The sequence below is a fragment of the Heteronotia binoei genome, chromosome 19 (assembly GCF_032191835.1).
Source record: "Heteronotia binoei isolate CCM8104 ecotype False Entrance Well chromosome 19, APGP_CSIRO_Hbin_v1, whole genome shotgun sequence".
Classification (NCBI taxonomy): domain Eukaryota; kingdom Metazoa; phylum Chordata; class Lepidosauria; order Squamata; family Gekkonidae; genus Heteronotia; species Heteronotia binoei.
In genome coordinates, this window is record NC_083241.1 from 31,206,613 (window position 1) to 31,493,427 (window position 286,815).

Consider the following 286,815-nt stretch of genomic DNA (forward strand, 5'->3'; position numbering starts at 1 on the left):
TCTGGAAATTAGCAGTTATTTCGGGGTCCCTCAGGCCCCACCTGGAGACTGGCATCCCTAGTTCCGTCACTGCCCTTCTATCCTCTGTTATGTGTTTTAACTATATATGCGATTTAATTGCGGTTTTTAACCGAGTTTTATATTACGTGTTTCAAAAAGCTTGTTTGAATGTTTTTGATCGTTCGTCACCTTGGGAACCCTAAGCTTGGTGGAAAGGCAGCATAGAAATGTTGTGTAAAAAACAATAAATATATTAAATAAACAGTATGTCTTCAAACTCCCTTCCCCCCTAGATCTGAGGCTGCAAGGGGGTATGAGAACAGGATCCTGGGGTACTGAGCCCCCCCCCCCGCCCCCGATCCTAAGGTAAAGCGCTGTGAAGTTACTTGAACTCAGATCTCCCCATTCCTGATTCGATATGCAAACTATTACACCACACTGGCTCTAGTCTAAGTTCATACTCTGGTGTACCCCCCTTGAAACATTCTACAATGTGGTTTCACAGCACTTGCTTCTGGCTTGGTTTTCAATAAACACATTTGTTTCTAACCGGCTCAGAGTCTCTGAGGCAGAGAGCAATAGAAATCCAGCTATTGTAATGCCCATCAAAATTAAAATGGATGTTGGTAACAGCGATGCACCACTTGCAGCTGCCTCTAGAAACCAGAAGGGGATCCATAAGTCTTAGTAGTGACATCATCACCAAGTGCCCAAGACAAGATGAAAGGAACCTATATAAAGGAGGTACTCTAGAAACCAAAAGTTGATCCAGCGGCAAGTGATATCATCCCTTGCCCATTGTACTGCCCATCAAAATTAGAATGGATGTTGGTAACAGCAATGCACCACTTACAGCTGCCTCTAGAAACCAGAAGGGGATCCACTAGTCCCGGAAGTGACATCATCACCAAGTGCCCAGGACAAGAAGACACCTATAAAAAGGAGGTACTCTAAAAGAGTGGGACCAGTAGCCCAGGAAGTGACATCATCACCAGGCACCCAAGAAGGAAGGCACCTATTTAAAGGAGGTACTCTAAAAACCAAAAATGGCTCCAGTGGCCCCAGCAGTGACATCATCACCAGGCACCCAAGACACCTATATAAAGAAGCACTCTAGAAACTGGAAGTGGCTCCAGTGACCTAGGAAGTTACATCACCACCAAGCGTCCAAGACAAGAAAGGCATCTGTATAAAGGAGGTAGTGGGAGGCTTTGGAGAGGCGGTTGGGCTGTGGCTGGAGAGGTGAGCAAAATTTCTTCACCACAAAAGGCATTAGTAAATTACCAAACTTCCACAAAAAGTATTTCTGTCTTTATTAGGGTTGCCAACTCTGGGCTGGGAAACAGCTGGAGATTTTGGGGGGTGGAGCCTGAAGAGGAGTGACAGCACAGCAGGGAACAATGAAGATGATGATTTTAGACTTATATTCTGTCCTATACTCTGAATCTCAGAGCAGGCCACAATCTCCTTTACTTCCTTCCCCCCACCCCAACAGACATCCTGTGAAGCAGGTGGGGCTGAGAGAGCTCTTATAGGAGCTGTCCTTTCAAGGACAACTCCTGCAAGAGCTATGGCTGACCCAAGGCCATTCCAGCAGCTGCAAGTGGAGGAATGGGGAATCAAAACTGGGTCTCTGAGATAAGAGTCTGTGCACTTAACCACTTCACCAAACTGGCTCTCAATGCCATAGCGTCCATCTTCTAAAGTAGCCATTTTCTTCAGGGGAATGGCTTTACTTCAATTGGAGATCGGTTGTTGTTCTGGAAGATCCCCAGACCTCACCCAGAGGTTGGCAACCCTAAATCTCTATCTTGATCCCTTTAATGCAGTTTCTCTATACCGGGGTAGCCAACGGTAGCTCTCCAGATGTTTTTTGGCTACAACTCCCATCAGCCCCAGCCATTGGCCATGCTGGCTGGGGCTGATGGGAGTTGTAGGCAAAAAACATCTGGAGAGCTACCGTCGGCCACCCCTGCTCTATACAGCTGCCAGGGCATCAAAGCACGATAAACAGGAAGGCATTGTCTCCATCAGGGTCTACTGGACCAAATTATTTATTAAAAAAATAGAGAGAGTAGTGCTTGTTGTGGGGGGGATGCAGTTATCCATGAGCCACGATGGATGGATTTCCCTTTGATGTACCATGTCAATTGAAAAAGAAGCCACTCCAGCTTGCCCAGAGACACAGCCAGCGCGCGCTGTCCCCTGAGCAGAGGGCACCCATCAAACACTGTCGTATTCGTGTTCACAATATCCTGTGAAGAGGGGCTGTGCCCGGATCCCTCGCCTGCAAGAGAGAAAGAACAGAAAGTGTTAGGCTGTGGCTCAGAGGTAGAGCATCTGCTTGACATGCAGAAAAGCCTTTGGTTCAGCTCCTGGCATTTTCTGTTTAAAGGACCAGTTAATAGGTCAGGGGTGGCCAAACTGTGGCTCAGGAGCCACATGTGGCTCTTTCACACATATTGTGCGGCTCTCAATGCCTCCACTGCCCTGTGGCTGGCATAGGAGAGGCATCTGTCTCCTTAAATCACTTCTCAAAGCCAAGCCAGCGGCTTGGAGAATTCATTTAAAGTTAAAGTTGCTTTCTTTCTCCTCCCCTCATCTATTTGCCGGCCGGCCGGCCTGCCTGCCTTCCTATCTTGCGGCTCTCCAACATCTGATGTTTATTCTATGTAGCTCTTACATTAAGCAAGTCTGGCCAACCCTGTAACAGGTGATGGGGAAGACCTTGATCTGGGACCCTGGCTCAGTGGTAGTCTATCTGCCTGGCATGCAGGAAGTCCCTGGTTCACACATGAAGCTGCTTTATCCTGAACAAGACCCTTGCTCCATTAAGGTCAGTGTTGGTTGCTTAGGACAGGCTGCAGCCCTCCAGAGTCTCAAGCGAAGGTCTTTCACATCACCTGCCTTCCAGATCTTTTGAGATGCTGGGGACTCATCCTGGGACCTTCTGCATACCAAGCAGATAGTCTACCACTGAGCCACTGTCCCTCCCTCAATCCCCAGCATCTCCAGTGAAAGGGACTGGGTAGCAGATGATGTAAAAGACCTCTGCCTGAGACCCTGGAGAGCTGCTGCTAGTCTGAGTAGACAATGCTGACCCTGATGGACCAAAAGTTTGATTCAGTAGAAGGCAGCTTCTTGAGTTCTGAAAATAAGCTTTTCTAAGGCTGGGGACACGTAACCTCCCCCGACACTCTCACATAGCAACAGAGGCTAGTCCTTGGTGTAGTGGACACCCCTTTTTCAACAAACATTAACCAGGGTTTGTGCCAAAGTGCAGCTAACCAACAAGAGGACCGTCCTAAGCCATGGCCTTCTTCACCCCTCACCTGTGTGTCAGTTCAGACATCAGAGCTGAAGTTTCTTTAACCACTGCTCAGTGTCTTATCTGGATCTAGCCAGAGGTTAGGACACACAGCTCAAGACAGGTGGAGATGCATCAAAGCACAGGCCAGGGGTCACCAACCATGATGCCCACAGGAACCTTTCCTGGTGCCTGCAAAATGTTTTCAGAAAGGGGGTGGAGCCAGGTGGGGCTTTTGCCCAGCAGAGCCTCTGATTGGCCACTGGAGATTTTGATTGGCTGTGCCGATTTCCAACCACTGCAATTGCCACCACAGCATAAGGATCTTCACTGTATGACTGAAGGTAAGTGATGGCAGCCATTTTGCAGCTGGCTCTGTGTCCTATGGCAGCCATTTTGTGACTGGCTCTGCCTCCTGCAGCAGCCATTTGGTGGCTGCATCTACCGCACAATGTCAGAATTCCAAAGGTGCCTGCAGGCTCAAAAAGGATGGGGATCCCGGCACAGAAATTCACACAAGTGTTGTTTTTCGCACAGGACCAACAGTGACACCTTGCCATCTTTAACACGCTCTCCAGCTAGATGCTACCCCCAGAGCTACTCAAAAGGCGTCGTCAGATGTGCCCTTACCTCAGCAGCATACATCGGAAGTCTGCCAGCCTCCTATAAGCATCTTGCAGGTTTCGGACAGTCCTGTTGCTCCACAACCGCTCTGCCACAGCTCCAGCTCTAGGCCTTGAGGAAAGAACGCAAGAATGTAAGAGAAGCTGTGTTAGATCAGGCCAATGGCACATCCTGTCCAGCCCTCTATGTCACACAGTGGCCAAAACCCAGGTGCCATCAGGAGGTTCACCAGTAGGGACGCAAGTCCAGAAGCCCTCCCACTGTGGCCCCTCCAAACACAAAGGAGACAGAGCATCACTGCCCCAAATAAATTCAGGTGGGCAGCTGTGTTGGTCTGAAGTAGCAGAGCAAAGTTTGAGTCCAGTGGCACCTTCAAGAGCAACACAGTTTTTTTCAAGGTATAAGCTTTTGTGTGTGTACACGTCTTCAGAGACAGTGAAACAGAATTTCCTCAACCATTACATATAGGAAGGGAGTAGCAGTTGCCAGGAAGGGCCAAGTAGAGTCAAGACAGAGACAGAAATAAAATTGGAAATTACCATTCCGTCCATATAGGTTAAGGGTGAGCAGGAAATTATACAGCATAATGAAGATGTTTAGCAGATTTGAGGATCAAACAGGAATAATAAGCTCTGTCTTGACTCTTAATTCGCCCTTCCTGGCAACCAATCCCCCCAGTTTGGTGTAGTGGTTAAGTGTGCGGACTCTTATCCGGGAGAACCGGGTTTGATTCCCCACTCCTCCACTTGCACCTGCTGGCATGGCCTTGGGTCAGCCATAGCTCTGGCAGAAGTTGTCCTTGAAAGGGCAGCTGCTGTGAGAGCCCTCTCAGCCCCACCCACCTCACGGGGTGTCTGTTGTGGGGGGAGAAGATAAAGGAGATTGTGAGCCGCTCTGAGACTCTGAGATTCGGAGTGGAGGACGGGATATAAATCCAATATCATCTTCTTTCTATATGCCAGAGGTGGCCAATGGTAGCTCTCCAGATGTTTTTTGCCTACAACTCCCATCAGCCCCAGCCAGCATGGCCAATGGCTGGGACCGATGGGAGTTGTAGGCAAAAAACTTCTGGAGAGCTACTGTTGGCCACCCCTGCATATGCAATAGCTGCAAAAATTCTGTTCACTGTATCTGAAGAAGTGTGCTTGCCCACAAAGACTTATACCTTGTCGGTTTTAAAGGTGTCACTGGACACCTTCAAATAAGGTGTCCAGTGTTCTACTTGTTCTACTTCAAATAAAGGTATAACTGTGCATGAGTTCTGACTATGTGGTGCCCAAAGCACTGGGTTTCCTTGCTGGGACAGGATACAGAGAGGCACACTGGCCTGGCAAGGAATTCAAGGAAGCTCCCCAGGTGAAGCCCGACACCATCATACATGTGTGGAAGCAGGATTCTGGGCGCTATCCAAACGAGACAGCACGTGTCACCAAAGCCGGCTACCGGGCCCTGTTGTCTGCCCCTTGGTATCTTAACTATATCTCCTACGGGCAGGACTGGATAGGAGTGGGGGTTATGGCATCACTCATAACAAATGCTGCTTTGTTATGGGGTGGGAGGGAAAATGGTTGCTATACAGATACCGTCTGGGGCCATCTCATATAGCAGTGATCAAAGAACATCAGAAGAGCCCTGCTGGATCAGACCAGTGGTCCACCCAGTCCAGCATCCTGTCTCACACAGGGGCCAACCAGTTCCTCTGGAAGACCAACAACAGGGCGTAGAGCAGGGGTGGCCAAACTTGCTTAACGTAAGAGCCACATAGAATAAACGTCAGATGTTTCATATCCACAAGACATGAATGTCACATGTTTGAGAGAAGGAAGGAAGGAAGGAAGGAAGGAAGGAAGGAAGGAAGGAAGGAAGGAAGGAAGGAAGGAAGGAAGGAAGGAAGGAAGGAAGGAAATAGGTGGGAGAGAGAGGAGGGATGGAGAGGTGGAAAGAAAGCAACTTTAACTTTAATGCATTCTCCAAGCTGCTTGCTGGCTTGGAGAATGCATTAAAGGTGATTGAACAGGTGATTTAAAGAAACAAATGCCTTCACCAAGCTGGCCAATGAAGCGGTGGGGGCTTTGAGAGCCACACAATATGTGTGAAAGAGGCACATGCGGCTCTCGAGCTACAGTTTGGCCACCCCTGGTCTTAAAGGTGCCACTGAACTCTAACTTTGTTCTGCTGTTTCAGATCAACATGGCTGCCTACCTGAATTGCTACACTGCACTTTCTCATTATGAGCCCTGGATGGCCTCCTGAAGGTCCTTGCTACTCACCAGAGTCTTGGGCTCAGGTTCGTGACATCCACGTATTCGCCCCACATACAGGCCTCGCCGCCAATCACCAGATCTTTCTGCTGCACACTGCCTATTGGGGGGAGGGAAGGAATTAATTCAAGACTGCAAGCTGGCAGGAAACAAACTAGAAGTAGCTCAGCAGTTAAGAGTCTATGCTGAAGTTCCGTTTGGGACCCAGGTCTGGATTTTCCTTGCTGGCTTTGGAGACTCAGGCTGGCTCCAAACGGACCGCTTCTGTGACCTCCCGGTGCACTTCCGATTCTCCCGCCCTTTCTGTACCCAATTCTAGGAGGGACGGGGCAAGCAGGCCCAAGAGAGCACACACCTTCGAACTCCAGGGGTTCCACCAGGTAAATCCCTATCCAGTCCTGCCCGTAGGAGATATAGTTAAGATACCAAGGGGCAGACAACAGGGCCTGGTAGCCGGCTTTGGTGACACGTGCTGTCTCGTTTGGATAGCGCCCAGAATCCTGCTTCCACACATGTATGATGGTGTCGGGCTTCACCTGGGTAAGAGTGGAAAACGGTGTCAGGGATGGGAGCCAGCCATGCTTCTCTCAGACAGCGCAGGAGCTTTCAAGATGCAAAAGCCTGTAAGATTATAGACGCCCGCGTCTGCAGTTTCATAACAACTCCCTATGGGGTGCTTCTCGGCACCTGGCAGCAGCTGCAGACGCAGGGTGGAAAGAGATGTGTCGCTCCAAGAGGGCTGGTCAGGGACATCTGGAGTTTTATGGGAGTTTTATGTAAGTTATATGTCTTGTAAAAGTGGTGCCGCTCATCCTCAGAAGCCTTACAGTGAATCGGCAGGGAGGGGACGGGTGAAAGGCACAGAGCAATCAGACAGGGAGAGAAGCAGCTGGAGACAAAGGTCAAGACGAGGAGGCCACAGAAAGGTTTTGCAAAAGGGAGCAGGCGGAGGGAAGGGAGAAAATGAGCATGTGGAATTCACTCCCACAGGAAGTGGTGGCAGCTACAAGGGTAAACAGCTTCAAGAGGGGATTGGAGAAACAGATGGCACAGAGGTCCATGAGTGGCTACTAGCCACCAGGTATAGATGGACCATTGTGTTTGAGGCAGTGATGCTCTGTCTTCTTGGTGCTTGGGGAGCAAGAGTGGGAGGGCTCCTGGAGTTCTGGTTCTGGTGGCGAACCTCCTGATGGTACCTGGGTTTTGGCCACTGTGTGACACAGAGCATTGGACTGGAGGGCCACTGGCCTGATCCAACACGGATTCTCTTATGTTCTTAAGTCCGGGGCAGTGATACTCTGTATTCCTGGTGCTTGGGGGGGGGGCAACAATGGGAGGGCTTCTGGAGTTCTGGCCTCACTGGTGAATCTCCTGATGGCACTTGGGTTTTTCGTTGGACTGGATGGGCCACTGGCCTGATCCAATACAGCTTCTGTTATGTTCGTAAGATGTTTGAAAGAAGGCCAGGGAAGTAGTTAGCTCTGCAGCGAGGGAGAAGGCCTCTGAAGCAGTATGGCAAAAGATGGTTCCCATGTAGCCAAACCTCCCTGCCTTGAGAATGGAAGGAGAATGGACCTGACCTTTGGGTATTCCATTTCTACCTGCAGAAGGGCTCCAAACTCAAGACTGCCCCCTGCAGTCTGAAAAGGGTACAAAGCCAGGAGAGCTACGTAATTCGTCCATATGTTATGTGCTGACAACACAGGCACCAAACACCACTAGCAAGTCATTGTATACCTTCAGTGTTCCAAAAGCTGGGTGCTCTTGGAACAGCCCAATGGGCTGGAGGGAAAGTGTTCACACAGCATGCCCATAAACTTGCACACAACAAGAAACTGGGAGAGGTCCTGGGAATCAACACAGATGCAGACTGCCAGAGGCAAACATCAGACTCCTTTCTTGTGATGTCCTCTCACACTGGGTAGAATATGGCCCTGAGGCTTTATGGATGTATGTTATTTATACCCTGCTGTTCTCTTCAATGTGGGAACAAAAGCAGTTGACGTTGTTCTGCTGTCCTCCATTATACCCTCACAACAGCCCTCCGAGGTAGGTTAGGCTGAGTGTGTCTGTCACTGATCACCCAGCGAGTTTCCATGGGCAGAGTGGAGAATTCAAGCCCAGGTTTCCAAGATCCCAGGCCAACACTCTAATGTCATCACACCACGCTGAGGTTTGGGATGTCCCCAGTGCCCCAGTTTAAAACCTGTGAGAAAATGCAACTCTGGGAATTTCCCAAAGCCACTGAGGGGCACCTTTCCCCGATTCATGACCCAGGCAGCGTATTAAGACTTGGGCGCTTTCACATACACTAAATAGCACACTTCCAAAGCACTTTGCAACTGAATTTTACTGTGTAAAAGGGAAAATCTACTTGCAAAGGGTCACTGAAGTGGGTTGAAACTGCATTATTTAGCACAGGGGTGTGGCCAAACTGTGGCTCCAGAGGCCCCCACCACTGCATTGGCTGGCTTGGAGAAGGTAGATCATTTCTCCAAGTTAAGCCAGCTCGCAGCTTGGAGAATACATTTAAAGTTAAAGTTGCTTTCTTTCCACCTCTGCCTCCACCCCCCATTTATTTCCTTCCAGTTTGGAAGGAAGTTTGAGAGCCAGTTTGGTGTAGTGGTTAAGTGTGCGGACTCTTATCCGGGAGAACCGGGTTTGATTCCCCACTCCCCCACTTGCACCTGCTGGAATGGCCTTGGGTCAGCCATAGCTCTGGCAGAGGTTGTCCTTGAAAGGCCAGCTGCTGGGGGAACCCCCTCAGCCCCACCCACCTCACAGGGTGTCTGTTGTGGGGGGAGAAGATATAGGAGATTGTAAGCCGCTCTGAGTCTCTGATTCAGAGAGAAGGGCGGGGTATAAATCTGCAGTCTTCTTCTTTTCCTTCCTTCCTTCCTTGTGGCTCTCAAACACCTGATGTTTATTCTATGTGGCTCTTACTTTAAGAAAGTTGGAGCACCCCTGTCTTAGTACAACAGATTATTTTTTGAAAAGCAAAGTCTTTGCACACAGAGCTATCACAAAATACAGCAGAGCTGGAGTATAAAGAAGTAGTATAAAGATTGCATTTCAGAACCGTGAAGCGAAGCTGCCAAAAGAAAAAACATTGCGATTGAACACCATGCCCTGACCTGGAGGGCCCAGGCTAGCCTGACCTTCTTGGATCTCAGAAGCTAAGCAGGGTCGGCCATGGTTGGTACTTGGATGGGAGACTACCAAGGAGTACCAGGGTCGTGACACAGAGGCAGGCAATGGCAAACCACCTCTTGCCTCAAAAACTGTACAGGGTCACCACAAGTGGGCGGAGACTCTGACGGCACTTTCCGCCCCCCACCAAGATTCTCGGGGTGGAAATTCACCTTCAGAGAGGTGCCATGACCCTTTGCAAATCAGGCCATGGGGAAAACACGCTGCCCTGGGTTTTTCTCAGAAGCTTGGCTTCACTTCAAAAGCTGGGGATGCAGTGCCGGATTAAACCCTGTGGAGGCCCCTAGACAGTCAAAATCTTGGGAGCCCCCTTGCAAATTATCTCAAAGTCAGAGTGCCCACCCCACCGCCCCCACTGCAGCCTGCAGGCACTTTCTTAAAAGCCCCTTTTACTAAGCTGCGGGGGAGAGGCAGAGAGGCAAACTTGGCAACAATGACAGCAACAGCCGCACCAGACAAATCAGGCTAAGAGCAGCTCAGTTGCTGGCTGCGGGTGCAGGCTGAGAGGTCTGCAAGCAGGGGGAAAGGGGAGGGGGGAAACTGGCCCGGGGCCCCTAAAAGCGTGGGGGTCCCGTAGGCCAGTGCCTACTTGGCCTAATTGTTAATCCAGCTCTGTGGGGATGGTGGGGTGCAGTAAGGGAAGAGAAAGAATCTACAACTCGACCTGCAAGAAGCAGCGCCAAGTTCTGGCAAGGCAGAGAGGAGAGAGCGCAGCCCCTAGAAGCGCCCTAGAGAGGTCCTCACCTTCACTGCGTTATCAAACACCTCCTGCCACACCACGCAGTCTTTCCCATAAGACGAGACAATATCCAAAAGCCTGAAGTAAAGAGAAGAGCTACTAAAACAAAGAGGCATTTCCCAAACCACTCATCATCCTGCTTCAGGCAGTATCTGCGCTCAATGTTTTGAAGCTAGCAAGGAGCATTTCCAGGTGTGGAGCTCCAAACAGCAAGCGTATGGGGCTCCAACCCCATTCCAGCTGCAGGGTTAGCAGTCCTGAGTCTCCCTTGGGCCTGTTTTCCAAAGAGCCCGGTCAAAAGATGAGGAACAAGATCCCTCCCTGGATCAGGGGTCCCCGACCTTTCTCAGCCTGTAGGCACCTTTGGGATTTGACAACCAGGTGCCGGTGCACCCATGAAATCGCTTCCACAAAATGGCTGCTACAGGAGGTGGAGCCAGCCACAAAATGGCCACCGTGGGAGGCGGAGACAGACAGACACACACAGAAGCCTAAGGAGTAATTTTTTAAAACTACACTGGGGAAGAGTAGTGGGAGAGAAAAATAAAACCAACGCTGTAGCGGCAGCTGCCACCAAAATGTTATTTTAATCCAATCAGATCTCTGGTGACCAATCAGAAGCCTGGCTGGGCAGGAGCCCTGCCAGGCCCCACCCACTTTCTAAAAACACTTGAAAGGTGCCAAGAAAGGTGGTGGGGGGTGTGGGGCATGGTGCCCCTGAGCACCACGTTGGGAATTCCCACCCTAGATAAACAAAGACCACATTTCTTTGGAACAGCCCCCAAAAAGCTAAAAAGAGAGGGCGGGCTCAAACAGAGAAGCCTCTTGGCAAAAGTCACACAATTGTGCATCTCCGGAGGTCTGGTGAAGGGAACCATGTTCTGGAGAAATGGGATGCTGTTCCCAGGTCTGCAGTACTTGTCACCTCACCTCTGGATGTAAAAGGATTCCAGCTTAGCGTAGTCTTGGCCAAATCCCTTCTTCCTCATGAAAGTCTGGATTTCTGCATTGGACCTCCTATGCGCAAAGGAGAGAACTCGGATCAGGCCCATGCAACGACAAGATCTTTTCAGAAAGGGTGGTTTCTCCCCAAGGCTAATGGTAGAGAAAACATTACAGCCTCCCAACCAGTGTTCCCTCTAAGCTGAGTTAGCATGAGCTAGCTCAGATTTTTAGCCTCCAGCTCACACGTTTTTGTCTCAGCTCAGGAAGGATGACCCCAGAGCACACTAATTTATGCAGCAGCTCACAACTTTAACGCCAGTAGCTCACAAAATAGAATTTTTGCTCACAAGACTGCAGCTTAGAGGGAACATTGCTTCCAACTTAACTCAGGGCTTTCACACAGAAAAAAGGTCTTTCCCAGTACCTGCAGCCAAAGAGCCTTGGATTGGAAATGCCAAGGATAGCATCTGGGACATCCTGCATGACAAATCTGTGTTTCTCCATGACATTTTCATCTTGCCATGCCTCCAGTGTGTCATACATAGCTCTCCCTTCCTTGTTATTTTTTCAGTCTTTGTGACAACCCTGCAAGGTAGGTTAGGCCGAGAGAGGGAGAGCCGTTCATGGTGCCATACTGAGCTTTATAGCGGTGTGGGGATTTTAATCTGCTCCCTGCACTCCTTGAATCTGCAAGGTTTGGAACACTTTCCCTATGAAGAAAGGTTAAAACGCTTGGGGCTCTTTAGCTTGGAGAAACGTCGACTGCGGAGTGACATGATAGAAGTTTACAAGATTATCCATGGGATGGAGAAAGTAGAGAAAGAAGGACTTTTCTCCCTTTCTCACAATACAAGAACTTGTGGGCATTTGATGAAATTGCTGAGCAGTCGGGTTAGAATGGATAAAAGCAAGTACTTCTTCACCCAAAGGGTGATTAACATGTGGAATTCACTGCCACAGGAGGTGGTGGCGGCTACAAGCATAGCCAGCTTCAAGAGGGGGTTAGATAAAAATATGGAGCAGAGGTCCATCAGTGGCTATGAGCCACAGTGTGTATATATATGTATATATATATAATTTTTTGGCCACTGTGTGATACAGAGTGTTGGACTGGATGGGCCATTGGCCTGATCCAACATGGCTTCTCTTATGTTCTTAATCTGCACTGCTCCCTGACTTCCAGGTGGGCCCCCAGGGCACAGCCTGATTTTTCCTTTTTGCCATGGCTGAGCCAGCAAAGCATCAGCAGCAGCAGCTGGTAGAGCTGAGCAGGGCACAGTACACTGCAGCAGCAAAAGCAGCAGGCAGAGAGAAGGGAGGCAGAGGAAGCCACGTGGAATGGTCCAGGGGGAGTGGACAGCTGGAGCTGCAGACTGCAAAGTGCCAGGGTCGCGGAGAGGGAGGTGGAAGGAAACCCCCCTGCTTGCACACAAGGTTCAGCCCTTTCTTGACTCCGGAGTGTTAGGGTTGGCTGCCTCAGCTTGGCCACATTCAGAGCCTCCAGCTTTTGCCTCTACCCCAGAAAGCTTCAGAGAAGCAGCAAGCCCCACAGTGGATGGGAAAGGATGCCCTCCAACTTTTAAAATCCTAGCTACGGCCCTGCTCCAGGGTCTCCAGCAGGTCTTTCCTATCACCTGCTACCTGATCCTTTTAACTTGAGATGCTGGGGATTGAACCTGGGACCTTCTCCGTGCCAAGCAGATGCTCTACCAATGAGCCAGATCAAGGTCTTTCCCATCACCTACCTGATCCTTTTAACTTGAGATGCCGGGGACTGAAGCTGGGACTTTCTGTATGCAAGATAGATACTTTGCCACTCAGCCATGGAACCCTCCCCTTAATGAGCACAGATGAAGCTGCTTTATACTGAGTCAGACCGCTGGTCTATCAAGGTCAATAGTACCTCCTCTGACTGGCAACAGCTCACATCACCTCCTACCTGATCATACCAGGAATTGAACCTGGGACCTTCTTTATGCCAAACCAGAGAGCTCATGGGTATGAGTAAGGTATATAACTTAGAACACTCGGTGAGAGCTTTAACTAATACATATATCGAAAACAAAGTTTTAAACCACAGTATTTTTCATATATTTTGTAAAATGGACTGTAAAATAATACCAAATTAATATGTGAAAAATACCGCGGTTTAAAACTTTGTTTTCAATATATGTATTAGTTAAAGCTCTCGCGGTTAAAGTTCTAAGTTACATACCTACCTGCATACCTTAGGGACTGCCTTTCCCTGCACATGCCCCAGCGGGCACTCCGGTCAGGGTCTCAAAACCTGTTGACAGTCCCCAGCATCAGAGAAGCAAGGCTCAAAACAACGAGAGCCAGGGCCTTTTCCGTTGCTGCCCCTAGCTGGTGGAATAAGTTGCCGGAGGAGGTTAAGGCTGTGCAAGAGCTTTTACAGTTCCGCAGGGCCTGCAAAACGGCACTCTTCCACCAGGCATTTACATGATGGTAACAACTGCAGCAACAGGACTGGCCCATAAGAACACCACCAATGGCCTATCTTATCACGCTACGGCGATCCTGAGACTTCTGAGTACAGCTAACCACCAGAATTCAATCGCTGCCTGAAGCTATTATAGTAGCACATGCAAAATGTTTTAACCAATTGTTTTCACGTTTTTATTGTTGTTTATTTTACCGGTCACACACATGTGCTTGTGTCGACCCTTGGTTTGTGAGCCGCCCTGAGCCTGCCTTTGGCGGGGAGGGCGGGATATAAATTAAATAAATAATAAGTTATATACCTTCTTTATGCCAAGCAGATGCTCCACCAATGAGCATCTGATACATTCCTTATCTTCCCACACAGCTATCTATCCTCCACCTTTTCAAACCGGCCCCTCACCTCCCAATCAGCCCTAAGGGATCAAAACCAACCAGCAAGTGAAGTCGACCTCGTCTCCGCCCAGATGAACGTAGACGTCTGGGAACACGGAACTAATTTCGGCAAAGAACTCCGACATGAACTTGTAAGTTGTGTTCAGGATGGGATTGACCGGTCCGTAAGATCCAGAGGCCTTTGACCCCACGTAGCAGGGAGTCAACAACCCTGGGACACCTAAAGAAAGCATAAAGGCAGGACAGAGATTAGAGGTGCAGGTTCCGGTCATGAAACAGTGAGTAAAACCGCAAGCCAAGCCAGCCAAAGAAGCTGGGCTTCTGCTGTCCGAAACACTGGAAAGAACAGTGCGCAGATGCTCAGTATCTTGAGTGCACAAGATGCTGCCTTATCCTGAATCAGACCTTTGGTCTTGTCGCGCCCCCGCCTGGTCTGGGGGCCCTGCCCCTTGGGCAGCTGTCACCTCACAGCCCCCTGGGCCCCGCCCTGGAGGTCTCAAAAGCAAGTGGAAGGCCTGGTTGCATCACCCTGTCGCCCCTCTGGCTGGCTTGTCTTGGCTGGGCCCGCTGCTTCTTTCTCTCTTTCTGCTGCAGGCGTTCCAGCTCCAACTCCACTGCACGATCCTCATCCACTTCCCCTCTGGCAGCCTTCTCCTCCTCATACCTGTCCCCTCTCCCTGCCTTCCCCCACTGGCCCCAGGCCAGACTCCTCCCCCCTATTTAAGGCACGATGAGCTCCGGGTCGCGGAACCCATCAGGCTCACCCCTCCCTGCTCTGGCACTGCTAGGCCTCGTGGCAGGCCTGCAGTGGGGGCAGAGGCCGTCGGCTCCCTGGCCTTCCTTTTAAGTGCAGGCACGGGGTGGTCACGGGCCTTTGGGGGGGGGGCGTTGGAGCCGCCAGAGGCAGTCCTGGCTAGAAGCAGGCGGCACAGTCTATTAGGATCACAACTGCCTACTGTGACTGCCAGTAGCTCTCCAGGCAGAGGTCTTTCACACCATCCACTGCCTGGACCTTTCGGTTGGAGATTACGGGGACAGGACCCTCGACCTTCTGCATGCAAAGCAAAATCTCTTCTATTGCCTACTCGGATGGCAGCTGCTCTCCACGGTGTCAGGCCTTTGCCATCTCCTCTTGCCTGGACCTTTTAACTGGAGATGCCGGGGACTGAACCTGGGACCTTCTGCATGCCAAGCAGATGCTCTACCACTGAGTCGAGAGCTCAGATCAACACATACGAACCCACACGAAGCTGCTTTATGCTGAATCAGGGTCAGTGGTGTCTGCTTAGACTGGCGGTGGCTCTCCAGGGTCTCAGGCAGAGGGTCTTTCCCATCACCTGTTGCCTGGTCCTTTCAACTGGAGATGCTGGGGACTGAAGCTGGGACCTTCTGAATGGCAAACAGACGCTCTACCGATGAGCCACAGCCCCTCCTCTGAGTATCCCACTGCACCACAACTCTCATTAACCCGGCAGCCATGACGCTCATGCACAAATACAGAATGGGGTGGGGGAAGCTCTTTGTGTGCACCCTTCGAAGCAAGCAGTCCATGTGGGAATAAATCCATTCCCTACTCGTGAAACAAAAACCATCTACTACAGTGAAGCATCAAGTGGGATGGACTTGTGGACATACACCCTTGTCCCAATGCTTGCCTCTAGCTGTGGAACGGTCATATATTGGAAAAGGTCCGCCAACTGGTTTTCAGCCAGGCTCTCCACATGTAGAACCCAGGGTGTGAGCTCAGGGCTACATCTGACACAAAAAGAGCAGAGATCGCTTCCTTCTGGGCTCCGGAACCAAGCCTTACCTGGCCCCCAGGAGAGGGTGTGGCCAGGAGTGTCAAACTCTGGAATCACTCTGATCCCACGTAGCCGGGCATATTCAAGCACCATCTTCACATCGACGGCAGTGTACACATGAGTGAAAGGGTTGTAGGCCCCCTGCAGAGAAAGGAAGGAAGGAAATCACAAATGCCTACTCAGCATTGATTCTGCATTTGTTTTATCTCCCGCTTTTCTTCCCAGTTGGGACTCAACATGGCTTAGAATATCATTCTCCCATTTTCCTGTGGTTACCAACCTAAAGGCAGTGGCTGGAGTTCTCCTGAGATTAGAACTGATCTGCAGACCACAGAGATTAGTTGAGAAAATGGCCACTTTGGAAGGTGGACTTTATGGCGTTTTACCCCACTGAAGTCCCTCCCCTCCCCAAGCCTCTCCCTCCTCAGGCTCCACCCCCCCCAAATCTCCAGGTATTTCCCTACCCGGAGCTGGCAACCCTACCCCCTTTACTCTCTCACAGCAACAACATTGCACGATTAGACCAGGCTGAACGTTTGTGATGAGGCCAAGTCTATTCAGCGAGATTCCACTGTAGAAATAGGCTGCCTGGCTTCGAATCCAACCCTCTATCTGCTGCACCACACTGGCTCTCACTATGACATAATAGTGATGTAAGTCACTTTGGACTGTCATTATGGGAGAAACGCAGGGGATAAATGAATTTTTAAAAATTAAGAACATTGTTTATCCCTTCCATTTTCTCACAAAAACCCTGAGATGTAGGCCAAGCTGAGAGTCTGGGGCAGGCCCAAGTCCACCCAGAGAGCTTCCACGGTGGAAGTGAGGATTCAAACCCAGGTCGCTCAGGGTGCTGGTCCACCTCTCTAACCAGTATAGCACCCTGGCTCTTGAAGAAGATGATGATGATATTGGATTTCTATCCCGCCCTCCACTCCGAAGAGTCTCAGAGCGGCTCACAATCTCCTTTATCTTCCTCCCCCACAACAGACACCCTGTGAGGGGGGTGGGGCTGGAGAGGGCTCTCACAGCAGCTGCCCTTTCAAGGACAACCTCTGCCAGAGCTATGGCTGACCCAAGGCCATTCCAGCAGCTGCAAGTGGAGGAGTGGGGAATCAAACCCGGTTCTCCCAGATAAGAGTCCGCGCACTTAACCACTACACCAAACTGGCTCGCCTATGTCTTTCTATGACATAATAGCAGTAATCCCACCAAGGTGATCAGCTCATGTTCATGTTGTACCACATCAAGGGAGGCCCAAGAATGCAACATACAAAGCCATCCCCTCAGCAGTTGAGAGGGAGGCGTGGCTCACCTTCCGGCTGAGATCGGGGAAGGCGGTGCTCTGATACGGGAAGGATGGATCATCCACAATGTGCCAGTGGAACACGTTGAGTTTGGTGTAAGCCATGGCATCCTGGTGGAACCAGAGAGGAGGAGAAATAGGTCACTCACTTCATACCCCCATGCTGGAGTTACAAGAAAAGCCCTTACCAACTATAATAGCTGCTCGCAGAGAGTTTCAGAAGGCAGCTATGTTGGTTTGCACTAGAAAAGTTAGATTTAACTCCAGCACCCTAGAGACCAACACGTTTTCTGGGGGCATAAGCTTTCAAGAATCAAAGCTTCATCACTGAGGAAGGGAGCTTTAATTCTCGAAAAACTTAGAAAAGAGTAAGAATCCAGGAGCACCTGAAAGACTAGCAAAATTTGTGTCAGGGTAGGAGCTTCTGAGTCACTGCTCACTTCTTCAGATACAGCCAGAATGGGAGTCCATCTGTCCTATATCTTGCAAAGCGGAGCGATTCCAGATGCCAAATGCCATTAGCAGGCAATGCCCTTCCCCCTAGATTCACCCCCACCAAGAACCACAGCTGTAACCACTGCACCACACTGGCTGTCATACAAACGCTTAGCATGGAGGAGAGGAAATGCACAACCTTTCTTTTTCATCAGACAAGACCCAAAGTTCACAGGAATCAAGATGTGCCAAGCTACTGCACAAAGCAGAAATGCAATCCAACGGATTCAGAACGTTCCAACTTACGGAACAGAACAGGCTGTTCTGGACACTGTGTCCCCAAAAAGAACAATACAGTGCTGGAAAAAAGTACAGAGGATTATTGAGGGGTTGGAGCACCTTTGCTATGACAAAAGGCAGAAGAGTCTGGGACCTACCAGTTTAGCAAAGAGGCTACTAAGGGGTGGGACATAAAAGAGGTTTGTAAACGCTATGTACGGACTGGGGAGAGTTGACAAAGAGAACTTCTTCTCCCTCTCCCACAATACTAGGACTCGAGGGCAGGGGTGGAATTCTAGCAGGAGTTTCTTTGCATATTAGGCCATACACCCCTGATGTAGCCAATCCTCCAAGAGCTTACAAGGCTCCTTTTTGTAAGCTCTTGGAGTATTGGCTACATCGGGGTGGGTGGCCTAATATGCAAAGGAGCTCCTGCTAGAATTCCACCCCTGCTCGAGGGCATCTGATGGAGCTGATTGGCAGTAGGTTCAGGATGGACAAAAGGAAATACTTCTTTACAGGGAGCGACTGGAGGGCAGAATTCATTGCCAGAAGATATAGTGACGGCCACAGACAGCTTTAAAAAGAGATTAGACAGATTCATGAACATGTGAAAATTGCCTCATACTAAATCAGACCATTGGCCCATTGAAGTTGGTATTGCCTACTCAGACTGGCAGCGGCTCTCCAGGGTCTCAGGCTGAGGTCTTTCCCATCACCTATTGCTAGATCAAAGTAGCAGTCCAGTAGCACCTTCAAGACCAACAAAGTTTTATTCAAAAGGTAAGCTTTTGTATGCATTCTGAAGAAAGCTTTGTTGGTCTTAAAGGTGCCACTGGACTCCTACTTTGTTCTATTGCTTCAGACCAACACAGCTGCCCACCTGCATCTATCTATTGCTAGATCGTTTAGCTGGAGATACGGGGGATTGAACCTGGGCCCTTCTGTATGCCAAGCAGATGCTCTGCCGCTGAGCCACATGGACGAAAGGTCTACGGTGACTAAAGAGGACTTCCATAATCAAAGGCAGTAAACATCTCAATCCCAAGAGGCAACATCTCGGGATGCCAGCCTCTAGGCGGGACCTGAGACTAGCAAGGGAGCCCCTAAGGGTTCTGTGACTAAACCAGCCTCCAATAGGCTCAACAAATTCTCATTAAAGTTTATAACAGAAACAAACAGAGCAATAAATTGTACATAAGATGAAGTCATACAACATGCATGGTCCTTGAAAAAGACACAATAGGTGAAGTTCTATAATATGCACAGTCTTTCTTGGGACCAATACTCCTTCAGGTGGTTTCAACCAAGAACTGGCAAGATAGAGTCTTCTTCACGAATCAAACTGCTGTAGAAGGGCCTGAGAATCCCCTGGCATTACAGCCAACGTTCCTGCTAAACTGCAGAGCCTTGTGAGCAAAAATTCTACTTTGTGAGCTACTGGCATTAAAGTTGCGAGCTACAGCATCAATTAGTGTGCTCTAGGGCCATTTCTCCTGAGCTAAGACAAAAAATGTGTGCGCTGGAGGCTAAAAATCTGTGAGCTAGCTCACGCTAACTCAACTTAGAGGGAACACTGATTACAGCTCATTTCCAGACTACAGAAATCAGTTCCCCCGGAGAAAGCAGACGACGTTCACCTACCAGTGTTTTCAGAATGGCTTCCAGAGGCAGGTAGTGACGAGACGTGTCAAGCAGCAGACCCCGGTGACGGAAGCGGGGGAAGTCGACCACTTTGGTTTTGTTGATGTAGAGCTGGACAGAAGAGAGAGAGCGGAGCTCCATCGGAAGAGGATACAACACACACACACACACTCTTAACAATTCCCACTTTGCATATAAACTCACCATCCCGTTGTCCTTCCAGGCGAGTTGGCTGAAGGTCTCCAACCCTGTAGGGGAAAAGGCCAAATGCGGTTTATGTAGCATGTGATGTGACCCCCTCCCCCATGCTTGTTTAAATTATGTTCAAAGGCAGGGACAGGGGGAAACAGCAGGGATCACAGGGGAAACCTCACCTCGAAGAGCACCCCAGACAGTGTCTGCCGTCAGAAGCATCAGCTCATCTGAAATCGTCAGCTGGTCTGAAATAGCATCATGCCAAAGAATCACAACTGTTCTGTTCACCTGGCATCTTTTGCATTTAGGCTAAAACCAAAGAATCCATCCCCTGCTCCCAAGATCAATATTGAAGGTGTGGAGCTGGCCAAGAGGGTACTGGACTAAAATCTGAGAAAACGAGGCTCAAATCCCCACTCAGTCACAAAAGCTCACTGGGTGACTTTGGGCCAGCCACACACTCCCAGCCAAACCTACCTCACAGGGTTGTTGTGATGAGCAGGTCTTTTTTTTGTAGCAGGAACTCTTGCATATTAGGCCTCACCCCCCCTGATGTAGCTAATTCTCCAAGAGCTTACAGGGCTCTTAGTATAGGGCCTACTCTAAGCTCCTGGAGGATTGGCTACATCAAGGAAGTGTGGCCTAATATGCAAAGGAGTTCCTGCTACAAAAAAAGGCCCTGGCAATGATAAAATGGAGGAGAGGAGAATGATTTCAGCTGCTTTGGGTCCCCATTGGTGAGAACGGTGGTGTATCAATGAAGTAAGTATATAATATCCTGCACCTCTTCAAGAGTTACTATATTGATTTTAAAATAATTTCTTCTTGCTGCCTGGCCTTCCCTCCTCCTCCTAGCTTCCCGACAATTTCAGTCCACTCTTTGCTTGCAGGCTTTATGTCATAGTACATTACTGGTTCTTAATTCCTAACTGTATGCTGAAACTCCACCATGATCACACAATGCGGGTGTTTGTTAAAGGCCATCAAGCCACTTCCGACCAAGGGCAACCCTAAGAATTAATGACCTCCAAAATGTCCTGTCCTTAACAGCCTCACTCAGGTCTTGAGTAAATGGAGAACTGTGGCTTCCTTGACTGAGTCAATCCATCCCATGCTGGGCCTTTCTCTTATCCTAGCATTAACAGGCCAGTTTGCAATTTCCACTATGTCCATCCTGGGTTAAAAGATGATCTCTCTCTCTCGGCTTGACTTTGCGAACGAAGATTTAAGAAAGGTGCAGTAGTCCACGTCTGTTGCAGGCTCGCTGGTGGCTGACAAGACCAATGCGGGACAGGCAGGTCCGGCCACAGTGGCTGCAGGGAAAAGTCTGATTTGGGGTTAGTGCTGTAGCAGTACGATTCTTCCTCGATCTCCTTTTGTCCTCAAGACCAGCTATGCGTGCGTTCTCAAAGGAAGAGACAGCCTGGTGGATGGTGTGCCTCCATGCTTTGCGATCTGACGCTAGGTCAGACCACTGGTGATGGTTAATGCAACAGGATAGATGATAGCAGTGAAATAACTGGACAAGGGTAACTTCTGTGGATTTCTGAGGATGTCTCAGGGACTGCTCAAAGACTGGAGAAGAGCACGCAGTGAAGCTTAAGCTTAGCATCAATAGTGCCTGGTGGTGTTCCAGCATTACCTAGTTTACATCAATCGCACCTGGCCCCGTCTATCATGTGGGCGACTTCCCCTCCCCTGGGATTTGCTAACTCAGACAGGAAACTGCCATTAGCTACTCTAGCACTTCTACCTCTATGCCCGTTTCCATGTTCTGCACCCAAACCCCGCCCCTAATTACGCCACCTCGCAGTAGGCATGGCTGTACCTTGACTGCAATAAATACTAAATAAATAAGTGACGAGGCACTGAAATGAGTGGCATTTCTTTGGATGGGCAAGTCAGCAGATTCCAGCAGTTCCCATAAAAAAGCTCCATGCAAGCAGAAAGCTAGCAGGGCAGGGAGTGAGCATATCCACCCCACCCTTTGCCAGTTTCCTGTCTGCGGGGAGCTTAACAAAGAGTGAGTTTCTACAATCTTCCACCTGTGGTCCGATCTGGTGCTGTCCAGGTGACCGTCTCAGAATCCTAATACTCCCCCCTCCCAATTTTCTTGCACCTACAAATCAGGCCCGACTCCCTGACAGAAAGACTTGCTGACAGTCAACAAAGCCCCCCATGCTTCCTCAATGACAGAGCATGCCCTGAAGAGACAAAGAGACCACCCACCCCCCATCTTGCGTTGGGTGACTGATGCAAGTTCAGGACTTGCTTGTTATGTCCCCCCTTCCAATCAACAGAGATACCACTCATAACCACGCATTATTGCTCCAGAAATATTTTACTATACAGCACCGGTAGGGGAGACAAATGGCCTTTTCTTACAATTCTCGGAGGAGTCCAGTGAAGGGTAGCCATCACATCCCGGCTGTGTGACGTTGACATTCAGGACATCGCATGGGGAATCCTTAGACTCACCAATCCCTGCAAAGCATAATTGGAAGTGAGGAAGAGACAAGAGAGCAGAGAACAGATAGCCTCTCGGCAAGCACAGAAACCTCCCCGTAAGCAAAGCTGGGGACACATCTAACCTGTGCTAAAACACCCCTACATTGATAGACATTCCCTGCCTCTCTGCCCTGTTGTTGGCCTTCCAGAGGAACTGGCTGGCCACTGTGTGAGACAGGATGCTGGACTAGATGGACCACTGGTCTGATCCGCAGGGCCCTTCTTATGCTCTTATGAAAGCCTTGGCCTCTATGCCCTGTTGTTGGCCCTCTAGGGCAGGGGTGTCAAACTCATTTGTTATGAGGGCTGGATCTGACATAAATGAGACCTTGTTGGGCCAGGCCACGTTGGACCAGGTCATGTCAAACCAGGTCATGTGTGTACCTATTTAAGATTAGGTAGCAGAGATAAAAACTCTATAAAGGATACAGCAAACACAAATGAAGATTTTTTTTAAACAAAACCTTAAAATAAAACATGCTTAAAGCATTAGCACTCATTTGTCTTAAAGGCACTTTCTTTTATTTCTCCCATGGGATCCAGAGAACTGGGCAAAGGAAGCTCTGTAGATCCTGTGCGATTGAGAAAACCTTGCAAAGCAAGTTATTATGCAGATGGAAGCAAGAGAGAGGGAGAAGGGAGCAGATGACAGCCAGTTGCTCGGGGGCCTGATAGGAGTCCTCCGGGGGCCTGATTCGGCCCCCAGGCTGTATGTTTGACATCCCTGCTCTAGGGGAACTGGTTTAGCTACTGTGTGAGACTGGATGTTGGACTAGATAGACCACTGGTCTGATCCAGCAGGGCTCTTCTTGTATTCTAATGAAGGCTTTGGCCTCTATGCCCTGCTGTTGGCCCTCCAGCAGGACTGGTTTGGCCACTGTGTGAGACTGGATGCTGAGCTAGATGGACCACTTGTCTGATCCAGCAGGGCTCTTCTGATGTTCTTATGAAGGCCTCAGCCTCTATGCCGTTTTTGACCCTCCAGGGGAACTGGTTGGCCACTGTGTGAGACAGGATGCTGGACCAGATGTACCACTGGTCTGATCCACCAGGGCTCTTCTGGTGTTCTTATGAAGGACTTGGCCACGGTACCCTTCTGTTGGAGCTCCAGAGGAACTGGTTGGCCACTGTGTGAGACTGGATGCTGGATGGACCACTGGTCTGATCCAGCAGTTCCCAATCTTTTCAGTAGGGTGACCTACAAGTCCAAGTTTTCTTGAGACAGTGAACCATCCAGGACTGACCCAAGGCTTTTTTACCCCTTGGCAACTGTCAAGTTCAGCATTCCATTTTTTGTGGAGGCTCACCAAAAAATTTTCTGAGAAACCAACAAACATTGCACTATGCACCCTAGGCAAGGGGCCTTCTGACACACACAGCCTTTGCATATGGAGGTGACTTTCCAGCCTTTGACCACCCCTCTCCTTCTCCAACACCCCTTCTAAATCCACTCTAGCAATCCTTGGAACACGTTTTACTTGATCAACCTGTACCTTCGGGGAAAATTATATCAACTAATATATGACATGGAAGATACTGTTTCCAGGGTCGGAACTTGGCTTCCAAAACAAGAAAGAGAACAACAGAAAGGGTAGAGGTGGTCTGTGATCCACTTTCAGAAGCTGTATGACTCATGGTTGGGACCCAACCAAGAGGCTGGAAAACAGTGTCCTAGGCTACCCTGAAAGCCAATTTAAAGTACCCCAAAGCCCAGATTTGCTGCCTGATTTTATATATATATAAACTTGCACAGTTTCTTCTAGCAATGCATGTGGGGATGTGGAAATGTGTTCAGGGAAAAAAATATCACCCCAGAATCCCAGAGCCAGGAAGCAACATCAGGGGAAGGCTTCGGCCTCTGTGCCCTGTTGTTGGTCCTCCAGAGGAACTGTTGGCTGCTGTGTGAAACAGGATGCTGGACTAGGTGGACCACTGGTCTGATCTGGTGAGGTTCTTTTTATGTTTCTATGAAGGCCTCGAGCCTCTATGCCCTGTTGTTGGCTCCCCAGAGGACCTGGCTGGCCGCTGTGTGAAACAGGATGTTACTAGACGGACTGCTGGTCTGATCCAGCAGTGCTCTTCTGATGTTCTTATGAATAGCACCACACTGTTAGATCGTTTTCTTGTTTTAACTGTTGTAAATTATTCAAGGTATTTTAATATTTATTAACCTTATTGTTTTGAATTTTATGTTGTAAGCCGCCCTGAGCCCGCCTCCGTGGGGAGGGCGGGATATAAATCGAATAAATAAATAAATAAATGAAGGCCTGAGCCTCTGTGCCCTGTTGTTGGCCCTCCAGAGGACCTGGTTGGCCACTGTGTGAAACAGGATGTTGGACTAGATGGACTGCTGGTCTGATCCACCAGGGCTTTTCTTCTGTTCTTATGACCAAGTAAACAGAAGGACAGTGCTGTCCAAAGGATAGAGCAGAAGGGCTCAGAATAGCCTCTAGTCTAAAGAGAAGCTACCTATGTACACCGCAGACACAGCCCTGGAGTGGCAGGCCTGGCCTCCTTTTACGATATAAATAGATCTTCTCAAGGGCAAAATAATAGCTAATAGCTGTGGAAAGTCTGAGCCTCAAGGTTCGGGAATCCACCTTGTTTCTATTGGTGGAATAAGAGACTTTCCCAACCACCACACAAATGTGCGCCTGATGCCTCATGATGAACTAGGAGTGGGCCATACATGTTGTCATAAACCCTGATGAGGAGGAGCTGGAAGGGTTAACAGACCTGGAAGAGTTGCCAGCCAGTTCCTCAGCTGAACTAACAGCAGCTGGCCCATCAATCACTCTCCAGGCACCAGTGTCAGCTGTTGCCGATCAATCTCCTCCAAGCTCTCCTCCTCCCATCTCAAGAGTTTGAAGCAGGCTCCGGAAAGAACTTTCAGAGCAAAGACATGAGGCACGCTGATGCTTCAGATCTCTCAGCCCTGAGTTCTAGCACAGTCACTGCCACCCAGGGAGCAGGCTGATTGAGACTCCCATATAGCTCCCACCCAGGACCTAGTAACCTTGTGGAAGCGACAAGTCTATTCTCTGGCTTGCATCCATGCTCCTTCCTGATCCTGACCTGCTTGATTTCCTTGGCACCCTGACCTTTTGGCTTCTGGACATTGACTTCTGATTCCGGTTTGTGATTCTGCATTGGTGACTTGGCTCCTGCTTGACTTCCTGGACTTTGACCTTGGACTGGCTTTGGACTCCTGCCTGCCTGCATCCTGAGAACGTGACACATGTGAGTGGGGCAGCCAGCCAGTTACATGGAACATATGGCACGCCAGCAAGCTTGTGGAAAGGAAGGGGATGCCCCTTTCCATGACTAATGGAGAAGAAGCATCAGACAGCTTGTGCATGAGCTCTGTTGGGAGAAATGACATTTTATATAGCCAATTTTCTGCACTTTGCATAACATTACTATGGTAGTCCTCACCACAGTCCCACAAGGGAGACCGGTATGGTTCTCCATACCTTGCAAATGCAGGGCTGAGGTTAGAAAGAGACTGGATTGCCCCCAAACCAGGGGTGAAATAATAGCAGGAGCTCCTTTGTCTATTAGGCCACACACCCCTGATGTAGCCAAGCCTCCAAAAGCTTACAAAAAAGAGCCTTGTAAGCTCCTGGAGGATTGGCTACATCAGGGGTGTGTGGCTTAATCTGCAAAGGAGCTCCTGCTAGAATTCCTCCCCTGCCCCAAACCACCTAGTGAAGTTCTAACAGCTTCGCCACATAGGGATGAGTTCGTCGCCTTGAGCCAGTAGTGAGCGTGAGCCGCTGTTCAGAAAACATGTTTGGAGACTTAGTGTCCCTATGAATTCAGTTTTAAGATTTTGATAGTCATTATCTTGGTGAGTATTTTCAATTTTCTGTATGTGTAAACCCCTTGTAGATATTTAGTGTATCTATTTTGTCAGTTTTCTTTATATTTATCATTGTAGTGATACTGTGGAATATCCCACGTTGATAAATAATTTGGAACAGGTGTGGCAGACGTTGACAACCTGTCCAGGGAACTTCCATGCCACACTTGAGATATTTGCATGATAGATACATACATACAGGAGCCATTTTCTGATTGCACTAAGACGAAGTGCTTTTGCAAGTTCCTTCAGGAACGGGATATTATCAGACTTTCTATTGTAATAAGACGATATTGTCATTCATTAGGGACTTTAGTACATTGTGCCGTAATTGGGTATTTGACATTACATAGGTACTTTGTCACTATAACCCGAGCGCTGTGCTTTCATTGTATGTTCCATAGTGACTTCTCTCCTTGTATTCAGGGAACTTCCATTCCACTCTTGAGATATTTGCACAGCGGACACACTGATACAGGAGCAATTTTCTGATCGCACTAAGACGTGCTTTTGCAAGTTCCTTCAGTTCCTTCAGGAACGGTCTGTTATTGGACTTTCTATTGTAATAAGAAGATATTGTCATTCATTAGGGACTTTAGCACACTGTGCTGTAATTGTGCATTTGACATTACATAGTCAATTTGTCACTATAACCCAAAGGTTGTGCTTTCACTGTATGTAACTTCCAGGCGGGGCCTGGAGATCTTCCAGAATTGCAATCGATCAGTTTCCCTAGAGGAAACGGCTGCCTTGGAGGGAGGACCCTCCCCCAAGGTACCTCCCCCCCAACCATTACGTCAAAGGGCTCCATCCACAAATCTCCAGGAATTTCCCAACCCCATCTGGCCTTGCAAACCCTTGCATTTCTGTTTCCTGTTTTCAGTATTTTGGGGAGGACAGAATTGTGAATCCTTTTCCAAAGGAGAATATGACGGGTTGGTGTCGTTTGCTTTACAGCGCTAACATGTACCTCGACACTCCTTCCAGGCACCATATGGGCTGATTTCTAAGCACCCCCAGAATCCAACAGGACAGATGGCTACGAACTACGTATGAGACTGTCTTCCTCAAGAACAAAAATCTGCAGGACAACCGCTCACTAAGCCAAGGTCTCAGGGTGAGTTGTCCATTTCTATGGTCACATATTCTCCACTGTAGAAGGTAGGCCCTCCAAGGCTTTTAAAGCTCTGCTCTTTCATAGCTGCAAGAAGGGTAGGAACACTTCTGGCATCCCATATATTACTAATTATCCCCCAGTTCATCAGAGCAAGAGCAAAGGCAACTTTTTTTAAAAAAAAATCTGTTTAGATCTACAGTACGAAGGAAATGAATGCAGCAGGGTCCCTCTTTCCTCCATCACACCACATTGTTATTCTGCAACAAACCCAGGGCATAGCACCATATGGGGTCGCTTCTATATACTTCAAGACCATTGGCCATCTCATCTTGGTGTGTGTCCAATGACATCAAGTTGCAATCAACTTGGTGACCCCAAGCAAGGGACTTTCAAGACACGTGAGAAGCAGAAGTGCTTGGCCATTGCTTTCCTCTGCAGAGTCTTCCTTGGTGGTCTCCCATCCAAGTACTAACCCTGCTTAGCTTATCCCAGCAAGGGGTTTTCAAAGCAAGTGAGAAACAGAGGTGGTTGCCCGTTGCCTTCCTCTGCAGAGTTTTCCTTGGTGGTCTCACATCCAAATACTAACCCAGCATAGCTTCTCCCAGCAAGGGGCTTTCAAGACAAGTGAGAAGCAGAGATGGTTGGCCATTGCCTTCCTCTGAAGCGACATCCTTGGTGGTCTCCCATCCAAGTACTACCCCTGCTTATATTTCAAAGCAAGTGAGAAGCAGAGGTGGTTGGGCATTCCATTTCTCTGCAGAGTTCCCTTGGGAGTCTCTCTTCAATGTACAGACCTTGCTTAGCTTCTGAGATCCAATGAGATCGGACTGTACCATACTGCCTTCCCTCTCATATCTCATTGCCTGCTTTATATGTCTATGCCCATGTGATGCGCTCACATGACCATAGATGATAAAAATGAGCATGCTTTCCCAAGCATTACCAATTAGGACAGGGCGTATACATACATAATTCTTTTTTGCATCAATAATAGCACAGTTCTCAGGCGCCTTCCAACTGTGGCAACAGGAAAACTCAGCATCTGCTTACTCTTTCAGATTTGATCTGATTTCCGCCTTTTCTCTCTCCCCCAATCTACTGAGATACTGAATGTTCTAAAGTACTTCCAAGGCAATCTCTCCCAGTTGCACCTTATCACACAAGTTGGTATAGTAGAAGCTAGTGTGTGAGATCTGGGTTCAAATTCCCCTGCAAACTTTTAGAACTTCACTGGCTGACCTGGAGGCAGTCACTCTCTCGCATAGCCTAACCCACCCCACTGGGATGTCGTGAGAATAAACTGGGAGAAGGGCCTGAGTTCTCTGAATGAAGGGCAGAATAAACCTGTAATCGAGAATTCGATCTGCCAATTTGGACAACATTTCCTCTCCCGTGATCTGGATCCAGGATGCAATGGTACCATCTCCACAGGTAGATGCAGAAGATAAAGAAGAAGATATTGAATTTATATTGAATCTCAGAGCAGTCACTATCTCCTCTACCTTCAACCCCACCCTCCACAACAGACGCCCTGTGAGGTGGGTGGGGCTGAGAGGGCTCTCACAGCAGTTGCCCTTTCAAGGACAGATCTGCAAGAGCTATGGCTGACCCAAGGCCATTCCAGCAGCTGCAAGTAGAGGAGTGGGGAAAAACCCGGTTCTCCCAGATAAGAGTCCATGCACTTAACCACTACACCAAACTGGCTCTCTACAGATTCTCTCTTTCTGGAGAATCGGACAACTTTGTGCTAGATTTCCAGACATCTGTGTATTCATCGAACGATGCCATCCTACCCGCTTCATCCTGCCCACCCATTTCTATGACTGGTTCTGAAACATCCTCAGTGCATTCACTGTATACCTCGCACTCCGATCACTTCCCTGTTCCTAATGTCTGCAAAACATCCAAAAGAGACTTCCTGTTAGGATTTTTGTCTGCTGAAAGCCTCTCGCCTCAATGCCACCATGCCAAGTTTCAAATTTTGTGTATGACACCCGTACAAATCTATCTCTTGTGCTCTTTGCATGCTTTGGTTGGCTTCCCTGAATTTTGTTAGAGATGCAATAATATTGCAGGAGCCAGTTCAGTTACAAGAACAGCAGATGATTAATCCTCTTGTGCAATGTGTGTTTGAGATCCAGTGCCAGAAGACAAAAGTATTCTTCCAACTCCTTGGAAGCAGGGCCAAAGGTGGGAGTAGGCCAAGTAGGCGGCCGCCTGGGGTGCCACTTGGCCTAGAGGCGCCAGAAGCCGCCCCAGCTCCCCACGCCCTGCTGCCGTCGTGACTGCTGAGATTTCTGGAGAATCAGGCAGCCTCAGCAAAGTCGGAGGGGTGTGGCAGCGAGCGTGCTCCAAGCACACCTGCTGCCTTCGGGACTTTGCCAAGGCCTTCCAAGGCTCAGGGAGCCTCGTCAAAGTCGGGGGTGGGCGTAGTGGCAGCGAGCGCACTCTGAGCGTGCTGCTGCCTTTGGGACTTTGCAGAGGCCTTAGGCTTGGGCAGCCTTTGCAAAGTGGGGACGGGTGTGTGACAGTGACATCATCATGACGTCATCAGCGCACGGGCACTTTGTGTGTGCAAGTTTAGCCATGGGCAGCGGGGCAGAGAAGCGAGATCCAGCCTGGGGTGCTGGAAACTCTGGCACCAAGGCTGCTTGCAAGTCAGTCTAGGCTCTGGGAGACCCAAATTCGAATCCTACTATGTCATGGAAGGTTGCTGGGTGACTGTGGGTAAGTCACCTTCTCTCTCAGACTCATCTACCATTCAGGGCTATTCTCATGGAAAGGAGGAAGAGGAGGAGGGTCGGAAGCTCCTTCCCTTCCTCTCCCCACAGCAGACACCCTGTGAGGTAGGTGGGGCTGAGAGACCACTGAGAGAACTGTGACTGACCCGAAGTCAAGCTACCTATACCACAAATCATAAAATGTATAGCATTTATTATAGAACATATACAAACATGCATTTCAAAACATATTGTCTGAATATCAGAAAGGCATAAAATTTACCAACCTATACAATTTCACATCTACCTTTGATGGATTTCTAATCACTACAATGGCCATATGCATTTCAGCCCCTAAGGGCCTTCCTCAGTGGTCAATATATTAAAATGTGCAAAAACCCACATCCAGGAATAAAATGATACAAAACCAGGGGTTGTTTCTTTTATGATGTGTGATTACTTAAAACCGTTTCAAGTAAATCATATCTGAGTAGTCCAGAAGAATTTTATCATGGATTTTTACTCTCAATACTGTCCTTCCCCTTGTTACGGACTATCGGGATTGCCACTATATCTTGGCACCACAGTGTTGAGGACCATGTAGGGAACCATGTTTCCAACTTCTTCTAGCCTATGGGTCCCCACGCCTTTAGGGGCCGTAAAATGGCTCCCCGCTCCTCCAGTTTCTCCCCTGCTTGCAGCCCTCAGAGCCTACACACGCAGTCAGCAACTGAGCCGCTCTTTGCCTGATTTGCCTGGTGAGGCTGCTGCTAGTGTCGTCGCCAAGTTTGCCTCTCTCTGCCTCTCCCTCAAAGGGGCTTTGGAGAAGCTTTGTCAAAGGGGCTTTGGAGAAGGTCCCCGCAGGCTGCAGCAGGGGCCACCGGCAATGGGGCGGGTGCTCGAACTCTGAGATAATTTGCAAGGGGCCCCCAAAAATTTTGACTGCCTAGGGGCCTCCACAGGGTTTAATCCGGCACTGGCTGGAAGAGTGCGGCCACCAGGGCAGTATAACCCATGCCACACCCTCCAGAATCATACCTCCTGACTGGTGATTAATTATAGGGATCCAAATTCCCAGGGACATTCCATACTGCCAATGAAAAGAGGCTCCCGATTGGTAGATGACTTAGCAGATCTTTAATTGAGTTTGACAGCCTAATTGGATTTGACAGCTGTCAAACGAACGGCTGTTGCTACAGTCCCTAGCCTAGCTTCGCATTAGGCCAGATTGGCATCTCTCACAGGTGGAGGAAATCAAGGCCATTCTGCCCACCCGCCTGGATCTTAAACGGCCCTTTCCACCTGCTGAGGTTATTTCTGCTTATGCACCAGGCAATAGGGCCTGATTCAGGGCTCAGAGATCAGGAAAAGGCCAAGGCCAAAGGTCTCTTCATGACAGGCGTACAATCACTTTCCCTTCCTCTCCCCACCACAGACACCCTGTGAGGTAAGTGAGGCTGAGAAAGCCCTGAGAGAATCATGACTGACCCAAGATCACCCAGCTGGCTGCATGTGGAGAAGCGGGGTATCAAACCCAGTTCTCCTAGATTAGAGTCCGCACTCTTAACCACTACACCAAACTGGCTCATTGCAAGCCACCTTGGGGAAAAACGCAGGGTATAAATATTCAAAGACAAGTAAAATGTGTGTGCTACCAATATTTCAGGTCTTCAGTCGCCAGATGCTCATTGCTAGATTTTAAGCAAGATAATTCAGAAGATATGAAAGGCACAACTCACTGGTAAATATGTACATAAGAACATAAGAGAAGCCATGTTGGATCAGGCCAATGGTCCATCCAGTCCAACACTCTGTGTCACACAGTGGCCAATATGTGTGTGTGTATACACACACACACACATATATATATATATCGTGGCTAATAGCCCCTGATGGACCTTTGCTCCATATTTTTATCCAATTCCCCCTTAAAGCTGGCTATGCTTGTAGCCACCGCCACCTCCTGTGGCAGTGAATTCCACATGTTAATCACCCTTTGGGTGAAGAAGTACTTCCTTTTATCCGTTTTAACCTGACTGCTCAGCAATTTCATTGAATGCCCACAAGTTCTTGTATTGTGAGAAAGGAAGAAAAGTACTTCTTTCTCTACTTTCTCCATCCCATGCATAATCTTGTAAACCTCTATCACCCCGCAGTCGACATTTCTCCAAGCTAAAGAGCCCCAAGAGTTTTAACCTTTCTTCATAGGGAAAGTGTTCCAAACCTTTAATCATTCTAGTTGCCCTTTTCTGCACTTTTTCCAATGCTATAATATCCTTTTTGAGGTGCGGTGACCAGAATTGTACACAATATTCCAAATGAGACCGCACCATCAATTTATACAGGGGCATTATGATACTGGCTGATTTGTTTTCAATTCCCTTCCTAATAATTCCCAGCATGGCATTGGCCTTTTTTATTGCATTCGCACACTGTCTTGACATTTTCAGTGAGTTATCTACCACGACCCCAAGATCTCTCTCTTGGTCAGTCTCTGCCAGTTCACACCCCATCAACTTGTATTTGTAGCTGGGATTCTTGGCCCCAATGTGCATTACTTTGCACTTGGCCACATTGAACCGCATCTGCCACGTTGACGCCCACTCACCCAGCCTCAACAGATCCCTTTGGAGTTCCTCACAATCCTCTCTGGTTCTCACCACGCTGAACAATTTAGTGTCATTTGCAAACTTGGCCATTTCACTGCTTACTCCCAACTCCAAATCATTTGTGAACAAGTTAAAGAGCATGGGACCCAGTACTGAGCCCTGCGGCACCCCACTGCTTACCGTCCTCCACTGCGAAGACTGCCCATTTATACTCACTCTCTGCTTCCTATTAATTAGCCAGTTTTTGATCCACAAGAGGACCTGCCCTTTTACTCTATGACTCTTGAGCTTTCTAAGGAGTCTTTGATGAGGAACTTTATCAAAAGCTTTCTGGAAGTCAAGGTAAACAACATCTATCGGGTCTCCTTTGTTCCCATGTTTGTTCACCCCCTCAAAGAAATGTAACAGGTTAGTGAGGCAAGATCTTCCCTTATAGAACCCATGCTGAGTCTTCCTCAATAACTCGTGTTCATCAATGTGCTTACTCATTCTGTCCTTGATAATGCTTTCTACCAACTTACCCGGTATTGAAGTCAGACTGACTGGCCTGTAATTTCCCGGATCTCCTCTGGAACCCTTTTTAAAGATGGGGGTGACATTTGCCACCTTCCAGTCCTCAGGAACGGAGGCAGATTTCAATGAAAGATTACATATTGTTGTCAGGAGATCCACAAGTTCAACTTTGAGTTCTTTCAGAACTCTCGGATGTATGCCATCCGGACCTGGTGACTTATTAGATTTTAATTCGTCTATCAGTTGTAGGACCTCCTCTCTTGTCACCTCAATCTGACTCAGGTCTTTCAACACCCCTTCCAAAATAAGTGGTTCTGGAGCGGGCAAACACTTCTCATCTACCACAGTGAAGACGGAGGCAAAAAATGCATTCAGCTTCTCAGCCATCTCCCTATCCTCCTTCAGTAATTACGCTATAGCTGCATATATTTTATTTAATGCATCTTTCAAATAAGCCAGCGGGTGTGGCTACAGTTCTCTAGTACTGCATTTACTCCTTTAGGTTGCAAATCCTGAGGGGTTTAGCAATCTGACACAATAAGGGGCCAAATAATATCATAAAACCGCATAAAAATGCGACGGAGAAAATGGCAAAGTTGTATTTGAAGGGCACAACGACAGATAAGCCCAGTTGTCTGCCCAAGTTAAGCAAGAGAATCATGTATCTATCTGTCTTGTACATTTTTTTATCTTGAACTTCCTCCAAGTACTGCCAGAAATAAGACAAGCAGGTCTAGCCCGAGACTGCCTGACACCCTAGGCAAGGCTAACTTCTGCCCCCCTCCTGATAATGAAACTGGGGGGGGATCCAACTTGGTGCCTCAGAAGGCTGGCGCCCTAGGCAGTTGTCTAGTTTGCCTAGTGGCAGGGTCCAGCCCTAAGGGCAAGGTTCTCAACTCCCTGTTTTATCTCCTAACTACCAAGTTGTGAAGCCAGCTAGGTTAGGCAGAAGGACTAGCTGTCCCAGGTCACACAGCCGAACATATATCAAAGGGGCAATCAAAAGCCCTACAGGAGAGTACCCCACCCCCTTTCTCAGAACACTTGGAGGGCGTGAGGAAAGGTGTGGATGGGCACCATGCCTCCCCCCCCCCCCCCGTCATGCCCTGCTGGAGACAGAAGCAGGCTGGACCCTGCCACTAGGCAAACTAGACAATTGCCTAGGGCGCCAGCCTTCTGAGGCACCAAGTTGGATCCCCCCCAGTTTCATTATCAGGAGGGGGGGCAGAAGTTAGCCTTGCTTAGGGTGTCAGACAGTCCAGGGCTAGACCTGCTTGTCTTATTTCCGGCAGTACTTGGAGGAAGTTCAAGATAAAAAACGTACAAGGCAGATAGATACATGATTCTCTTGCTTAATTTGGACAGACAAATGCCCTGCTGGAGACAGAAGCAGAAGCAGAATGAGGAAGTTCCCTGCTTCCCTCCCTACAGAGCAAACCATCAAAGCCAAAAATCAGTACCCAAACGGGTGTTTCTTGCAGCGGTTCGTGCACCCCTGGAGCTGCTGTGACCTTTTTTTTTTTTTTTTTAATTACCCCTGCAGGTTCATTTTAAAAGAGGTCATTCAAGGGGTGGAGGGCTTCCACTTAAGTAAGCCTGTGCACAATCTCCGCTTTTTGCAAATGGGCAAAGGTGGCTTTCTAGAGCAGGGCACAAAAAGCTGTCTGTGTTTTCTTCCTCCCCAAGTGAAAAGAGCAAGAGTCCCGTAGCACCTGAGAGGCTAAAAGAATTTGAGGCAGGACAGAAGCCTTTCATGAGTCACCGCTCACTTCTTCAGGCAGCTTGAATCGAGCAAGAGCCCAGTAGCAAAGACTAACACAAAGTAGGAGTCAAGCTGTACTTTTAAGGCCAACAACGTTTTACATTCTGAATAAAACTTGGTCTTAAAAGTGCCCCTTGACTCCTACTTTGTTCTACTGCTTCAAACCAACACCGCTGCCCGCTTGGATGTGAAGACTTAACACAATGTGGGGCAGGGAGGGGTTCGTTCTGCCCTAGAATGCGTGCAGTCGGTATAATAAAGTTATATAAAATCATTATGGCATACAATCATTATGCCATTAAAGGTCTTTAACTTGAATCAAGCGAGAACCTCTGAGCATGCACAGAGTGCATTTTCACCCTTAACCCATCACGCACGCACACACGCCATGCCGACTTCTCTGACCTCGACCCGGGAAAAGGAGCTCCCAGTAGCGGCGGAACGCCTGATCCAGCACCTCGCAGCCGGGCGACACCGCCGAGCATTCGGCGTAGGCGAAGCGGAACCGGTCGGCGCTCAAGCCGCAGCCGCCCTCAGGGCTCTGGCTCAGGTGCTGCGGCTGCGGCCACACGGCGAGCGCGGAGCCGGCGGCCAGCAGGACGAAGACGGCGGCGAGCAGGCCAGCCATGGCATCTGCAGGGCGGCTCAGAGCCGGCGCTCGCTTCTCTTCCTTGCGGGTGGGCGCGGCGCGGGGATCATGTGACGGGCGGCGTGACAATGCGCACCAACCCGCGTCGGCTGGGAAGCCCCCGAGGCGCCTAAGAGCGGCGGGCAGGGCTGGGCACGGGCTCCGCCTCCTCGCCAACTGGGTGCCTGCAGCTTTTCGGGACCAGACCCCCCTAAGCGTGATTCTTTGCATGCGTTCTTTTTTTTTTTTAAATAGCGTCTAACAGCTAGAGCTGTTCTCTGCTGCAGGAGGCGCGGCCGCTGCTTCTCGCGGCGGGGTAACCGGGAAACCGAGAGGCTCCGATTGCAAACAGGAAACAAAAGGGAGATTTGTGGGCCCTTTTTGGAGGGAGCGAGCCTCCCCTAGATCCATCCACGAGTCAGTCCCATTTTAATTCAGAGGGACCAATTTCGCGCTAGACCTTTAATCCTGGTTTAACTGTCCCCAAACTGACATTCTACACTAGAATCAGAGAAACCAACTCTTATGATTCTATAGAACAAAGCAGTAGACAAGTACGCCTTTTAAGACCAACGTTTTATTCAGCATGTGCTCGGGGGTCGCATAACTAGTTTATGCGACCCCACGAGCACATTCTGAATAAAACTTAGTTGGTCTTAAAGGTGCACTTGTCTACGGCTTTGTTCTATTCAGACCAACACGGCTGGGATCTATCTATAATTCTATGATTTTAGTGTAGACTGTCATCTTGGGGACAGGGCTAAACCAAGATTAAAAGTCTAGTGTGAAACTGGTCTGGGGCTTGCTCCCAGGAAGAGCTGCCAACGAGGTTGGGAAGTTCTTTAGAATGGGGGGGGGGGTGGATCCTGGGGAGGAGCAAGGTTCGAGGAGGGTGTATCGTCCCCAAACTTTCCCAAACGGCCATTTTCTCCAGGGGAGTTGGTCCCTGTGGTCTGGAGGTCAGTAATGACTTTCTGGGGGATCTCCAGGGCCCACCGGGTGGATGGCAACCCTACTCCCAGGAAAATGTTCTTGGCTTTGCATGCCCTGCTGAGAGGTTTTATTAAGCTGGCATTCTCTTCAATGGGCAAGGACCCCACACAATGTGGCCTCGTTTGATAGACAGATGCATGTATGATATATGACAATGTGATTCACATGTGTGTAGGGTTGCCAACCAGTGGTGGCTGGAGATCTCCTGAGATTACAATTGATCTCCAGGCCAAAGAGATCACTTCACTTGGAGATAACGGCCTTTGGAAGGTGGGCTTTATAACAGGGGTGTCGAACGTGCAGCCCGGGGGCTCCTGTCAGGCCCCCCAAGCAACCTGCTCTTGTCTGCTTCCTACTCCCTCTGTCTTGCTTCCTTCTACATCTCAACTTGTGTTGCAAGGCTTGCTTAATTGCACAGGAGCTACAGAGCAAAACCTCTGTTTTCTCCATTGCCTGAGGCTCTTCTTCCTCCTGGATCCAGAGCTTCCTTTGCCCAGTTCCCTGGATCCCATGGAAGAAATACAAAGCAAGCACCTTTAATACAAACGAGTGCTAACGTTTTAAGCACGTTAGGGTTTTTTTTAAAATCTTTAGTTGTGTTTGTCTGTGTTCTTTTAAAAGTTTATATCTCTGCTACCTAATCTTAAATAAGTACACATGTGGCCTGGCCTGACAAGTCCCGACTCAGCCCGACAAGGTCTCATTTATGTCAGATCTGGCCCTCATAACAAATGAGTTTGACACCCTTGCTCTATGGTGCTATGCCTTTCTGAAGTCCCTCCCCTCCCCAAATCCCACCCTCCTCGGGCTCCACCCCCAAATCTCCAGGTATTTTCCGATCCAGAGCTGGCAACCCAGGTGTGCCTAAGACATACAAACAAACAAGAAAAAAGTTTGAGTCCAGTGGCACCTTTAAGACAAACCAAGTTTAATTCTGGATATAAACTTACACCCAGAATTAAAACTTTTTTAGTCTTAAAGAGGTCACAGGACTCAAAGTTTGTTCTGTTGCTTCAGACCAACAGGGCTATCTGCTTGAAACCAACAAATAAATATTGTTAATTGTCTAAGAAAAAAAAAAAGCCCAAATAGCCTGATTTGGATTGAATAAACATCAGGTCTTAGAGAACCAGTTAAAAGGTGAGTTAAAAGGGAACGTGGATACAGGTCTCCTGAAACTCCTGAGACCTTTCAGTATCCTCTGAATGTACAGCTCCCAGCTCTGTGTTGGGAAATACCTGGAGATTTGGGGGGGGGGGGTGGAGCCTGGGGAGATCAGGGTTTGGCGAGGGGAGGGACTTCAATGGGGAATAATTCCACAGAGACCATCTTCCAAAGCGGCCGTTTTCTCCAGGTGAATTGATCTCTAGCCTGCAGACCACTTCTAATACTAGGAGGTCTCCAGCTGTCAGCTGGAGGTTGGCAGCCCTACCTGGGAGACTTGTATTGGGGAAGAGAGTTACGCCATAGTTAATCTGCCCCTCCCCATAAATTATTCCTTGTGGGACTCCCATTTTCTTATAACTGATATAAAAGTGGAGTTCTTACACTGAGCCCGCTTCGGTGGGGTAGGGCGGGATATAAATCGAATGAAATAAATAAATAAAAATAATAAGAAATTGGAAAAGCCAAGCACCTGGCAGGCAGAGTTTATGCATACGCCTAGATGTGGGGGTGGGAGTGGGGTTTAAATTTATAAATGTTTTCAAAATACCCTCTCTATACCCTGAGGATTAAAAATTCTCACTACTAACAGAATGTTATGGCGAACTGACTGATGGGGGGGTGTTGAGATGGGGGTCAAAGGAACATTCCCCAATTCATTATTGCACCCCTCCCCATGATTCTGCATGAGCCCCCCCCCCCCCGCCGCCTTCTAAACAACAATTTAAAGTTTGTTTAGTAAATCTGGTGAAAGCATATCATTTTATGTGGCATTGCCATGGTAAGGAATACAAGATCACTCTTTAAAACAGTACAGTTGTAGTCCATAAGAACTTAAGAAGAGCCCTGTGGGATCAGACCAGTGGTCCTTCTATTCCAGCATCCTTTTTCAGAGTGTGGTCAACAAGTTGTCCCAGAGGGCCAAAATGGGGCGATATCCCACACAGAGTGAGGAGCACATAATGGACATTGGTGCACATCATTTCCTGCAGGGTTTGGTTCTAAGAGAGAGTTGGCAATCCAAACAAAAGAGCTAAATTTGTGCCTGAGTTTCTTCTGACACAATGTCATCTGATTCCACCAAGGCGAATCCCTAGACTTTGTGCACAGTGCTCCTGAGCCTGTGCAGAATATTTTGGTGAGAAATCACAGCTAGGGTTGCCAGGTCTGTTGGAAAATGCCTGGAGACTTTGGGGAGTGGATCCGGGAGACGGTGGGGTTTGGGGAGGGTGGGGCTTGTACCCTCAGCAGGGTACAATGCCACGGAGTCCACCCTTCAAAGCAGCCCTTTTCTCCAGGGGAGCTGATCAGTCGTAAAAGCCAGGGCCGGATTAACAATTAGGTCAAGTAGGCACTGGCCTATGGGCCCCCACGCCTTTAGGGGCCCCGGGCTGGCTCCCGCATTTCCCCTCTGCTTGCAGTCCTCCCCGCCTGTACGCACAGCCAGCAACTGAGCCACTCTTTGCCCGACTTGCCTGATGCGGCTACTGCTGGCATTGTTGCCAAGTTTGCCTCTCTCTGCCTCTCCCCTGCAGCTCTGTCAAAGGGGCTTTTGAGAAGGTGCCTGCAGGCTGCAGCAGGGGCCATGAGCAATGGAATGGGTGCTCAGACTCTGAGGCAATTTGTGAGGGGGCCCCTGAAAGTTTGACTGCCAAAGGGCCTCCACAGGGTTTAATCTGGCCCTGATAAAAGCAGAAATCCAGGACCCACCCGGAGGCTGGCGACCCTAGCACACAGACAGTGGCACACACAGGTCACAGATTTCCAGGTCGCTGATTGCTGAGCAATCTCCAGCCTTAACAACTCTATTTTTAGAATTGCTTCCAGGGCACATGGTGCCTTCCCTCTCATGTCACAAAAACAAACACTCCACCCCACTCATCTACTTCATCTATGCTTCTAGGTCTGTATTTCTACAGTGGATGGTTTGGCTTTTGGTTCAAAAGCAGCCGTCATTTTGCAACGTTTAATTTAGCAGTGATCCCATTAACATAGTCGGAAAACTCAACAATTTCAAAAATTATGCTCCAGGTGGTGTCACAAGTTGGCTTGAAAGTCTAAATGGAGTTGACCCTATCATCGATCATAATAATAGTCAGCTTACTGATGCTTAGATCTGTGGCACTTTCAGTATTCAAACTGCTCCAATAAATGTGGTAGTCCTAAGAATAGCCTTGTAAGGCAGGCCAGTATTATCTACCTCTTGCAGAGGGGACTTTGAGGGAGAATGTTTTGCCTAAGCCATCCTAAGAACACTTAGTCCCTGTTAATAGGTTTGAGCAGGATTCTCTTGGGGCGCCAATGTCCATGTGGGCCCTGGAGATCTCTTGGAATTACAACTGAGCCGCAGGCTGTAGAGATCAGTTCCCCTTGTGAAAATGGTTGTTTTGCACTCTTAGTGAGGAGCAAGGATTTTTTGGTAGGAAAAGCCCAGCAGGAACTCATTTGCATATTATGCCACATCTCCTGACATCACCATTATCTCACACAGGGCTTTTTTGTAGAAAAAGCCCAGCAGGGACTCATTTGAATTTTAGGCCACACCTTCTGGTGCCAAGCCAGCCGGAACTGTGTTCCTGTACGTTCCTGCTCAAAAAAAGCCCTGGTGAGGAGGAGGAAGAAGAAGAGGAGGAGGAGTTGGATTTACATCCTGCACTTCACTCAGAGAGACTTACAATCTCCTTTCTTTTCTCTCCCTAAAATTGACATCCTGAGAGAAAGAAGAAGACCGCAGATTTATATCCCGCCCTTCTTTCTGAATCAGAGTCTCAGAGCGGCTTACAATCTCCTATATCTTCTCCCCCCACTGCAGACACCCTGTAGGTGGGTGGGGCTGAGAGAGCTCTCACAAAAGCTGCCCTTTCAAGGACAACTCCTATGGGAGCTATGGCTGACCCAAGGCCATTTCAGCAGCTGCAAGTGGAGGAATGGAGAATCAAACCTGCTTCTTCCAGATAAGAGTCCGCGCACTTAACCACTACACCAAACTGGCTCTCTTGGTGGAGCTGAGAGAACTCTTTTGAGAACCGCTCTGAGAGAACTGTGACTGACCCAAGGTCATCCAGCAGCTGCAAGTGGAGGAGTGGGGAATCAAACCCAGTTATCCAGATCAGAGTGCACCGCTCTTAACGACTACCAAAATGGCTTTCTGTAGCACAGCTGAACCGCACAGATCCAAGCTTAGCCATTACAAGGTGCTTGCTCCCTAATCTCACACACCTTTGAATATTCATTTTACAAATTCATATGCCACCTCTTCAGAGACCTGCTGGAGGCAGCTCAGGCTAGTCAAAATAATACAATCAAATCATAAATACAACAAGACAGGGTCATAAAAAATGCAGAAAACAAACATTAATGAGTTTAAAATATAACCAAATATCAGTCCTCGGGCTGGTATATCATCAAAACAGGTAGATCATTAAAACAGCTACAAAAGATGGAACCCTTCAGTTAAAAGCTTGGGTAAAAATTAAATATTTTGGCCTGGTGTGTGAAAGTAAGACAGGCACTAAAGGAAGGATCAAGTTGGAAGGAGTGCATTCAGATAGGAAGGTGCCTCCACTAAATAAGCCCTGTCTCTGACCAACATCCACCTCGACTCTGCAAGGGAGGGACACAAGGTCCAGAACATGGGAAGAAGATTGTATGCTTGGGTTTTTTGGAAATGAGAAAGGATAACTCTTTTAAAGAAAGTGGCTGGAGTCATTTCTCAGCAATTAATGTACAGACATTTCTAAAACACTTTCCCAGACTATGAGAAATGAGGAACTAGAAACAGTCAAAAGCAATTGTATGAGAATAATCACTCCTGCCCCAAATTATTACGTGCCAAGGACTGAAACTTAAAGCAGTTCTTGGAAAGAACTGTGACTCCCAAACATCTGGAACATATTTCATCGCTATGCTCAAAGGTCTGCTTTGGGCTATGGCAATATGGCTTGCGGTCCTTCATACAGATTATGGATTTGCATAAAATCTATCAGTGTTGCACACTGAGGGAGTGAAAACACAATGTAAACTTCTATCTTTGAAAAAAAAATCTGTAAACACTTGTGTGTGTGTGAGAGAGAGAGATGCCATTAAGACACAGCTAACATGGCAATCCCAGCTTTCAAGCCAAATGAGAAGCAGAGGTGGTTGGCCATTGCTTTCCTCTGCAGAGCCTTCCTTGGTGGTCTCCCAGCCAAGTACTAAACCAGTTTGGAGTAGTGGTTAAGTGTGTGGACTCTTATCTGGGAGAACCGGGTTTGATTCCCCACTCCTCCACTTGCACCTGCTGGAATGGCCTTGGGTCAGCCATAGCTCTGACAGAAGTTGTCCTTGAAAGGGCAGCTGCTGGGAGAGCCCTCTCCAGCCCCACCCACCTCACAGGGTGTTTGTTGTGGGGGAGGAAGGTAAAGGAGATTGTGAGCCGCTCTGAGACTCTTCGGAGTGGAGGGCGGGATATAAATCCAATATCTTCTTCTTCTTCTTCTTCTTAAACCTGCTCAGCTTCTCCCAGCAAGGGGCTCTCAAGACAAGTGAGGAGCAGAGGTGGTTGGCCATTTCCCTCCTCTGCAGAGCCTTCCATGGTGGTCTCCCATCCCTGTACTAACCCTGCTAGTTTCTCCCAGCAAGGGGCTTTCAAGGCAAATGAGAAACACAGGTGGTTGGCCATTGCCTTCCTTTGCAGAGCCTTCCTTGGTGGTCTCCCTTCCAAGTACTAACACTGCTTAGCTTCCCTCAGCAAGGGGCTTTCAAGACAAGTCAGAAGCAGAGGTGGTTGGCCATCGCCTTCCTCTGCAGAGTCTCCTTGGGGGGTATCCCTTCCAAGGACCAACCCTGCTTAGCTTCTGAGCACAAACAAGATTGGGCTACATCATGCTCCCTTCTTTCCTGTGTAAACACATTTACCAGCCTAAAACAAATTGAAGGAAAATGTAGTTCTACTGATGAACCTATAGATAGATAGTATAAACACAAAGCATGTTCTTATCAGGTTACTGGAGATACTACAGCCACCAGCAAGCTTGCAGCAGACATGGACTACTGCACCTTTCTTAAATCTTTGTTCGTGAAGTCAAGCCGAGAGAGAGAGAGACTGGAGATACTCTTTTGAGGAAAACAGCAATTACCAGTTTAAATGTTGAAAAAGCAAAGCTTATTGTAATAAATCCTAATTCCAGCTTCTTTGGCTGATTCTTCTTTTTTTTGTTACAAACAAAAGTATTTGGATTGATTTTTGTTGTTCAGTTGCACAGTCGAGTCCAACTCTTTGCAACCCCACGGACCACATCACCCCAGGCCCTTCTATCTTCCGCCACCCTCCCAAGTTCACTCAAATTCATGTTCATCGTGTCAATAACACTGTCTAATCGTCTCCTTCTTTGCTATCCCCTTCTTCTTTTACGTTCAATCTTTCTGGCCAGTGTTGTGGATTGATAAAGGCTGCTTATGTTAAACTCTGCCTTTATTTCTAAGTAGCACTTAAAAAGTAAAGTATGTAGACCAGGGCTTTTTTTGTAGCAGGAACTCCTTTGCATATTAGGCCACACACCCCAATATAGCCAATCCTCCAAGAGCTTACAGGTCTCTTATTACAGGGCCTACTGTAAACTCTTGGAGGATTGGCTACATCAGGGATGTGTGGCCTAAAATGTAAAGGAGTTCCTGCTACAAAAAAAATCCCGATGTAGACATTTGCTATTTGTAGAACACTGATGATCTGGAGAAACGGATGCATTGAAATGGCATCTGGAAATTTCCATCATTCATACCTTTTGGGATAGTAGCTCACAGCTCAGATCCTAGTCATTTATTTTGAAGTTGTTATTAGGCTTGCCAATTCCAGGTTGGGAAATTCTTGGAGTGGGGGGGGGGTGAAATTTGAGGAAGGTGGGGACTAGGGATGGAAGACACTTCAGCAAGTTATAATGCCAAAGGGTCCACATCCAAAGCAGCCATGTCCCCCCCCCCCCTTCAGGGGAACTGGTCTGTACAGTCTGGGATCAGTAAGTCCAGATTACTAGGCCCCACCTGGTGGCTGGCAGGTAGACAATCTTTCACACATATTGTGTGGCTCTCAAAGTCTCCACCGCCCTGTTCGCTGGCTTGGTTAAGGCATTTGTCTCTTTAAATCATTTCGCCAAGCTAGCCAGCAGCTTGGAAAATGCTTTAAAGTTAAAGTTGCTTTCTTTTCACCTCTTCCCCCCCCCCCGTTTGCCTGCCTGCCTTCCTCTCTTGCAACTCTCAAACATCTGCTGTTCATGTCTTGCAGCTCTCAAATGTCTGACATTTATTCTATTGTGGCTCTTACATTACGCAAGTTTGGCCACCCCTGTGTTATACCAAGAACGTCCAGGACGGCAAAGCACTACTGCTCATCTTCTGCCCTGAAACTCCCTAAATAGCAAAGCGGGATGTAAATTTCAAAAACAGTCCTCAGGGAGGTATCCTGGCTGAAGTCAATACTGAAGGAGGGATGCCAGAAGCGCATGCGCTTTGGGACACCTTTCAGAAGATGGCCGCAGCAGGCTTGCCTCTTTTTTGAGCGGGGAGGATAAATGTTTTTGGCCACACTCAAGATGGCCGCCATCGCTTCCGTGTCCCTCAATGAGAAGCGGCAGGCGTAGCTGCGTATTCTGAGCAACACTCAAGATGGCCTCCGGCGCTTACTCTTTCCACAAGCGAAACGGGAGGCGGCGCTGTTTGTTTCTGGGCCACACTCCAGATGCCCCCCTAGCGGTTGCTATTGGTTTCAGGCCACACAAAAGATGGCCGCCACGGCTTCCGGCAGGAGAAACAGGAGGCGCAGCTTGAGGGAAAGCCACACTCAAGATGTACGCCCCACAGCGCCTAACCGCCATTCAAAACGTGATAGGCGTGGCCTCGGACTAGAAAATGATGAACGCCTTCGCAGCTTCCCCAGAAGTACGGTTGCCAATCCCCAGGTGGGGGCAGGGGATCCCCTGGTTTGAAAGCCCCCCCTTCAGGGTCATCAGTGCGGGGAGGGGAGGGAAATGTCTGCTGGGCCCTCCATTATTCCCTATGGAGACTTATTCCCATAGGAAATAATGGAGAATTGATCCATGGGTATCTGAGGGGACTGTTTTTTGAGTTAGAGACACCAATTTTTCAGCATCCAGTGCCTCTCCCCAAAATACCCCCCCAAGTTTCAAAAAGGTTGGACCAGGGAGTCATTTCTATGAGCCCCAAAAGAAGGTGCCCCTATCCTTCATTATTTCCACTGGAGGGAAGGCATTTAAAAGGTGTGTGGTCCCTTTAAATGTGATGGCCAGAACCCCCTTTGGAGTTCAATTATGCTTGTCACACCCTTGCTCCTGGCTCCACCTCCAAAGTCCCCAGATATTTCTTGAATTGGACTTGGCAACCCTACCCAGAAGAGAAGACTGCAGATTTATACCCTGCCCTTCTCTCCGAATCAGAGACTCTGAGCGGCTTAAAATCTTCTATATCACCTTCCCCCACAACGGACACTGTGAGGTGGGTGGGGCTGAGAGGGCTCTCACAGCAGCTGCCTTTCAAGGACAACCTCTGCCAGAGCTATGGCTGACCCAAGGCCATGCCAGCAGGTGCAAGTGGAGGAGTGGGGAATCAAACCCGGTTCTCCCAGATAGGAGTCCATGTGCTTAACCACTTCACCAGGGGTAGCCAAACTGGCTTAACGTAAGAGGCGCATAGAATCAATGTCAGATATTTGAGAGCCACAAGACAAGGAAGGAAGGAAAACAGATGGAGGGAGGGAGATGTGGAAAGAAAGCAACTTTATCTTGAAGTGCACTCTCCAGCTGGCTTGGCTTGCAGAAGTGATTTAAAGAGAGAAATGCCTTCTCGAAGCCAGCCAACAGGGCAGCGGGGGCTTGGAGAGCCACACAATATATATGAAAGAGCCACAGTTGGGCCATCCCTGCGCTACACCAAACTGGCTCTCCAAAGTAGGCGGGGCTTGGTGTCTTTTTTTTCCCTTTCAAAAAAAGATGCCGGCGCAGGCGGCGTGGTGACGTCAGGCGACGCCAGAGGTTGCGCCCCACCCCGCGGCCGGCGCTGCGCCTGCGTCGCGTGCGTCGAGGTGACGGAGCGGGCCGGACGCGTCCCTTTGTTGGCTCAGCGGCGCCTGTGAGGGGGAGAAGCGGTCGGTTCCCCTGAGGGGAGGCCAAGGCAGGCGGCCGGCCGGAGAAGAAGCAGCAGCAGAGGCAGCAGCCGCCGCCTTCGAGTCCCAGCCCGCTGAGGGGGCCGCCCGCGTCGCCGCCACTGCCGGCCCCCTCACCGCTCGCTCCGCCGCCGCTGCCGCCGCCGCCATGGACTCGGACGAAGGCTACAACTACGAGTTCGACGAGGACGAGGAGTGCAGCGAGGACAGCGGCGCTGAGGAGGACGACGACGAGCCCGACGACGACGACGAGCCCGACCTGGACCTGGGCGAAGTGGAGCTGGTCGAGCCCGGCCTGGGCGTGGGAGGCGAGCGCGACGGCCTGCTGGGCGGAGAGACCGGCGGCGGAGGCCTGGGGCCCGGCGGCGGAGGCCTGGGCGGCAGCGGCCTAGGCGGGCCCGGGCCCGGCGGGGGAGGAGGAGGCGGCGGCCTTGGCCACGACCAGGAGGAGGACTACCGCTACGAGGTCCTCACCGCCGAGCAGATCCTGCAGCACATGGTGGAGTGCATCCGCGAGGTCAACGAGGTCATCCAGGTGCGCGCCCCCGACGACGCTGCTATGGGGGGGAGGAGGAGGTGGGGAAGGGGGGCCAAGGATGCAGGAATGCGGGGCCAGGCTGGGGTTGGGAATGTGTGGGGTGGGCCGGGCTCGGCCACGCCTCCCCAGGCTCTCTGCTTTTCCCCCCTTCCGAAAAAGGAGACTCTTGTTTGTTTCACTCTTTTCTTTTTCTCCTTTCGACAAAAATTGTTGAGAGTCCAGTCGGTTCTGCTGTTTCGGAACAACACAGCTGCCCAAGGGGATCTTGATCAGTTCAGTTTCTTTCCTTTAACTTTCAGTGTACTGCTCCTCCACCCCTTCATTATTCTCTTTATTTTCCCCTCTTTCTGTGTATTGCTCCTCCCTTTCATTCTTTTCCTCTTTGTTTTCCTCTTTGTTTTTTGTTCTTTTTCGTTCATATCTTCTTTTTGTAGTAATCTTCCTTACATTTTTAAAATTCTGTATATGTGTATTCCTCATTTTTCTGTTTATTATCCTTAGGTTTTCATCTCTCACTCTTCCGTGTTTATTTCTGTATCATACCCTCTTTATTAACCTTTATATTTGTCTTTTAATTTCTCATTCTTCATTAGTCTTTCAGTTTATTTTTTGTTCTCTGTTTTATCTGTCACTCTTTGTTTTTGTCTTTATTGATCATTACGTCTTTATTTTTCTTTTCCCATTCTTTTTGTTTTCATCTTCTTTGTTTCTTTATTAGTTTTTCTGTTGCTGCTTTATCTTTCTTTTTCTATTCTCTAAATCTTTTATCTCTCACTCTTTATTTCTCTATTAATCTTTCCCTTTTTATTTTTATTTTCATGTTTGTATGTTTTTTTCTCTCTCCTGTCATTTCAGCATTAGTCTTTCGCTTTGCTTCTTTATGTTTTTTCTGGCCTCTGTGTTTTCTGTTATTCATCTTTATTCTTTATTTCTGTTAGTCTTTCCCTCTTTATTTTTCTTTTCATGTTCTTTGTATATTTTCTACTTACTTTTCCATCATTTTTATTTCTATATGTTCTTATCTGTTCTCTATACATAATGCAAAAGACACCTTATTTAGAAGATCTCAGATTGAGAGGCTTAAAAAGTAATTCCCCTGCCACTTATATACAACAACATTTTTTTTAGCAGTCTCTGACTGGAAACTTTGGTTCCAGTATTCAGCTAAAGGAGTCCACTGCTGAATAAACAGATTTTGTGCTTGAATCTTTTTCAAAATGGCTAGTTTTGTTACAGAAATATTATCTATTAAAATTTGTCACAGTTTGAGACCTAATCTCTTAACTTTGGAAGCATGTGCTATTCCACTTTTGGGCTAATACAATTTTGGCTATAATTATTAATAGTGATACAGTATACCACTGATTTTTAGGTAATTGGTCTGTATTACGCTCTTTAAAATACTGTTGGAGAATGCATTTTATATATCTTATTCAATTTACTCCAGTTTCGTCCCCCCCCCCAGTATTTAATAACACTGCATAGCCACCATATAAGAAAAGATGTCTCTTTGTGTCTTTTATTTTTTGTTGTTGCTTGCTGTATATGTTCCTCACCTTATTTTATTTCATCTTTCCTCTTTGTTTCTTTCTTGTTGGCTGTCTTTTCTTTCTTCCCTCTTTTTCTGGCCCTTGTTTCTGTGGCAGGAGAAGGAGGAGAACAGGAAAACTGGGCCAGAGCCAGAAAAAGAAAGACTGAGAAGAGGTGGTGGAGGAAGCACACATGTGTCCAGTGTTCTTTATATGTGTTTATTCTGAGCACCGAGTCTAATGAAAAAAGTTGTGGAAGCCCAAAAGCTTGCTTGTGGTGGCTACAACACACCAGTTTAGAAGTGAATGGATAAGGGCTGACTCAAGCCCTTGCAGTAGTGTTGAGAGAGAATGTTGTGGGTGAGTGTGTTTGCACGTGTGGTAGTGTTGGATGGTGCTTGACTTGGTGGAGTGCAAGACCTGGGCCCCTGGCACATCTCTGCTGTGGTAGGGGTGCACTCCTTGGATTGCACTGCATAGCTGGTAGATGTGTTTCTGGATTCATGGGGCAGGCGCCTCAGTGCCTGAATAATTGAACAACTTTCAGTTTGTATTGTTTGTCTAGGTCCATTCATCCTGTGCTGTCCAGCCATTTTGGGTGTGGCAAAATGTCTTAAACTGTGAGTGTTTGGACCTGGGGTGCTGTGGGACTTGGCATCCACATTGCCTTTGCCTCAAAATACTTACAATTTCAGCAAGCTTTCAGTTAGTATCTCTTAGTGGGGAAGGGGCTGACTTGTTCTTGGGAGAGTAGAGATACAGATACAAACAATTTATTTAAAAAGATTTCTATCCTGCAGTCTCTGGAATACGCCTGAGGCGATTATCAGCACAAAGTACAAACACAGTTTAAAGTAAAAAAACAAGATTACTAAAACAGGCAAGTTTTCAGGGGTCTGCTATCTGGGGTATGCTTGAATGTTCCATCAGGGTTTTTTTTCTGTTGGAGCTAGTGCTTTAGCTGTAGTTTGTATTGGATATAAATTGAGAGGAAGAGGAAGACATCACTGTAGTTTAAGGCTGTTTTAATTATTCATTTTGCCACAAAAAGCCAAAGTGCATTATTTTGCAAGTTAGGACAAAACTTATGTTAGATGCAGGTGGGTGCTGTACTTTCCCAGGCATATTTATGTAGCTCCCCGTTGGGCTGCCTTCCACTCTCCAAAGCTTCCTGTTTCACAGATGGTCCCAGGTGCCTAGGAGCTAGAAATCCTTTCTCCCCCCCCCCCCCCCCCCGATATAAATAACCGTTGTTGAGGCGGATAACTTTGTAGAATTTTATGCTATCATATTGATTCATGGGGCAGGGGAATTCAGAAGTGTCCCAGAAATGTTTACAAAGGCCTTGTTTAAATAGCTGTTCTTTACTTCTAATAATGTTGATCTGACTTGGAAGGAACTAAACAGTCTCCAGTATTTAGCAGAGATGTAGTGGTCAAGTTGGCACCTTAAAGATTAACAAGGTTTTGTTCCAGCATAAGCTATTGCAGACAACGAGGGTTCTAATCCATGGAAACTTGTAATACACTCTTTGTTACTGTTCAAGATGCCTCAAGTCTCCAGGCTTATTTTTGCTTTCACATCCTTATAAAGTTTACTTCTTTAGGATTATTGAATCTTCGGGATAATATACCCTAAGATCTAGTAGTATTTCTTTTAATTACCTAAGAAAGATCTTAAACTACACCCAAGTTTGCATCCATGTTAATTCTGCTTCGACTGATGCATAATTGTTCAGGCTACTGGACAGGCAGGCTAAAGGGGTTTTTGTTTGTTTGTTTCAAGCTGTATTTCTTTTGGCTTTTAGGAATAAATGTCATGCTGTGATCCACTGGAGGGTTCCAGAGCTGGGGCAAGCAACCGGTGGCTTATGTACAAATGATTGTCTCTTTTCTCATTTAACAAAACCTTGAATTGGAACTAATTGGAGCGGATGCTGTTCTTGGGTAGAGAGTACAGGTATTCTCTCCATGGCTTTAGTTGGATGGGTAGCCGGAAAGATGTTTTTCTGTTCTCTGTTCCAGTGCTGCTTTGTGTTTAGGAAATAGTAGGCCCTATTATAAGCACATGAGATGGGTAACAAAAGTGATTTGTTTTTGTGCCCAATATAGGAGAGCTTTTATGCTTGTTAAGTTGGAATTCTGTACCATCTCAAGTAATGAATGATTGTTATGGGAAGGTGCTCTAGGCTTTTGCGTGTTTCTTATGCTTATGTGTTGCTGGGAAGACTGATACTATGGAATATAGTTTATTGGGATTTCCTTTTAGCCAAGTTTAAGAGATTTGTGAATTACTCCATCCAAGGTGGGATGATAGGTGCATCAGTGGGAGAAGAATTGGGGAGACTCTTGGCTGGGGTGGATTTGGAAGTTAGGCTGTTGTGAGGAGAAAAATTAATGTAGGGAGTATAAAATTATTTTAAGATGGCCTTTAGGCCTGGTTTACTTGGATTCAAATGTGGCACTACTCAAAACCCATAGGTTACGCAAGTAGTTTCATTTAAGTATATATGTATATCTCCGTATGTGTGTATATTTGTGTGGAATTTGTAATTTCCCTTTTGGAGTGCAAATTGTATGTATGCACACAGACACACACATCAACAGATGTATTAAAAACTGCCAAATATATAAAAATAATCCAGTGGTCAAGCCACTAAAAGATCAACAGTCCCCATTTTTTGATTCAGTTCATAAGCTTTCTGAAACAATAAGAAAAGCTTTGCAAACTCTCTTGAGAGCTGGCCACTCAGGAGCCAGGCTGTGAGGACCTGTGTTGATCCTGCTGAGAAGGCATCCAGCTGATTTATATGGCATCTTGCTTGTCACTTCAGCCCATCATTTCTCTGCATTCTGAACTGCACACAAGGGCATGGGCAAGCCTGTTATGAGGGATCTAGAGCTCAAGGGGTTCTGTGGCTGGGGGTGGCATCCCAAAGGTTCTGCATGAAAGAGTACCAGGCCTGGTCCTACAGATGTCTTGAGCAGAAGCAAATGAAGCCCAGATTTGAAGGGACTTGGGTGGAATTGAAACTAGAAAGGGAGGGGTGATTAACCTATATTCCTAAACTGCTACGGCATTTTTTCTCTTTGTCTCTCCACAGTTTATAATCTTTGCCAAGTGCTTATAAGGAAGGTTGCTGGAGATGCCGATTTTAGCAAATAGTAAAGGGACTTGCAGAATTACTCACAGCTCTGTCTGTGCACTTCTTGCCAGTAAAAGTCATGTGGGATTCTTAATAACGTAAGCGTTTTCTGCTTTTCGGGCACCAACAAAGGCCTGTTAATCTCCTGTGAGATTCTGTTAGGGTTGAAGAAGAACTGAAGTTTATTTATTCAGAATAACGAGGGTTCTCTTAGTAGTGTGGGGTTAAGCAGTAGTGGCCAGACTGGCAGGTGGTCTTTCTGTCCCCTCCCCAGTCAAGTAGATCCTGACTGTGAGCTTATCCTCCCCCTGATCTGTAATATAGAGGCATGTCAGGAGCCCCTGTCTCCAGCCATCTCTGTGCTGGACACTTCCAAGATCCGACAGAAGACTGGATTATTATTCAGACAGCAAATGTGCTTTGTCAGCTGGATCCCTAGTCCTTGGCTGTTGTTACTGGGTTACCTGATCCAGTTCTCAGCTCATCTGGGCCCTCCTACTCTCTTTGCCCCTCAGTCTGTTATGTTTCTGAAGCTGAACCTGTGCCCTTGTTACTTCCCAAACCAGGGATTTGTCTTGGGAGATTTGTGCAGGAGAAGGAAAAGCATAGAATGAAATGCCACTCTGAGCTTCCATTGTTACTAGCACAGAAAAAATATCCCTGTTACGTTTAAAGAGAAAAGGAGGCTACTTGTTCAGACACCAAGAACTGAGTTGGAAGCATATCGTGAGCAGAAGGGGAAGGTTTTGACTAGTTTACATACTGTTTTCATGAACGTGGTGGTTGCTACGCTGCTGTTAATTACTTTGCAGAATGTGTATTTAGACATGGTTGCAAACAGACTTTTAACTGGGGGTGACAGCGATTGAACCATGAGACCTTCAGCATGCAAAGGAGATGCTCTGCTGCTCAGCCAAGGCCCCTCCTGTATTAAATTGTTTCTAGAGAAGAAGCTCAGAAGCTACTAATTCTGCAACAGGCTGATGAATAACTTCTTCCTAGTAGTGGATAAGAAGTGCCTCCAGCTGATAAAACCACAGAAATTCATGAAAATTGCAAGGTTTGGGTGTTTTTTTTAAAATCAAACTAATGATGTGCAGAAGATGAGAGAGTAAACCTGTGTCTGGATGCTGCCATTCCACAGCTTGCATAAAGGAGTCTTTCCGATGCCGCTAATGTTTCTATACAGCTGCCTGCATGTGAGAGTATTTATCAGGCCAGGGAGAAGACCCTGCTAGAGTCCTACTCCTGACATTAAGCAGGATTTCTTTCTTTTGTTACGAGTGACCTTTTCTCGGTTCCATCCTGCATTCTGAAGTGATACAATCCAGATTTCAGGTACATGGCCTTTTTTGCTGTTTGTGAGTGAGGCCTAGGCATACTGGGCCAAGACAATTGCAGTGATTGAAAAAAAGCGTGTTGGGACACCCAGTGTGTAGGATTGTGGGTTTGCAATAGGCAATGTATACAGATCCTCTGATGTTTCACAGCTTTATATCTCCCAGATATGTGGGGTAAGGACTGGAGCTAGTTCAGCAAGGAAAGCGGAGACTGCCCTCCACAGCAGCAAAAAAAGAAGCCACATACTGGATTGGAGGTGTAAATTTGAAGACCGTTTAGAAAGATAGGAGAACAGATCTGCTGCAAAACTCTGTGGTTCAGAAATATAATGGAAAAGGACAAAATGCAATAGAAAGCAAAAAATATGACAGTTTTTGCAACCAATTATGAAATGATAAAAATCTACATCAGAAAAGGTAAACCACACAATAAATATCACATTTAGCAGAAAAATTGTTTCCTGGAATCAATTTTGTATTGTTTCCTGGAATCAATTTTGAACCTGATCTTCAGAAAAGTCCTAAGTTATTTGTAGCCTCTGATCAGAGACCTTGGGTCATCATGGGCAATTCCCATAGGTCAGTTACAAAAGCCAGGTTTTCCTTGCTTGACAAAGGATTATTTGTTTGCTAAATTTATATATTCTTAAAAGTCTATGACCTTTAAATTTTGGCTTCGATTGCATTATAGATCTGAGCCCTCTAGTTTCTGTGCCCAATTCTTGACTGAATCTATCTTTTCCCCGTGGCTGGTCAATATTGAAAACAAACTAAGAACACTGAATATCTCCTTTACATTTCTTCTCTCCCTTTCAGAATCAGGCAATCCAAACAATAAGGGACAGATTATTTGAGGTACATCTATCTGAACTGTACAATGCAGCCAACAAGACATGCTCCCCTCTTAGTCATGGGATCTTGCCTTCTGTGAGCTTTCCTGCTAGCTATTTTTACCAACTTCAGACTCCAGCATTATGCAGAACCTTTTCTTTTGCTAGGTTCAGTGCCCTCCCTTCAGTGATTTTAACTGGGAGATTTAACATTGCACCTTTTGCTAACAGACTATGCCGTTGTGCAAGCGGGTCCATTGAAACAGTGTCTCATATGTTATTAGAATCCTGTTATTATGTTAATATTCGCCACAGCATTTTATCGTTAATTCTTGATAGTATCTTAGAGCTTCCTGGTTCTTATAAACTATCTTCTGAACAACACTGATGGGAACATAACTGATGCTGTGGCAAAGTTTTTGCAGGCTGGTGGTCTTATACGCAGTAATGTATTTTAAACTTGTATTTGACAGATTGATTTTGACTTATTTTTGTATGGATCTTAGTCCCTTTTATAACGTTCTTTTATCTTGACTCCCCCTGGCATGTTTTATCTGTTTGTATTTACTTTTTTGCATATGTATTTATATCTATATTTTCTCTTATCTCTCTTTTTAATTCCAATAAAGGTAACTGAACTGTATATTCTTAAAAGCTTACAGAGCTGTTCACAGTTTAATGGTTAGTATCATACAGATGATGCAGATTTTTCAGCCCAGTCTGAATCCTAATGGAACAGATCGAGCAGCAAACTCAAAGCCTCAGTCTTAAGTTAAAAGTTTTGGAATAGCACAAATCTTTTCCATTCCTTTCTTTAAAAAAAAATCCCCTTCACAGCAGGATTCTCATTTGGACAGAGCTGTTCTCATTAGGGAGGACATTCCACAGAATCAGAGCGTCTGTTGAGAAGACCTTGCTTCTGCTAGCTGGAGTGTCTTACACTCATAAATGATGGCACGCACAGCTGGCCAAGTTGGCAGACCCTTTCAAGTTCTCTAACTTTCTCAGGGATGAGCTTTCACGAGTCACCGACTCACGAAAGTTTATACTCTGCTGTAAATTTTGTCAGTCTTTAAGGTGCTGCTGAACTCTTGCTCTTTTCTGCTGACTAAATGGTTGGTGTTGCATCTCTTTATTTAATTTTAATCACTTGCATTAAAAATGGTGTTCCAGAATAAAAGCCAAATATAAGAACTGTTCAGTAGATACGCTGTCGAAGGCTTTCATGGCCAGAGTCTGTTGGTTGTTGTAGATTTTCCGGGCTGTGTTGCCGTGGTCTTGGCATTGTGAGACCTGACATTTCACCAGCAACTATGATAGGCATCCTCAGAGGTGTAACCCAGAAAACTGGAGTTCTCTCTGGGTCAAATTATTGGGTCAAATATGATCCAGAGAGAACTCCAGTTTTCTGGGTGGCACCTCTGAGGATGCTAGTCACAGTTGCTGGCGAAATGTCAGGTCTCGCAATGCCCATACCAAGGTCACAGAGCCCGGAAAGTCTACAACAGCCAATGTTCAGTAGATAATTTGCATTATTAGCCACCTAAGCTATAATTTGTTTGAAATGTGGCATTAAAGAGAAGTTTTACAGAGACCGTGGACCACCAAAAGACATACTAGTTGGTTCTAGATCAAATGAGGCCTGAACTCTCCTTAGAAGCTAAAATGACTAAATAGAGGCTATCGTATCTTGGTTGCATTATGCAAAAACGAGAGTCACTGAAAAAGACAATAACGCTAGGGGAAATTGAAGGCAGCAGGGAAAGAAGAAGGCCCAACATGAGATGATTGGTTTAGTCAGGAAGATGCCGGCCTCAGTTTGCAAGACCTGAGCAAGGCCATCAATGATAGGACATTTTCATAGGGTCACCATGAATTGGAAATAACTTGCTAGCATTTAACACACAGATTACAATATTTCACAATCAGATGCTAATAACAAGTCCACTGAGTATGAAACCTGTTGATTAAGAACATCTCTTTTTAAGATGTGGCTTTAAATATTTGGTCAGTATTGGAGCAATTTGTTGTAAACAAGTTAAATATTCTGTGCTAGTTTGGAGGATGGCATTGATTCCAGTAGAAACGTTTCCTAGTGACATTAAAACTCTGTGTGGATTATCCCTATCCAGACTAAGTTCTTTACATTCTGTACAAGTACTGCAGTCATTAAAAATTCGATCCAAGGAAAGAGTGGCTGTGGACATGAATGCAGGCAGTTCCACCCAGTGTTCATAACCTAAAAAACACCAATGAGAAGCCCTCAGAATTTGACTTGTAATGTAGCAGCCCAATCCAGACATATGTGGCGGCCAGCCGCTCGGGTGTGGGCGGATCTACGACGCCACTCGTTGGCTTCCAAAGGGGTTTGGGGCGCTGGAGCACAGTGCACCCAAGCTGAGACCGCTGCATGTAGATGTGTAAGATATGCTGGAGCGTGGGCTCCCAGAGTGGCGTGAGGGTGGGGACAGGAGGCGGCACTTCCACAGGGACACCAGGGATTGGCTGGCGGTGGCTGGGGAGCAGGCCCACGTAACACTCAGCGGTGGAGAGAGCACTCCCTGGCGATTGGCTGCCTGCATGGCCCACCCCCTTCACGCGGACACCCAGCCCCATGGTGTGGCTGTGTAATCCTTGGGGAAGTATCCAGTCAGCACATTTCTCTAGCTGTATGGAGCAGCCTACCTGCCAAAGGGGCAAAGCCGAGCCCCTGTCAGTGTCCCTTCCATGGGCTGCATGGCCGGATAGCGTTCCAAATGCTGCGGGGGCCCCCTGCCAGGACACAGTAGGCCACCTGCTGCAGGAACACCCATGCACCAAAAGTGCTGGTGACAGTTGCCGTGGTGGCTAGCGCTAGTGTCCTCCCACAGAGAATCGGACACCCATGAGGGGTGCAAGGCGGTTTCGAAGTGGCCATGTGGAGGACTCGCCTCCCCCACCCCCAGATCCCCCTTGAATAAGGACTCAATGCAGTGAACAGGGATAAGATTTATTAAAGCGCCAGGCTGCAGAGGGGCTGTTGCCCTGCCCCCTCGCAAGAAGCTGCCTTGAGCCGCGGTGGGCAGAGGCGGCTGCCCAAGGGGTGGCCGGTCCCCTGTCAGGGGCAGGCATGGCGTCCCGGACATCGTCCTGACAGCGTCCGCGTGCAGTGTCTCTCTGCCCACCTCGCCGGGGTGGAGGCCGCCTCGGGAACGACAGGCGCAGCCCCTCTGCCAGCCACTAGGGACTGGGCGATATTGGCAAGCAGTTGCTCCACCCTCGTGCCCCACTCCTGCGACTGCCTCGCTATGGGCAGGAGACTGGACAGGTGGTCGTGGACATGGTCCCCTCCATCCAGCGTTGGCCCGTGGCCGTGGCCTCCTGCCATTCCTGGTGCCTCTCCAGCCTGTCCTGCTCTATGGCTGCTGACATGGAGGACAGGGTGGCGGGGATTCTTTGAGCTGGCCGTGAGCCCTGGGTCCTGGTTCCCCGCCACCTGCACGGCCTTCTGCATCGCTGCCACCTTCCGGATCCCCCAGTGGGGGGGGGGGACGGGGGCCACCCCTGCACAGAAGTCTGCCATGCCTGGTCTGCCATGCCTAGTCTGTAGCTTCTCCGCCACGTGGGCCGTCAGTGTCACGGTGTGGCTACCTGCAGAACGGGACAGGAGTCGGATGCTGGCACGAGCAGCCAGTTGCGGACGCCCCACGTCCTGCACTCAGGTTCGCAGCTTGAGGGGACTCAGGTCGCTCATCATCTGTGGACAGATGGAGGTCACCCACCGTGGCATCCATGACCTCCTCACTCAATATGTCCTCCCCGATTCGTCGCCTCCTGACAGCTGTCCGGACGTCCTGGGAGCGGTGGGCGCTGGACCTGCCAACCTCCTGTTGTGCAGGTGCTGGGTAGCCAGCTCCAGTCTGTGAAGCTCATGGCAGCCCGCGATGATTCCTGGGAGCCACTGAGGGGGGGGGGGCAAAGGGTGTTGCCATCAGAATCTGGTAGTCCCATGGTGGTGAGGATGGGAGGGGGGGAGGTGCCAACCTGCCGCAGATCACCTCAATGCTGTGGCCAGCTACAGCCACGGGGTGGATGAGGGGTCCCATGATTGCCTCTGAGCTGGTCACCACCGCCTCATAGATCGAGCCCTCAGCAATGAGACGACGGACTCACTTCTTGGCAGGGTCGAATGAGTCATTCCAACGCTTCAGGGTGGGCTGCTCTGTGCAGGGGGACCTGGCTCACAGCAGACACTCGCTCCATCGCCATACGCCAGAAACCTGCCGACGGGAGTTCGCCGCACGGGCTGTTGTGGCAGCGAACGCCATCGCAGTATTCTTGGCCACCAAACCAAAGAGGAGTGCCTTCTCTACCTCAGTCCAGTTCGGTTGGCAGTGACTCTCGGTCGATGCCAATCTGTCTGCCGCCATTCCTCCGACGGGCAGTGGAATGTGGGGGCTGCTGACCGCAGCTGGCTGATAGTGGTCTCTCTCGGCTTTCCCACGGGGCACCTGCTGGCCTCGATGGCCCCACGCCACCGCTCATGCAGGGCCCCTCACAGCTCCAGCAGTGTCTGGAAGCTGTGGTGGAGCGCCTCGGGGCGGCAGCACGGCCACCACAGCCCGCGCCACAGTGCACAAACCAGGGGGCCCTGCGGCAGGTGGTGCCCCCTCATCCCACCGTCAGAGTGGATACAGGGGGCCGGGGCGGGGTGGGAAAAGTGAAAGACACAAGACGAGATGGGTGTGCTGGGCTAAGTTTATTGATGTGCAAGCAGGGAGAGCAAGCTCGCGTGTGGAGGTTCCTGGCTGGCTGTGCTCCGGCGGCTGCAGAGGCTGGAGTGCAGCACACACACCTGAAAGACAGATGGGGGGGGGAGCCTTGCCAGCTGCAGGCATAGAACTCCACCCCAGGGTGAGCCTGCGGGAAGCAGAGCGAGCGTCCCGGCTGCCTCCGGTGGAGCCATCCCACACAATTCCATCTGTCCTGCATAATGGGCCAGCTGAACTGCATGTGAGCCCGCAATCACAGCAGCCGCAGCGGGGGCCGGTGCGAGCGGCAGGACCTGCCCTAGATGGCGAGTTGCTGGCTGGGCTGCGAAAAGCCGGGACACGTGTCGCATCCCCTTCGCCCCCGGCACCGAGGATGCCTGAGACACGGGGTGAGGGGGCTGCCAGCGGGATGGACTACCAGGGCCCACTTCCACATGCACATGTGCAGTGGCTGGCACCCTGGCCGAAGCTGCAACCATGCTGGATGGTCTTGGGGGCTGCGGGGATTTCTAGCTGGACTTACCTGTCCATAAGGGGGGCTCTGGAAGCGAGACCTGTTAGGACTGGAAAGCACATGGGTTAAACAGGCAGCCCAGACTTAGCTCACCTCCCCCCAAGTCCAGCTGCTCTAACTTAACTAACATCCTTCTCGGTGCCGTTCCCTCCACCAAGTGTGCTCCTCCTCGCGCTAAGTCTGCACGGCATGGCCCTCTGGAGCAGAGTGCCGTGCCGTGTGCCCTATCCTCCTTGGGAAGTTGTGCATGGCAGGAGTCAAAACCTTTGTGGGGGGGGCGCTGATTGGGTGCGGGAGGGGGGCCATGCCCAGCCCGGAGTGAGAGGGGATTGGTGGGGCGATAACACGGTTCCCAAATGGGTTTGTGTGCTGCTGCGCTGGCACTGCAGGCATGTGCTTTCTGCTTCCACTAGTGCCTATGGGGTGCACCAGCATTTTGCGTGGCGCAAGTTTGTGCCTGGCGGGGGGGCATTCCCACACCGAAAGTTCTCTGGGAGCCGACCAGCAGTGGGTCAGCCCCCTCCTACACTGAAGTGCCGCCCTGTGCCCCTGCTGCGGCGCGGCGCAGCCACATGGCGCCATCAGCCCGCGGCGGCATGTTGCAGCGGCCGGAGAGTGGTACACGCCATTCCCGCCAGTGCGGAGGAGGATCCGCTGGCATAGGTCTCCATACCGCCGGCATAGCGGTAAGTCCGCTTCCACAGCGTTTTCAGCCCCCCCCCCCCCGATTGTGCTGTAAAGTATGGAAGACGACTAATAGAATACAAACAGGCTTTAGCAGATGTGCAGGCTTGCTGTTTAAACAGGGCAAAATACCAGGACCCTGAATGCAATTGTGGTGCAGTCCAGCAGGCTATTTTATATCTGTCACAGGAATGTGAGTGTTGTGTTTTCCGGGAAGATGTGATGGAGCTCTTTGACCTTTCCCCAGCTATGATTGAGTGGATTGAAGATTTAGATATTGGTATTTAGTGGGGTTGTTCAATCTATATACGCATTGTATCAACTTGGTTATGTATTCTATATTATATGCTTTCTGAGTGTAATTCTGCCACACAATAAATATAACCCCTCCCCTCCAGAATTCAATATGGAAACCAAAATAATCCATACTTAGTAGTAATAATCCGTAATTGTTACTAAATTTGTGGTTTAGTTACTGAAAGAAGTGAAACTTCTGGTATTCTAGATAGTATATGTTATTTAACTCTATTCTGAAATGCTTTTGAAATATGTGTGATAGTAAAAATAGATTCAATGGAAGTAACTGAAGTGAAAGTTTTAAAGCGGCCTGCAGATTCTTGATTATATTTTTAACCTGGAGGGACCGTCAGAAGAATAGAACAGCTGTCTTTTGCTTGCTAGCAGTCTTACAGTGCTATCCAAAACAGAGTTGCAGCCTTCTAAGTCAGTCCTCATTTTCGATTAGAACAAAGTTTGAGGCCTTTGGCACCTTTAAGACCACCAAAGTTTTATTCAGAGTGTGAGCTTTCATGTGTACTGGGCTCAACTTTATTCTACTGCTTCAGACAAATATGGCCACCCACCGGGATTTTATCATTTTAGGATGATGCTGTTTGTCTTTAGGGTGGTAGAGCAGGCATGTTATCACAGTAGCACAGACCTTAAGTAGAAGGAGGGTGTTATGTAACATGTTTGCTCTCTGAAGCTCTTTAGTCTAAGCCGGGTTGTGGACTGCAAATAGTTTCAAGATGTGAACAAGATTTGAAAAATGCTTGGTAAGCGAAGAGCCCATTCACAGTGTATGTTGGAGAATACTTGGAATATTTATTCTGATTTCCCTTGAGCCTTTGGCAGAATAACTTAGGGGGCTGACATAAATGAACACTCACTGCAACAGAGGTCTGCTTAAGAGAATCCTTTTCTAGTGATTGTCTTTTTCATTAAAAAAAATGAGTCAAACTCTGTGTACAAATATTGACTGTCAAATCTTGATGAAAAGTATTGTCTTAATGAATCCTGCTGAGCTGGTAGACAAATTATCAATATTGTTTCACTTGAATTGTTTTTCACAAATAAAGTAACATTTATCAACCCTTTTGTGCACATTGGAATCTCACAGTTACTCCAGTCTAAACTTATAGATCTTGGTGGGTTTAGCTTTCTGTAGGATTGTACTATAAAGTCATTTAACAGGTTTGGAGCACTTGAACATAGAATTTGCAAACTTGATGTTTTAGAAACAAAACTAATATCTAGGGTCAGCTCGTTTGGTGTGATGACCTTTGGGGCAACTGTTACTGAGGTATAAATTAAAAGGCCCATGGCATCCTAAAGGCTAACAGCATTTCTTTTCCTCTGAGCTCTTGTGGATGACAATCCATATTTTTTGATATGAAGAAATGAGGTGCAAAGCACGAAAGCTCATGGAAATAAATGCTGCTAGTCTTTAAGGTGCAAACAGGGTGTAGACCTGTGAAATATTGTTGTAGGGTTTTTGGTTTTTTTTTTTTTTTACTTTCTTGATTAGAAAACAACTTTAGTCCCAGTTCAAGGTGTTAGAGGACTTCCCATTCTCACAAAGGCATTTTGAACAATTGTGGATAGTTGAGTTCTAGCTGTTTATTCAGATTGCAATCTGTTACATAATAGGTTGAATTTAAAGCTGACATTTTTAGATATCATGTAGATTGTATGTGTACTACTTAGTAGCCTAGTTTAGGCATTGTGGTTTATTAGAAACCACTTGGTATGAAAATATCAATTAAAGAGGATAGGCAGTATGACCAATAACTTTAGGATTATGCTCCTTGAAAGTCTTAAGGATCTCTACTAGTCTGTAATGTGTCAACTGAACTACCACAATGGAAACTTTATATCACATTAGTGGTCTTCCTCTGCCCACTGTCTTGAAGACTTAAGCTAGTTTTAAACCAAGACAGTTTAAATCTACCCAGATAACATATTGAGGTGGCTGAGGTTTGTCAAGGCAGGTTTATTAACCGCAATTGCTGATAACTGTGGTTTGGCTTAATCTACAAACTTGTGCATCCTGGATTAACCCTGGCGACGCCCTCGCAGCCTACAGAGTGAAGGCAGCAAACCAGAATTTGCCAAGGCAAGCCAGGTTGAATTGATCATTTGTGAGCTGACTTCTGATTCCATGAGCTAACCATACTTAAAATAATGGTTTTATGTGGCGTTTAAGTGAGGCAGTGTCTTTATGCTTTGTGTGTTTGAAAATCTTACGGTACAGTTAAAACTGTCTATTTTTTTTTTTTTACTGTGAAATCACAGCCTATTTATGATGACCCCATAGAATTTTCAAAGCAAAAGATGTTCAGAGGTGGTTTGCCTTTGCCTGCCTCTGTGTTGTGACCCTGGGCTTCCTTTGTGGCTCCCATCCAGATACTGACCAGGGACAACCCTGCTTAGTTTATGAAATCTGACAATACCAGGCTAGCCTGGGCTATGCAGATCATGACAAAGCTATTTAATAGTAGAGTCCTTTCACAACTTTTAACCGAACCTATTGTTGAAACTAAATCTTCTGTTCTTTCCACGCGCATTTTTTTTTCTTGCCTGAGCTGCTTTTCTCTTATTCCTTTTTACTATGTCTTTTTCTGGGGACCGCTGCTTATGTTTCGTTGCTGATGGTACTGAGGTAAAAATAACAGCTTCCTTCTGTGTGCCATCAGATCTGTGTACAGAGATACTCACTCAAATTTTCACTAACGTTAAAAACTGTCAGTGCTCCAGTACTTACTCAGTGGAAAGCTAGCAAAATTCCAGAGCGCGCAATAGCCTGTGCCTTCTTGATCTGTGGTCTTATACATCTGGCCTTCTCATTCTCTTCTCTTCCATCCAAGTTCTGTTAAGCTGATCTGATGTGGCACCAACCTGAGACCATTAAGAACATAAGAGAAGCCATGTTGGATCAGGCCAACGGGCCATCCAGTCCAACACTCTGTGTCACACAGTGGCAAAAAATTTTATATATACACACACACTGTGGCTAATAGCCACTGATGGACCTGTGCTCCATATTTTTATCTAAACCCCTCTTGAAAGTGGCTATACTTGTGGCCGCCGCCACCTCCTGTGGCAGTGAATTCCACATGTTAATCACCCTTTGGGTGAAGAAGTACTTCCTTTTATCCGTTTTAACCTGTCTGCTCAGCAATTTCATCGAATGTCCACGAGTTCTTGTATTGTGAGAAAGGGAGAAAAGTACTTCTTTCTCTACTTTTTCCATCCCATGCATTATCTTGTAAACCTCTATCATGTCACCCCACAGTCGACGTTTCTCCAAGCTAAAGAGTCCCAAGCGTTTCAACCTTTCTTCATAGGGAAAGTGCTCCAGCCCTTTAATCATTCTAGTTGCCCTTCTCTGGACTTTCTCCAATGCTATAATATCCTTTTTGAGGTGCGGCGACCAGAACTGCACACAGTACTCCAAATGAGACCGCACCATCGATTTATACAGGGGCATTATGATACTGGCTGATTTGTTTTCAATTCCCTTCCTAATAATTCCCAGCATGGCGTTGGCCTTTTTTATTGCAAACGCACACTGTCTTAACATTTTCAGTGAGTTATCTACCACGACCCCAAGATCTCTCTCTTGGTCAGTCTCTGCCAGTTCACACCCCATTTTGTCCTTGTGGTTGCCATCAGCTGGGATGTTTAAGTCAGGGATGTCGAACTCATTTGTAATGAGGGCTGAATCTGACATAAATAAGACCTTGTTAGGCCAGGCCATGTATGTACCTATTTAAGATTAGGTAGCAGAGATATAAACTTTTAAAAGGAGACAGACAAACACGACTAAAGATTTTTTTTTTAACTTGAAATAAAATATGGTTAAAACATTAGCAGTTGTTGGTCTTTGAATTTCTCCCATGGGATCCAGGAAAGTGGGCAAAGGACCAGGAAGGCGAGGAGCCTCAACCAATGAAGAAAATTGAGGTTTTGCTCTGTAGCTCCTGTGCAATTGAGCAAGCCTTGCGAAGCAAGTTGAGATGCAGAAAGAAGCAAGAGAGAGGGAAAGGAAGCAATCAAGAGCCAGTTGCTCAGGGGCCCGATAGGAGCCCTCTCCCCAGACTGCATATTTGACACCCCTGGATTAAGTGAAGCTGGACCAGGCCTGGGTCAGTGACCTGTGGAGAACAGGGCTGAGGAAGGCAGGGTTCCCAAAGTCCATGAGCCACAGTTTCAGTGGTTCCATGGGGTTATGGGTTTCTGACTTGCTTTCTGCTGATCAGTTGGGTGGTTTGAGTTTTTTATTGGGGGAGACTCTTGATATGATAAAATCAGGTGAAGTGGCTGCGTTTGTTGATTGGACGGTTATATAGATTTAAATTTTCAGGCACTTTTGAAGCTATGAAGAAAAAAAAGTTTTTTTTCCTGGATAAAAGAAACCCAGAAATTTTTGGAGAATTTAAATATATGCAGTAGGTAGTTGTTCTATCAAACCTCAACTAATTATATTTCTGTAACAACATAAAATGTGTAATTTATAACAAAATATATAAAATTGCAATATTTGACATCTTTGTGTAATCTAAAAATTACAAATGCCTCAATTATAAATATACTCAGTACTTGAGAGAAAACTGCAAGCTGATGCACCCACCCCACACTATCTTAGCACATGTACCTTACATGTTGCTGGCTGGTTAAAGAGAGCTGAGTTATCAGTGCTACTTTCGGTTTTCCTCTGAGGCTTTAGTGCCGTTAATGGCCCGCCACCTTCTGAGCTTTTCGGGGCCCCCCCATAAGCTCTTTTTTACCTAGCCCGTGGGTAAATGTGTCACAGTTGGTTTGACAGCGGGTCAAAAGGGCAACAGAAGGCATGCAACTGTTGAGAATGAAAGCCTTTCCTGCCTCCCTCATGGAGATTAGGTGTTTTTCTAGATACAGAAATGCATCTTGGATTTGACAGCGATATTATGTGTATAGCATGCCCACCTTATGTTTAAAAACATTTAACTCATTTGGAAAGAGAAAATATTTCATGGGAGGTGACTTTCCCCCTCAGTATTATTATTAGTTTATTTATATTCTGCCCATTCCCCCTTAGGGGCTCAGAGTGGAGTACAACATAAATAATAAAACAACAATAAAATCACAACAGCATAATAATAAAAAACCCAGTTACGATATTCAGTACAATAAAATGGTCCGGCAGGACAGTATAATAAAATGATGTAGCAGGACAGTACAGCAAATTAGCGCAGTAGGATAGTACAGTAGTGCGGTACAGTAGCACTTGTCAAAATTTCCAGATTTTTCATCAGAAAAACTGAAAAGAAGTCCTCGGGGAGGGGGGGAACCCTTTCCCCTGATCCCCTCCATGGGGATTCACGTTTCTAAATGGTCTTAGAATAGTGGTTTTGTCTGTGCCCAGCGTTTCTTCCTGTTTAAAGCCTCAGTGACAGAAGTTACAAAGAGCTGTAAGGAGCTGATGCTGTATTGGGTGATATGGGAATGTCATGCATGTGTGTGTGTCTGAATTCTGATAAATGTCTGACTTCGGAGGGCGGGGCGACGCGGAGAATGGCGGACGCCTGAAGCAGCTGCTCCCGACTTGCGATCCCTTCGCTTCCTCCCCGCTCCCGTTTCTTGCCCTGACCATACCTGGTATGGGCAAACGAAGCACGGCACACTCAAAGGCACCCAGGAGAACCTCCGTGAAAACCTCTGCAACAACTCAGCAGGTACTCAACTTCCCTCCAGTCAGTCCCAGGCCTTCGATCCCTTCTGAAATGGCGCCCAGCCCCTCCCTCAGCCCTGGATCGGAGGAAAGCTCTCCTCTGACCACTCAAACATTCCAAACGGTCATTGCTCGTTTGGAGGACACTATAGGAGACAAACTCAATAAGGCCATTGCTCCCATACAATCGGAGCTCAAGAAAAGAAATGAAACTCTGGCAGCAGTCACCCAAACCGCAGATTCAGCGCTCAAGATGGCAACTCAAGCCCATGACGCTGTGGGAACTCTGCAACGCTCTAACCTCTGGCTCCATGAGAAGGTGCTTTACTTAGATAATAAACTTAGAGCTGCAAATTTGAAATTTCGCGGGCTGCCCGAGCAGGCTGAGGAGAACCAGGAGATAAAAATCTTTATGGCCTCGTGGCTTGCCTCAGCTCTTCACCTTCAAGATGGCGTCGCCCCTCTCATTGATTCCGCCTACCGTTTGGGTGCATTGCAGCCCAATTCAAAGGACTTCTCAAGAGATATACTGTCTACAATTCCAGACTCTAGGACCAGAACCCTGATTCTTCAAAAAGCCTGCTCTGAAGAGGGCCTGCTCTACAAGGGTAAAAAGATCCTGGTCCTGGCCGACCTCTCTCCAGAAACTTTGATGCACAGGAAGGAAATGAAACCAATACTAAACCTGCTTGCAGACCATAAGATTCGCTTCCGATGGTCTTCCCCTACCCAAATTCTGGTCGTCCATCAAGGCCTCCGCCTGTCTGCCTCTGATTTTACTTCTGGCTGTGATCTCCTAAAGCAACTGAACATTGACTCTCCTTCATCTTCGGACTCAACCTCGGCTAACTCACTTCGCCCATTCAACTTACCATTCTTCTCCAAGCCAAGAAGACGATGTTAAGTATATCACGTACCTCCATTTTGCCTTTTGCCTACTTTGACTCTCTTTATAGAACTGTTGATTCAGTAACCTATGTGCCTTATATTGTCAGTTAGAGGGAGCGGGCTTTTTTTATACTTTACTATATCTACAAAGGGACAGTCGGGACGTTCCTTCTTCTTGCCCTCCCCAGATTGTACCAAACCTAGTATAGTGTAAAGTTGTATTGTTCCTTAATTGGTAACAATGAACAGTTTAGTAAGATTTATGTTGTTGTTGTTGTGGTGTTATTTTTGTAAGGAGGACTGTTATCCTTCTTTGCTGCTTATAGAAGGCTCTTTCCCAATTGTTGTTCTTAATTCATATTGGTCTGATTCATTAAGTGCCGGCTACAACCCATATGATAAATGGTATTTTTTAAATGAGATTGGGTTTATGAAACTTTTTACTCTTTCAAAGTGTGGCTTGTGTAGTTTTAACTTTAACTTTGAAAGCAAGATATTAACTGTTAAATTGAACTTACACGTTCAGGTTCCTTACCTTGTTTACTCTATCCTTAAGGTTCCAGTTTGTTTATATTGTGATAGATCAGCAAAGGAATTACAGTTGTTCTTAACCATTTTTTCCTTTTCCCCCACTCTGGTTATACTGAGATCTATTTTATGGTCAATAGGCCTTTTAGGTAATGTAGCATTACTACTACTTTATATTATATCACCATTATGTCAGACTTAAAGTTAATTTCTCTTAATTGTAGAGGCCTTAACAACGTTATTAAGGCCAAAAGACTTTCTTCCGCCCTGACCAAATTGCAACCTGATCTTCTCTTTTTGCAAGAAACCCACATTAAAACCGCGAACACTACTATTCTTCGATCTAAATGGTTCCATACACAATGCGTAGCCCCCGGCGCCTCTAAATCACGTGGTGTCGCCATTCTATTTTCAAAAAGAATTCGGTTTGTCCTATAAGCCCAAGAGGTTGATCCCCAGGGTAGGTATATTTTTGTTAAAGGTAAACTCAATGATTCTCTTTTTACCCTGGTTTCCTTGTATGCCCCCAATACCTCACAAATTGCTTTTATAAAAGATACACTATCTAAACTTGCTCTTTTTCAGGAAGGGGCAGTCATTATAGGGGGAGATTTCAATCAAATTATAGATCCCACCTGGGACAGAGCATTTAAACCACACTCGCCCTCGCCTCCTTCTTCGTCACCTATGCAAAATATCCTTCACAACTTTAATCTGTGTGACATCTGGAGGATACATAATCCTGGGGTCAAGGATTACACTTATTTTTCTGCAGTTCATAATACTTTTACAAGAATTGATTATTTTCTTATCTCCCCCTCCTTATTGAACCAAGTTTCCCATACCAATATTGGTCTCAGGACACTTTCAGACCACGCCTGGTTAGAGTGCACACTGAACACTCTTCTTCATGACAGACCCACATATAATTGGATACTAAATAGGACTTTATTGTTGAACCGAGAATTTTGTACACAGATTGAGAAGGAGATTAATCTTTATTTTGAAATTAACTCTGAATGTGGGGTTTCCCAGGATATCGTATGGGATGCGATGAAGGCAGTTTTGTGAGGCAAATGTATTTCCTTGCATTCGGCCTACAAAAAAAGAAAATCAGAACTTAAACAACTCATACTAAACAATATTAAACTCTTAGAACTAAAGCATAAACAAACTTGCTCAAATAAAGTCTACCAAAAGCTTGTTCTTGAAAGGCAGAAATTAGATTTACTGGAATCCTCTACCATTAGGAAAAACTTATTATTTGTAAAACAAAAATATTGGTATAACCACCCTCATTCTCTGAAGTTGCTTTCATGGAAACTTAGGAAAGAACTAGGTGAGAGACAGATTAATTTTGTTAGAGACGATTCAGGTAAGATTCATTCATCTAACAAAAAAATATTGGACACCTTTCACCAATACTTTCAACAGCTTTACACTTCGTCCAACCCTCCCTCCCACATTATTGATCAATTTTTTCAAAATCAGAATGTCCTTAGCCAATTATCGCACAAACACCAAGTTTTTCTAGACTCACCTATTTCTACTCTAGAAATAGCTGACGCTATCAAACTTTCCAAAATCAACAAGACCCCGGGTAGGGACGGACTTCCCTCAGAAGTCTATAAAAAATTCAGCTCTTCACTACTGCCCCATCTCGTCACAATTTGTAACCTAGTTTTGGAATCTGGTCGTATGCCCCCCTCTTGGTCCCAGGCGAAGATAGTTCTTATTCCAAAAAAAGATAAAGATCCTTTGCGTACCAAATCCTATCATCCTATTTCACTCTTAAACAATGATTATAAATTATTTACCTCCATTTTGACCGCCAGGCTCAATAAAATCATTGGTTTCTATGTCCACACCAACCAATCAGGATTCATCCCAAATCGAGACATTACAGACAACACTAGACAAACAGTTAACTTAATTTAATATTGTTCCTTCCAACCATACGAATCCTGTATCCTTGCTCTCGATATTGAGAAGGCCTTTGACAGTGTAGAACCTCTTTTTCTCAAAAAAGTTTTACATTACATGGGTTTTGGGCCAAAGTTCATGATGGCTATAGAATCTCTGTACTCCTGTCCATCCGCTCTTCTACAAATCAATGGTCAACTTTCCCCTTTGCTTAATTTGGAAAGAGGGACTCGTCAAGGGTGCCCCTTATCGCCGCTGTTATTTGCCATTGTCATAGAGCCCTTTGCCAATATGATAAGACTTTCTCCTGAGATTTTTGGTGTCTCAGTTCAACATTCTACTTTTAAAATAAGCCTATTTGCTGATGACATTGTTTTATTTATCACAAACCCACTTCAATCTCTAAAAGCCATCTCTGTACTTTTGTCAGACTTTGGCAAAATCTCGGGTCTTAGGGTTAATCATTCCAAATCAATTTTTTACCCGATCAAAATTTCTACTACCTCCAAAAAAGACATAATTGGTACCTATCCCTTTAATTGGGTCACTGAGTCATGGCCATATCTAGGATTGAAAATTCCCTTGAAGATCTCCGGCCTATTAAACACTAATTATAAAGCCATGGTATCCGAAGTTACCACCACTCTTCAACAATGGGATGTTCTGCATTTGTCTTGGATGGAAAGAATCCAGATAATCAAATCCTTTATTTTCCCTAAATTTCTATATTTATTTCGGGCACTCCCTATTGAGATTCCTCAGTCTTTGTTAAATTCCTGGCAAAAAATACTGACTTCTTTTATCTGGAACTACAAAAAAGCCAGAATTAAAATTTCAACCCTGTGCCGGTCCAGACTTAAAGGAGGCCTGGCTGTTCCTGACCTTACAAGGTATTATAGAGCCGCAATCTTATCCCAAATGACCAAGATACTTTACCGACATCCTCCACCTCCATGGGCGTCCTTAGAGGAAGCTCATTTTACCCCTTTGAAATACTACGAATTAATATGGCTTAAGAAATCTGAACGCCCATCTTGGCACTTCATAAATCCATTCCTAAAGGCTCTCTTATCTGTATGGGACTCGGTGCGCCATCTTTTAGCTCCTGGCCTTTCCATTATTTCCTCTTATATAGGCCAAAAGTATTTCCCTCCTGCCCAATCGCCTTCCTCTTTTAAAGTTTGGAGAGACTCTTCAACAGTTTTTTTCTTTCATCTTCTTTCATCTTCCAAGCAACTTTTGCCTAAAACTGACTTGGATCAAAAGTTGTCGGCTTCAGTTCCTTGGTTCGAATATTTCCAGCTAAGGCACTTACTCCAAGATCCCAAAGTAATCTCCTCAATTTCTCGCCCTTCCACTGACTATGAACACCTGATCCTTTACCTGCGGGAAGGAAGAGAGACTAAACGTCTCATCTCACGGCTATACTATATTCTCTTGTCAACTCTGGAATCATCCTTACCCTCATATACCACCTCATGGCACAAAGACTGTAACACTACACTCTCTCCTGACCAATGGGACTCCATATGGGCCAGTGATACCTTACATTCTAACGTAATAAATATTACTCAACAGAACTACAAACTAATAGCTCGTTGGTATCTTACTCCAAACCAATTTTCCCATATGTCTCAACTGGGCTCCCCTGATTGTTGGAGGAATTGTGGTCTTAAGGCCTCTTATATACATTGCTGGTGGGAATGCCCCAAAGTTAGACCCTTTTGGACTTCAATTTGTGTCCATCTCTCATCCCTGACGGAGGTCATAATCCCGGACAATCCAACAGTTCTACTTCTCAATCACTGGTCCGGTGTCCAATTGTCACCCTCTAAGAAATCCTTGATTGTTAAACTTTTGACGGCTGCAAAAACAACCATTGCGCAGTCCTGGAAAAACCCAAATAAATTGTCACTCGATACCTGGCTACTCAAAGTTTGGGAGCATATTGTCATGGATAAAATTCAAGCGGCCATGGACCACAATGACCCCTATCAAGCCTATGCCAAATATTTGGCAATGTGGCTTCCTATATTATGTTATGTTATGTTATCTTAATTATTATTTTAATATTAATATTAATATGGATATGTTTTGATTCTTTGTTTGAGATTTTGGTGTATTTTTCCTTTAAAACAAGCTTTTGTAGTTATTTTATGCTGATTTTACTTGTAAATTTTTCAATTTTATATTCTTTGTATGTTATATTTGGACTTTAATAAAACTGTTTAAAGTTTAATAAATAAATAAATAAATAAATAAATGTCTGACTTGAAAAACTGCAGTGGTGAGGCGAAGAGAATGAATGGAATCATCTTGTGAATTTTCTGGGTAGGTGAATTGCTGTTGCAAACTGGTAATGGGACAAGAAAAGGCAAGTCTACTCTGCATTAGTGCTCGCTTCGGCAGCACATATACTATACTACTCTGCATTATACTTTTGGGGTTATTTTTCTCCTCAAAGCCACGACTGTTTGGTATTCAGGGGGAAGAAAGTTCCAAAAGTCAGCGATTCTTTGATGATTATTCTCATTCAGCTACCATTGTGACATTACAGTGGCTGGAAGGAAGGCCTCATCCCTAAATGACGTCACTGTTTTTGACCTGTTAAGGAAATAAAAAAGAGTCTCTCTCCTTCTCCCCTTCTCTTAGTTGCAGCAAGTAGCTTGGTGATTTTTCAGTTTATACATTTTGATTTCCTTCCTGGTTTATGGAAAATGCAAGTGATTTAGGTTTTGGAGCATTCCTAAGGTGCTGTGTCGATGAACTGAACTAAAAAGAATTCTTGGATTCTCAAAACTGGTGAAGTTGTGCTTAAAAAACTCAGCTGGTTCGTGTGGGAGAAGCCTGACTTTAGCAAGATCTTGCCTGATGCACAGCCAACACTTTAGTTCAGAGTCCAGCATATAGATTTCCAATACTATATTAGCTCCTGAGTAGGGTTGCCAATCTCCAGGTAGGGCAGGAAATTAAGGTAATAAACCTCCGCAAAACCCAGCCTCAAATTGCCAAATACTAATACCAAATAAATACAAATACTGGAAATTTATATTCAGTTGTGCAAAAGCATTCCATATACAAATGGCAAATAAAGAACATAAACCTTCACCCAAAGTCATTTACAGACAAATCAATGTCCAGGAAATTCCAAAAGATGGATGAAGGCAGAAATTCAAATGGTCAAGTCTTTCAGGAAGAACAATGCTTCCAGAAGAAGTTTTTTTGCATTGAAGAATTTTAAATAGAGAACGATGCTCCAAATAACTTATCCTTTTGCACAGCAAGGCACATAAATGACTTTGGGTGAAGGTTTATGTTCTTTATTTGCCATTTATATATGGAATGCTTTTGCACAACTGAATATAAATTTCCAGTATTTGTATTTATTTGGTGTTAGTATTTGGCAATTTGAGGTTGGGTTTTGCGGAGGCTTATTACCTTAATTTCCTGCTCTATTATCCGCATTGCTCTTTGTGGGTTGCTCAATCCCCAGGTGGGGGCAGGGGATCCCCCGGTTTGAAGGCCTTCCCCCTGCTTCAGGGTCATCAGAAAGCTGGGGGAGGAGAGGAAAATGTCTGCTGGAAACTCTATTATTTCCTATGGAGACTTATTCCCATAGGAAATAATGGAGAATTGATCCGCAGGTATCTCAGGGGACTGTTTTTTGAGTTAAAGGCACCAAGTTTTCAGCATAGGATCCATTGCCTCTCCCCAAAATACCCCCCAAGTTTCAAAAAGATTCTGTGAGCCCCAAAGGAATGTACCCCTATCCTTCATCATTTCCTATGGAAGGAAGGCGTGTGGTCCCTTTAAATGTGATGGCCAGAACTCCCCTTGGAGTTCAGTTTTGCTTGCCGTGACCTTGCTCCTGGCTCCAACCCCCAAAGTCCCCAGATATTTCTTGAATTGGACTTGGCAGTCTTATTCCTGAATGACTGTTAGCTGAATGATGAAAATCACACTGCATGGGACTCCAGCACTTGCAGAAGTAAATCCTCACTGCTCTTTGGGCTAGTCTGTTGCTGCATTTCTCCAATCTAAGCCTGTTTTTATTAGGCCTTCAGCCTGAGCACCTCTGCATGGAACAGTGGTCTAAATCAGTTTTTGCAGTGCATATACCTTGTCATCAAGTGTAAAAATGAAAACTCTTCCCCCTGGCATTTGTAAATATTAATGTTAATTTTTTCTCCCCAGGTATGCAGAAAAATCTGTTTGGTGTTGGTGTGACCCTGAACTGTGGATTTAGATATCCGCAGATGGGGGGCAGACTTTGCTATTAGATATATTGATCTATGGCATCTCTGTTTAGCTTAATTTTAATGTTGCTGTTGCCAGTATTGATACTGTGTTTTAGGAGCTGAGGGTATTTATTAACAATCACCCTGAACTGAGGGTTTGGTTTAGAAATAAATCAAATAAATGGAATAAATCGTGGCAGAGATCTTTGGATTATGCTCCCAGTAAACATAAATTTATTTTCAGCTGCAAGCCAATTTTTTTTTTATCAGTCAGAAGAACATGGGAACCTTGGTTTTTAAATTTGTCTTTCTGCCCCTGCCACCCTGTGGCAATTTAGATTGGTTTTAAATCTAAAACTACACTGATACACACGTGGTATAGTCCTGTGAGTAGTGTACCATGGGCAGTTGGTAAACGCTTGAACTTCGCTACAAGGTGCTGGTTATTACCTTTAAAGCCCTATATCTTAGGGACCGCCTCTCTCCATATGTTCCACAGAGAGCACTGAGATCTAGTTTCCAAAATCTCCTAAAAATCCCTGGACCAAGGGAGGCCAAACTGAAAGCAACGAGGGAGCAGGCCTTCTCAAAAATGGCTCCCCACTGGTGGAATCAGCTACTGGAGGAAGTGCGAGCCCTGCGGGACTTTAACCAGTTCCGCAGGGCTTGTAAAACTGTTCTCTTTCTTTCAACAAACCTATAAGGTGGAACCCTGAAAGTGACATCTGGCCATCTGGATGTATATATTACTGTAATGTAGCACCTCTAATTATTGTGGTTTTTAAAAAATACTTATGTAACTGTCTTTTAACCGTATTTATTAATTGCATTTTATTATATGAATTGTATTATTATAATCATGGTACACACCATGTCTTGTAAGCCGCCCTGAGCCTGCCTTGGCGGGGAGGGCAGGATATAAATTATTATTATTATTGAACTGGCATAGGTTTCTCAGTGTCATTGCAAAAGAAGGTATAGCTTGTTATGCAGACATCACACCATCCTCAGTTAAATACAAGTGTAGGCATCTTGTATGGGGACATTACGGCAGGCTCTATAATGCGCTACTATATGCTTGGTTTTACTCAGGAATTTGGGGTGCTTCAGAAGGAGCCATCACTTTTTAATCCCATAAATTGGATCCTGCAGGTTGTTCCACCTGCTTTCCTGTAAAACAACACTATTCCTGCTGTCCTTTAATTGATCTGGAATGACTGATCTGGTAATATGGAATGACACTAAAATATACTGAATGCCATCTGAAATGAAACAATGCCAAATGATATTAGCACCAGACTGTTTTAACTGTTTTGATTGTTTATTTGTTTAATTTTAATTTAGGATGTAAGTAATAGGAGTGAATTGTTTGATTTTGCTGTTGTGAACTGCCCTGAGCCTGCTGAGGGCGGGATATAAATCCAATAAACCTTAAACCTCTTTCCTCGTGTCAGAGAGTTTTCTTCTGGTGGGAAAGTTTCTGTTGTCAGAAGGAGGTTGTTTGCAAGGCACCAGGGCACCATGTTGGGAACTCCTGCTTCTCCTCCTTTGGGCTTAGGGACACAAACCGTACTCTTGCACTAGTTTGTCAAAACAACCTTCTGGTATACCTAAATTCCTGTTCAAGAAGCCAGAGGTGTTTCTCCAGACAGTTGCTTATGCTTCCTGATACCAAAACTTGCTGAAACAACCCTGTTCCTGTTAATGATTAACTTGAGAAATTTCACAGAGATTAAAAACTAGACAGTTTAGCTGGTTCTTCTGTTGTGTATCAGTCAAAATACAGAAACAACTAGAATAATTAAGTGCTAACACATTGCAAGCAGTGTTCCCTCTAAGCTGAGTTACTGTGAGCTAGCTTACAGGTTTTTTAGCCTCCGGCTCACACACTTTTGTCTTAGCTGAGGAAAAATGGCCCCAGAGCAAACTAATTTATGCAGTAGCTCATGACTTCAGTGCCAGCAGCTCACAAAGTAGAATTTTTGCTCAAGACTCTGCAGCGCAGAGGGAGTATTAATTGCAAGTTATTTGCTGTAGAATCTATAAGGGAACAATATACAAAGCATCAACAGTAGTTCTTTTGCTTTTAGTTGGAACTTGAGGAATAGTTCCATCCGTTTTTCAAAGAATGTCAGCATGTAGTAACTGAAAGCCGAAACTACTTAAAATGTGTTGACAGGACAATATGCAAGTCTTATTTAAACCTGTGGTTTAGACTGTTGCTGCCCACTGGCTTGTTGGAGCAGTAACTGTATATTAAAACATATTGTTGGTTTCAGGAGGAAATGGTTAATGTAAAGAGAGCCAACGTAGCTTTGCAGGCAATAGTCTTTTCTTTCAGGGGCTGATCTGTTTTACATTGCCTTTGCTACTTTGAAGTCTCCTAAAGTCAACTCAGAGTTGGTTGGTTAGGAATTTATCAGTTGGTTACGGAAACGACTGGTGCTTGCACAGGGGACCTTTCCTTTCCTAGTATGGCATTAAAGTAGATGTTTTGTATCCAGAAGGCCACTGTTTCAGTCCCTGGCACTGCAGTTAAAGGATCTTGAGTTGTAGATGCTGGAAAAAGACTTTTCCTGGGAACCCAGAGGGTCCAGAGCTGGCAGTGAGTTACAAATGATCTGATTCACTATCAGGAAGTTTTGTGTGTTTATTTGACGCAGTTGGTGGAAAAGCACCAAGACCTGTTTAATACCAGTGAATGAATGAGTTGCTCGGAAGCTGTGGCAGCATAACGAGAATTATTATAGTGACAGTCCTGTGGTCTAGTTTTGGATGTTCTTTATGGTGGCCCTTTGCCGGTACAAATACTTTCCCCCAAAACTCTGGTTCTGCCCATCCTTGTTGAAATTGGCAGTGGTGGGTGCCTTGTAAACACACCTTGATCATAACTAAAATGTCTGAAGCACATATTCTGATGTTAGTTATGCTTTTTTTAACCTTGGGCGTATTTGCCCAGTATAAAGGGAGTTCAAAGTTCCTTAGTCTGTGCTTAAAGTACTGTTGATGCCTAACCTTATTAAACATTCTGCTCTTAAAGGCATTTTCAAACTGGCTACTCGGATCTCTTCTACAATGATTTTCCACCCTTTTCCCCCCTAGAATCCAGCAACTATCACCAGGATACTCCTTAGTCATTTCAACTGGGATAAAGAGAAGCTAATGGAGAGGTAAGCCTGAACCTTCTCTCTTTGCCTTTTTTTTGGGGGGGGGGGGGAGTGGGGCTATTTAAGATGTTCCTGGTGATATGCTAGGTTTAGCACTCTCGTTCTCTGTGCTTAGCTGTAAATCGGTATTCATGGAAAGGTCTCACATTTTACATTGCAGCCAGCAGCCTTAAGTAAAAGAAATACGATCAGGCACTGTAGATGCTAGAGTGCTTCCTTTCTGCTTGAGAGGAGTTTAACTGCATTAGCTATTTCATGATAAGGGAAATGGGATGGTTGTGTTCGGGGAGGTGGTGGCCATGGGGTGAGGTCAGTAAGTAGATGGCTGCTTCCAAGAGATTGTATTTACATGGTATATAAAGATGTTATGCCTTTAAACGCAAGTAGCTCTTTTGCTGCATGTTTGTCTCAAAAGCATCATCATACCCCTATGTAGGGGTGTGCAAAAAAAGGGATATTTTCTAGGTTCAGGTATATTGATATTCCTGAATCTCAATACAGGTATGGTATTTGGGTTCGGGAATTGTTTGGTGTCCTGGATTTTTTCAGCTTCATTATGGCCTGTGGGGACCATTATAGCATATGGTTCCCAGAGAGTATAATGGAGAATTTGTCTGGGGTCCCAGGCGGGTGAAAGGGGTGGTGGGGCTGCTCTGCCTCGCTCCAGGAGGCAGCCATGGAGTGAGGCTGTGCCACCTCTTTTGTCTGCCCTGGTCCTGGGCAAGAGGGGCAGTGTGGTGCCTCTGCAGCCCGTGTGCTAACAGGCCACAGACTGGTACCAGTCCATGGCCCAGGGACCTCTGATTTAAAGAGCTTGCAGTCCTTTAAACACCTTCTCCAAGCAGTAAGTTCACCCAGAAGGTGTTTAAAGGGACTGCAATCCCTTCAGACACCCTTGAACTTCAACTGTCTGGCAATCCCGAAAAACTCCAAATATTCTGGGGGCTTGTCCATTTCTGATAGCGCCCCCCCCCCCAAAAAAAAATCCCATCCCCAAAATCTTTATCTAGCTGAAGGAATAGCCAGAACATACCAATAAGATTTATGTAGGTAGAGATATAGAGAGAAACAGATATAGATAGATATACATTTATATACACACACACACACATTCTGGCTCATATATATCCTGATGCACAACCCTAGTCCTGTGCACCATGAATGTGCTTCTCAGTTACCAAAAACAATCTAGTTTTTGCTGTCATTAATATTTTGGTTACCCTAGAGTGGTTGGGCTTATTTAGTCATGGCCATTAAGGCTTACCCCCAGTCTCATGGAAGAAGTTACTTTCTTTGCATCTTTTTATATGTAAGCACTTCAGTACTTATTAAAATAATGTTACTTATATTACATATAGGGAGTGTGTGTGCCTGTGTGTCTTTGAATGATGGATTTGTCCCAACATGGATGAACTAGGCAACTATAAAGGGGGAAAAAAGGAATTTTCTAAACAGGGTGTTACATCTTTGATCAGTTCAGAACCAGGCTGTGTGCTCAAGCCCTACTGTATAATGAACATGTACTCTGTGGAGCAATGTACTTTCTGCTTCCCTTGGCTCTTACAGCAAGGCATACCATTGATCCCCCTAGGTCAGCATAGTCCAGTTTAGTAGCAACTCTCTAGGGTCTTGGGCAGTGAATGGTCTTTTTGTAATATAAGCTACTTGATAATCCTTTAATGGAAGATACTAAGGGTTGAGCTATCTGCAGTATCACAGAGCCCCACCCCATCACCTAGCAAGTATTCCCCTGGTCATATAAACTGGACAAGTATATTGAATAAACACATCTGAATTGAATGGCTTAGAACACTTAAAATTCGGGCCCAGTTTGTCCATTATTTATAGAGTCATGGACTCTGTGGGAAAGGTGGAATATAAATATTTCAGTGAAGTCATTCATTTAAGCAGAATGCATCTTCAGCAGCAGGAGAGCGACTGGAACACGGCTTTATACTCCATGCTGCTGCAACCTCTGAAGTAGCCGGTCATATAAAGACGCCAGAGGATGTGATGACTTTTGCTGGATAGAGCAGTAATAGACTTTCTGACATGGTGGTTGAATAGCATAGGGTGGTTGAATAGCATAGGGACATTTCTAATACTGCAGTTACGCAGGCTTTTGCTGCTTTAGCGTAGGCTATGGCTGAACCAATGTCTTCCCTCCCCAAATGTGAAAATGAAGAGTGCTATGTAAATGCAATGTTTGTGAGCCAGTTTCAAATCCAATTTAAGGCTAGGATTATCTTTGCACCAGCTCCTGTTCCTTCCCATTGTTCAATGTCCCAGAAATCTCAACCCCAAGCAGGAATTGGCTCAGGGAAGTGAGGAGTTGTATTATTTGGTTTTTTTTTTAAATTTCTCTTAGGGAACAAATTTGTAGGATTTCTGTCAGCCTAAAAGCGCATGTGCCAAATGGCGATCCCAGTTTTCCCTGAGAGTAAAGCATTAGCTTTGGTCTTTTAGTGTGTGTGGGGGGGGCGGGGAGAATCTAGAGTAGCATCATAGACTACTGGCTGGTATGGGAACAAAGTTGTGTGTTTTATTCCAGTGCTCCTGGGAACACAATTTGGAATATATTTATTTTGGGTTAAATTTCTGGTTTAATTTGTATAACTTCATTCTTCCAACACCTTGAAGGAGCATTTGTACAACTGCTTGATTTGTTTGTGTTGAAAGCTTCTTAAATAAACTGTTCAGAAAATCCCCTGGTTTTAAACAAGAAGCAACTCCAACTTCCAGAATTTCCATCTGAATCCAAGTCATGGTTTCCCCTCCCCTATGCACTTCTTAACCGCCGTTGACTCATTTCCAATCTCTCTGAATGCTTTTGTTCCAGTAACACTTTCTAGGAAGTGGTTTGTGTTAGTCTGAGTCTGGATTGCTTGACTAGGAAATGACTGGGAAATGCTTGTGCACTTGAATAGTGCAAAGTTAATGGCAAGGAATTCTTGTCCTTTTATGTTCTAACAAGTTTGATGACTAAAATGCAGGTTTATGATGACTCAAGGTATGATGGTAGGCTAGGCCAGGTCAAACCCTTCTCTTGATGCCAAACTTTCCCTTCCAGGCTTGTTTTAATGGCTTAGAGGGCAAAGGGGGGTGGGTGGACATGTAGAAACAAAAAGTTGTGTGCCCTTCTATCACACAGTCCTGTTTTTCCTCTGACTCCCAATTCCCGAGTCCTTTTTAGGCAGCATGGATCAGGAACGGAGCGCTGGCTAGAAATGCTGCCAAGCCATTTTGTGGGAGTAGAATGCCTGCCCAAGATAAGTTGCTAACAAAGATGTATTGATCCCTCTCCCCCCCATCCTCACTATTGCTAATAGATGAAGGCAGAGCCAGGCTTTTAGTAAGCCCAGTTTCAGCGTGGTTTTTTGATGGGCCAGATCTGGCATTAGTTCAGAGAAATCATTTCCATAGAACTGTTTACAGAGAGCAGATGTGAGGAAGGTCCTGGGTGTAGTCAGCTTGCTTGGTAAAGCATTACTTCCCACTCCCCAGGCCTTCATTTATAAAAGGTAACTTTCCATACCTTTTCTCTCAGTCCCAGATTATTGTTCTATTTTATTCAGTGGCTTTACAATCCCTCCTGCTCTCTGACAGCTGGTGCCTTAGTCAGGTGCCTCCCGCAGAGCTTTCTGCTCCCTCTGCATGTGGCTCATTTAGGGACCGTGTTGCAATAGGTGTTCCTAAAGCTGGGACTCAGCTGCCATTTACTTTGTTCTTCCAGGACAGCAGAAACCAGCGGTTCTCCTGAAAGCCGCAGAGCGAGGTGGCCCAGCCAGCTACTCCAGAGCAATTGGTCTGGACCTCTGACATTTAGAAAGACGGCTTAATTAAGAGGCAGCACACAACAAAGGCTAGGCATGAAACAAATATTTTAAAAACTCCTCTGGTTTTTTCTGTCATTACCATGTCTTCTGCTGTAATACCCTTCCCGTCCTGTGCTGCAGCAATGCTCCAAGAAGGCACAGTCGTCGTAGCTCCGTTCTGCTTCACCATTACTGCTCTAGCAAATGGGCATTGTAGACTGAAATGAGTTGCACTCAAGCTTTTCTGCAGTGGTACAAGGACCCAGACTAACTAAGGCTTCCTGCTTGACCTTAGGTGTTGGTCTTTGTCTTCCTTTGATTAAAGTTACCAGAGGTGGCTTGGGTGCTGGTAGGGTGCCAGTTCAAGTCAGAATCAGTCCCATGGAGAGCGAAATGACTGCTCTTAATGGGCAACCTGGATGTGCTAAGACCATGACAGCCTGGCACAAATTAAAAACTAATAAGTCACCGGGTCCGGATGGCGTACATCCAAGAGTTCTGAAAGAACTCAGAGTTGAACTCGTGGATCTCCTGACAAAAATCTGTAATCTTTCATTGAAATCTGCCTCCGTTCCTGAGACTGAAAGGTAACAAATGTCACCCCCATCTTTAAAAAGGGTTCCAGAGGAGATCTGGGAAATTACAGGCCAGTCAGTCTGACTTCAATACTGGGAAAGTTGGTAGAAACCATTATCAAGGACAGAATGAGTAGGCACATTGATGAACACAAGTTATTGAGGAATACTCAGCAAGGGTTCTGTAAGGGAAGATCTTGCCTCACTAACCTGTTACAGTTCTTTCAGGGAGTGAACAAACATGTGGACAAAGGGGACCCAATAGATATTGTTTACCTTGACTTCCAGAAAGTTTTTGATAAAGTTCCTCATCAAAGGCTCCTTAGTAAGCTCGAGAATCATGGAGTAAAAGGGCAGGTCCTCTTGTGGATCAAAAACTGGCTAATTAATAGGAAGCAGAGAGTGAGTATAAATGGGCAGTCTTCGCAGTGGTGGACGGCAAGCAGTGGGGTGCCGCAGGGCTCAGTACTGGGTTCCATGCTCTTTAACTTGTTCATTAATGATCTGGAGTTGGGAGTAAGCAGAGAAGTAGCCAAGTTTGCAAATGACACTAAATTGTTCAGGGTGGTGAGAACCAGAGAGGATTGTGAGGCACTCCAAAGGGATCTGTTGAGGCTGGGTGAGTGGGTGTCAACGTGGCAGATGAGGTTCAGTGTAGCCAAGTGCAAAGTAATGCACATTGGGACCAAGAATCCCAGCTACAAATGATGGGTGTGAACTGGCAGAGACTGACCAAGAGAGAGATCTTGGGGTGGTGGTAGATAACTCACTGAAAATGTCAAGACAGTGTGCAATTGCAATAAAAAAGGCCATCGCCATGCTGGGAATTATTAGGAAGGGAATTGAAAACAAATCAGCCAGTATCATAATTTGTATAAATCGATGGTGCGGTCTCATTTGGAATACTGTGTACCATTCTGGTCACCGCACCTCAAAAAGGATATTATAGCATTGGAAAAAGTGCAGAAAAGGGCAACTAGAATGATTAAAGGTTTGGAACACTTTCCCTATGAAGAAAGGTTAAAACGCTTGGGGCTCTTTAGTTTGGAGAAACGTTGACTGCGGGGTGACATGATAGAGGTTTACAAGATTATGCATGGGATGGAGAAAGTAGAGAAAGAGGTACTTTTCTCCCTTTCTCGCAATACAAGAACTTGTGGGCACTCAATGAAATTGCTGAGCAGTCAGGTTAAAACGGATAAAAAGAAGTCCTTCTTCACCCAAAGGGTGATTAACATGTGGAATTCACTGCCACAGGAGGTGGCGGTGGCTACAAGCATAGCCAGCTTTAAGGGGGAATTGGATAAAAATATGGAGCAAAGGTCCATCAGTGGCTATTAGCCACGATGCATATATATACACATACATGTGTGTGTATACACATACACACACGTATATTGGCCACTGTGTGACACAGAGTGTTGGACTGGATGGACCATTGGCCTGATCCAACATCGCTTCTCTTATGTTCTTATGTTTTTATAGCACATAGGTTTACATAAGTAAGGGTGAAAAGAAGTTGTTGGGCATACCCAGAAAAACAAAAATGTAGATAATTCTTAGAAACCTAGTTTCACTCAACTTCTTTTAAATTCCATACAATGAGACAAGAGGTGGCTCATCCAGGATGGCTTTTGCAGGGTGCAAGAGAATAAGTTGTTACGGAGTCCCATGACCCAAGGTGGAACAGTTTCACTGGGATATAGGCCACAACTGAGTGTGAAGACTATTACTCCGTGAAGGCAACCTGGGATTCTTGGTTGTGTTGACTTGCCATATCTCTGTTGTTCTGGATTTTATCATGGTGATAGGTGTAGCTGGGTCATGGGCAGCTGATTCTTCTCAGTCAGGACCCCTCATCCTTTTTGAGCTTGTGGGCACCTTTGCAATTTTGACAATGTGGTGGGTGCAGCCACAAAATTGCTGCCACAGCATGGCTGCTGCAGGAGGCAGAGCCAGACATAAAAGAAGAAGACTGCAGATTTATACCCCGCCCTTCTCTCTGAATCAGAGACTCAGAGCAGCTTACAATCTCCTATATCTTCTCCCCCCACAATCTCCTATATCTTCTCCTCCCCTGTGAGGTGGGTGGGACTAAGAGGGCTCTCACAGCAGCTGTCCTTTCAAGGACAACTCCTGCAATAGCTATGGCTAACCCAAGGCCATTCCAGCAGGTGCAAGTGGAAGAGTGGGGTATCAAACCCGGTTCTCCCAGATAAGAGTCTGCACACTTAACCACTACACCAAACTGCCACAGCTTGCCTTCAGTCATACAGTCCTTGTACTATGGTGGCATCTGCTGCCAAAGCAACATTATTAAAAATCTGCATTACTGGTCAGAAGCCTTGCTGGACAAAAGCCCCACCAGTCCCTGCCTACTATCTAAAAACACTTTGTCGAGCACGGGGAAATTTGTCAGTGAGCACTGTAGTGCCTCTTCCTTTTGCATGAGTGTGGCATTTGTGCAAGCAGTGATAGGTGTATATGATGCCCAAGGGAAATGCATGGGAAGTTCCTGTGGGAGTGGGAAGTTTTGCATTTTAAACTGAAGAGTTACAAGGTGCTTATCTGCTCAAGTTGGTGTGTGATCCCGCCTTTACTAAATAAAATAAAATAAAATCATTAGCTTCCAAAAATATTCCTAGAAGTAGGGAGATTCCAATGTGGTTTAGTAGACCGGGGAAGGAGGTAGCCAGCTTTGAATGCCCTGAAGCTCCCTGAGTGACTTTGAGGACATCACTCTCTTAGCCTAACCATACGTCATAGGGGTGGTGGTTGGGAAGATAAAATGAGAAGGGGAGAAAAGCGTCAGACTGTCCTCAACTAACTGATGTTGATCAAATAAGCAGCGTGTTTTCCCTTCTAAAGCATTTCTGTCTTCGACTTAGCCAGTACATTCTGCTATATAAAGCTGGAGGGATAGTTGTGAGACAGAAAAGAATGAGGTATGAATTCCTATGCATGCAAAGGAGGATGAGAGTGTTCTGATATGTCTGAAGATTCGCCATCTGTACAGCCTCTAATTTTACCTCTCAAGCTACCAAATTAGTCAAGTACATGCCTGCGTTCCAGCACTTTAAGTATCTTTTTGGCCACTCAGCCAATCTGCTGTTGTACACTCGAGTATGGGTTTTTGTGTGTGTGTGTGTGCGGCTGTTTGTTGGCTTATTTTGAAGCTCTAATATGGGGGGAAGAAAAATGGTCCCTGCAGTAGGTGTTTCCCCAAATGGATCCTTTAAAGCACAAAATCTCAAAAGTAAGATAGCTTGGATATGTGCGCTTGCATCTTCACCTTTCACAAATGACGCTGGTCATTGGCTGCAGACGTCTTTGCAGAACTGTATCGGTTGCCTCAGTCTTACAGTTTTCCAGGGCCTGGCCAGACAGTGAGCTGGCTGTGCGATGAGAAGGAATTAAGGCCATTCCTATTTATAGGGCTTCAAAGCTCGAACTTGTCACTGCTTTTGACAGGCATCCCAATCTAATTATTTTGCAGCGAAGCTCAATTGAATCTTCTTTGTCCAGATTTTTTTTTTTTTTTTACTGGGCTTGCCTTCTTCCCGTGTTTGTAAACAGGTACTTTGACGGCAACCTGGAGAAGCTGTTTGCGGAATGTCATGTAATTAATCCTAGTAAAAAATCTCGGACACGTCAGATGAACACCAGGTCATCTGCACAGGACATGCCTTGTCAAATATGCTATCTGAATTATCCTAACTCGGTGAGTATTGTGAAATTGAGAATTTGCGCCTTAGGAATAAATAGCGATTTTGCTCCTCTGAAATATAAGAAGTACTTAGCTCACTGAATTAACAGTAGGTCATGCATGACCAGGAGTGTTTTCTATCTCACAGTAATGCTCCAGATTTCCAACCCTGTGTTATGGGACCCATACTTGAATCCCATCTGTTATGAGGGCCAGATCTAACATAAATAAGACCTTGTCAGGCCAGGCCATGTGAGTCATATAATGTAATGCCAGGGAGCAGAGATGTAAACTTTACAAAGCACACAGACAAACACAAAAGATTTTTTAAAAACCCTTAAAACATGCTTAAAATATTAGCACTTGTTCTTTGTATGTCTCCTGTGCGATCTAGGGAACTGGGCAAAGGAAACTCTGGCTCTTTCCTTCCTTCCCCAGGGGACCAGGATGGGGAGGGGAGCCTCAGCCAATAGAAGGAAGAGAGGCTTGGCTCAGCAGCTCTGCTGTGCAATTGAGAAAGAGCCTGGCAAAGCTTATCCCACCCCCTCTCCTCCCCAAGGGAGGAGCCTCAGCTAATGGAGAAAATACTTTGCTCTTTCGCTCCTGTGCAATTGAGCAAGCTTGACAAAGCAAGCTGAGACGTGGAAGGAAGTAAGAGAGAGGGAGAAAGAAGCAGAAGGCAGCCAGTTGCTCGGGGGGGGGCTTATAGGAGCCCTCTGAGGGCCTGATTCGGCTCCCCGGATGCATGTTTGACAACTCTGAGCTAGACTTTTTGGGTCTTGCTGTTCACCCTTTTCAACTCAGATCCTCAGATAAGCCATACTTTCTCCTGCGGCTGCTTCCTTTGGGAAAGAATGGCTTGTAAAATTTCAGAGTGGCTGAAAGCTAATCCAAATCTTTGATAGCCTTAACTCTGGACAGTTCTTATATAAATGTCTATTGCAGCATCTTCTCCTTAATAATACTTGTAGGCATTCTTCTTTTTTCTAATCAGTTTCCTGGTGGGGTTATAAAAGTTTGTCGTTTTTATGATCAGCCTTGTATGGGGAGGTGTTTATTTTTATTTTATTTTATTTTTTAAATTTGAATCCTGCCCTCCCCACCGAAGGCAGGCTCAGGGCGGCTCACAGATTAGGGGTCAAACCATGATCGAACAAGATAAAACCGCGATAAAACAAAAACAATTATTAAAACAGGAGTATCAATAGGTGTGAGTACAGTAGTTCATACAGACAGTTAAGATTTCGATGGTAGCAGTATAACTGGATGGTCGGTATTAGGTGTTCCAAAGGGACCCCAGATTGCCATAGCATGGTAAGAAATCCAGAGTTATGTTTAAGTTTCTGATTTATGGGCCTAATCCGTTGCTGTAGACGTTACCATAACAACTTAATGCTGACCTATTCTATTTTCTGAGTATATGCTATAGTTATTACTTAGTGCAGGGTTCCCCAGCATAGTGCCCACGGGCACAATGGAATATTTTTTGGTGCCCACCAAGTGTTTTTAATGTGGGTGGAGTCAGGTAGGGCTTTTGCCCATCAAGGCATTGACTGTTGGAGATTTGATTGGCTGTGCAGATTTCTTTTTTTAAAAAAAGTTGCCTTGGCAGTAGTTGTCGCCACCACAGCACAAGGGTCTGCACTGTGTGACTGAAGTTGACTGGCTCTGCCGTTTTGTGGCAGCCATTTTGTTGCTGCACCCGCTGTGCCATGTCAGAATTCCAGATGTGCCCACAAGACTCCAAATGGCTTGGGTGCCCTGGCTTAGTGAGTGCCTCCTAAGGTGAAGATGGCTCTGACTCCACGGCGGAGTGTAAAAAAGTTTGATTCTTGTCCACTGATAAATTACTCTTAGAACCGACGCGTATCCTGTTCGGTATCAACCCACTGCTTCCAAATTCAGAAAATATTTAGCACGTGGAAGGGCTTGTTCTGGTCTGTAGGTGGTGATTTCAGCCATTAGTGAACTATATCATAGCATATAACTTAATATTAATTCTCCTTCAGCGAGCCTCCTTTCTTTAAAAAGATTTTTAAAAACCCCGTGTCTGTGTATTTTTGATACTTGATTGCAACCACTATCCCTTTAATCCCCATAGCAAATTGTCCCTCCTTATCTTCCTTCAGCAGTATGGGGTCTATCTTTGAACAAGTCCTACACCAAACAGCTTGTTAAGAAGAAGAAGATGACTGCAGATTTATACGCCGCCCTTCTCTCTGAATCAGAGACTCAGAGCGGCTTACAATCTTCTGTATCTCTCCCCCCCCCACAGCAGACACCCTGTGAGGTGGGTGGGGCTGAGAGGGCTCTCCCAGCAGCTGCCCTTTCAAGGACAACTCCTGCAATAGCTGTGGCTGACCCAAGGCCATTCCAGCAGCTGCAAGTGGAGGAACGGGGAATCAAACCCGGTTCTCCTAGATAAGAGTCCACACACTTAACCACTACACCAAACTGGTGTAGTTAAGAGCCTGGATCCTGGTTCGCCTGTTCTCACACTCTTCCAAACTGTGACTTTGAAGCTGGGATCTGCTCTTCACTTGTTTGACCTTCAAATCACACCTGTATACTGAAGTTGATAAGTTGTTGACTGAGAAAGTGAGGGCAGCTGGGTGAACAAATACTGAAAAATGTCACTAGCACAACCACTTAAAATGGAAGGCTTTGCTGTTTTTGAAAGGGCATTCATTCTGCAGTGAAGGAAGTCCGATAGTAAACAGAGCAAAGCCAGGAGTGGGTGAATATAATGTCATCTCTGTTTCTCTCTCTCTCTTTCTCTCCCCCCCCCCCCCCCGCCCCAGTATTTCACTGGCTTAGAGTGTGGACACAAGTTTTGTATGCAGTGCTGGAGTGAGTATTTAACTACCAAAATAATGGAGGAAGGCATGGGACAGGTAAAATTCTGCTTCTGTTATTACTTCTATGGGGGGGGGGGGGATATGTGGATTTTGGCTTGGGAATTGGGTGGGAGCAAATGGCCTTTTGTGATAGCTTGATGAGTTACAGTTAGCTTTTCAGCTCAGAAGTTCTTGGCCCACCAGAGACTTAACTGCTGTGTTTGTACTGTGCAGGGTACACAGGAAGGGTTACCAACTATGAGCTGCAAAATTCCTGGAGATTTGGGGGTGGAGCCCTGGAGACGGCAGAGCATTAGAAGGGGCTCTCACTGGGGCATAACGCCATACAGTCCTCCTTCCCATACAGTCATTTTTCCCAGGGAAACATTTCTGTAGTCTGGAGAGCAGTAGTAATTCCAAGAGATCTCCAGGCTCCACTTGGAGGTTGGCAATCCTGTTTATAGTGTGTGTGTGTGTGTGTTATAGTTTCTTCACTGACACCAGAACAAAGGGAATGCTCTGCCTTACTGCTTTTTCTCTTTCCTTTTCAGACAATTTCATGCCCTGCTCATGGCTGTGATATCTTAGTGGATGACAATACAGTTATGTAAGTATCGCAGCTTGATGGGTGATTGAATAATTATCTTTCTGTTAAGACACGGAACAAACTTGTGGCAGCTGACGGGTTCAGAGTGGCACTGTCTAAAGATGATGCCATCAGTCTTGAACATGGGTTCAAGGTTGTTTGTCTCCATGGGAACTTAAAGAACTCTGAACAATTTGTAAAAGACACAAGTGTTTTCTGTAATTGGACTGTGCAATTGTGTGGCTCGTGTGCTTGTTTTATATCCTATTTCAGTGAGCCGTACCATTTAATGCTGTTACTAACTAATAAGAGAAGCCACACAGTGGCCAAAACCTAGGTGCAATCAGGAGATTCATCAATGAGGAGGTCCATCTCCAGAAGCTATCCCACTGTTGCCCTCCAAGCACAGAGAATCACTGCTCCAGATATAAGAACATAAGTGAAGCCGTGTTGGATCAGGCCAGTGGCCCATCCAGTTCAACACTGTGTCACACAGTGGCCCAAACCCAGGTGCCATCAGGAGGTTCATCAGCGGAGCCAGAGCTCCAAAAGCCCTCCCACTGTTTCCCCCCCAAGCACCAAGAATACAGAGCATTGCTGCCCCAGAGAGAGTGTTCCGTCTATACCTTCTGGCTAATAGCCGCTATTGGACTTCTGCTTCATATGTTTATCCGGTCTCCTCTTGAAGGGGTCTATGGTTTTAACTGTCACCACTTCCTGTGGCATTGAATTCCACGTGTGAATTACTCTTTGGATGAAAAATTACTTCATTTTACCTCTCCTAAGTCTACTGCTCATTGATTTTATTAGTGCCCAGGTGTTCTTGTATTGTGAGAAAGGGAGAAGAGTACTTCTTTCTCCGCCTTCTGTATCCCATGCATAATTTTGCAGATATCTAGCCACCTCTATGTAGAGGGGGTGTCTCCTTAGTAAGCCCTTATTGCTGCTTTCTTTATTGGTGCATAGTTCATCTCGCATTTCATTGAGCCTCTAGAAGCTTTTCGCAAGTGCTGTGTTAGCCCCTTTTCATGCAGCTGTGCATCCAGCAGTTTCTGAAAAGGCTGTACATCCAATGCCACAAGCATCAAGTAGATATTGTTTTTCTGCAGCATCTCTTGATGCTGACAAGTTGTAAGTGGCTTTGTAACCTATTCCATTTTTTGATTCCATTGTGCACTTCTTAATGAACTGCTTTATCCTCAGAACAGCGCATACCTAACCGGTCATTGCTGGATTTGAAACGGGAAACATCTCATGCTGCTTGGTTTCCCTAGAACCTCACTGTACGTAATTTGATCTATTAGTGCAGTGCTTAGAAGAATGTTCAGTCTACAAAAGCAGGGAATTTGTTTTGGGGATTTTATTCCCAGTGCACTGGTTCATGGTGTCCTAGCTTGTGGCCAAGCAGCATCTTTTGCCTTTCAGAATAAGAATTGGGAGTGGGGGAGCAGAGAAGAAGATATTGGATTTATATCCTGCTCTCCACTCAGAGTCTCTGAATGGCTCACAATCTCCTTTTATCTTCCTCCCCCACAACAGACACCCTGTGAGGCGGGTGGGGCTGAGAGGACTCTCACAGCAGCTGACCCAAGGTCACCCAGCAGCTGCAAGTGGAGGAGTGGGGAATCAAACCCGGTTCTCCCAGATAAGAGCCCGCACACCTAACCACTACACCAAACTGGCTCTGGCACTACACCAAACTGGAGGTGATCTAAAGCAGTCAGTGCAAGATGCTGGTGAAGGTCTTGGTGAAAGTCCCAGAGGAGGACTGGGGAAGTCTGGGCCCAGATCCCCACTCGACCATGAAATCCACTTTGTCACCTTGAGTCCATCAGAGTTGGTTGGCTTTAATCCACTTGACAGAATTGTGTGTGACTTTTAACCTCTGCTGTTCCAGTAGGTGAGAGGTCAGCAGGGAAATCGTTAACTGCACTTTCCCCCCACCATCCACCTTCTCTGTCCCCTTTCAGTTGTTTGTGCATGTGGATACTTGTCACTGGGAGGAGCTGCAAACACTCAAAGCTCTGTGTGCCATCCTCCCACTGAATATGACCTCTTGGGCAGCTTTAAGGGGGACTTTTAATATTCCTTCCTGCCTCTCATAGGTGGATCTGCGTTACTGATCCCCAGCATGGTGCCCACCAAGACGTTTCCTGGTGTTTAGAAAGGGGGTGGGGCCAGGTGGGACTTTTGCCCGATCAGGCTTCTGATTGGCTGCAGTTTTGATTGTGCAGATTTTTTTTTTAAATTGCTTTGGTAGCACTGCCCCTCCACAACACAAGGAACTCCCCCCTGAGTGAATTAAGGTAAGCTGCAGAAAAGAGCAAGAGTCCAGGAGTACCTTAAAAGGCTAACAGAATTTAATTATATGACTGGATAAAGAAAGGGGGAAATAAGACAATATTAGCTCAAAAGAAGGAAACTGGTTAATCTGGAAAAGTAAATAAATAATGAGATAGCCAATATAAATCTTGGTTTGGAAACTGTATGTAACATAAGTGAAGAGACTACCTTTATTCTCTGTTTTAAATTATTACCTTAATTGTTTGTATAAATATGCTTTATTCTTTATGTTCAGACTGTTTTAATTGGCAAATGAATAAAAAAAGATAAAATCCAATTTAAAAAAAAACCCTAACAGTTTGTGGCAGGCTAGGAGCTTTTGTGAGTCACTGCTGACATCTCCATACTAAAGAAGTGAGCAGTGACCATACCCTGCTACAAATTTTGTTGGTCTCAGAAGGTGCTTCTGGACTCTTGCTCTTTTCTACTGCTACGGACAGACTAACACAGCTGCCCATCTTGATCTGTTTGTAGCATAAACTGCAGCAGCCTTTTTGCGGTTGGCCCTGCCTTACACAGCAATCATTTTGTGGCAGTCGTTTTGTGACTGTGCCCACCATGCCTTGTCAGAACTCCAGAGGTGTCCTGAGGGTCTAAAAGGTTGGGGGAACCCTGCTGTAACCACGACACCAGGCCTTGTCATAACATTCATGCTCTGACCAGTTTCCAGGTTGGTCTGCAAGCAGTTAGGAAACCCCTTGTTAAATTAAGTGCTGTCTGGCTGGTTTCAAAATTAAAGATTACCCATAATTGCTATTATCTGAAACATTTCCGGACTCCGAACAAAACGGCAGACAATAGCGAGTGGTAATGAGTAAAACAGAGTGTGTATTTTGGATGCTTTCCGAAGACGGAGAGTGCGTGGGGGTGGGGAAATTAATCTGCTCCTCAAACAGTCCTGGTTTTAAAAGCGCCCTGTTAACTTCCATTCCAGACAATTGAAGGGGAAAGGTTTAGTACGTCTCTAGTTCTGGGAGTACAGTCATGTAGAAATCTGCAAGACGGGTGGGTGTCCTGGTTTCTGTTGTTCCTGACAAACAATACTGTGTTTGTCCCTGCTCTAAGGTCTCTGGCACAGAGAATCTTGTAGTGGTCTGTCTACCAGATCATGAAACATTGGCTGAACCAAGTGTTTTTAGCGTTTAGCCCCCAGACTGTGGGACTGTGGGACCAGCAGCCTGCTCTGATGTTGCGCTGGTGCCTAGTGTGCCCTTGTAAACTGTTGGCTGCAGAATAATTTTGGCTGCTCTCCTTCCTGTTTTGTATTTTTTTTCCCTCCCAGTTTATTTTATTGTGCTTTTGGTTTGAAGCAGTGACCTTTGATCTGGAAATCTTTCGACTCGCAGTTCAAGATAAAGCGGCCAATGATCTATTTGACTGTAAAGAAATGTCTGTGTTCTTCTTCTCTTCTCTTCCATAGGCGCCTGATCACAGACTCAAAAGTTAAATTAAAGTACCAGCATTTAATAACTAATAGTTTTGTAGAGGTGAGTGTTTTGCCTTAACAAATAAATGTTAAAAAGACGTGACTGTGTTTCTTTGTGAAGCTTAAGAACAGAAGAAGAGCCCTGCTGGATCAGATAGTGGTTCACCTAGCCCAGCGTTGGCCCTCCAGAGAACTGGTTGCCCACTAACACAGCATAGGAACTGAGACCTTCATAAGAACATCAGAAGAGCATTGCCAGATCAGACCAGTGGTCTGCTTATTCCAGCCTCCTGTCTCGCACAGTGGCCAACCAGTTCCTCTGAACAGCGTACAACAGGGCATAGAGGCCAAGGCTTTCATAAGACCATCAGAAGAGCCCTGCTGGATTAGACCAGTGGTCCATCTAGTCCAGCATCCTGTCTCACACAGTAACCAGCCAGTTCCTCTGGAGGGCCAACAACAGGGCAAAGAGGCTGAGGTGTTTCCCTGTTGTTGCCTCTTGGCTCTGGGATTCAGAGATTGACTGTCTCTGTACCTGGAACTGTCTGCAACTGTTTATCTGTGCTGGGTGTATTTTTGGAGGGTTTTTTGCTGGGTGGGGGGAGGCAAATTTTGCTGCAAATACGTGTAGGAGACAGTGTTTTCTATTAACAAGCTTACAGTCTGTATTCTGTGAAATCTATTCGAGCTAAGCTTTTGATGCTAGAATGGTAGTACCAATAGATGAATGTTTTCAGTATATACACTCCACTTTCTGAAATGTGAATTGCTGGAACGTTGCTGTTGTGGCAGCATCTGGAAGCTCAGGCCTAAAATCCCCGGTCTCGGCACAGATTGCCATCTCTCATAGTTTCTGAATGCCAGTTCCCACTCTGGCAGCGGGCATTTTGAACTTTTGATTCACAGCCAGCCCTCAGAGAATAAAGCAAGCATTTCAGCACCTCTGCAGAATCCCAGCTGCTTGCAAACTGAATCCGGCATTGACAGTCAGTGTGATACCCCCCCCAGTGGGACTGTGGGGGGAGGCATCCCTGAGTGTGAAGTTTCAGGGGATGCACACAACAAACCCGGCCGGCTGCTTCCTCACCTAATAGAGACCATATGAGTTCCATCTGCCAAAAATGCCAGCCGTGTTTAATCCGGAGGAGGGTTGCAAAATCACAGCACACGTGGCCTTCAATGCAGCCTTTATGAATGAGGCTTGGTCCATGGCCAGGGATTAATGATTGCAATGCTGAACCACGCAAGAAAATTTGCCAGGAGGCCCTTTGGTGGAAGGCTTGCATAACTTCAGCATCAGGCTGCGTGTGGATACCGCAGTGCCAGTCCCTCCCCAGATCTCCACTGGATGCGGTCGCAGCTGAGCCGTTTCTCCAAAGCTCCTCACTGCAAAGCATCCCCCCCCCCCCCATTCTGCTTAGTTTGGGTTGAGAATTCAGAATTTAGTGTGTTGGGTCTTGAAAGCTGTTCCAAGCAGATTTTGAAAGGGCATCTTCTGATGCACTCTTCAGTGTCTTCTCAAGCCCTTGGAGGGGATAAGAATGTAGCACCTGTAAGGATCCTTTCTGTTCTCAGCCCTGACAAAACTTCCCTGGTTCTAGTTTGTATTATTGATGGTCTTAGGCAGGGGGTTTTTTTTGAGTGGAAATACTCAGGAACACAGTTAGAGCAGGTTGGGGTGTGGCCTAATATGCAAATGAGTTCCCACTGGGCTTTTTCTGCCCAACAAGGGTATGGTTTAGGGGATATGGCCTGATATGCAAATGAATTCCCATTGTGCTTTTTCAACAAACAACCCCCCCCCCCCCCCCCCCGCTTTTATGTAAGATGGCAGTAGGGAAGATCAGTTTATGAGGCTTGGGATTTACTGGGCTTAGTTCTGCTGAGGGGGTTAGCCTGAGTGGTTTTGAAGCTTTATTAGCTATGTTTCTTCCTGTGGAGCTCAAGGCAGCGAACAATATTAATGAAATACATGGGAAACACTGAGAAACAAAAAACCAAAATTTTGAAATGTGCAATTTAGGATTGCTTTGATTAAGTGCAGTCCAAAATGACTGGTCCTGGGAAGTTTCTCTGTATTAGAACAGGCGTGGTGACTCCCCCCCCCCCCCTTGTAGCAGTGAATTTCAGTTAGAAGAATCTTGGGAGAAGGAAAAGAGAGGGCTGAACTGTAACTGGGCACAGTGGTTCTTTTCTTCCGTGCTCCCGCTGTGTCAATAATGTTGTGCTTTCTCCTTCCAGTGCAATCGACTGTTAAAATGGTGTCCTGCCCCCGACTGCCACCATGTTGTAAAAGTGCAGTATCCTGACGCTAAGCCCGTTCGCTGTAAATGCGGGCGTCAGTTCTGGTAAGCAAATATTTCTCGTGTGTGCAGTGTGCCTGTTTTGTGCGGCTTAAACCGAATAGTTTGCACATCCCACGGCCCTCTTGAACCAGCAAGTTTCTTCTAATGGAACATGGTAACCATTCCCATGCCATAGAGCACCATGGTCCCTGAAGGGGTCAGACTAGCTGAGATCACAGGGATGGGTCTGTCAGGTGCTTAAGAGGTGCAAAATAGGGGAACCCTCCACCAGTACCAGAATCAAAGCAGAGAAGAAAAATCAACAGTGAAGCGGGTGTTGGGGGGGGGGAGAGATTCTTATTCAGGTTTGCCCAAACCCTGTGCGTTTCACAGGCTGCTTCATCAGGGGATCTGTAAATTGACAAGGGCCTGTTCCAGGTGAGGAAGTGAGCAGAGAGTGTCCATGGGCCACCTCAGGCGCCATTGTTGGCACCTCCCTTCCCACTCTCGCCCATGTCCCACCACCCTCCTGTGTGTTCTCCCCCTCGCAAGGTTTTCAGTGGCTCACCACCTCTGAAGGTTTCCTTCCTTAAAAACCCTGCAAGATCGTCGTAAGTTGGCTGAGGCTTGATGGCTAAGTGAATAAGTAATGGGTAGTGGTGGACTTGGAAGCAGGTGGGGGAAGGGCAGAGGGTAGGCGGGGGGGGGAGGTTGGTGGCAGTGGGCCCCACCAAAAGCCCTGGGCCCTGTCAGCTGATCCTCAGTGCCAGCCTTGGATGCAGCCATCTCTTGGAGGGTTCTCACCTTGTTATAGTGAGAGTGTTCTGAAAGACGGTTGTTTTCTAGATCCCCTGATGAAGCAGCAGACAAGACCTGTAGGATCTCCGAGTGACCTATAGTAATCTTTTCCCCACTGCACCATTGTTTTTCTTCTTCTTTGCTTTGTTGTGTACTTGTAAGGGCCACAGTAGGTTGTGGGCAAATTTCTGCAGGCTGTGTGATTTTGCAGGCCAGCATTTGAGTAACCAGCCTGGTTCTGGTCAGGATTGCCAGCCCCCAAGTAGGAGTGGGGGATCCCCCGATTATGTGGGTTCTTCCCCACTGTCAGTTAGTTGGTTGATGAGGGAAGCCCCGCCCCAAACAGCCATGACCCGGTGCGACATTCCCGACATGATGACATCACACAGAAGCAATACCATCATGCCAGGGACGTCACGCAGCGGTGCTCTGGTATTTTGGACAAAACTCTATGACAACCCGGGCTCTTTTTCTAGCAGGAGCACTCTGCATATTAGGTCATGCCTCCTGATGTGGCCAGTTATCCTGGAGCTTACAGTAGGCCCTGGGCTAATAGGCCTGTAAGCTCTTGGAGGATTGGTTACATCAGGGGGGCGTGGCCTAATAGGCAGAGGAGCTCCTGCTAGAAAAAGAGCCGTGATTACAACCATATGCTGATATTGCCCCACCTGCCTTCCACACACTGCTGGTGAGCAGGTAAGGCCCAGCAACCCTAGTTCTGGTGTGCTTCAACTGTATATATAACTTTTTTTTCATTCTTACAGCTTTAACTGTGGTGAAAACTGGCATGATCCTGTTAAGTGCAAGGTGAGCGTGTAAGCTTTTTTTCCATGCCAGTTGTTCAGAGCAGAGGGGAAGTAACATAACACTGCTCAAATATCTTGGAGGTTGCATGCTCCTTCCAGAAAATGCAGTGTTCAGGGTTACCATTGGGAAGGTCCTGAATGGACAGCTTGTGCCGATGGCATCTTTAAAAGAAGTTTCTCGGGAACTTTTCGAGTTGTGTGTCACCCACTGCGGGGGGTAGAAGTCCAAATTAATAATTGAAAATGTTGATCAAGGAGCACAAAATGATGCCAGGCGTTTTCCTTCCAAAGGAAAGGCACTAAATACAGTCTGTTTGGATTTGTTTGAAGATGTGCAATACAGTTGACTCAGTGCAGATCGATTTAGAACAGCAATAGTTAACCTTTTGCCCGAGTGTCAAAAAAACAACAACCTTGATGGGCCAGTGAACAAAAGAGAAGGGGGGAGAGGCAAGGGTTGTACCTGGTCAGACCCACAGGGGTGATCAAGCTGTGCTCCAGTGCCTTGGGACTTGGTGCATTGAGCAAAATGGTTCTGCATACCTGGATGAGGCAGGATTTACTTTTGTACTTCTCAGTAATCAAAACTGTGCTTTATGCTTGACCGTAGAACTATGCTTAACTATATTCTAACTGTGTAACTGTATTCTGAAACTGTACTAATGTTATCTGTTGCTTTGCTTTTATATATGTATTATTACGCCTTCTGTTTGGAGAGAAGAAACCTGGAGTCTAATAAAGCTTATGGTCTTGAAACTTATTAGTGTGTATGTATAAGTCTTCTGAAAACTGCAGGTTGTTTTGGTTAATGAGGTGTACAAAAGTAAATTACGCCTCACTGGATGTGCCTTCCTTTGATCTGGAATTCACCTTGACCCTTCTCACCTTGGACTGGTATTCAGATGAGGTTTCACATTGCATATACGTGCCTTTTTTCTTTTCGGCATCCTTCTGTGCCATTTTGGGTAGTGGCTCTTTTTTTGTCCACATGATCTGTGCAGCAGTGGGGTGCAAGATGTTGTTGTAGGGTAGCCTTTAGAATTTGATGCTCCCGGTTTCTGAAAGAACTCACTGACATTTTGAAAACCTCTCTCCTTCCCCCAATTCCGAACAGTGGTTAAAGAAGTGGATTAAGAAGTGTGATGACGACAGTGAAACTTCTAACTGGATTGCAGCAAACACAAAGGTTGGGCTTCACGTTCTCTCTCAGTGCCTGGTCAGGTGCTCTCTTGTACACCAGGAGTCCTGCTTTTCCCATGTAGAGGCCCCGTCAGTTATTGAAACTGCCTATGTTTCTAGCGAGGGCCACATCTTGCGTGTGATAACAGTGTTTCTGCTTGTAAAATGCAGATTGGTGACCTTGAATTGAATGGAGCTAGCTAGCAAATTCTGGAACATCAGTATGGGTACAGGTTGAAAGAACTTGCATGTGTGCTGTGTTCAGAGTAGGTTCATGCTGTGCTAGGGGAAGCAAAATATTTCTGGCCCCTGTTCCCAGAAGACTAGAATGCAGTCTAAATTTAATGGTTTCAGAATAACAGTATGAAGAATAAGCATTTAAATATCCCACTGTATAAATTGTACTGTAATGCAAGTAAAGAGGGGCTGTGGCTCAGTGGTAGAAGTATTTGGTTGGCATTCAGAAGGTCCCAAGTTCAATCCCCAGCATCTCCAGTTAAAAGTCCAGTAGAACCTTAAAGACTAATAGAATTTGTGGCCTCTGAGCTTTTGTGAGTCACTGTCAGTTCTTCTGATGAGCAATGATTCTTGAAAGCTCAGCCACAAATTTTGTTAGTCTTTAAGGTGCTACTGTTGTCTTGCTGTTTTCTGCTGCTACAGACAAACGTGGCTACCTATCTTGACCTCTCTCCAGTGAAGGGGATCAGGAAGTAGGTCATGGGAAATACCTTCACCCAAGACTCTGGAGAGCTGCTGCAAGTTTGAGTAGGCGATATTGATCTTGATGGGCCAAAGGTCTGGCTCAGTATAAGGCAGCAGGAAGAAAAAGGAGGGGAGCAAAAAAACTTAAAACCCACAACATTGAATTTAAGAACCTGGAAGGTTGTATAACTACAAATACAAACATAAAAATAATGCAAAATTATCGATAATTTAAAAACAGTTATGGGCCCAAATGTAGCCTCAGTACAAGACAAAATTGTATAGCCCACACAAATGAAAGCTAATGTGACCCAACACATTTCAGCCTTCTTCAGTGATCAAACATAGATAGTACGCTTAGGCTCAGTGTTGACGTAATAATAATAATAATAATAATAATAATAATAATAATAATAATACAAATAGTTAATCAATGGTAGGACCAAGAAGGAGTTTCAAAGTTATAATCAGTGACACGAGACATAGGGTTATTATGGAGGCCTCATACGATAGCTTCTTGTGTCCTAATCAGGTGCATATTGCCTGGGTAAAGTTTCAATTATATGTTTTCCTATTTTGGTCCAGAAGATACAGTCCTGAGAGCAGTTCAGAGCCAATGTACCGTAATGGTATGTAGTGGCCCTTAAATTTGTATTATTTAACCTTCCGGGTTTTTAATTCCGTATAAGGCAGCTTCGTGCGTGCAACTGCTTTCCCCACAAAATCTATCCCATGAGTGGAAGAGGTGCTGGCCTGAGTTTCTGTAAATGTCTGTATTTTCATATTAGACTGCTATGGCATCAACAGAAAGCCAGCTGATAAATTGTTGCCTAATGAGAGGAATCGCTTCTCTTGATCACATGTCACTTATGTCTGCCCTTTTTCCTAAATGGAAATAAATAAGTTGGCTAAAATAAAGGAATGACATCCTAGTTTCCCCCCCACCCCCTCCTTTGCGTTTCTTCTTGCAGGAATGCCCCAAATGCCATGTGACCATAGAGAAGGACGGAGGCTGTAATCACATGGTGTGTCGGAACCAGAATTGTAAAGCAGAGTTCTGCTGGGTGTGTCTTGGCCCTTGGGAGCCACATGGGTCTGCCTGGTAGGTTGAGGAGGTGCTGCCCAGCTGTTTCTTGTTAGTCTAACTTTACTGTTATGGTTTGGTTCTTCGGAAGCCCAGAGGTTCAAAATGGTAGCAGGTATGTTTGGACTGCAGAGCCCTCCTTTTCACACAAACATCCCCTTGTAGGGTGAACAAATCCAGCCTGTACTGTAGTCACCTGCTTTTTTGTTTAGGCCTTGGGGACTGGGAAGGGCATTGGAGGGGCTTATTCTTGCATTGCGCAGTGAAAGACGTGCATTTTCAGAGACGCTTCCTTGGTGACATCTCTTCCAGGTACAACTGCAATCGCTACAATGAGGATGATGCAAAGGCAGCCAGGGATGCACAAGAGGTGAGTCCATAACTCTTGGCAGAGGCCAAGACAAAACCACTTTGGTCTATAGCAAGGATGGCCAAACTGTGACTCAGGAACCACATGTGGCTCTTGCACACATATTATGTGGCTCTTGCAGCCCCCACCACCCTGTTGTCCCGTTTGGAGAAGACATTTGTTTCTTTAAATCACTTCTCCAAGCGGCTTGGAGAATGCATGTATAGTTTCCTTCCTTCCTTCCTTCCTTCCTTCCTTCCTTCCTTCCTTCCTTCCTTCCTTCCTTCCTTCCTTCCTTCCTTCCTTCCTTCCTTCCTTCCTTCCTTCCTTCCTTCCTTCCTTCCTTCCTTCCTTCCTTCCTTCCTTCCTTCCTCCCTCCCTCCCTCCCTCCCTCCCTCCCTCCCGGCTCTGACATTCATGTCTTGCTGCTCTCAAACATCTGATGTTTATTCTATGTGGCTCTTACATTAAGCAAGTTTGGCCACCCCTAGTCTAAGGGCACTTTGGACTGGCTGGAAGAGAGGTCCCCAACATGGTTCCCATGGGTGCCACTGATCATCTTTGCTGGTGCCCACCAAGTGGCTTTAAGTAAGTGGGGGTTGGTGAGGCTTTTGTCTGGCAAAGCTTCTGTGATTAGCCTTTGAAGATTTGATGGCTTGTGAAGGTTTTTGTAACGGTTGCTTTGGCAGCAACTGCTACCCCAGCACAAGCATCTTTCTTCACAGTGTGGCTGACAATAAGCCACGGCAGCTGGTTTGTGGCTGGCTCCAGCTCTCGTGGCAGCTTTTTTGTGTCAGCTATTTTGTGGCTGCACCCACTGCGCCATGTAAGGAATCCAAAAGTGCCTGCAGGCCGAAGACAGGTAGGGAAGTCTGGGCTAGAATTTCTTCAGGGGCTTTCGCCTCTGGCCATGATTATTTATCGTGAGTCTTGACAGGTCAGGCCACAGTCTGCCAAATAGCCAGACCAAGCCTTTCATGGCACAGCTAAGAATGCAGATCCTTCTGATGACAATGTGAGTCATTTCTCTGTGTCAGTATTCTGGCCAGCTTGGAAACAAGAAAACACAAGCTGGAGTTTCTCAGCATGGTGCATCGCCTGGAACAGGGGTGTTGAACTCATTTGTTATGAGGGCCAGATCTGATATAATGAGACCTTGTTGGGCCAGGCCATGTGTATATCTATTTAAGATTAGGGAGCAGGGATATAAACACTATAAAGGAAGATTGCAGATTTATACCCCGCCCTTCTTTCTGAATTGGAGACTCAGAGCGACTCACAGACTCCTATATCTTCTCCCCCCCACAACAGACACCCTGTGAGGTGGGTGAGGCTGAGAGGGCTCTCACAGCTGCTGCCCTTTCAAGGACAACTCCTGCAATGGATATGGCTGACCCAAGGCCATTCCAGCAGCTGTAAGTGGAGGAGTGGGGAATCAAACCCGGTTCTCCCAGATAAGAGTCCGCACACTTAACCACTACACCAAACTGACTCTCAAGGACACAAACACAAATATTTTTTTTTAAAAAAACTTTAAAACATTAGCACTTGTACGTCTTAAAGTTGCTTTCTTTGTATTTCTCCCATGGGATTCAGGGAACTGGGCAAAGGAAGCTCTGGCTCTTTCTCTCCTTCCCCAGGAGGGGGAGGAGCCTCAGCCAATAGGAGGAAGAGAGACTTGGCTCAGTAGCTCTGCTGTGTGATTGAGAGAGCCTGGAAAAACAAGCTCTGCCTTCCCCCCTTCCTCCCCAAGGGCGGAGGCTCAGCCAATAGAGAAAATAGAGGTTTTGCTTTGTAGCTCCTGTGCGATTGAGCAAGCCTGGCAAAACAAGCTGTGATGCAGAAGGAAGCAAGAGAGGGAGAACGAAGCAGATGACAGCCAGTTGCTTGGGGGCCTGATAGGAGCCCTCTGGAGGCCTGATTCAACCTCCGGGCTGCATGTTTGACACCCCTGGCCTGGAAGATCTAGGAAAAGGTCTTTGCCAGGCTTTTCTCCCCTCGAGCTTTTATTTTTTAGAGTTTCCCCCTGTCCTGCTGAGCTGATAGCCTCATTTGGTGGTGTATTCGGAGGGGAGACCACCTGTACAGCCTGGGTGATTCTGTTTTTGCCACGTGCTAGTGCTTTGTTGCCCTGAGTCATGTGGGAGAACTGTGATTGGCTGCTCCCAAGAGAACTCCCCCCCCCCATGTTTGTTAGCAGCCCTTATCCTTAAAGGCCAGGGCTGTGTCGTTCCTGCACTGGATGTCGGGTGCAAGGTGACTTGGCTCATCCAAGTGTTTGGAATGGCTTAATTAATGATTATTTGACCGGTAGCCAGCGCTTAGAGCAGGGGTGTCGAACTCATTTGTTATGATGGCCAGATCTGATATCAGTGAGACCTCGTTGGGCTGGGCCATGTGTGTCATAAAATGTAATGCCAAGTAGCAGAATATAAGCTTTATAAGGCAGACAGACAAAGTTACAGATTTTTTTTTAAAAACCTGAAAATATGTTTAAAACATCAGCACTCATTGGTCTTAAAGGTGCTTTCTTTGTATCTCTCCTGTCCAATCCAGGGGAACTGGGCAAAGGAAACTCTGGCTCTTTTCTTCCTTCTCCAGGGTACCAGGAGGGGGCGGAGCCTCAGCCAATAGAAGAAAGAGAAGCTTGGCTTAGTAGCTTTGCTGTGTGATTGAGAGAGCATGGTAGAGCTAGCTCTCCTTCCCACATTCCTCTCCAAGGGAGGAGCCTCAGCCAATGGAGAAAATAGAGGGTTTGCTCTATAGCTTCTGTGCAATCGAAGAAGCCTGGGAAAGCAAGCTGTGATGCAGAAGGAAGCAAGAGAAGATGATGATGATAGTGGATTTATATCCCACCCTATAATCTGAATCTCAGAGTCTCAGAATGGTCACAATCTCCTTTACCTCCCCCGCCCCCGCCCCCACAACAGACATCCTGTGAGGTGGATGGGACTGAGAGAGCTCTCCCAGAAGCTGCCCTTTCAAGGACAGCTCTGCCAGACAATGGCTGACCCAAGGCCATTCCAACAGCTGCAAGTGGAGGAGTGGGGAATCAAACCCAGTTCTTCCAGATAAGAGTCTGCACACTTAACCACTACACCAGACTGGCTCTTTCTCAAACTAAAAAGAGCGAGAGGAGGTAGCAGATGACAGCCAGTTGCTTGGGGGCCTGATAGGGGCCCTCTGGTGGCCTGATTCTGCCCCTGGGCCACATTTTTGGCATCCGTGATAGAGTATAGCATGCCTGCAGTTGAATGTTAGCCTGCATTCTGGCAGTGGAATGTTAGTCTGCATTTTCTGTAAGTTTTGATGTTTTATTTAAAAAATCTTACAAGCAATCCTGAATCTTGCATATCATTTCCTTGGAATTTTTTGCAACCCTTGGAGCTCCTGGCTGGAGCACATCACACCACCAAGTCCAGCGTGGTGTAGTGATTAAGAACAGCAAGCTCTAATCTGGATAACCGGGTGTGATTCCCCCACTCCTCCACGTGAAGTCTGCTGTGTGACCTTGAGCCAGCCGTGGTTCTCAGAACTCTCTTCAGCCTTACCTGCCTCAGGGAGAGGAAGGGAAGGCGATTGCTTTGAGGCTCCTTGGGGTAGAGAAAGCAAGGTATAAAACCAACTCTTCTTCATCATCCATGTTCTGTTTTTAGGACAGAACGAAACTTGGGAAATGTACTTGCTTGGGGGGAGAAGGAGCTTGAGACGTTTTTCATTGCTCCGCATTAAGAATGCATGAAGCGGCCTGCAAATATGTTGCGTTGCGTAGCGAACTAATTTCACTAAAACTAATTTAAAGATTTGGCTTGCTTCTCATAACAGTGAATTCCTAAGAGCAGGTCATGCAAAACTTTGCAAGTGTCTTCTGGTCACTCTCAGGTTTGCTGTATCTCACCTCCACGTGCGCCCACTGAGCAAGTGTGGAAGAATGACCTAGTACAAAGGGTTTCAAACATACAGTTTGGGGGCCAAATCAGACCCCTGAGCAACTGGCTGTCATCTGCTTCCTTCTCCCTATAACTTGCTTCCTTCTGCATCACAGCTTGCTTTGCAAGGCTTGCTCAATCGCACAGCAGAGCTACAGAGCAAAACCTCTATTTTCTCCATTGGCTGAGGCTCCTCCCTTGGGGAGGAATAACTTGCTTTGCCAGGCTCTCTTAATTGCACAGCAGAACTACTGGGCCAAGCTTCTCTTCCTTCTATTGGCTGAGGTTCCTCCCCCTCCTGGGCCCCTGGGGAAGGAAGGAAAGAGCCAGAGCTTCCTTTGCCCAGTTTCCTGGTGCCCATCGGAGAAATACAAAGAAAGCATCTTTAAGACGAATGAGTGATAACATTTTAAGCATGTTTTAAGTTTTTTAAAATACATATATTTGTTTGTCTGTGTTCTTTATAAAATTTACCTCTGCTACCACATCTTAAATAGGTACACACATGGCCCAGCCTGACAAGGCTCGGCCCAACCCAACATGGCCCGGCCCCACAAGGTCTCATTTATGTCAGATCTGGCCCTCACAACAAATGAGTCTGACACCCCTGACCCTAGTATGTTGAAATTCTCATTCCACTCTGGAGGTAAGTTGGGTGATCATAGGTCACTTCTCTCTGAATCAAGTCTACCTCACAGGGCTGTTGTGAGGATAAAATGGAGGATGTGCCCTAGTAGTACCAGGGAGGAAGGCAGCAGGGTTAAATTGTTGGTGTTCATTGTGCCATTGTACCTGCAGTGCGCCTACCAAAAAAGAGATCCTGTGTTGTGACCTGTTTGCTCAAATTGTGGCATGCGGAAATCTGATCTGTGTACACAATGCAAATGGGGAGCATTTTGCTTTCGCCAGTCGTAGAGTGAAGCGAAGAGCTAGACAGAGTGGCTTGAAGCCATGAGACCTCCCCCACTTCTCTGGCTTCTGGTTCCTTATTGGATTAAATTTAAGCTGCTTCTTGTTTTTGAATCTCCCCCTGCTTCTCTGTCTTGCCTCTCTTCTTTCTCTGCCCTCCTTGCCATCCCTGGTGTAATACTTCCCCCTTGACATAAGTCTTGGATTATGGCTCCTCTTTCATGCCTCCACCCTGTCTTGCTCTCTCCTATTCCTCAAGTATGTGCATCTTCCTGCACTTATAGCAGTATTTAAAATACACCTTTTCTCCCAGGTATAGTTTGACCTCTAACTGCTGCATCCGCTTTCCTTTTGCCCATTCCTACCTTATATTGTGTTCCTCTGATTGTACACCACTGAGAAGCTCTTGTTGTGTTTCATATATTGTTGGATAGTGCCAACTTAGGTGTTTTATGAGCAGTCATAGTATCGTTCAGATTGTGGCTTCCAAGATCAGTGTATTGCCACACATCCAAACTTAAGAGCTTTGGAAGGGGGCAGGAAGTTCCTGTGTGTCCTTTTAAAACAAAAGTTTTCTTTTCTTTTTTTGAGTTGAATTGAATACTTGTTTTGCTAGGCTTGTCAGCCTCATTCTGGGATTTTAGTAGGCTTGAATTTTGGACTGCATCTGTCAGTCCAGATCTTCCCCCCTCCCCAAGCTCAAACCAAACCCCTTCAATCTTTTTACTCCAAGCGTCGGTGCTCCCAAGCAGTGTTCCCTCTAAGCTGAGTTAGTGTGAGCTAGCTCACAGTTTTTTAGCCTCTGGCTCACCTAGCTCAGGAAGGACGGCCCCAGAGCAAAGTTAATTTATGCAGCAACTCACAACTTTAATGCCAGCAGCTCAGCTCCCAAAGTAGAATTTAGAGGAAGCATTGCTCCCAAGTGTCAGGTGGCTTTGGTTTCCGCTGTTTTGTTTTATTTATCATTGATTTTATCAACCATCCTCCCCAGTAGAACCGGGCTCTGAGCTGTTTACAGCACGGTTCGAACAAAACCAATTAAAACTGGTTAAGACAATAAAAACACAGCGGTGTAACTAGAGTTGGTAGTAAAACCCCAGCGGCACCACCACCTCGTGGGAGGAAAGGGTAAGGGGGTTGGGAGCACTAAGATGGGGCAGTCGCTGTCCTCAACCAAATGCCTGATGGTACATCTCTGCCTTGCACACCTAGCACCAGCCCCCCTCCACAGCCCCCCTGCGGTGCCACGCCCCACCCACGCCGCCTCCTCCTCCCTCCCTTCTGAACCCCAGGTCGATTTCAATGTCTGGAAGGGTGATTGAGCACCGTTCCGGGCTGTGTAAAGGCAGGCCCCTCCCCCACCGATAAGCTGATCAGTAGTGAAACCATGCTGCGCACTCACTCAGTGCCCAGGCAGGTCAGCGGCAGCTCAAACGAACCGCATCCGGAAAGGGTGCTGTGGCAGCTCCCTCCTCCACACTTCCTGGATGGGAAGGAAGTGCGGAGCAGGGAGCAGCCACCGCACCCTTTCTGGACGCGATTTGTTCATGCTCCTGCTGGCCTGCCTGGGCGCTGATCAGCTGATTACTGCTGATCAGCTGATCGGCGGGGGGGGCGCCTTTACACAGCCAGGAGTGGCGCTCGATCGCCCTTCCGGACATTGAAATCAACTTGGGGGGAGTGAGGGAGGAGACGCCTGGGGGGGGGCAAACTAGGTGTTTGCCTGGGGGGAGGGGGGGAGGCGGTATTTGGCGCCCCCACCTTGCTGGCACTCCAGGCAACCGCCTAGTTTGCCTAGTGGCCAAGCCGGCCCTTTGCACACCCTCTGGAACTATGTAGCATGTCTCACAGGGCATGGATGTCGTTCAGAGAGTTCTACTAGATTGTTGAGGACAGTCAGACTGGCTGAGAACAGCCGAACTTCTCTCGGGCTGGGAACTACCAGCAAGTTCTGATCTGTTGAGCATAATGCTATTATGGGGCATACCAGGAGAGAGGTGTTCCTGAAGGTATATAGGTCTTTGACCATTAAGGGCCTTAAAGGTCAACAACATCAGGACCTCGAATCTGATCCTGTTACTGTGTTGTAATGCTGGATTCCCCCCCTTTCCCCCCTAATGGGAATTCACGCAGAGATCCAGAGCGGCCTTGCAGAGGTACCTCTTCTACTGCAACCGTTACATGAACCACATGCAGAGCCTGCGTTTCGAGCACAAGCTCTACACCCAAGTGAAGCAGAAGATGGAGGAGATGCAGCAGCACAACATGTCGTGGATCGAGGTCCAGTTCCTGAAGAAAGCGGTCGACGTCCTCTGCCAGTGCCGTTCCACACTCATGTACACATACGTCTTTGCCTTCTACCTCAAAAAGAATAATCAGTCCATTATCTTCGAGGTAAGGGAAGCTGGCGAGAAGTAGGCCTTGCAGGGTGGGGTGGGGGAATCCCACTGCACAAAAAGAATAAGTAGCCCTTTGCACGTAACTGAGCATCAGGTCTCTTCTGGAAATCAGTTCCTTGAGCTTTGTCTGCAGGTGCCCACGAAGTTCGTTCAACATGCTGTATATTTGAGATGTTTTTGTAAAGTTTTGACATTCTCCTGAGCAGGGCTCAATGTGGTTGACGACAAGAGCTTGAAAGCAAAGTGCCAAATTAATTTTTTTAGAAGTCTTTCTCAGTAAATACACAACGCATCTGCTGCCTCCGCAATGTGACGCCCACCAGTGGGTGTCCTGGAAGCTGATAGTGGTTTCCCCCCCCCCCCCAAAGCAAAGAACCAGTGTTGCTTTTCTGCTGCCTTCTTGGAGCAGGAAGTACTTGAGAACTGTGGTTCCCGACCTTTTTGGTACACTAACCAAAGGTGATTGGCTTTAAAGGTATCTGAAGAAGCATGCATGCACATAAAAGCTTATACCTTGAATAAAACTTCATTGGTCTTAAAGGTGCCACAATCTTCTTCCCTTCCTCTCCCCACAACAGACACCCTGTGAGGCTGAGAGAGCAGCTCAGAGAACTGTGACTGACTCAAGGTCACCTGGCTGGCTGCATGTGGAGGGAATAGCGGGGAATCAAACCCAGTTCTCCAGATTGGAGTCTGTGGCTCTTAACCACTACACTATATTAGCTGTTCAGGGCCAGCCCAAGGATTTTTTTTAAGCTCCGTAACTGTGACCTTGGTGCCCAATTAGTCAAGGATTCATCTTTTACAGTGGCCAGCCAGATGACTTTGAAAAAACAACCAGCACTGCACAAAGGGTGTGGCTGCCCCCCCCTCCAACAAGTGGCATTCTGAAGTCTGCAGCCTTTGCACGTGGAGGTGACAAGCCAATATTTGACCAAGAGGTTAAGCTGCGGGTGGAGCAGTGCCAAGACAGAGCCCGTGAATGCCTGTGCCTCTTTGTCTCTTCCTCTATCTTCCTGCTCGAACAAAGTAGCACCTTTAAGACCAGCAAAGTTTTATTCTGAATGTAAGCTTTCATGTGCAGAAGCACACTTTGTCGGACAATGAAATAGGGCACAGTGAGGAGAGTTACATATATCTGGTGGGCAGTAGTTAAGCATGCAAAATAGTACCGAGTTAGAATCTATGGCAAAATAGTCCAATTAACAAATTGAAAGAACAACCAGTTTGGTTTAGAGATGCCATTTGTTGTGTTGGAAAACGGCAAAGTCAGTAAACATGTCAGAATTGAATGATGGTGAAAGTGTCACAAGCAGAGTCTGTTAATTGCTCTAGTGCTATAGAGCAAGCTTTAGAGCAGTTAACTTTGCTGTTATTTTATGGCCTTATGTGTAGTGTAGCCGGGAGATCTTCATCATGGTCTCTGTGCAGTCCCATACATGGGTCTTGCCGCAGGCAATGGATCCATATCTCGGAGTCCCTAATAGCTCGCCTAGAGCGTTTTTTTGGTGCACTTTCCACTCATCCTGGGGAGCAGGCATTGACTGCGCATGCCTGGAGCGAGCGGGAGGTGCCATTCCCACTCAGTTTCTTCCTTTCCGCTGCCCGGACAACACCTACCTTGCTGCGTTCCTCTCTCCTCAGCTCGTCTTCTCCTGTTTGGTATCATATTCTTTTTCTCTTACCTTTCGTCTATCATTTTTCGTCCTTATAAAATAAAAAAAAAGCCCTTGTTTCTGCGCTTTCCTTTCCCTATTTTTCTCCCCTCCCTTGTCCGGAGCGTATGGAAGGGAAAATTACTTTCAAAAAGTGTCGGAGGTGTGGATCTAAAATCCCTACTTCAGATGGACATTCGTACTGTCTTTTCTGCTTGGGTGAAGCTCATCAGGTAGATACTTGCCCTCATTGCGCCAGCTTTGGTAAACAGGCACGAAAAAACCGAGCGGCCAGACTTCAGAGTTTCCTGCTCAAAAAATGTCTTTGGGCTATGCCCAGCTCTGATTCGCTGCCTCCCCCACACCGAGCGGGAGATTCGGCTGCTCCTCAACTTCACAAGAAGCGTAAGTCCGACAAGAGACCATCCAAACACTATGACACTGGCCACAAGGCTTCGAAGAAGTCTTGCCATACCGATTCGTCTGCCTCGGCCACGAAGAAATCCTGCGATCCGACAACTTCCCCGAGGGTCACCACTTTGACCACTAAAGCGACATCAATGGTGTCGGTTTCCACACACTCGGCTCCGATCCAACCTCTTGTTCCACCAGAGCTTTCGACGCCCTCCGACGTCATCTCTGATATGCCTCATCTCACTCCTCGCTCCCCAGCTGCAGTCGAGGTTATACCGGTTCAATCCCGCTCGCCCTCGGTCCATAGCGTGGTGCTATTCAACATCCTCGAACCCGACCCCTGTTCAGATCCGACTTTCTCTCAGGAGCATCCCCGGTCTTTGCTACAGGCTGGATCCTTTAGAGACATCGGAGTTTCTCCTCTCTACAGAGAGTCGTCGACACAGGTTTCCACCCAGCATGTCCGATCCCGCTCACTGGTTCGACGTCGTGATTTCCGTTCACACTCTCCAGTCTACCATGAATACCAAGACTATTACCAGCGGGGTCGATATGAATATTCCTCACTCTCCAGATCACCATCTCCCAGACATCGCCGGGTGTACCATCGCTACTTCCATTCCCCCTCGGATGAGGGTTTCTGTTGCTCTCAGTACCATGAATTCGAGGTCGCATCCCACAGCTGTGATGTATCAACACCTCGAATCCGTGACTTCGAATCTCTTCAGTACTGTGAGCCTTCTCAAACCCGAGACCCAGAGTATCTCTCTTCTTGAGACCGTGAAGCCCATTGAGTCCGTGAACCTCCTTGGTACCGAGAACCTTTTATACCCCGCACTGCTTCCGCCACCATATCTGCTGCTCCGGCCACGACTTCTACATTGGCCATGACTTCGACTGCCTTACAAGAAAAGTCTAAACCTTCCGGAGAATGTGCATCCACATCTGCACCTACCAAGCCTCTGATCTCTCCTGCAACCGAGGAATCCCAATCCGACGGGGACAGCTCAGGCTCTTCTGATTCCGAAGATCCTCCTGGCTCTCCTGTCTCGGATTCCAGGCAGCCAGCCCGTCTTTCTCCATCGGACGGTTCAAAGGCCTACTTTAACCTGATTACTACCATGGCTGAAGGCTTGAATGTTACTCTTCCTTCCGACTCACCCAAGGTTTCTAACATAGTCCACGATCTGGTTCAGGCGGATTTCCCAGCGGGGTCTCTCCTACATATGTTTCCAGTGCACTTGGAAGGTCTGTGTGAGGCCTGGGACAAACCTGCTTCGATTCCACCTACTTCGAAGCGCTTTGACTCCCTGTACAGAGTACATGCTCCTGATTCTAAGTTTTTAGCCTCCCATCCTGCTCCAAACTCCATAATCGTGCACTCAGCGACTAAAGCCAAACCATCCAGGCACCCTACTCCTCCCGATCGTGAGGGCCGGAAGTTGGACACCTTGGCTCGCAAGATTTACAACCTTGCCTCTACTAATTCCAAGTTTAATAATTACTTGGCTTATTTTGCGGCATATACATTTAATCTCGCCAACCAATTTACTCCTCTCATTCCTTCTCTGCCTGAGACTTCTCAGAGAGCTGCATCTAATTTAGTCTCTGAGATATATCGAGTTTCGAAACAGTAGATTAACACCATCAGACATGCCGTTTCCTGCTCATCTAGAGTGTTTGCTTCATCGGTGGCATTGCGTCGACACGCCTGGCTGAGGTCAACCAACCTGCATCAACCAACCTGATATTAAACAAAAAATCGAAGACCTACCTTTTGATGGTCTTGGCCTCATTTATGCATCCACTGATGAAGTCCTCACTTCAGTAGATGACGGCCGCAAGAGGGCGAAGCGCCTTGGAGTTTCTCAGCCAGCCTCCCAGCAGTTCAATCGACCTAAGCCCTGGAGACCATCTTTTCAGAGGCGTCAACGCTCTCCTAAGCAATCCGATTACTGGAAGAGGAAACCCCCCCAACAAAAGCAACCCTTCCAACAGAGGCTGCGCTCTCAGCAGACAAAGAAGTCTTCTCAGCCAGCCAAGCAGTCTCTTTGACTCCCCTCTGCATCTCACTCAACAGCTGAATCCCTGCTATCAAACACGTCTTCCGTTCTATCCAACCTGGAGCTCAATCACCACGGACTCCTGGGTGCTCACCATAATCCGCCTAGGTTATGCAATCGAGTTTGTTTTGCTACCTCACCACCACTACTTCACTGTTACTCCACCCTCCCCTCATCTCAAACTAGAGATTCTGGACTTGCTCCAAAAAAAATGCCATAGAACTTGTTCCTTCTCATCATCGGGGGACAGGTTTCTACTCACGATATTTCCTGGTGCCCAAGAGGGACGGAGGCAAGCGACCCATTCTGGATCTCAGGAGACTAAACAAGCAGATACTCTACAAGAAATTCAGAATGATCTCCGTCCAATCCATCCTTCCCCTAATTCCGCAGGATTCCTGGATGGCATCCCTGGATCTTCAGGATGCTTATTTCCATGTGGCCATCAGACCTCAGCACCGCAAATTTCTTCGCTTTGCCATGGGAGAACATCACTTCCAGTATCGATCCCTCCCTTTCGGGCTGTCCACCGCCCCCCGAGTGTTTACGAAGTGCATGGCAGTAGTCGCAGCTGCTCTGCGTCTTCGCAACATTCCTGTGTTCCCGTACATAGACAACTGGTTACTCATTGCTCCCACAGCACATCAACTGGCGAAGAATCTCAAAACAACACTCTCTCTTCTCGCCTCCCTGGGCCTGTGTGTGAATGCTACCAAATCTCACCTCACCCCAACTCAGGACCTACAGTTCATAGGTGCTCGTCTCTGCACATCTCCTCATCTAGTTTTTCTTCCCAGGGATCGTGCCCACACCATCCTGTCCCTGGCCCAGGAGGTCATACGTACCCCAATGCAACCTGCAATCACCATCCAACGTCTTCTGGGCCTCATGGCTGCAACAACCTCGGTTCTTCGATTCTCAAGGCTGCGCATGCGACATCTCCAGCTTTGGTTTGTTCATGCCTACCATCTACACGTACAACCACAGAATACCGTCCTCACTGTACCTCACTGTACTTGTTTGGTGGACAGTACCAGACAATTTACTTTGCGGAATGCCCTTTGTTCTTCCTCCTCCATCTGTCATCGTGACTACAGATGCCTCCAAGTGGGGATGGGGTGCCCACTCAGAGGACAAGACTGTCAGGGGTCTGTGGACTTCCCCTGAGAGGGCCATGCACATAAACTGCCTAGAACTCATAGCTGTTCACAGGGCTCTTCAATCGTTCCTTCCATCTGTAATCAACTGACATGTCCAGATCACAACCATATGGCCACAATTTTCTATGTGAACAAGCAGGGCGGTACCAGATCTATCCGTCTGTGCTGCATAGCCATACTTCTTTGGGAATGGTGCATCAAAAACAGCATCTACCTGACTGCCATTCATTTTCCAGGGATAGAGAATGTCTTGGCCAATTCTCTCAGCAGGATTCGCATAGACGACCACGAATGGTCCCTCAATCCACGTTACTTGCATTGCATCTTTGCATGCTTCGGGACTCCAAAAGTAGATGTTTTTGCTACGAAGGACAACTCGAAATGCCCTCTCTTTTATACCAGGAGAGGCAATGATGCTTTCCTCCATAGCTGGAGGGGTCCTCTTCATTATCTTTTTCCATCAACCCCTCTAATTACCCGATCTCTACTCAAAATTGCTCGGGACTGCATACTGATAGCGCCATGGTGGCCATGGCAACTGTGGTTCACGAGACTCCCTTCAAATGTCCCATCACCCTTATTGCTGCCTGCTCCTGGCAGACGATCTCCTCTCCCAAGATCACGGCCAGGTATGGCACCACAACCCCCAAATTCTAGGACTTACGGCTTGGAGAATTTGGCCACATCTTTACCACCCAGAGTAGCGGAAGTTATCCTGAATGCTAGAAAACCTTCTACCAGGCACTCATACCAGTGTAAGTGGAAGTGCTTCTGCTCCTTTGCATCCTCTCAGCAACTTGATCCAGAGTCTGTACCTCTCCCTTCGATCCTAGAATACCTGCTGTCTCTACAAGTGTCGGGGCTCAGCTATTCTTCTTTAAAGGTTCACCTTTCAGCCATTTCTGCTTTCCACGAGCCTATTGACGGGCAGACTGTTTTCTCCCATAGACTGTCCAAATCATTCCTCAAGGGCATGTTGCACCTTCACACGCCTATTAAACCGATTGTGCCAGTTTGGAGTTTGTCGTTAGTTCTTTCACAACTTATGAAACCCCCGTTTGAACCCTTGGCCACAGTGGACCTTAATCTTCTCTCTTGGAAGACTGCCCTGTTGGTTGCTCTCACTTCTGGCAAGCGGGCCAGTGACTTGTGTGCCTTCTGTTCTGACCTACCTTATACAGTTTTTCATAGGAACAAAGTGGTCCTGAGAGCGGATCCTGCTTTCTTACCCAAGGTTGTATCGAAATTTCATCTTTCAACTTCTACTTCGTTGCCCACGTTTTTTCCTAATCCTAAAGGCTCTGGACAAAGAGCTCTACACACTCTTGATGTCAGAAGAACTTTGTCCTTTTACCTCTCTCGTACACAACCGTTCCGTAAGGACCCTAACTTATTTGTGGCCTAAGGCAATCCTCAAAGAGGACACAAATTTTTTACCCAGAGACTCTCTTAAGTGGGTATCCATCGCAATCCGATTGTGTTACGAAGTTGTTAAGCAACCTTTACCTGAAGGCCTTAAGGCTCACTCGACTAGAGCAGTCTCGACCTCTTCGGCCTTCCTGGAGGGCATCTCCTTAGAGGACATCTGTGCTGCTGCATCATGATCCTCGCCTTCCACGTTCGTCTCGCACTGTGCCTTGGATGTTCGTGCCAGACGGGACACCTCCTTCGACCAAGCGGTCCATCTTCCACTGAAATCACCCCAGGTGAGTGCATACATATCTTGTAAGTATGGAAATGTTTTTTTCTTGCCAGCACCCACCTTAAGAACATAAGAGAAGCCATGTTGGATCAGGCCAACGGCCCATCCAATCCAACACTCTGTGTCACACAGTGGCAAAAAATTTTATATACACACATACACTGTGGCTAATAGCCACTGATGGACCTGTGCTCCATATTTTTATCTAAACCCCTCTTGAAGGTGGCTATACTTGTGGCCGCCACCACCTCCTGTGGCAGTGAATTCCACATGTTAATCACCCTTTGGGTGAAGAAGTACTTCCTTTTATCCGTTTTAACCTGTCTGCTCAGCAATTTCATCGAATGCCCACGAGTTCTTGTATTGTGAGAAAGGGAGAAAAGTACTTCTTTCTCTACTTTTTCCATCCCATGCGTTATCTTGTAAACCTCTATCATGTCACCCCGCAGTCGACGTTTCTCCAAGCTAAAGAGTCCCAAGCGTTTCAACCTTTCTTCATAGGGAAAGTGCTCCAGCCCTTTAATCATTCTTGTTGCCCTTCTCTGGACTTTCTCCAATGCTATAATATCCTTTATGAGGTGCGGCGACCAGAACTGCACACAGTACTCCAAATGAGACCGCACCATCGATTTTTACAGGGGCATTATGATACTGGCTGATTTGTTTTCAATTCCCTTCCTAATAATTCCCAGCATGGCGTTGGCCTTTTTTATTGCAACCGCACACTGTCTTGACATTTTCAGTGAGTTATCTACCATGACCCCAAGATCTCTCTCTTGGTCAGTCTCTGCCAGTTCACACCCCATCAACTGGTATTTGTAGCTGGGATTCTTGGTCCCAATGTGCATTACTTTGCACTTGGCCACATTGAACCGCATCTGCCACGTTGACACCCACTCACCCATCCTCAACAGATCCCTTTGGAGTGGCTCACAATCCTCTCTGGTTCTCACCACCCTGAACAATTTAGTGTCATCCGCAAACTTGGCCACTTCACTGCTCACTCCCAACTCTAAATCATTTATGAACAAGTTAAAGAGCATGGGACCCAGTACCGAGCCCTGCGGCACCCCACTGCTTACCATCCTCCACTGCGAAGACTGCCCATTTATACTCACTCTCTGCTTCCTATTACTCAGCCAGTTTTTGATCCACAAGAGGACCTGTCCTTTTACTCCATGAAAGGAGTAAAAGGACCTGTCCTTTTACACCTTCCTTTTGACTTTCAGCTTGCTAGTCACCCATGTGTGGGACTGCACAGAGACCATGATGAAGATAAACAGGTTGCTTACCTGTAACTGATGATCTTCGAGTGGTCATCTGTGCTGCCACACACGCCCACCCAGCCTTCCCCTCTGCTGGCTTTTTCTGCCTTGGTTTTTACCTTTGTAGACTGTCAGTAGTAGCTGGAAGAAACTGAGTGGGAATGGTGCCTCCCGTTTGCTCCAGGCATGCGCAGTCGATGCCTGCTCCCCAGGGCGAGCAGAAAGTGCGCCAAAAAAACACTCTAGGAGAGCTATTGGAGACTCCGAGGTATGGATCCATTGCCTGCAGCAAGACCCATGTGTGTGACTGCACAGATGACCACTCGAAGATCGTCAGTTACAGGTAAGCCACCTGTTTATCCTAAGATTGTCTAGCAGCCAGAAGTAGTCACTCTTTTAGTGTTATGTAGCACTAGGTGGCAAGTTAGACTTGTTTATAAGTCGAGACGTTTCAGAGGTGGTTGCCACTGCCTGCCCCTGCATCATGAGTGGTATTCCTGGGAAGGTTGCCCTTCCCAATACTAGCCAAGGCCCTGACCTGGATAGCCCAGGCAAGCCCAGTTTTCTCAGATCTTGGAAGCTAAGCAGGGTTGACTCGGGCATGTACTTGGCTGGGAAATCTGCTTGGAATACCAAAACTGGAGGCAGGGGCAGGCTTTATTCAGCCCCCTCTCTGAATATCCTGCATGCTCCAGCAGAGGTCAGTCACCAGAAGCCACCATGACTTCCAAGTGCGTGCACACACACACATATGTACATAAAAAATACAAGCCCAATACTAGCCAAGGCCAGCCTTTTTCACTTTCTGATATCTGACAAGATTGGGATAGCCTGGGCTTCTTAAATACTACCACGTTTACGCCATGTACAAGAAAGTGCTCATGACACATTCAGATTTACGTAGGAGACGGCTTCAGTTTTATACGTATAAGCACCACTGGGGAGAAACCAAAGGAAATCTCTGCACACCGTGAAGTATTAGGTTGCATTATGATTTAGACAGTTAACTGGTCAGAGAACTTTTAGTTGGTTCTCTGCCTTTAAACAGGAAATCAGTTTTAGTTTTCACATGCACAATTCCTAAATCTCAATAGACATTTTTTTTTTTGAAAGCTTGCATGCTGAGAATGTCCAGATCCATTACAGCTTGCACTGCCATCATTTTTGCACATTTTAAGTATTTTCTTCACTGTTAAAATAACAGACCAGAATAGCCTTCTTAACCAGTGCATCCATAACTTACTCCTTTATAGTCTGCCTTTCCCTCCCCTCCCCCCCCCCCCCCGAGACTCCAGGCACATCACAACATATCATACCAAGGTTTAAAAATGGCAGTAAAACTGGATCACAAAATTAAAAAACGAAGGCCAATTTAAAAAAAAACAAGACACTCGTTAAACCAGGGTTTCCCCAGGGTGGTGCCTGTGGGTGCCAGGGCACCTCCTTGACATTTTTCCTGGTGCCCACGAGTGTTCCCTCTAAGCTGAGTTAGTGTGAGCTAGCTCACAGTTTTTTAGCTTCCAGCTCACACAATTTTTGTCTTAGCTCAGAAAAGATGACCCCAGAGCAAACTAGTTAATGCAGTAGCGCACAGCTTTAGTGTCAGTAGCTCAGAACTTTAATGCCAGTTGCTCACAAGACTCCACAGCTTAGAGGGAACATTGGTGCCCACCATGTCGCCCTTCCCACACCTTTTTAGGGAGTGGGTGGGGGCATGTGGAGCTTTTGCCCAGCAAGGCTTCTGAGTAGCTACTGGAGAGTTGATTGGCTAGTCAGATTTTAAAAAAAAACATTGCTGTGGCAGCCATTTCGTAGCTGTACCCACCATGCTGTGTTGAAATACTGAAGGTGCTTGCAGGCTGAAAAAAGGTAGGAGGTTCCACTGCTAGAAATAATGCAAAAAATATGTTTCCCGGCCAATTAAATAAAGGTGTCGGTTGGTAAACTTAAGGGGTTTTTTTTAATAGCCTTAACTAATCTTTAGAGTGCATTTTAATAGCCAAGACCCAGTGTCAGTTAAAATATCGCTGCGTGTCTTTGGGGGAGGAGTAATAAGGTGGTTTGCATGGATATAGATATCTTGAAAGGAATGGTTTCTCACTGAGCAGGAGTGTTGGCAGTGTCCAAGGAAATGTGCCATTAGCTTTCTGTTCAGAATGATGTTTTGTAGTCCTCAAGAACAGAGAGGGCCAGTTTTGCAAGTGCTGCAAGAGGCTATGCTAGCATTCTGTTAAACTCAGGGTTTCTGAAGGAAGAGACTTTGGCCTAGCCATTCATAACACCTTGTTATGTGCATGTTGCACACGCAGAGCGAACGAGCGTCTGCTAACAAATGGTGCTCGATTCCTGCCATTTCTCTTGCAAAGTGTGTTTCAGCGCTGCTCCTGTCTCCTGCCTGAATTCTTTAAAAGGGGGTCTCACCTGTGTTTGCTTTCCTAGAATAATCAAGCCGATTTGGAAAACGCCACCGAGGTCCTTTCTGGGTATCTGGAACGAGATATATCCCAAGATTCACTGCAAGACATAAAGCAGAAAGTACAAGATAAGTACAGGTACACTCCCTTTCGAAGCGGCGGGGCCCGCATGCAGCTGAAACTCGGGAGCGCAAAATGATCTCAGCCACGTTACGACCTCAGAGCTGCTTCTCGCTGCCAATGTAATTTGTTGGGGGAGGGGGAAGATCTGGCAGGGCAGTTTGCCCTTGGCGCCCCCCCCCCCGGCCCCCTTTCCTGATCAACTGGCAGAGTGGGGATCAAGCAGCTGAGCTCAGCAGCAAGTTCCAGCTTATGGAGGAAATCAAGCTAGCGCTGGCAAGAACTAAACACTCTAGTCCCGAGGATTCTTCGCTTTTAACTCATTTTATTCCACTTTGTTTAAGCTTAGGGGAGAGCTTGATCTAATGCAGGGGTGGCTAAACTGTACTCGGGAGCCACATATGGCTCTTTCACATATATTGTGTGGCTCTTGAAGCCCCCACTGCCCTATTGACTAGCTTGGAGAAGGCATTTGTCTCTTTAAATCACTTCGCCAAGCCAAGCCAGGTGGCATCTTGGAGAATGCATTTAGAGTTAAAGCTGCTTTCTTTCCACCTCTCTCCCCTTTCCCACCCCATCTATTTGCCTTCTTTCCTTCCTTCCTTGTCTCACAGCTCTCAAACATCTGATGTTCATGTCTTGCGGTTTTCAGACATCTTACCTTTATGTCTTGCGGCTCTCAGATGCCTGGCGTTTATTCTATGAGGCTGTTAAACAAGTTTGGCCACCCCTGATCTAGTGCACGTGTCCCCTCTACGCCATCCCCAGATGTCTGCTTTGTCAAGCTGAAGGGGCAAGACTGCCTTTCGTGCTTGAAGCTTTTGAAAGACTAAAGACGTCCAGCAGAGGAACTGGCATGTCCAAAGTGACACATTCGCTCAGCTACAGGGGTGATTTTCTTGAGTGGCTTTCGTTGGCGTTTAAAGGGTGGGCAGGGGGTAGTGTGGGAGAAGCGAGCATCATTGCAGGTAGGGATTTTAGTTGAACGCCCTTCTGGTTTTGGTTGTGTTTTTTTTTTGTTTTACCTATGGTGGGGAAACACGGTGGTGGCCACAGAAATTACAGGTTGGTAAATATCATGGGCTTGGGTTATGGGCAGGTGCAGAGATGGCTGACGTCCTGCTGGGGAAGCTGAGCACAGCTGGCTTAGAAGGAATGGACGTCGCAAGTGTGCCAGAGAAGCCCTGCCTTCTCTCCAGCAGTGCACACCATCTGAAATGGACCCCTTCTTCTTTGGTGGACGCAGCTGCACAATCTGCCAAACAGCAAGCGCTCCCAAGCAGTTTGCCTCCATTTAAGGGAAGATGCAAGGCCCAGGCATCTGTTGTGAATTCTGTCTGTGTCAAGCACCCACGGGGACCCCTGAAATAACCTGATGTGTAGAAATGACCCCCCCCCCAAACCTTAGTGGCTGTCATGAGAATATAAGAGAAGCCTTGTTGGATCAGGCCAATAGCCTCTCTGGTCCAGCATTCTATGTCAGACTGTGGGCAAAACCCAGGTAACAGCAGGGGTTTTTCTTTGTAGCAGGAACTCCTTTGCATATTAGGTCACACACTCCTGATGTAGCCATCCTCCCAAGAGCTTACAGGGCCTACTGTGAGCTCCAGGAGGGCTGGCTACACCAGGGGTGTGTGGCCTACTATGCAAAGAAGTCCCTGCTGCAAAAAAAAAAAGCCCTGGCTAACAGCCACTCATGGACCTCTGCTCTATACGTTTATCCATCCCCTTCTTGCCATCTGCACTTGTAGCTGCCACCCAGCAGCAATGGAAGCTACCAACTTAATTGCTCTGAGTGAAGGACTTCCTTTTTATGTGTTCTGACGTTGCAATGACCTCTTTCCTTCACAGATACTGTGAGAGCCGACGAAGGGTTTTGTTGCAGCACGTGCATGAAGGCTACGAGAAGGACCTGTGGGAGTATACTGAGGACTGAGGCCGGCCTGCATAAAACAAAAACACGAAACAAAAAAAAAAACCCACCCGAACTCTGAAAACCTTTGACCATCTAGAGTGCTCATGCCATTAAAAAAAAAAAAAGCAAAAACACACACATACAGAAAAGGGCAAGTACGCCTATTACACCCACTGGTCCATAGTACCGGAATTCTGTTTTTGTTCATGGAGAGAGAAAAAAAAAGATATAAGTAAATTATATTGTAATAAAAAAGATAGATAAACCATTGTACAACAGTATTCTAGGTGGCCAGTTAAGTGTCAGAGACGCACTAAAAAAAAAGCAAAACGAAACCCTCCAACTTTAACTTGTAACGTAGCTTCATTCTCCGAGCTGACTTCTCTCTCCCCCTCCCACCTTTCTCCTTACGCGTATGACAGATGAGATTTAAAACGAAAACAAAAAAACTGTTTCTCGGCAACACTCCTTTTCATGTCCGACCAGCCATTTTGATGTACTTTGGTATGGGATTTCCACCGCCACTCCCTTCCTTCCCTGCCCTCTTCCCCCCTCCCCCAACACATGTACCAGTTCATGGGTGAATGTTGTTTGGCTTATTGTAAAGAGGATTTGGGGGGTGGGGGTGGGGAGGAGGGGGCGAGGGGCATAAAAGCAAAAGGGGATCTTTGTATATGACTTTTAAAAAAAAACAAAGAGGACAACACAGTATTTTTCAAAATTGTAAATAGCGCATATTGCATGGGCAAAAGAGCAGGCGTGGCACGTGTTTGCATAATGTTTAATTACAAAAAAAAATATTTATTCTTTAAAAATCTTCAAGATTATGTCTATTTGCTGTGCATTTTTCTTTCTTTTTTTCCAGTTTGCTTTTTACCCCCGGGGATCGGGATGAGGAGCAGGGTGTGCTGCTACCACGACTCTTCCTTTCTATTTCTCAAGAAACACAAAAAAAATGTCCTTGAAACTCTCTGTTTCTTCTCTTGTTTCCCCTTCCGCAGCTCCTTTGCGACTGTCCTGTGGTCCGGGTGTGTTCCTTTGCTGGCAACGGACACCGTCCCACTCACCCTACCAGCTTCTCGCGTACAGTGATTCTCTCCCCCTCTTCTCCTCCTCCTCCCCCTCAGTGTGTTTCTGTTTGGAAATGAAAGTGTTGTGATCCTGGCTGCTTTTGTCTCTTTGCTCAGAGTACCCACCCCTCTCCCCCCCCCTACCTTCCCTGGATCATCCTAGCTGTTTCCACGCACGCGAGGCATCCACCCCACCCCACCCCACTGGGCTCTACCATAAGACATGTTTAGGAATTTTTCTCTGTGGTCTTGAACCAGTCACACAACAGCAGAAACAAAGGTGGAGTTGCCATGGGGGTAGTGTTTTCTGGAGCTCGGATGCTGGGGGCGGGGGGTGGGAAACGTCTGATAGCAGTGAACGTTTCCATCTCATTATGAAGGACTTGCAGTCCTGAAGTTTGCTTGGGGAATTTATTCCCATTGGAGAGTGGAGTGAGCACATTTCAGCTTCCCGGAGTACCTTAACAGTCTTTCTTTTAAAACAAAAAGCTACGTTAAAGCACCAGGCGGAGGCAGGTAATCACCTTCTTCATAGGACCGTCCTCCTCGTGGCTTATTTCCCACCACGGCAGTGTTAGCTTCAAAAGAGTAAGAGAGAATCCATCTACAAAAGCCATCGATCTCCAGAAAGGGGAGATCCAATTGCCCAGCCAGTTTTCCAAAGGGCTACTCAAGCTGGCCTTGCAACTAGAGACTGTGGCCAAGTATTCAAAGACGTGTTTTGACAACTTCCATGCACTTGGGGAGGGATGCACTGGACTTGTGTTTCTTGAACGGGAGTCCCCTTCTCTCTTCTCCCCGCCCCCTACCCCCCCCCCCCAATCCAATCTGGCAGAGGCTTAAAACTCAAACCGAGTTGCAGAAAGCCTGAGGTGTGTCCGAATCCTTTTGGAAAGTCAAAACATCCCACCGAGAGTAGGGTTGTGATCAGAGGCTGCCCAGCACCACAAACAGAAGAGGGGCTTTGTGTTGTCCCCCTCCCTTGCTTGCGATAGGGCTTATTTGTTTGCTCTTGGCTTGCCTCTGGTTTCCAAGATGCCAAACGAGCACATAACACCCCCTCCCCCTCCCAAGTTTTGTGGCAAGAGCGTTCAGTGCTCCCTTAGTTAAGGCTGTACCAGAAGAAAGCGTGGCAGCCTTCATCCGAGGCCGTGAATCTTCAAAGGATTCTGCTCCGCTGGGCACGTGGACACCCGCCACTTGGAGAGTTCTCCTGTGAGTCTTCTGCCATGCTCTTCCCCATGCCTTTTGCACGTTGCCATTCAAGATTGAACGCTTCCAGTCTGGTATTTTTCAGCATACTATTTATAAGACTCCATCATCTTCTTGAACTGGTTTGATGGAACAGGTGGCCGTGTTGTGTGGGTGCGTGAATTGGATGAATGTTTTCATGCTTTTCAGCATTTTTCTCCCCACCATTTTTTTTCTTGTTTCCAAATACCTTGCTCTTGCCATTCTTCTCCCGCCCCCTTCCCCCCAACTAAAAAAGACCCAGAACTTTATGTCAATATGCTGTTTTATCTTCTGCTCCTGAAGATCATTACCATCTAAATTTTGGTAAAGCTTTTTCTAAAATCCCAGGGCTTTTGGAGTTAGTTGCTTAACTGGGAGCCCGTCAGTCTTCTCTGTCTTTTCCGAGCAGGGGCCCCTCTTTTCGAAAGCAAAATAACTTAGCAAATGAAGATGCAACTTGAGCTTTTTTTCTTTTTTGGTTGGTGCAATATGCTAAATGATGGTTTGTGTTGACTTTTATCATGGGCTTCTTGGAAAAGAAATAGTCTCTAGCCACACAACAGGAGAGGGGAGCTTGATCACCGGTCTGTTTAGCAACTCCCCCTTCCCCTTTAATTCACTTGCAGCTGTTTTGGGTTCTTTTTTGTAGTGTATGTATAAGACAGTCTTAATTTTCTTCTGTTCCAGAACCATTTAACCCTGAAATGTTTTTAGTGCAACTGCTGTATTAGGAAATCAACGTTTTGCGTGAGATGAGAGCGATGTTCTTGGGTTGGGGGCGGGGGACTTTTTCCATGTATGGAATCCTATTATCCAGCACTTGGGGGGATAGTAAGACAATCGGGACAGGGCAGACTGACCAGAAGGCTCATGATCGTCTTATATATATATATTTTTTCCATCTAGAGAGCACCTCGTGCTATGGGAATAACTGTTCTTAGACTTCATTGTAACTGCTGGACTGTTCCGTGTTAAGGCTAAACAGAGGGAGAGAAAGCGTTCCTAATTCTAATAAACTTTTATTTTGTTATTTCATTAGTTACTTGTGTTTGCTTGAAGTAATTTTCCAGCTCTGGAGGGGGCACTCCTTGCACGCCCATCTTGCTTCCCGTGTCAGATGCCTCTGTCGGAAGTTGGGATGCGGTGTTGGCACTTTAGTTTTGAAATGCCTACCTGTGTTCTGGCTCTGTCTGATTAGACAGCCCCAGGCCCTAGAGTTACTCACAGCAGACAGTGTTTCCCCCCCCTTTGTGTCAGTTCAAACTGGTCTTAGGCGTACGATAGGCAGAAAAATTATTAGAAAATAAATTCTGGATTTAGCTTCTCTCAGCTTGAAGAGTAGCTACCATGTGTAAATCTGGGCTCTCAGTTTCTCACGTCCTCAATGAAGGAAGTACCAATCTTCCATTTTGGCCTAATCCCTGCAAAGCCTTGCTCTTCCACTGACTAGGGGTCTCAAGGTGAAGCAGCTTTCTCCCTTACAGCTGGCACTCGAGTGGGTTCCCAGCCACTCCTGGGCTTAGCAGCAAATCGAGATCCAACATTCAAGGCACCGAATCAAACTTGGCTGAACATTCATCAGTGCTTTAAGCTGCACGTACCTTAATATCCACTTTTAGCAAATAGCAACGACAAATGCTTTCAACATAGTTGGGGATGGTTTCCATAGAAACCATACCTTTTTTTTTTCTTGCTATCTGTCTGGATCACAAAGGCAGCTTAGCTGAGAACTGGTGCCATCTGTTTTTGTGAGCCCCTGAGGTCGCATATTTCAATTCTTGAGATCCAAGTGCCTTTCTGTTGAGCAAAGGCAACGGATTTCTGGGGGGAGAAACCCGTCAACAGAATATTGGTTTTCATATGGGGGGGCTTTATTGTAACGCAAATTCAATCTTGTGCATGTTGATTCAGGGGTAAAGTCTCAACTCTGGTCGACAGTTGGTGTCCTTGCCTGCCATATCTGTTTTCCTAATTTTTCTTGCAGCTATCTCGGGTTACCAGCGGTGGGTTGGGAAAAACCTGGAGATTGTGGGGTGCAGCTATGGACTTCCCCAAAGCGGCCATTTCTATCTAGGGGAGCTGATGTATATAATATCCTCCCCCAAAGCGGCCATTTCTATCTAGGGGAGCTGATGTATATAATATGCAGGTCAATTATAATTCCACGAGAGCTCCGGGCTCCACCTGCAGGTTGGCAAGCCCTGTGTCTTTGCTGCGTTTATCCTGCACAAGTAAAATGGGATAGAACTTAAAAGACACACAGTTCAAAGTGCGGCGAGGAGCCGAATGTTCTCTCATTTACAGTGCTTTCTCTCTCCCCCGCCCAAAATGGTACGGTCCATTGTGCCCCCATTCTACAGGAGTCGAACTGTTGGATGAGACCAACGCGGGAAGCGGGGGGGGGGGAATGGACTATTAGGCTCGGAATAGCGGCGCTCCCCCTCCCTCCGTTACAGCACGCCTTCCATATCCCGACGAGCCTTGCGACGGCCGTGACCTCAATTGTCTCATCAGGTGGGAGGAGCTTTGGGGCTTGAAAGCCTCGGGAACGGCATCCGCTACGCTCGCGATACTTTCCGAATCGCCTGGTAACCTTGGAAACGGGGCGTCCAGAAAACTGCTGGAAGAGCCGATAGCTTCCGAGTCGCCCGGTAACCTTGGCAACAAAGACAACTCAAGGAGGCCGTTTGGGCTGCTCGAACCGGCATGGCGGAGGTGAAGGCCCGACCGGTAAGGGGAGAGATTCTCGTCTCGTTGCTGTTTTCCCCATGGGTCCCAGGAGGAGGAGGCTCCAGCCCTTCTCATCCCCCCCCCCCTTTGCTGTTTTCGTCGCTCCTTTTTAGCTGGGAGCTGCGGCTAGGACATTTCTCTCCCCCCTCACGGTTACTGGACCCACCCATGAGTCATTGACCTGCGGAACTCACTGCCACGGGAGGTAGCAACTGGTGACAGCCTGAGGTGCAAAGTTTTGAGTCCAGTGGCACCTTTAAAACCAGCAAAGTTTAATTCTGGGTATAAGCTATCGTGTGTATTAGGTGAAATGCGCATGCACAAGGAAGCTTATGCAGTGAATTAAACTTTGTCTTAAAGGGGCCACTGGGCTCAAACTTTGCTCTGTTGCTTCAGACCAAGGGTGGCCAAACTCGCTCGACATAAGAGCCATATATAGAATAAATGTCAGATGTCTGAGAACCGGAAGACATGAATGTCAGATGTTGGAAGGAAGGAAGATGGGGAGGGAGGTAGAGGTGGAAAGAAAGCAAATTTCAATGCATTCTCCAAGCTTCTGGCTGGCTTGGAGAAGTGATTTAAAGAGAGAAATGCCTTCTCCAAGCTGGCAAACAGCAGTGGGGGGAGAGCCTCACAAGATGCGTGAAAGAGCCACAGTTTGGACACCCCTGCTTCAGACCAACTTGGCGACTTACCTGCACCTATTTTGATAGTTGCCCAGTGAGGTTCATGGCAGAATGGTGATCTGAATCCTACCTCCCTATTCCAGTTGCTCTTTCGAGACTGCTAGTAGCAGGTGACGGAGCAGGCTAATCTGAACTCTCTTGTTCCTTCTCCCCTTTAACTGACTGGCTTTATTTAATTTATTTCATTCATACCCCCACCTTACAACATTCACAACAGGTTAGGCCAGGGGCACAGCCAGGATTGTTTAGGTTGGGAGGCTTTAAAAAATGTTGGGGGTACTCAAATTTCTTAAAAGCCCTGCCCCTAAAAAAATCCTGGCTACACCCCTGAAAGACCTGTTGCCTCTTGCCTCTTCCATCTGCTTGACTGAAGGGAGAGTGAGGCAGGGGCCTCAGCCTGAAATTAAGTTGGGGGGCCTTGACAGGATGTCAGGGTGGGGCCCCCAGAGGTTCTCCCGCCTATAGCTACGGGTCTGGGTTAAGCTGAGAGAGTGCGTCTGGCCCAAGGTCCCCCAGTGAGTTTCCATGGCACTAGTCGGGATTTGAACCCAGTTCTCCCAGATACTAGTATAACGCCCTTAACTGCTGCACCACACTAGCTGTTGGCATTCTGTATTTTTTGGGTCATGCTCAGTTCTCATCAGGCCACTGGGTTGTTGTTGTTTTTTTTAATCTGATTAATTAACAAAGTTACAGTTATCTGTGTACCAGGACCAGAGAAATCCCTGTAGTATGTAAAAACCCTCTCCAGCCTGTTTTTTTTTCTGATTCAGTGTGTAGTACAGATGGCAGCCATTTAGTCAATACAGTGAAAATAAAGTCAATTGTGCCCCTGAACCTAGACAGCACAGTTTGAATCCCCACTTTGCCATGGGAGCTCACTGGGTGACCTTGGGCCAGTTGCTTACAAAGCCTGACCTCCCTCACAGGGCTGGTAGGAGGATATGATAGGAGAGAGGAGAATGATGTAAGCCACTTTGATGGGGTATAAGCATAGTAGGTAAGTCAATAGAAATACCTGCACATGAAGCTTTCAACAGAGGCAGACCTCTGGTCTCTCCAGGTAAATTTTGTTCACTCTGACGGGCAGCAGCTGTCCAGGATCTTGAGTAGCAGTCCTTCACATCGTCTGCTAGCATATCCTTTTAAGTGAAGGTGTCAGGGATTGAACCTGGAACCTTCTGCCTGCAAAGCAGATGCCCTGTTGCTGATCCATGGGACTGTGGGACTTCACAGCATGAAAGGAAGAAGACCAGGAGTTTTTCTGAAAAAGCTTGCAATCTTAAAATTCAATGCAGGTAGCAACAGTTGAAGAGGTGGAAGATGGAGGCCAGGGGTAAATAGAACAGGAAATCCACTGGTTACCGAGACTTTGCCCTAAGTTGTGACTTTGGCACATATCTAGTGAAATGATTTCTCTGGGTGTGACCAGGGCTAGCTTAGATGAGTCTTAACTTTGAGCTGGAATAAAGCTCTACTGTTTTAAAGCTTTAGTTTAAGCAACTTTTTGATGAGCTGTTGCTAGCAATAGCTAAACAATTCTGGAACGAGGGCTAGTAAGTGAGCCTAGATGGACAAGAAGTTGTGGTACGTCCTCAGTTTTCTTCTCCTTGGCCTGAATTCAAGGATAGTGTGCCGCTGATCAGGGAAGGCTGTTGTCCCACCAGATTTCTTGAAATGTCTTCCAGTACATTTTTTTCATAGGATGTTACTCACTGCCATTAAACATTTTTGGTGACCACAGCTGCTGAGTTTAGCCAATAGGTGATCTACTTCCATTTGGTAAAATTTGGTATTGTCAGGGATATTTTAATTGTGGTGTGGGGCTGCCCTGGATTTTTGTCATGGGTGCTTCTTACTGATTCAGCACTGCTGGGTCTTAGTTCCTGGATAGTTAGTTTGAATTTATGGCTGGAGAAAATTCAAAAACATAAGTGATCTTGGGCCACTAGGCAGTTTCTAAACTTGTCATCTGCAGGTACTAGTATCTGAAAGTCATTTAGAACCGCTGCTTTTAATGTGAGCATGAAGCAGTCTCTTCAGACAGAAGTACTTGGAATTGAATCCTTCGGGCCCACCTTTTCCAGAACTCTATTTTGACACTGCCCACCGTTGAGGACAAAGAATCAGCCCATCAACATACCTTGTGATAAAATTATGTTCCTACTTGGATCTGAAATAAGGCATGTCCTTATCTGTGCGCTAACATAGTATCTAACTGTAGCGGCCCAGCTTTATTGCCCTGTAATGTCAGATTAATCCGATTATGTGTTGGTCATCAAGATCCTTACTCTTTAAGTGTGTGTGTGTGGAACAATATTAGATTAGAACAAAAATAGAATTGCTTCTGCAACTGGCCGTCACTGAACCCAATATCTCCATCTGTCTGGCAAGCTGTTCCTCAGATCCTTTCAATAAAGCTTGCTGAAACCACCCAGCAGTGGTTGCCTGCCAGGAAACTGTGGTACATTTGTTGCTGGGAAAGAGAGAGATTTTAAGGGTTTGTACTGCTGGACTGATGTCAGTTTTCTACTAGGGTATGTTCTTGTGTTTCAGAGATGCAAACTTTTGTGGCATGTCAGGCACACAGGTTGCTTGCTCGCTTGGTCCCTGGGATCAGTACACCTTTCCATTGCTCTCCCCTTGACTTCAGTATATTTCTTGAGAAAATATGATACATGATCTTCCCTCTCCTTGCAATGAGCAAAGGTGACCCCTGATCAGATATGTAAGGGATGTATTCTGGGAAGCCCCCAGAACTGTGAGTGGGTGGGTGATAGACTTTTGCAGTCATCAGCAACAAGGTGGGTAGGGAAAGTTGTGTTGCTCACCTTTCTGCTCACCCAGGACTTGACAGTTAACCTTCCAAACTACAATCTAAAGGGTTGCAAAGAGAGGAAGCCATGGAGGACAAGTCTTAGTGGCTACTAGCCATGGTGACTAAAGGGAATCTCCAAATTCAAAAGCAGTCAGACTCTGAATTCCAGTGCCAGGAGGCAACATTATGAGAAGGCTTGTTGTTGAATTCCCATAGGAACTGGTTGGCACTGTATGAGACAGGATACTGGACTAGATGGTCTGATCCAGCAGGGCTCTTCTTACATTCTTAAGCCTTTGAAGGAAAGTCAGTCCTTGTCTTCCTTTCCTGAGGTAGAGACACTCGAAGAAATTGCTGAGCCAGTCAGGTTAGAACAGATAAAAGGAAGTACTTCAACCAAAGAGCAATTAACACATGGAATTCATTGCCGCAGGAGGTGGTGGCAGCTACAAACATGGACAGCTTCAAGCGGGGGTTGGATCAACATATGGAGCAGAGGTCCATCAGTGGCTATTAGCCATAGAGTATTGATGGAACTCTCTGTCTGAGGCAGTGATGCTGTGCATTCTTGACGCTTGCGGGGGCAACAGTGGAAGGACTTCTAGTGTCCTGGCCCCACTGATGGACCTCCTGACAGCGCCTGGTTTTTTTTGGCCACTGCATGATGCAGTGTTGGACTGGATGGGCCACTGGCATGATCCAACATGGCTTCTCTTATGTTCTTAGAGGGAGTGGGCTGAACACAATGTATTCCAGACAAGAGAACAAAGTTTGAGTCCAGTGGCACCTTTTAGACTAGCAAAGTTTAATTCTGGGTATAAGGTTTCATGTACAGGCATAGCTGGAGGCTGGGCTGAATTCAGTGCCGACTGAGGAGTTGGCTGACAAAACCAAAGAGAAATTAAAGCACATCAGGCTAGCTGAGCCCATAATCTAAACTCCTTGTGGTGGGTGTCCAGGTTGCAACTTGCAGCCTTCCTTCAGCATGGACAGAGACAGAATAAAAAGCCAACAGTTGGGTGGGCCTTTGATAGATTATTTGAATCCTGAAGCATATTTGTTCCATTGGCTTAGTTCCAGCAGGATTCGGCAGGGGGGGAGTTCATCCCCTCACCTGTGGTTAGGAATTTAGAGGTGTTGCCAATCATTCACAGGTTGGTCAGGGTTGTGTTTAACTAGATGTAGTAGGCTTTAGGGGCATCTGTTCTGTTTTGCCCCAGATGGCTAATCCTCTTTGTTGGAGAGTCAGTTTGGTGTAGTGGTTAAGCGTGCAGCTTTTATCTGAGAGAACCAGGTTTGATTCCCCACTCCTCCACTTGCAGCTGCTGCAATGGCCTTGGGTCAGCCATCGCTCTTGCAGGAGTTGTCCTTGAAAGGGCAGCTGCTGTGAGAGTCCTCTCAACCCCACCCACCTCACAGGGCGCCTGTTGTGGGGGAGGAAGATAAAGGAGATTGTGAGCCACTCTGAGATTTGGCGTGGAGGGGGGGATATAAATATCTTTTTCTTCATCATCTTACCCATTAAGCCTCTCTGGCAGCTGCACCGTGGATTTCTTGTGACGCAGGCAAACGGTTCCATTTTTTCGACTCGCAGGAAGGGGGATCTTAGGCAGATGGATGGGAGCATCCCTGCCCACATCCAGTTAGCAGAGCCATTGCAGTTTGCAAAGCTGTCTTCAACATAGCTTCGTGGGTACCTTATTGTGAAAACATTGCTTTGTTGGTTTCCTCCAGCCACAGCCTGCCAATTAACAGTAAAAGTGACCCAAGGAAAACAGCATTTCGCACCGTTTGGAAATAAGGTGTAAAAAGGACAGCAGCAGCAAGGATGGTAAGGCCCCCAGGGTGGTGGTCCTCACTCTGCAGCTCACAGAGAGCCACGTCTACCTAAAGAACTACATTCCCTTCCACCCCTGGCAACAGGCCTGCACCTCAAGGATGCTTGCAGCTTTCCCATTCCTCTGGTGGCTGTTTCGAGGTGGAACCACCCACCAGTCACAAGTCTGACTGGGCAGTGGCCTTATTTGCAGATGCCACATTGGGAAACAGTCGCACAGACGAGCCACTAGTGGCATGTCAGAGAGCAACGAAAGGAAAGGGTGGAAAAAAGGAACTACTGCTTTGCACAGAGAGTGATGAAAAGATGACGTTTCCTGCCAGAGGAGGTAGTGATGGCTGCAGGAATCAACAGCTTGAAAGGGGGATTAGATAGATTCATGGAGGATAAGTCTTATCAGTGGCTACTAGCTGTGGTGACTGATGGGAACCTCCACATGCATAGGATAGAAAAAGAAGTACTTTCTATCCTAGAAAAAGAAGTACTTTCCTCCCTTTCTCATAACAAGAGCTTGTGGGCACTCAATGAAATTAATGAGCAGTAAATTTAGAATGAAGAGTAATATGTGGAATTCACTGCCTCAGGAAGTGGTGGCAGCTACGAGCATAGTAAGCTTCAAGAGGGGACTTGATCAACATATGGAGCAGATCAGTGGCTATTAGCCACAACGTCACCCCAGAGTCGGAAATGACTGGTGCTTGCACACAGAACTACCTTTACCTTTTTATAGATCGAACGCTCTGTCTGGGGCAGTGATGCTCTGCATTCTTGTTGCTTTGGGGGCAACAGTGTGAGGGCTTCTGGAGTCTGGCCCCTCTGGTGAACCTTCTGATGGCACCTGGGTTCTGGAAACTGTGTGGCACACAGTGTCGGGCTGAATGGGCCATTGGCCTGATCCAACATGGGTTGTCTTATGGTCTTATGCTCACATTTAGAGGCACTAAGCCTCTGAATGCCAGATCCAGGAGGCAACATCAGGGGAAGGGCTCGGCCTTTATGCCCTATTGTTGGCCCTCCAGAGGAACTGGCTGCCAATGTGTGAGACAGCAGACTGGACTAGATAGGCTACTTGCCTGATCCACCAGGGCTCTTCTTACATTGTTATGAAGGCTTCAGCTTCTGTGCCCTGTTGTTGGCCGTCCAGAGGAACTGGCTGGCCACTGTGTGAGACAGGATGCTGGACTAGATGGACCACTGGTCTGATCCAGCAGGGCTCTTCTGATATTGTTATGTTATATTCTTATACACTGAAGTGACTGGTGTCAGGTAGGTGCTTTAGACACACAGGGGCCCACAATTTGAGCATGCCATCCTAAAGGAGACTACCTCATTGTTTGCTGTTCTGTATTAATCAGGAATAGTCTCCTGAAAGGGCATGGGTGATCTCTCAGCTGCTGTAAAACCAGTGAACTGCAGCATGCTAAGGCAGTAATGCACACTCCGTGGCTCAAGGGGTTTATGTTCCAAAGCCAGGTTCATCTGAGTGAGCCCATTGCCAGAGGCGCTGTTGTTTTCCCGGTTCTGATCCAGAAGGGTTTCAATGCCAAAGGGCTCACCCTCATTTTCCTTTACAGTATGTTCTAAAGTCTGGAACATTGTTGGGCAAACAGGGAGTGGGGACTTGCCATAAGGTGTTAGAACTAAACGAAGACAGTACAATTTTCCCCTAATGAGCTCTCTCTCCAGGTGTTTTAATAAATGCGGTTCCCTATCACAAAACACAGGATCTGAAAGTGATGGCAGTGTCAAAGGAAGCGAGAAGGGGTGTGTGTGTGTAACAGTGCCAAAAGTTCCCAGTGTGCAGGTGACAAAGAGAGAGACCCTTTCAGGCTCTCCTTGTGCCCAAAACGATTACGATTGCTTTCATTATACATTCATAGTAAAAAGCAGCACCATGAAGAACAGGGTGATTGGTCCTGATGGGAATCTCTTTGGAACGTGAGCTTGTCAAAGAGCAGCATTGATTAAAATGCCCCCTCTCGTTTTCTCTCTCAAACTGCTTAGAGAACTGCTGTTGTGGGCTTAGTGGGCTGTTCCCTGGATGCTTGTATTGATCAGGCGACAGAACATACCAGTCAGTGAGCCCAGCATCCATACCTTTGTCCAAGGTTTGTTTTTTACTTTCCATCTGTGATAAAAAACGATGAAATCTGTAGACTTTTAGGACTAGGTTTTCCCTGAGGTGATAAACCTTTGATTGGACTGTATAATTTCACACTGTAAATATAATTCCACACTATAAATCCATTTAAATCAGAGTTCCCTAACATGTTGCCCACCAGGCTTTTTAGAAAGTGGGCAGGGCCATTGTAAGGGAAGGTTTGTTACTGGTTACCCTCCTACTGCTGGAGTGACCTTGGGTCAGTCACAGTTCTCTCAGAGCTCTCTCGGCCCCATCTACCTCACAGGGTGTCTGTTGTGGGGAGGGGAAGGAAAAAGAGACTATAAGCCTTTCTGAGATTCCTTTAGGTAGTGAAGGGTGGGGTATAAATCCAATCTCTCTCGTCCTCCTCCGGGTTTCCACTGGAGGATCAGGAGGACTGCTAAGCTCATGAGCTTTCCATAGCCGGTGTATGGTTCCATTCCCCCATCAGCTTTCCTTCTACTCAGAAGGAGTGAGAGGAGAGGTATGCCATTTGGCTGTGCCTCCTGTAGAAGCCATTTTAGGTTTGGCTCTGTCTCTCATGTCCTGTCACCATCTTTGTCAAAATTTCAGAATCCACAGGCTCACAAAGGGTTGGGAACTCCTGATACAGACAAATGGCTCCTCCACATAGAAAACTAGATATCAGAAATAAAGGTTTTAGTCTTTTCTTTATTTGCTAGACTTCTGTATGAAGGGGACTTCTGTAGGGAACAGGAAATACTGCAGAACCTTCAGCCATGCAAACGCCTGCATTCCAACTGGACATCTGGCTTGTGTTGTAGCCCAGACATGCAAGTTAACAGCCTCATTGAGGACTAGGGTCATCTTTAAACCAGAAAGTTGTTATTAGAGTTGTGTCTCAGGTCAATATCATTGGTGCTTGTTAGAGGCCAGCTTCTTTTTGTGTTTTGTCTCTGACTAATGGATGAACTTCTTCTGGTATTATTTCAGATCGTATCCTTCCCGATGGCCTCAGACCTTCATAAAGCTCGCTCAGGAAAAGGTTTGTGTTACTGTGTACGTCGGGAAAAGCAATCTATAAGGGGTGGGAGGATAAAGCTCTTCTGGGCTGCAGCTGCCGAACAGCCTTTGAAACAATCTAACCCGACGTGTTCCTTCCTTGCACCACCTTAGATGGGGTTGAGCGATGTCTCTATACAAATCAGTGTAATCTCAGAAGTCATTTTACGGAAGGCGTCTGGTAGCAGTGACAAATTAGTTATGGCCGGCAGACCATTCTGAGCTACATTATAAGTGACAGCAGCAGATCCATTTGTCTGATTACAGATAGCTTCCAATACGGCAGAGTTTGGCTGGGGAAGATTTCAAGTATAGCGCAAGCAGTGTCGGGAGGGCGTGAATAGTGCTCCCGAAACATTTTTTTCCCACCGTGTTTCCGTAGCCAGAAGTCACCCTCACCAGGATCATGATGGGCGGGGAGAAAAGGAGAAGCACCCTCTCTGATTGGTTAAGATGGGTAACCGTGTTTGTCTGTCTGTAACAGCAGAAAAGAACAAGAGTCCAGGAGCACTTTAAAGACTAATGACATTTGTGGCAGAGGAGGAGCTTTCGTGAGTCACTGCTCAGTGTGTGAAGAAGTGAGCAGTGGCTCACGAAAGCTCCTACCCTGCCACAAGTGTTATTAGTCTTTAAGGTTCTCCAGGACCAGGGCTTTTTTTGTAGCAGGAACTTCTTTGCATATTAGGCCACACACCCCTGATGTAGTCAATCTTCCTGGAGCTTACAGGAAGCCCTGTACTGAGAGCCCTGTAAAATCTTGGAGGATTGGCTGCATCAGGGGGTGCGGCTTAGTATGCAAAGTAGTTCCTGCTACAAAAAAAAGCTCTGTCAGGACTCATGTTCTTTCCTACTTCCTGGCTGTGATTCTTCTTGACCAACGTTAGATCCTGCCACTGTAACTTCTTGTTGCAACTTCCAAAACAGGGGTGGCCAAACTCTGGCTTGGGAGCCACATACGGCTTATTCAGACATATTGTACAGTTCCCGGAGGGCGAGGAGGAACAATTCAGGCTTACTCTCAAGTAAGCCCGCTTAGCTGTGGGACCTCAGTCAGCCTCTGAGTGCTGACTCATAAGTAGATGACCATTTCTGCAATGTGTGAAGTGGGGAAGGAGGGGAAAATAGGCAGGTTTGCAAGCTCTTCTTCTCCACCACAGGGGGCACCCAGAGACCTAGAGCAGGGAAAGAAAGTGCAAGAGCCAAGGGAACTGCTGGAAGGAGGGACAAAATTAAAGAGGGTGCTGCAGGGTTCCCCAGTTCAGTCGCTGATATCTCCAGTAAAAAGAATTCAGTAGCCAGAATCTATTTCCAGTCAAAGTAGACAATGTTGACTTTAAGAACATAACAAGAGCTCTGCTGGATCAGGCCAATTATAAATCTAGTCCAGCATCCTATCTCACACAATGGCCAGCCAGTTTTTCTGGAGGGCCAACAGGGCATAGAGGCTAAGGTCATCTCCTGATGTTGCCTCCTGGTCCTCTTATTCAGAGGTTGATTGCCTCTGAACATGGGGCTTCCTTTTAGTCACTGAGGCTAGTAACCACTGATAGACCTATTCTCCATGAAACTGTCTAATCTCCTCTTAAAGCTGTTTGTAATGTGGCCATCACTATATCCTCTGGCAGCAAATTCCACATTTTAGTCACTCTCTATGTAAAGTAGTGTTTCCTTTTGTCCATCCTGAACCTCCTGTCCATTGGTTTCATTTATTCACCGTGGCTGGTAGCCAGCAATAGACCTATTCCCCATGAATCTATCTAATCCCCTTTTAGAGCTGTTTATTTCTGTGGCTATCACTACGTCCTCTTGACTTTTATGGAGTAATGGTATGACTCAGTAGAAGAGAGCTTGGGCTCAGTCTTTGGTGGGAATGTTTTTGAACTATGTAGCCCTGAATGGGGTGAGACCAGGATATTGCTGGACTATGCTTTCTTGCACAAAACTTCATGTTTGTTAAGGTAATCTTCAGGAAATTTGCTCCAAATACATTTTTGGAGGATGATGTGAGTTGCTGCTACAAACAGGCCCTGATTTGTGGTGGCTTCAGATTTCTTAGACACTTTCTCTTGGTGTCCTCTCTGATGTTTTTCAATTTAGCAAGACCTTTGGCAAGTCGTAATAGGTCTTTTTGGCTATATCTCTTGTAAAACTCTGCATTCTGACTTTGGATTTGTTACCATATTGATACTTTGTTCAGTTTTTAATCAGTTGTATTTTTAATACACTACTTAGTGTTTTACTGAAATTAAAAGGAGGAATATGCATTTTTTTTTAGAAAATAAAGAATACTTGCAGTTGATTTTCAGACTTGTGAATTAAAAAATGGCACTTTCATTTGGTCCTGTATCCAGTAGTGTTCTTCAAATATTCCACATGTGTATAATGTTCTTTTTTTGAATTGTGCTTTTAAGGTATAGATGAATTGTGTCATTCCACCAATAACTTTGAGAAAGAAAATCTTACGCTATTTTTGCACTGTTGTAAAGTATATTTGTTATATTTAGGTGTAACAGTGTACTGCCCACCATCCTATTCCAGTTTTTAATTTTTTAAAAAAAGTTTTACAATTATTAGAACCATACAAATAAGAATCTTCAGTACGGCAATTACATAGTTCTATACTAATTTGTTACAGTTTTACTTTATTTCAAACTAAAAATGTCATATTAGCATATAAGGGGTTATTTGGCAAGATTTCTTGCTGCATCAAATAAGTTACCACAGGAAACCAAGGTTCAGTAACTCTTTTGTCATATTGCAATGGGGATATTAGATGGAAAGGAAAGGTCCCCTGTGCAAGCACCAGTCGTTTCCGACTCTGGGGTGATGTTGCTTTCACAACGTTTTCACAGCAGACTTTTTATGGGGTAGTTTGCCATTGCCTTCCCCAGTCATCTACACTTTCCCCCCCAACAAACTGGGTACTCATTTTACCGACCACGGAAGGTTGGAAGGCTGAGTCAACCTCGAGCCGACTATCTGAAAACCCAGCTTCTGCTGAGGATCGAACTCAGGTCATGAGCAGAGTTTAGGACTGCAGTACTGCAGCTTTAACATTCTGCGCCATGGGGCAGCTGGGATATTAGATGAGGAAACTGCTATTTTATTTAAAATATAGTAATCCCAATTTTTCTCAGTCCAGTTCTGAAAAGAAAGAATACATTTATCTAACCATTTATAAGCTGTCAAAGTTTTGGGTATTGAGAGTAAGACTGAAATGATCTCTTTCTTAAAAACTTTATTTTTTTAAATTTGTCCAAAATTCTAACGAGGTTGCTTCGGGCTGTTGTTCATTTGTAACATAGCATTCATCTTAGTAATTATTTGGAACCAAAATTTTTGCACTCGTGGGCGAGACCACGAACAATGTAAATATGTAGCTATTTGCCCACATTGTTTTGGGCAGTATTCTGAATTTGAAGTTTTTATTCTATCTCAGGTTGTTGTTGATAAATACCATCTTATTAAAAGCTTCAGGGCTTGAAATTGGACAGCAAAAATATTAGAGTTCAAACCAGGAGAAGTCCGGATTTCTTCCTAGTTTGACAGTGTGTTTTGAAATCCTTTCACAAATTGATTTGGATCACTTATAACCAAGTTCAAAAGGCCTGTTTTGCTATTAGATTTTTAAATTTTGACTTTTTTAAAAAATTGAATGCTCTCTGCCACACTTCAGCCTCCAAAGACATTCCTCCTAGTTCTGTGTGCAAAACAATCCCAGCAACACATTTTGGAGCTCCCAGAACGCAGCGGTAAAAGCTTAACATAGGGCAGGCAGTTGGTATTTTCTGTTTCCGCATTAATCCAAATGCCTGCTGCGTCACTGTAAAGTAGTAGGACTTCTCCGTAGTCCTGAACTCCCACCGCTGAAATCTGCAAGGATATTTATGGCCAGTCTCTCAAGGGAGAGGCACAGGTGGAGAACGTTCGAGGGGCTCTGGGATCCCATAGAGCCAGGCAAGCAGTGCAGCTGGTTCTGGGAAGTAGGAGGAAGGGTCCAGAGAGAATCTGTGTCTGCAGGCTCTTGGTAGCAGTCGTTGACTCTGGTTTTTGGCAAGTAAGTATATCAGTGGTAATAGGCCCAGGCAAGGCTTTTTTTGGTAGAAAAAGCCTGGCAGGAATCATTTGCATATTAGGCCACACCTCCCGATGTCACAATTGTTTTGCACAGGGCTTTTTTGTAGAAAAAAATTGCATATTAGGCTACACCCAGTGACGCCAAGCCAGCTGGAACTGTGTTCCTGCGTGTTCCTGCTCAGAAAAAGCCCTGGGACCAGGTGCTCATCAGATCTCAGAAGATAAGCAGGATCAGCCCTGGTGAGTACTTGGATGGGAGACCACCAAGGAAGTCCAGGGTTGCTGCTCGGGAGAAGGCAAGGGCAAATCACCTCTGTTTGTCTCTGCCCTGACCTAGATAGCCGAAGCCAGCCTGATCTTGTCAGATCTCAGAAGCTAAGTAAGTAAGTAAGTAAAACCAGGTTGGCCCTGGTTAGTACTTAGATGGGAGACCACCAAGGAAGTCCAGGGTTGCTATGCAGAGTCCAGGCAATAGCAAACCCTAAGTTGGCTGTGACTTGACAGCACTTTTCCACAGCTAAGTGCATCAGTGCAAAACTGATTTGCATTGAGAAAAAAAGTGGAGTTTCCACTGACATAAAAAAGGAGGTAAATTGAACAGAGGTTCTGGATAAGAGGGATCTAGAGAGGGTTTGCTAGATATTTCACAAGGGGTTTCTCCTTTTGATTCTAAGTAAAGGTGAGCTAATTCAGTCATTCAAATGATCCAGCATTTTTGAGACAGAGAATGCTGGGCTGGGAAGCCTTGTGGAAAGTAAACCCTCCAGAACGCAGCTGAAAGTCATCTGTTATTCAGTGACTGACATTTAAAAAAAAAAAAAAATTCCCCTCCCCCTTGAAGTCTCCCCTACCCCTTCCGGGGAACAGTTTCTGCAAAAACCAATTTCCTTTACAGAAATCTGTAACGCACCCCAAGTTGTGTGTATTTTGAACATAGTTTTTCTCTCCCCTGATCAAAGAATAAAGGAGCCTTCCTCCTTGAAGAGGCTTGAGGTTACTGTCAGCTTGCTGCGGCAAGATTTTCATCTTGCTCCTCTATCTTGTAAACAAATAGGATGTTTTCTGACATGCGCATGTGCATTTTCCAGGTTTTGAATTTTAAACTACTAGTTTCCTTTCCCCCAAGCATTCCATTCGTTTTACAGCGCTATACCAGAGAAGGCATTTTTGTGTTTGGAATGTACCACTGATCTTATGCAGGGCTTTTTTTTGTAGAAAAAGCCCAGCAGGAACTCATTTGCATATTAGGCCATACTTCCTGACATCACCATGGTTTCACACAGGCCTTTTGGGTAGAAAAAGCCCAACAGGAACTAATTTGCATATTGGGCCACACCCCCTGACACCAAACCAGCCGAAACTGCGTTCCTGTGCATTCCTGCACAAAAAAAAAGCCCTGATATTATGAAACATGAAAGGAAAAAGGAAAGGTCCCCTGTGCAAGCACCAGTCATTTCCAACTTTCGGGTGACGTTGCTTTCACGGCAGACTTTTTTACGGGGTGGTTTGCCATTGCCATCACCAGTCATCTACACTTTCCCCCCAGCAAGCTGGGTACTCATTTTACCAACCTTAGAAGGATGGAATGCTGGGTTAACCTTGAGCCAGCTACGTGAAAACCCAGCTTCCACCGGGGATCTAACTCAGGTTGTGAGCAGAGCTTAGGACTGCAGTACTACAGCTTTAACACTGCGCCACGGGGCTCTTTTTATGAAACATGACTTCAATTTATATTCTTTTTCCCCCTGTGTCCGAAAATGTTATTTGTCTGTTGTTGGTCAAGCTGCAGTTGATCAGCTTATAGAAGAAATACTTTCTAACCCATTCGTCCAGGGATCGATCGGTCATTAGGGCGACTGGGTCTTTTCCTGGTGGGCCAACAGCCTGTCTGAAGGGAGCCCCGTGGTAAGCTGCAGCACTGCAGTTCAAGCTCTGCTCACAACCTGAGTTTGATCCCGGCAGAAGCTCGGTTCAAGTAGCCAGCTCAAGTTTGACTCAGCCTTCCATCCATCTGAGGTCGGCAAAGTGAATCCCCAGCTTGCTGGGAGTAAAGTGTAGGTGTCTGGGGAAGGAAACGGGAAACCACTCCGTAAAAAGTCTGCTGAGAAAACGTCATGATGTGACATCATCCCATGGGTCTGTAATGACTTGGTGCTTGCACAGGGGGCTACCTTTACCTTTTTAGCCTGTCTGAGCCTTGTGCTCTGAAGGCGAGGCCTAGCTTCGTGCAGTAAGGGGGAGACTGTGCCCACCCCACAATAGACAGGCAGGCTGGCTGGCTAACTGCCCTCTCTTGGGGGGCTAGTGTGGGGCAGGGGAAAGGGCCTTTTCCAGGATCATTTTCCCCCTCCCAGTCTTTCCTAGGGGATCTTTTTTTAACTGGAGATGGGGAGGATTGAACGTGGGACTTTCTGCATGGCAGGCAGCTTCCTTCCATTACTTTTGACCAGATTTGTTGTATCCTTTTCATTGTAGAATAGCTCAGCGCTCAGTGGAATTAATCCTTTGGATTCTCTTGTTGGAATATGGGAAAGCTTCCTCCTCCCTACCAGCATTGCCGATAGATTGAATTTCTTGCCGGGTGAACACAAAAAGAGTTGGATGTTATTCATGTGGAGTTCTTCAGCTGTCTTCTGCACAGATACATTTCTCATGTCGCATTTAACAATGCCTCCCACAGCCAGCTTTGCACAAATTCGCATGCCAGTTAAAAGCACCAGATGTCTCTAGTGACAGAAAGTGAATTAAACTACATATGCTTGAACGTTGGTTGAACTCCAGCAGTCTACCAGGCAGTCTAGACCACAAAAGCTCGTGCCACAATGCAAGTGTTAATTTTCCTAGCACTAGCAGGCAGCACAGAGACTAAGATTCACATGGCGCTGTAGTGCCAACATTGTGAATTTGCAAAAGTATTTCTCTCACGCACACACACACAAATGTTGTTTGCGTTGTAGATACCATTTCCCCAAGGAATTCAAGGCAATGTATGCATGGGTCAGCTGATTTCATTATCACAATGATCCTGTGTGTTCTGCTTGGTTTTTTAGGCCTCTTTGTGACACAGAGTGTTGGACTGGAGGGGCCATTGGCCTGATCCAACATGGCTTCTCCTATGTTCTTATGTTCTTAGAATCTGACTGGCTTCCAATCCACCCCATGACCTTCTTAGTTAATGCTGGATCAAGGCTGTGTTCCAAGCCTAATAACGGCATAGGGAAGGGAGGGGACATGACTCAGTTGTAGAGTATCCACTTGGCGTGAAAAAGGTCCCAGGTTCAATCCCCGGCATCTCCTGTTAAGTCATACGGAATGGCCCTGACCTTGATGGCCCAAGTTAGACCTGTCCCATCAGATCTTGGAAGCTAAGCAGGGTCAATGCTGTTTAGTACTTGAATGGGAGACCGCTAGGGAAGCCCGAGGTCAGTATGTGGAGGCTTATAGTAGCAAACTGCCTCTGAACGTCTCTCACCTTGAAAATCCTATGGAGTTGCCATAAGCAGGGGTGGAATTCTAGCAGGAGCTCCTTTGCATATTAGGCCACATACCCCTGATGTAGCCAATCCTCCAAGAACTTACAAGGCTCTTTTTTGTAAGCTCTTGGAGGATTGGCTACATCAGGGTTGTGTGGCATAATATGCAAAGGGGCTCCGGCTAGAATTCCACTCCTGGCCATAAGTCATCTGTGGCTGGATGGCACTTTTCCACCACCACCATCACAGTAGGTGATGTGAAAGACCTCTCCCTTTAACCCTGGAGAGCTGCTGCCAGTCTGAGTAGATGATACCAACTTTGATGGACCAGCAGTCTGATTTAGCATGTGTGTAAAGATTGTACTGGCTCAAAAGAGGCATATTGGCATCCCAACAGATGCACTATGCCATGACTTCTTAGTGTGATGCCCACATGTGCCGTGGTGCCTGCTGACACCTTTTCTGTTGCCCACTGAGTGTTTTTAGAAAATTGGCAGGACGAGGTGGGGCTTTGCCCAGTGAGGCTTTTTAGATTGGCTCTACAGATGTTTAAAAATGTTGCTTTGGCAGCAGCTACCACCACAGCTCAAAGATCTTCACTGTGTGACAGAAGGTCAGCTGCGGCAGCCATTTTGTGGCTGGCTGCACCTCCTGTGGTAGCCATTTTGTGGCTGGCTACACCTCCTGTGGCAGCCATATTTTGGCTGCACCCACCATGCTGTGTCAGAATTCCAAAGGTGCCCTTAGGCCTAGAAGGGGTTGAAGACCCCTGCTTGATGCAGATTTCTTTTTCTAGCAGTCTTTCAGCAAGCATTTCTCATGAACGTGGGTCTCTCAGGGGGCAGTCCTCTCCCCAGTATTATTTAACATCTGCGTGCACCCCCTCGCCCGGCTGGTGTGGAGTTTCAGGCTTGGATGTCATTAGTATGCTGATGTCATCAGTATGCTGGTGACACCCAGCTATATCTGTTGATGGGCGTCTAGCCGGACGTTGCCCCAGCAAATATGGCTGAGGGGCTGGAGGCCATGGTGGGATGATTAAAACAGGGCCAGCTGGGGCTGAATCCATCCAAGATGGCGGTTCAGTGGCTGGGTAGGAGGAGGGATTCAGGACTGGGGTGCTAACTCCCAAGCTCTTGGTGGTGTGCCTCTAGCACCAGCACTGACTGTCAAGAGCCTGGGAGTGTTTCTGGATGCTTCCCTATCAATGGTGACCCAGATCACAAATGTTGCCAGACTGGTGTTGTTTCAGCTGCACCAGGTCAAGCAACTGGCCCCCTTCCTGTCTCATCCTGACCTAGCCACAGAATTCCATGCAATGGTCACCTCCAGACTTGACTACTATAACTCGCTCTATGCAGGGCTGCCCTTGAGACTGACTTAGAAATTGCAACTGGTCCAGAATGCAGCAGTGTGGGCCCTCACTGAAACCCCGTGGACAGCACACATTCAGCCAGGGCTTTTGTGGCCCTGGCGCCAACCTGGTGGAACTCTCTGCTGAATGACATTTATGCCCTGCAAGTCCTAATGCAATTCCACAGGGCCTGCAAGGCAGAGATGTTCCACCAGGCCAAGGGTGGCCAAACTGTGACTCGGGAGCCACACATGGCTCTTTCACACATATTGTTTGGCTCTCAAAGCCCCTACTGCCCTATTGGCCAGCTTGGAGAAGGCATTTGTTTCTTTAAGTAACATTCCCAAGGCAAGCTAGCCAGCGGTTTGGAGAATGCATTTAAAGTTGCTTTCTTTCCACTTTCTCAATCTCCCTTCCTTCCTTCTGTCCATCCGTCTTGTGACCCTCAAACATCTAATGTTCATGTCTTGCTGCTCTCAAAATCTGACGTTTATTCTGTGCAGCTCTTATGTTAAGCAATGCTTTCTCCATGGTAGATCCCGCCTTGTGGATAGAAGGAAGTACTTCTTCACCCAAAGGGTGATTAACATGTGCCACAGGAGGTGGTGGCAGCTACAAGCATAGCCAGCTTCAAGAGGGGATTGGATAAAAATATGGAGCAGAGATCCATCAGTGGCTATTAGCCACAGTGTGTGTGTATGTGTGTGTGTGTGTGTATGCCACTGTGTGACACAGAGTGTTGGACTGGATGGGCCATTGGCCTGATCCAACATGGCTTCTCTTATGTTCTTACCCCATTCCAGTTTGATGTAGAGCCAGTTTGGTGTAGTGGTTAAGTTTATTTTTATTTTATTTTATTTCTATCCCGCTCTCCCCACGGAGGCAGGCTCAGGGTAGCTCACAGTATAAAATCATGGTAACAATTAAAATAGTTATATTATAAAATCACAATTCTACAGTTTAAAACAATTCAAAATTGGTTTGGTGCTAATCTCATTAGATGTTGTATATTTTTGATGGTGACGGCATTTCTCCAGGTTCCTAGGCTGTAGGCTGCACGTCAATTAAAGGCCAGCCGGAAGAGAGAGGTCTTGCAGGCCTTGCGGAAGTGAACAAGGTTCCGCAAGGCCCTCACCTCCTCTGGCAGTTAGTTCCACCTGTGGAGGGCTGCAATCGAGAAGGCCCTTTCTCTGGTGGTCTTTAGTTTGGCCTCCTTCGGTCTGGGGATTACCAATAGAGCCAGTTTGGTGTAGTGGTTAAGTGTGCAGACTCTTCTCTGGGAGAACCGGGTTTGATTCCCCACTCCCCCACTTGCACCTGCTGGAATGGCCTTGGGTCAGCCATAGCTCTGGCAGAGGTTGTCCTTGAAAGGGCAGCTGCCGTGAGAGCCCTCTCCAGCCCCACCCACCTCACAGGGTGTCTGTTGTGAGGGCGGGAGATAAAGGAGATTGTGAGCCGCTCTGAGACTCTTGAGTGGAGGGCGGAATATAAATCCAATGTCGTCGTCTTCTTCAATAGGTTTTGCGGTTCAGATCAAAGTACTCTCTGGGGAACGTGTGGGGAGAGACAGTCCCTAAGGTAGGCAGGTCCTAGGTCATATAGGGTAAAGGTAATAATGAGCACCTTGTAACGAATCTGGTACACTATTGGCAGCCAGCGCAGTTCCCGCAGCCCCGGCTGTATGTGCTCCCACCTGGGAAGTCCCAATAACAGCCTGGCCGCCGCGTTCTGCATTAGCTGTAGTTTCTGGGTTCGGCACAGGGGCAGCCCCAAGTAGAGGGCATTACAGTAGTCTAACCTCGAGGTGACCGTAACATGGATCACTGTGGCCAGGTCGTTGTGCTCCAAGAAGGGGACCAACTGCCTCACCCGCCTTAGTTGGAAGAAAGCGGATTTGGCAGTGGCTGCTATCTGGGCCTCCATTGTCAGGGCAGGCTCCAGCAGCACCCCCAGGCTCTTGACCTTGTGCGCCATTGTCAGTGGTGCACTGTCAAATGCTGGTAGGGATATTTCCCAGCCCAGACCGCCATGATTCAGGCAAATAACCTCTGTCTTTGCTGGATTCAACTTCAATCAACTCAGCCTGTGCCAACCTGCCACAGCTTGCAACGCCAGATCCAGATTTTCTGGGACACAGTCAGGCCGGCCATCCATCAGTAGCTAGAGTTGGGTGTCATCAGCATACTGGTGGCAACACAACCCATACCTCCGGACAATCTGCGCAAGGGGGCACATATAGATGTTAACATCGGGGAGAGCACCGCCCCCTGAGGCACCCCACAATTAAGTGTGTGTCTCCGGGACAATTATCCCCCAATCACCACCCTTCATCTCTGACCATCAAGGAAAGAGGAAAGCCATTGCAAGGCCAATCCCTGCATCTGTGAGGCGGTGGGTCAGCAACCGATGGTCGACAGTATCGAACGTAGTTGATAGGTCTAACAGCATCAGTACCGCTGAGCCGCCTCGATCCAGATGCCGCTGGAGGTCATCCACCAGGACGACCAGCACTGTCTCCGTCCCATGACCTGGAAGTAAGCCGGACTGGTGGGAGTCTAAAACAGAAGCATCATCCAGAAAACTCTGTAACTGTAGCACTACTGCCCTCTCAATAATTTTACCCCAAAAAGGGTACATTCAAGACTGGCCGGTAGTGCCAATTCGGCCGGATCTAAAGTGGTTTTTTTCAGGAGAGGGCAGACCACTGCCTCTTTAAGAGGCGCTGGAAAAAGCCCTTCCGAGAGGGATCTATTTACGATATACCGTATAGGATATCTAAACTCCCTCTGGCAAGCTTTAATTAGTCAGGAGGAGCAAGGGTCCAGATCACAAGTTGTTGGGCGTACAGTGGAGAGGATTCTGTCGACTTCCTGCAGGCTGAGTGTATTGAAGTGTTCCAGAACTGGTCCAGAAGACAGGCAAGGGGCCTCGAGTTCACATACTGTTTCCAATCTCCAGTTCCCTAGAATTTGGCCTGCCTTGCGGCGGTGTTGTAAGGGTCTGAATTGTACTAAACAATTGTGCCGGGCATGAAGTTGCAGATGCTATCTTGGCCGCAAAGTAAATTTTCTTTGTGGTTTTGATTGCCATCTTATAGGACCACATAAACTCTCTATAAGATGTTCTAGCTGCTTCCTCTTGAGTACTCCGCCATTGCCTCTCTAGCCGGCTGAGCCCTCACTTCATCTGCCGCAATTCCGGGGTATACCATGGCGCTGACTTAGAGCAAGGGCGCAGAGGGCACCGAGGTGCGATCTCGTCGATGGTTCTGGAGAGCCATCCGTGCCAAGACTCAACCAGGTCATCAAGGGAATCGCCAGGGGACCAGGAGTCCCGTAGAGCCGTTTGGAACTGCTCAGGGTCCATCAGGCTCTGCAGGTGAGCCAAAATCTGCTTGCCGCCTAAACGGGCTTGGGGTGTGGGACATCCACACGAGCTTTGAGGGCATAGTGGTCCGACCATTGCACTGCTTCAACAGTCATACCATCCACTAAACCCCCCGCTGCAAAGATCAGATCTAGCATGTGCCCCGCCTGGTGAGTGGGCATTGTAACAAATTGGGAGAGTCCCAGTGTTGCCATGGATGACACTAAGTCCATCGCCTGACTGGAGGTCACGTCATTGGCATGGACATTGGAATCTCCCAGGATCAAAAGCCTTGGGTGTTCCAATGCCCAGCCTGTTACGGCCTCCATCAGGGATGGTAAGGCACCAGCTGGTGCGTTAGGCAGACGGTACACCAGGCATATCGCCAACCCCTCCCCAACATCCCATGCCAGACCAGCACATTCAGTGCCACTGATCTCTGGGGCTGGGAGAGCCCGGAAGGAGTAAGCCTCTCTTATGAATAGGGCCACCCCTCCCCCCCGCCCGCTAGTCCGTGATTGGTGAAAGACTGAGTTTCCTGGGGGAGCCATTTGGGAGAGAACTACAGTCTCCCCATCTCGCACCCAGGTCTCAGTCACGCAAGCCAGGTCCACGTCCTGCTCGAGCAAAAACTCTTGGAGGACTGAGGTCTTATTATTTATGGACCTGGCATTGCATAGTACCAATGACGGAGGCGAGTAATTCAACCTGACCCCACTACCTGCTACCCTCGGGTTGGGACACAGACTGGAAGGGGGCTGAGCACTTCCATGGCTCAGCCTCTTTCCCTTATAGCAATGTCTGTTCCCACTGTCATATCTTCCCCTCCCCAGGAGTACTGGGATCCCCAGGCCGGTCATCCCCCCTTGGTCTCTGCTGTAGCGTCAGATCAGTTGTAAAAAACACAGCTCACCACCCTGCAGTTTACTAACTCCCCAACCCTCACAACCCTTTCCAACCCAATCTTCTGCTTAATTTATCTATATCTGCCAATTAAGCTGGTCTAATAGTTAATAGATTTAAAAAAAACCTCACAGTCTTCCTTTTAATAAATTAGCTAATAATAATTCAATCAAATTTCTGATGGCTTATTAACTATAAAACCCTCCCCAGTCGAATCAAACCCACATTAATTTGCTAAAAATACAATATTTTGTGTCAAGTAGCCAATCAATCAGTAATTTCATCCAAATTAATTAACCAAAAAATCAATCAATCAATTCAGCAATCAAAATCCAGTCCTAATTCCATTCATAAAAATTGGCAGTTGGAGGTAGATGTTATAAGAGTAGAACCAGATAAAGTGCTGTTGTGCCTTACTCACCTGTAGTCTCTCTAAAGTGCAAGGTATTGGATACAGTTATCCTTAAAGTGCGGTAATATAATGCAGGATCCCCCCTTCCCAGCATGAGATCTTTCTGTCCAACTGACCCGGCAACACAGCTTGGCAGACCCAAGGGGAGTAAAACCCTCCTCATGTCTCCCAGCTGCGCAAACAGGATCTTCAGGCACTCAGCTGGTAGCAACGGGCTGGGCCGAGTCAGCTTCCTGGAAAGTTCCCGGCCGTGGCAGGAGCCATTGTACAATCCACAAGCTGCTGTGGCAGGACGCGCAAACAGGGTCCCTCAGTTCCAGGGGTTTTCAATCGCCAGTGAATCTGACAAGCCGCTGCACCCCAACAAACACCTGCTGCGAGTAAAGAGGGATGGCCATGGAGAAGCTTCCTGAGGAAAAGCCACCACCAGACCGCGACGCGGCCTCTGATGATTCCTGGCCCAGCAGCTAAGACACTCGTCGCTTCCGTGATGGTTTGATAATTTCAAGTTGTTTTCTCTGGTGGTCCAGCCGTCACTGCTGTCTCCTCTCCATCCACACACAGGCTCAGCCAACTTTTGCTGAGTGTGCGGACTCTTGCCACCTTGCTAAGTGTGCGGACTCTTATCTGGGAGAACTGGGTTTGATTCCCCACTGCTCCACTTTCAGCTGCTGGAATGGCCTTGGGTTAGCCATAGCTCTTGTAGGAGCTGTCCTTGAAAGGGCATCTGCTGTGAGAGATCTCTCAGCCCCACCGACCTCACAGGGTGTTTGTTGTGGGGGAGGAAGATAAAGGAGATTGTGAGCTGCTCTGAGACTCTGATTCAGAGTGGAGGGCGGAATATAAATCCAATGTCGTCGTCTTCTTCTCTTGTCTGAAGAAATATGCATGCATACGAAAGCTTACCTTTTGGTCTTAAAGGTGCTACTGGACTCCTACTTTGTTCTACTGCTTCAGACCAACATAGCTGCCCACCTGGATCTACCTCCAGCCCACGACTCATAGGGAGCACTTTTATCGCTATCAAGTGTTCTCGATTTGTAAATTAATGCAGAAGATTTGGAATAATACTGTATCCCCCCCCCCCCCCCCAGTTTATACATTTCAGTTTAGAAAAGAGACAACTAAGGAGGGACGTGATAAGAGGTTTGTCAACTTGTGCATGGAGTAGAGAGAGTTGACAAAGAGAATTTTTTCTCCCTTTCCCCAAATGCTAGAACTCAAGGGTATCCAATGAAACTGACGGGCAGTAGGTTCAGGACAAAAGGAAATGCTACTTAACACGGAGTGTTATTCAAATGTGGAATTCGCTGCCAGAGGATGTAGTGATGGCCAGAGGAATAAACAACTTTCAAAGTGGATTAGGTAGATTCATGGACGATAAATCTATTAGTAGATTCTACCTATGGTGACTATGGGGAACCTCCACATTCAGAGGCACAAATCTTCTGAATCCCAGAGCCAGGAGGCAACATCAGGGGAAGGCCTCAGCCTCTGTACCCTGTTGTTGGCACTCCAGAGGAACTGGTTGGCCTCTGTGTGAGACAGGATGCTGGACTAGGTGGACCACTGGTCTGATCCAGCAGGGTTGATGTTCTTAGGAAGACCTCTGCCTCTATGCCCTGTTATTCAACCTCCAGAGGAACTGGTTGACTACTGTGTGAGACAGAATGCTGGACTACTGGTCTGATCCAGCAGGGCTCTTCTGATGTTCTTATGAAGGCCTCGGCCTCCATGTCCTGTTGCTGGCCCTCCAGAAGAACTGGTTGGCCACTGTGTGAGATGGGATTCTGGACTAGAGGGTTGACTGGTCTGATCCAGCAGGGCTCTTCTGATGTTCTTATGAAGACCTCGGCCTCCATGCCCTGTTGCTGGCCCTCCAGAAGACCTGGTTGGCCACTTGTGCGAGATGGGATGCTGGACTAGATGGACCACTGGTCTGATCCAGCAGGGCTCTTCTGATGTTCTAATGAAGGCCTTGGCCTCTGTGCCCTGTTGTTGGCCCTCCAGAGGACCTGGCTGGCCACTTATGCAAGACAGAAGGCTGGACTAGATGGACCACTGGTCTGACCCAACAGGGCTCTTCTGATATTCTTATGAAGGCCTCAACTTCTCTGCCCAGAGGACCTGGTTGGCCGCTTGTGTGAGACAGGATGCTGGACTAGACGGACCACTGGTCTGATCCAGGAGGGCTCTTCTTATGCCATTATGTTATACATTGAAGGGACTGGTATCAGGCAGGTGCTTCAGACCCACACCCACAATTTGAGCATGCTGTTCTGAATGAGACTGCCTCATTGTTTACTGTTCTGTATCAGTCAGCTGGAAGGGTCCTGGAAGGGCAAGGGAGACATCTCAGCCACTGGACAGCTGGTCAGCGGCAGTATGTTGCAGCTTTCCACAGTGTCTAGCTAGAAAGAAAGAGCCCAGGGTTGTTGGCAACGTTCCTAATCCATTCTTGACAGCTTAGGAAGACTGTGTAATAACAGAAACCTCACCTCCGTGTCGAAGTTCATGGGGGAAATTGGGAAACTTGACATAAAGCTTGTTCTCCACTAGGAGGGACTCTAGAGTCAAGAATGAGCATGCTCCTTGAAACCTGCTTCTCCTCCCCCCCCCCCCCCCAAATCCATTTCTGCCTCCTTGTGTATCAGGAGGGCCTATTAATACAGGGGTAGCGAGATGAATTATAGCTCTGCTGCTGGCATCCGAATTGTATATGATGGGTTTTATTAAACCCAGCTGACTGTAAATAACTGCCAGCCATACAGGTTTATCGTTTGATTTAAGGCTGGGTTCCAACGGCCTCGTTTGCGAGCAGCAGAAGGGGAGAAAGAAGCTTAGCAGCGGAGCGAAAAAACTCACTGTAGCTGGAGGGGGCATGAGGCTTCAGAGGTTTTCCATGGGGTGTGCGAGGCAATGCAGATATTGGCTGCATGTGTTTGCGCCGAGTTTGCATGCAGGACAGGAGAAGAGCTTGGGCTGCATCATTTATTATGGTAGCCATGATAACGGCTGCCGTTGGAGTTGCAGCTGGTATTTTTGTAGATATTCAGCATCACATCTTGACATGAGCCAGTTATCCTCATGCGGCTCTGGCCTGATCTCCAGCGAAAAGCCAAACCCCTCATAAAAGTTCCTGTATCCGCAAAGGGTTGTCGGGTCTGGGTTGGGAAATACCTGGAGATTTTGGAAGGGTGGAGCCTGGAGAGGGCGGGGTTTGAGGAGAGGAGGGACCTCAGCAGGGTACAGTGCCATAGAGTCTTCTTCCCCGCTGAGCATTTTGCCTGAAAGACTTGTGCACGATGAGACATATTGTCCAGCATAAGCTTTTGTATGGAGTTTGTATCCTGGAAATAACACTTCCGTCAGCACTGGAACAGGAATTGAAACAGCGGCTACCTGTTGCACGTATGTATTTTCATGGGATTAACGGAGATGCAAAATCACTACATGGATTGGAAAGACTGATATCTTCAGAAAGACCATTGACTTTATGGGAAAACGGTGAATGAAATTGGACTGGGTATTCTTCATGTGAACAGCAATTCTATAGTTTGCCTGCTCTTGATATAATGTTGTATATATTTTAGCGATTTGAGTCACAGTTACCTTTGGGTTAGGATCGTTCGTTTCCTGTGCGACCTCTTTCATTGTATATTGCCTCCTGGAGGTTGGCAATCCTGTATCCACCTCACCTAACCTGGCTGGGGCGTGGGCTGGGCCTCCACAGCTGCCCAGTAATGCTGACCCCTGATGCTGGTCTTTATAAACTGGGGCTGCTTATGCCTTTGCTTGTGGATATAAGACTTTTCAAACCCTGGCCTGCAAATGGGGAAGCTCTCCTGGGGTTCCCACATACAGCACTGTTCTTCCTGCACTCCATACTGGAAGGAAATAGCTGTCGATCTTTGGGTTTTGCGCCCAAATCTTTACCCTTTGCTCTGCTGCCACTCTGATGTCTTTAAAAAAGGTAGTCCCCTGCTCAAGCACCAGTTGTTTCTGATTCTGGGGTGACGTTGCATCACAATGTTTTCACAGCAGACTTTTTTACGGGGTGGTTTGCCATTGCCTTCCTCAGTCATCTACACTTTCCCTCCCAGCAAGCTGGGTACTCATATGACTGACCTCGGAAGGACGGTCTTTAGGCCCTTGTTAACATTATTTCCCTTCCTCCTTTTAAAGATGAATCGTGGCCCCTGCTGGCCCATACAATTCTTAAGCCACCACAAAATGAAAGCATTTGGCGATTGATTTCCCCACAATGGCAGAAATGGGGAGGTGAACGTTCAGATGCTGCTCTTGAACCTGCCGATGTTAGAGAGAGGCATTTTTAAATTGTACATTCAGTCTCAGAACCGCCTTTCAGGTGATCTTTCTTTTTTACCTGCTCAGTTCCTCCTTTTGGTGTTGCATGTGCTGCTCGAATTGCAAGAGGCTTCTGCCGGCAAACACCTCTCTGCACAATTGCTCTCAAGCCCCCCCCCCCACATATCTGTCCCCAGTCGGCATCTGGGGTGCCCCTCTGCAAAGGGCAGATGTGGGGCTTCATGCCCATGCCATTGCTCAAGTAGCCCATTGGCTTTGGTTTCTGCCACACATCACTGTTATATCAGCTTCAAACATTAGATTTACCGTACTTATCAGTTACTATGGGTTACTGTCATCTCCAGCAGCAGAATCGGATCCATTGCACTGTGGTTGCTTGAAAGCAGCATAGCTTTTAAAAAGTTTTAATCCAACAAGAAAGAGGCACCCGTTCTCAGATTTACAGCTGGGGGAAGACTACTTATTGCTGATGGACTTGTCATCCAGTGCTTCTGTAAAGCTCCAAATGGACTTTTGGGCAGTCACCGAGGAGGATAAAGTCTGCCATGTTGACTGAGTCCAACAGTCCAGCTAGCAATAGCCAGCGGGAGCCCCAAGGCCACTTGTAAGCAAAGCAAGATGGTGGTTGCTGATGGTCTCCCCGTGGTCCAAAACAGCATCATCTTTCAAATCTTCTCCAGTGCTTTGTATAATGTTTTCTCCGTTGATTAACATACGAGAGGGGAGAAAGTTTGGCTTTCCTACTGTGTTCATCCTCCAAGCATCCTCCTGTGTCCCAGACCAAAACCCACATTTAAATGTGCAGCAAAACACAGTGAACACACCGGAAGCTGTCTTAAGTGTGGACTCTTATCTGGGAGAACCGGTTTTGATTCCCCACTCCTCCACTTGCAGCTGCTGGAATGACCTTGGGTCAGCCATAGCTCTTGTAGGAGTTGTCCTTGAAAGGAGTTGTCCTTGTGAGAGTTCTCACAGCTCCACCCACTTCACAAGGTGTCTGTTGTGGGGGAGAAAGATAAAGGAGATTGTGAGCCACTCTGTGAAATCGAAGTGGAGGGCGGAATATGAATCCAATTTCTTCTTCTTATAGCAAATCAGACCCTCGGTCTGTCAAGTTGGTGTTGTCTAGGCTGGCAGCGGCTCTCTAGGGTCTCAATCAGAGGTCTTTCACATTGCTTATTACTTTAATCCTTTAAATTGGTGGTGTCAGGGATTGAACCTGGAACTTCTGCATGGAGAATGAACAAAAGGAAATGCTAGTTGACAAAGGGTGATTAAAATGTGTGGCTTGCTGCTAGAGAATGTAGTTATGGCCACAGGAATGAACAGCTTTCAAAGGCGATTGAATAGATCCATGGAGGATGTTGCTACCAGTCATGGTGACTAAGAGGAACCTCCACATTCAGAGGCACTAATCCTCTGAATCCCAGGGCCGGGAGGCAACCTCAGGGGAAGATTGTCCCTGAGCTAAAAGAGGCTAGGCTAAATTCCACCAGACTGAATGCTAGACTAGATGGACCATTGGTCTGATCCAGCAGGATTCTTCTTATGTTCTTATGAAGGCCGCGATCTCTGTGGCCTGTTGTTGGCCCTCCAGAGGATCCAGTTGGTCACTGAGACAGGATGCTGGATTAGATGGACCACTGGCCTGATCCAGCAGGGCTCTTCTGATGCTCTTATCAGGGCAGGCCTCAGCCTCTATGTCCTGTTCTTGGCCCTCCAGAGAAACTGGTTGGCCACTGTATGAGACGGGATGCTGGACAAGATGGACCACTGGTCTGATCCAGCAGGACTCTTCTTATATTCAAAGCAGAGGCACAGCCTCTCCCAAATTGTAGCTTGCATCAGAATCCTTGCCAGTTTCTGATGTTTTCCAATCTCACAGAGTTGATTTTTGTTGTTGTTCAGTCGCATAGTTGAGTCCGACTCTTTGCGACTCCATGGACAAAGTCACGCCAGGCCCTCCTGTCTTCCACTGAAGTCTGCTCAAATTTGTGTTTGTTACATCAGTAACGCTGTCCAGCCATCTCATCTTTTGCCGTCCCCTTTTTCTTTTGCCTTCTGTCTTTCCCACATCAGGATCTTCTCCAGTGAGTGCTCCCTTCTCATTTGGTGGCCAAAGTATTTGAGCTTCAGCTCCAGCATATGACTTTCCAGGGAACAGCCAGGGTTGATTTCCCTTAGGACTGACTGACTTGATCTTCTTGCAGTCCAAGGGAGTCTCAAGAGTCTTCTCCAGTACCACATCTCAAAAGCATCTATTCTTCTGCACTCAGCCTTCCTTATGGTCCAGCTCTCACAGCCATACATTACTTCTGGGAATACCATCGCTTTGGCTATATGGGCTTTTGTTGGCAGGGTGATGTCTCTACTTTTTAATTATACTGCCCAGGTTCGCCATAGCTGTCCTCCCAAGGAGCAAACGCCTTTTAATTTCATGGCTTCTGTCACTATCTGCAGTGATCTTGGACCCCAGAAATGTGAAGTCTGTCACTACTTCCATATCTTTCCCTTCTATTTGCCAAGGTGTAATGGAGCCAGATGCCATGATCTTAGTTTTTTTTGATGTTGAGTTTCAAGCCTACTATTTTGCTGTCCTCTTTCACCCTCAACAAGAGGTTCTTTAGGTCCTCCTCACTTTCTGCCATTAGAATAGTGTCATCTGCATATCTGAGGCTGTTGATATTTTTCCTGGCAATCTTCATTCCGGCTTGTGCTTCATCCAGGCCAGCATTCTGTATGATGTACTCTGCATATAAATTAACTAAGCAGGGTGACAATATACATCCTTGTCGAACTCCTTTTCCTATTCTAAACCAATCAGTTGTTCCATATCCCATTCTGACAGTTGCTTCTTGACCCTTATACAGGTTTCTCAGGAGACATGTGAGGTGGTCTGGTACTCCCATCTCTTTAAGGACTTGCCACAGTTTGATAAGAAGGTGTAAACCATATGGCCACAGAAGCTCTTGCCCTGATTCCTGCTTCAGGGGGCCAAGGAGAACAGACCTTTCCTAATGTAGCTTACTTGGGTCCAGATGTCACCTTCTGCATTTGTTTTTTCACTCTCTGTTTGGTGTAGTGGTTAAGTGTATGGGACTCTTAACTGGGAGAATCGGGTTTGATTCCCCACTCCGCCACTTCCACCTGCTGGAATGGCCTTGGGTCAGCCATAGCTCTCCCAGAGTTGTCCTTGAAAGGGCAGCTTCTGGGAGAGCTCTCTCAGCCCCACCTACCTCACAGGGTATTTGTTGGGGGGGGGGAGGGAAGGTAAAGGAGATTGTGAGCTGCTCTGAGATTCCGAGTGAAGGGCAGGATGTAAATCCAGTATCATCATCATCATCTTCTCTGGGTGAACTGTGGGATTTCTCAAGGCCTAAACAGTCTGCTCCATGCCTGAATGCTTGTTCTGCCAATCTTTTGCACAGTGCTGGAACTGCCCATACTGGAGAAAAGAAACTGGCTGATACACCTGCACTACATCCGCAAAGACTATGAAACGTGTAAGGTAAGAGTGTAATGCTTTGGGGAAGGTTCTTCCAGAGCTGGGGAAAGCATAGAAGAGAGCAACCGAGGTGATTAGGATGTCGGAGCACTTTCTTTATGAGGAATGGCTGAAGAGTCTGAGACTTTTCAGTTTGGAAAAGTGACAACTAAGTGTGTGGGGGGGGACAAGATAGAGGTTTATAAAAGTATGCACAACATGGAGGGAGTTGACAAAGAGACCTTTTTTCTCCCTCTCCTCAAATACTAAGGGCACCCAGTGAAGCCAATGAGCAGTAGATTCAGGATGGAGAAAAGGAAATACTTCTTTATACAGAGAATGATTAAAATGTGGGGTTGGCTGCCAGAGGGTGGAGTGATGTTCACAGGCACAGATGGCTTTAAAAGAAGATTAGAGAGATTCTCCCAGTAGCTACAGCCAAAAGAAACCTGTACGTTCTGAGGCAATAAACCTGCGAATACCAGCACTAGGAGGCTACATCAGGGAAGGTCTCAGTTGGCTCCTGTGTGAGGATGCTGGACTAGATGGACCGCTGGTTTGATCCAGCAGGGTTCTTCTTAGGTTCTTAAATCTTCTTTGGGAAAGAGAGAGAACCCAGATCCTTGTGTTGGATATGGATACTTAGTTTTCCTTGAGTCTTCAGATGTCTGGTTTCCCAGTCCCCAACTCATCCTTTTAAGCATTTATATCCTGCTTTTCTCCAAAAAGAGATCCATAGCTCCTAACAGCAGAAAGAACACTGCATAACATTGCAATCAAACCATGGTTCGAGGTCTGGGTATTCACTGTTGGCTCCCTCTCACCCCCTTCCCCTCTTCCATAAAATTTCTTCCCTAATTTACTATAGCCATACTTTTTCAAGATTGCATTTTGTACTCAAAGCACTTTGATTTGAAAGTCTTATACTGATGCTAAGCAAGTACTTACTGCTGTTAACTCAAATTATGAGGGAAAGCCACATTCTTGGAGTCTCTGACTGGTAGCTCATGAGCTTTTTGGGAGCTTGCTGGATGCTGCAAATAGTTTATTCATCCACTGAAGCAGGGGCTCTCAGCCTTTCATGGCTTCTAGCTCGCCAGTCGTTCTATCAAAGAACCTGGATCCTTCCACGGTAGGAACAAAAGACTGATTTTTCTAAGAAGATCATTGACAGGTATTTGATAGCATTCAATTATTGCTGCTAGTGAGCTAAAAGGTCCCAGATGGATAATCCATGACAGGGTCGCTTTGGCATGTCACACTTGAAGGTGGACGTGAGAATTGAGAGAGGGAATTCTTAAGAACATAAGCGAAGGAATGTTGGATCAGGCCAGTGGCCCATCCAGTCCAACATTTCTGTGTCACACAGTGGCCAAGACCCAGTGGCCGTCCTGAGGTCCATTAGTGGGACCAGAACTCCAGAAGCCCTAACACTTATGCCCTCCAAGCACCAAGAATACAGAGCATCACAGACAGCGGGTTCCATCTATATGTTGCTTCATATAGTAAGTGTTATGAACCTGGCGTCCCACCTGGACTGCTTCTGTGTATTATTGGTGGTATGCATACTGGTGGCTGAGAACTACTGCTGTAGAACAGCTTGATTGGAGTCCAGTAGCGTCTTAAAGACTAGCGAGATTTTTGAGGTGCGAGCTTTCAAGAATCAAAAATCCCTTTGTCAGATAACAAGGGAGCTTTGACTCTCTGGAGCTCATTCCCTGAAAAACTTGTTGGTCTCTAAGATGCTCCTGGATTCAAATCTAGCTCTTCTACTGCAGACCAGCACAACTACCCTCTTGAAAACTGGAAGACTCAGGAAGATATTGCTCTAGGCTTTTTAAAACATCTTTTATTTCATAAGCTTTTCCTATGTGCTGTTTCAGTGGCAGCTTCATTTGGGGTTTTCTTCCTAGTCATATTCTGTTTCTGGGACAGGAGGAAGTAGTTAGGGATATTTTTTTTCATTACTCAGAGGTAGTTCTCACTAAAGACAAGGTTGGCAGCCTTTCAAACCCCTACTAACTTGGGAAGCTCCCTGTACATTGTTTCATTCATTATTTCTTAACCCTAACTGGTGATGGGGAGTGACGTCAGGTCAAAGCCAACTTATGGCAATCCCGTAGAGTTTTCAAGGCTAGAGAGGAACAGAGGTGGTTTGCTTTCACCTGCCTCTGTGTGGTGACCCTGGACTTCCTTGGTGGCCTCCCATCCAAGTATTACCCAGGACCAACACTCCTTAGTTTGGAGAGCTGACGAGATCAGGCTAGCATGAGTGTAGCAAACTCTAGCTTCCAATTTTCCTCTAGTGTGGTGCGATACAGCCTGGCTGCAGCTATGGCCATGGAACCTTGCAGATGCTTACCTGTCCAGGCAGCTTCCCCTGTCTCACCGAATAGTCTGAGAGGCCAAAGGGAGGTGCAGCCCACAGTGCAATCTGGGGAAGAAATCTCCATTAATGAATGAATGAAATTGATGCTGGGGAATTCTGTGCAAGCAGAAGCATGGCAAAGACGCTTCCATCACATGTGAATGGGGGCCCATCTGGTCTCGGGACCTGCATGGAGCCAGCATGATGTAGTAGTTAAGAGTGTTGGACTCTAATCTGGAAAACCAGGTTTAATTCCCCCTCTCTGCATTTTAAGCCTGCTGGGTGACCTTGGGCCAGTCACAGTTCTCCCAGAACTCTCGCATCCCCACCTCCCTCACAAGGTCGCCTGTTGTGGGGACAGGAAGGGAACGCAATTATAAGCCTCTTTGAAACTCCTTGGAGTACAGAAAAATAGGCTATAAAAACCTCCTCCTCTTCTTCTTCAGGGAAAATGCACCTGTCATGATTGAAAAATTGAATGGCAGTTAAAAATAGGGGGAGGGATAAAATTGTGCTTTAGTGGTTCTAGCAGGGCACGCTCTTGCTTCAAACTAAGGAGAAAAGCATTGGCTTATTTTTGTTTTTTTAAAAGAACAAAAGCAGGAGCTTCGCTGAGCTTTTTTTAAAAAAATTGAAAATAGAAAAACAGAATCAAGTAACGAATGCATGTAAAGTTGAATGTTAAAACTAGCATCAGACACAAAATATCAACAGACGTCAATCAAGAAATTATCGGATCAATTAATTCTTTACTCCATGTATGATGGACAAAGCCCCGTGCCTAACAGAAGGTCCTCCATTATATAAAAATGACTTTCTTTAACCTATTTTGTCTCAAATGTATATATGTCATCAGTCTTCCTAATTTTGCAAAAACCCCACCCCCATTATTGATGGGGCTATTAACAGCCTTCCATTTGGAAGTGAGACAAGAGATTGAAGGACTTTAATACATCGAAGGTAATTTATGATTAGTGTAGTGAAAAGACAGAGTGTACCTCTAGGGCTATTCATCCCAGCTCTTAATTTTACAGGCGATGAATAGCTATTGCACTTGAGGGGCAGGAATCTCTTGCTGTAGCGTCACCTGTACAGAAGCTATTGCTTTAATGGCAAAAGAGTAAAATAAAAGGACACTAGAAGACAATTAAGCAAAAGAGGGGAACCTCACACAAAAGAGAGCCCCATTTCTTGGATAATTTGACTTTAAAAAGCGCTTTAGCAGGATGGACAAATTATCCAGCAAAGAGAGAATGGTTAGATTATTGTGTTTTTTGCTTCAGAGACAGAATAGGCTTGTGCATTCGGTATATACTTTCCCTTAATGAAAGCTGGATTAATTTCAAGGCAAGACCATTTTATCAAAAAGCTCAGATGTTGGGTTATTAACCATACTGTTCACCCAGTCTAAAACGTCTTGAAAACCGGGTTACTAAAATGTGGCTTCCTTTCACTTTGCGTTTCAGATTGCTATAAAAGAGCAACTTCAGGAGAGCCATGGAATGTGTGAATATGCGGTCTACGTGCAAGGTAAAGATCTGGTGATGCTGATATGCTTCAAGCTTGAAGTGCACCAGTTGTTTCTAAATGTTAAGTTAAACTTGATGAGTTGGATCAAAACTACATCTTCTGTTAGTGGAAGGGGAGGTGTAATTTCTCCCAGTTCCCTCTCCCCCACTGCAGACCCCTGATTTGCCCCTTGTGATATTTCTGAGGATACCATTTGAGGAGGGTGACATCACTTCCAGGTAATGATCTAGGAATTTTCCCTCATCTTTATGGTAAAGTCCATAGAGAGATGGTGAAATTCCTAGAGTGTCACTATAGAGGCAGTTTTCCAGCCTGTTCCCCGGGAACAGCATTTCAGGGAGGTCTTGGGTAGCAGGGCAAAGACAGTCCTTGAGACCTACTGCCAATTGGAAGAGGCAGTCTTGGGCTACTTTGATCAATGATCCAGCTTGGTATAGGACAGCTTCATATGCCCCCCTCTGTTCCCGGCTTCCCTACAGACGAGACAGAGAATTCACAGGCTGCCATTCTCCTCTACACACCCCAGCCTTGCCCAGGATGCAGCCAGGTACCTCCTGGGGTGGGGGGAATCCCCAGATTAACAAGTGTTGTTGCATTTCAGCTTTGATATTTCGCTTGGAAGGGAAGATTCAAGAGTCATTGGAACTCTTCCAGACTTGTGCTATTCTCAGTCCTCAGAGCGCAGACAACCTCAAGCAGGTGGCTCGGTCACTGTAAGTGCCCTTTTCCTCCTCCAGAAAGGAGGTGTCGCACGGGGTGGGGGGGCCAACAACTGTTTTGGCTCAATTATCTGTCGCATTTGCATGGAGGTGAACTCCTTAATCAGGCCTCCATCTTTCCAATTAAAGGAGCCTCCAAATTGGTTTAACATCTCTGATCTCTTAGAGGCTCAGAGCGTGTGACGTTTTTACATCTTTAAATGTTACATTAAAAAAAAAACCTCCGACATTTTATCGATCGCCATTTTAAAACACAAAGTTATCCTTCCCAGCCTCTAAATACTTGCCTGTACAGTCCTTGCTGTCTTGTGTTTTGATTAATTTATTTCTTAAAACATTGATTTCTGGCTTTCCTCATGGTTCAAGGAGGCTTACGATGACAGTTATAAACATCTTCAGCTTAGAACTGAAAACAAAACAGCAACCTTCCAATCTCTTCTGCCTCTGGCTCCCCTCTTTAAAAGACACCTGCCATTCAAGCCCCCTCCAAAGCCCTGGCAAACAGGCAGGCTGGGCAGTGCCTCCTGAAGATCTCCAAGGGAGCCGGGGGAGTCCCCTTCACCTCTGCAGGGAAGAAGATATTAGATTTATATCCCGCCCTCCACTCCAAATCGCAGAGTCTCAGAGCAGCTCACAAAGGACACTCACAGCAGCTGCCCTTTCAAGGACAACTCCGCGATAGCTATGGCTGACCCAAGGCCATTCCAGCAGCTGCAAGTGGAGGAGTGGGGAATCAAACCCAGTTCTCCCAGATGAGAGTCAGCGCACTTCACCACTACACCAAACTGAGTCTCACAGAAACAGAGCCCCAATGGGAAAGGCTCAGGCTCTGGTCGATACTAGGGCAGGGCCACCCTAAGTGGTGGGATAGCCAACAGACTGGCTGCATGACAACTGTAGATGGGCCTTCCCTAAGTGAGGATTGCTGTCATACCATTATTATCAGCATTAACATATTTGATACTGGAAGGCAGCTGACATCCTCTTATTTGCCCAGTGCATGCTGTACAGACCTGTTAGGGTTTTTTGCCCCCAGGTGATGTAACAATCTCTGTCTATAAAGGTGCAAGGGAGGAGAGAACTCTCTCCCCTCCAGTGAAGACTTTCTGGCTAGCTAAGTCAAGATGGGTAGTCATGTTAGTTTGTCTGTAGCAGTAGAAAAAGTGCAAGAGTCCAGTAGCACCTTATGAGATTTATGGGAGGGGTGGGAGCTTTTGTGAGTTGCTGCTCACTTCTTCAGGTACAGCTAGAATGGGAGTCCATCTGTCCTATATTTCGGAGTAGTTTCAGATGCCGAATGACATGAGCACAAATATAACAAAGGAGAATCACGGGGAGATAGCAACCAGAAAAGACACCGTGATTAAATTACGAAAACATATAAAGTCAATATTAACAAGTTAATCCAAAATCTTTAAATGTGATATTATCACAATTCATTCATGAGCAGGCAAATGACAATAGAAAGTGTAATTGGATTAGGTGAAATGTGCAGCGAGGTAGTAGACATGGAGAAATCAGCATTGGAAATGAGACAGGAAACCTTGGTCTTGATTCAGTCCAGGAGAATAGCTCTTCATTATCAGTTGCAATTCAGCCATCTCTATTTCTAATATCCCTTTAAAACTCTTTTGTAAGAGAACTGCTACTCAGCAACTGGATGTCCTAGAAAGCTAAAATGTTCCCCTGCTGGCTAGCTAAGAACAGCTGTGGAGATGTGGAATGAATCCGTTCCCTCAGTGCTTTACCTGGTCTGCTTTCTTGGGCCAGTTACAGCTGTTCTGCTTGGCTGTCCATCACAGCCCTCCTCCTCCTCAGCCAAGCTCCCCTCAGGCCCGTTGACTGGACAACAGCATCTTGCAACGAGGACAGAGGAAAAGGGAGCTGTGAAATTTCGTTGCAGGTTTCTTCTGGGGAAGCACAAATCAGCCATTGAAGTGTACACTGACGCGGCCAAACTCAACAACAAGGACTGGGTACGCATGAGGCTCTCCTTTCCACTGCCTAAATATAAGGGCCTAGAGCAGGGGTCCCCAACCTTTTCAAGCCTACAAGCACCTTTGGAGTTTCGACATAAGGTGTGGTGGGCACAATCACAGAATGGCTGCCACAGGAAGCGCAGCCAACATCGGAATGTCTTTTGCAGGAGGTGGAACCAACTGCACAACATTAGGGAGCGAAGTCATTTATAGTTCTAATATAAGCACCTCTTTGGCACGTCTTTAAATCCGCACAGCCAATCAGAAGCGCTGCTGGGCAAAAGCACCTTCCGCTTTCTAAAAGCGCTTAGTGGGCACCAGGCAGGGTGTCGGCGGGCGCTGTGGTGCTGTGTTGGGGACCCCTGGCCTAGAGAGAGAGAGAATGTGTGTGTGTGAATGTGTTGAGCAGCCCCAGCTGGTCCTCAGAACAGCGCTCACAAAGAGTGGTAGGTGCAGCTGCATAACAATCCCTGGATTAGGAGAGCCGGCAGCCAGCCAGCCAGCAGGGGCTTTGCCACACCCCCAGCAGCCCTCATTAACCTCTGGAGACACTAATCCGGGATCGGGCTAAATGCTGAGGCAGCCTTTTGATTCATCTGGGCAGGAATTGCTCTGGATTTCTTTGAGTCCAGCTAGGTTCTAGATAAACGGTTCCCATGATGATTGTGGGCACATGTGTGGCCAAGGATATGCTGGGGCTATTCACGTATAGGAGAAAGTAACTGGAAACTTGAAACTGCTTCAACAACATAAAATGAATAATTTTCTAGCTTAGCATACAGAACTGCACTGTTCAGCATATATGAAACGTAAAACTTTTAAAGAGAGTTGTGGCGCAGTCCCAAAGCAGCGTTAACAGCCTTCAAGGGCTGTTGTTTTAAAGGCTTTGACACCCTTCTCAGGGGGCGAGAGTCTGACTTAAATTTTTGTTGCCGTCAATTCATAACTGACTTATGGCAATCCCTGGTGGGGTTTTCAAGGCCAGAGATGTTCAGAGGCGGTTTGCCGTTGCCTGCTTCCTTGTCACCATCCCCTGGTGGTCTCCCATCCAATTACCAACCTTGGCCGACCCTGCTTAGCTTTCTGAGAACTGATGAGATTGGGCTAGCCTCGGCCATCTAGGGCAGAGCAGGTTTGCTTAGGATCATGCTATTAATACGCAGGCTCATCAGCCAAGGGTGGGGGGCAACTGTCTTTCAGGCAGGGGTCGGTTTGTAAAAAACTAGGTGGCGGAGCTCATTAGCATAACTCATTAGCATATGTCACCACCACCCAGCCAGCCCAAGCAGACTTTGCTTGCCTGGGGCTCTCCTGGGCCGCCCCCCCAGTCAAAAGGCCAGCAAGCCACCTGCTGCCCAAAATCACATAAGAAGTGGGGAAAGGGTGGCATGGGCTTCTCCAGAGGTTAATGAGGGCTGCTGGGGGTGTGGCAAAGCCCCTGCTGGCTGGCTGGCTGGCTGCCCGCTCTCCTAATCCAGGGATTGTTATGCAGCTGCACCTACCACTCAACGGACAAGATAGTTGGGGAGGAAGAGGGGGAACCCTCAGAAAGGTTCAGGAGCTGTGCTTCTGTGAGCTCCTGCTGAATCTGCTTTCAGAGAGCCTGCTGCGTCAGTCGTAGCTGGGGAGGCATCTAATTGTTTTTAGGAGGCATGAAATTCTATTGTTCTGCCAGGATTGCCTGGTATGCATTCTCTGTTGACACTGCTTGCCATCTGTGCTGATCAGCATGAAAATACTTTCATAGCGTGTGTCGTAAGGTATTTAAAGCTTCCCCACATCTGGTAGGAATATATTCCATAGAGGACGGGCACTTAACCTTAACACAGTGGCGGCTGTTTATCTGGAACTGGCTCATTTCCATCTGAGGATAGTATCTAGAAGTTCTGCAGGCTTCTGGTGAGGCTTGCTTCAGACAAAAGGAAACACTTCTTTCCACAGAAGGTGATTAAAATGTGGAGTTCGCTGCCAGAGGGTGTAGTGAATGCCACAGAAACAGACAGTTTTAAAAGGGGATTAGATAGATTCATGGAGGAGAAGTCTATCAGTGGCTACTAGCTTATAATGACTGATGGGAGCCTCTGAATCCCAGTGCCAGGAGGCAACTCCAGGGAAAGGCCTCCATGCCCTGTTGTTGGCCCTTCAGAGGAACTGGTTGCAAGACAAGATGCTGGACTAGATGGACCACTGGTCTGATCCGGCAGGGCTCTTCTGATGTTCTCATGTTCTAGTGCTGAAATGACATGCTGATTTGTCATATCATGGCATTTCTCTTTCTTCCTGTTACATAAGGTGGCTGCGTTTGCCATCTAATATTTTGTTTTCTGCATGCATGAACTAATGCTTCACCGTCAAGACCAAGGTCTGGATTAGTTGTAAAATTCTAGCGGCCGTTGTTAAAAGAAGGCTCAGCTAATTTGCCAAGGCAGATCTCTTTGCCAGGTTCCCAGTTGTATTGCTCTAAACAGCATCCTTCCTGGGAATTAAGATCATCGGAAGAGGCCCCCCAGCCACCAATCAAAGAAGCTCCTCTGATGGATACACAAGAGAGGGCCTTTTCAGTGGCAGCCCCATCATTATGGAACAACTTCCCCAGGAAGGTATGCCTGGCCCCCACACTTTTGATCTTCAGGAGGCTGTTGAAGACAAGTTTTATTGAGGACTGTATTTGACTGACTTAGTTTTTTATTTATTGGCAGTCCTAATGTTGAGATTTTTAAATTCTGGTCTGTTACATGTAGGTAGGTAGGTAGGTAAGAAGGAACGAAGGAAGGAAGGATCTTTGACTATGGGGATAACTAATCACCGTCCACATTTTTGAAACTGGAAGACTACCTAAGTAAAAATATTTCACTCATAAAGAGGTACAGGTAAGAGGTTGCACTGAGCAGTTCTCTGTCTTAGAAAATGTTTAGCCAGTGTGATGGTACAACCCAGGGGTTGTTTTGTAGAAAAATAGGTGGTGGAGCTCATCCAGGGATTGTTATGCAGCTGCATCTACTATTTAATGGACAAGGTGGGGAGGAGGAGGGGGAACCCTCAGAAAGGTTCAGGAGCTGTGCTCCTGTGAGCTCCTGCTGAATCAGAGGCCTGGTACAACCTTTTGATTGTTTGTGTTGTCTGAGTGTTTTACTGTCTTCATACAGTGAACTCAAGGCCAGCCTTTTTGGCACGCACACAGTAACCAGAAATGTGGTGGGTTATTTTTACCAGTGTCCTCTTTTCTTTCCCTCTTTAGGAGATCTTCCACAACTTGGGCATCTGCTACATGTATCTAAAACAGTTCAATGAGGTAACGTACTGCAATGCAGGGGTCCCCAACACAGTGCCCACATTGGCACACCTCTTTTGGTGCCCTCCAAGCGTTTTTAGGAAGTGGGTGGGGCCAAGGAGGGCTTTTGTTCGGCAAGGTTTCTGATTCGCTGTGCAGATTTAAAAAAAAATGTTGCTTTGGCAGCAGCTGCCAGCACAGTCTGAGGATGTGCACTGTGTGCACTGAAGTTAAGCCATGTCAATCTTTTTGTGGCTCCGTCTGCTTCCTGTGGCAGCTTCTTTGGCATTTAGGACTATATGTGAGCTATTTTGTGGCTGTGCCCACCATGCCATGCCGGAATTCCAGATGTGCCCACAGGCTTACAAAGGTTGGGAGCCTCTGCTGAAATGTAAGCTGGTATGGTGTGTTAGTTAAGAGTGTCAGATTACGATCTATGCCCTGTTGTTAGCCCTGCAGAGAAACTGGCTGGCCACTGTGTGAGACAAGAGGCTAGACTAGATGGTCCCTCTGGTCTGATCCAGCAGGGCTGATCTTATGTTCTTGGCCTCTATACCCTGTTGTTGGCCCTCCAGAAGAACTGGCTAGCCCCTGTGTGACAGAAGATGCTGGACTAGATGGACCTCTGGTCTGATCCAGCAGGGCTCTTCTGATGTTCTTATGATGGCCTCAACCTTTAAGCCCCGTTGTTGGTCCTCCAGAGAACTGGTTGGCTGCTGCATTAGATAGGATGCTGGACTAGATGGACTGCTGCTGTGATCCAGCAGGGCTCTTCTGATGTTCTAATGAGGCTGGGTTTGAGATTTCAACCCTTGCCATGGAAGGTCACATGTTGGATGACCTTGGGCCAGTCACACACTCTCAGCCTAGGCCTAGAGCAGTGTTTCCCAAAGTGGGCGATATTGCCCCCTGAGGGGCGCTGGAATGATCCAGGGGAGCGGTAGTAGCCTCGGATGCAATTGGGGGGCGATGAATAAAAATAAGGGAGCGGTGGAAGCATGAAGGGAGAGGAGAGGAGAGAAGGGTGGGAGGTGTCAAAACATCACGTTTCTGGGAGGGGTCCAGAATTTCTAATTTAGAGAAAAATTCCAATTAACAAAAATAGAGGGTTCTTTTTTGTCTGCTACTTACTGCGATTTCACCCAATTAGACTAGCAATGAGGACCAGAACTCTTTCCAGTTAAAATATAAGAAGTAGTTTATTTACAAGGCAGAATAAAAAAATAGAGGTATACAGACAAACAAGAAAGACAGAAACAAAAAACCTTACTAGTCTATCCTAGCCAATACTTGCTATAGCTAGCAGCTTCTCAAGGTTGCTTGCAGTTTCTTTCTTAGCAATACAGTTCAAGTCAGGACAGTGGAAGCACTGAGGCAATTACACAAACTTCTCTGAAGAGTTTCAACCTGTAGCTTGCTCCTCACAAGGTTTTCTGCAGAGTGTCAAGCTTCTTACAGTCCTCTGGTTTCCAGGTGGTTGCATCTGTTGATTTCAGCCAACCAAAAATGACCCAGACACAGAGACCAATTTCCCACTCATCTTATGCGGCTTTCAAACTCCTCTTCTCAGCAGGGCTTCCCTCCAATTTCACACTATTTGCCCCAGTGCTGCAGCTAGTGTCCGCTTCTTCATGCCACAAACCAGGTTGTAGAGGTTTCTGTTTGCAGCGCGAAAAAGCCGAAGCTAGCTGCAGCCCCAGGGCAGATAGTGTGAAATCAGAGGAAAGCCCCGCTGAGAAGAGGAGCTTGGGAGCGGCGTAAGACGAGTGGAAAATCAGTCGGTGTCTTCTCAGGGTTGCCACTAAAATTTTATTTTTCATTTCCCTGATTTTCTCTGACCAACATTTGTCAATTTCCCTGACCACCATTCAAATATAACCACAAGTTAAAAAATGAATAGGTTGTGTTGCATTAATGCAAGGCTTAATGACATGTTCTACTCTACAACTACACAAGTCTCAACTGCAAAAATATTTGTCAAAGTAAGAGATTTAATATCAGCTTCTTTCAACATTAACTGCAGCAACATCTGTTTTGCAATTACACCAAAAATTACACCAAGACGCAAATTTCAACTCAAATAAACTCTGAATGCTAACAAGTAGAAACTTTCCAAAGCTGGGAAAGTTTCACTTTCACTTTCTGGTTCCAGAAAGTGTAATGAGCAGATCAGCAAGAAAGGAGGTGGAATTTCTGCAATCTGGAGAAGCAGAAAACCCTCATTTGCAATCTTTATTAGGGTTGCCAAGTCCAATTAAAGAAAAATCTGGGGACTTTGGGGGTGGAGCCAGGATACTTTGGGGGTGGAGCCAGGAGACATTGGGGGTGGAGCCAAGAACAAGGATGTGACAAGCATAATTGAACTCCAAGGGAGTTCTGACCATCACATTTAAAGAGACAGCACACCTTTTAAAATGCCTTTCTTCCATAGGAAATAATTAAGGATAGGGGCACCATATTTTGGGGCTCATAGAATTGGACCCCCTGGTCCAATTGTTTTGAAACTTGGGGGGTATTTTGGGGAAAGGCACTAGATGCTATACTAAAAATTTGGTGCCTCTACCTCAAAAAATAGCCCCCCCAGAGCCCCCAATACCCACGGATCAATTTCCTATTATTCCCTATGGTAATCGTTCTCCATAGGGAATAATAGAGTGCCTAGTAGACATTTCCCTCCCCCCCACCGCTTTCTAAAGGGGGGGAGGGCCTCCAAACTAGGGAATCCCCTGCCCCCTCCCTCTCTCACACACACACTTACCAGATCTTCCTCTGGACAACTCTACTTCCTGTGAAAACGAAAGCAAAAGAAAGGGAGGGGCCATTCTCAGAAGCCCTTTCTGCTTCCTGCCCAGCCTTAAAGGGGCAGACATTTTGCAAACGGCTCAGGAGCTCTACAACATGAAGCCTAAAGGTATGTTCTCCCCCCCCTCCACCCCCGCTTCCAGAGTTTTGAAGAGCGGGAGATGAGGCTGCGAACCCAGAAGTCTCCCGCCAGAGCGGGAGGTTTGGGAAGCCTAATCTTTATGCATGGGAGAAGTCAGGAAAGAGGGTGAGAGAGCTGGTACTTTGTAAACTCCAGCAGGAACAACCACATTTGCAAAATTTACTTTGCATGGTGCAGAGTAAAAAGTGCTAGTTGTCTGTGAAATCCAACAGTGGCAAAACTCATTTGCAACTCTGTGCTGGGTTTAGTAGGAGATAAAATGTCCATTCCATACACAAGCATGTCCCAAAAACACGCTTATTTTTATATGTAAGTTAAATGCAGTGCTAGCAGGTAGGAATGAAAACAGATGTTTAAAGTTTGTATATTGCTAAACGTTTAAACTAGCCTTGCTTTGCCAATGCTACAGGCAGACCTTGGAAATCATGCAGGGACAGAGCTCAACAAACACATTAGGTTGGTTGCTGGGGGTGGAGCTGAGAAAAAGGTGGAACTGGGAAAGGGCATAATGCAGTTTTATTTGTATTCTGCGACTTCTCTATTCCAGTTGCCACAAGAACAGATCATGCTCTTGCAGCAGCAGGTCAAAAATCCACTGCTTGGATATATTTTAATCACAATTTCCCTGACCAATTTCCATTTCCCTGACTTTCCAGAAAGTGGCAACCCTGCTTCTGCAGGGCCAGCACATGGGAGTAGGTGGGTAAGCGACCGCCTAGGCCAGGGTGCCACCCTGCCAGGGGGCGCTGCTGGGCACTTATGCATAACTGTAACTGACAGCAATGATTGTATGACAGTATGTATAATTGTGATTGATAGTAGTTATAGCACCTGTTTTATCTATTTTAATTAATTTATGTAATTGAACTGTATTTAAATCATTGTTTATTTTGTATTTTAACTAAATCATGGCACGCCATGTCTGTGAGCCGCCCTGAGCCCGCCTTTGGCGGGGGAGGGTGGGATATAAGAATAAAACTTACCTTACCTTACCTTACCCCCTTACTCCCCTTTCCCTTGTGGAACGATTGCGCCAGCCAGCAGGCAAGCCAAGAGCCCCAGGCGGTGCTGCCACACTGCCACTTTTCTTCGCAGGGCAAACATTGCCTGTGCTTGTCGGAGGTTTCCTTGGAAGAGCGCCCCATTTTATCGCTGCTTTCGGATTGAAAGCGGCTGGACAGTGGCACCTTCCCATTGTGTTAGTTGGAGCTGACAAGGGGAGGGTGGATAATAATGACAAAGAAATTTCAAAAATTCTCTATGTATGGGAATGTTACTAAAAATGTTAAAAACAGGGAAACTGCCCTATTTTTGTTCCTAAGCGCTGGCCAGCAGACTTTCCAGCGATCCTGCAGAAGCCGCCTAATCTCCTGCCTCAGCTCCCTCCATCTCTGGGACTCGTTGAACAATCTGCTGGTCTTGTGAAGAGGCTGCATCCCACCTGTGGGAGCTCATTAGCCTCTCCCACATTGGACGCACCAGTGGGAGGGCGGCTTCCATTTAATCCTTGCTAGCCTTGGAAATTGCCCCTCTTCTGTCCGTCTCAGGGAGCAAATCCACATCCATGCAAACCGTTGACTTTGCATTTTCTGCCGAGGCCCTGCCGGTGTCTTAACCTGCCATTAATGTCTGTGAAACATCCTCCCCTGCCACCGCTTACCACACGTGCTCCTTGCTCCGAGTCACGCAGACCTATAAAATATAATGAAGCCAGTAAAGCACGCTGGCTTTTTCCCTCTTTCGTAATGACTATCCGAACGCCGCATAACTCCTTTTACTCCCGTCAGCATTCCTCTCGCCTTCTTAATGTGCCGAAAAAAACCCTGCAACCTTTCATTCCTGTCCCACCAGCTGGGCCCTGGGGACGAAGAGAGGCCATTGCAATTCCCGTCATTGGAGGGAGATTAGCGATGTGCCCGGGAGGAGTTCTCTTCCTTTGTTGCAGCTCAGCAGACCTCTTGGCTCAGTGCTGGGGTAAGCGTTTTACAGAGAAAGAAAAAGAGAGATGTGCTCGGAAAGGTCCGTCTGCCTCCTGTTCCCACAAAACGGCCCCAGTCGAGAATCCTAGAACGGAAGCTCCCCCAGGAGGATGAGACAGAAGAAGAAGAGATTGGATTTATATCCTGCCCTCCACTCCGAAGAGTCTCAGAGTGGCTCACAATTTCTTTTACCTTCCTCCCCCACAGTAGACACCCTGTGAGGTGGGTGGGGCTGAGAGGGCTCTCACAGCAGCTGCCCTTTCAAGGACAACCTCTGCCAGAGCTATGGCTGACCCAAGGCCATTCCAGCAGTGTAAGTGGAGGAGTGGGGAATCAAATCCGGTTCTCCCAGATAGGAGTCCATGCACTTAACCACTACACCAAACTGGCACAGAGTGGTGAAGCAAAGGCAGTTTGGGCCCCACTGCCTGGGCAGTGCAGCATTGGAAGGGAGGGGAGGAAGAATAGAATTCTGTTCTGGACTTGCATTCTGTGGGACGCAGAGGAGGAGGGGTGTGGCTCGGTGTTAGAGCATCTGCTTGGCATGCTGAAGGTCCCAGGTTCGGTCCCTGGCATCTCCAGGCAAAAGGACCAGGCAGGAGGTGACGGGAAAGACCTCTGTCTGAAGCCCTGGAGAGAGGTGGGGAGAGGCCGTGACTCAGTGGTAGAGCATCCGCTTGGCATGCAGAAGGGTCCCAGATTCAGTCCCTCCATCTCCTGTTGAAAGGACCAGGCAGTAGGTTTTGTGAAAGTCGTTTACCTGGAACCCTGAAGAGCTGTTGCCACTCTGAGTAGGCAGTGCTGATCTTGATCGGCCAGTGCACTGATTCAGTACAAGGCAGCTTCATGTGTTCACTTTTTTTTGGGGGGGGGGAGGGTGTGGCTTGGTGGTAGAGCATCTCCAGTTGAAAGGATAAGGTAGTGGACACTGGGAAAGACCTCAAGCAGGAACCTTGACTCAGTGGAAGAGCATCTGCTTGGCATGCAGAAGGTCCCAGGTTCAATCCTGGTCATTTCCAGTTAAAAAGGACCAGACAGCAGGTGACGTGAAAGACCCTCAACCTGAGACCCTGGAGAGCCACTACCAGTCTTAGTAGACAGTGCTGACTGGGTGGGGCTGTGGCTTAGTGGCAGAGCCTCTGCTTGGCCTGCAGAAGGACCCCTGCTGAATCCCTGGCTTCTCCAGGCAAAAGGACCAGGCAGCAGGGATGTGAAAGACCTCAGCCAGAGAGCTGTCTGCTGTCTGTCAGAGTAGACAGTACTGACCTTGATGGATGAACAGTCTGACAAAGGCAACTTCATGTATGTTCATGTGACTCGATGGTGGATGGGAGAGAGGCCCACCCCACTGACTTGGTGCAAGTAAGAACACTTTGAGCCAGGCCATTGGTCCATCTATCTCGGTATTGTCAACTCTGGCTGGTAGCAGCACTCCCGAAATCTCAGACAAAGGCCAGCTGTATACCTGGAATTGAATATGGAACTTTCTGCATGCAAAATCCATGCTCAGTCATATAGGACAGAAAAGGAGTTCCTTTCCCGCTCTTACCCGCCCCCCCCCCATGGCTGAAGCCCAGAAGGTCCAGGAAAAAGCAACAGTACCACCCCCTCCTCCAAAAAGTTCCTTTTGTTCCTGATGTGCTTTGAACTGGAGCCATTGTTATTCAGCGCCCCCCATTCCTTTTGTTCGTAGTGTGCTTTGAGCTGGAGCCATTGTTTTTCAGCCCCCCATTCCTTTTGTTCCTAGTGTGCTTTGAGCTGGAGCCATTGTTTTTCAGCCCCCCCCCCATTCCTTTTGTTCCTAGTGTGCTTTGAACTGGAGCCATTGTTGTTCAACCCTCAAAAGTTCCTTTTGTTCCTAGTGTGCTTTGAGCTGGAGCTACTCTCAAGGGCAAGGTTGTCTAAAGCAGTTGAATCTAGTTTCCCATGGTGGTGGGGGGTGTGTGTGTTAGAATCTTCAACCAGTGACTAGTTCTCTCATTTGCTTTGAGCAGTTATTTGGGGTTAGTCCACAGCTGAACGGCAGAGCAGCAGCTTTGCATGCGGAAGGTCCCAGGTTAGTCCTCGACTTCTCCAGTTAAATGGATCCGGCAGTAGGTGATGGGAAAAACCTCCGCCTGAGACCTTGGAGAACCAGTGCCAGAGCGGACACTCTGGAAGAAGACTGCAGATTTATACCCCGCCCTTCTCTCTGAATCAGAGAGGCTTACAATCTCCTTTATCTTCCTCCCCAACAACAGACACCCTGTGAGGTGGGTGGGGCTGAGTGGGCTCTCACAGCAGCTACCCTTTCAAGGACAACCTCTGCCAGAGCTATGACTGACCCAAGGCCATTCCAGCAGCTGCAAGTGGAGGGGTGGGGAATCAAACCTGGTTCTCCCAGACAAGAGTTTGCACACTTAACCACTACACCAAACTGGAGAGAGGGCCTGCTTGGTATAAGGCAGCTTCATGTAGTCCCTTAACTTAGTAAAAGTCAGAGAAAAATATGTATTTTAAAAAAGAAGGTATTTAATTTGGACAGCTGTCTTCTGTATTTCCTTTCAGGGAGAGAGCAGAAGGGTTTTGAAGCATTTTGAGAATTAGTGATACCTTTTTGTCTGTGTCAGAGATCCCCAGAGTGGTTCCTTTGGGCCCCATGGTGCCTGCAAATGCCTTTCCTGGTGGGGTAAGGTTGCCAGTTCTAGGCTCAGAAACTCCTGGAGATTTGGGGGTGAAGCCTGAGGAGGGGTGGGACCTCAGCGAGGTACAGTGCCCTAGAATCCACTCTCCAAAGCAGCCGTTTTCATTGGGAGAACTAATCCCTGTAATTTGGAGATAAATTGTAATTCAGGGAAAATCTCCAGGCCCCACCTGAAGGCTGTTAACCATAGGGCAGGGTCAGGTGGCACCGTTGACCGTTGGCACAGTTGACGGTTGAAGATTTTTTTGACTGTAGATTTTTTAAAACATGGCTTTGGCGGCAGCTGCCACCACAGCACAAGGATTCCCACTGTGTGACTAAAGGGAAGTTTCTTCGGCCATTTTATGGCTGGCTCCGCCTCCTGCAGCAGCCATTTTGTAGCTGCGCCCACCATGCTGTGTCAGAATTTCAGAGGTGCCTGCAGGCTCAAAAAGGTTGAGGACCCCAGGTCTGCACAGCTGGTGGTCGTTGCTCTTTCGTGCCCTTTCCTCCCAGAGCTGGTGGATCCTTTACATTGCTTTTTGAAAAGAGCCCTCAGAGCGACTCAACTTGGATTGCACAAAAGGGGTAGGTGGAAGGACAGGAAACGGGCAGGCAGTTTTTTAAATGTTAAGTTTCCTTTGCTTCCTCCAGGCAAAAGAGCAACTGAACACTGCCCTGGAGCTGAGCCGGCATGACTTGACGTACATGACGCTGGGGAAGGTCCATCTGCTGGAGGGGAATACAGAGAAGGCCATTGAAGTGTATAAGAAAGCAGTGGAGTAAGTTTTCTTGCATATTTTTCTGTGTGGGGGGCGGGGGAGGGTGCCTCATACCCAGAAAGATCAAATTAGGACAGTATTGAGAGGACGATCCCTCTCCAGCCCTAGCTGACTGCCTCAGATGGAACTGGACCTCTCCAGCTATATGAGGTATTGAATCAGCCAGCCCAGGGACTCTTCCAGACGCCTTTTTTGGGAGGCATGAAGAAGCGCTGTATGTTTCTCCAAGCCTAATAAACCAGCAGCCCTAACCTGGATGGAGGAGCCCCGTGGCGCAGAGTGGTAAAGCTGCAGTACTGCAGTCCAAGCTCCCTGAGTTCAATCCCAGTGGAAGCTGGGTTCAGATAGCTGGCTCAAGGTTGACTCAACCTTCCAAGGTCGGTAAAATGAGTGCCCAGCTTTCTGGGGGGGAAATGTAGATGACTGGGAAGGCTATGGCAAACCACCCCATAAAAAGTCTGTCTTGAAAATGTCACAATGTGACATCACCCCATGGTTCAGTAATGGCTCGGGGCCGCAGGCTGGAACCGGCACTTTCACTGTAGATCTTCGTCGGATACTCAGATAGGGGTATTATTCTGTGCCATACATTTTACAATCCTTCTCAACACACGACGAGTCAAAATGGTGGCTCTCCCAGGACATCTGCAGCCCCATTATTGGAGTTTGAATTGGGGGGGGGGGGTTCTTATCTCATATCCACTGGCACAGAGAGAAGGGCGATTTTTTTCCCATTTGGAATTTTTCAATTGCACAGTGGACTTAATGATTTACAGCACGGACATTGCCTTCCGCTGTAAGTGGTTTTTTGACAAGTCAGACTTCACAGTGTTGCACGTTTTGAATATATGAGACTTATATTTGATGCGGGGGGAGTGTAGACGACTGGGGAAGGCAATGGCAAACCACCCCGTAAAAAAGTCTGCCATGAAAACATCGTGATATGAGGTCACCCCAGAGTCGGGAACGAATGGTGCTTGCACAGGGGACTACCTTTATCTTTACCTTTATTTATAAATTGCTATTTCTTTAAATGTAACACGCCAGTCATTTTAGCTATGTATTTGCTTTTGCATGATTCTCCACATTGGTGCCCAGCTTCCTCTTTTTTGGGGGGGAAATCATCTGTTGGGGACAGGGGATCCCCTGATTTGGAATCCCTTGCCCTGCTTCAGAGTCATCAGAAAGTGCGGAGGGGCGTCCTGCTGAATGTCCCTGAGACAAGTTCCCCATAGGGTATAATGGAGAATTGATCTGTGGGTCTCGGGGAGGCTGTTTTTTGAGGCAGAGGTACCAAATTTAGCTGATGGTGCCTCTTCTCAAAACAAACCCCAAGTTTCAAAAAGATTGGACCTGGGGTTCCAATTCTGTGAGCCCCCCAAAGAAGGCGTCCCCATCCTCCATTATTTCCAGTGGAAGGAAGACATTTAAAAAGAGTGCAGTCCCTTTGAATATGATGAACGTTCAATCCCTGGCATCTCCAGCTAAAAGGGTCCAGGCAAACAGGTGTGAAAAACCTTAGCTTGAGACCCTGGAGAGCCGCTGCCAGTCTGAGTAGACAATACTGACTTTGATGGACCGAGGGTCTGATTCAGTAGAAGGCAGCTTCATATGTTCATATGGCCAGAACTCCTTTTGGAGTTCAGTTGTGCTTGTCACAGTCTTGCTCCTGGTCCCAACCCCAAAGTCCCCAGATAATCTTCATCATGCTCTCTGTGCAGCCCCACGCATGGGTTTTCCCGCTGGAACGAACCCAACCTCGGAGAATTTAAAGCTATCCTAGGCATTTATTTTGGCATGCATTCCCTCTCGCTCTGGGGAGCAGGCATCCACTGTGCATGCCTGGAGTGAGGGGAAGGCGCTCCACCCACCCAGTTTCTTTCTAACTGCCGCTCGGGATAGTCCTTCCTCGTTGCGTCTCCGCAACTTATTACCTTCTTCAACCTTTGTATTTCTTCATCGTCTTCGTCTTCTTCGATCTTCTACTGGTACCGTAAAAAAAAAAAAAAAAAAAAAAAATATATATATATATATATATATATATATATATATATTTATTTACCCGCTTTACTATCATCTCGTCTTCCTTCCCCTTCCCCCCCCCCCCCCTCCCGGGCGTATGGAAGGAAAGGATCCAAAAACCACTTTTAAAAAGCGTACTCGCTGCGGGACGAAAATCCCCTCAACAGACTCTCAGTGCTTATTTTGTTTGGGGGAGGCCCATAGGACCGACACTTGTACCCACTGCAGCCAATTCGGGAAACAGGCGAGAAAAAAACGCACCGCTAGGCTGAAGAGTCTCCTTTTAGAGTCTTCATTGCAGCCTGTGATGTCCCATGCTTCTGGGTCCCAGAACTCACCACCTTCCCTGACTCTGCAAAGGGACATGGCAAAACCGGCAGTTTCAGTGGCATCGGCTCCCAGTAAGCCTAAGTCCAGCAAACATAGTAAAAAGTCGGATGAATCCAAGAGAAAGCACTACTTGGAACCTTCGTCTAAGTGACAGCAGGAGTCGAAATCTGCATCGAAGTCGACTTCGAGGACCCAACCGGATCTGAGAGCTTTGGATATCATGAGTACAACCTCGGTATCGAAAACTTCGGTATCAAAATCCACAGCACCAATTGTTCCACCAGAACTTTCAATGCCTACTGATGTGATTGCTGACGAGATCATACGGATTCGATCCCAGTCACCCTCCATTCACGAGTCCCTGCCCAAAGACATCTTAGCCACGGAGTCTATGGAACCATCACCTCGTATCCAAACACAACGAGCCAACCTTCTTGAGGTGCATTCATTCCGTGAGGTATCAGCACCAAGAACATTTAAAGATTCTGCTGTCTCCCCACTCCATCGGGAATCCCTGGCTTGTCGGTACCAAGAAAGATCTCCAAGTCGACATAGAGATCGATATTACTATTATAGCCAGTCCAGATCTCGGTCTCCATCTCCATACCGACACCATCGCTATTACAGGCCTTCTAGATCACCATCTGTAGAATACCAACATCGGTACCGTGACCAACCTCGGTACCGTGAGGAATCCTATCAACCTCGGTACCGAGAGGAAGCACATCATTACAGGCATATTGAAGATGCACATCATCGGTACCATGACGAAGCGACTCCGACAGGAACCAAAGCAAACATCACCGGCTCCTTCAACATCCGCTCTATCTAAACAAACAGTACAACCAGACCAGCCTACCCTGGCGACGAAACCTTTAACATTGACGACACCTGCACTTGACAGACCCACGACTCCTGTAGATGCTCTGGAGGATTCCGAAGCCGAAACGCTGAGTCATCACATTCAATCTCTTCACCAACATCACCTGCATCTGACATCACAAAGCCAGCTGACCTCTCTATCTGAGGGATCCAAAGCTTATCTGGATTTATTCACGAACATGGCAAATACACTCAACATAAAACTAACCACAGATCTGCCGAGAGTATCAGAAGTGCTCCACGACCTGGTCCATGCGGATTTACCTGCAGGATCCTTCTTACCCATGCTACCTGTCCATTTGGAAGCATTGAAGGAAGCTTGGGATAAGCCTGCATCAGTACCACCGACGTCTAAACGAATTGAATCCCTATGCAAAATACATTAACCAGATTCAAAATTCTTATTTAACCATCCTGCTCCAAATTCAATGATTGTACATTCGTCCTCGAAATCAAAGCAGACACGTCACCCTGTCCCACCGGAGAAAGAGGAAAGAAGTTGGACACATTGGGCAGAAAACTCTACTCCCTCTGCACCGCTACATCCAAAATTCATAACTATTTGGCCTACTTCACTGCCTATACTTTCAATTTATCGTCCCAACTTAATACACTAGTCCCATCCTTACCTGAAACTTCACAGAAACAAGCTTCAAAGATACTACAAGAGCTTAATTGTGTAAGTAAGCAACAAATCAACTCAGTCCGGCACACTGTTGCTTGCTCTTCGAGAACCATGGCCACCTCCATTGCCTTATGTAGGCATGCCTGGCTCTGCTCCTCATCACTTCAGCCTGACATAAAATTTAAAATTGAAGATTTGCCTTTTGACAGCCAAGGTCTTTTTAATGCAACCACTGATGACATCTTAACCACAGTAGATGACAGCAGAAAGAGAGCCAAGAGATTAGGGGTTAGCCAACATACATCTGACAGCTGTACATCTATCTGGGACCCAAAATACCCAAGCAGATGCCCTAAGTCGCCAACTCGTGAACGATCACGAATGAATGCTCAAACGATGCTATCTCCAACCAGTCTTCAAAATGTTCGGAGTTCCGGTCATAGATGTGTTTGCTTCCCTGGACAATACCCAATTCACACGCTTCTACATGCGAGGTCCCCCATCGACTCAATCTGTGGGAGATGCCTTTCTCCACCAATGGAAAGGACCGCTTCACTACCTTTTTCCACACATTACACTAATAACGAGAACGCTTCAAAAGATCCAATCGGATCAGACCAATTGCATACTAATCACACCCTGGTGGCCTCGTCAACCATAGTCCACCACACTTCTTCTCTCCAACAGTGTATTTCATTACTTCCCTCAAACTCGGGACCTCCTCTCACAACAAAATGGCAAGGTCCTACATCACGATCCAGGGCTCCTGCGACTGACGGCATGGAGGATCAATTTTTAGAGTTTCCTGCGGAAGTCTGACAAGTTCTATTAAATGCCAGAAAACCATCCACCAGAAGGTCTTATTCTCAAAAATGGAAGAGGTTTGCTGAGTATGCCGCCTACCACAATTTTTTACCTACATCATCCTCTATAGCTCAAATCCTGTCGTACACCTTATCTCTCTCTAACTCCGGCCTTGCCTACTTCTCTTTGAAAGTTCACTTGGCCGCTATTTCAGCCTTCCATCCACATATTGAAGGACGCATGGTGTTTTCTCATCCTGCTGCAAAATCATTCCTCAAAGGCATTCTGCACCTACGACCCCAATTCGTCAATTGTAACCTACGTGGAGCTTATCCCTTGTTCTGAGTCAACTAATTAAACCTCCCTTTGAACCGATGGCATCTATCCCACTGCATCTTTTATCATGAAAAACAGCACTATAGGTGGCACTTACATCTGGCAAAAGAGCTAGCGATGTTTGTGCTTTCCGGACAGACCCACCTTACACTGTCTTCCACCATGACAGAGTGGTTCTACATCCTGATCCAACCTTCTCCCAAAGGTCATTTCACCTTACTATCTGGGAAAACCAACCACTTTACCTTCCTTCTTCCAGAATCTTGTGACACGGGCCAACGAACTTTACACAATCTGGACGTACGTCAGGCCCTTGCTTACTATATTGATAGAACAAGCCCTTTTTGTAAGGACTCGAGACTTTTCGTAGTTTATGGAACTCATAAACAAGGGCAAAGAATCTCTACCCAGAGACTCTCGAAGTGGGTTGTGGCTGCTATTGCGTTATGTTACCAACTAGCTAAACAACCCTATACCTGAACATTTACGAGCCCATTCCACTAGAGCTCTTTCTTTGTCTTCGGCTTTCTCCAAAAGCGTACCGATGGAAGACATCTGTGCTGCTGCAGTCTGGTCTTCTACATCGACATTCGCCACGCACTACGCCTTAGACGTCCGTGCACTGCGAGACGTGTCCTTTGGACAAGCTGTACTTCGCTCTATCTTTGATTGAAGCCTACAGCCTCCTCTCCTGTAAGTACAATATTTTTGGGTGTCTATATGCATACTTAATCCATGTCGTTCCTTTTCAGAACCAGCACCCGCCTCCGTGCACTTCAGCTTACCAGTCACCCATGTGTGGGACTGCCCAGAGACCACGATGAAGATAAACAGGTTGCTTACCTGTAACTAATGATCTTCGAGTGGTCATCTGTGCAGTCACACACGCCTGCCCAGCCTTCCCTGATGCTGGTTTATGCTATGCTTACCTTTTCAAATTCCTCTATACAGTGGCTAGAAGAAAGTGGGTGGGTGGAGCGCCTTCCCCTTGCTCCAGGCATGCGCAGTGGATGCCTGCTCCCCAGAACGAGAGGGAATGCGCGCCAAAATAAACACCTAGGCTAGCTTTAAATTCTCTGAGGTCGGGTTCGTTCTAGCGGGAAAACCCATGTGTATGACTGCACAGATGACCACTTGAAGATCATCAGTTACAGGTAAGTAACCTGTTTTTTCCTGAGTCGGACCTGGCAATCCTAGCCCTATCTGGCCAAGCCCACTTTCTAAAATCACTTGGTAGACACCAGGAAAAGTGTTGGTGGGCACCATGGCACCCACCTTTTGGCCAGTGACTAAGCATCTTATATTGAGTAGTGGTGGAGAGGTCAGTTTAGCAGAGTGATGTCAGGCTCAAGGTTTATTTTGGCCTCCCGGTTGCATGCTCGCCTGGGGCGAGTTAAAATTTCTGCCAGGGGCATAGGTTGCTAAACTTCCTGTTCAAACCTCATTGTGACACAAACAGTCTGGAAACTGTGCTTTTCGGACCGGCCTGTTCTTCTCTGCAAGGTCAGAAACAGCAGCACCATTCGACGGGATGATTCAGGCTATTTTGGGTCTCGTCCTTTGGGACTCTACTAAAAGAGCAGCAAAATCGTCTCTTGATATATGTATTTTAGTGCCATAACGGGAGCCATTTGGGCATTCCGTTTCAGGCGCCTGAAGTGTCTCAGGACACCTCTCTTCAAGGATCGTTTATTCCTGTGCATAACAGTTTGTGATAACGAACGTTCCAGGCTGCTTAAAGCCCTCAAGGTCTCTTCTTGGCATTTCAGGTTCTCTCCCGAAAACATGGAGCTGCTGACGACTCTGGGCTTGCTTTACCTGCAGGTATGGGGGGACTTTGAATTGGGTAACTCTTGAATGTGGCCCAAAAGTAGTGTGCAGTACGAGAGCCAGTGTGGTGTAGTGGTCAAGAGTGTCGGACTAGTATCTGGGAGGACCTTGGTTCGAATCCCCACTTGTGCCATCAAAGCTCGCTGGGTGACCCCGGGCCAGTCACGCTTTCTCAGCCCAGCCTGCCTCACAGGGTTGTTGTGGGGATGAAATGGAGGCGAGGATGAGGATGTAATCCGCTTTGGGTCCCCACTGGGTAGAAGGTGGGGTATAAAGGAAGTAAATAAATAATTTCACATCTGGGTATCTCAGCATCATATTGAGACTTTGCTCCTGCCTGCTTTGGCTCTGGGGAAGGAGGCCAGGAGTTCTGCAGAACTGAGCAGGCAGGATACATAATGGGATTGTGGCTTCTGGGGAAAAACGGGTACTGCCCCCCCCCCCCAAAAAAAAAAATTGGGTTTCACGCTTTCTGTAGGCAAACAAATAGGACTCTTGCCATCTTGATCTTTTTTCTTTATTTTTAAACAGGTGCATTTCTCCCTCTCTTCTGCTGGGGCTCTGGAGCGGGTGGAACTTGGGTGTCTTCCTAATCGATGCACCCATTTGGCTCTGGACAGGATCCTCCCCAATAAGCACCTCCATCAGTGGCCCCAGATTATTAGAATGGATAGCGTTCCCCCAGAGGAGCAGCGGTTAAGGCTTGGAGGTCTAGAGCAGGGGTGGCCAAACCTATACTTAACATATAAGCCACACAGAATAAATGTCAGATGTTTTGAGAGTCTCAAGGCATGAGTGTCAGATGTTTGAGGGCAGGAAGGAAGGGTGAAAAGAAAGCAAATAGATTGGGGGGGGGGGGCAGGACTTTTTTTGTAGCAAGAACTCCTTTGCATATTAGGCCACACACCCCTGATGTAGCCAATCCTCCAAGAGCTTACAGTAAGCCCTGTACTAAGAACCCTGTAAGCTCTTGGAGGATTAGCTACATCAGGCGTGTGTGGCCTAGTATACACAGGAGTTCCTGCTACAAAAAAAAAAAAAGCCCTGGGAGGAGGGAGAGGTGGAAAGAAAGCAACTTTATCTTTAAATGCATTCTCCATTGGCTGGCTTGGCTTGGAGAAATGATTTAAAGAGACAAATGTCTTTTCCAAGCCGGTTGACAGGGCAGTGCAGACTTTAAGAGCCACATAATATATGTGAAAGAGCCACAGTTTGGCCACCGCAGCATGGAAGCCATTTCCTCCTCAAGAAAGGACACTCAGATACGTGGGCCACATCAGCCAGAAAGATGAAAAAGTTCAGTTCTTTCCAGTTCTGCTTTATTTTTATTTTTTAAAAGATGAAATCACCAGGATGGAAATGCAGCGCTCAGCTAGCTTGTTATGAGTCCGGGAGGAATTGTGCTGTCTGGAGCACTATAAGAAATCGCTCTCTCAGGAAATGCTGAGAACGGGACAAAAAACAAAACAAAAAATCACCAGTAGTTCCTGCTCTGTTATTTAAGTGTGAGTGCCACTTCTCCCGATGTATTTATCCTCTCTCCGTTTTTGTAGCTTGGCGTTTATCAGAAGGCCTTTGAGCATCTTGGGAATGCACTCACGTATGATCCCAGCAACTATAAGGTACCTTTGGGAATGCAAAATAGATTGCTTTGTCGTTGAAAGAGGGAAAAACATCGGTAACCCGAGCCTTTGAGAGAATCAATAAATAAAACTACCAAAGGGCAACTCAAGAAAATGACTGCATAAGATAGCAAATAATGGAATATAAGCCATCAGCATGGCCCTGTAGTCTCCCTCCCTCCTTCCACAAGGTTTTCGATATCTCCAGCTTTGGAGACCTCAGTTTGACCCCTGAGAAATGTTTCCCGATGCAGCGTTTTCTGCCGTTTGCACCCACCCATATTGCTGCCAAAAAACCCCTTTTTCTCAGCTGGCTACCGCTGTTTTGTCTTCAAGGCAATTTTGGCAGCCGGTAGCATGATGCAGATGCACGGGGACTATGACGTGGCCCTCACGAAGTACCGGGTGGTGGCTTGTGCTGTTCCCGAAAGCCCCCCGCTCTGGAACAACATTGGAATGTGCTTCTTCGGCAAGAAGAAATTTGTAGCGGTAGGTGTCGGCTTTGTGCTTCCTGTCTCCCTCCCCCCACCCCCAAATTTGTTTTTGAATAGGGTCAAGCATGAGCACCTAACTTGTTCGGCGCACTACCCTAGCAGCAACACTTGGGCTATATCCCATTTATGGTCTATTTATTCATCTTGGCTTAGTGTACCCTTGCTATGCAAGTTGCGTTCTCAATTCCTCAGTGACCGGACAGCTGTCTGTGTCTCCCAGGCAATTTGATTAGTTAAGAACATCAGAAGTGCCCTGCTGGATCAGGCCAGTGGTCCATCTAACCCAGCATCCTGTCTCATGCAGTGGCCATTGGCCTGATCCAACATGGCTTCTCTTATGTTCTTAATCTGGGGCCACATGGATTTTGATACAGCTGTTCATCACTTGAGCCAGGTTTGACAGCTGGGCAGTACAGTTAGCTACCAAGAGAGGAACCCGTTGGAGATTATTCGGGCAACCCAAAACGGCAGCCTCAGCCCTTCTCCCCGCAGCAGCAGTCGAGCAAAGACTTTGCCTTCCGTCTTCCTGAACAGCACCATTTTCCTCTGCAGGCAATCAGCTGCCTGAAGCGAGCCAACTACCTGGCCCCCTTTGACTGGAAGGTCCTGTACAACCTGGGGCTAGTCCACCTGACAATGCAGCAGTATGCATCTGCCTTCCACTTCATCAGCGCCGCAGTCTACCTCCAGCCAAAGCTGGGCGAGCTCTACATGTTGTTGGCAGGTAACAGCACCCTCTTGCTTGGTGACAGCAAGAAAGTGTGGGGTTAAGTGTGTGGACTCTTATGTGGGAGAACCGGGTTTGATTCCCCACTCCTCCACTTGCAGCTGCTGGAATGGCCTTGGTGCAGCCATAGCTCTGGCAGAGGTTGTCCTTGAAAGGGCAGCTGCTGCGAGAGCCCTCTCAGCCCCACCCACCTCACAGGGTGTCTGTTGTGGGGGAGAAGATATAGGAGATTGTAAGCCGCTCTGAGTCTCTGATTCAAAGAGAAGGGCGGGGTATAAATCTGCAGTTGTCATCTTCCTCTTCAAAAACCCCAGCGATGCTTTGGCATCGACGACTGATCTCTCCCCTTGCTGCAGTCCCTAGTGTACTAGTATTGATTTAGATCCAGGTGGGCAGCCGTGGTGGTCTGAAGCAGTTGAACTAAGCAGGAATCAAGTGGCACCTTTAAGACCAACCAAGTTTTATTCAGAACGTAAGCTTTTGTGAGCTCTCTAAGCACACTATATCTGATCCCGTCGTCTGATGAAGTGTGCTTAGAGGGCACACGAAAGCTTACGTTCTGAATAAAACTTGGTTGGCCTTCAAGGTGCAGCTTGATTCCTAGTATTGATTTAGATAGTGTTCTAAGCAGATCTCCCAGCGTTCTTGAGGAGGGGCCATGGCTCAGCGGAAGAGCATCTGCTTTGCACGCAGAGGGTCCCAGGTTCAATCACCAGAATCTCCAGCTAAAAAAGATCAGGCAGTAGGCAATGCGACAGACCTCTGCCCGAGACCCTAGAGAGCAGCTGTCAGCCTGAGTAGACAGTTCTGACCATGATGGACCAAGGGCCTCGTTCAGTGTGAGACAGCTTCATGTATTCTATTCCGTAAATAAAATAAACTTGAGATACTATTAGCAGTGACCTCAAATGCTGTGCCCCATCTAGTCAGAGACTGAGAAATCTGTGAGAATCAAGGCTTTCCCCTCCACGCTTAGCATTGTGGTTCAGAGCATGACGCGAGCAGAGTCCCTGATTCAAGAAAGGAAAGGAAAGGTCCTCTGTGTAAGCAGCAGTCGTTTCCAACTCTGGGGTGATGTTGCTTTCACAACGTTTTCGCGGCAGACTTTTTACGGGGTAGTTTGCCTTTGCCTTCCCCAGTGATCTACACTTTCCCTGATTCAAATCACTGGGAAATCACCCTTGTAGTGCAGGCATAAGAACCCTGGCCTCTGTGTTCCTTTAAGGGCTGTACCCTGAGTTTCATGCCTCTTGGAAAACACTGAGCACGCCCCTTCTCCTCAGGCCACTGGGGTATATGCGTGTGTTAATTTAAAAAGTCCCATTCTTCTGCCTGCCTGTGGGAATATCGCAGGTATTCAGAACATGGTCTGTGGGAGGCCTCGTTTTGCAGACTCACTAACAGGCTTAAAATGATCAAAGTCTGCTATTAAGAAAGAGTGATTGATCTCTCACAGAGGCACGCAAAGCTAAATTGGTAAGCTTTTAATAAGAATTGTGACTGTGGGATTTGCTGCCCTCTTGGAAATGTAAAATGTGAATTAAAATAGAGCGCCGAGCAGCCGTTTCCATTCATATCCAAGGCTTGTGTTTCTAAACACACCTCGGTGGACGTAAATTCTACTGATTTCAGTGAAAACGACGTCTGTGTCAAGAGGAAAGCAGCATGCTTCTGCTATTCAAGCTTGAGCTAAAAATGTGTTTTTAGAATAGCCAAGGCTTTCACAGTGATGAATTCCGTGACCGTGTTGTGAAATATACACAGGCCTGCCTGTCAGAAACAAGCAGTAGAACATGTGGACAGAATCTGATAAAATCTTAAGTGCCAGAAGAGGGTTGGGGAGAGTTATTCCTAGGAAGGCTGGAGCTTCAGTGCTCCATACAGGCCCCTACATATTTATTTCTCAAGCTACTTTCTAAAATCCATCTGTCCTCAGTCTCCTCCCAGAATCCCCGTTAAAACACAAACTGAATCTGAGGAGGAAGAGGATAAATGGAGTCCAATAAGGACACATACACACGGGAATGATACCTGATCATAATCGGGAATAACAAATAGCAGCTTAGACAGTGAACGCAAAGAGAATTATTGAAAGAGGAAAGTAGGCTTTCAGTCCTGATAAAGACAATAACGTCTCCACCCCCTCTCCTTCGCCTCCTGCTTCGATCCTGCCTGGCCCCATTGCTGAGGTGAAGCGGAAGCCCTAATTTAGCGATCTGTCACTTTGCTAGAAAAATGTATCCTGGCTTTTTCTTCCTAACACAGTTGCACTGACAAACCTGGCTGACGCGGAGAATGCCAAGTTAGCTTACCAGAAAGCTGCAGCGCTGGACAGGTAATTGGTTTTTTCCTTTCTTCCAGGGAACCTGGGTATGTGGGGGTGGATCTGTGAATTCCCTGCATTGTACAGGGGGTTGGACTAGATCACCCTGGAGGTTCCTTCCAACTCTATAATTCTGAGAAGCATTTTTCCTATTGAGAGCATGGGCATCTGTTCCAATCACGAAGCGGTGCCACGGAGGATTCAGCTTGTGTTCTCTTTGCCTCCGGAATAGCAGCATTGGACGCATTTCCTCATTTCTTGGAGCAAAGCTAGATGTGCGCACAGATGGAGTTTCTCATGATATTTTTAAAGCGGAAAAGGCAACCTAGCCCTGATCTGGAACAAAAAGCATTGGAGTGGTGAGGTTTAATTCATTTGTACCCTGCCTTTCTTCTCTGCAGGGACCCAAAGCAGCTTACATCCTTCACTCCTTCTCCATTTTATCCTCACCACAACAATCTTGTGAGGTAGGTTAGGCTGAAGGGGGGGGGGAGCGACTGGCCCAAGGTCACCCAGCAAGCTTCCACAGCAGAGTGGGGATTCAAAGCTGGGTCTCCCAGACCCTAGCCTGACATTTTAACCACTGTGCCACATTGGCTCTCAAGTTGTGTTTCCTTGGGAGAGTGAAGAGGAAATGTAGATCCATCGTGTCACGTCTGGATGGGTCCCATGTTCCAGCTGTGGCTTTGTTTGCACACTGGAGATTTCTCAGAATTACAGAAAATTGGTTTACAGAGGAGACTTGCGTTCAGAACCCCACTCAGGTTCAAATCGGGTTGCCAGCTCCAGGTTGGGGATGTCCTGGAGATCTCCCAGAATGATAGCTCATCTCCAGACTACAGAGATTACTTCCCCTTGAGAAGATGGCGGCCTCAGAGGGTAGATGCAATATTATTACGCCCCACTGAAGTCCCTTCCTTCCCCACCTCCTCCAGGAATTCCCCAGCCTCAAGATGGCAGTCATACTCTGCATACAATGCTGGATTTCTTTGCTGATTATTTTTTTTCCTGGTTTGTGTGTAACTAGACAGGGCTTTCTCTCCCCACCCCCCAATTACCCAGCATGCTTCTACGGCAGAGTGGGGATTCGAACCTGAGTCTCCCAGATCCGACAGTCAAACCACTACACCACACAGGTTCTGACGCTTGGCTTAACTCTTTCTCCACCAGCTGTGTTTCCCTTGTTCATGGCCCTCCTCTCAATAGGGGTGGGGGGAGTGGATAATTCTGGTGTGTCTCTACTGCCTTTGCGATTAGTTCCTTCAGTCACTCCCACAGTGGTGATTTAGCAGACTAATCAGCCCTCAGTGAAAAAGCACCCAGAACGAGTCCCTCTTTAGGCACACGGTTCTTGCTTGCTTTTTGGGGGGGGGGAGGCAGAAGTGAATGCAGTGCTTCTGAATCTTAATTCAAGAAAAAAAGAGTGCCTTGTCAGATGTTTAGGAAATGCTGCAGCAATGGCTTGTTTTCCTTGGGATCTTGATGAATGCTCTAGATATGGCATGGGAATCAGCCCCCTGTACAAAATGTTACAAAAAATAGGGATGCCAGCCTCCAGGTGGGACCTGGGGATCCCCCTGAATTATTAAGAGCATAAGAGAAGCCGTGTTGGATCAGGCCAGTGACTCTGTGTCACACAATGGCCAAAAAACCCAGATGCCACCAGTGGGGCTGGGATACTAGAAGCCCTCCCACTGTGCTCCCCCCAAGCACCAAGAAAACAGAGCATCACTGCCCCAGACAGAGAGTTCCATCTATACCCTGTGGCTTATAGCCACTGATGGACCTCTGCTCCATATGGCTCATCTCCAGACTACAGAGATCAGTTCCTCTGGTGATTTAGAGGGTGGGCTCTGCGGCACTGGACCCCATTGAGGAGGTCCCTGACCTCTCCAGGCTCCACCCCCAAACCCCCAGAAGTTTCCTAACCTGGATCTGGCAACCCGACCAGCATCACCACCACAATCCCAGTGGGCTGGAGGACCTGGCAACCCTGCTAGGTAACTAGTTAGTAATCTGGCTCATATGCAGATGTCCCACACTGGCAGATACAAGAGCAAGTTCCACAAATACAAGGATTCCCTCGATCCTCTCTCCAAACTGTAATCTCCGTTCTCTTCTTCCCCAGAGGCACTTCTTTGGTGGCGGAAAGTGTCATAAAGTCCCAGAAGATTTATGGTGTCCCGCAGGGTCTTCAGGGCAAGAGTCATTCACAGGTGCTCTGCCATTGCCCGCCTCTGTGCAGCAGCCCTGGACTTCCCTGGTTGCCTCCCGCTCAAACGCCAGGCAGGGCCCTGCTTAGCTGCGGAGATCCAAATTAAAAAAACCAACTGATTGTTTTAGCTTTTATCACTTGCTTAATTGTTTCTGCTTATAGTTGGACATCCAGAAATTGGGTTCTCCCAGTTGCAAAACGTTGGAGGGGGAAACTTTAAGTTCCTCTCTCGCCTTGTTTCTCGCGGCATTGTTTAGTAGCAGGCTGAAATCGTTCTGTCCGAAAATGGCCACCAGCGCCGATTGTGGTTTAATCCTGTTCTTCTCCCTTCCCCCCACCCCACGCACACATCCTGTTTCCCCTGGGCCACAGGCACAACCCCCTGGTAAACCTGAATTACGCGATTCTGCTGTACAACCTGGGCGAGAAGCAAAAAGCTGTCCTCCAGTACCAGGAGATGGAAGGCAAGGTCAGCATGTTAAAGGAGAGCGGCGAGATGGAGCTGGACCTTGAGGTACCTTGGTCAAAACCAGCATTTCCACAGAAGTGGGTTGCAAAGCCACTGAAAGTGAGTCGCAGGCCACCCCTCCCTAATGGTGGCTCCTTCGCCCAGAGCTGAACTCCCAGTTACTAGGGGTGCATAGTCACAGCTGCATCCTTGGTGTGATGTCTGTTGGTTTCTGAAAACATCTGGATGGGCACTTGTCACACAGCAGAGAATCTGGAAGGGCCTTCTACTGGCTGCCACCACTCTGGAAAGTGTCATATCAGAGAGGGCCCAGAGCACCGACCCAGCCCCTGTATCCTCCCTTTTAGCAAATACCTTTTAACCGTGACCGAAGAGACATGAGGACCCAGGCAGTTTAACAACTAGAAGCTTATTGTAAGTGCTCTAGAACAAGTGGATAGTAAAACGTTGAGTGTGCAGTGAATATAGAAAATAGTAAAGGTTGCTACAAAGAAATTAAAGCCCTGACGTGTCTAACTAGACGTTCCCTCCTTCTAATACCAAACAGACTCCTCCTTGGTGAGGGAACCCTCTGGTGCCTTCTCTCCAGATTGCCGCCTCCCCTGAGAAAAAAAACCCTCTCTAGCAAGGCCTGTTGATTCTTTCCTCCCAGGTCCCACCCCTCTGCTCTTTACTTCTAAATCACTGCCACCCAATCAGAGGGACAGAAGGGATCCTGGGAGATGTAGCCCCACTAGCAACTCAAGGTAGGCTTCCCCTTGCCCTCTGGGTCTCACAGCCTAGGCCCAGGGCGTGACTGCACTATTGAAAATGGAGCACGGGAATAGATGGGAGCTGAGGTCAGAGTTTGCATCAAAAAAGCCTTGGGCTGGCCAGCCCAGGTTGAGCCACCGTTCAAAGTAAATTTAGACTCGTGGGTTACCATACCAAAAACGTTGGGAACCACGGGTTCAGACTACTGATGAGCAGTCACGCTTCCCCAAAGCACAGTTGCTCCCATGGCGGGGGGAGGGGTGTGGGGAGAAAGCCCCACTGAAAAACCCAGCAGTCCGTGTTTGTCCCTGCTGCTGAGAGTTCCATACTTGCAGGGCTTTTTTTGTAGCAGGAACTCCTTTGCATATTAGGCCACACCCCTGATGTATCCAATCCTCCAAGAGCTTATGGTAGGCCCTGTAAGAAGATCCCTGTAAGCTCCAGGAGGATTGGCTGCATCAGGGGTGTGTGGCCTAATATGCAAAGGAGTTCCTGCTACAAAAAAAGCCCTGCTTGAGAGCACTACAGCAGAAACTCCTCCTTTGCTACGTCAATGAACCAGTCTGCGCGTCAGGCTGGAATGCCCAGTCAAAGCCCTCTTTTTGTTGGGATCCTCGTTCCATGGGGCAGCCACACTTCCCTAGACGATGACAACCATCTTCCGCCTGGCTCACGCATCTTGTGGAAGCAGATTCAGAGGACATGATGTCCAAGGGTCTGGCTATGATGCTCAACCTGACATTTCCGGCCTCTTTCCCTCCCCTCCTCTTATACAAGCAGATGGTGGAGATTGCCCAGAAGTTGGGTTCCTCCTTGCAGCTGGGAGAGAGCACAGTGTGGACCAAGCTTGCAAAAGACTCCAAGTCAAAGCAGCGAGGGAATTCGGCCAGCAAATCTGGCACACAGCCTTTGGGTTCAAACCAGGCTCTGGGACAAGCCATGTCTTCGGCAGCTGGGTACGGAAAGACCATTCAGTTCCCGCCAGGTATGCCCGACTCCCTGCCCCGCTTGTGTTTGTGAAGGCAGCATTAATGCACACCTGCTCCTGTCCCTTCCATTATCTAACACTTAGGATGGATTCTGATCGCTGGAAATGACAGGGTAGTGGCGGGGAAAAAATTGGCACTTGCGGGGATGGAGAACCTTTCAGTGCCTGTTGTTGCAGCCACTCAAATGGAGATTGGATAGTTTAATTAATAGATGAAACGGAGGAACAGCCTCCAGTAGCAGCCCTAACAGCCCAGTCGGTTTTTATACCCTGCTTTTCTTTACCTTAAGGAGTCTTAAAGCAGTTTACTGTCACCTTCTTTTCTTCTCTTACAACTGGCATCTTGTGAGGCAGGTGGGACTGAGAGAGATCGGAAAGAACTGTGACTGGCACAAATTTACCTAGCAGGCTTTATGTGGAAGGAAGAGTGGGGAATCAAAGCCGGCTCTCCAAATTAGAGCCCACCGCTCTTAGCCACGACACCACACTGGCTGTGGCATCTGTGCACAAAGGAAGCCTTCTAGAAAGCCCCATTGTGGATTGGGGTGGGGAAGGAGGGCTGGATTTTCATAATCCCACCACTGCCAATCTGGCCCACCTCCTTTCTCGCTGTCATGGAGCCAGTGTGGTGTAGTGGTTAAGAGTCCCAGACTAGTATCTGGGAGACCCTAGTTCAAATCCCCATTCGTGCCAAAGCTTTCTGGGTGACCTTGGGCCAGTCACGCTCCAATTAACCTACCTCGAAGGGATGCTGTGAGGATTAAATGGAGGAGAGAACGATGTCAGCTGCCTTGGGTCTTTACTGGGGAGAAAAGCAGGGTATAAATGAATCAGAGGTGAAATAAAAGGTCCAACTGGTGTTCTCAGCCTGGGGTTAGCAGTAAGGAAAGCCCACGGTGAATCAGTCTGACTGGTGTTGGAGAACGGGCCAAGTGCACACCGGGCAAGGGAGGACCTCTCGCGAGCACATCCAGGCCCTCGGCAGTCCTCAGTGTGGTTCCAGGCAGCAGGGGCAGAATGATTTTGATATCGCCACTCCTGAATCTCAGGGCTCCCGTGAGATCCTTTCATGAACTTCCAGAGCTTATTGTGTACGAAAAGCCCAGCAGGAACTCATTTGCATGTTAGGCCACACCCCCTGCTGCCAAGTCAGCTGGAACTGCGTTTCTGCTCCAAAAAAAACCCTTACGAACTTGTATTCAGTCTCCTCTAGAGCACTTACCGAGAGCTGAGACAATATACCTGTGCCAGATACTATAAAGGTCTTCTGTGCAGCAATACTTTAGAGCAGCGTTCCCCAACCTTTTTGGCACCAGGGACTGGTTTTGTGGACAATTTTTTCACGGACCCGGGTGGGGGGTTGCATGGGGGATGATTTCTGGATGATACAATTCTGCACTTTATTTCTATTGGTATGGCGTAGTGGTGAAGTGTGCAGACTCTTATCTGGGAGAACCGGGTTTGATTCCCCACTCCTCCACTTGCAGCTGCTGGAATGGCCTTGGGTTAGTCGTAGCTCTCGCAGAGTTGTCCTTGAAAAGGCAACTTCTGGGAGAACCCTCTCAGCCCCACCCACCTCACAGGGTGTCAGTTGTGGGGGAGGAAGATAACAGAGATTGTGAGCCACTCTGAGATTCAGAGTGGAAGGCAGGATATAAATCCAATGTCGTCGTCTTAATACATTGTAATATATAATGAAATAATTATACAACTCACAGCCCGGTTGCTAACAGGCCACGGACCGGTACCAGTCTACAGCCCAGGGGTTGGGGACCCCTGCTTTAGAGGAAACCATAACATCTCTTCGTGGCTCTCTACATGGCTTGGCCCAGTGACATAAAAACATATGGCCAGTGGCCTCATCCAGTGCACCACTCTGTGCCACACAGTGGCCAAAACGCAGTTACCATCACGAGGTCCACCAGCAGGGCCAGAACTCAAGAAGCCCTCCCACCGTTGCCCCCCAAGCACCAAGAATACAGACCATCACTGCCCCAGACAGTGTTCCATCTGTATCTTCTGGCTAATAGCCACAGCTCTGTGTTTATCCAGTCCCCTCTTGAAGCTGTCTGTACTTGTAGCTGCCATCACATCTTGTGTCCAAGGGAGCCAGACTGTATCTGCACCATGCAAAAGATACCTTTCCCTTTGAGGCAGGCAAACATGAGAGGCAAACTCGAACTTGTGGCCGGCTTTGATCATCGGCTCAGGCCAGGGAGGACTGCCCTATCACGGGCACTTCTAGGCCTTTTCAAAAGTGGGGGGAAAGGATATATGATAACAGCTTAAGATAAAGGAGAAGGTGCGGTGGGGTGGGATGGAGATAACAGCTGGCAGAAACAGGTCTTAAAAAGAAATGATCTGGAAGCAAAATCTTGAGCAGGAAGACTGCGGGGTGCGGAAAATGATTGAAGGTCAGAGAAGGGAGAAACAACGGGCAAAAAAATACAGGGAAGCTACAGAAGTGAGCCAGAAAGCATTTGTCAGGTGATGTTGCTTTATAGCCAGATGCCTGAACAGTGTCATGCTTAAAGTTTAGATAGACGAAGTCACAAAACTGGCCTAAATGATCTAAATCAGAGGTCTCCAACATGGTTGCTGGAACAGCTTTTGCCCAGCAAGGCTTTTGATTGGCCACTGGAGATTTGATTGACTGGCATTTTCGCTGTGGGACTGAATGTAAGCGGTGGTAGCCGTTTTGTGGCTGGTTCTGCCTCTTGCTGCAGCAGATTGGGGGCTGGGCCCGCCGTGCTGTGTCTGAATTCCAAAAGTGCCCACAGGCTCCAAAAGGTCGGGGACCCCCTGATCTAAATACACCGTCCTGTCCCCCTGTAACTGAAGTTGCTGGTGCACCTTAACTGCCTCTTGCTTCAGAGTAACGACTCAAGTCTTGTGGGGAGCCCCCTGTATTTATTTCAGTGCCTTTAGCGCTGGGTGTTTGCTCATTTTCCCTCTGCAGGTGCGGGAATTTCAGCTCAGCAGGCAAAGCCCCCTTCCCCCTCCCTGGAGCCCGTTACCGACACAGAAGATGGTCCGGAGGAGGCAGAGATGAAGGAGCAAAGGCACAAAGGCCAGCCTGTGGGGGACAAGTAGAGGAATTCCGGAGAGCTTGTGAGCTCTATGAGACCCTCCCCCCCCCCATCTCCGCTGGGAGCCCAGGCACAATGGGGATGGAGATGCGTGGCATAGCATTGTGGGCTGCAACTGGAAGCCCTTTCCCTCAACATTTCATTCCCGGAGGCAGTCGGCCTACCCCGGGGAGATGTCATTTTGTGGTAACCAGACAGCAGGCCAAGAGCAAAACAGCCGCCCCCCACGACACATCCAACAAATCGAGGGTCTGGCCTCAAGTTTCTGCTGGGCTGGGCTTGCCTTCTGGAACCAGGTCTCCAGGCTCAGCTGCAGGCTGGCCAGCCCCCACCCCCGCTGGAGCCCTTCAACTAGTTGTTTGTCAAATTTGGGTTAGACACTGCTGCTTCCTCAGGGAAAGCCGATAATGGACTCCTAGTGGCATCAGCTATAGTAGGAGACTGACAAGCAGGGATGTCTTCCTTCCTTTAATTACCGGCTGGTGGAAGCTGGCCACGTCAAGGCTAGCAGCAGAAAATAGTTTTGTTTCCAGGAGCTATAAGTAAACATATTGCAAATTAGAGTAATAAAATGGATCGGATCATTACCTAAAGCCTTTTTCTTTTTTGGTCCCCCGTCTGCTACTGGAATCCTTTGTATTGTCAAGTGAGCGTTTGTGCTAACCCAGCAGTGTCTCAGTGAATTCCGAGCTAGGCTATTAATCACTGTCCTGTCCACAGATACTCAAAGTAATGTATGAGACAGTACAAAAACAAATCTCAGGAAATGACAAATCTCCCAGGGAAGCACAGTAATGGAATGACACTATCTCCCGGGGAGGGAAAAAAATGTCAAGAGAAGTAAAAAGTGTGATGAAAATAAAGGCTGATGTAGCCTGCTTAAAACGAAACAGTGTATCTATGAACAAAGCCCTCCCCGGCCATCTCCAGATCCTGTTAGACCCCCTGCAAGATCCCAGAGGTCAAGGAAGTTCATGTTCTTGCTAATAAGCTGGGCCTGGGGTGTTTTAGGTGTAGAGTTTCTCTCCTTTTCTGAAGATGCCCGTTCATTGAAGTAGTCAAGAATGGTGGACTCTAATCTGGAGAACCGGGTTTGATTCCTCACTCCTCAAGAAGCTTGCTGGGTGACCTTGGGCCAGTCACAGTTCTTTTCAGAACTCACTCTGCCCCACCCGCTTTACTAGGTGCCTGTTGTGGAGAGAGGAAGGGAAAGGCAGCTGCTCCTTAAGGCAGAGAAAGCAGGGTGGATGGCAACCTACCTAAAATTTAATCTACATTCAGAGCCACGGAATGGGACCAAGAAAAGGACACATTTGGTATTTTAAATGCAAACCCACCATTTAGTGCAAATGCTACAGAATTTTACCACACCCCTACACGCAATGTGAGAAGGCAAATCAACTTCATGGTTTTAGTAATCATACAGGCAGACGTTTGGCACAGTACAGGAAAATAAGACTCTCTTGGGGGAATTGCTTGAAGGGAAGCTGTTACGAATTAACTTCCCTCTACCCCTTACTGTTCTTTGTGAGGAGAGAAACCAGCAGGGTTGGCTTTCACCTTGCAGGTGAGCTCTGCAAACATATGCCTCTGCAACCACCTGGTGCCAGCACGGCAGATGCTACAGATGTGCTTTGCCGTTGTAAGCTATGCAGTGTACGGTCCATAACCCCACATTTGGTTCTTCCACTGGCAGCTTCCCTGAGAACTCTGCTGGGCCACAGCTACAGCCACCTGCCAAGTGGCATGAAAAGGCTCCGCTTGGGACTAGCAAAAATGTTAAAGGGCAACTTAGCGCAAGCTCACTCGTGCAAAAACCTTCCTCCAACAGCCGTAAGACTCCAGGCACAGGTAAGGATGCACCAATTTCAGCATCTTGTCCACAGAACGAGCTGCCTGCACAAGGAGAAACTAGCCCTGCAGACAGACATTGCTAAAATGCTCTAGGTACTACAGATTTGCACTCTTAACTGCAAGTAAAAGCAGGAGGACTGGGGAGCAGTGGTGGAGCATCTGCCTGGGTGTGCAGAAGGCTCCAGGTTCAAATCCCAGCATCTCCAGTTGAAAGGAGCAAGTAGCAGGTGATGTGAAAGACGTCTGCCTAAGACCCTGGAGAGCCACTGGCAGTCTGTGAGTACACAATTCTGACCTTGATGGGTCACAGGTTCTCAACAAATAAGGCAGCTTCATGTGATGGGCTTCATTAAAAGCTGTCTCAGTAACTGTATGACCAAGATGTATAAGCATTCTGGCCTCCAAAATACTGGCCACCATTTATGTAATGATTTTTCTAACAGAGATGTATTTTATGGTAGGGAAAAGTGAGGCAGTGCCCTGTCAGGTCCACGTGAGAAAAAAAAGCCAACTCTGCACCCATTTCAGAGGTTTCTTTAAGACATCTTTACAGCAGTCAGATCACTGCTTTCATCTGTGAAACAGAGGCCAGAGTGGCAATTTCAGGTTGAGGAGGTGGTGGAAGTGGAATGCAAGAAAAACAACAACAATAAAGATCTATACACAATGGCCAGAGGCAATTTCCTGAGCTCTGGAGAAATGCTTGCCTGCAGGCCATATGATCCCTGGAATCACACGCCAGTAGAGGAAGCCAGGAATGGAAGAGCGAGTCAGTTATCTTATTTCCCCCTCCGCTGGAAAGGTTGGCATTTATCTGGAACAAAAAAAGGGGAGTTCTCTTGGTGTTTTTGGAGTGCATTAGGATTCTTTGGCACTTGCCCCAGATTAGGTTTCCCCCTTTTCCCATGTTAAATGAGCTGTTGAGTAAAACTATATGACAGCTCTTCCTCCCCACCCCCAACTTCCAGTTACCGCCTTGTATCAACACAGCATCTAATAGGTTTTTTCCTGCCTGTAGTCCGAAACCAAAGCAAAATCAGAAGGTAGAAGTTTGCATACACCATCTACAGAAGCACATATGATCAAGTCACTCACAAAAAACCCTAATTGACTTTGGCTGCGTTCTGGATGTCCAGGTGCAGTTCCGAACAGTCCTTCCTTGGTAGAAACACCCCCTTTTCTCTCCATGAAACTTCCAAGGTGCTTCTTGTCCATCTCCCACTTGTGGGGCTGACGGGATGCATTTTAGGACTGCTCATTTGGTGGAATGCGAGGTGAAAGGTGGGGAGGGGGCAATCAGATTGTACCACCACCACAAAAACTAGAAGGCCAGCTCCTGCCGCATTAGGAATGTCACAACGCAAAGGTGCCACACAGCTGCCTTTTGCCTTCCCTGAAACAAGACAGTTGTGAAGGATTAACAGACTTGCTGGGCATAACACGTCTAAGTGTGGTGCGCTTTTCAAAGTCATTGCAAAGGATCAACTTAAAGCAGCAGCTGCTTTGGTTTTTAAGCTGCCATTCCGGGGGATGGGAAGGTGGTCCCGGTATTTAACTGCCTCACTGTTCAGCATCCCCAGGATCTGACCAGGCTGCTAGACTGGGCCCGACTTAATCTTTGGTTCTTCCGTTAAGCCCTGAATTCCAGCCCACATCCGCATGGCACAGTTCAAACTGCTCTGGGGAGATACGTCCAGGTTATTGAGGAGAGAATTCTGAATACAGGAGTCCTTCAGCAGAAATGGCATCGCCGAGGCCAACGGTCCGCAGCGGATCTCGGCACACCAGGACTGGCGTGTAGTGGAATGAGATGCCATCCCTGTGCCACTCGGACACAGGCTCACTAGGATTCAAGGAGACTACAGAAGACTCCCCTATCCGGGAAGTGGCGAACTCCCGTGGGGCTTTGAGGAAGACTCTGCTTGTGTCAATGGTTTCTGTGGCGCAGGCCTGCGTGCCAGCCACTCTGGCGCCCGCGGCAACGGCCGCCACCTGGTTTGCCCAGTAGCCGTCCACAGTAGCCAGGACGTGGTAGGCCAAAGTGTGAAAGTGGATCCGAGTCAGATCCGAGTCCTTCCGTGGAGTCCTTCCGTGCTCCTTCAGGATCCAGAAGAGGATGTCACTGACGACTCCCACGTCCGGGATTCCGTTCCAGGACGTCAGCGAGGCGTGAGGTCCGGCAGCCGCTTGTGTGAGGAAGAGCAGCTCCTGTTCGTTCAAGCCAATTGAGTCCACCAGAGGAAAGACCTGCTAACAGACAGAGAAAGTGACAGGTTGGCTTTCTGAGGAGGGCTGAATTTCAGAAGATCAGGGTACAGGCAGAAGTATGTAACCTAGGGCATGCCAATGCTAGCAGTATATTCACACAGGGAGCCCCTGATGGTTGCACCTCAATGGGAGAGAAGCGTGTAACTGCAGTCTCCATCCGGAAAAGGTGAGTCACATCATTAAGAAAATCTAAGTATTCTACTCCCCTAAATGGGAACCTCAGTGATATCCCGCCAGATACTGACTGTTTTGCTCTCAAAAAGGGTAGGGACTAGCTATTTCTGCTCATATCCAAAGGGAATACGCTTCAGTATTACAGGGTTTACAAATCCCATAAGCCCATAAAACACTAATAGCACTCAGTGGAGATTATGACAGCATCTTTCCTCTTAAACCAAGAGTTGAAAAGGGCAAGGGCAAGAAGGAGCCACCAAAAGCTGAACTCCACTGCAATCCCCATTTAGATGTTGGTAAAGACTTGAATTCTGGCTCAAAACTGGCATGTTGAAGAGGTAGGCTGAAGGGGTTGGGTATCATGCTTGCTCACATCAAAGTTTCCTCCCACCCCTTATCAGCCCAGAAGCAAAATGTACAGGACCTCGTTATTTGCTCACCAAGCACCCTTCTCTCTCTGTGTGTGTTAAATGCTATTAAGTCGCTTCCAACTTATGGTACTTCTGTGAACTAATAACCTCCAGAATGTTCTATCATGAACAGTGACCAAAGTATGACGAGCCTCAGTTTAGTCATTCTAGTTTCTAGGGATAGTTCAGTTTGGTGTAGTGGTTAAGTGCACAGACTTTTGTCTAGGAGAACCGAGGTTGATTCCCACCTCCTCCACATAAACCTGCCGGTATGACCTGGGTCAGTCATAAGACTCTCAGAGCTGTTCTGGCAGAGCTCTCTCAGCCCCCACCAACTCATAGGGAGTCTGCTGTGGGGACGGAAAGGGAAAGGAGATTGTAAACCACTCATGTAGTGAAGGGCAGGGTATAAATCCAATTCCTTCTTTATCTTCAGGCTTGATTTGAACATCCCTCTGGGTAAGTACTTTGTTCTGAAGTGAAATGGTATGGAGAAATGCAACCTTGGCTAACTAGGTAGCTACCTGTGCCTTACCACCACACCATCCAAGAAAAAAAGGTGCAAGTCCACTTTCACTTGCGGGAAAAATCAGGGAAAACATTCCATTTCCCAGAAGTCTTGCCATTTTAATTACCTGATGAATTATCTCGCTCATAAGGTCTGGGTCAGTCATACTGGCCAGCTCCAAGTGCACAGGGACATCGGTGGGGATGTCAGAGATGGCAGCCACTGCCTGCAGGGAAACATTCACATTAACAGCACAAGGCAAAGAACACAGAATCCTCTCTGGCCTCACCTCAAGCATACATCTTTTCAGATTTGCATCAAGCTAGTTCTGGAATAACCTATCGCTCAAGCTCAGCTGTCAACATCCCCTCTCCCCAAACCAGGTTACAGTGTGCATGCCTATGTCTTCAGAGTTGGGATCAGCACCTTCTTAATCAGCTGCCAATCATATGCTGTACGGCTGTCTGTCCTAGCCAAGAAGAAGCTGTGAAGGAAAGGAGTGGAGGGGAAAGGGGGAAACTCAAAAGAAATGCTGTGGATGAACATAGTTTCTTGCTCCTCCTTCCCACACGCACAACTATGGCAGAACAACCTCCTTTAAAGACTGTTGTTTTTAGAGTGGGGATGGGTAGAATTGCAATTGACGCATTCTCTGCTATAACAGAGATGTGGTTAGAAGTTTTCTGCATGCCCCAGTTAGGCAAGCACAGCCTACAGGTTACAAGACGTGTACAAAAAGCCCACTGTACAGCAGAATAATGACAAGATCACATCAGTGTTTGATGATGCCAATGTGTCCCTCTCATTCGATTATGGGATGTGTTATTTAAGTAATACATTTTTGTGTGATGCATGCGATGGGCAGAGTTCATAGCTGAGTAGAAATTACAGTACAAACCAATAACCTAGGAATGATATGTAAAAATGTAAGTCAAGACCACTACAAAGTAGCCAGTCGGAAGATTACAGCATTGCTGGGATCTCTTGAGTTAAGCACGCTGTTAATTGACTGCTTCCAATAGCCTTGTTCTGTATCAAAGGACTCTCTCTACACCAGATACAACATGCCAGAGACGTGAACAGTCTTCTGGGACCCACTAGAACGGTGCTCCCCAACAAGGTGCCCCACTAGAATTTTTCCTGGGGCTTACCCAGGTGGGTGGGGCTTTTTCCTCCCACACCCCGCCTGGGAAAAACTCCTCCCAACTCATCCAGCTGTCAATCATCTGGGCAGCGGGGCCAGCCTGCTGCTGCCCAGCAGATGTTAGTGCCAACCACCCTTTCTCACCAAGTCCAAAGGAAGTCAGGGGATGAACAAGGTTGGGGACCCCGGAGCTAGAAAGTGAGATTCAGCAGCCCCGTTATAAGAGAGCCAGTTAGGTGCAGTGGTGAAGTGCGCGGACTCTTATCTGGGAGAACCGGGTTTGATTTCCCACTTCTCCCACTTGCAGCTGCTGGAATGGCCTTGGATCAGCTATAGCTATCACAGAAGTTGTCCTTGAAAGGGCAAGTGCTGTAAAAGCTCTCTCAGCCCCCCTACCTCACAGGGTGTCTGTTGGGGTGGTGGGGAAGGAACGTAAAGGAGATTGTGACCGCTCTGAGATTCAGAGTATAGGGCAGGATATAAATCCAATATCATCATCATCATCATCTTCTACTTGGGTTGGATAAAAGCTCACTTAAAATATACTGGCAGAGGAAGTGCCCCCACTGCCCCTTCTCCCAAAATACCCAGCAAATAGAAAGAAAGTTCAGGCCTTACCTCCAGGAGCCTTTTCTGGCGCACCTCCTTGTTCTGTCCCTCTATCATATGCAGACCAGACAGCACAACCAAGTCCGGCTGAAATTCTTCCAGGCTGGACACAAACACTTCCAGCATGTTCATGGCCCCGTTGGACAGGTCATGGGAGAAGATGAAGCGGTTGGCATTTGGGGCTCTCAACTGCCCCCACTCTTCTCCTGAAGGGAGAAACACCACAGACACACCATGCCCCAAATTTAAAATTCGTATTTCATCATTTCCAATGATAGCTTGCAAAATAATACAGGGTTCCCTACAAAGAGGCTTCACCATAACACACAGCTTTTGACCACCTCACAGTCATCTCCAGCATGGTATAGTGGTGAAGAGCAGTGGAGTCTAATCTGGAAAACCAGGTGTGATTCCCCACTCCTCCACTTGAAGCCTGCTGGGTGACCTTCAGCCAGTCACAGTTCTCATTACTTTCTCAGTCCCATCTCCCCTAACAAGGTGCATGTTGTGGGGAGAGGAAGGGAAAGTAATTGTAATCTGCTTTGAGACTCCTTACGGCGGAGAAAAGCGGGATATAAAAACCAACTCTTTCTCTTCTTCATCTCAAGAATAATGAAATAGGACTGGTTGCTCTTCCTGGTTCTATTTTTCTCCCTGCCTCTATTCCATTCAGTTCTCTTCTAAGCAAAGACACCCCTTGCGGATGTGGACTTCACCCTGTCTCTCATCTTACTCAAAATAGCTCTGTGAATCACAATCTTTGGCACAACTGAAAAGAATCCATATTACCAAGAGGGGATTTCTGTGCCGTGCCTCCCAACTTCAGTCTTCAAGGACCCTTCATTCTAAGGCCTTGCAACACAATTTCTCAACTCCTCATGACCTCAAACAGGATTTGAATCTGCTCAGCAAAACTGAATTACTCAAGAAGGCTTTTCTACACAGTTAATAGGAAGAATCGCACTGCTACAGGACCAACCCTAAATCAGACTTTTCCCTGCAGCCGCTGTGGCCGGACCTGCCTGTCCCACATTGAGCCTGCAGCAGACGTGGACTATTGCACCCTTCTTAAATCTTCGTTCGCGAAGTCAAGCCGAGAGAGAGAGAGAGAGAAAGAGAGAGAGAGAGAGAGAGAAATAGGATAGCACAAAAATGATTTGCAAAGTTACTTGGACAAAAGATTAGGGACTGTGGTTTTATACCACTGTGAACAGTTTGCTGTAAGCTGGATCCAACTATGTAATTTTGCACCATTTAAGGTGTCATGTTAACACTTATGCTTTGCTTCAGTTGTGGGGTGTGTGTGTGTGTTTAGATTCCTGGTTGGTTCTACAACCCAAATCCCGTTTAATTGTTTACTGAATGTCCATCCCATACTGTTGTCTGTATTGAATCACTCTGTGGAATCCACCTGGAGTCCCGGTGAGGAAGTCACTGTAAATAAAATAAATAAATAGGGAAGCTACAGATCAATCAATGAAGAGGATATCTCCTGTGTTTGGATGCCTGTTTTTTCCTTGTGTCCAACAGCAATGCTTGCTGAGGCATTATTAAATTTCAAGCACACACATCGACAATACCCCAGATACTGACATGCTTTCATGCCAACAGATTTCTTAAGAAATTTATGCCCAGTGTACTTACTGCAGTACACCTTAGGCCTAGCAACAGGCAGAAGGGCAATCGTTTTAACATAGCTTAAACTCTTTCTTCATCTGGAAACCAACACTTCCGTTGGAAGCCCAGCAGAACGATTAGATTATCTACATGGCTAGCAGCTGCTGATACCAACAACTTAAAGACAAATCTTTGAGATGCAAATCAAAGCCAGAAATACATACTGTGCTTTCCCACAAAGGTCCAGCTACCTTGTCACAGGCACAACTAAATGATTTTTTTAAAAAGTTCTCAACTTGGCAAACTGCACACCAAAACAAATGCATTCTTAATATACACTTAGGTGCACTCTGGACCTAACACTGGATTCCCCTACTCTCAAATCAAACGGCAAACATATGTAATTCTTTATCAGAACTCTCTGGAGAACACATTTCCCAAGATATATACAGCAAAGTACTACAAAGCGCAACTCCTGACAACATGAAATTCTCAGTCCAGTGGATTTGTAATAGCAAAATATTTATCACGTTTATTAGCCGCTTTTCCTCCTTACAAAGTGGCTTGCAAACATAGATAAAGTGCACAGAATAAAAAACATAAAACCCAAAATTTAAAATCACAACTCAGGCATGCTACTAAGGTGAGCCAAATATAGTTCTACATAAAACCGTCTTCAGCTGCCTCCTAAAGGTGGAGAGTGTGGGTGCCAGGCACATCTCCCTAGAGAGACTTGTGGGGCTGCCACTGAAAAGGCCCACTCTCATGACAAGCTTGTTTGATTGATGGGACAGTCAGAGGGCCTCTCCCTGTGATCTTAATTCCCAGGCAAGAACATAAGGGAGAAGGCTTCCTCAGGAGGTGGTGGGCTCTCTTTCTTTGGAGGTTTTTAAACAGAGGCTAGATGGCCTTCTGACAGCAATGCTGATTCTGTGAACTTAAGGGGAGGTATTTGTGAATTTCTTGCATTGTGCAGGGAGTTGGACTAGATGACCCTGGACGTTCCTTCCAACTCTATGTTTCTAAGACAGTCCCTTCAGGTACCTCAAGCAATGTATCTATTTATTTGATTTATAAAGCGCACCCTCTCCTCAACAGAGGACTCGAGGCAGTTCACAGCATACACAAATACAGCATTAAGACTTGAACAGATGATAAAGCCAATTATTACAATAAAACATTCTAATTGAAATTCAACCGGTCTTCAGCTATGGAACAGATCTGGCCAGCCCCACCATACTCTTGGTCAATTAAACGCTGTGCAGAACAAGGCGGCCTTGCATGCCTTATGGAATCCTAATAGATCCTGCAGGGCATGAAAGTCCTTGAGTAGCTGGTTCCAGAGGGCAGGGGCAACCACCAAGAAGGTCCTGTTCTAGTTGATGATAAATGGGCTATTTGTGGTCCAAGCAGTTGCAGTAGGTCCAGTGATGAAGACAGAAAGGCTTTAAAAGTCAAAAACAACACCTTGAATTGGCCTTAGGAGTGGATGAGTAGCCAGTTTAATTTCTGTAACGTCGGAGTCACGTGCTCCTGATAGTCAGCCCGAACCAGCAGTCTAGCCACAGCATTCAGCACTAGCTGCAGCCCCCAAAATAGCTTTGTTGTGATTCTCGATGACCTTATGGGAAAAGCAGTGAAATCATTCACTTCTAAAATGCTACCACACCCAAGGAGGAGGTAGCCTTTGAGCACCAGCTGAAATGCTGCATTTTTTGTTTACCAAACGTAAAATGCAGCTGTCCTGTGAGTTAGCGCTGATGTCGCAAATCAAATCCAGAAGTCAGAATTCTAAATGAGGAGCCAACAGGGCAGCGAGTTTTTCTAAACTCCACTGGGATAGCTGTGTCGGTCTGCTGTTGCAGACACACAAAAGAGTCTCCTGGCACTTAAAGACTAGTGGATTTACGGCAGTGTAAGCTTTCATGGGCTAGAGCCCACCATCGGTAGCATGCCGTGAAACTGATGAAGTGTACTCTGGCCTACAAAAGTTTAAGCGACAATAAATCTGCTGGCCTTTAAGGAGCCACAAGTGTCCTTTCAGCTGCTCTAACAAAGGCCGATTTTACAGTGCGTTTCCTTAGAAGCCTTCTAACAACATAAACGTTCTCAAACTTCTCTCTGGAGCACATGGTTCACTGCCAGAAATCATGGCAGCTGTGGCGCTTTGGCTTTGAACAGCGCCAGCTAAACGACTCGGCTAAACAGCCTCAAAAATCAGCTCCCCAATTTATAAACATGACAGACGTCAGTGTTAAACAGAGAATGGTTAAAATGTGGAATCCACTGCCAGAAGATGTAGTGATGGCCACAGGAATAAACAGCTTTAAAAGCGGTTTAGATTCATGGAGGAGAAGTCTATCAATGACTACTAGACCTGGTGACTGGGGGGAATCTCCACATCCAGAGGCACTCCGAACTCCAAAGCCAAGAGGCAACATCAGGGGAAAGCCTTGGCCTCCATGCCCTGTTGTTGGCCTTCCAGAGGAATTGGTTGGCTGCTGTGTGAGACAAGATGCAAGAGTAGATGGTCTAATCCAGCAAGGCTCTTCTTACGTTCTTATACTCTTAAGACTATATAACCGATTCTTCAGTTTTAACTATGTTCTTTTTATGGAATGCTTAATAACAGGCAAAGCTTTTCAAGCAGGCCTCTCCCCAGCTTCTTTTACAGGAAATACTGGTCTTGATTGAACCACAAAGCTGCCCAGGGCTGAGTGACAGGTAGCAAATCAAAGCATTGTGAAACCAGGGGTGCAGTCCAATACCAGCTTTTCCTGTATCATGTTCAAACATGCTCTTTGCCTACCTTAATACCTTAACTCATTCACTTTTCAGTTTTCAGCTCTGGTTTAAGAAACATCCAAGTTTAGCTGGGCTGACACCGTTGTGGAAGAGGCATTCCCTCGTATCAAAGGGGGCAAGGCTTCTTCAAAGAGAGCCAGTTTGGTGTCGTGGTTAAGTGTGCGAACTCTTATCTGGGAGAACTGGGTTTGATTCCCCACTCCTCCACTTGCACCTGCTGGAATGGCCTTGGGTCAGCCATAGCTCTGGCAGAGGTTGTCCTTGAAAGGGCAGCTGCTGGGAGAGCCCTCTCCAGCCCCACCCACCTCACAAGGTGTTTGTTGTGGGGGAGGAAGGGAAAGGAGATTGTGAGCCGCTCTGAGACTCTTCAGAGTGGAGGGCGGGATATAAATCCAATATCTTCTTCTTCAAAGATGGTGCCAACTTGCTCTCTTTTTAGCCATTTCCATTCAATAACTTCAATCTTTGCCAAGGACACTTTTCTGCTGAGGCAACTTTAAACCAGGGGTGTCAAACACCTATCCTGACTCCTATCAGCCCCCTGAGGAACTGGCTGTCATCTGCTTCCTTCTCCCTCTCTCTTGCTCCCTTCTGCATCACAGCTTGCTTTGCAAGGCCTGCTCAATTGCACAGGAGCTACAGAGCAAAATCTCTACTTTCTCCATTGGCTGAGGCTCCTCCCTTTAAAAAAAAAACCCTTTAATTGTGTCCTTTATAAAGTTTATACCTGTTCTTCCTAATCTTAAATAGGTACACACGTGGCCCAGCTCAACATAACCCGGCGCAACAAGGTTTCATTTATGTCAGATCCAGCCCTCATAACAAATGAGTTTGACACCCCTGCTTTAAACAGACAAATACACCTAATCCTGAACAGAGGTACACCTTTCCATGCCCACTGAAGTTGTGTGCAACTCTGCTTAGGACTGCAGTGTCAATTAACCAGATAGTTGATTCTACAATGCAACCTGATGACAAACACACAATACCATTCTCAACTGATGGCATGTTTATGTAGGGTTCACCAAGTTTTCTTTAAACAGACACGGAAGCAGACGCCCAATCTTTTCCCCGTTGCTGCTGCCATTCATAACTGAAGGAATCTCAGCCACCTAAAGTACATCCACTGTTCATACATGTTCTATTCTGCACATGTTTTTATACTCTGCTTTCTGTATCAGCACACAACAGTCAAGGGCTCAAAGTACATATTTAATACATAATCTTTATGACCCTGTTGTAAAATAGGCCAGTAATCTGCTCTCTGTGTAACTATTATTAAATTCATATGCTGCTTCTTGCCGCCAAGCGGTCTTGAGGAGGCTGACAACAGCTAAAATATTAACAGTCATCAACTAAAAACATAATACAAATAAAGCCAAAAGGCAGTCATATTAACAGACCTGCCTAATGGAAAACTAAACAGAAGAGCTCTGTTTTGCAGGTCCCGCAGGGCCCACATACCATATGACAGCTGGGGCCACCAGGACAGGTCCGCAATAAAGAAGACACATGTCCTGATAGATGCTAGGTAAATATCCTGGGGATCAGGCAGGTTGCAGGTTGAAGAATGCAAATTTCAGGGGAGGGGCATGTTGGAAGGCCACAGACCACTTAGAACTTTTATGGGCTTTACTGAGAGGGAGCTGATGCAGAGAGATACACCCAGCAGGCTCCCAATAACAAGAGGGTTTCTCAATCTCTTCCCCTGTATCAATAAGCGACATGCAACCAAACGGATGCTGGAACAAACACAGAAACAGGCCCTGTGCACCTTCAACGAAAGCATACCTGCTCTATACTCCAGTATAAGATGAAATTCGTCCAACTCTTGCATGGACTCTGGAGGGACAATTACGTTTTCGTCAAGCAGCTCGTGAAGTTTAGGACCAATTGGGCCGCACAACAGAACCTACAAAACCAAGAAAATAGTAGCTGACAGTGAGTGCCTCTGACCAGTCTGTAGTGAGGCTCACACTCTCAGAGATTCCCAAAATAATTCCAAAGAGACATTTCAGTACAAAGTATTTTTTTTAAAAGTGTAAACTGAGTTTAGCAGCTAGACACCTTAAAACAGTATCTGTACACTGTCAGGCAGCCAAGGTTTAAAGTAATATTTTTTTCTTTTTATCTGCACACGCTTGTTTAGCAGGCATTTTTCTCCTGTCCAGGGAACTAAGACACCCGCATCACTTTATTTAAAACTCCTTGGCTTATTTTCAATCATCAACACTTCCTTTAAAATACAAAATGAAGGAAGTACTGAGTTTTTATCCAACTGGGGGCATGCAGGAGTGCAGTGCATTGGATCCCCAAAGCATGACTCCTTCCTCCCCTGGAATTAAAGCAATGGAAGAGCAAGCCTGTGACTCCCATAGATTCCCTACACTGAAGGAGGGCAGGAAGCTGTTCCTGTGGGCAGCAGAGGATAGGACTCACAATACTTGTTTAAATTACAGGTGGAAAGGTACTGGCTGGGTATTACATTTAAATGTAAGGGTAGCTCAGCAGTGGAATTGGCTGCCTGATCCCCTCCCTGGTAGTCTTCAAGCAGAGACGGATCAAGGCTTGTCAAGGATGCTCTAGGCTGATCCTGCACCGAGCAACGAATTAGACTACATGGCCTGTACGGCTGCTTCTAACTTGATGATTCTCTGAGGAAGGTTCCACACTTGGCAGGACTGTGGTACAATCCGCTAACTCCACGGTTGCCTGCCCCTCTTTACTTTATGAAAGCATAACGGGGCTTGGCATAAGAGAGCGTCATGGGATCACTACAAACACCACCAGGAGAGGTACGCAATACCAGAAGGATGAACTGGGAGACTCACTGCGTAATCCTAAGCAGCGTCCAGCCTTTCTGTGGGCTTAGAGGAGTGTAAAGGTGTAAACACATCTGGACATGTACTGAATAATAAGGGGAGGCCAGCTGGGTTTTTTTAAAAGTCTGAGGTGTGGTGTTCCAATGAAAGGATGAGACACAGGACTTGTTGTTAGGCAAAGCAGTGGAGTCCAGCACATGATGCTTTTACCTTCAGGTCTGGGTTCATTGCAATTTTCTGGCCAATAAGAGCTGCATTTCCTCCCACGTACAGCTGTAAAAGAATTTGAGCACACTTTTAGAGTAACATACTGCTTAGAGTGCCAGACAAGGGTGTTCGAATCCTCACTCAGGCACAAAGATCGCTGAATGACGTTAGGCCAATCACTACATGTCTCAGAACATACTTCTCACGGCTGTTGTAAGGATAAAATGTAGGAGTGGAGAATGATGGACATGAGCTCTTTAGAGGAAAGACAGGAATTTTTTTTTTTAAAGAGTGTTGATAAAATCTTAACACATCTTTGTAGAACAGAATCCTTTTGTATAGGTCAGGGGTCCCCAATGTGATGCCTGTGAGTGCAATGGAGACCACCAACCCCTTTCCTGGTCCCTGCCAAGTGTTTTTAGGATGTCGGTGAGGCCAGGTAGGGCTTTTGCCCAGCAAGGCTTCTGATTGGCTGTGAAGATTTTTTAAAATGTTGCTTCAGCAGCAGCTGCCATCACAGCTCAAAGATCTGCACTGTGTGACCAAAGTTAAGCTCTAGCGGCCATTTTCTGGCCGGTCCCGCCTCCTAGAGCATCCATTTTGTTGCTGCGCCCACCATACTGTTTCAGAATTCCAAATGTGCCTGCAGACTCAAAACATTTGGGGACCCCGATATAGATTACTTGCACTATTCAAGGACGTGGATAAAGCAATATCCCCCCCCCCAAAAAAAATTTAACAACTTGTGTGCCAAAATTAGGCAGCACAACCATTTTAAGCATCAGCTTGCAGGGCACTCTCCACCGCACCCTTCCTTCCTCTCTCAAGCTTTAGTAACCAAACTTTTCAAACCACATTAAAGGCAAAAGCAAACCCAGAAGGGCACCATTCTCGTTTGAAAATCCAATACTCCTTGTTTCAGTCCTCTAATGAATCCCCCAATTTAAAGGCAAACTGAATAAGCTCCTCATCACGGGAGTAAATCCAAAATTAAGCTGTAGCCCTCAAAGCTCAGCTCCCAAAGGGAAGGTAAAAAAAAAAAAAACAGTGTACAGCATTATAAATCAAAGAACACTGATCAAACAAACCAAAAAAAAGCCTGAGGTACAAAAATTAAAAACAGAGGTTTGTTTTTTGGGGTTTTTTTACAAAAACAAGAAATAGACAAGCATGATAAAAAGAAGTCACGATGAGTCAGATCAGAAGATCTGAAGTTTTTTGATTCATGGAGAAGACCAATAAATTCCACTTGTTATCTGCCTGAAGCTGAAACAAGCTCTTCCAGAAAGATCTCAGAAGGCCTGCATTCCTCTTATTTTCCAGGCTTTTATTCTTCAAGCCACTCTCCTGGTTCTGCCTGTTACTTGAAGTAACTACCACACCTTCTTGGCAAAGGCAGCCATGTCTTGCTAGTCTGGATCCAGAGTCATCTGTTCAGCAGTGTAGCACTTTCAATGTGTGTTTTTTTTAAATGCCACAAGAGATATAAAACAAAATGGAAAGGGGCATAATTAAGAAATTTACATAGAGGATACAGAAACTACTGGGGAGTATGCCTGAAACTGGTTTGCATGACATAAACGTCTGCAGAAAAACAGCCTGCTTCATCAAATGGTGTTACTGGACATATGAATGGCACTGGGCAGGTCATGTTCAAATCTCAGACTTAATTCCTGGGAAGAGATCAGGATCAGTCTTCCGGCTAATTCAGTCCATCCCCTAATCTTCTCATGGCAAGAACAAGCAAATAACTAAATGGCAGATCTCACAGTTATCTGAATGCAGAGTCTTCTCTTACCTCTTAGGAGATTAAACGGCAGAGAGTTTTAACCTTACACAGAGACTCGGCTTTCAAACAACCATAGAATTCACCATTTAGCCTTTCACTTGTCTTTCCAAGGGGCATACAGCCCAACGCCAACACCTCTGTGGAGACCAGGCAACTGAATGAATCTCCTTTAGTCATATGACACAGCAAGTTGTGTGACTGTTGTTGCTGATACAGGTTAATGCAACTACCCCCCTTCCAAAAGATATGCACAGTCAGGGGAAAGCTGTACCATCCAAGACAAAGACCCACACAATTTGTAGTGCCACTGCAGAAGAGCTCCTCGAGGAGGAATAGGGGAATGGTGCTGTCAGGGAACCTTATCTGAGCATAGAGCAAACTGACAGCTAGGTTCTATCCAGGATCAATTCCCTTCCTAATAAGGGAGTATCAGGTGTGAGTGCTAACAGTAGACTCAGCATGCTGGCCAGGTGGTACACCTAAGCAGGATATAGAAGAGGAAGAAGTAGCCAGTGGGCTTAGGTGGAGACCTGGAGCCGCTGGACACTGTTGCTACCATAAAAAGCCCCCAGAGACTAAAGGGATGTAAGTAACCTTCTTTGTGTATATTGTTAGAAAGAACCCTGGCCTCAGGCAAGAAAATGGCCTCTGACGCAACAAGTTGCACTGTATTTAGTAGCTTTATGGAAGGCAGAATAAAGAACAAAGTATTAGGACACTATATAATCTGCTGGAGAAGCAAGGAAGAAGTTTTGTTTCATCACTGCCATCTGTAGTGCTAAAAAGGCTGCCAATGCAGTCCATACATTATGCGTTACAGAAATGTAAGTGACCTACCCCCTGAACTGGGTAACATACCTGTGCCCCAGGATACTCTGAAGCAGTCTGTGCAACGTGGTGGAAAGACTCTGCATCACTGAAAAACCGCTCTGCAGCAGCCCCCTTCCCCATGAAGTGGGCAAAGGCTTCTTTCAAATCCGTTGTGGAATGCAAGACTGAGTGGTCTCGTCCAGCTGCAGAATCTAGACCAAGGGCCTGCAACAACTTCACACCTGAGAGGATCACATCCACACAGGCATTGACTCTGCAGAAGGGAGAGCAGCAATGAGGTGCAAGCTGACCAAACTCCAAAATATACAGTACATGAATACAGGAGGCTGCCTTAGAATGAATCAGGCCCTTGGCCCTTCAAAGTCAGTATTGTCTTCTCAGACTGGCAGCAGCTCTCCAGGGCCTCAGGAAGAGGATTTCCCCATCACCTATTGCAAGATCTTTTTTTTAATTATTTTTTTGTATATGTTTGTGTGTGTGCGTGCAAGCTCACCTAGATATCATGATGGCCTCAGGTGACTGACCCTTACTGGGGGCCTGGAGGATATTCAGAGAGGTGGCTGAATAAAGGCTGCCCCGTCCTTCCAACTGATGGTATTTTAAGGAGGTCTCGCATCCAAGTACTTTCCAGAGTCGACCCTACTTAGCTCCCAAGATCTAACGAGATCGGGCTTGTCTGGGCTACCCAGGTCAGGCTTGCAAGATCTTTTTTAACTGGAGATGCTGGGGATTGAACATGGAACCTTATGCATGCCAAAGAGATGGTCTACCGCTAAGCCGCTCCCTATACAAGGCAAGATTTCAATAAAGCTTTTCTTATAATCTTACTGGGTACGTATGCTATAGAATTTGATGGAAAATGACTATGCACACGTCATGACTATGTACAACACCCATCTGTCAAAGGGTGATTCTTTATGTATTTACTTTATGTATTCAGAGTATGAGCTTTCCTGTACACACACATGCATGCACACAAAAGCTCATACTTCGAATAAAACTCTGTTGGCCTTAAGGATGCCGCTAGACTCTAATTTTTGTTCTAGAGCACAGTTGCTGGGTACCCATGATGCCTAGCAGCACAGAGCAGGGTTGGGTGGCCAACATGCCAGGGCTCTTTGCTACATAAGCAAGCACAGAAAAGGCTCTACCCAAGGGAGAGAAATCACAACCCACTGCTCAGTAGCAAGAACAGCCATTTCCATATTAGCCAGCAGTCAAATTCCAGTGTAATTACAAAATGTAAGTCCTGCGTTCACTCACCCAACAGCAACTCTGTTCCACTGCTTGGCCGGTTGGACGATAAGCGAGTCCCAGGCAGCTGCCATACTGCTCTCCGGGGACACTGGCAGCTGGTACAAGAAGGAGGCCGAAATGTACTCCAGCACTGAGTCCGGCAGATCAGGGTCCAGCAAGAAGACATAGCCGGTTGCCAGGGCCACCAAGGCCACGCACATGGACTTGTGCCACATGACTGCTCCTCTGAAGCCAATGCTAAGGCCGCGGAATGTATATTATCTATATGGCCTAAAGGGTGTCTTTGCCCTGGTCAAAGATGGGGAATGAGGGGGGACGGATCCTGGGTATGGAGAGAGGCCCCAGTTTCTCAGACAGGGTTCAACAGCCCCAAAATAATCAGGGCCTCTCCAAGTTATTTTTCAGAGAAACTTCATGGGGGGACCCCCACAAACTATTTTTTCAGAGGATCTCTAAAACATCACTGGGAAACTTTTCCTAGTTTCTTCCCCCCCCCTAGAGAAATTCCAAAGAAGGCTAGGAGCAAAGAGAAAAGAAATTGACCAGGACTGTCTCTTGCAAGAGATTCAAAGCAGAAAGTGAGAGGGAGGGCTTTGGTCAGTTGCTTGCCCAAATTTTGTACTGCCATATTTTTTACCCCAGACTGGGGAGCCCCTCAAGGATTATTTTCCCAGAGACCCCAAAAGTCACCCAAAGAGCCCCCCTCCATTATTTTCCAGGGACTCTCTAAAAATAACTAAGGGAGACCTCAAATTATTTTCCACATAATTTTTAACGACTTAGGGAGCACACTCTTTATTTTCCAGTATTTTTCAAAGATAATTAGGAAGTCGCCCCCCTTCCTAGAAATTATACCCCAGGAATTTTTTAAAGACAATTATAGAGCCCCGAAATTATTTTCCAGTAATCTTCAAAGATTACTGATTAGAGAGCCCCCCCCCCCCCCCAATTATACCCCAAGGATGTTTCACAGGTGATTATGGAGCCCCCAAACTATTTTCCAGGGTATTTTTTAAAGTTCAGGAGTCCATACATATGATTTTCTCAGCAATTTTCAAAGAAGATTAGGGCGCCCCCAAGTATACCTTAGGGAATTTTCACAGGCAATTATGGAACCCCCCCCCCCCCCCAGTTATTCCGCAGGGGGGTTGAAAGACGCCAATTCATTTTCCTGGGACTCTAAAATCAATTAAAAAGTCCCCAAATTATTTTCCAGGGAACGTTCAAAGACGACGAAGAAGTCCCAACTTATTCTCCAGGAAATTGTCAAATACGACTAGGGGACTCTCCTCCTAAAAGAAACTATTTTTCAGGCAGGGGAGGGGGAAAAGAAACTATTTTTCGGGCAGGGGAAGGGGGCCTAGAAACCCCCTCTCGTCAGGTGTGGCTCTCCAGCCCCGCCCCCTGAGGCGGAAGAGAGGTCCGTCTGTCCGCAGGGATGGAACGCCGGGGAGGCTTGTGAGGAGACGGGGGTCAAATTTGAAGCGCCTTTTCTTGAGAGTAAGCGCCGTTGACCGCTGCGGGCCTTACTTCCGAGAAAGCACGCTCGGAGTGGGGAAAGGGGGGTAAAGGAAAGGGACCCCCCCGCCCTTTTCGCCTCCACACCTTGCCTGAGGGAGAAGCGCGGGCTCAAAATTTACCTCAGCTGAGGAAGAGGCCTAGCGGTTTCGTTCCCTCCCGCCCTCCCCGAGAAGGCTCAAGCCGGGGATCCCTCTCTCCGAGGCCTGCTCAGCTGGGGCGTCTCTCCTCCCGCCACCGCTAGCAGGAACCGGCCCAGACCTAGATAACGTGGGCGAAAAAGGTTGGCTCTGTGCGAGAAGGGGGAAGAGGCCTCCCTTGCGTCATTTCCGTAAAGCGGCGGCAACCGCCGAACGTTTGAACCCGCGCTAACGTAAACGGGGTTGCAGAATAGCGCCGGCATCTACGAAAACGGCGCAGCGTAGGTTCGCGTAGATCTCGAGCTTTCTAAGGCGGCGGCCGTGTCGCTGACGGCGCAGCAGCCTTTCGAGAATTGGGAGGTGCGCGGCGGGGGATGTCGCCTGGTTAAGATAAGCGCCCTGGGCCGCCAACTCGGCGGGAATGTACTAAGTGTAAAAAAGGAAGGGGAGGAAGAATAAAGAGGCACCCCCCTTGAAAAGTTATACAGTTGGAATGTTCTGGGAATAGAAAAATAAAAGGGCTCGGAATAAACCATTGGGTGACGGGGGAAAGGGGGGGGGGACGAGGAATGTTTCATTAAGGGGCTGTCAGACTGGATAGACTCGTGTATCCCACGTCGATGTGATGTTATTGCAAACTGCATTGAGAAAGAAAGTCACGTATCAAGTCCTAGTGCTTCCACTTAAACGAAAGATGCATTGAGAAAGTTAGGAAATCATCTTGTTGCCTTCCGTCATCAACAATTATAACCCTTGCTTTGGTTTCTGAAAGGAGAGATGCTGACGATCTAGGGTTGCCAACCTCCATGTGGGAACTGGCGATCTCCCTCAATCACAGGGACGGTGGCTCAGTGGTAGAGCATCTGCTTGGGAAGCAGAAGGTCCCAGGTTCAATCCCTGGCATCTCCAAAAATGGGTCCAGGCAAGTAGGCGTGAAAATCCTCCACTTGAGACCCTGGAGAGCCACTGCCAGTCTGAGAAGACAATACTGACTTTGATGGACCAAAGGTCTGATTCAGTAGAAGGCAGCTTCATATGTTCATGTTCACAGCTGAGCTACAGAGCACAGAGCTTGCTTTCTCTGGAGGGAATCCTAGCTTTGGAGCGTGGACTGCACAGCAGGGTTGCCAGCCCTGGGTTGGGAAATACCTATGAACATAACATAAGAGAAGCCATGTTAGATCAGGCCAATGGCCCATCCAGTCCAACACTCTGTGTCACACAGTGGCCAAATTTTATATATATATATATATATATATATATATATATATATATACACACACACACACACTGTGGCTAATAGCCACTGATGGACCTCTGCTCCATATTTTTATCTAAACCCCTCTTGAAGGTGGCCATGCTTGTGGCCGCCACCACCTCCTGTGGCAGTGAATTCCACATGTTAATCACCCTTTGGGTGAAGAAGTACTTCCTTTTATCCGTTTTAACCTGTCTGCTCAGCAATTTCATCGAATGCCCACGAGTTCTTGCATTGTGAGAAAGGGAGAAAAGTACCTCTTTCTCTACTTTCTCCATCCCATGCATTATCTTGTAAACCTCTATCATGTCACCCCGCAGTCGACATTTCTCCAAGCTAAAGAGTCCCAAGCGTTTCAACCTTTCTTCATAGGGAAAGTGTTCCAGCCCTTTAATCATTCTAGTTGCCCTTTTCTGGACTTTCTCCAATGCTATAATATCTTTTTTGAGGTGCGGCGACCAGAACTGCACACAGTACTCCAAATGAGACCGCACCATCGATTTATACAGGGGCATTATGATACTAGCTGATTTGTTTTCAATTCCCTTCCTAATAATTCCCAGCATGGCGTTGGCCTATTTTATTGCAAACGCACATTTTCAGTGAGTTATCTACCACGACCCCAAGATTTTTCTCTTGGACAGTCTCTGCCAGTTCACACCCCATCAACTCGTATTTGTAGCTGGGATTACTTTGCACTTGGCCACACTGAACTGAATCTGCCATGTTGACGCCCACTCACCCAGCCTCAACAGGTCCCTTTGGAGTTCCTCACAATCCTCTCTGGTTCTCACCACCCTGAACAATTTAGTGTCATCCGCAAACTTGGCCACTTCACTGCTCACTCCCAACTCTAAATAATTTATGAACAAGTTAAAGAGCATGGGACCCAGTACCGAGCCCTGCGGCACCCCACTGCTTACCGTCCTCCATTGCGAAGACTGCCCATTTATACTCACTCTCTGCTTCCTATTACTCAGCCAGGTTTTGATCCACAAGAGGACCTGTCCTTTTGCTCTATGACTCTCAAGCTTTCTAAGGAGCCTTTGATGAGGAACTTTATCAAAAGCTTTCTGAAAGTCAAGGTAAACAACATCTATCGGGTCTGCTTTGTCCACATGTTTGTTCACCCCCTCAAAGAAATGTAACAGGTTTGTGAGGCAAAATCTTCTCTTACAGAACCCATGCTGAGTCTTCCTCAATAACCCGTGTTCACCTAGAGATTTGGAGGGTGGAGAATGGGGAGGGCAGGGGCTTTAATGGGGTATAATCCCAGAGCCCACTTTACAAAGTGCCCAATTTCTCCAGGGGAATTGAACCCACATGTCCATTCCATCGTTTTAATCCCATTCGTCACAATGGGAGAGCAATGAAATGCAATCCTATACAGAATTACTGCATCCTGTATCTGTATAGAATCCTGTACAGAATTACTAAGTCAGTTAGTGTAGACTGGACTGAAGCGATTCTGAATAGAACTGCAATGTCAAATGGCTGTTTCACATTTCCACTAAAATCAGTAGCACAGACAATGCTATCATCACCACATTATTACCCAGAGACCCCACTAAATTCAGCAGGATTGAGTGCAGAAAGCATGCTCAGATTCCACCCCGCTGAATTCACTGGGGCCAACTTCTTACCAATATTTACGCAGGAAGCTTGTCTACACTCTCTGATTGGCATTAACTCTGGAGAGTATCCAGAGTATCCAGAAGAGAAATGGAAATACCATCCCTGTGCCCTGTCTGTTGGCCACTGAGTGAAAGAGAATGCTGGCCTGAATCTGGGATCTTCAGCTTACAAAACGTGTGCTTTAGCAGTGAGCCCAGGACCATCTGCTCAAGCCTCCGTTATGGTTCTAGAGCTAGATTTAAGTCTAGGAGCACCTTAGAAACCAACAAGGTTTTCAGGATATGAGCTTTTGGGTGCATTCACACTACACTAAATAATGTGTTTGGCAACTGGGTTTTTGATATTCCTGCACAGTAAAAATCCTTTTGCAAAAGGCATTATTTAGTGTAGTGTGAAGTAACGCACTGAGAGTCAGTGCTCCCCTAACCCTCAAAACTATACCAGAGGTGGCCAAACTGCGGCTCAGGAGCCATATGTGGCTCTTCCACGCATATTGTGTGGCTCTCAAAGCCCCCACTGCCCTGTCAGCTGGCTTGGAGAAGGCATTTGTCTCTTTTAAATCACTTTGCCAAGCCAAGCCAGTGGGCAGTTGGAGAATGCATTTAAACTTAAAGCTGCTTTCTTTCCATCTCTTCCTCCATCCCCCATCTATTTTCCTTCCTTCCTTCCTTCCTTCCTTCCTTCCTTCCTTCCTTCCTTCCTTCCTTCCTTCCTTCCTTCCTTCCTTCCTTCCTTCCTTCCTTCCTTCCTTCCTTGTGGCTCTCAAACATCTGACATCTGTTATGTTATGCAAATTGGGCCACTACTGCTTTATACCCTGAAAACCATGTTGTAGTGTAGACAAGCCTCTAAGGTGCTACTGAACTCGAATCCAGCTCTTCTGCTGCAGACTAACATAGCTACCTGAAACTATCACTGGAGGGCTCTCCAGTGCCTGAAACTACGCCAGTCTCAATTAAAACTACATTTTAAAAAGCCCATTCTTGCCCCTCCTGCTTGTAGGAAAATACTAAAAAAGCACATATGTTTGGTTTATGGTTGCCAACATCCAGGTGGGGCTTGGAGATCTCCTGGAATTCCAACTGATCTTCAGGCAACAGAGATCAGTTCCTCTGCAGAGAATGGCTGCTTTAAAGGGTAGACTTGATGGTAATACCAGCTGAGGTCCTCCTCAGGCTCCACCCACAAAATCTCCAGGTATTTCCTAACCCAGAGTTGGCAACCCTACATATAATTCAAACAGCCCAACCTCAATTTTGGTTAAAGAAACATCTTTTTGGTGTAGTGGTTAAGTGTGCAGACATTTATCTGGGAGAACCGGGGTTGATTCCCCACTCCTTCACATGCACCTAATAATGTGACCTTGAGTCAGTCACAGGTTCTCTCAGCTGTTCTGCTCAAGGGCAGTTATGGGAGAGCTCTCTCAGCCCCACCACCTCATCCCATTGTGGGGATGGGAAGAGAAAGGAGATTGTAAGCTGCTCTGAGACTCCTTCGGGTAGTGAAGGGTAGGGTATGAATCCAGTCTCCTCCTTCTCCCAGAACCGGATTAACAATTAGGCCAAGTAGGCACTGGCCTATGGGCTCCCATGCCTTTAGGGGCCCCAGGCCAGTCCCCCCCCCCCACGTTTTTCCTTCTGCTTGCAGCCTTCCCAGCCTGCACACACAGCCAGCAACTGAGCTGCTCTTTGCCCCACTTGCCTGATGCGGCTGCTGCTGGTGTTATCACCAAGTTTGCCTCTCTCTGCCTTTCCCCTTCAGCTTAGTAAAAGGGGCTTTTAAGAAGGTGTCTGCAGGCTGCAGTGAGGGCTGTGGGCTGGGTGCTCAGACCCTGAGATAATTTGCAAGGGGGCCCTCAAGATTTCGACTGCCTAGGGGCCTCCATAGGGTTCAATCTGGCACTGCCTCCTCCTCTTCTTCACTGTGTACTTTCTTCTCTGCACTTAAATTCATGTGTTTGTTCTCCTGTAGGTTGCTTTTTTATTATTTTAAAAAATCCTGGTATTTTATTGGTTTCCCTCTAACCATTTCTTCCCTTTGCAGCTTCTGAAATCGACAAGATATAACTCCAGGGAAGGGAAACTGCCTCAGAGAAGCTCTTAATAAAGCTCACCAGCGTCGTTAGTATCATCCACAGTAAATCTCACTGAAGTGCCTGTTGAGCAGAGAAGCAGAGCATAGTTGCTAAAGAAGAAAGCGGCACAGTCTATATGGTTAGTGCAGAATGCAAACATCTTTTCTGAGTACTGCTTCTGTCTCACTTAGACAGGCAATCAGGAATTCCTCCCTCACCCCTGGAATTGTGGATTAGTCAAATCACCTTCCTCAGAAGGCTGTGCTTCAGTTGGAGACCTGTAGCTGCCTCATCCAGAGGGTTAGCTGAGAATCTTTAAAGAGTAAAGTTGCCATCTGAGTTGGGAAGTACCTGGAAATTTTGAGGGCGGAGCCTGGGGAGGGGAGGGACTGGAGATCACTCGTCACATAGAGATCAGTTGTAGCAGCAGGAGATTTCCAGCTACCACCTGGAGGCTGGCAACCCAATTAAAGGGAGATGTCAGGGACTGAGCCTTGTGCAAATCACATGTTCTACCACTGAGCAGGAGCCTCTGATGTCCTGTTTTTGGACTGAGCAGAAGTGCCTGTTTTTGGCCCACCAGAGGAACTGGCTGGCCACCGTGTGAGATAGAATGCTGGACTAGAGGGAGTATTGGTCTGATCAAGCAGGGCTCCTCTGATATTCTGTGCCCTGTTGGACCCCAGAGGAATTGGTTGGCCATTGCATGAGACAGGATGCTGGGCTAGATGGACCACTGGTCTGATCCAGCAGAGTTCTTAAGTCCTGTGGCTGGCCTTCCAGAGGAATTGGTTGGCCACTGTGTGAAGGAATAAAGCAAAAAAAAAAAAACCTGTGCACAAATAATCAGAATAAATAATCTCAAAATATATTCATAATTCATATATAGTCAATTTCAAATTTCATATGTACATATACAACCCTCACCATTCATGCTTTTGTGGTGCTTGTGTATATGGTATATGTGTGAGGGTTGTGTATGTACGTATGAAATTTGAAATTGTCTATATATGAATTGTTATGAATATATTTGGAGATTATTCTGATTATTTGTGCACAGGTTTGTTTGTTTTTTGCTTTATTCCAGTCTGCACTGTGCATTCTCTTGCTCAGATGTTACATGGCCACTTTGTGAGATAGGATGATAAATTTGATGAACCACTGATCTGATCCAGCAGGGCTCTTCCAATGCTCTTATGAAGGCTTTGACCTCTATGCCCTATTGTTGTCCCTCCAAACTAACTGGTTTGCTACTGTGTTAGACGGGAGGCTGGGCTAAATAGACCACTGGTCTGATCCAGCTGGGCTCTTATATTCTGTTGAAGGAGAGCAGTTGGATTAAAACCCAGTAGCACCATAAGGACCAACAAGAGTTTCATGGTCAAAGCTCCCTTCATCAAACACAAGCAGGGATTCTTTATCACAGTCACAAGGTGGGAGCAGGAGGGGTGTTGCAAATAATGTTTGTAAAGGATGTAAAGGTACACTTTGTATTGTGATCAGCTTGATTAGAGCAGAGAGGAAATGCTGTGAGGCATTGAAGGAGGCTGTGTTTTTGTAGCTGTTATACCTTCCAGTTTGCTGTAGTGGTTAAGTGTGCGGACTCTTATCTGGGAGAACCGGGTTTGATTCCCCACTCCTTCACTTGCACCTGCTGGAACGGCCTTGGGTCAGCCATAGCTCTGGCAGAGGTTGTCCTTGAAAGGACAGCTGCTGTGATAGTCCTCTCAGCCTCACCCACCTCACAGGGTGTCTGTTGTAGGGAAGGAAGATAAAGGAGATTGTGAGCCATTCTGTGTCTCTGCGTCTCGGAGTGGAGGGTGGGATATAAATCCAATATCATCTTCCAACTCAGGGTGCAAATTGTCCATTTAGCTTACACATAGGGCTTTTTTTGAGAAGGAATGCACAGGAACACAGTTCTGGCTGGCTCGGCATCCAGGGTGTGTGACCTAATATGCAAAAGCAGATTTCCTGCTGGGCTTTTTCTACAAAAAAAGAGCCCTGTATGAAATAATGGTGATCTCAGGGATGTGGCCTAATATGCAAATGAGTACCTGCTGGGCTTTTTCTACAAAACTCCCTGTGTGAAACGATGATGATGTCAGGGTGTGTGACCTAATATGCAAATGAGTTCCTGCTGGGCTTTTTCTACAACAAAAAGAAGCCCTGCTTACAGGGAAATTTTCTGGCAGGCTGCTGGAAGCTAGGAGCAAGAGCAGCCGAGCCCCTGCAGGTTTGCCTGAGCCTCAGGGACCCTTGGCTCTGACCCCTCGTCAACCATGGCAGTTTGCATCACCTCACCAACTGTCTCCTCTTGCACCGCATCCAGTTTAGGGGACAATGCAGCGTGTTGGCCCCAGTGACTGAGTGGCCCTGCAGTGCCGCCTTGTAACACTGCTGGGGCCATTCATCTTGACTTACTCCAGTGCCATTTTTCTCTCTCTAGTCTGCCTCTGTTTCAGAGTGGTCACTATCTGGAAAACCAGCCTGTGGTACAGTGGTTAGAGCAGGGGCGTCAAACTTGTGACTCAAGTAAACCCAAAGGTTACTTGTTGATTGATAGTTATATTGATATGGTCTTTGGAGATTCTTTTTTTTTTTTAATTTTACAGTGATGTCTTGCTATTTTGTATTTCTGTCCAAATGATATTTCTTTGTACTTGGAATGACTTTTGGGTAATGATTCTTACTGTTATATTTTTTATATTTTAATAAAATCAAGTTATTTTTAAAAAACCCCAAACCCCCACAAACCTGAGATCCAAGAGCCAAATCAGGCCCCTGGAGGGCTCCTATCAGGCCTGCAAGGAACTCAGTGTCATCTGCTTCCTTCTCTCTCTCTTGCTTCCTTCTTTATCACAGTTTGCTTTGCCAGGCTTGCTCAATCACACAGGAGCTACAGAACAAAGCCTCTATTTTCTCTATTGGCTGAGCAACACATGAAGTAACTTATGTTCAAAAGCTCACAGTGCCCAGCCATTTCATATTTTCCTTTGGGCCTTAGGTTCAAAGCATTGATTTTTGAAATGAATGTCAATAAATCAAAAGTAGGTTTGCAGCTTTCAGACACACACTTGAACAACGCTTGAACAGCATACTCAGAGTTGGTGCAACACAGACATTGTCTCTGGATTTTGATGCCATAATTCAGAGCAAGAAGTGTCCGTTATCAGAAACTGTTAAATATACAAAATATTGCAAGAGTGCTAATCTTTTAAGCATCTTTTAAGTTCTTTTTAAATCTTCAACTGTTTTTGTCTGTGTCCTTTATAAAGTTTATATCTCCACTACCTGGCATTACATTTTATGACACACATGGCCCATTCAGGTGTCATTTATGTCAGATCTGGCTCTTATAACAAAAGAGTTCAACACCCTTGGTTTGACAAGAACTTGGGGAGAACAGGTTCAGCCATGGTGAACACTTTGGGTTGTCAATCTTTTGGGCTTCTTTGAGAGCCAGTATGGTGTACTGGTTAAATGTGGTGGACTCTATTCTGGGAAAAGAGGGTTTGATTTCCCACTCCTCCATGTGCTGCTGCTGGGTGACCTTGAATTGGCCACATGTTCTCTCAGAGCTCTCAGTCCACCTACCTCACAGGGTATATGTTGTGGAGAGGGGAAGGGAAAGCAGATTGTAAAATGCTCTGAGACTCTGAGTGAAGGGTGGAGTATAAATCCAATCTCTTTTCCTTTCTCTTCTTCCTTTATATGTATTGGAACGCCAAAGGTATGAATGTCAAGGGACTGCGTCCTATTAATGGTGCAATATGTTTTGTGAAAATTGTGTGAGCTTTTATGCCATCTTGTGTGCCAGTGTGGAGTTTGTGGACTTCTGCAGAGTTCTTTGGCTTATAATAAAGTATTCAGCTGCAAGGAACGTTGGGCACCTTTCTCGTAGCTGTTGAAATTGGATTATATGACTACTGTTTACATAGTAATATTGGAAGCCTTGCATAGCAGTCACAAGCATTTATGAAGATATTCTTATATTATTGGTTGCCTGTTATATTTTGACAAATGAATGTTGCAATTTGATTGCTGTTGAGCTGTATCATGTTATTGTGAAGCTTTGTAATGCAAACAGTAATGTTTATGAAATTGTTCACGTAATGCAGTTGGTTTTTGGTTTATATCAGTGGATAACATTGTTATTATAGACGGAAAGCAATAGAAGCAAAATTGTAATAAACAGGTACATAATGTTGTGGCTATGGATGGAATGTAATTGACATACAATTGTAATAAGTAGGTTCATTTTTTGTCATGTCAAATTTATTAATTATAATTGTTTATTTAAGTTCTTTATTGTTGTTGTAAGTCTTTCCACATAGTGGTTGTTCTTTTTGTATATAACAGGGGTGACCAAAGTTGCTTAAAGTAAGAGCCACATAGAATAAATGTCAGATGTTTGAGAGTCGCAAGACATGAATGTCAGATGTTTGAGAGCTGTAAGACAAGGAAGGAAGGAAGGAGCTTTAACTTTAAATGCATTCTCCAAGCCACCAGCTGGCTTGGCTTGCAGAAGTGATTTAAAGAGAAAAATGCCTTCTCCAAGCTAGCTGATGGGTGGTGGGGGCTTTGAGAGCCACATGATATGTATGAAAGAGCTACATGTGGTTTCCGAGCCATAGTTTGGCCACCAGGTGGTAGCTGGAGATCTCCTGGGATAACAACTGGTCTCCAGGTGATAAAGATCAGTTAATCTGGAGAAACTGGCTGCTTTGGAAGGTAGATTCTATGGCATTGAACTCCCTCTCGAAACCCTGCCCTCCTCAGGCTCCACTCCCCCCCCCCAAAAAAAATCTCCAGGTATTTCCCAACCCAGAGCTGACAACCCCTATGTTTACTTGTTGACCTTGAGCTGTTTCTTTCTTGCAGCTTCATCTATCTCACAGGGCTGGAGAATAAAATGAAGGATGAAAGAACTAGATACAGTCTCTTGAGGTCCTTGCAGAAAGAGTGGGATGAGAATGTACGTTTTCACTAACTCCAAAGCTCTGAAAGAGGATAAAACCAATCCATTCAGTTTCTGCTATCAGTTTTTCTGGTAAGGACATAAGAACAAAAGAGAAGCCCTGTTGGATCAGGCCAACGGCCCATCCAGTCCAACACTCTGTCACTCAGTGGCCAAAAAAGCCAAGTGCCATCAGGAAGTCCACCAGTGGACTCAGGACATTAGAAGCCCTCCTACAGGTGCCCCCCCCTGCAAGCACTAAGAATACAGAGCATCACTTGTCCCAGTCAGCGAGTTCTATCTATACCCTGTGGCTAGTAGCCACTGATGGACCTCTGCTCCATATGCTTATCCAGTCCCCTTTTGGTAGAAGAGGCTGTTCTCAATATCGGTGTCCTAAGCAAAGTTACATCCTTCTAAAGCAGGAATCTCCAGCATGGTGCCCGTGAGCACCATGGTGCAGACATCCTCTAGCTGTTTGTACATGGCTTCATGTCCACAGCAGACATTTTGTGGTTGTGTCCCCCCCAATCCTGTCAGAATTCCAAAGATTCTCACAGTGCCATCCCATCTTAAGCAGAGTTGCACTTTTCTAAGGCCACTGACGTCAGTAGACTCAGGGCATAACTTTACTTGGGATTGTTGTACGTGTAAAAGTTGCTAGATCAGGATTGAAAAATACCTGGAGATTTTGGGGGTGGAGCCTGAGGAGGGTAGAGTTTGGGGAGGGGAGGAGCTTCAGTGAGGCATAATGCCATAGAATCCACCTTCCAAAGTGACCATTTTCTCCAAATGAGCTTATTTTTGCTATCCCCTGGACATCAGCTGTAATAGCAGAGCTCTTCAACCACCACCTGGAGTTGAAAACTCTAAAAACTACAGAGAGTCACTCAGTGCCATAATTCAAAATGTCTCCTAAGACAGCCTCTAGTAATGCCATTGTCACAGTTCAGGGAATCCTTTATTGGCATGGCTATATCAGGAGGCTAAATAACAGGCAGATTGCTTACAAGCTCTTCACACAGGTTATTAGTTGAGATCCTAATTTGGAGCAATTTTTTAATTACTGTGTAATCTGCTGCTAATGAAAGAACGAGAGCATTCCACAGAGCAGAATGCATGAGCCATCTTTGTACCTTTTTTCCTGCAGTAAAGACAGCAGAAGTAGACATTCCTGCCATTGACCCTGGAGGACCAGAGCAGCAGTCATCCCTGTCAGACCCTGCCTTCTGCCTGCCATTCATTTTGGGGGGGAGATTTTCCAAGGTATGCAAATTAATGGCATTCATTTTGAAGATGATATTGGATTTATATCCTGCCCTCCACTCCATATCTCAGAGTCTCAGAGCAGCTCACAATCTCCTTTACCTTCCTCCTCCACAACAGACACCTTGTGAGATAGGTGGGGCTGAGAGAACTCTCACAGAAGCTGCCCTTTCAAGGACAACTCCTGCGAGAGCTATGGCTGACCCAAGGCCATTCCAGCAGCTGCAAGTAGAAGAGTGGGGAATCATACCCGGTTCTCCCAGTTTGGTGTAGTGGTTAAGTTTGTGGACTCTTATCTGGGAGAATCAGGTTTGATTCCCCACTCCTCCACTTGCGCCTGCTGGCATGGCCTTGGATCAGCCATAGCTCTGGCAGAGGTTGTCCTTGAAAGGGCAGCTTCTGTGAGAGTCCTCTCAGCCCCACCCACCTCACAGGGTATCTGTTGTGGGGGAGGAAGATAAAGGAGATTGTGAGCTGCTCTGAGTGGAGAGTGGAATATAAATCCAATATCTTCTTCTTCCCAGATGCACTGAACCACTTCCAGAGTCCATGCACTGAACCACTACACCAAACTGGCTCTCTTTTGATGGTGTGTCTTCTTTCCTAGAATTATGTGTTGCACAGGAACTGGAGGGATGAGGGACTCAGGTATAGGACTAAGGAACTAGAAATTACAAGTGCAGAGTATGCTTTTCAGTGCTCCTGTTTTGAAGAAATGACCTGGTTTGTTCCCATGAAGCGGTGTGACCAACTCTGAAGCACCAGGGGAGGCTGATGGAACACCACATTCTTGCAAGTTTCAGGGGTGTCACTAGAAAAACATATGCACAAACACACTAGGATTTAAGAGGTGTATAGCTGTTGAAAGTCCCCAGTTCAAATCCTTCTCTGACATATAATTTCTTTATACTCCGCTTTTCTCTTCATTGTGGACCCAAAGTGGCTTACAACATCATTCCCCTTCCCTTCATTTATCCACACAACAACAGCCCTGTGAGATATTTAATTAATTATCTTATGGCATTATGTATAGAATAGCAGGAAGCATTATGTATAGAATAGCAGACAATCCTAAGATTGTCTGGCAGCCAGAAGTTCTAGCTCTTTTAGCCTTATGCACCACTAGGTGGTGAGCTAGACTTGTTTTATTGAGGCAAGAGAAATTCCAAGGTGGTTTGCTATTGCCTGCCTCTGTGTCACACCCCTGGTATTCCTTGGTCACCCATCCAAATACTAGCCAGGACTGACTCTGCTTAACTTCCAAGATCTGATGGGATAAGGCTAGGCTGGGCTATCCACGTTACGATGTCTTGTGACGTAGGTGAGGCAGAGGGAGGGTGAATAATTCACAGTCACTCAGCGAGCTTCCATTGCAGAGAGAGGGTTTGAATATGGGCCCACTGATCATTTCTGACACTCTGACCACTACACCATGCAAGCTAAAGTCACTAAATTGCCCTTCATGAAGATAGGTTCTAGAGCAGGGTTGTCAAACATGCGGCCCAGGGGCTGCATCAGGCCCCCGGAGGGCTCCTATCATGCCCCCAAGCAACTAGCTGTCATCTGCTTCCTTCTCTCGCTCTTGCTTCCTTCTGCATCACAGCTTGCTTTACCAGGCTTGCTCAATCACACAGGAGCTGCAGAGCAAAGACTCTATTTTCTCTATTGGCTGGCTCTTTCCTTCCTTCTTCAGGGGACCAGGCCTGGAAGGAGCATCAGCCAATAGAAGGAAGGGAGGCTTGGTTCAATAGTTCTGCTGTGTGATTGAGAGAGCCTGGATTGCACAGGAGAAATACAAAGAAAGCAACATGTGCTAATGTTTGGCATGCTTTATTTTAAGTTTTAAAAAAATATTTGATGATTTTGGATTTATATCCCACCCTGTACTCTGAATCGCAGAGCGGTCACAATCTCCTCTACCTTCCTCCCCCACAACAAACACCCTGTGAGGTAGGTGGGGATGAGAGTGCTTTTACAGCAGCTGCCCTTTCAAGGACTGCTTCTATGAAAGCTATGGCTGACCCAAGGCCATCTCAGCAGGTGCAAGTGGAGGAGTGGAGAATCAAACCCGGTTCTCCCAGATAAAGGGTTCACGCACTTAACCACTACACCAAATCGTGTTTGTCTGTGTCCTTTATAAAGTTCATATCTCTGCTACCTGGCATTGCATTTTATGGCACACATGGCCCAGCCCAGCAAGGTCTCATTTATGTCAGATCCAGCCCTCAAAACAAATGAGTTCGACACCCCTGTTAGAAGGTAGCCATTGTTGGTCTACAGTAGAAGGCTTAGACTTGAGTCCAGTAGCACTTTAGAGATCAACAAGGTTTTGGAGGCATAAGCTTTCTGATGAAGGGAGCCTTGACTCTCAGAATTTATATCCCCAAAATCTTGTTGATCTGTAAGGTGATACTGGACGTAATCTGGTTCTTCTAAATTTCTGTAGTCGTCATCCTCAGTCCTTCAGGATTGAGGATGTCAGAGACTTCAGCAATTTAGAAGAACAATTTAGAGATTACCACAATTTAGAACAGGGGTGTCAAACATGCGGTCCGGGGCCAAATCAGGCTCTCAACTGGCTGTCATCTGCTTCCTTCTCTCTCTCTCTTGCTTCCTTCATCTCAGCTTGCTTTACACAAGGCTTGCTTATTTGTACTGGAGCTGCAGAGCAAAACCTCAATTTTCTCCATTGGTTGAAGCTCCTCCCCCTCCTGGTCCCCTGGTGGGGGAGGGAAAGAGCCAGAGCTTCTTTGCCTAGTTCCCTGGATCCCTGGGAGAAAAACAAATAAAGCACCTTTAAGACCAACAAGTGCTAATGTTTTAAGCATGTTTTATCTTAAGGTGGGTTTTTTTAGTCATGTTTGTCTGTGTCCTTTTAAAAGATTATCTCTGCTATCTAATCTTAAATAGGTACACACATGGCCCAGCCCGACAAGGTCTCATTTATATCAGATTCGGCCCTCATAACAAATGAGTTCAACACCCCTGATTTAGAAGATACCTGAAGATGCGTGCATGCACACAAAAGCTTATGCCCAGAATTGAACTCAGTTGGTCTTGAAGGTGCCACTGGACTCAATCTTTGTTCTATTGCTTCAGACTAACACAGCTTCCCACATGAATCTATCCTCAATTCAGTATCTTCAGAGCTGGGTTAATAACACTGATCTACCTTATAGGTTTATAACAAATTCCTATAAGCAAAGAAGCGTCTTGAAATCGATTTTATTTCATATTCATCTCGGGCTCTTTAAATCTCACAGTACACGGATTTGAAAGAGGGAATCAAGATTACTAGTGTGGCTTACACAAACACATCAACTCTGTAGAACACAAAGTTCTGCCGGTATATCTCCATACTGGATATAGTACCCCCTGGTATCCTCTCCCTGGCCTTCTACCAAGCTGATAATACTAGCTACCACAGAAGTGTGCCATTTGAAACGCAAAATTCATTTTCACCAGTGTCACCCGACTAGGAACATAAGAGGACTTCTATGCATGGACTGTCAGCGATAGAGAAAACCCCCTTTGCTCCCTGCTGAGCATCCTAATCATGCAGCTGTGTGTTAATGACAGAATCCTTTCAAGTTTTGACAATCGCAAAATGCATGTCAGCTCCGCAGTCGCTCAAACCAGGATCACATAGGACAAGGTGTGCATCTTGTTTTAAATTAGTTTATTAAGTAACTTAACACTCGCATCGTCAGAAACCAGAACAGAAATCTGGGGGCAAACATAGTATTTTAAAGCACTGCTGTACCGGTTCCTGAAGGAGGCTAGAGTCCCATTTTGGAATCTCTTTGAGTGATGCCCCCTACCCCCATTCTTGCATTCAGATAACGCTAAAACAAAATCTAATTTGTTCAAGATTGAAGATTTCCTGTTCTGAAAGAAACTACCAGTGGTTTGCGTGTCTGCATTGAGGTGTACTAACAAATTCTAATTTGTTACCTGCCCACAAACTGGAATCCTAAACCAAGATGTAAAGTATTGATTTGTAGGCAAAAAAGCAAAGTGCAGCTTGTAACAGGGTGTCAGAACTTGTATCTTTGCTGCTGGTCCCCTATAATGTGACCAATGCTGTATGGTAGTTTTACTGTGTCTTAGAGTTATATTGTAACTGAACCAAACTGACTCCATGTTGTAACCTCTGCCTAACCCAGAGTGCCTGAATAGTAATTAACCTTGCCCCACTGGTATCCAAAATATTTGGGGCTGTAGAATGAATTATGTCTTGTCTCTGCACATTCTCACACTGGGACCCTTTGAAGCCGAACAGCATGGCCTTCGAAGTAGGGAGGCATCCTCTCTACTGATAGTGATGGTGAGAAGACAGCTGCGCCCTACAATGTGAATTGTGGCTTTGTGAGATGTTTGCTTTACGTGTATAAAATCAAGCTGATGCTGGCTCTCGCCATTACTGTTATCTTGCCTTTACCAGCACCTAGTTCTCTTCAATAAAATCCTAGCTTTGCAACTGAGTATGGGATCCGTTTGAAGTTCATTGAGTTCTGACATTATAACAGTCCACGTTAGGCGTGCGCCGGGTTTTTTAGCCTCGTCACCTTTTCCCTTGGTTTTGAGGAGTTCTGTGAGGGGGAGCATGACCGTGGCGAACCCCCTCGAACCCGCAAGCAATTACAAAGTTTTATCGGGTTCGCTAACTTTTACCGCGACTTCATAAAGGGGTTCGCCACGGTCATGCTCCCCCTCACAGAACTCCTCAAAACCAAGGGAAAAGGTGACGAGGCTAAAAAACCCGGCGCACGCCTAACGTGGACGCCGGAGTGCCAAAAAGCTTTCACTGAGCTAAAACGCCTCTTCACCTCCGAACCCGTGCTGGCACACCCTGACGAACTAAAGCCCTTCGTGGTCCAATGCGACGCCTCCGACGCCGCTGTAGGAGCCATATTAATGCAGAGGGGGGAAGATGGGGCGCTCCGACCATGTGCCTATATTTCCAGGAAATTTTCCAATGAACAGAGGAATTGGTCAGTCTGGGACAAGGAAGCGTTTGCAGTCATGTTTGCCCTAAAGACCTGGCGCTCCTGGCTTGAAGGAGCAAGAGTCCCCTTCGAAATTTGGACCGATCACAAAAACCTGGAAGCCCTCACTGGGCGTCGCAAAATGACTGCAAAACAAATCCGATGGGCAGGCTTCTTCGCTAAGTTTGATTTTGTGCTGAAACACATCCCAGGCTCAAAGAACTTTTTAGCGGACGCCCTTTCCCGTCTGCCACAACACGACAGTCTTAGAGAGGAGGTGGTAGACTCACTAATTTCCCCCTCAGCCATCGCGGGGGGAGTCACCACCCGCTCTGGCAAACAGACCGACCCTCCGGACTTAGAATTGCTTGCTCGATTCCTCTCGGAGTACAAACAGGAAGCTGACCGCCCCCCCAACTTGGTCAAAGCCGAGAACGGGCTCTATTTACATAATGAAAAAATCTATGTGCCTGATCCCCTCAGAAAGGAGGTTTTGGACCGCTGCCACTCAAGCCGCTTGGCCGGCCACTTTGGCTATGTTAAAACACTCAACCTGCTCACCCGCCAATTTTGGTGGCCAAAAATGAAAAAAGATGTTTCGGAATTTGTACTGTCATGTCCCACATGCCTCATGGCAAAACGGAGGGGGGGCAAACCTCCGGGCCACCTAGTCCCCCTCCCTACAGCAACCCGACCTTGGTCGGTAGTCTCCATGGACTTTATTGTAGAGCTCCCGCCTTCACAGGGCAAGACAGTCATCTTGGTAGTAGTTGATACCTTTTCAAAGCAGGCTCACTTCATTCCTTGCAAACAATTACCTACCGCCAAGAAACTTGCCCAGCTCTTTTTCACTCACATCGTACGCCTACACTCATTCCCAGACAAGGTCATTAGTGACCGCGGAACACAGTTCGTTGCCAACTTCTGGCGGGAGTTCTGCAAACTGGCTGGTATTGAGCAAGGATTGAGTTCTGCCTACCACCCCCAGTCGGACGGACAGACGGAGAGGGTTAATGGCCTTCTAGAGCAATACCTCCGCTGCTTCATTAATTTCCAACAGTCCAACTGGGTAGACCTCCTCCCCTTTGCAGAATACGGCTACAACAATAGCCTCCATAGCTCAACCAAAACCTCCCCTTTCCAAATCATCAATGGTTACGAGGGCAAGCCGTTCCCCACGCTCGCCCTCCCAGCTAGCCCATCCCAACCGACATCATGCCAACAATGGTGGGAGGGACTTCGTGAAGGCTGGAAGGGAATTCAGGAAAACCTGGAGGAAGCGAAAAAAGCATACAAAAAACAATTTGACAAAAAACACTCTCCGGAGTGGGACCTAAAGGTGGGGGATACAGTTTTCCTGTCAACAAAAAACCTCCCCCTTCCTCAGTCCTGTCGCAAACTGGCACTGAAGTTCCTCGGACCTTTCAAAATCAAAAGGGTAATAAATAAAGTAACGGTAGAGCTCGAACTACCCAAATCTCTAAGTAAGATCCATCCTGTTTTTCATTGCAGCTTGCTTCGGAAAGACCCTGGTGCTACGTCCTTCCATCCCAGGGCCCCACCGCCCCCTCCGACGACAGTGAGGGGTCAGAGTCACCATGAGGTCCAGGAGATCCTGGACTCCAGAGTCAAACGGGGGAAACTGTATTATTTGATCAGGTGGAAACACTTCCCCCCGAGCTGTGACGAGTGGGTCGAATCTCAGAACGTAGTGGCTCCGCAACTGCTAAAAAAGTTTCACCTACTGTACCCACACAAGCCCAAGGCCGATCCCGCGGGAGGGGGCGCTTAGGGGGGGCAGTATGTCAGAACTTGTATCTTTGCTGCTGGTCCCCTATAATGTGACCAATGCTGTATGGTAGTTTTACTGTGTCTTAGAGTTATATTGTAACTGAACCAAACTGACTCCATGTTGTAACCTCTGCCTAACCCAGAGTGCCTGAATAGTAATTAACCTTGCCCCACTGGTATCCAAAATATTTGGGGCTGTAGAATGAATTATGTCTTGTCTCTGCACATTCTCACACTGGGACCCTTTGAAGCCGAACAGCATGGCCTTCGAAGTAGGGAGGCATCCTCTCTACTGATAGTGATGGTGAGAAGACAGCTGCGCCCTACAATGTGAATTGTGGCTTTGTGAGATGTTTGCTTTACGTGTATAAAATCAAGCTGATGCTGGCTCTCGCCATTACTGTTATCTTGCCTTTACCAGCACCTAGTTCTCTTCAATAAAATCCTAGCTTTGCAACTGAGTATGGGATCCGTTTGAAGTTCATTGAGTTCTGACACAGGGAGATCTTAACTAGAGTTATATCCTTCTAAGAACCCTTGAGTTCCAAGGATATAGATGGGAGTAACTCAGCCAGAGATTGTGCTGTTGACTCTGCTGGATTTGGATATCAAAGGTTTTGTAAGCCTGAATTAAGAAAACAGAAAGCCAGTTTGGTGTAGTGGTTAAGTGTGCAGGCTCTTATCTGGGAGAACCGGGTTTGATTCCCCCCTCCTCCACTTGCACCTGCTGGAATGGCCTTGGGTCAGCCATAGCCGCCCTGAGCCATTTTATGGGAAGGGCGGGACATAAGTCATAGAATAAATAAATAAATAAAATAGTTCTGGCAGAGGTTGTCCTTGAAAGGGCAGCTGCTGTGAGAGTCCTCTCAGCCCCACCCACATCACAGGGTGTCTGTTGTGGTGGAGGAAGATAAAGGAGATTGTAAGCCACTCTGAGATTTGGAGTGGAGGGTGGGATATAAATCCAGTATCATCATCATCATGGTATAGTTATTAAAGCATCAGACCAGGATCCAGGGTAGAGTATTTTATGTTTGGTTTAGGATCTGGGTTACTATGTGTCATGGACCGTGTATAAAGTGCCGTGTATAAAGTGCCATCGAGGCTACCCCAGCAAGGGAATTTCAAGACAAACGATTGAGCAGAGGTAGTTTCCTCTGCCAAATCAGAGCTTTCCTCTGCTAAATCATCCTTGGTGGTCTCCCATCCAAGTACTGACCCAGCTTAACCTCCAAGATCTGATGAGTGTGGTATAATGCCATAGAGTCCACCTTCCAAAATTACCATTTTCTCGAAGGGAGCTGACCTCTGTAGACTAGATAACAGCTGTAATTCCAGGAATCTCCGGGCCTCACCTGGAGATTGGCAAGTTATGGCAATCATAAAATCATTCCAGGGACCAACGAATAACAGCATACAAACCGAACAAAACTTGAGTCCAGTGGTACCTTTAAGACCAACAAAGTTTTATTCAAGATAGAAGCTTTTGTGTGCATGCACATTTCTTCAGCTATCTGAAAAAGAGTGCATGCACACAAAAGCTTATACCCAGACTTCGTTGGTCTTAAAGGTACCACTGGATTCAAACTTTGTTCTGTTGCTTCAGAACAACAAGACAACCCACCAGAATCTATCAGCATACAAACTGTCTTTGACATAGAACAAAGTAGGAGTCCAGTAGCACCTTTAAGACCAACAAAGTTTTATTCAGAATGTAAGCTTTCGTATGCATGCACAGGTCATCAGACAATGGAATGGGGTACAGTAAGCAGAGCTACATAACCGGTAGGCCATGGTTTAGAACAGGGGTCCTCAACCCCCGGTCTGTGGACCAGGACTGGTCTGTGGTCTGTTAGCAACCAGGACATGAGTTGTATAATTATTTCATTATATATTACAATGTAGTAGTAATAATAATAGGAAGAAGAAGACGACATTGGATTTATACCCTGCCCTCCACTTCGAATTTCAGAGTCTCAGAGCAGCTCACAATCTCCTTCACCTTCCTCCCCCACAACAGACACCCTGTGAGGTGGATGGGCTAAGAGAGCTCTCCCCAGAAGCTGCCCTTTCAAGGACAACTCCTATGAGAGCTATGGCTGACCCAAGGCCATTCCAGCAGCTGCAAGTGGAAGAGTGGGGAATCAAACCTGGTTCTCCCAGATAAAAGTCTGCACCACTTAACCATCACACCGAACTAATAGAAATAAAGTGCACAATTGTATTATCCCTAAACCATCCCCCCCCCACCGGTCTGTGGAAAAATTGTCTTCCACAAAACCGGCCCTTGGTGCCAAAAAGGTTGGGGACCACTGGTTTAGAATGCAAAGTGGCCTACCAGCTATAAGTAGCTCTACTTATTGTACCCCATTCCATTGTCTGAAGAAGTATGCATGCATACAAAAGCTTACATTCTGAATAAAACTTTGTTAGTCTCAAAGTTGCTACTGGACTCCTACTTTGTTCTACTGCTTCAGATCTTACTGCACCACATTAGATACATGTGTGCAGGGCAGCAGACATATTTCAGTGACTTGAGCCACGGAACAAGAGAAGGAAGGAGTTAAAGTGTTTCCCAAATACTGACTGGCAAGATTGTTTCTCTTCAGGACTCAGGGGGGTCCCATTCTGCCAGAATGCTGGGCCTGCACTAGAGGGCGCTCAGTCCTTTCTGATTTTTTTTGCTCCTTTCTCAGTTTTTCCCCCTATGACAGGGCAGGCCCTTTCCATTTTTCTACCAGATTTATTGCCATCGCACATATTTTATGGATTAGGGACAATATGCAGCATAAACCAGGCTGTAATAGGCAGAAAATAGGAGTGAAAGATTTGCCGTGAAGTTCAGTGATTCCAGAGCTTTGGTTGGGGGTGGGGTTGAATAATAAGAATACAGGATTAGAATAAAGAAGGTCCCCTTCAGGCTATAGAAGGTGGCGGGGAGCGCTTATAGGAATAAATGGAGTCCCTGTTCATCAGAGGGCTACACCTGGTGAATGCAGCGGAGTGTTACATCGGTGAAAGGAAGAGGTCATTATAACCCCGTGTAAAGAGGAACTTGTTAATTTGCTTCTCTCCTACCTAGGGTCCTAGGGAATAGGATGCGTATTCTCCCATCTGTCTAGTATATATATTTTTATCCTACCTTGTCCTCCAGTGTGCTCAAAGCAGCATACATAGTTCTTTGGGATGCCAGCTTCCAGCTGGGACCTGGTCATCCTCCAGAATTACAGCTCATCTCTAGACTACAAAGATCAGTTCCCCTGGAGAAAATGGATGCTTGGGAGGAGGTGGGGGTTGGAATCTGTGGCATTGTATTGTATAGAGCAGGGGTGTCGAACTCATGAGGGCCAGATCAGACATAAATGAGACTTTGTTGGGCCTGGCCATGTGTGTCATAAAATGTAATGCCAGGAAGCAGAGATACAAACTTTATAAAGGACACAGAGGTGCCTTTTTTTTTTTAAAGGAAGCTCTGGTGCTTTCCCTCCCTCCCCAGGGAATGAGAAAGGGCAGGAGCCTCAGCCAATAGAAGGAAGAGAGGCTTGGCTCAGTAGGTCTGCTGTGTGATTGAGAGAGCCTGGCAAAGCAAGCTCACCCTCCCCTCCTTCCTCCCCAAGGGAGGACCCTCAACCAATGGAGAAATTAGAGGCTTTGCTCTGTAGCTGCTATGTGATTGAGCAAGCCTGGCAAAGCAAGTTGTAATGCAGAAGGAAGCAAGAGAGAGGGAGAAAGAAGCAGACTTGCTCAAGGGCCTGATAGGAGCCTTCTGGGGGCCTGATTCAGCCCCCTGTCCTCCCCAGGCTGCATCCCCAAATCTCTAGGAGTTTCCAAACCCAGATCTTTCAACCCTCCCCTCCCCATCCCCCATTGGCGGCCAGGGGGACCCGGCAACCCTGATGGCTCCTCCCCCCTCCCCCACACCATTTTAACTTACAACAACCCTATGTGGCAGATCAGGCTGAAACAGTGACAGGCCCAAGATTACCCTGTGAGCTTCCATTCCCAGCAGAAGGGGGGATTTGAACCTGAGTCTCCTTGGGCCTTGTCTGGCATTTGAACTGTTACACCACATCCTGGCCTTCTGCAATATGGAGAGGATAGTTCAAGTCTACCTTACACAGCTGTTGTAGAAACCGCTGTGATGACGAGTGCAGATTGCTTTGAACACTGGAAGCGCCATACGTGAAGTGCTGTAAAGTATGGGAAACGCATCCAACAGATGCAGAGAAATGTTACATCATTATAAATACGTAATGAATATTTTAAATGTTATGTAAAACACAGGCTAACCTGAACTCATCAGATCTCAGAAATTAAGCAGGGTCAGCCCTGGCTAGTATTTGGATGGGAGACCTCCAAGGAATACCAGGGTCAACTCATGACGCAGAGGCAGGCAATGGCAAACCACCTCTGAAATGTCTCTTGCCTTGAAAACTCCACCCAGGGCTTCCATAAGTCAACTGTGACTTCACTGCAGGAGAAGGGGGGAACAAACTCAACCCGAAATATACTAAAAATGCTACAGTGGTCAAGCTACAGCAGATAATACGATATCAAAATAAATATTTATTATATCATGCTGCATTAAGAGTCAGAACAAGCTTGACATAAGATGTAACAATTTCCCATACAACGTCGATGAACATGTCAAATGACCAACACAAGGCCATACATATTTCAACCTCAAGGGCCTTCCTCAGTGTTCAGTAATACATACTTTAAAAAACACACACACATCCAGAAAATAACAATATACATCAATCCTGACCAGGTGTTGTTATCTGGAAATACAAAAGGAAAGAGAAAGGGGTGGGGGGAAGCCAAATTGTTGTAACAGAAATAAGCATTATTAATGCTGTATTGAAATTAAAAAAAAATTCAGTACTTCATTAATAATGCTTATTTCTATTATAACAATTTGGTTTCCCTCCCCATTTTTAATATTGTGTACACCATATAATAAACATTTATTTTGATATTTTATCTGCTGTAGCTCGGGTTTTGATAGCATTTTCCTCCACCACGCACACGTGTGAAATTCCTTAGAGTTTTAAAGCCATTATCATGAGAAGAACCTGCAGTTATTGGTAGATAGCTGTTCAAGAAACTGTGGCTGGGTAATAGCAGGCAAAAGTGTGGTTCCCAACCTCCAGGAAGAGCCTGGAGATCTCCCAGAACAACAGAGATTGGTTCCTCTGGCTAAAATAGCAGTTTGGGAGAGTGGACTCTAGGGTATTATACCCTGCTGATCTCCCTTCCCTTCCCAAACTCCACTCTCACCAAGCTCCATCCCCCAAATATCCAGGAATCTCCTATTCCACAAGCCCCCCCCCAGTAGAACCTTTATAAGACTCCAGCACAGAACAGGATTTCCCAAAGTAAGCGGGAGAAAAGAAGATGATGATGATGATGTTGGGTTTGTATCTGTCCTCCACTCCGAATCTCAGAGTCTCAGAGCAACTCACAATCTCCTTTACCTTCCTCCCCTACAACAGACACCCTGTGAGGTGGGTGGGGCAGAGAGAGCTCTCAAAAAGCTGCCCTTTCAAGGACAACTCTGGGAGAGCTATAGCTGACTCAAGGCCATTCCAGCAGCTGCAAGTGGAGGAGTGGGGAATCAAACCCGGTTCTCCCAGATAAGAGTCTGCACACTTAACCACCACACCAAACAATCTGTGTTAAGGGCCTCTTGGCAATACCGAAAGTATTCAAGATTTCTTGTGGTCCTGCATTTTGACTTTCTCTCAGCTTCATCCAGCATTCTGTCATGACCTCTAGAGTACAAATTCAACCCTAGTGTGGGTGGATAATAGCCATGAAGAAGAGATCTTCATCGTGGTCTCTGTGCAGTCCAACACATGGGTTTTCCCACTGGAATGAACCTGACCTCGGAGAATTTAAAGCTAGCCTAGTCGTTTATTTTGGCGCGCATTCCCTCCCACTCTGGGGAGCAGGCATCCACTGCGCATGCCTGGAGTGAGGGGAAGGCGCTCCACCCACCCAGTTTCTTTCTAACCGTCGCCCTGGATAGTCCTTCCTCGTTGCGTCTCCTCAACTTTGCTAGCCTTCTTACCTTTTACCATCGTCCTTCCTCGTTCGTCTTCACCTTCATCTTACTCTTCGTTCTTGTATTGGTATAGTAATGTATGTATATTTGTATGTGTGTGTGTGTGTGTATATATATATATATATATATACACATATACATATACATATATATATATATCTTACCCGCTTTACTGTCCCCTCACCTTCTTTCCCTCTACACCCCCCCCCCCCGGGCGTATGGAAAGAAAGGATCCAAAAACCACTTTTAAAAAGTGTACTCGCTGCGGGACAAAAATCCCCTCAACAGACGGTTACTCTCAGTGCTTGTTTTGTTTGGGGGAGGCCCACAGAACCGATGCCTGTGTCCATTGCAGCCAGTTCGGGAAACAGGCAAGAAAAAACCACGCCGCGAGGCTGAAGAGTCACCTTTTAGAATCTTCATTGCGGCCTGTGATGTCCCCCACTTCCCTGGCCCCGCAAAGGGACGTGGTGAAACCGGCAGCTTCAGTGGCATCAGTTCCCAGTAAGCTTAAGTCCGGCAAGCATACAAAGAAGTTGGACGACTCCAAGAGGAAGCATCACTTGGAACCATTGTCAAAGCGACAGCAGGAGTCGAAAACATCAAAGTCAACTTCGAGGACCCAGCCAGATCCTAGAACTTCTGACACCATGACTACAACTTCAGTACCGAAAACCTCGGTATCGAAATCTACGGCACCAATTGTTCCACCAGAACTCTCGATGCCCACTGATGTGATTGCTGACGAGATCATACGGATTCGATCCCGGTCATCATCCGTTCACGAGTCCCTGCCTGAAGACATCTTAGCCACGGAGTCCATGGAACCATCACCTCAACTCCAACAAAGAACCAACCTTCTCGAGGTGCATTCATTCTGTGAGGTGTTGGCGCCAAGAGCATTTAAGGATTCTGCTGTCTCCCCACTGCATCAGGAATCTCTGGTCCGTCGGTACCGAGAAAGGTCTCCGAGGCGACATAGAGATGGATACTACTATTACAGCCAGTCCAGATCTCGGTCGCCATCTCCATACCGGCATCACTATTACAGGCCTTCTAGATCTCCATCCATTGAATACCGACAAAGGTACCGTGACCAACCTTGGTACCGTGAGGATGACCGTGACCAACCTCGATATCGTGAGGAAGACCAACCTTGATACTGTGAAGAATCTTATCAACCTCACCATCGAGAAGAAGCTCATCATTACAAGCACGTTGGACACCCTCATCACCGGTACCAGAACGAAGCCTACTATCGACACCAACAGGAATCGAAACAGACGTCGCTGACTCCCTTGACATCCAAACATACCATAGATTCAGACCAAGCTACCGCGGTGACAAAACCTCTAACTGTGACAACTCCAGTATTGACAGACCCTCGACTCCAGTAGAAGTCCAAGAGGACTCCGAAGCTGAAAACTCTAAGTCATCACATTCAGTCTCGTCTCCAGCATCACCGGCATCTGACATTACAAAACCAGTTGACCTATCTCCATCTGAGGGATCCAAGGCGTATCTGGATCTACTCACGAACATGGCAAACACACTCAACATAAAACTAACCACAGACTTGCCGAGGGTATCAGATGTGGTCCATGCTGACTTGTCTGCAGGATCCTTCTTACCGATGCTACCTGTCCATTTAGAAGCATTGAAGGAAGCTTGGGATAAGCCGGCATCAGTTCCACCAACGTCCAAACGTATTGAGTCCTTATACAAAATACATGCACCAGATTCAAAATTTTTGCTTAGTCACCCGGCTCCAAATTCGATGATTGTCCATTCCTCTTCAAAGTCAAAGCAGACACGTCACCCTGTTCCGCCAGAGAAAGAAGGAAAGAAGTTGGATACATTGGGCAGAAAGCTCTACTCCCTTTCCACTGCTACTTCCAAAATTCATAATTATTTAGCCTATTCTGCTGCCTATTCTTTCAATTTATCATCCCAATTGAATGCACTAGTTCCATCTTTACCTGAAACCTCACAAAAGCAAGCTTCAAAGATACTGCAAGAACTTAACCGGGTGAGTAAGCAACAAACCAACTCAGTATGGCATGCGGTGGCTTGTTCTTCAAGAATCATGGCTACTTCCATTGCCTTACGCAGACATGCTTGGCTTTGTTCATCATCAGTTCAACCTGATATAAAGTTTAAGATAGAAGATTTGCCTTTTGATGGCCAAGGTTTATTTAACGCAACTACTGATGACATCTTAACCACAGTAGATGACAGCAGAAAGAGAGCCAAGAGATTAGGGGTTAACCAGCAACAACCTCAAACCAACAGGCAGCGAGGATGGAAAACACCCTTCTACAAGTGTCTCCATTTCCCCAGGCAAGCTGATTATTGGAAACGAAAAGCTCCTCCGGCCAAGCAACCATTCCATCAGCGTCCACGACCATAGTCGGCCAAAAAAGCGGCTACGGCCACAAAACATTCTCTTTGACTTGCTGATGCCACCACCACCACCGATACATCATCTTCATTCCCGTACAACAAGGCTGCTTCCCTTTTACCCCATGTGGGAATCCATAACAACGGATTCATGGGTCCTGGCGATCATCCACAGGGGTTACACCATAGAATTCGCTTTGCCCCTGAAGCACCATCACTTCATACCTACCCCTCCTTCTCTACCTCTTCAGGAAGAGATCACTACCTTGCTGGCCAAGGAAGCCATAGAACCAGTACCACCTCAATACCATTGCACAGGGTTTTACTCCCGATACTTTCTGGTCCCAAAGAAGGATGGAGGGCAACATCCAATACTGGACCTTCGCAAACTCAACCATCACATCCGATACAAAAAATTCCGCATGATCACCCTGCAGTCTATTCTCCCTCTAATTCCCAGAAACGCTTGGATGGCACTCATAGACCTCCAAGACGCCTATTCCATCTTACCATCACCCATTGCCACAGAAGATTTTTAAGGTTCGCTGTTAGAAACAATCACTATAAGTTCCGGGCTCTTCCCTTCAGCCTATCAACAGCACCAAGGGTCTTCATCAAGTGCATGGCGGTGGTGGCGGCATCACTACCGTACGTCAACGAAAAATTTCTGTATATAGACGACTGGCTCATTGTGGCTCAATCCCAAGAGCAGCTTCAACAGGACATTTCAACCACGCTTACACTCCTATCTTCTCTAGGCCTACAAGTCAACCTCCAAAAATCCAATCTTGTCCCGACACAGGACATCCAATTTATAGGCGCACACCTATCAACGATAATGCACAAAGCCTATCTGCCGGCAGACAGAGTTCACAATATTCAGACCTTAGCCAATGCCATCATATCTCACCCAACCCAGACAGCTCTCACCTTCCAACGCATGCTGGGTCTTATGGCGGCTACGACTTCTGTCCTCTGTCATGCAAGGCTTCGCATGAGACCCCTACAATTGTGGTTCGTAAGGTCGTTCCATCCACACCGTCAAGGTCAGCGAACCCTACTAACAGCTCCACATCACATTCTTCTAGCAATGGAATGGTGGACAATAGAAGAACACCTTCTGGCAGGAATGCCATTCCTGAGATCACCTCCATCAGCCATTGTCACGACAGACGCTTCGAGATGGGGTTGGGGAGCCCATTTCAACACCCTAACAGTGCAGGGACAGTGGTCAGCCTATGAGAAATCCCTCCATATCAACTGTCTGGAACTCCTGGCAGTCCACAGAGCAGTCAAATCTTTCTTGCCATCTCTTCACGGTCTACACATTCAAGTCACATCAGACAATGTTGCGACTGTGTTCTATATCAACTGACAAGGAGGTACTGCATCTACCCGTCTGTGCAAGAGAGCTCTAGCTCTTTGGCATTGGAGCAATGCCCACAACATACATCTGACAGCTGTACATCTACCTGGGACCCAGAATATCCAAGCAGATACTCTTAAGTCGCCAACTCGTGAACGATCATAAATGGACACTCAAACGATCTTATCTCCAACCAGTGTTCAAAATGTTTGGAGTTCCAGTCATAGATGTATTTGCTTCACTGGATGTTTTTATATGCGAGGTCTCCCTTCTACTCAGTCTGCGGGAGATGCTTTTCTCCACCAATGGAAAGGACCGCTTCATTACCTCTTTCCACCCATTCCACTAATAACGAAAACGCTCCAAAAGATTCAATTAGATCAGACCAATTGCATACTAATAACACCCTGGTGGCCCCATCAACCATGGTTCACCACACTTCTCCTTCTCTCCAACAGCATATTTCATTGCTTCCCTCAAACTCGGGACCTTCTTTCTCAACAGAATGGCAAGGTCCTACATCACGATCCAGGACTCCTGCGACTAACTGCTTGGAGGATCAGTTTTTAGATTTTCCTGCGGAAGTCTGACATGTTCTATTGAATGCCAGAAAACCATCCACCAGAAGGTCTTATTCTCTGAAATGGAAACTGTTTACTCAATATGCTGCCCAGCACAATTTCTTACCTACATAATCTTCTATAGCTCAAATTCTATCATACACCTTATCTCTCTCCAACTCTGGCCTCGCTTACTCCTCTTTGAAAGTTCATTTGGCCGCCATTTCAGCCTTCCATCCACATATCGAAGGATGCACGGTGTTTTTTCATCCTGCTGCAAAATCATTCCTCAAGAGCATTCTTCACCTAAGACCCCCAATTTGACAACTTCAACTGACATGGAGTTTATCTCTCATCTTAAGTCAACTAATGAAACCTCCCTTCGAGCCAATGGCATCTATACCACTGTATTTTTTGATGTGGAAAACAGCACTGTTGGTGGCACTTACATCTGACAAAAGAGCAAGCGATGTTTGTGTTTTCCGGACAGACCCACCTTACACTGTCTTTCACCATGACAGAGTGGTTCTGCGTCACAATCCAACCTTTCTCCCAAAGGTTGTTTCACCTTACCATCTAGGAAAACCACTTTACCTTCCTTTTTCCAGAATCCTAGTGACATGGGCCAACGAACTTTACACAATCTTGATGTACGTCAGGCCCTTGCTTACTATGTTGATAGAACAAGCCGTTTTCGTAAGGACTCGAGACTTTTCGTAGCCTACGGGACTCATAAACAAGGGCAAAGAATTTCTACACAAAGACTCTCGAAATGGCTTGCGGCTGCTATTAAGTTATGCTATCAACTAGCTAAACAGCCTATACCTGAGCATTTACGAGCCCATTCCACTAGAGCTCTCTCTACGTCCTTGGCTTTCTCCAGGGGCGTACCGATTGAAGACATCTGTGCTGCTGCAGTCTGGTCTTCTACATAGACATTCGCCGCGCACTACGCCTTAGATGTCCGTGCACAGCGAGATGTGTCCTTCGGACAAGCTGTACTTGATTGAAACCTGCAGTCTCTTCTCCTGTAAGTACAATACTTTTTTTGTTGGGTGTCTATATGCATATTTAATCTATGCTGTTCCTTTACAGAACCAGCACCCACCTCCGTGCACTTCAGCTTACCAGTCACCCATGTGTGGGACTGCACAGAGACCACGATGAAGATAAACAGGTTGCTTACCTGTAACTGATGATCTTCGAGTGGTCATCTGTGCAGTCACACATGCCCGCCCAGCCTTCCCCGCTGCTGGTTTTTCTGCTACGTTTTACATTTAAGATCCTCTATGCAGCAGCTAGAAGAAACTGGGTGGGTGGAGCGCCTTCCCCTCACTCCAGGCACGTGCAGTGGATGCCTGCTCTCCAGAACGGGAGGGAATGCGCGCCAAAATAAACGCCTAGGCTAGCTTTAAATTCTCTGAGGTTGGGTTCGTTCCAGCGGGAAAACCCATGTGTGTGACTGCACAGATGACCACTCGAAGATCATCAGTTACAGGTAAGCAACCTGTTTTTCCTGCTTCCCCTCACTATTTGGTAAATGCCATGCAATTTTCAGGCAGGCCTCTCTGGCCCTTCCGCTGGGGAACAGAGCATTTCTCAGTTGTCACTCCACAACAGAAAATGACTTGAGAGTTGGGGTGTATCTTATACTTGGTCTACACAAGCAACTGAATGAGGTGTAAGGAATTTTCTAGCCTAGCCTATTTGTAGAAGCCACAAAACAAATTGGTGCTTTAAAGTGCAGCTGTTTATTTATTTATTTAATCAGATTTATATCCTGCCCTCCCGTGACGGGCTCAGGGTGGCTAACAACAAATAAAAGCAACATAAAATATATAAAAAAACAAAATATGCAATAAAACCTAGGGATATTCCTGGAGATTTGAGGGTAGAATCATAGAGTTGGAAGGGACCTCCAGGGTCATCTAGTCCTACCCCCTGTGTGATGCAGAAAACTCACAAATACCTCCCACCCACACATACACAATCCCCAGTGACCCATGCTCCATGGCCAGAAGATGGCAAAAACCTCCAGGGTCCCTTTCCAATCTGACTTGGAGAAAAATTTCTAACTGACCCCAAAGTGTCAGCATTTTCTTGGGCATGTAAGAAGGGGCCACGAGAACTAAGCCCTGATGCAACCCTTCCTGCCCTCCTCCTCATGATCTGCCTAATTCACAGAATTGGGATTGCTATCATATGGCCATCTAGCCTCTGTTTAAAAACCTCCAAGGAAGGAGAGCACAATTTGGGGGAGGGGAATAGCACAATTTGGGGGGAGGGGAGGGAGCTCAGCAGGGTATAATGCCCTAGAATTCCCCCTTCCAGAGCAGCCACTTTCTCTGGGGGAACTGATTTCTATAGTCTGGAGTTGTAATTCGGGGACATCTCCAACCACCGCCTGGATAAACGCACACAAAGCTGCCTTCTTCCACTGATGCAGACCCTGGGTCCATCAGGGTCAGTCTTGTGTACTCAGGCTAGCAGCAGCTCTCCAGGGTCTCAGGCAGTGTTCCCTCTAAGCTGAGTTAGGGTGAGCTAGCTCACAGATTTTTTTTGGCCACCCTGATCTAGCCTTTCGCTGGCAACTGTGTTACACGAAGCAAAGCTTTAAGCCTTCTTCTAGTTTAAATGAACTTGGCAGAAAGGAGAAATTAACAGAGGGGCTATGGCAGAGCCGAGGTGACTATTTTTGGAAAGATTTGCCATGCTATCGCTTTGCTTATGGTAACCCCACATGTTACCATAAGCAAAGCTAGCTCACACATTTTTGTCTTAGCTCAGGAAGGATGACCGCAGAGCACACTAATTTATGCGGGAGCTCACAACTTTAATGCCAGTAACTCACAACTTTAATGCCAGTAGCTTACAAAGTAGAATTTTTGCTCACAAGACTCTGCAGCTTGGAGGGAACATTGGTCTCAGGCTGAGGTCTTTCACCTTTGGCAACTCTTAAGTGCAACCCAAAGAACTCTCCTGACTGCGTCATCACCAGTTGGTAGACTCCGGTAGGCTCCTGAGCAGGCTTGCTTGTTAAGAGCCCTGTTTCAAGGGAAGCATTCTGCTTGCCATAGCGTTATTTCCCCCCACCCCCACCTTTCCTTTCCATTGCCTCATCCCTTTCCCTTTCTCTGAGGATGAAACCTTCATCAGCCATACGGTGCAGCATTTCATTTCTCCGGGTTGGGGAGAACACAGCTTATGGCAACTTTTTTTTTAAAACAACAAAAAAATTGGCATTGGGCCTTCTATTAACCCCCTGCTAGATCGCTCTCACCGCCTCCTACACCCATCTCGTCACTCCCGCTGTGCCCATGATGAGTGTCTGTCGAACAGTGGGTCTGCCTCCAGAGATTAGGGGGAACCCCCCTGGGCAAGAGGCGGTGGGTTAGCTGCCTTTCGCGGGGAGATTGCTGGTGGAAGGCCTGCCTCCACCGTGCCCTCGCTTCTGGGATGGGCATCTTCTCTTCCCCCTGCAGAGAGGGGGGTGGGTAGGGTTGTTATCGCTGAAGGAGCCTGCCAAGCCCCTCTCAATTCCACCTCCCCCCAACCATTTCAAGTGACAGATTTCTTCTTTCTCCTCCCCCCTTTGGATTCATTCCAGGCCACACTTTCAGGGGAGGGGTATGGAAAGGGGAGGAATGATGAAATGAAGCAAGCAGCCGGGTTTAACACAAGGACACCTTCCTCTGTCCTGAATGCTCCAGTGTTCCTTGGGTTTCCTCTGGCATAAATTTATTGAATGGGGAGGGGAGACCCAAGGAAGACCCATGTTTGTTTCAGCTTGACCGTCTCAGCTAGATTCTCCTTTGGGCATCCCCAGAATGGAAGGCCATGGTTCCGAAACCTATTAACGTGCAAAGCTTGACAATCTTTTTCTGTGAAAAATCCTAGGATTATGGTCAGTTGCTTTCCTTTGCCACGCAGTTGCTTGGCAATTGGCTAGTCAGACAAAAGAAAGTGCGCATACACACACAGAGCCCATTCATGTCTGGCTTCCTTTCTGTCCTTCCTCGTTCCCAGTGTCAACTGAAATTTCAGAATATCACTCAGGCACACCGTTGAGCAACCCAGCCCCCCCCGCTTGCCTCTCCATCTCTCGCCTCCATCCAATGTAGCCCCCTCGAAACGCCAGAATAGGATCAATGCGCTGGTTTGACAGCCATGATTAATTAAACCCAATCCCACTCTGGGGGAATTGATTCATATCATCCTCGGAACAGCCTACTATGTATTATAGTCCAATAATGCCCTCGAGTGAGGAAGGGGGAAGATGATTGACACTTCAAAAACAAATTAATTAAGAATCTACCAGGCAGGACAAGTTGCCTCTCAAGGAAATTGGGAAGTACATGGGAAGGCTGGATTCGGCTGTCTATCGCTCGGATGTCTTACTCTGTAAACAGCATTCTGAAAGCCAGAAGAGACATGTGGGGTTACCATAAGCAAAGCGATAGCATGGCAAATCTTTCCAAAAATAGTCTCCTCGGCTCTGCCATAGCCCCTCTGTTAATTTCTCCTTTCTGCCAAGTTCATTTAAACTAGAAGAAGGCTTAAAGCTTTGCTTCGTGTAACACAGTTGTCAGCAAAAGGCTAGATCAGGGTGGCCAAACTGTGGCTCGGAAGCCACATGTGTCTCTTTCACACATATTGTGTGGCTCTTGAAGCTCCAACTGCCCCATCAGCCAGTTTGGAGAAGGCATTTCTCTCTTGAAATCACTTCTTCAAGCCAAGACAGCCTGCGGTTTGGAGAATGCATTTAAAGTTAAAGTTGTTTTCTTTTCACCTCCCCATCTATTTGTCTTCCTTCCTTCCTTCCTTCCTTCCTTCCTTCCTTCCTTCCTTCCTTCCTTCCTTCCTTCCTTCCTTCCTTCCTTCCTTCCTTCCTTCCTTCCTTCCTTCCTTGTCTTGCAAATCTAAAACATCTGATGTTTATTCTATGTGGCTCTTACATTAAGCAAGTTTGGCCACGCCTGGGCTAGATTAACCTCCTAGCTCTTCAATTCCTAGATGTCTATATGCAGGTACATTTTTTTTGAATGGAGGAGCATCCTGGGGGTACACTAAGGATTTTTTTGGGGGGTGTTCTGGGGGTGGGTGCAGAGTCACGTGTTGTCTCCGATGTGATGATGTCACCTGGAAGAGATATCATCACATTGGGAATGTTGCTGTGTACAGAGGGGTTCCTCCACTGGCTTGCTGGTCTGCAGCAGGGAGAAGCCCCCCAAAACAGGGGACCCCCTGCTGGGACCTGGAAGCTGGCAACCCTAGTCTGATGCAGTAGAGATCAGACTTTTAAATCTTATTTTATTGATCTATGACAATTATAACCATTCTTTCTGCCCTACCAGGGCTACCAAGATGTCTGAGAGAGCCAGTTTGGTGTAGTGGTGAAGTGTGTGGACTCTTATCTAGGGGAACCAGGTTTGATTCCCCACTCCTCCACTTGCACCTGCTGGCATGGCCTTGGGTCAGCCATAGCTCTGGCAGAGGTTGTCCTTGAAAGGGCAGCTGCTGTGAGAGCCCTCTCCAGCCCCACCCACCTCACAGGGTGATTGTTGTGGGGGAGGAAGATAAAGAAGATTGTGAGCCGCTCTGAGACTCTTGAGTGGAAGGCGGAATATAAATCCAATGTCGTCGTCTTCTAATGATTAAAACAGCACAATAAAAACAGGGCTGGCATGCAGATATATAAAAGAGAACAGCAAATTAAAACATGAGACAGGAAGGAGGGATCATTGGGGGAACCCCAGACAAAACAGAGAAGTCTTCACGCACTGGTGGAAGAGAGTTTCAGAGGGTAGCCATGTTGGTCTGCAACAGAACAGCTAGATTTGAGTCCAGTGACACTTTAGAAATCAACAAGATGTTCAAGGCATGAATTTACATAAGAACATAAGAGAAGCCATGTTGTATCAGGCTAGTGGCCCATCCAGTCCAACACTCTGTGCCACACAGTGGCCAAAACCCCCAAGTGCCATAAAGAGGTTCACCAGTTGTGGCTAGAAGCCCTTCCACTGTGCCCCCCCCCCCCAAAAGCACAAGTCAAAGCTCCCTTTTTTGTCAGATACAAGCAGGAATGGAGGTCCTTAAATCCTCATACCCCAGTCAAAAGGCAGGAGAAGTACCCTCCCCTGGACAGCCCAGGCAAGCCTGAACTCATCAGATCTCGGAAGCTAAGCAGGGCCGACCCTGGAAAGTACTTGGATCAGAGACCTCCAGAGAATTCCAGGAGGCAGAGGCAGGCTGTATCAAGCCACATCTCTGAACAACCTCCGTGCTTCAATAGGAGTCTCCAGAAGTTGCCGTGACTTCCTGCCATACACCCACCAAAAATACAGAGGAGGAGGAAGAAGAAGAATCCAGGATGCCAAGATGCAATGCAAAACAGAATCTGCCTGCTTAGAGCAGAGGAGAAATGCTTAGAAAGCTAGCATGTGTCATGAAAAAAGAATCCTCCAGGAACTCTTATTGGTGGAAGAGAATGACAGAAAGGGAAAAAACAACCCCCTGGGATGAAATTCTATAATTTTTGTGTTACAAACTGAGAAAGTCTGTTCTTGGGTCACCAACCATCTAGCCTCAGATGGTGGAGCCCTCAAAGCAGGGCCTCAGAGGATAACTGTCTGGTAGGTTCATATGAGAAAAGGCGGTCTTTTTGGAATGCTGGTCCCACGTCATGTAGGGCATGGGTCCCTAACCTTTTCCAGCCTGAGAGTACCTTTGGAATTCTGACACAGCATGCTGGGCACCGCCATCAAATGGATGCCCCAGAATGATTGCCTCAGCTGCTCACCTTCAGTCATGAAGTGAAGGTCCTAATGCTGTGCTGGCAGCTGCTGCCCAAGCATCGTTATTAAAATATAGCACAGCCAATCAGATCTCCGATGACTAATCAGAAGCCTTGCTAGACAAAAAAGAAACCATCTGACCCTGCCCACTTTCTAAAAGCACTTGGCAGGCACCAGGGAAGCTGTCTGTGGGCTCCATGGTACCCACAGGGACCAAGTTGGGGATACCCTGATTTAGGGCTTTTTGTATCTCTGTGGTCAAACCAGAGGATGATGGGACATATGGCTGTGATTGGATTTTTCCTGGGGTGGGGTTTAAAGTGGAAATGGATCCCACTTCAAGTTTGAAATTTTGGAAGAGGCTATGCCATTTTGCCTATTAAATCAAAAGCTCTTGAGTTGTTTTTTGCCTTGGGAAAAGAAAGACTGGCAACCCTTAACTGTTGGCTTGGGTTCGAGTCTGCCCTCGTTGAGGATTATAGAAAGTACATTCAACACACAGAAACTCTTATAACTCATCAACTGCTAGGAATAGACAGACACGCACCCTTGTCAGAATTCACAAGTGGCCATCTGGAGACAGCAGATATCGGGAACCTTTAGCCTTTCTGATAGGGCAGATGCCTGAATTCTCTTGTGCCGTCAGCACAGGAATCAGTGATGCGTACTTCATCTTCTTAACGATCTTTGAGTGCACTTTTGTGCCCTGGTAGGACAAATGAGTCTGTCATTTCATTGACAAGAGAAACTCCCACTGTCTGCATTCACTCAAGACTGAGATTCTCTGGCTGCAGAGGCCAAGAGGATTCTTTGCAGTTGAAGGAAAGCGGAGCTGGTACCAAAGATGCAGTTGTTGACTATTGGCCTGGCTAAGGTGGAGAGGAGTAGAGCTGGCCGGGATGAAAGGCCAGACAGGTGAGAATCACAGGGCATGTGAGGATTCTGTTCTTTTTTGACACAACTGTAGAATATCCAGCCAATCCTTTTGTTCCGAGTTAGGGGTCTCATTTGGTGTAATGGTTAAGTGTGTGGACTCTTATCTGGGAAAACCAGGTTTGATTCTCCATTCCTTCACCACAACTGCTGGAATGACCTTTGGTCAATCATAACTCTCTCAGAGCTGTTCTGTTCAAAAGCAGTTCTTGAAGACTCTCTCAGTCCCATCTACATGGTGTCTCTGAGACTATGAGTAAAGGGCAGGGTATAAATCCAGTCTCCTCCTCCTCCAACATGGTGCTTGTGGATTCAGTCTCCAGAATCTCCAGTTTAAAGGATCAGGGAGTAAGTGCTGATGTCTGAGTGCCTCTGTCTGAGACCTTGGAGAGCCACTACCAGTCTTCATTCATTCATTCATTCACTTACTCACTCACGCCCTCATTCCATTTTTAGATTGCTCTCTCCCATAAAACGGGGCTCAGGGTGGTGTACATCAGAAAAAATTCTGCACATAAATACAGTAAAAGCTTGAAAATCTTAAAAATATACAATAGTAAATATCCAAATAAATACAAAGTTTTAATTTCCTGCCAATAAATATCACTATGCTACTCCTCTAGTTTGTGTATTTGCACTGGATAGACAATGACATGTGGATGATCTGATTTAGACAAACATACAGCCCCTAAAGAATGGATTCAAAACCAAATAATTCATATTTTGCTTCTGTTTGAAGCTGGAAGATAGAGGGGCAGGGGGCGGTGTCTGTGTGTGTATGTATGTAACATGTTTTCATGCTGCAGTTGACTTTTGGCAACCCATAGGGTTTCTAAGGCAAGCAACATTCAGAGGTGGTTAGCCATTGCCTGCGTTTGTGTAGCAACCCTGGAGTTCCTTGGAGGTCTCTCTTCTAAGTACTAACCAGGGTCAATCCTGCATAGCATTCCAAGATCTGATGAGACTGGGCCAGCCTGGGCCATCCAGGTCAGGGCAGATATATTCTCCTGACCTTACATGAGGGCAAAGGAACTGTGCAGATAAATAATGTGAGAGAGCAAAAGAAGGAGAGGTTATTTATTTAAAACATTTTCACGCCACCTCGCTGCCCAATCCAGGTCTCCAAAGGCAGTGAACATAAAAGTATTAAAATGTCTGAACAATTAAAAACAGCATCTAAAATTATAAAATAATTAAATAAAACAACACCAGAACCAGGGAGAAGAGCCAATGTTATTGGGGGGGTATGCAAAAAAAAAAAAAGAAGAAGTTGGCAGAAGACATCAATAGAGGGACAAATCACCCTGGGGAGGAAATTTCAAAGCAATGCTGTGTACTTTCTTTGTTGGTAGAAGATCCTGGGTTCAATGTTCAGTTAAAGAGTATCAATTAACCAGTGTTAGGAAAGTCCCCTCCATAGTGTTGCTCTAGGAATCACCCCCCTGTAAAGACCATAGAAATTAGAAAAAAATCCCTAGCACATCACTCGGATGTGACGCCAAATTATCCCCACATTTTACCCTCCCCAGACACCACCTATCAATGCTGTCATTTGTCGAGCAGTACTGGAACCATAGTTTTGTTGGTGTATAACCAGGTTTAGGGGGACCTAGATTCAAATCTCCCACTTGCTGGGTGACCTTGGGCTGTTGTGAGCTTAAAACAAAGAAGGAAAAACAACATGCACCCCTCCTGAGCTCCTACAGGAAGAGGATGGGATAAAAGTGTACTAGGCATATAGTTGGGAGATATATCTATATCCCTCCCTCCCCCACAACACATGCACACATTTTAAGCATTTAATTGAAAAGCTTCTTGTGAGGTGTCAGAGAAAATTACAATGCTTAAACTCATCAAGGCAATTCTCAGCTGCGCTCTTTTCCTACTTCTCTTCTCTCTGCCAGGGAGTCTCCAGGTCATGGAGTTCAAAAATAGATTTCTTTCCTTGCGGTGAATCACATTCTTGGGCAGCTGCGACTTACACAGTTTAGCAAAGATTTAAAACACACACACAACTGTTCCTATCAGCGGCTGCTGAGGGTTTATTCTAGATTATAAATGACCTCCCAAATTGACCCCCCAAATTATAGGTCTCTTTGTTTCTCCTGATGAGAGAGGGCAGGGGGGAAGACAGTGCACTCCAAATTGAGTATTTCTAGTCTTACATTCTTACAAAATGGAAGAACAAAGGCACTGCTGGGAGACAAGTCCCTTCCTATAGGTAAGCGCTGGAAGGCTCTGCTGGTGAAGATGCCTCGCCACAATCAGATAATAATATAAAATTACATATATACAGACACTCAAAAGAAAAGGAGCGAGCAGGGAGTTGGTATCTCTGCGTCTTGCTGTTGTTCCAGGTATGACATCATTGACAGCCAATCGGCAAGATCTCTTTGTGTCTACATTCTAACGAACGTGGATCAGAGTAATTCATTGCAGGGAATTGTGTTGTATCTATCTATTTGGATCAAAACAAAAAATTAGTCTAAAGGAAAAGATTAGAGCAATCTGCTAAAGAGGATGTTCAGATCCCCACCAGAGGTGTGCTTCCTCTTACCTGTGACATTTCACACCTGTGTGTGTCAAGAGCTATCAAGTTGTAGCCAACTTATGGCAAGGGGCTTTCCGGGCAAGCCAGAAGCAGAGGTGGTTGGACATGGCCTTCCTCTGCAGAGTCTTTCTTGGTAGTTTCCCTTCTAAGTACTAACTCCACTTAGCTTCTCCCAGCAAGGGGCTTTTGAGGCAAGTGAGAAGCAGAGGTGGTTGGACATGGCCTTCCTCTGCGGAGTCTTCCTCGGTGGACCCCCATCCAAGTATCAACCCTGCATCACTTCCAAGAGCTGGCAAGTTCAGGCTATACTGCCTTCCCTCCCACTCTGCTCCTTATGCACATAGGTAAATGCTGTCAAGTCACAATTGACTTGTGACCCCAGCAAGGGCCTTTCCAGGCAAGTGAGAGGCAGAGTTGGTTGGCCATTGTCTTCTTCTGCAGAGCTTTTCTTGGTGGTCTCCCATCCAAGTACCAACCGTGCTTAGCTCTTAAAGCAAGTGAGAAGCAGAGGTGGTTTTCCATTGCTGGCTCTACAAAGTCTTCCTTGGTGGTCTCTTCCAAGTACCAACAGCTAAGGTGAGAATGAGGACTGCCTATCTTTCTCTGGCTACTTTTTGGATGGCTAAGATCCCACAAGTCACACCAATTTAGTGTTTGCCAGCTCCGTGTTGGAAAATTCCTGGAGATTTAGGGGGCAAAACCTGGGGAAGGAACTTATCACAAATGTGATGTCAACTACTCCACCTTCCAAAGCTACTGTTTCCTCACTGGGAACTCAGCCACCAGTCTTCTGGTTAGAGGAAGGATCTACAGGTCATTGCAGATAAGAGTTGCACAGAGCAACCCATGATTCTCTTGGGCTGGGAAGGCAGGTGATACTGAGGAGCCAATCAGGTGCTATTGAGGTATATTTGGCAGCAGGGCTTAATTTGTTTAGTTTGAGGGACTGTTTTGGTTTCCTTCAATTTAATGCCTCCCTATCCCTTTGGGACTCAGCTGCCCTCAGTACCAATCCCCCAACAGGATGATTTCTTACTGAAGCATCCTTGTTTGCCATTAGTGATTCCCTTGCATTCTTGTTTTTATATGCCTACAAATATGTTTATGGTTTGTTCTAGCAGCTTCCCAGAACACCGAGCCTGTAAATTCCCAGATTCTGCAGACCAAGCTATATGTGATTCTAGAGTTCTCTGTTTGGAAATCTTGACAGGAGACAGAGTACCAGTGTAGAGCAGTGGTTTGATCTGATGGTGAAACCTGGGTTCAAATCCTTATCCTGAACATCACTGGGAACCTTGTTGCTTTCTTTCCCTCAGCCTAACACACCACACAAGGTTGTTGTGAGCATCACATAGAGCAGGGGTGTCAAACGTGAGACCCAGGGGCTGAATCAGACTTCCGAAGGGCTCCTATCAGGCCTGCAAGCAAGTCTGCTTCCTCTTTCTTGCTTCCTTCAGTTATCAGAGATTGATAAATAAAATGTTGCAAGAGTGCTAATCTTTTAAGCATGTTTTGTGTTTGTGTCTTTTATAAAGTCTCCGCTACCTGACATTACATTTTATGACACACACGGCCCGGCCCGACGAGGTCTCATTTATGTCAGATGCAGCCCTTGTAACAAATGAGTTTGACACCCCTGACATAGAGGATGGGGAAAACCATGATGTCCCTTGAGGAAGGGGGAGATTAAAATGTAACAGATGTTATTTCTTTGTTTAAATAGGAACTGGGGGAGGTATATGGATTGGGGCTGTGGAAGGGGAAAGAATAATTCTTCACCCCACAATGCTGTTTCCCTGATCAGAAATTATGCCACCATGGGGTTACCAGCTCCAGGTTGGGAAACAGCAGGAGATTTGGGGGGATGGAACGTTTGGGGAGGGGAAAGACCTCTGCAGGCTGTAATGCCTTACAGTCCACCTTCCAGTGGCCATTTTCTCCAGGTGAACTGATACATGTCACCTGGAGATCAGTTGTAATCCCAGGAGATCCCCCAACACACATTTCTTTCCCTCACACCAGAGGTTCATAGGGTTAACAATCCCCAGGTAGGACCTGGAGATCTCTTGCTTTTACAAGTGATCTCTGGCTGGCAGAGATCAGCTCCCCTGGAGAAAATGGCTGAATGGAAGGGTGGACTCTATGGCATTGTACCATGCTGAGGCCCCTCCCTTCCCCAAATCTTGCTCTCTCCTGGATCCACCTGCAAAGTCTCCAGGTATTTTCACAACACAAACCTGGCAACCCTATCTGAGGAAGGGGATACAGAACTGACAATTGGTCTGAGTGTTTAAGTGCTGTCAACTTGTGGCTGATTTATGGCCAAGGTTTTCAAGGCAAGAGACATTCAGATGTGGTTTGCTGTTGCCTGGCTCTGCATTGCGACTCTGGACTTCCTTGGTGGTCTCCTACCAAGTACTAACCAGGGCTGACTCCTCTGGAGCCTGGGAAGGGCAGGGTTTGGGGAGGGACTTCAAATTAATATAATGCCATAGATCTTTTATGCATGGGTGTTCACCTTTGCTTTCACCGTGCATGTCCATCAAGTTTTCTTTTTTGTTTTGCATTTATTTTCCTCCCTTCAGAGTTAGTTTGCTTTCTGGTCGTTGTTTACTCATTTTTTCTGAAAGTGTTTTTGTGTTGATTTTCCCTTTGCTTTGCTTCCAAGCCAAAGGTAATTCAAAAGTATACAGATTCCCTTGGATTTCCCCCTTCCCCTTTTGCTGCTTCTCAAAGGTCACTCCCATACCCACATCGAGATCTTTCCACCCACTCTGCACCTTCCACCATTCTCCCTCCTTTATTGTAGTACAAGCTCCATTGGTTACTTTCCCCCTTGTTGTTGTTGTTTTAATGAGTGGCATAAATCTAGTGATATGAAAGTATCACTAGTTTTGGATCACTGAATAAAAAAAATTAAAATGATGAAGGGAAAGTTTAAATGGAGCTGCATGAGGTTTAGTTCTCTGCTGGTATTGACTTGAAAGGGAGATCAGAGAGAAGGCAAACGGCAGTTTTCCCAGTGCAAAAAAGAAAAATTCAGTGATGTATGCAAACAAAATAAAAGGAGAGATTGTCAGCACAGAATGTTAGGCATCCCTGGGCCTAAGGAGGCCAGACTTAAAACGACCAGGGTGCTGCCTTCTCTATAAAAGCCCCCCAATGGTGGAATCAGCTACCGGAGGAGGTGCGGGCCCTGCGGGACTTCAATCAGTTCCGCAGGGCCTGCAAAACTGCCCTCTTCCAAGAAGCCTTTAAGATGTAACCAGAATAAATATTATGCTGCCGGATAAATAGCACCACTGTATTGTTTTGACTTTTTATAATAATTTATATTTGTACTTATACTGTTATTGATTTTATCTGTTATTATGATATCATGATTCCGTATCATGTCCTGTAAGCCGCCCTGAGCCTGCGTCAGCGGGGAGGGCGGGGTATAAATAAAAATTTACTTACTATTTTACTTACTAGAATGAAATTGACATTAGATATAAAGAGAGACAGAGACACTGGGATGGGAAGCCTAAAGCTTTAAAAACAGTTTTCCCTTTAATGCTTTAGTGAACTAATTTTAAAGGGGGAGCCATTTTGGCAGTCTCTGGAAGCCTAACATTAAAATGGCAGCTGAGCCACATGGACCTTCTGCAAACCACCAAACTTAAGAATCACTTGGGATAGATCCATTTGGAGGAAAAAGTGCAGTTGGCACAGGAGAGGCTAAGATCACAACCAGTGTGAAGGATCAAATTAGAGAATCACAAAGGTCGTTTTCGCACTCACCTTAATCAGCAGTGACGACCCTCTTCACCGCGCAGGATCTGCGCGGATTTCGCACTAATTGCCGCGGAGCACCCAGAAGAGCCGGAAAGTCCCGGCGCTTTTGCGGCGCAAACGGAAACCGAACCAGTTTCCGTTTGTGCCACAAAAGCACCGGGACTTTCCGGCTCTTCTGGGTGCTCCGCGGCAATTAGTGCAAAATCCGCGCAGATCCTGCGCGGTGAAGAGGGTCGTCGCTGCTGATTAAGGTGAGTGCGAAAACGACCAAAGAAAACCATGCAAATTTGTAAAGAAGGGCAAGGAATTAGCATTACTATGCAGCTGCACTAGGACATCAGTGAAAATACCATCCCCCCTCCCCTAGTTTAGTGGCACAAGACTAAAAAAGCTCTCCAGAGCTTTTGCCAGAGGACCCCATACAAATTGCAGCCATATGCAATGCATGGTGGAGTTGCAGCTGACTTTCCACAGGCACACATGTTCCTGTGCGCACACACACATGTTGCCAGTGATCACAGCTTATAATGCCAGTGCCAATGGGTTCTACCGTGCATTCTGTACACTCAAGAGATTTCTCCATACTATGAGATCCTGTGACACCCATTTTTCACACTGGCTGATAACACAGTAGAGAATGCCCTAATATGTTGTACTCCACTCTGAGCCCTACGGGGGAATGGGTGTAATAGAAATATACTTAAATAAATAAATACATACATATATACATAAATAATGTTTGGCAGTATGGGAAACCAGGCTTTATAGCTGCTTGTCAGGTTCACAAAAAGTCTTCTTAGTTTCAACACCTGTTTTCCCCCCTTCGCCTGTGTTTTTTTCTGTTCCCTTTCATTCAGTGAACTAATGCTAAAATGCATGCACAAAAACTGAAGCGGAAGAATTTAAATGGAAAGGCCTTGTTGAGCACTACTGTGCAGCTGCAATAGGCAATTATGTACATTTTAAGATAAACTTTGGATGCCACCCTCAGCACATCACAAGTAACATTCCCACCCTGATTTAGAAAAGTACATTTTAAAAATTGTAGATGAAGAATAAATACACTGGAGGAGGGGAAAGTAGTGTGTAAAGCAGGCAAAGAATCCAAAATCCAGCTTAATGGCTTACTGCTCTGAAAATCTGGAGCACAGTGTTTGTGCATAATGGGCTATAGAGTCTACCTTCCAAAGCAGGCATTTTCTCCATCTGAACTCACTTTTGTCACCTAGAAATCAATCATAATCCTAGACATCTCCAGCCACAACATAGAGGTTGGGAATCCTATTTAAACCACAATAGGTGAAACAAGATAGGTACATGTATTATTAGGGTTGGCAGCTTCAGGCTGGGTAAAATCCTGGCGATTTGTGGGTGGAGCCTGGGGAAAACAGAGACATCAGTGCAGTGCAATGCCATAGTGTCCACCCTCCAGCATCCATTTTATCCAGGGGAACTGATCTCTGTAGTCTGGAGATAAGCTGTAATTCCAGGGGAATCCCAGGCCCCACCTGGAAGTGGGCTTGCCTACGTATTGTACTTGTCTTTTCCCTATTGTGGTTTTTAAATAAACCTAGAAGTGGGTGGTCTTGACTGGGGAAAGGATTAGTTAGGTGGAAGGGAGGACCACAGCACTGCAGCTGTTGATTGCTTTGCTTTTGAGGGGGCAAAAGAGCACATCTAAACTGCTGTGCATCAGGCCTGATTCCTCCTGTTTTTGTGATCAGGGCACAGGTGTGTGCATTTCTGTGGACTGTCAGAAACTTGAATGTCTCCTGTATTGATTTTTTTTTCTCTCCCCAGGATGATTAGTGGCGCTACTCGGATTTCTTCGGCCCATTCTTTCAGGGTGCAGCTGAGTGGGAAGTCGGATTCCTTGAAGGTAACCAAATATTCTCTGAACTGTTCCTGACCTAACCTACGATCCCCTCTGTTGTGCCGGGCTCAGTCGTCAACTGGTCTAAGTCCATCTTCTTTAGAAAGTGGTAGAAAATAGGCTTTGAGGCCTTCAACGCCTCTTCCCCTCCCCTCTTAACAGCACACCCTGCTTATTGATTGGCGGATCTGGTTTTATTTGCCTTAAAAAATCTGGGCTGATGAATCGCGCCTCCGGTTTGTAGAGCTTTCCTGCTGCATTCAAGAGGATTTTGTGTTCCCTTGTATTGTGTTTGGCTGCTATCCTAAATGAAGTTAACCACAATTAAAGCTACTGAGCTCAGCATGCCTTACATGCTCTTAGCTCTTGTGCTGACTTTGTGTGTGTGTGTGTTTCTCCCTTGGACAACAAGAGAGAGAGAGAGACAAAGAGACAGAGAGAGAGAGAGTGAGCATTCCCAGCTTGAACAGTTGGCCAGAAAAGCAAGAAAAGACAGAAAGGGTGATTGGAGCATGCGCACACTAAACAATGACCTCAAAGCAAAGCATATAAAAAAAGAAATTGCAGAACAAAGTAAATTTATGTAACCGAGTAATTGCTGCAACCAGCAGTTACCAAATAGATGAGACTTAGAACTGCTAAGGTTCTTGCTCTAGCAACACCCTCTCTCTGCAAAAAAAATCCCTAGGGGTTTTAGTTGATGGCAGGCAACCAATGGGAGACTGGATGGGTCTAGGGATGCTAGCTTCCTTAGTAGTGACTTGAAGCGGGGCCTTCTGGGTGATATCTCTTCTCTGCAAACCTAAAAGGAACATCATTGCATCAGCTGGACACTCTAGGATTCATCAGATGTGTTATGGTGTTACCATAACGTTTCCAATGGATCCTAGATCATCGTGCCAATGCAGTGATGTCACTTCCAGTTCACCCCAGAAGTGACGTCATGGTATCAGCATGGTACCGATCAGGTAGATCCCTGCCCCCAGCAATCTCCTGCTGGGTGTCTTTTCCATCACCTGCTCCCTGCAGCATGGTATAGTGGTCAAGAGTGGCAGACTGTAATCTGGAGAACCAGGTTTGGTTCCCCACTCCTCCACATGAAGCTAGCTGGGTGACCTGCAGCCAGTCCCAGCTCTTTCAGAGCTCTCTCAGCCCCACCTGCCTTGTGATTTTTGTGGGGAGAGGAAGAGAAGGCGATTGCAATCTGCTGAGACTCCTTTGGGGAGTGAAGAGTGGGATATAAAAACCAACTCTTCTTCTTCTTAGTTGGAGATGTCAGGAATTGATCCTGGAAACTTCTGCACACAACGCTGGTATGCAACTGCTGAGCCATAGCTGAGAGGTAATGCAATTACCCAGCAGCCTCAAATCCTCTGGTCAGAATGACCAAGTGAGAATGTCCTCCCTTCTCATTTCTGCAGTCATGGGTAACTGGCAGTCAGAGCAGAGTCCTTTCAAGCAGAAAGCATAAAAGCAAACTCCCTTTGGCTGCTTGTTCTCTGGCCAATGGCTATGGCAAGGCTGGCCCATGGCAGAAACTGGCAATCCTTCCACTTCCGTCTGGTGCACACAGCAGAGAAGGATAATGGAATGGCTAAATGATCACTCCAGAAATTTTTTAGCACAGAATTTTCTAATAAATGCGAACATTTTGAGGAACATCTACGGATCAAAGGTGTGTGCACATGATGTTAGCTATCACTGTAGCAAGCGTTACACATAGATATCCATGGCAGTTGCACAATCCCTTTACTCCCAGCAGTTCAGCTAGCCACAGAAGCTAGCAGAAGAAGAAGAAGAAGAGATTGGGTTTGTACCCCATGCTTCACTCGGAGTCTCAGAGTGGCTTACTATCTCTTTTCCCTTTCCCTCCACACTACAAACACCTTGGGAGGCAGGTGGGGTTTTGAGAGCTCTTTTGAGAACTGCTCTTGAGAAAGCAGCTCTGAGCAGGGCTGGCACAACCCAGTAGGCCAGGTAGGCAGCCACCTAGGGCGCCACCTGGCCATGGGGTGCCCAGCCACCCCGGCGTCCCTTCCCTGCTGTGCTCGCCCTTGCCGCCACTCATCTCTTGGCTGCCCTCTTCCACCTTGCTGTCCAGCCTGGTGGCCTGCAGGTGGGTGGTGGTGAAGGGGCTGAGAGGGAGCAGTGCAGCATGGCAGCAGATGCACCATAGAAAGGGATGGCCAGCTCCAAGCACCTCTGAGCACATGCTCCACCCCGCCCCTGACCAGCATAAAAGAATAGTTCCACCTTTAATTGAATTAAAATCCTTTACACTTTGGGGAATGTATGCCACGCAGAAAAACATCCCAATCTTTAAAAACCACAGAGGACTGCAACACTTATCCAATATCAACAAGCAAGCAGGCAAGTAGAAGCACAGATAAATCTTGTTACGTAAACTTGGAGTCTTGAGACAAGTCTGATACAAAGAGCTGGGATCCTGTGATGTTTTGAGCAGCAGTTCACCCTTAGAAGGACGTCCATTCGAGACTCAGAGCTGCTGGATTAGAGAAGAGCCCCTTAAACCTACAGCCATTCCCCTCATTCAAGGGAGTGTCCTGCAGCTGCAGCCAATTACATCCCACCCATCCTATGTAGACTGGCTTTTGTTCCTTGCACCACTTTCCAAAGCAGCCATTTTATCCAGGGGAACTGATCTCTGTTATCTGCAGATCAGTTGTAATTCTGTGAGATCTCCAGACCCCACCTTCAGTCAGCAAGCCCATGTTAAGGAGAAGTGTAGGGTTTCCAGCTTCAGCTTGGGAAAATCGTGGAGAGTTGGGAGAAGAGCCTGAGGAGAGAGGGCTTTAGGGAGAAGAGGGACTTTGGGTATTATCCTCCAAAGCAGCTATTTTATGAGGGTTGCAAACATCCAGGTGGCACCTGGAGATTTCCCACTATTACAGTTTCCCTTGAGAAAATGGCTGCTTTGGAGGATGGACTCTATGGCATTATGCCCTCCCCCAACCTCACCCCCACCCCCAGGCTCCACTCCTCCAAATATCCAGGTATTTCCCAACCCAGGGCTGGCAACCTTACATTTTATCCAAGGGAACTCAGGACTTTTTTTGTAGTGGGAGCTCCTTTGCATGTTAGGCCATAGCCCCCTGATGTTGCCAATCCTCCAAGAGCTTACAGAGTTCTTAGTACAGGGCCTACTGTAAACTCCAGGAGGATTGGCTACATCAGAGGCGTGTGGCCTAATATGCAAAGGAGTCCCTGCTACAAAAAAGAGCCCTGGGAACTGATCTCTGTTGTCTAGAGTTCAGTTGTAATTCCAGGGATCTCCAGGACTAGGATTGCCAGCCTCCAGGTGGGATCTGGGAATCCCCAGGAATTATAGCACATCCTCAGACTACAGACATCAGTTCCCCCGGAGAAAAGGCTGGTTTGGAAGGTGGACTCTATGGCATTGTATCCCACTAAGTTCCCTGTCTTCCCCAAGTTCCATCTTCACATTTACAGGAGTTTCCCAACCTGGATTTGGGAATTCTACTCTCCCATCCCCTACAAGTGGCCAGGGAGGACCTGGCAACGCTACCAAGCCCCACCTGGAGGTTGCCAACCTTACGTGACCCAAGGTCACCCTACAAACAATCTCTGCCTAAGAAGCCCGTTGTCCTGCACAAACCGGCCCCAACAATCTAATCCTCCCCATATGCTTTAGTTTACATCCTGCCCTGCCAGAGCGATATTGTGTTGCACTGGACCGATTGCCCGAAGAGCTTATTTGCTGGTGAAACATGTCTAAAATTCCAGCTGTTGCCGCTTTGATGGTTCCTGGAGAACAAATATTCACGGCAGGAGTTTAGCTGCCAAAAAAATGTCTCTGTGAGCAAAACCCAGCCAAGCTTTCTGAAGGAAATTTTAGCCTTTTCCACTCAATGGATTGCATTGATCCTCGAGTGTGCAGAACTGCCCCACAGGATAAACAGTCTGTGTTTCAACAATTCCTTAATGAAGTATTTACCCAACAGTCCACCAGCTCTGAAGGAGTCTATCAGAGCTTTGTCTGCTCCGAGTCTGTACCAAAAGCCCTCCTCTCCTTGGGGCACGGAGAGGGTGATCGTAATGCTTTCAGAACATCTGGCTCTTGAGAGAGCTTGCAGTGAAGAAATCTGGAGGCTTAATTCTCCAAGCCTGTGCTTGTGCTGAAGATCAGACTAGCGTGCACTAAAAGGGAGAGCCTGGGACCAAACTGAAGCAAGCTATTTTTGTTTCTGGTGGTTGTGGGCAGTGCCCTCAAGTTGCATCTGATTTATGGTGAGCTTGTAGGGTTTTCATGGCAAGGGATGAGCAGAAGTGGTGTGCTATTGCCTACCTCTTGTGCTCCAACCCAGGACTTTCTCTTTGGTGGTCTCCCATCCAAGTACAAACCAGGGCCAGCCCTGCTTAGGTCCTGAGATATGACAAGATCAAGCTAGCCTAGTCATCCAGGTCTATCTTGGTGGTGGAAATTGCAATCAAGTTTCAGCCAAGTTAGGACGATCCTGTAGGATTTCCAAGGCAAGGGACATTCAGAGGTGGCTTGCCATTGCCCGCCTCTGCGTAGAGATCCAGGATTTCCTTGGTGGTCTTCTAGCCAAGTACTGACATTTATATCAGGGGTCATTTCATAGAAAAAGAGATGCCAGAGCTCAATAGAACAACTCATTTGCACAACTCATTTGCATATGCCACACACCCCTGATATCACCAGAAGGTGGACTAAATTAGATCAGCTCAGGATCTACCTTAAAATGCTTCTTGAATTAGAATTATCATAATAAAACCTTACTTCCATCATACTTTTAAAATGACTTTCTCCTTTGTGGCCGCAGTGGCATGTTGAAGACTTTCATCCGTCTGCTTTATATGTTTTGGTTATTTTTCCATTTTTTTGTGGGGGGAAATGTTAGAAAGTTTGTCAGCAAAATTCTCTCAGGGGGTTTGAACAATGGAGCCCAGAAGCAAGTATATTTGTGAGGGGGGAAGAGAAAGAGCACAATCAAATTTAGAGGTTCCAGAACTCTGTTCCTGTGAGCTCCTGCCCAAAATGAGGCCTTAATTTATTTATTTATATATACAATTTATGGCTTGCCAAGTCTCTACGATGTAAGGTTCTAGGCAATGTGCAACCATAAAAATCAAGAAAAATAAAGATCAGCTACATTTTGGCCAACCCTGCATACCTTGGTCAACCCTGTTTAGCTTCCAGTATCTGATGAGATCAGGCTACATTGGCAAGCTTTTAAGCCTCATTTCTGAGTAATTTACCCTTTTATTTGGGGTATGCCTTGTGGAGGAAGGGTGAACCAGAAACGGTAACAATTGCTGGTGTTACTGTCAGAGGCTTCCTTTGCACCCACTTTTATGAATTCCAACTTGTTGATGTTCTGAAGCTGTTATAACTGCTGTTTGGAAATAGGAAAGAACTGATGTACAATCATAAGGCACTTTTCTTCAATGGAATCAGCACAAGCACTAGCACTTTCACCCGCCTGCAGGAGTGGGAGTGGGGGGGGGGGGGCAAAGCTACTGAAGTCTGAAACTGACATGCTTTCATAGGACTGAATCTACTTGGGCTTTGGTTGTTATAATTTATCTTTGACTGTTTACAATTTACTGTGATAATAATGAAATATATGTAATATTGAGATATAAAATTTATTCTTCAGGCTGTTTCACCTTCAAGAGAGTTTTGGAACCAGGTTTAACAGTAGCAACTTCTAGTATTTGGGACTTCATTAATCTTCCACAGTTTTTTGGTTTATCCCCTCCTGAAGGTTGACAACACTGAGCCATAGATTCTAGGTGGACCCACTTCTGCAGACATTGCTGCCAAACCTCCAGGAATTTCCTAGGCTGGAGTTGGCAGCTCTAGCTAAACTATCTGTTTTGGGAGCTGTCTGTTCTGTATGTTGAATTTCTGTAATCGCTGGTCACTTTCATAAAAACAGTATTGCAAACAAGGCCCACCAATCAAAGAAGGACTGCTAGTTTTTTTAGGGGGGAGAAATTGAGTTTTTGGAGGTGAAGCCTGCGGAGGGTGTGGTTTGGGGAAGGGAGGGTCCTCATGGGGGTAATAGGGTTGCCAGCCTCCAGGTGGGGCCTGGAGATCTCCTGCTTTTACAGCTGATCTCCAGCTGGCAGAGATCAGCTCTCCTGAAGAAAATGACTGCTTTGAAAGGTGGACTTTATGGCATTGTTCCATGCTGAGGCCCCTCCTCAAACCCTTCTCCTGGATCCACCACCAAAGTCTCCAAGCGTTTTCCAACACAGACCTGGCAACTCTAGGGTACTATGCCTTAGAGTCTACCCCCTCCAAAGCAGCCATTTTCTCCAGGGGAACTGAACTCTGTCTTCTGGATTTCTGCTGTAATTCTGGGACAGGGGTGTCGAACTCATTTGTTATGAGGGCCACATCTGACATAAATTAGACCTTGCTGGGCTGGGTCACGTTGGGCCGGGCCATGTGTGTACCTATTTAAGATTAGGTAGCAGAGATATAAACTTTTTAAAGGACACACAAACATAATTAATGATTTATTTATTTTTCAAAAAAAACTTAAAACGTGCTTAAAACATTAGCACTTGTTGGTTTTAAAGGTGCTTTCCCTGGGATCCAGGGAACTGGGCAAAAGAAGCTCTGACTCTTTCCTTCCTTCCCCAGGGGACTAGGAGAGGGAGGAGCCTCAGTCAATAGAAGGAAGAGAGGCTTGGCTCAGTAGCTCTCCTGTGCAAACTGAGAGGGCTTGGCAAAGCAAGCTCTGCCTTCCCCCCTTCCTCCCCAAGGGAGGACCCTCGGGCAATGGAGAAAATAGAGGCTTTGCTTTGTAGTTCCTGTGTGATTGAGCAAGCCTTGCAAAGCAAGCTGTGATGCAGCAGGAAGCAAGAGAGAGGGTGAAGAAAGTAGATGACAGCCAGTAGATAGGAGCCTGATAGGAGCCCTCTGGGAGCCTGATTCAGCCCCCAGGCCACATGTTTGACACCCCTATTCTGGGAGATCTCCAGGCCCTACTTGGAAGTTGGCAACCTGTGCACATTTATTGGGAAGAAAGCCCAGGGACATTTAATGGGGCTTTACTCCCAGGAAAGTGTGCATGGAATTACAGCCCGAGTCCCCTGTGCGCTCTCCGCTGGAGGAAGCAAGTCCCAGTGCAACGCTGCCTCTGGACTTCGAAAGGAGGAGTCCCGAACAGAGTCATCTTTGTCTGGCCACTTCTTCGTTTTCCTGTCTCAGCTGCCAGTCACAGCTAGAGGCTGTTTATTGATTTACCCTGAACCTGCCTCCTTCACCTCGGCTGAGTGCAGCAATCAGAGGAAACGGAGGCCCAGCCTGGAGCAGTTTATATCACAGGCCTTCTTCGGAATTGGTTATCATCTTTGAAGAGAAAATAGGAGGGTAGCACAGCAGCTCCGAGGAACAGCAGCTGAGTCAGCCGCTAATGGCCCCCCAAAGTCCCTAACACAAAGGACAGGCCCTGCCGACAAGGCACTATCTGATAAAGTAATGGGAATTAGGGCGAGATGGAGCCAGACCTCTGCTGCCATTGCATTGAACGACGTCTGATGGCTCTTAATTCTGTCATTTTCTCTCTTTCCATTTTGTTGTTGTTGAATGTGTTGAATGCAACCTAGGGTTACCAAGCCCCAGCTTTGGAGGCCCTCCTTCCACTTCAGAGTCATTAGAAAGTGGCAGAGGGGGAATGTTTGCTGGGCACTCCATTATTTCCTATGGAGACCGATTCTCATAGGGCAGGGGTGTCAAACATGCGGTCCAGGGACCGAATCAGGCCCCCAGAGGATTCCTATCAGGCCCCCAAGCAACTGGCTGTCATCTGCTCCCTTCGCCCTCTCTCTTGCTTCCTTTTGCTTTGCAAGGCTTGCTCAATTGCACAGGAGCTAAAGAGCAAAACCTCTGTTTTCTCCATTGTCTGAGGCTCCTCCCTTGGGGAGGAAGATGGGGGAGACAGAGCTTGTTTTTCCAGGCTCTCTCTCAGTCACACAGCAGAGCTACAGAGCCAAGCCTCTCTTCCTTCTATTGACTGAGGCTCCTCCCTCTCCTGGTCCCCAGGGAAGGAAGGAAAGAGCCAGAGTTTCCTTTGCCCAGTTTCCTGGATCCCATGGGAGAAATACAAAGAAAGCACTAATGTTTTAAGCATGTTTTAAGTATTTTTTAAAAATATTTTATTGTGTTTATGTCCTTTATAAAGTTTATATCTCTGCTATCTAATCTTAAATAGATACACACATGGCCCGGCCCAACCCAACATGGCCCAGCCCAACAAGGTCTAATTTATGTCAGATCTGGCCCTCATAACAAATGAGTTCGACACCCCTGCCATAGGGTATAATGGAGAATTGATCCACTGGGATCTGCGGTTCTGGGGTGGGGCTGTTTTTTGAGGTAGAGACACCAAATTTGTAGCATAGCATCCAGTGCCTCTCCTTAAAGTACCCTCCAAGTTTCAAAAAAGATTAGATCAGGGGTTCCAATAGGGTTGCCAAGTCCAATTCAAGAAATATCTGGGGACTTTGGGGGTGGAGCCAGGAGACATTGGGATGGAGCCAGGAGCAAGGGTGTGACAAGCATCACTGAACTCCAAAGGGAGTTCTGGTCATCACATTTAAAGGGACCACGTGCCTTTTAAATGCCTTCCCTCCATTGGAAATAATGGATAGGGGCACCTTCTTTTGGAGCTCATAGAACTGGATCTCTAACTCCAATTGTTTTGAAACTTGGAGGGTCTTTTGAGGAGAGGCAGTGGATGCTATGCTGCAAATTTGGTGCATCTACCTAAAACAACAACCCCACCCCAGAGCCCCAGATACTCACAGATCAATTCTCCATTATTCTCTATGGGAATCAGTCTCCTTAGGGGATAATGGAGTGCCCAGCAGACATTTCCCTTCCCCCCACCCCACTTTCTGATGACCCTGAAGCAGGGGGAGGGCCTCTAAACCGGGGGATCCCCTGCCTCCAGCTGGGGATTGGCAACCCTAGTCCAATTCTATGAGTTCCAAAAGAAGGTACCCCTATCCTATCCATTATTTCCAGTGCAGGGAAGGCATTTCAAAGGTGTGCTGTCCCTTTAAATGTGATGGCCAGAACTTCCTTTGGAGTTCAGTTATGCTTGTCACAACCTTGCTTCTGGCTCCACTCCCGAAGTCCCCAGATATTTCTTGAATTGGACTTGGCAACCCTAAATGCAACCTGACCATGGTCTTTGAGGTATATTTGTGCTATAAAATGGAAACTGGGGATATTTGTTTGTGGTTATTCTCTGTGTGTAGACAGCAGGGATCCCCAACCTTTTTCAGCCTGCAAACCTCTTTGGATTAGGCTTCCCAACCCTCCCGCCCTGGCGGGGGACCCCAGGTTTTCCAGCCTCTTCCCCCGCTCCCAAAAAAAACGGAAGCGGGGGGAGGGGGAGGTATGGAAGGCCATACCATTTGAATCTTTTAGGTTCATGTGACGAAGAGAAAAGAAAGAGACGCTCTTTGCCTTCCTTGCTGACGTTGCGCAACTTCCTCCCAGAGAGCGGAGCTCCGTCCGCCCTGGGCTTCTGGGAAATCACTTCCCCTTCCGCTCAGAGTGGTAGCGGCGTGTGGCGCATGCACGAAGGGGATCATGGCTGGGCTGCTTAGGGTGGTGTGGCGGCATGGCTTTGGCCTTTCAGGTTGGGATGTGGCGTTGGCGCCGTCGCGCCCTCCTCGGCGCCACTCCACTCCGCTCAGGCCGCAGTCTCCCGCGGCAGCAGCAGGTGAGTGTCCCTGGCTGGCCTGGTGGTAGTCACGCTGGTGGGGCCTTTAGGCCACTTTCCACTCCTGACTTATCATAGAAAAAGGAAAACCAGCAGTAATAGGATTGAGTTTGGGAGGGAGAAGAACGGAAGGAGACCTGCTGATTTTTACCTCTGCAGAATAAAATAGGTCAAAATGCCTAAGATTTATCACCATTTCCCCCTCTTCATCTTGTCTGCTGTAGACCAGGGTCCCCCCACACCCCAATCTTGTTAAGCCTATGGGCATTTCTGAAATTTTGAGAATAGGGAATGCATACCATCACAAAATGGCTGCCAAAGAATACTGAGGTAATCTGCAGGATCTGCTTCAGTTCAGTTCAGTTCAGGACCAGGGGGTCCAATTCTATGAGCCCCAAAAGAAGGTGCCCCATCCTTCATTATTTCCTATGGAAGGAAGGGATTGAAAAGGTGTGCTGTCCCTTTAAATGTGACGGCCAGAACTCCCTTTGGAGTTCCATTATGCTTGTCACAGCCTTGATCTTGGCTCCGCCCCTAATGTCTCCTGGCTCCACCCCCAAAGCCTCCTGGCTCCACCCCCAAAGTCCTCAGATATTTCTTGAATTGGATTTGGCAACCCTACTTTGGATTGAACGGGGTTGGTGGGCAGCAGCACAAAATGGCTGCTGGAGAAGACAGCCAACCACGAAATGGCTGCTGGAGGAAATGGAGCCAACCCAAAATGGCAGGGAGTGATGTATAACTCTAACTCTTCAATGTATCAGGCAGACTCTTCAATGTATCAGGCAGAAGCTGTGTTTAACAGGGCGTCTTTTTAAATGAACATATGGTTTTAAAATATTTTTTGTATACACACAGCTTATTGTCATGCAGTGAAAATCTGTGTCCTGTGGTGGCAGCTGCCGCTGAAGCAACTTGAGAGCCAGTTTGGTGTACTGGTGAAGTGTGTGGGCTCTAATCTGGAGTACCGGTTTGATTTTCCACTCCTCATTGTTAGGTGGGTGACCTTGGGCCAGTCACAGTTCTCTAAGAGCTCTCTCAGCCCCACCTGCCTCACAGGATGTCTCTTGTGGGGGAGAAGAAGGGGGAAAGGAGATTGTAAGCTGCTTTGAAACTCTGAGGGAAGGGTGGGATATAAATCTCCTCCTCCTTTTCCTCTTAAAAAAAAATTCTGGACAGCCAATCAGATTTCCAGTGGACAATCAGAAGCCCTGCTGGGCAAAAGCCCCTTTTGGCCCTACCCACTTTCTAAAATAACTTGATGGCCACCAGGAAAGGTGTTGATAGGCAGTATTATGTCCATGAGCACCATGTTGGGAATGCCTGACATATGGGATATGTTCTTTCTAGCATCTTTAATGGATGGATCCTCTTTGAAGCCTCTAGAGGTAGACTCTAAAGAAGGGTGGCCAAACTTGCTTAATGTAAGAGCCACATAGAATAAGTCAGATGTTTGAGAGCCACAAGACAAGGAAGGGAGGAAGGAAAATAGATGGGGAGGGAAAAGTGGAAAGAAATCAACTCTAACTTTAAATGCATTCTCCAAGCTGCCAGAAATGCCTTCTCCCCACATCAGCCGAGGGGTTAGTGGGGGCTTCAAGAGCCAAACAATATGTGTGAAAGAGCCACAGTTTGGTCACCCTTGCTCTAAATCAACATGCATGATCCTTAGGGTTGTCAGTTCTGGGTTAGGAAATACCTAGAGATATGGGGGTGGAGCCTGGGGAGGGTTAGGGGAGGGGAGAGGATAATCCCATATACACCCTTCAAATCAGCTATTTTCTCCAGGGAACATTTGGTTATATGCAAATCCATTGTAATAGTGGAGGATCTTAAGGTGCTCATCAACCTATTGGATGAAGTGAATAATGGAGCACTCTTGAACAGTTGCAGTGATTCTTATTTTGAGAGCCCCAAAATCAGACCAGGCAAATCTGGAGTCAGGCTAGCCATACACAAGCCAATAGGTGCTTGCACTAGGCACATCTGTACAGAGTCTTTTGTTTCTTTTTACTCAGAAGAACCAGGATTTTCTAAATTACACCTTGAAGCATGACAAAAATGTTCCAAAGTGGTATGACCCATGATTGCACTTTGCAAACAAACAAACAAATGTAGCAATGCAAGGCAGTGTTAAAGTCTGAAAGTGTTACCTCTATATGCAGCTTGTGTGACATGTCTCCCACACGTTGGGAGCATTTCTATCCAGGGTTTTAAAAAAGAAATCTTCACACAAAAAGCCTGTAGTCTGTTAGACATTTTCTGTTTGTTTAATGACCTGTTTCAACAACAATAATAAAAATCTTTGATTTTTACCTTTCCCTGATCAGATGGTGCCAGGAAATATGTAACCTCCCAAGCCATTACTGGCTGAGTACAGAAGCATTAAAGCTACCTAAGGTTAGCAAGAGGAGGGTTTTTTTCCCTCTCTCCACCGGAATTGTGGGCAAACGATATCCACAAATCCATATTTGTATAGGCACCAAATGTCATTATTCCGTCCAATTATAATACAAAACTTTAAAATTGCTTGCAGCGCATAACGAATTAGGCAGCTTTGGGCCTGGGTAAATATTTTCCATTCTGAAACCTAATCTCCCTTCTTAAATCGGAGCAGTTTTTTTATTTTATTTGGTCTGTGGGGTGGCTGCCGGTAGAGTGGAGGGGGCGGGGGAGGGCACGGAGAGGAGGAGAAGAGAACCTCTTTCATTAGGTCCCATCACTGAGCCGTCGCCTGCTGGGCTGAAATTGGCTTGCAATAAAAAGTACTATTGGCTTTTGTTTAGCTGTGTGGGTTCTCCTCTGCCGATAATGATTATTAATCTTGCCTCTTCCCTAGGATCCTCTCCTTCTCAGAGTTTTCTTCATCCCTCATGGGCTCAGGGACATTATCCCTCATGGACTTTTAAAAAACAACAACCCCGCCCCTTATGGTAGTGTTCCCCTCCTCTCTCTGCCACTTTAATAATTTTCCTATCTACAGACTATGGTTGCAAGCCTCCAGATTTCCTGGAATTATAACCGATCTTTGGCTGCTTTGGAGGGAAGGGTTGCCAACTTCCAGGTGACACGTAGAGATCTCTCACTATTACAAGTGATCTCCAGACAATCAAGATGGGTTCCTCTGGAGAAAATGGCTGCTTTGGAGGGTGGATTCTATGGCATTATACCCCACTGAGGTCTCTCTCTTCCCCAAATCCCACCCTAACCAAGCTCTACCCCCAAATCTCCAGGTATTTCCTGACTCAGAGATGGCAGCCCTATTGGAGGGTAAAGTCTAGGGAATATACCCTGTTGAGCTCCTTCCCCTCCCCAAATCCAGCTCTCCCCAAGCTCTGCCCCCAAAATTTCCAGGAATTTGCCAATAGAGATCAGTTTCCCTAAAGAAAATGCCCGCTTTGGAGGGTGGACTCTCTGGAATTTAGGGCTGCCAGACCCCCACTTCGGCCAGGGGATCCCCCAGTCTTCAGGGTTCCAATCTGCTGGCACCCCAAAAGGGGCGTCAATGCTCAACATCCCTGATGCAATGACATCACTCAGAAGTGACATCATCACATAGCTGATGTCGTATGCTGATGCTCTGAGTTTGGGACAAACTCTATGGTTTTCAAAAAAACCCATAGAGTTTTTGCCTCAAACCTAGACATCATCATGCGATGGTGTCACTTCTGACATGGCAGAAGACTCCCACACTGGGCCCAGAATCCCTCTACCAGTAGCAAGGTAGGACCTGGCAAACCTATTGGCATTATACCCTACTGATGTCTCTCCTCAAGTTCTACTCACCAAATATAGGGTTGCCAGGGCCTCCCTCACCACTCGCAGCTGCCCCTGGGCCTTAATTTGGGTGGACATCAAATGGTTTATTGCAGGGGTCGCCAAACTTGCTTAACATAAGAGCTACATAGAATAAACATCAGATGTTTGAGAGCCGCAAGACGGGAAGGAAGGAGGGAGGGAAGGAAGGAAGGAAAGCAAATTGATGGGGGAGAGGTGAAAAGAAAGCAGCTTTAATTTAGAATGTGTTCTCCAAGCTGCCAGCTGACTTGGCTTGGATAAGTGATTTAAAGAGAGAAATGCCTTCTCTAAGCCTGCCGATGGGGTCATGAGGGCTTCAAAAGCCATACAATATATCTGAAAGAGCCGCGTGTGGCTCCTGAGCCACAGTTTGGCCACTCCTGGTTTATTGTATAGGTTGGACTGGGAATATTAGAAAAATAATTTACTGACACCTTCCCCACCACCATCACTGTGCCTATTCTGTCCACGTTGCTTGTTTTTGTATCAAAGGGGGTGGGAATCAAAGCAAGGGGACATCTGAGGGGAAAGTCACAGCTGCTCCAGTTCCGTCATTCTCTCTCTGGGCTAGGTAAACAGTTTATGAGGCGGTTTATAAATGGCGTGTCTTGTTTAGAACCATGCCTCCTTGCCAGCCACAACAGCCTCCGGAATACAATGGAAAGTTTGACTTGCCTTGCGTGTATCTGCATCGTGGGCGTGTGAGGTGGGAAGAGGTTGCAGCAGCAAACATCTGGGATCCAGGGAACCATAGAAGACATTGGGATCCCATTCTGGATTGGCCCCAGGGCAAGGGTTGGGAGAAGGGTTGCACACATGGATAGCCTGAGACCTACCAGAGGTTCTGTGACAGGAAGAAGCTGTGTACATAATTCAGCTATGCTGGAAATGCGGTGGGATTAGAAGATCACATCAGGGTCACACGTAGAGGCCACTCTGGATGGAAGCCTTTTTCGCAAGGGTGGGAGAGCAGCACAGTGAATGCTTGTATCTTTGCTTCAAAGAAAAGCCATTGTTCAGTCAAACTTCGCTTGGATGTTTTGAACACATTGGAGTCAGCACAAGTTAACCTACCCAGTGGACAGTGGGTGTCCAACACTTTGAAAACTTGTTTTGGTTGCAACTCACCACCTCTTGAGGAAAGAAGTGGCTTAGACTTGCCTCTGGGGCAAGGGTGTGGTTGTGGCTGAGCGGTAGAGCATCTGCTTGGCATGCAGAAGGTCCCAGGTTCAATCCCTGGCATCTCCAGTTAAAAAGATCAAGTAGTAGTTTACATGATAGACCTGTCCCTAAATCCCTGGAGAGCTGATGGCCATCTGAGTAGACAATACAGATCTTGATGAACCAAAGGTCTGATTCAGTATAAGGCAGCTTCTTATGTGTCTAGGCAGGTGATCTCTGCAAGTAACTGGCTCATGCCAAGGTCCCACTGCATTAGTTCATGCAAGTTGGACACTCACACAAGATGACTGCTCACATGCTACAGCCTCGAACCAAATTTACTATGGGCCTCTAAAAACATTGCCATTCAATTACATCACTGTTTGGACAGAGACATTAACCAAAGTGATGGAACGTCTAGAACTACCTTCTGGATTTCTGAGAGACTAAGCAGAGATTATGGTGCTACCATGTTTGCACTGGGACAAAACTTATACTTACCAAACTTACCAAACTTATACTTACCATACTTACAAATACTTACCAAACTGGAGAAGAAGTAGACATTGGATTTATATCCCACCCAATGTTCCCTCTAAGCTGCAGAGGCCTGTTAGCAAAAATTCTACTCTGGGAGCTACTGGTATTAAAGTTGTAAGCTACTGACATTAAACTTGTGAGCTACTGCATAAATTATTGTGGCCTGGGGTCATCCTTCTCTGAGCTATGACAAAAATGTGTGAGCTGGAGGCTAAAAATCTGTGAGCTAGCTCATTCTAACTCAGCTTAGAGGGAACACTGATCCCACCCTATATTCTGAATCTCAGAGTGATCACAATCTCCTTTTCCTCCCCCCACCCCCACAACAGGCATCTTGTGAGGTAGGTGGGGCTGAGAGAGCTCTTACAGCAGCTGCCCTTTCAAGGACAACTCCTACAAGAGCTGTGGCTGATCCAAGGCCATTCCAGCAGCTGCAAATGGAGGAGTGGGGAATCAAATCTGGTTCTCCCAGATAAGAGTCTGCGCACTTAACCACTACAGAGGAAATCACAGCATAGAAGAATGAGATAAACGGTGTAGGTAAACCCTTCTCCCACTCCCATGCTTTTCTTTTTTGGTGAGGCTTCAAGGTTAGAAACAATAATCTTTGAAGACAAAAAGAGAGTTTAAGGGAAGAACGACTACCTTGGAGAGCACCACAAGGGTGTGGCTTGTTTGTGTCTGAGACTTGGAATTCCCCCCTCTGCTGTAGACTCATTGTGTCTGGCTCTAGTATTTCTCTGTAGTTTAGCCCCCAGGGCTTGCCTACATTGTTTAGCCTGTGGTCTTCATTTTTAATTTTGAGAACAGACGATGGGGACTACCACCACCAGGAAGCTGCCACGGGGACTTTGGGGCCAATTACTAAGTGCTGGGAGGTTCGAGCAACCTCTTCAGATGGAGACCTGTGCGTCCAAATCTTGATGTTCCCTGCAGAACCAAAGACTGTGCCCCCCTGGATTCTTCTGAAACACCTCCAGCTGCATTGAAGAGGAGGAAAGCCCAAGGAATGAAACATGTGGGCACCCAGGGAACACATTAGTGGGTATCACTTAGAGGGGCTTTGCCGTCTTAGCTTCAACTGTCGTGATGTGATTCAAGGCTGTAAAGCCCTTCTCAAGTGGACTGCTAGGTTCATAATTCTAAGTAAGACAGCAGACTTGGAAATCAAAAACCAGTAGGCAGCCCCCCCCCCTCCCATGGCAGACAAAGAGCGTAAGAGAAGCCATATTGGATCAGGCCAATAGCCCATCCAGTCCAACACTTTGTGTCACACAGTGACTAAAATCCAGGTGCCATCAGGAGGTCCAACAGTAGAGCCAGAACTCCAGAAACCCTCCAACTGATGCCCCCCTGCAAGCATCAAGAAGACAGAGCATCACTGCCCCAGACATAAAAACATAAGAGAAGCCATGTTGGATCAGGCCAATGGCCCATCCAGGCCAACACTCTGTGTCACACAGTGGCCAAAACCCAGGTACCATCAGGAGGTCCAACAGTAGGGCCAGAACTCCAGAAGCCCTGCCACTGATGCTCCCCAAGCACCAAGAATACAGAGCATCACAGATAGAGTGTTCCTTCTATACCTTGAGGCTAATAGGCAGTGATGGGCCTCTGCTTCATCTGTTCATCTATTCCCTTCTTGAAGCTGCCTGTGCTTGTAGCTGCTACCACTTCTAAGACAGTGTTTCCTCTTGAACTTTGAACATGGATATTAGGGCTGCCAACCTCCAAGCGGTGGCTGGAGATCTCCCAGAAACACAACAGGTCTCCAGATGACTGAGAATAGTTCCCATGGAGAAAACAGCTGCTTTGGAAGGTGGACTCTATGGCATTATATCCCACGGAGGTCCCTCCTCTACTTAAACCCTGCCTGCCTCAGGCTTCACCCCCCAAAACTCCAGTTATTTCCCAATGCAGTGCTGGCAGCACTAATGGATATCAATACTGATGCACAGACCTTCGATCTGTGGCTTTGACCATAAGCCTCTGGAGTCTAGCTGTCAAATGTGAACCAAAATGTGTGTGTGTAAAGTGTGGTCAAGCTGCAGCTGACTTACAACGACCCCACAAGGTTGCAAGGCAAGGGAGGATGCTGTAACCCTCCTGCTCTTTTCTGAGATTCTTCCCCCCAGGGCTGGCCCTACAAAAGGTACCCTGGAGAAGGAGACAGCCCTGGGCTCCAGGCTGACGCTGGAGTCTGACCAGGGTTGCCAGCTCCAGGTTGGGAAATGCCTGGAGATTTTGAGGGTGAAGCCTGAGAAGGGCAGGCTTTGGGGAGGGGAGGAACTTCCATGGGGCATAATACCATAGAATCCACCCTCCAAAGCAGCCATTTTTGGGAGGGGATCTTGTCTTGTGGTCTGGAGATCAATTGTAATAGCAGGAGATCTCCAGTCATCACCTGGAGGTTGGCATCTCTAAGTTGACACAACTCCGCTTAGCTTCTGAGGTCTGATGAGATCGGGCTATACTGTACCATTCCACATCGCACCAAACAGGGACTAGGGTTGCCAGACCCACCCACCACATGGAGGTGGGGGTTCCCTGCTACCAGACCCCACTTCCCTGGCGCCAATCAGCTGGCTGGCGGGGGGAGAATTTATCTTGAAAAAGAGGGAGAACCATTTGTGCAGCAATGTGTCGTCATCGCATCTGGGACACTGTGGCAACACTCAGGTATTTGGGCAAAAACACTATGGTAGAAGCCAAATTTATCAAAGAGTTTTTGCCCAAATACCAGAGCATCACCCTCAGCATCTTGGTTGTGAAGATGTGACTTCTGGGTCATGTGGACAGTGATGTAGACACATTGGTTTACATCAGCTTTGCCTCCCTGCTGCTCCCAGTAAGTCCCAACCACCCCCCACTTTGAGGGACCAGGGAACCCTACCAGAGACCCATGTGAAATCCCTCTCTTCCTTCCTTTGCTGGAAACTTGAAGGCTCAACAACAGCAACAAGTCTTTGCTTCTAAATCTGTGCTGGTAAGAGAAGCAAGAAAACGACTCCTTCTCAAAGCTCAGCGAAGCTTCCTAACTTGCAAGTTGGCTGCAGATTTATGTTTCCCAAATGATTTGCCCTGTGGTCTCCAGCATGGATCCCAGATCTCTTTTGCTGGAAGAGGAGAGCTCTATTACTTAACAGGCTGAATTGCTTGCTGGGAGATTGTGCAAGTCCTTCCTGCCTTGGGGTTACCCTAGGGGCCAACGGCAACAACAGCGTTGGACTTCTCTTGGGAATGACTGAATGTTCCTTTAAGAGGAAAGTCTCCTCTCTGAGAAGAGTGGATATTTGAATCCTCTGTCTGCGACATTGCCTGTAAACTTACACCAAACGTGTCAGGTTCAGTTTGTTTCTTTCCATACGTTGCCAAACCCCAAAAAGTCAATTGGGTGGTTTCAGTCTCTCATTGCTGGGATTGTTTTCATCGTTGCAGAAACTACCTTTCTAAATAAGTGCAGCTGTGTTTCTGTAAGGTCTTCCTCAACTAGGGGTCTGGATCCATCCAGCTTTTTCACTCAGTCTTGTCCTATTCCTTTCCTTGTTGCAGCCTTTGTCCCACATGGCTTTCTCCAATGCAGGACCCATGAGCCCTGTAACCTTTTTTGGTAGTCAAAGGGAACCTGATCTTCCCCTTCTGACCAGTAGAAAAGCTGGTTGGATCCAACTGCTAGTCTTAAAAATATTATAATCCTGTTTACAGCTCACTGGAGCCACTTAGGGAGATGGGGGGTGGTGGGGCTTAACTTTTCCATGTCCTCACAGTTTTGCAAATCAGAGCTGAGTGCCCTGTGCTGTAATAGCTATCTTAACAGAGGTCCCTGCCTTTTTGTTAAACAATATAAAGTCTAGTCCTTCCAAATCAATTTGAATCAGGAGAATTTGTCTAGGACTGCAAGTACCCAAATATCCCTGTCTGTGGGGAAGGGTTGTGGCTCAGTGGTGGTAGAGCCTCTACTTGGCACGCAGAAGATTCCAAGTTTAATCCCTGGCATCTCCAGTTAAAAGGACCAGGCAGTAGACGGTAGGAAAGACTTCTGCCTGAGACTAGTGTTCCCTCATCTGAGCTAGTGTGAGCTCATTGTTTTTTTAACCTCTGGCTCACACATTTTTGTCTTTGCTCAGGAAAAATAGCCCCAGAGCAAACTAATTTATGCAGTAGCTCACAACTTTAATGCCTGTAGCTCACAAAGTAGAATTTTTGCTCACAAGACTCCACAGCTTAGAGAGAGCATTGCCTGAAACCCTGGAGAGCTGCTGCCGGAGTAGGAAATGATGAGTTTGAGGGACCAAAGGTCTGACACCATATGAGGCAGCTTCAAATGTTCCCCTCCCTTTGCTTCAACTTTGTTTTTCCTGGTGCCCTTTGCAACACGTGAAGCTGCATTCTCCTGAATCAGTCAGTATTGTCTACTCAGACTGGCAGCAGCTCTCCAGGGTCTCAGACAGAGGACTTTCACATCACCTGATCCTTTAATGGGAGCTGCTAGGGATTGAACCTTAGACTTTCTGGATGCCATCCAGATGCTCTGCTACTGAGCCAAGGGCACAGCTCAAGACATATGAACTCAGAGGAAGCTGCTTTCTACTGAATCAGACCAGGAGTTGTTGGGGACTGAACCTGGAACCTTCTGCATGCAAGTCTGACAATCTACCATGGAGCCACAGCCGCCTTCTTCTTATGGCCAAGTGCAGAGAGGGGTGTATGAGGCCATGTTTCTTCTTCCACTTTAGAATTGCCTTCTTTCTGATTTCAAGCAAGCCCCAGCCTAGATTTCTTTTTCTCTTAGAAGCAACCAAAGACATCTATTTTGAGCAAGTACTTCTGGCAGCTGATGTGCTTGTGTCTTAATGCTTTCTTACTTAATATCATTGGCAGGGCTCTTTTTTTGGTAGGAAAAAGCCCAGCAGGAACTCATTTGCATATTAGGCCACACCCACTGACATCACCATTGTTTCACATAGGGCTTTTGTAAACGCCCAGCAGGAACTCATTCACATATTAAGCCACACACCCTGATGCCAAGCCAGCCGGAACTGTGTTCCTACTAAAAAAAACAAAACCGCCTGATCATTGGCAACAACACTAAGCATTCATTATTGATGATGCAGTCAGGTTTTTGGGTGCATACCCACTCATGAATGAATGATAACCCAAGAGTCTTGATCTTAGGGTTTCCAGATATACTCCTTTTAGAGTACATGTTCTCTTTTCTTGGCGTCTACCCGTTTTGAGTTCTTTAAAAAAAAAAACTGATGAAAATGTCCTCTTTTTTGGATTGGAAGGTTAGGAATATTCTCAGTTAGCAGCAATTATCACTGCTTCAACAGTAGGGGTATTTAAAATGAGATTTCTCATAGTAATACTAGTTCAAAGTAGTCAATTGTCCTCTTTTTTGCTTTTCAAAATCTGGTCGTCCTACTTGGTCTGCTTCGATGCGCTTCAGTTTTATTTCTAGCATGTTTTTTTGTGGGTGAAGCCCACTGGAGAGCTGGTTTGGTGTGGTGGTTATGAGTGGCAGTGCTCCCTCTAAGCTGAGTTAGTGTGAGCTAGCTCACAGTTTTTTAGCCTCCGGCTCACACATTTTTGTCTCAGCTCAGGAAGGAGGGCCCCAGAGCAAACTAATTTATGCAGTAGCCAAATAGTTCAATCACAACTTTAATGCCAGTAGCTCACAGAGTAGTAGAAGTTTTGCTCACAAGACTCCACAGCTTAGATGGAGCACTGAAAAGCAGCAGACTCTAATCTGGAGAACCGGGTTTGATTCCCTACTCCTCCAAATGCAGCCAGCTGGGTGGTCTTGGGTCAGTCACATTTCTCTCAGAGCTCCCTTAGCCCTGCTTGCTTAACAGAGTGTCTTGTCTGAGGAGAGGAAGGGAATTAAGCTGCTCTGAGACTCCTTTGCAGCAGCGGCACTAGGATGCCGGCCCAAGGCCAGCACCCAGGGAAGGCACCGCTACCACCCTGACACCAGCACCAGCGAGGGCGAATGCAGCAGCAGCGAGGCTCCCAGTCTCCACGTGCACTCTGCTGCTGCCCACCGATGCTCTACCTGTCATGTATGTGATGCGAGAGGCAGAGAGATGGCAGGTGGCGGCGGCTCATACCTGGAGACCAGGAGCCTCTCTGCTGCTTCTGAGTAGACTATTTCTGTCCGCTCTAAAGCAGGGGAGGGTGGGAAGGCCCAAACTGGCGCTGTCTCTCCAGCTTGGTGTTCCAGGCAGCTGCGTGCGGCTGCCTAATGGATGTGCCAGACCTGCTCCTTTGGATAGTGAAGGACAGGGTATAAAACCAACTTCTCCTCCTCCAAGCCATGTTTGATCTGGGTCCAGGTCACAGGGAGCTCCTCATTGGCTGAAGCTTCATGCAGTGTGTACCCCATCTTGGAAGATCCCTCGTCTTTGGATTGCCTCCTGTTAACTTCTGTTCCAGCAGCGCTGCCTGCTGCCTGGCTCTAGCTGTTCAGATTTGTATTTTGAGGTGCCAGGGCCTAGCCGACCCCTGAATGCCATCCATCTAACCAAGTGAGCTTTCTGGGACCCAACTGGGAGTGGCGGCACAAAGTTTAGCAGTGCAGAGGATGAAAAGAGGTTGCTCAGCCTGGTGGATGCTTAAGATGCTGTTTTATTGCAGTCTTGCACAGAGCAAAAAAGATGTCGATATTTATTAGTAGCAAGGAAGCATGAATTTGCATGAGGCTCATTGATTGGCCTGTCAGCGGAAACCACTGCTATATATCTTCTTTGTGATTTCGGGGTCCTGAAAGCAAGGGGGACAGAGGGGGTGGGGATGGCAGGGAAGATCACTCTGCATTGCAGAGGAGGCAGGCGCAGCCCTGAGACGGGAAAGAATTGCTGGCATTAGGGTTGCCATCCTCCAGATGATGGTTGGAGATTTTCCCACTATTACAACTGATCTCCAGGGACAGGGATCAGTTCACCTGGAGAAAATAAGACACTTTGGAAGTTGGACTCTGTGGCATTATGCCTCAAACCGTGACCTTCTCAGGCTTCCTCCCCCCCCCCCAAAAAAATATCTCCAGCAATGTTCCCTCTAAGCTGCAGAGTCTTGTGAGCAAAAATTCGACTTTGTGAGCTACTGGCATTAAAGTTGTGATCTCCTGCATAAATTATTGTGCTCTGGGGTCATCCTTCCTGAGCTAAGACAAAAATGCGTGAGCTGGAGGCTAAAAATCTGTGAGCTAGCTCATGCTAACTCAGCTTAGAGGGAACACTGATCTCCAGGTATTTCTCAACCTGGAGTTGGCAACCCTAATTTTATGGCACTCTTTCCTACTGAGGTCCCTCCCTTTCCTAAAGCCCACCCTTAAATCTCCAGGTATTTTGGAACCTGGAGTTGGCAACCCTATGTAACATACTAATTGCAGTGGTCAAACTTTAGTTAACGCCAGGAGGGTGTGGACAGAGAAGTGGATCGTACCCTTGTCCTACCACTAAGAAAAGTTCATTAATTAAAATATTTATACCCTGTGCTTCCTTTCATCCTGACTGAATGGCCCAGGCTAGCCTGATCTCATCAGATCTCAAAAGCTAAGCAGGTCAGAAAAACGCAGGCTTTGCCTTCCATTTTGGGCCTCCCATCTGCTAGCTTTCTCTTCCTGTTCAAGAGCACATGGCAGAAGAGAAACCTCTCCCTTTATTTATTTTTTTTAATGGCAAGAGAACATTTTAAAAATCCCCCCCTTACTCTGAAGTGCTACAATTCCCAAAGAACTCCACCATGCAATTTTCCGTTTTTTTGTTAAACATTCAGCTCCACCCGCATCTTGGTGGATCAGAAAGACATCAGAGTTATTGGCTGTGCGGAGCAGTCCTTCGGAGAGTTATAAATTTTGAATTAGAACATAAAACCAGCCGGAGCTGAGTAGACCTGCGTTCCATCTAGCCCAGATTTCTGTCTCCGAGCTCCCCGCCAATGCCGGAAACGGCAGAGGAAAGCATAAACTTCTAATAAAGCTCCTAATGGCAGAATCCTATCCTTCAGGGCAGGGGGCTGGGTGCATGGTGGCGGGGGGAGTGGTGGATTTCTGCCTTGCTCCAGCTGGCAAGTTGCTCAGGCCCTGAAGCAGGGGGGATCAATAGCCCGTTATGATTCTCAGCGCATCGGATGTCAGCATGGATACCACTCCTGTTCACATAAATGTCAGGTCTCGTGAACCTCAATGTAGCTGCAAAGGCCCAGAGTTCTCATAATAATGTGCAATGCTGAGAGCGCTGTTGGATGCACCTTGGAGACTTAGGTCCTCCCCCTCAACCCTTTCCCCTTTTCTCCCTGTCTCAAAGCAGGCTGCCGACCAGGGAACTCCAACGTGGTGCCTGCAGACATTGTGGTGTCCACAAGCACATTTTCTGGCTCTTGCCAAATGTTTTTAGGAAGTGGATGGGGCCAAATGGGGCTTTTGTCCAGCAAGTCTTCTGATCAAATATTGGAGATCTGATTGATTTAAAAAGTTGCTTTGGTAGCAGCTGCCACCACCACCACCACCACCACCACACACTGAAGTTAAGCCGTAGCATTAATTTTGTGGCTGGCTCTGCCTCCTGCAGCAGCCATTCTGTGGGAGCCATTTTGTTGCTGTTCCCACCATGCTATGTCAGAGTTCCAAATGTCTCCCCACAGGCTCACAAAGGTTGAGGACCCCTGTCCTAGATTAGGTTCCAGAGCATATGCTCTACATGCAGAACATGGAAGGGAATATCCGGCTTTCCCAATGGGTTAGGCTTCCAGGTGGGCTTGAAAGAAATGGAGGGAGAATCGGGGATTTTCTCATCCCTACCAATCACTTCAACACACCTATCAGCTTGTGTTAGTTGGTAATGGTTGCTTCTATACAGAGGTTTGCTCTGGCTTTGTCTCTAAACTGGGGTTGACTGGGAGGGACACATGGACACATGAATCTTTCTTCTACTGAATCTGACCCTTGGTCCATCCACACATGAACCCACTAAGCTGCCTTATACTGAATCAGGCCACTGGTCCATCAAGGTCAGTCTTGTCTACTCAGACTGGCAGTAGCTCTTCAAGGTCTCAGGTCAAGGTTTTTTTCATCACCCACTACCTGATCCTTGTAACTAGAGATGCCAAGGATTGAACCTGGGACCTTCTGCATGCCAAGCAGATGCTCTGACTCCAAGCCATCATCTCAGATAAAAGGTCTTGCCCATCACCTACTACCTGGTCCTTGTAACTGGAGATGCCAAGGATTGAACCCGGGACCTTCTGCATGCCAAGCAGATGCTCTGACTCTGAGCCAGGGTCTCAGATAAAAGGTCTTTCCCATCACCTACTACCTGATCCTTGTAACTGGAGATGCTGGGAATTGAACCTGGGACCTTCAGTTTGCCAGAGTCACGGCCCCATCTATGTGACCTTGTCCCCTAATCATCCGGTTTCCTGGTTTCTCTTGATTTTGTAGCAGTTTCCCAAACCTGTTCTGGTAGATGTCTTTTAAAAGCCATTTGTAATTGATGTGTTACTGTATCTTAATGCTATAGCATTTGATCAGTTACCAGTTTCTTTTTTTGAAAAAAAAGAAGCCTGAAAAGGCCTTGGGATCAAGGAGAAAAGGACAACCATGGGGTGGAGTGTGTATGTGTGTGATGGCAGTGTGAGGAAAATGCATGGGAAACTGCCATGTGGATGCCCCATTGCTCTGGCAAATAACTCTATATGTGAAGTGGGAATGGAAAGGACATTAAAAATTGTCACTGCATTCTGCTCACAGATAAATCAAACCTTGGTTTGTTAGGGTTGTCAGCCGTCAGGTCCTAGTGGGAGTTTCCCCACCCCCAAACAGCAACATCATCATGTGATGCCCTCAACATGATGACATCACTTCCAGGTGACATCATTGGGCCAGGGACATCATGCAGCCGTGCTCTGGTTTTGGGGCAAACTCTGTGGTTTTCAAGCAAAAAACCCCCCACAGGGTTTTGCTTCAAAACCAAAGCATTGTCTCTGATATTGTTGACATGATGATGTCACTTCTGGGTGACACAATGATGTCACTTCCCACCCACCCCCAGAATGTGCCCCAAATCCTTGCACCGTGATGAAGATGGCAACCCTGGTTTGCCTAGACAAATGCTAGCATCATCACCTTCTCTCTGTAGTCGGGAAGGCTAATTCTAGAGAACAGGCCAGAATGTCTGTATTCGTATATAACCTGAAACCATATTTCAGCCTAACTATGGTTAATCAACCATCTTCAGATGCCAGCTTGACAGATGCTGTTGGGTTCCAAGAGATCAGCTGCATGTTCTGCATGGGAGAAGAGCGGGGGGGGGAAGCCATCTTCTATATATGTACATTAATTTAATCAGGGATTTTCCAGCTCTAATATTGTGGGGGAAACTGCATATCTATATTCCTATTTCTCAAGTGTGCACAAATCTGTGGGTATGTAAATCTGCTGAGTGGTCCTGCATTGGGACATTGGGAGATAGGAGCTTTTTCTACCTACCTGGAAAACACTGCCTCCCCCCCTCCACCTCTGGTTTGCATAAAAATCTGAAATCTGCAACAAAATTACATGGGAGTCTTAAATCTCCCCCAAACCGTGACTTTTTATTTTCTTTAGCAGGAATGCACAGGAACGCTGTTCCAGCTGCCTGGGTGCTGGGGGTGTGACCTAATATGCAGATGAGTTTCTGCTGGGCTTTTTTTTTTTTACAAAAAAAGCCTTGCCCGAAACAATGTGCAGACATGTGCAGACAATGGGCTTAACTCTTCTGTGCATTGCAGTAGTGGCCTGCAAGAGTCACTCTGGGCCCAGCCTCACCAGCCTGTGAGATATCTGAGCCACTGTAGCTGCTGAGGCAGTGAAGCTGGGGTCAGGCAGGCTGTGGGGACCCTGCGATTCTAATAGGTCCCCACTTGTTCATATTTTCCAGGCCATTTTAGTATTGTGTATATATTAACTTATTAATTTTATTCTGCAATATACTCCATCGCCTTGTACTTACCATATGGATGTTTGTCTTTTATAGCTATGGGCTTGACTTTTTGGCTCTAGAAAGAAGGTTTCTGGGAAGAACTTTCTGTGCTTGGTATTAAGGTGGGGCGGGAGGCAGGTGTGCATTGAGAGGAACTAATGTGCTCCATCTAGTAGCAACGTAAGAAATGCAGGATGGGCACCAGAAGCCTGCATTAACGCAGGGGTGTCGAACTAGTTTTGTTATGTGGGCCGAATCTTACATAAATGAGACTTTGTAGGAGCAGATCATGTTCGGCCGGGCCATGTGTGTACTTATTTAAGATTAGGTAGCAGAGATATAAACTTTATAAAGGACACAGACAAACACAATTAAAGATTTTTTAAAAAGCAACAACCTTAAAACATGCGTAAAACAGTAGCACTTCTCCCATAGGGTCCAGGGAAATGGGCAATGGAAGCTCTGGTTCTTTCCTTCCTTCCCAGGGGACCAGGAAGGGGAGGAGCCTCAGCCAATAGAAGGAAGAGAGGCTTGGCTCAGTAGCTCTGCTGTGTAATTGTGAGAGTCTGGCAAAGCAAGCTCTGCCTCCCCCCCCCCCCTTCTTCCCCAAGGGAGGAGCCTCAGCAAATGGAGAAAATAGAGGTTTTCTGTGTGATTGAGCAAGTCTAGCAAAGCAAGCTGTGATACAAAAGGAAGCAAGAGAGAGGGAAAAGGAGGCAAATGACAGCCAGTTGCTCCAGGCGCCTGATTTGGCCCCGGGCTGTATGTTTGATGCCCCTGTATTAATGGGTCTTTTTTAGATCAGTGCGTTTTGTGCACAGTAAATACACATTGCTGTTTTGTTGTGGGAGGATCAAGGCACCCCTCCTCAAGGTAGCTCTTCTGTTACAGAGATGGCACATTAGTGTCCTCCTGCTGAGATCCTCCAGTACATCTCATTTAATAGATGTACTTCCTCTAAGCTGTGGAGTCTTGTGAACAAAAATTCTACTTCTCTTCACCTAGCCTCCCTCCTAAGATGGTTGTATAAGGACAAATGGGAGAGAGGGTGAAGGAAATGAACCCTGTATGGAGCCACTTGGAGAATGGGTTAAAAGCCAAGCCTGTTTACTCAGAGTCAGGCCTCAGATTCAACAGCAGCTCACAGGAGCACAGCTCCTGAACCTTTCTGGTGGCTCTCCCTGTTCCTCCCCACCTACCTTGTCCATTGAATATTAGGTGCAGCTGCATAAAGATTCCTGGATTAGGAGAGCAGACAGACAGACAGCCACCAGGAGCTTTGTCACACCCCCAGCAGCCCTCATTAACCCCTGGAGAAGCCCACACCACCCTTTCTCCACTTCTTATGTGATTTGGGGTGGTGGGTGGCTTGTTGGCCTTTTGATGGGGGTGGGGTGTGGGTGGCCCAGGAGAGCTCAGGCGAGCAAGGCCTGTTTGGGCTGGCTGGATCTCTAGCCAGCCCAAGCAGGCCTCGCTCGCCTGGGGCTCTCCTTTCTTGCATCAGGTTACTTTTGACTGGGGGGATATGCTAATGAGTGATGCTAATGAGCTCCACCACCGATTTTTCTACAAAAAGACCCCTGCTCAGAGTCAAATTGCACTCGGGTAAGTGTGCATAGCTCAGGAGACTGATGCGTTGTCTGAATTGGTTTTATTAATTTAGGTATGGGAACAGGGTGGATAGGTGGGGGATCACACAAGGTTCATCCCAAGTAGTGCAAACTGTGCTCTCTGATCCCTGCTAGAAACACTAACTCGGAGGAGTCTTCAGGCTACAGAGCAACTCCCGGCCGGCAGGGACTATGCTTCGCCGGCCAGCCCTCATTAGACTTATTAAACCTGGCAATGATGCAGACTATTACACGGCGCGGTTCAGAGGAGCCAGCCGCCCCTGGCAAGAACTCTGTGGCAGCATTCATAACCCCAGCAGTTGTTTGCCTTTTCAGAAGGCCCTTTCTTCGGCCTCTGTGAAAAATGCCCCCATTGATCTGTGCAGAGCTGGACTAACAGAATGTAGCTGTTATTTCAGAGGCAAAGTCCTTTTCCCGGGGATATTTTGTTTGCTAGCATTTACCCTAGCCAGGGCAAGTGAGAGTCCTCCATCTCAACTGAATTGCAGAGTGAGTGGACTATTCTTGCAACTCTGTGTACTAGGAGATGGCTAGCAATTTTCCCCGTATTTCCAGAAGGTTGTGATGGAGATTTTGGGTGCAGAACCTGGAGAGGATGGGGCAGGGTATGAGGAGAGGAAGGGCCTTTCAGGATACAGTGCCATAGAGTCCCCCCTCCAAAGCAGCCATTTGCTCCAGGAAAATTGCCCTCTGTAGTCTGGAAATCAGTTGTAAAAGCAAGAGACCTCCAGGCCCCACCTGCAGGTTGGCAACCTAGGGTTGTCAGCCTCCAAGTGGGGCCTGGAGACCTCCTGCTTTTACAGCTGATCTCCAGCTGGCAGAAATCAGCTCCCCTGGAGAAAATGGCTGTTTTGAAGGGTGGACTCTGTGGCATTGTATCCTGCTGAGGCCCCTTCCCTCCCCAAATCCCTCCCTCTCACAGATCCACCCCTAAAGTCTCCAGGTATTTTCCAACACAGACCTGGCAATCCTACCATCACCACACCCAATCTGAAGTTAGGATCCAGGCTGTTCTCTGAGGTTCAGTTCCAGTCTGATGAAAAGACAGGGGCTCATATGCCCCCCCTCAAAAAAAAAAAGTGTTTCTAAATCCCTTCATTTAGACAGATGAGGGAGTCTGGTTTGATGAATCCTTCTTGACTTTAGTCAAGTACAAACTTTAGTCAGGAGGAGTAACTCTATGATGTAGCACATGTCTCAAGTAAAATTCTAGGTGCTCTGCCCCCATTGCAAAATGTGGCACGTTGTACAAAGGGAAGAAGACCGGGTTCATGCACTGTTGGGAGTCGCCTGCCGGAGTGCACAGCAGCGTTCTGTACATTGTATAATCGGGTCAGCCCATTCGCTTCCCTGCTGATTAGGGACAGGTCACAAGAACCTATGGAGCTGCCTCTTACTGAGTCAAACCCTTGGTCTATCAGGGTTAGTAATACCTCCTCTGGCAGTGGCTCTCCAGGGCCTCGGGTGGAAGACCGTCACATCACCAGTCTTTTAATTGGAGATACTGGGACTGAATGCAAAATAGATGCCGTACCACTGAGCCACGGCCCCTTGTCGTGCCTCTGTGATTGTTTTAATAGGGTTACCAACGTCCAGGTGGGGCCCAGAGTTCTCCCAGAATTACAGCTTCTCCCCAGACTGCAGAGATCAGTTCCCTGGAGAGAATGACTGCTCTGGAGGATGGGTTGTATGGTATTGTGCCCCGCTGAGGTCCGTCCCACCCCAAACTCCACCCTTGTCATGCTCTACCTCCCAAATCCCCAGGAATTCCCCAGCCTGGGCTCAGTAGTCCTCCATCATTGCCTGCTACAGTTCAGAGCATCTTGTTTCATTATTGGCCTATAGTATGATGACATTTGTCTTTTGCAGAGCAAGAGTCCAGTAGCACTTTAAAGAATAATAAAATTTGTGGCAGGGGAGGAGCTTTCTCATTTAGTATCTGAAGAAGTGAGCAGTGACTAACAAAAGCTCATATCCTGCCACAAAGTTTGTTATTCTTTAAGGTGCTACTGGGGGAGGGACGCTGGCTCAGTGGTAGAGCATCTGCTTGGTAAACAGAAGATCCCAGGTTCAATCCCTAGCATCTCCAACTAAAAAGGGTCCAGGCAAAAAGGCATGAAAAACTTCCGCTTGAGACCCTGAAGAGCCACTGCCAGTCTGAGTAGACAATACAGACTTTGATGGACTGAGGGTCTGATTCAGTATAAGGCAGCTTCATATGTTCATTGATGGAACTGGGGTACAGATCTCGGTCGCATTCCAGTCTTCAGCTGCAGCTATTCTTCTTTTCCTGCATTGTGCAGGGGGTTGGACTAGATGACCCTGGAGGTACCTTCCAACTCTATGATTCTAGGTGCTACTGGACTCTAGCTTTTTTTCTGCTGCTACAGACAGAGTAACATCTTGGCCCCTCTTGTGGATTGTGGTTTTGTGATAACTGGTTTGTGAGCTGACAGATCACATGAGGTCATTTATAGACACATCAATCTCAGCAGCCATGTTGGTTCTGTCTGTGGAACACCTTTGAGGCAGAAGTTACCTGTTCATGGAGGAACTATGAAGCCTGGGAAAGGACAGTTCATTACAGACACTGTGTCTCCTGACGCAAGCAGGCTTTGACCACGCAACAGTTGGAAGCAGCAGAAGGGAAAACAAACATCAAGGCATTTGGGGGCAGCAGGAATTTAAGGTCAGGGAAGTTGACATGGGAAGCTCATGCAGTGAAATTGAAACCTGCTCATGATCTCCTTTCCGTTTTCCAAGCCTTTAGTGGACAACTGTTATCTCTTATTATTTTTTTAAAAGTAGAAGGCTTGAATGCCTGACATTTTGATTATGGAGTGTTCAAAGATCACCTTTTTTGTACATGGTATGTGGTCATAACCACTGACCTGGATGGCCCAGCCTAGACTGATCTTCTCAGATCTTGGAAGCTAAACAGGTTCAGCCCTGGGTAGTATTTGGATGGGAGCAGGGCTTTTTCTGTCGAAAAAGCCCAGCAGGAACTCATTTGCATATTAGGCCACACCCCTGGCACCAAGTCAGCCAGAACTGCGCTCCTGTGCATCCCTGCTCAAAAAAAAAACCCTAAATGGGAGTAACAGGCTCACACAGAGGCAGGCAATGTCAAACTACCTCTGAAGGTGTCTTGCCTTGAAACACCTATTGGGTCACCCTAAGTCACTTGATGGCACTTACTTCCACCTGCCCTGACCTGGATGGCCCAGGTTAGCCCAGTCTCATTAGATCTCAGAAACTAAGCAGGGTCAGTGCTGGTTAGTACTTGGATGGAAGACCACCAAGGAAGTCAAGGGTTGCTAAGCAGAGGCAGGCAATGGCAAGCCACCCCTGGGCATCTCTTGTCTTGAAAACCCTATAGGGTCTCCATATATCAGCTGCAACTTGACAGCGGGGAACCAGGGGTGGGTGGGAGAGTGGTCATAAGCATTTTCATTTGGGTCTACTAGATAGATCCAGGTGGGCAGCCGTGTTGGTCTGAAGCAGTAGAACAAAGCAAGAGTCAAGTTGCACCTTTAAGACCAACAAAGTTTTATTCAGAATGTAAGCTTTCATGTGCTAGAAGCACATTTCATCAGACAAAAGTATGGAATGACAAGCAGTCCTAAATATAGAGAAAGTGGGCAGTGATGAGTTAATATGCAGAGTCATGGAAATGTTTTTTAGCAGATTAAAAGAGTTGCAAGTAGGGGTCTGTTGTTTGTTAGTTTATGTTAACTGGGCTGAAACAAAAACCATTGTTGGAATAGCAGATTGATGTCCATGTACTAAACCCATTAAGTATCCTGGGTGTGAATTACAATAAATAAGAGTCTGTTGTAGTGTTAGCTCTGGGTTAAACTGAGGGTGTAGGTTTCTCAGGGGTTTGATTTAAACATGTAACACACATATAAACA

The 286,815-nt window shown here is 46.9% G+C and overlaps 4 protein-coding genes across 7 annotated transcripts; 2 read left to right on the top strand and 2 right to left on the bottom strand.

The window, feature by feature from the left end:
* Positions 1–2,026: 2,026 nt before the first annotated feature.
* Positions 2,027–35,359, bottom strand: HEXA (hexosaminidase subunit alpha). The gene is made up of 14 exons (XM_060260384.1): positions 35,100–35,359; positions 21,989–22,087; positions 19,783–19,848; positions 19,613–19,656; positions 19,409–19,519; positions 17,060–17,161; positions 15,753–15,885; positions 13,982–14,162; positions 11,072–11,158; positions 10,147–10,219; positions 6,548–6,728; positions 6,202–6,292; positions 3,938–4,042; positions 2,027–2,287 (listed from the first exon to the last, which is right to left on the bottom strand). The coding sequence occupies exons 1-14, from the start codon at positions 35,320–35,322 to the stop codon at positions 2,224–2,226; spliced, it is 1,560 nt and encodes a 519-aa protein (XP_060116367.1). The 5' UTR covers positions 35,323–35,359; the 3' UTR covers positions 2,027–2,223.
* Positions 35,360–45,724: 10,365 nt separating this feature from the next.
* ARIH1 (ariadne RBR E3 ubiquitin protein ligase 1) lies at positions 45,725–121,475 on the top strand. Its single transcript, XM_060260383.1, has 14 exons — positions 45,725–46,166; positions 75,634–75,701; positions 83,665–83,809; positions 86,596–86,688; positions 87,183–87,238; positions 90,981–91,047; positions 93,228–93,334; positions 94,834–94,876; positions 95,990–96,061; positions 97,728–97,858; positions 98,153–98,210; positions 105,161–105,421; positions 116,125–116,237; positions 118,071–121,475. Exons 1-14 carry the CDS (start codon positions 45,780–45,782, stop codon positions 118,153–118,155), a joined length of 1,686 nt encoding a protein of 561 aa, XP_060116366.1. The 5' UTR covers positions 45,725–45,779; the 3' UTR covers positions 118,156–121,475.
* A 1,529-nt stretch (positions 121,476–123,004) lies between these two features.
* Positions 123,005–191,402, top strand: BBS4 (Bardet-Biedl syndrome 4). Of its 3 annotated transcripts, XM_060260189.1 has the most exons (16): positions 123,005–123,167; positions 131,606–131,657; positions 153,017–153,096; positions 156,907–156,970; positions 157,572–157,683; positions 159,593–159,665; positions 162,907–162,960; positions 171,179–171,306; positions 178,075–178,129; positions 179,689–179,757; positions 180,094–180,246; positions 180,804–180,975; positions 183,244–183,313; positions 185,889–186,030; positions 187,519–187,723; positions 190,686–191,402. In XM_060260189.1, the coding sequence occupies exons 1-16, from the start codon at positions 123,144–123,146 to the stop codon at positions 190,817–190,819; spliced, it is 1,587 nt and encodes a 528-aa protein (XP_060116172.1). In that variant the 5' UTR covers positions 123,005–123,143; the 3' UTR covers positions 190,820–191,402. The 3 variants fall into 3 exon arrangements, with proteins under 3 accessions (XP_060116172.1, XP_060116174.1, XP_060116173.1); XM_060260190.1 differs by lacking the exons at positions 123,005–123,167; positions 153,017–153,096 and having other exon boundaries at positions 131,618–131,657; XM_060260191.1 differs by lacking the exons at positions 123,005–123,167; positions 153,017–153,096; positions 157,572–157,683; positions 159,593–159,665 and having other exon boundaries at positions 131,611–131,657.
* A 1,785-nt stretch (positions 191,403–193,187) lies between these two features.
* ADPGK (ADP dependent glucokinase) lies at positions 193,188–210,954 on the bottom strand. Of its 2 annotated transcripts, none has more exons than XM_060260186.1 (7): positions 209,117–210,954; positions 207,881–208,106; positions 205,237–205,299; positions 203,996–204,116; positions 197,792–197,988; positions 196,157–196,255; positions 193,188–194,916 (listed from the first exon to the last, which is right to left on the bottom strand). In XM_060260186.1, exons 1-7 carry the CDS (start codon positions 209,323–209,325, stop codon positions 194,368–194,370), a joined length of 1,464 nt encoding a protein of 487 aa, XP_060116169.1. In that variant the 5' UTR covers positions 209,326–210,954; the 3' UTR covers positions 193,188–194,367. The 2 variants fall into 2 exon arrangements, with proteins under 2 accessions (XP_060116169.1, XP_060116168.1); XM_060260185.1 differs by having other exon boundaries at positions 193,188–194,919; positions 209,117–209,418.
* Positions 210,955–286,815: the final 75,861 nt, after the last annotated feature.

What these genes read in the sequence shown, in the direction of transcription:
- HEXA (XM_060260384.1), bottom strand. Translation starts at nt 35,322, where the DNA reads ATGGCTGGCCTGCTCGCCGCCGTCTTCGTCCTGCTGGCCGCCGGCTCC. An exon ending in CACCCTCTCCTGGGGGCCAG is followed by an intron (nt 14,163 to 15,752) that starts GTAAGGCTTGGT and finishes TGCTTTCTTTAG; the next exon opens with GTGTCCCAGGGTTGTTGACT. An exon ending in GAGGTCGACTTCACTTGCTG is followed by an intron (nt 11,159 to 13,981) that starts GTTGGTTTTGAT and finishes CTTTGCGCATAG; the next exon opens with GAGGTCCAATGCAGAAATCC.
- ARIH1 (XM_060260383.1), top strand. Translation starts at nt 45,780, where the DNA reads ATGGACTCGGACGAAGGCTACAACTACGAGTTCGACGAGGACGAGGAG. An exon ending in TGGAGGAAGGCATGGGACAG is followed by an intron (nt 86,689 to 87,182) that starts GTAAAATTCTGC and finishes TTTCCTTTTCAG; the next exon opens with ACAATTTCATGCCCTGCTCA. An exon ending in TAACTAATAGTTTTGTAGAG is followed by an intron (nt 91,048 to 93,227) that starts GTGAGTGTTTTG and finishes TTCTCCTTCCAG; the next exon opens with TGCAATCGACTGTTAAAATG.
- BBS4 (XM_060260189.1), top strand. Translation starts at nt 123,144, where the DNA reads ATGGCGGAGGTGAAGGCCCGACCG. An exon ending in AAGACTATGAAACGTGTAAG is followed by an intron (nt 153,097 to 156,906) that starts GTAAGAGTGTAA and finishes TTTGCGTTTCAG; the next exon opens with ATTGCTATAAAAGAGCAACT. An exon ending in ATCTAAAACAGTTCAATGAG is followed by an intron (nt 162,961 to 171,178) that starts GTAACGTACTGC and finishes TGCTTCCTCCAG; the next exon opens with GCAAAAGAGCAACTGAACAC.
- ADPGK (XM_060260185.1), bottom strand. Translation starts at nt 209,325, where the DNA reads ATGTGGCACAAGTCCATGTGCGTGGCCTTGGTGGCCCTGGCAACCGGC. An exon ending in CAATGAACCCAGACCTGAAG is followed by an intron (nt 204,117 to 205,236) that starts GTAAAAGCATCA and finishes TTGGTTTTGTAG; the next exon opens with GTTCTGTTGTGCGGCCCAAT. An exon ending in TATACTGGAGTATAGAGCAG is followed by an intron (nt 197,989 to 203,995) that starts GTATGCTTTCGT and finishes TTCTCCCTTCAG; the next exon opens with GAGAAGAGTGGGGGCAGTTG.